The sequence below is a fragment of the Perissodus microlepis genome, chromosome 5, assembly GCF_051167445.1.
Source record: "Perissodus microlepis isolate ML-2025 ecotype Zambia chromosome 5, ASM5116744v1, whole genome shotgun sequence".
Classification (NCBI taxonomy): domain Eukaryota; kingdom Metazoa; phylum Chordata; class Actinopteri; order Cichliformes; family Cichlidae; genus Perissodus; species Perissodus microlepis.
The window spans coordinates 15,105,128-15,384,384 of record NC_140465.1 but is presented as its reverse complement, the minus strand read 5'-3'; the positions used below and the strand labels follow the sequence as shown (position 1 = coordinate 15,384,384).

General features: G+C 40.3%; 26 protein-coding genes, 1 non-coding gene and 1 pseudogene across 59 annotated transcripts in view; 16 read left to right on the top strand and 12 right to left on the bottom strand.

The window, feature by feature from the left end:
* The window catches only part of slc11a2 (solute carrier family 11 member 2), a 17,335-nt gene extending 16,816 nt beyond the window's left edge, over positions 1–519 (top strand). For both annotated transcript variants that reach the window (XM_084928158.1, XM_084928159.1), the window contains one exon: positions 1–519. This exon is cut by the window's left edge and continues 1,885 nt beyond it. The gene's annotated coding sequence lies outside the window, so the exon portion shown is untranslated.
* A 691-nt stretch (positions 520–1,210) lies between these two features.
* Positions 1,211–3,685, top strand: LOC146386923 (uncharacterized). The gene is made up of 2 exons (XM_084928160.1): positions 1,211–1,360; positions 2,116–3,685. The coding sequence occupies exons 1-2, from the start codon at positions 1,239–1,241 to the stop codon at positions 3,344–3,346; spliced, it is 1,353 nt and encodes a 450-aa protein (XP_084784286.1). The 5' UTR covers positions 1,211–1,238; the 3' UTR covers positions 3,347–3,685.
* A 2,412-nt stretch (positions 3,686–6,097) lies between these two features.
* Positions 6,098–8,794, top strand: cnpy2 (canopy FGF signaling regulator 2). Of its 2 annotated transcripts, XM_084928162.1 has the most exons (6): positions 6,098–6,233; positions 6,380–6,486; positions 6,588–6,703; positions 6,913–7,110; positions 7,211–7,307; positions 7,418–8,794. In XM_084928162.1, exons 2-6 carry the CDS (start codon positions 6,387–6,389, stop codon positions 7,459–7,461), a joined length of 555 nt encoding a protein of 184 aa, XP_084784288.1. In that variant the 5' UTR covers positions 6,098–6,233; positions 6,380–6,386; the 3' UTR covers positions 7,462–8,794. The 2 variants fall into 2 exon arrangements, with proteins under 2 accessions (XP_084784288.1, XP_084784287.1); XM_084928161.1 differs by lacking the exon at positions 6,098–6,233 and having other exon boundaries at positions 6,351–6,486.
* Positions 8,795–9,396: 602 nt separating this feature from the next.
* Positions 9,397–14,639, bottom strand: LOC146386921 (uncharacterized). Its single transcript, XM_084928157.1, has 2 exons — positions 14,521–14,639; positions 9,397–14,181 (listed from the first exon to the last, which is right to left on the bottom strand). The coding sequence occupies exons 1-2, from the start codon at positions 14,604–14,606 to the stop codon at positions 10,047–10,049; spliced, it is 4,221 nt and encodes a 1,406-aa protein (XP_084784283.1). The 5' UTR covers positions 14,607–14,639; the 3' UTR covers positions 9,397–10,046.
* Positions 14,640–16,858: 2,219 nt separating this feature from the next.
* On the bottom strand, positions 16,859–19,146 carry LOC146386919 (EEF1A lysine methyltransferase 3-like). 2 transcript variants are annotated; one of them, XM_084928155.1, is made up of 3 exons: positions 18,841–19,146; positions 18,630–18,741; positions 16,859–17,473 (listed from the first exon to the last, which is right to left on the bottom strand). In XM_084928155.1, exons 1-3 carry the CDS (start codon positions 19,000–19,002, stop codon positions 17,076–17,078), a joined length of 672 nt encoding a protein of 223 aa, XP_084784281.1. In that variant the 5' UTR covers positions 19,003–19,146; the 3' UTR covers positions 16,859–17,075. The 2 variants fall into 2 exon arrangements, 1 of the variants encoding a protein (XP_084784281.1); XR_014800252.1 differs by having other exon boundaries at positions 17,386–17,473; positions 18,280–18,957.
* Positions 18,289–18,361, bottom strand: trnaf-gaa (transfer RNA phenylalanine (anticodon GAA)). The gene has a single exon. It is a non-coding gene; the product is annotated as a tRNA-Phe (tRNA).
* A 2,048-nt stretch (positions 19,147–21,194) lies between the features above and the next one.
* stx16 (syntaxin 16) lies at positions 21,195–32,138 on the bottom strand. Its single transcript, XM_084928154.1, has 9 exons — positions 31,641–32,138; positions 27,838–27,849; positions 27,638–27,745; positions 27,407–27,547; positions 27,032–27,194; positions 26,829–26,917; positions 25,723–25,866; positions 25,230–25,310; positions 21,195–22,464 (listed from the first exon to the last, which is right to left on the bottom strand). Exons 1-9 carry the CDS (start codon positions 31,764–31,766, stop codon positions 22,363–22,365), a joined length of 966 nt encoding a protein of 321 aa, XP_084784280.1. The 5' UTR covers positions 31,767–32,138; the 3' UTR covers positions 21,195–22,362.
* A 3,565-nt stretch (positions 32,139–35,703) lies between these two features.
* Positions 35,704–45,802, top strand: dgkab (diacylglycerol kinase, alpha b). Of its 2 annotated transcripts, none has more exons than XM_084928153.1 (24): positions 35,704–36,153; positions 36,846–36,931; positions 38,184–38,260; positions 38,553–38,697; positions 39,092–39,166; positions 39,323–39,372; positions 39,701–39,775; positions 39,930–40,046; positions 40,152–40,269; positions 40,449–40,537; positions 41,309–41,419; positions 41,725–41,823; positions 41,909–41,959; positions 42,106–42,179; positions 42,325–42,399; positions 42,532–42,584; positions 42,666–42,755; positions 42,845–43,005; positions 43,129–43,193; positions 43,332–43,422; positions 43,528–43,708; positions 43,822–43,942; positions 44,052–44,112; positions 44,813–45,802. In XM_084928153.1, the coding sequence occupies exons 2-24, from the start codon at positions 36,859–36,861 to the stop codon at positions 44,891–44,893; spliced, it is 2,133 nt and encodes a 710-aa protein (XP_084784279.1). In that variant the 5' UTR covers positions 35,704–36,153; positions 36,846–36,858; the 3' UTR covers positions 44,894–45,802. The 2 variants fall into 2 exon arrangements, with proteins under 2 accessions (XP_084784279.1, XP_084784278.1); XM_084928152.1 differs by having other exon boundaries at positions 35,706–36,153; positions 42,499–42,584.
* A 2,964-nt stretch (positions 45,803–48,766) lies between these two features.
* Positions 48,767–54,716, top strand: LOC146386916 (putative nuclear hormone receptor HR38). The gene is made up of 7 exons (XM_084928151.1): positions 48,767–48,926; positions 50,316–51,157; positions 51,800–51,929; positions 52,171–52,334; positions 52,471–52,673; positions 52,788–52,966; positions 53,061–54,716. Exons 2-7 carry the CDS (start codon positions 50,318–50,320, stop codon positions 53,321–53,323), a joined length of 1,779 nt encoding a protein of 592 aa, XP_084784277.1. The 5' UTR covers positions 48,767–48,926; positions 50,316–50,317; the 3' UTR covers positions 53,324–54,716.
* A 6,417-nt stretch (positions 54,717–61,133) lies between these two features.
* On the top strand, positions 61,134–65,556 carry LOC146386915 (uncharacterized). Of its 4 annotated transcripts, none has more exons than XM_084928147.1 (5): positions 61,134–61,220; positions 62,143–62,245; positions 63,291–63,410; positions 63,494–63,861; positions 63,950–65,556. In XM_084928147.1, exons 3-5 carry the CDS (start codon positions 63,299–63,301, stop codon positions 64,124–64,126), a joined length of 657 nt encoding a protein of 218 aa, XP_084784273.1. In that variant the 5' UTR covers positions 61,134–61,220; positions 62,143–62,245; positions 63,291–63,298; the 3' UTR covers positions 64,127–65,556. The 4 variants fall into 4 exon arrangements, with proteins under 4 accessions (XP_084784273.1, XP_084784271.1, XP_084784275.1 ...); XM_084928145.1 differs by having other exon boundaries at positions 63,244–63,410; XM_084928149.1 differs by having other exon boundaries at positions 62,143–63,410; positions 63,620–63,861.
* Positions 65,557–67,520: 1,964 nt separating this feature from the next.
* nab2 (NGFI-A binding protein 2 (EGR1 binding protein 2)) lies at positions 67,521–75,986 on the bottom strand. Of its 6 annotated transcripts, none has more exons than XM_084928137.1 (8): positions 75,016–75,986; positions 74,712–74,816; positions 73,524–74,500; positions 73,246–73,379; positions 72,434–72,485; positions 72,237–72,351; positions 71,880–72,077; positions 67,521–69,147 (listed from the first exon to the last, which is right to left on the bottom strand). In XM_084928137.1, the coding sequence occupies exons 3-8, from the start codon at positions 74,433–74,435 to the stop codon at positions 69,050–69,052; spliced, it is 1,509 nt and encodes a 502-aa protein (XP_084784263.1). In that variant the 5' UTR covers positions 74,436–74,500; positions 74,712–74,816; positions 75,016–75,986; the 3' UTR covers positions 67,521–69,049. The 6 variants fall into 6 exon arrangements, with proteins under 6 accessions (XP_084784263.1, XP_084784262.1, XP_084784265.1 ...); XM_084928136.1 differs by having other exon boundaries at positions 73,524–74,483; XM_084928139.1 differs by having other exon boundaries at positions 73,524–74,446.
* A 115-nt stretch (positions 75,987–76,101) lies between these two features.
* dnajc14 (DnaJ (Hsp40) homolog, subfamily C, member 14) lies at positions 76,102–83,794 on the top strand. The gene is made up of 7 exons (XM_084928135.1): positions 76,102–76,239; positions 77,301–78,676; positions 78,783–78,889; positions 79,135–79,254; positions 79,391–79,551; positions 79,736–79,838; positions 80,869–83,794. The coding sequence occupies exons 2-7, from the start codon at positions 77,510–77,512 to the stop codon at positions 81,158–81,160; spliced, it is 1,950 nt and encodes a 649-aa protein (XP_084784261.1). The 5' UTR covers positions 76,102–76,239; positions 77,301–77,509; the 3' UTR covers positions 81,161–83,794.
* On the bottom strand, positions 83,566–93,303 carry inpp1 (inositol polyphosphate-1-phosphatase). 2 transcript variants are annotated; one of them, XM_084928144.1, is made up of 6 exons: positions 93,237–93,303; positions 88,247–88,452; positions 88,107–88,167; positions 87,232–87,432; positions 86,934–87,108; positions 83,566–85,809 (listed from the first exon to the last, which is right to left on the bottom strand). In XM_084928144.1, exons 2-6 carry the CDS (start codon positions 88,448–88,450, stop codon positions 85,317–85,319), a joined length of 1,134 nt encoding a protein of 377 aa, XP_084784270.1. In that variant the 5' UTR covers positions 88,451–88,452; positions 93,237–93,303; the 3' UTR covers positions 83,566–85,316. The 2 variants fall into 2 exon arrangements, with proteins under 2 accessions (XP_084784270.1, XP_084784269.1); XM_084928143.1 differs by lacking the exon at positions 93,237–93,303 and adding an exon at positions 89,149–89,369.
* Positions 91,845–93,672, top strand: LOC146386911 (protein S100-B-like). The gene is made up of 2 exons (XM_084928150.1): positions 91,845–92,034; positions 92,462–93,672. The coding sequence occupies exons 1-2, from the start codon at positions 91,906–91,908 to the stop codon at positions 92,609–92,611; spliced, it is 279 nt and encodes a 92-aa protein (XP_084784276.1). The 5' UTR covers positions 91,845–91,905; the 3' UTR covers positions 92,612–93,672.
* Positions 93,673–115,085: 21,413 nt separating this feature from the next.
* sys1 (SYS1 golgi trafficking protein) lies at positions 115,086–120,082 on the top strand. Of its 2 annotated transcripts, none has more exons than XM_084928131.1 (4): positions 115,086–115,257; positions 117,210–117,466; positions 117,561–117,628; positions 117,890–120,082. In XM_084928131.1, exons 2-4 carry the CDS (start codon positions 117,305–117,307, stop codon positions 118,128–118,130), a joined length of 471 nt encoding a protein of 156 aa, XP_084784257.1. In that variant the 5' UTR covers positions 115,086–115,257; positions 117,210–117,304; the 3' UTR covers positions 118,131–120,082. The 2 variants fall into 2 exon arrangements, with proteins under 2 accessions (XP_084784257.1, XP_084784258.1); XM_084928132.1 differs by having other exon boundaries at positions 117,178–117,466.
* A 920-nt stretch (positions 120,083–121,002) lies between these two features.
* LOC146386909 (neuritin-like) lies at positions 121,003–127,981 on the bottom strand. 2 transcript variants are annotated; one of them, XM_084928134.1, is made up of 3 exons: positions 127,629–127,981; positions 126,581–126,734; positions 121,003–125,833 (listed from the first exon to the last, which is right to left on the bottom strand). In XM_084928134.1, the coding sequence occupies exons 1-3, from the start codon at positions 127,678–127,680 to the stop codon at positions 125,605–125,607; spliced, it is 435 nt and encodes a 144-aa protein (XP_084784260.1). In that variant the 5' UTR covers positions 127,681–127,981; the 3' UTR covers positions 121,003–125,604. The 2 variants fall into 2 exon arrangements, with proteins under 2 accessions (XP_084784260.1, XP_084784259.1); XM_084928133.1 differs by lacking the exon at positions 127,629–127,981 and adding an exon at positions 127,522–127,620.
* Positions 127,982–128,272: 291 nt separating this feature from the next.
* LOC146386908 (translocon-associated protein subunit alpha-like) lies at positions 128,273–133,351 on the bottom strand. The gene is made up of 9 exons (XM_084928130.1): positions 133,169–133,351; positions 132,210–132,328; positions 132,040–132,133; positions 131,744–131,871; positions 130,487–130,621; positions 130,008–130,084; positions 129,511–129,589; positions 129,223–129,316; positions 128,273–129,104 (listed from the first exon to the last, which is right to left on the bottom strand). Exons 1-9 carry the CDS (start codon positions 133,236–133,238, stop codon positions 129,040–129,042), a joined length of 861 nt encoding a protein of 286 aa, XP_084784256.1. The 5' UTR covers positions 133,239–133,351; the 3' UTR covers positions 128,273–129,039.
* A 3,158-nt stretch (positions 133,352–136,509) lies between these two features.
* On the top strand, positions 136,510–141,039 carry LOC146386907 (uncharacterized). Its single transcript, XM_084928129.1, has 6 exons — positions 136,510–136,658; positions 138,721–138,837; positions 139,177–139,210; positions 139,303–139,364; positions 139,450–139,541; positions 140,345–141,039. The coding sequence occupies exons 1-6, from the start codon at positions 136,625–136,627 to the stop codon at positions 140,591–140,593; spliced, it is 588 nt and encodes a 195-aa protein (XP_084784255.1). The 5' UTR covers positions 136,510–136,624; the 3' UTR covers positions 140,594–141,039.
* A 4,631-nt stretch (positions 141,040–145,670) lies between these two features.
* On the bottom strand, positions 145,671–147,107 carry LOC146386906 (ammonium transporter Rh type B pseudogene; annotated as a pseudogene).
* A 1,787-nt stretch (positions 147,108–148,894) lies between these two features.
* arfgap1 (ADP-ribosylation factor GTPase activating protein 1) lies at positions 148,895–162,610 on the top strand. 7 transcript variants are annotated; one of them, XM_084928121.1, is made up of 14 exons: positions 148,895–149,101; positions 152,473–152,543; positions 152,949–153,058; positions 153,373–153,544; positions 153,797–153,897; positions 154,004–154,090; positions 154,545–154,659; positions 154,751–154,807; positions 156,040–156,072; positions 156,280–156,309; positions 156,963–157,019; positions 158,332–158,391; positions 158,857–158,912; positions 159,028–162,610. In XM_084928121.1, the coding sequence occupies exons 2-14, from the start codon at positions 152,484–152,486 to the stop codon at positions 159,365–159,367; spliced, it is 1,278 nt and encodes a 425-aa protein (XP_084784247.1). In that variant the 5' UTR covers positions 148,895–149,101; positions 152,473–152,483; the 3' UTR covers positions 159,368–162,610. The 7 variants fall into 7 exon arrangements, with proteins under 7 accessions (XP_084784247.1, XP_084784248.1, XP_084784249.1 ...); XM_084928122.1 differs by lacking the exon at positions 156,280–156,309; XM_084928123.1 differs by lacking the exon at positions 158,332–158,391 and having other exon boundaries at positions 158,863–158,912.
* A 1,183-nt stretch (positions 162,611–163,793) lies between these two features.
* LOC146386904 (engulfment and cell motility protein 2) lies at positions 163,794–188,640 on the top strand. Of its 7 annotated transcripts, none has more exons than XM_084928117.1 (24): positions 163,803–163,915; positions 165,791–165,953; positions 168,466–168,530; positions 168,716–168,814; positions 169,470–169,510; positions 170,252–170,324; positions 170,404–170,454; positions 171,052–171,221; positions 172,193–172,292; positions 172,746–172,897; positions 174,478–174,556; positions 176,629–176,664; positions 177,014–177,064; positions 177,796–177,918; positions 178,302–178,421; positions 178,532–178,636; positions 178,728–178,836; positions 179,018–179,154; positions 181,250–181,413; positions 182,613–182,725; positions 182,813–182,920; positions 183,073–183,155; positions 183,263–183,340; positions 184,125–188,640. In XM_084928117.1, the coding sequence occupies exons 4-24, from the start codon at positions 168,737–168,739 to the stop codon at positions 184,323–184,325; spliced, it is 2,172 nt and encodes a 723-aa protein (XP_084784243.1). In that variant the 5' UTR covers positions 163,803–163,915; positions 165,791–165,953; positions 168,466–168,530; positions 168,716–168,736; the 3' UTR covers positions 184,326–188,640. The 7 variants fall into 7 exon arrangements, with proteins under 7 accessions (XP_084784242.1, XP_084784244.1, XP_084784240.1 ...); XM_084928115.1 differs by having other exon boundaries at positions 168,466–168,535; XM_084928116.1 differs by lacking the exon at positions 165,791–165,953 and having other exon boundaries at positions 163,794–163,915; positions 168,466–168,531.
* Positions 188,641–189,803: 1,163 nt separating this feature from the next.
* On the bottom strand, positions 189,804–199,502 carry LOC146386903 (leucine-rich repeat neuronal protein 2-like). The gene is made up of 2 exons (XM_084928113.1): positions 199,144–199,502; positions 189,804–193,333 (listed from the first exon to the last, which is right to left on the bottom strand). Exon 2 carries the CDS (start codon positions 192,908–192,910, stop codon positions 190,535–190,537), a length of 2,376 nt encoding a protein of 791 aa, XP_084784239.1. The 5' UTR covers positions 192,911–193,333; positions 199,144–199,502; the 3' UTR covers positions 189,804–190,534.
* Positions 199,503–207,359: 7,857 nt separating this feature from the next.
* On the top strand, positions 207,360–212,947 carry LOC146386902 (acidic mammalian chitinase-like). Its single transcript, XM_084927282.1, has 10 exons — positions 207,360–207,381; positions 207,512–207,541; positions 207,630–207,835; positions 207,953–208,005; positions 208,091–208,257; positions 208,683–208,803; positions 208,909–209,032; positions 209,152–209,334; positions 209,416–209,535; positions 209,631–212,947. The coding sequence occupies exons 1-10, from the start codon at positions 207,360–207,362 to the stop codon at positions 209,757–209,759; spliced, it is 1,155 nt and encodes a 384-aa protein (XP_084783408.1). The 3' UTR covers positions 209,760–212,947.
* A 432-nt stretch (positions 212,948–213,379) lies between these two features.
* On the bottom strand, positions 213,380–219,985 carry slc6a14 (solute carrier family 6 member 14). Its single transcript, XM_084928101.1, has 15 exons — positions 219,303–219,985; positions 218,747–218,891; positions 218,505–218,636; positions 217,766–217,927; positions 217,390–217,483; positions 217,170–217,302; positions 216,067–216,207; positions 215,834–215,969; positions 215,654–215,746; positions 215,247–215,372; positions 215,031–215,149; positions 214,809–214,908; positions 214,611–214,720; positions 214,271–214,438; positions 213,380–214,096 (listed from the first exon to the last, which is right to left on the bottom strand). Exons 1-15 carry the CDS (start codon positions 219,372–219,374, stop codon positions 213,941–213,943), a joined length of 1,887 nt encoding a protein of 628 aa, XP_084784227.1. The 5' UTR covers positions 219,375–219,985; the 3' UTR covers positions 213,380–213,940.
* A 1,960-nt stretch (positions 219,986–221,945) lies between these two features.
* Positions 221,946–247,466, top strand: LOC146386899 (lumican). Of its 4 annotated transcripts, XM_084928106.1 has the most exons (8): positions 221,946–222,183; positions 222,262–222,304; positions 234,786–234,904; positions 241,044–241,304; positions 244,192–244,523; positions 244,677–245,001; positions 245,287–245,604; positions 246,648–247,466. In XM_084928106.1, the coding sequence occupies exons 5-8, from the start codon at positions 244,212–244,214 to the stop codon at positions 246,797–246,799; spliced, it is 1,107 nt and encodes a 368-aa protein (XP_084784232.1). In that variant the 5' UTR covers positions 221,946–222,183; positions 222,262–222,304; positions 234,786–234,904; positions 241,044–241,304; positions 244,192–244,211; the 3' UTR covers positions 246,800–247,466. The 4 variants fall into 4 exon arrangements, with proteins under 4 accessions (XP_084784232.1, XP_084784230.1, XP_084784228.1 ...); XM_084928104.1 differs by lacking the exon at positions 241,044–241,304 and having other exon boundaries at positions 221,947–222,183; XM_084928102.1 differs by lacking the exons at positions 222,262–222,304; positions 241,044–241,304 and having other exon boundaries at positions 221,947–222,183.
* fmoda (fibromodulin a) lies at positions 230,385–234,790 on the bottom strand. Its single transcript, XM_084928110.1, has 6 exons — positions 234,098–234,790; positions 233,167–233,556; positions 232,416–232,538; positions 232,176–232,316; positions 231,825–232,092; positions 230,385–231,528 (listed from the first exon to the last, which is right to left on the bottom strand). Exons 2-6 carry the CDS (start codon positions 233,527–233,529, stop codon positions 231,377–231,379), a joined length of 1,047 nt encoding a protein of 348 aa, XP_084784236.1. The 5' UTR covers positions 233,530–233,556; positions 234,098–234,790; the 3' UTR covers positions 230,385–231,376.
* A 9,884-nt stretch (positions 247,467–257,350) lies between the features above and the next one.
* Positions 257,351–269,706, top strand: prelp (proline/arginine-rich end leucine-rich repeat protein). 3 transcript variants are annotated; one of them, XM_084928107.1, is made up of 7 exons: positions 257,351–258,685; positions 264,941–265,376; positions 265,464–265,649; positions 265,750–265,907; positions 265,982–266,178; positions 267,683–267,758; positions 267,938–269,706. In XM_084928107.1, exons 2-7 carry the CDS (start codon positions 264,945–264,947, stop codon positions 268,026–268,028), a joined length of 1,140 nt encoding a protein of 379 aa, XP_084784233.1. In that variant the 5' UTR covers positions 257,351–258,685; positions 264,941–264,944; the 3' UTR covers positions 268,029–269,706. The 3 variants fall into 3 exon arrangements, with proteins under 3 accessions (XP_084784233.1, XP_084784234.1, XP_084784235.1); XM_084928108.1 differs by lacking the exon at positions 257,351–258,685 and adding an exon at positions 258,695–259,004; XM_084928109.1 differs by lacking the exon at positions 257,351–258,685 and adding an exon at positions 259,011–262,388.
* A 103-nt stretch (positions 269,707–269,809) lies between these two features.
* il19l (interleukin 19 like) lies at positions 269,810–275,126 on the top strand. Its single transcript, XM_084928111.1, has 5 exons — positions 269,810–272,968; positions 273,095–273,157; positions 273,334–273,486; positions 273,584–273,646; positions 274,460–275,126. The coding sequence occupies exons 1-5, from the start codon at positions 272,807–272,809 to the stop codon at positions 274,553–274,555; spliced, it is 537 nt and encodes a 178-aa protein (XP_084784237.1). The 5' UTR covers positions 269,810–272,806; the 3' UTR covers positions 274,556–275,126.
* The last annotated feature ends 4,131 nt before the right edge of the window (positions 275,127–279,257 follow it).

The window sequence follows — 279,257 nt, the reverse complement described above, 5'->3', positions numbered from 1 at the left end:
TTTAGGGCATCCTGAGCACAAAAAGAACAAATCAGCACTTGATTGCAAAAGAAGTGTGTAATTGAAAGAATGGAAATTACACTTTAAGCTGTTTGTGTGAGGGTTTATTTAATTTGGAGGACCATTAATGGGTTAAATGCTAGAAACGTGTGTGGTCTTTTATGCAAATGTCACTGAACATATCTCCATGTTGAGTTGTATTTGTTAGAATAAGATGTACGTCTCTCTATGCCACCTTGGCAGTGTTACGAGGTTTTCTCTGATTGGGGCATCACGTTGTAAAAATGATTTGAATTCAGAAACACCTGCCGAAGACCATTTTTAGGTTTCATGTCTAGACAGAAAACTGATGGTGTATTATATTGTGATTTTTTTCTGGAACTCTAAAACTGTTAAATGTGGCACAGTATTGGAACGTCTATCTAAAGGGCCACAGCTTTAAATTACCTGCTGTCTGTATGTTTTTTGTTTTTGTTTGTTAGTTTGAATGGTGCTCTTGGTAAATAAAAAATAGACTTTATTTCAGTTTCTGTCTTTCCTTTGTTAAATTCATACTTGGACTGAATGTTGAACAACTTCTTACTCTTTATCCCTCATAACGTTTTCTCTGTATCGTTCTTCCTGGTGTTGGACTTTTTTTTTATCATCTAAGTAACAAATATGAAATTAGTTCATGTTGACAGTCACAGAATGTAAATGTGACCATCAATCAGAGCATTCAGAGATATTGCGAAATTGAAAGATTTAATAATCACCTACGAAAGGAAGAGAAAGTTATTAGATTTGTGAATGTGTTTCCAGTATGTTCCGAGAGTAACTTATAACTTATTACAAGTAAAAATTAAGTGTTTATTGATTTTTATTTTATTTTAATTTTTAAATCTTTTACATAGTTTGCTGTCTGACAAGAAAAAAAACTAACATTAGTATCAGTTGCTCATTATTCTGGTGGTCTGCATTTGGTTTTATAGGAAAAGAGTCTGTCCAAAACCACCAGCCAACCACCCCTTTCTATTGGTGTAAAGTTGTTTAAGGACAAATTTAATGCTATTAACTATGAGAAAAAGAAGTGCAAGTCTGTTTTTTTGCATGATAAAGAAATGTTGCTGCATTATATAAATAAAAATGTACCAGCATGAGTAACTTGTTTAATATTACAGATTATTAAAATTAAATAAAAATCTATCGTTAAGTGATGACGTAATTTCCGTTTCCGGATCCAAACACCCGTGTTCAACATGCCGCAGTGCTGTGTTCCTTTTTGTTTTAACTATTCTGGATCAAAAAAACACACGAATTTGTCATTTCACCGCTTTCCTTGTGACGAGAAAGAGAAGCAGAAGTGGCTGCACGCGATAAGGTACGTTACAATTCCAAAGTGAATAAATAAACTTGTAAGATGAACGCAAGTGTGGTCTTACTTTAGTTAGCTAATATAGCTAGCGTTGAACAATTAAAACCCGCTAATAAAAAAACAACCATCCTACTTTGGCAAACCGGCCTACCGTACATAGTTTATGAACATTTCTGCTCTCACACAATAATTCCAGCAATTAAGCAATTAATTTTATCCGTCAAATTATACTTCTAGCTCATATTCACAAACATAGGACTGTTTGCCACTTAATTTTGTGTTGTGCGCATGCGCAGAAACAACCAGTAGGACGGATTCCCAGAACATCCTGGCTTCTACGAATTTTACATACATAAAAACATTTTATCATGTTTTCTTATTACGAAGATATCAACGCGGTTTGGATGTCATTTTTATTTCTCTAAGCAAAGATTGAAAGCTATGGGTCCGTTTGCCATAGCTACACAGCTTTCTACTCTTGGAGGATTAAAAATGACACACGAAAAGCGATGATGTCTTCATAGTAAGAACACCCACTAAAATCCATAGCCTACGTGAGAGTTAATGACCAAAACAGAGACTTAACCACCAAATGGTTAGCTATATTTGTCAGCATTTATCTTTCTGGTAAGCTTAAAAGCCAATAATACACAAAAGAAGTTGTGTAAGATTATACTAATTACGGTCACTGTTAAACATAAGTAACAGAGGGCTACCATGTGATGAATAATTTCTCTCTCCCTTTTTAAACACTTCTACAGCCGCCATAACTACACCCCAAACTGCAACTCAAGAGTCTGCAGCTGGCATTTCCCTCAAGGAAAAGCTGCGGGGCCAACAAGATTTGCATGGAACGAGGAGTCTTTTCACTTCTCAGATGAAGAAAAACACCCTGTGCATAAAAAGAAAAAAGAACAGGTCCCAGCTAGTGGTGAAAATCAGTGTGAAAGATCAGATGAGCTACATCACTCCAACAATGCAGATACACAGACAGCTACTGCAAGCTCCTCAAGTTCTTCCAACAGTCTTGTGGTGCTTAAGATTGAGAATGACATGCTAAGAGAAGAGAATGAAAAGCTAAAAAAACAATTGGAGAAACAGAAGCAGACGTTCTCATTCAGTCAAATATCTGACAATCCCGAAAGAGTCCAGTACTATACTGGATTGCCCGATGCTGCTACTGTCCTGTTTTTAGAATCCCTTCTTTCCAAATTTGAGCTCAAATATCATTCTGGTTGGACTGTCCAAATGTTGCCCATAGTGGACCAGTTATTACTAACCCTAATGAAGCTCAAACTTGATTGTGGCCATGTAGACCTTGCAACAAGGTTTAACTGCAGCACAGCCACAGTAACTAACATTTTCACAACAATTGTTAGTGCACTGCATGACATTTTGTTTGTTGGCATGTTGGAAAAAAACATCGCCTCGAGAGCCAAGAATCAGACATCGCTGCCGGATTGCTTCCAGCCATTTCCTAACTGCAGGATTGTGCTTGACTGCACAGAAGTTTCTGTTTCTGGCAGAGAGAGTCGTGACACACAAAGTTGTTTGTATAGCCAACGCAAAGGACGGATCATACTCAAGGCTCTAATTGGTGTGGCTCCAAATGGTGTAATAACCTTTGCAAGCAACTTGTACGGTGGAAAAGCCTCAGCTAAGGCGATAACAGCTGACTGTGGAGTACTGCGACATTTACAACCAGGTGACATGGTCATTGCAGGTAAGGACTTCACAATTCAGGACATCCTCCCAGAGGGGGTCTCGCTGAACATTCCGTCTGTCAGCGGACAGTTCACACAGCAGGAAGTGAACAATAACAGGCTGATCTCCTCTGCAAGAGCACATGTAGCACATTCCATTCAAAGACTGAAACGTTTCTCAATTTTGAATCTCGTCCCACATCAGTACAAAAAAAATATTAATAAGATACTGAAAGTATGTGTGTGTCTTACAAATTTACAGACACCCGTTATCCATGAAACTGAATGAATTAGACCAGTGAAAGTGCAGAGGCAAAATTACATGGTGTCACTGTCTAACTACTTGTGGACCCGACAGTACAACTGTTGAATATGTTTATTTTTATTGTTTGTACCTTTTAAGTATTCTGGATTGTTTTGTGAATATAGTCAGGATGTTACATCATTTTTAGTTGCATAGTTTAAAGTTGAAAATTCTCAGTTGTAATTGGTAAAATGTTTAATTTTACTCGAAGTGGTTTTTGTTTCATCAGTGGCTTGTTATATTGTTCATTTCATTCCATCTTCCTGATTACTGCCTAGTTGTTTTGCTGAACATTTTCATTAAAAATAAGGAATACAAGATAAATGTGTTACTCTTTATTTTCAGAAACCGTTTTTGTCCAAAACATTTTCTTGTTAAAATCAAACTTAATTTTAATAATTTATCTGAATATAATTACAAATGTACAATTTACAAATATTTATAATTTATTTAAAAATGAACTGAAAATGGCTGGACCGATGGATCGCTTGTGCAGATATAAATTCGTAGCTGCGATAGACGGTTGGGTAAAAGAACATTTCCAAAGTTTCAGTGTTAACAGCCCAAGTTTGTTCTCTATCAACAGGCAAGATTACAAAGTCACGTGGAGTCCAACCAATAAAGTGACAGCTGTTGGTCCCCTGTGAGATGTAGATAGTTGTGATGCTTTTTTAATACCAGGGAACCACTTGTCTCATCCAGCTGTAGGAAAAAGTCCTTCCTTTCTACAGCCTGCAAGACAGTTTTGGTTCTGGCTGACCATGGGCATTTCACCTCAATCGTGCAGTCATCAGAGACTGTCCCATCTGGAGAACTGCCAAGCAGGCCACTGTTGGATAAAAACAGTCCCCTCTCCTCAACAACTGCACCAGTACAGTCAGTGTACAGCTGCCTTTGGGGATGAGAATATTACTTAGTTATAAATGCATTATTAGAAGCACAGACCCCTTTTTACTGACAGCTTACTTTAGATCCTTCTGTCAGGTTGTACTGGCCAAGCAGAGTCTTAAATAAGGAGGGTGGGTATGAGCGCTGCTGGACTACACCCAGGACCAAACCTAAGTTGCTGGCCATGATTCTCTTCTTGCGATATGCTGCCCTTTTATTAAGAAAAACAAATTAAGAGAGATGGTTCACTCAAATTTCTTGCTTAACACCTAACAGAATTCATTTCAAGGCACTTTTTTTTTTTTTTTTTACCACAATACATTCTCTGTTTGCCCAACTGTTGCTTCCTCAACCTGTTTCTTCTCTTACGCAGTCACAGTGAGTTATGCCAGTACATAGCAAGCCTTGTCTTCTGCTTGGCAAAACTCAGGTTCCTCAGCAATCCATCAGATGTCTTGGCTGGTAAAGTCTAGATTTAAAGCAAAAGGAAAAACAAATACAATGTGAAAAGGTTTTAATGGGACCAAGAATGTTTGACCACAGAGTAGAAAAAGTAGAGTATACAAAATACATATCAAATTAAAGTGGGGATAGTGAAGACAGACAGTCTGATGTCTGTAGTTTACAAGAGTTTACATACACGTATAATTTATACTATGTATTAAGGTAAATATCAAATTACCTTATGGCCTTCTGGACTTAAAATCAAGCTCATCCCAGTAACACGCCCAAGTTTTGATAGAGATGCCAGTGTCCATTCTTTGTCCTCCTGGGTGACAGGTCTTTTGATTCCAGTTGAAAAAATAAAACATATTTTTTAGTAATCTAAATAAGTAATAATTTCAAGGTCAGATACTATACCCAGGATTTATTTAGGAGTATTCACTTAAAGCACACGTTTGACATTTTTTGATGAAGACTACATGTGTGTCTCAATATAAAACACAATGCTTTACATAAAATTAAGAGAATAATTACAACAAAGAGAGAATTTTAAATAATGACTGACCTTGTGTAGTTGATGGTGTCATCTCAGACACTCTTGGCAGCAATTTCTTTTGCTTTCACACACGTTCCACGTCAGTGCGAGACACATTCTTCTCCACCTAAATCAACATTGCAGTGATATAATGGCACTTATCTTTGCCAATCAGACACTCACGGGAGCTGAACCTCACTGACTGACCCTCAACATGCACCCATATTGAAAGCAAATTAATGCTTACCCCAAACATTCTAACAAACACCAGAAGTGCTGCTGTGTGTACCAGTACCACTGTAGCAAGCCAATGGGCAGGAAGATAATTTCAACTAGGCTAACATAACTAACTCTCCAAAATCTCCCTGTTTTGTAGATTTCCATCTTGGTTTACTTCCACTGTTATAGCAGTGCTGTATGCATGTGTGTTTTATGAAATGCATCAGCCAGTACAGAACATATCATGTTTAATCATCAGCTAGCTAGCTTACTCCTAACCCATCGTTGTTTATTCAAGAGCATTTGGACCCGGAAATGTCAGCTACGTCACCCATAACATCAGACTTAACAAGAAGATTGTAACCAGTAAAAAATAGGAATTTTACTGGGTTTTAATTGTTATTGTTTATCTATTAATTAAATACTTTGGCATAGTATGTATGGCATTGATGGAAGTCATAACAGCAGGACAAGCTGTAAAACTTCTGAAATATTGAGTTAAATGTCAAAAATATAACACTTCCTTCATATATTCCAAAAACCTCCAGATAGGAGTCTACCGGGCCGATTTTGGGCCCCGGGCCTTATGTTTGACACTCTTGCTCCAACACAAATGACCCTGGCTGCAGAGTAGGGAGCCAGCAGGGATCTTCCCGCCCACGTGGGGGCGCTGCACGAGCTGTCTCACGCTCCACGTACCCGGTTGCTACGTCACCACATTTCACCGAATACGATGCAACAGTGTGGAAAAGCGTAAAGGTGTTCTCCTGGCGGCCCACAGAAACAGTAAGTTGAATGAAAAGTGGAATAAAGTGCATCTCTGTGTCAGTATTAGTAACCCGGCTGCTGAGCTGCAGAGGCCTTCCGGTCGACTTACTTGAATGTTTTTTTTTGTTTGTTTTCCTGTGTGATGCTGAAATGTGCGCGTTTAGAGGCAAAATGAGGGAAGCTGCTCTCCTGCTCACACACTGCCTGCTTGTGTGTCTCCTCCTGAGCTCCAGCCAGGCGGCCAGACAAGGACAGGACCTCAGATGTGGAGGTGAGTAACCGATTTGACGCGCAGCCTCGGCCGCACGCACAAAGAAAAGTCCTAATCTAATCGGTGTCTGACTTCTCCTGCACCTCCCCTCCCCTCCTCAGCCTGCAGGGCTCTGGTAGACGAGATGGAGTGGGCCATCTCCCAGATAGACCCGAAGAAAATGATCCAGACGGGATCTTTCAGGATCAATCCAGATGGGAGTCAGTCCATCAGAGAGGTGAGGCTGCAGTAGCAGAGCCACGTTGTAGTCTGGGTTCAGCCCCCACTGCAGACTACATCATAAGTACACAGTGTTGACCACAAAACAGGGCCACACTTTTATAGAAAGCATTGCCTGCCTCTGAAGGTCATTATCTCATTTTAAAGATATCAGTTAGTTTCAGTGGGTTGGCAATAAAAAGAACTTATGAACTCTGACACCACCAGGTTCCTCTGGCACGCTCAGAAGGAAACCTCCTGGAGCTCATGGAGAGCATATGCGAGAGGATGGGGGACTACGGCGAGCGCACGGATCCCTCCACAAACAGGAAGTCGTACGTCAGGATCAAGTCTCGGAGCGGCGAGGCCATGGACCTGTCGGAGGCCTCGCTGGATTCAAGGGTTACAGCCAGCATGAAGTTTGCGGTGAGTATAGTTTTTCCCGCTTAGACCTCCAGCACACCCCAAGGAGGAGCACAGAAAAAAAGGATGTGGTTTAAGTGTGTATTTTTCCTTTTTTGTTCAGTGTGAAACAATAGTGGAACAGCACGAGGATGAAATCATCGAATTCTTCTCTCACGAAACGGACAACGTTAAAGACAAACTGTGCAGCAAAAGGACAGGTAGGTTGAGGCCAAATGCATCAAAATGCAAACGTTTCTTTCTGTTCTAATGTTCCCCATGCGTTCAGCTGTTAATTCACTGTGTTGTTTCTGTGCTGTGTGTCCCGCAGACCTCTGTGACCACGCTCTAAAAATGACCCATGATGAGCTTTGATATCCTCTCACCATAGCGACTGTCTCTCCTCAGCTCAAATGGAGACTTCTGGGTGCTGTAGTGTTTTCTATTGCCACTTATCGCCTGTTTGTGTCAGGGCAGTGGGACAATCTGTATAAAAATCCTTATGATAAGAAATAAAAACAAAAAGCATTACTCCTGTGATCATGGACACTTTGAGGACCACTCTGCTACTCTTTTTTTTCTTTTTGGGGGGGTCATATCTCATTTTATGTGACACTGTAAGTTATTAAAAAGGCTCTTATTGGTCTCTGGATAAAAACTGTGAAACTGTAAAAATGAATTTGGACTTTATGTGGAGATATGGCTAAATTTGGTTGGGTGGTCCTCGAGCCCTCATTCACGCATGATGGAAAAACTCTCCTGAGGTCGAATCAAAGTGATGCTGAAAGAAGTTGGCCTGCTCTTGAATTACACCGCTATATAATGATAAGTGTGACTTTCAAGTTCAAGCTTTAGAAGAGTTTTTTCATGCTCGTCAGTATTTATTTAACTGTCCATGATCACAGGATTAACTGATACCAGCTTGATTCTCCTTCTTATATTCCCCCATGAGATACTCGTTCAGGTAAAACGAAAAGTTGAGGCCCTCGGTTTTAAAAGTACATCGTGTAAAAATAACTTCAGATACAGTTTCAGTGTAGTTCGAACGATAACGTGCCTTCATCACCAAACAAAATTTCCCAGGTAGTTTACCCCCTCCAACAGCAGCGACGTGCTCTCAGCAGTATGTTTTATTTATCCTAAATAAATTTGGCTAAAAGACTCATGTTCCCAAACTGTTGGATTATAATCAGAAATGTCTTCAGGTGTTAAAGTGCTTAGTACACAACATTTGCACAATTAGTATCCACATTCCTGTGCATTAATTTACTGTTTAACCTCCAGTGACTTTAAAACACTCCTAATGATAAATAAACTGCCTGCATCTTCTCAAGCTAAAGCTCTCACATGCTGCTGACAGAGCACAACAATTATCCTCACATGTTGGAGCCTAAACTCGTGCACACAAAACTTCTTTGCTCATTATTTCACATTACCTCGGAGTTAAACACTACCGAAACCAGCTGCCATTTACTTGAGCTCGAGAATCGAGATTGTAGCAAAGTTTAGATTTCCTGGCTTTGTAATAAAACTGACCTCCTGCGTAACCCCACCAGAGTATGCTGTAGGCAGCAGTGCGAGCACACCAGGACAGCCACAGTAGAAAGATCAGGAAGTATTTTTGGTGTTATTGTGTGAAAATGAATTTGCCGTTTTGTGATCATTCTCCTGAGATGTCTTTTTAATATAAAATGTGTACATTTTCTGACTCTGCTTTGTCTTCAGTCAATGGAAATGTTTGGTTTTGTTTGTTTTTCTTAATAACATCAGCACTACTCGATCCTTCCAACATCTACTTTGTTTCAAGGATGATCTTATCCTTAATTTTGTCTTGAATTTTGATGATAATCATCTGTTTGACTCCATATAACCCACATACAGTTTGAGCTTAAATAGTGTTGAAATTTGGGAACACACAATTAACCATAAAAGCAGTTCCTGAACTATTTGTCTTTTTTTTTTTTTTTTTTAAAAGCAGCTATTATTATTATTTAAAGTTTTAATGCTTATAATTAAAAAAACCCACACAGACACACTTTTGAATGTAGTTTCAGTGACTGCCAATCTAAAACCTGTTTGTCTTTATCAGGTTCTAACTACATCAGAGATTTGTGTCTCCTCCCGGGATCAGCACTTGCTAACATGTATGTTAACTATTACACAAAAATGTAAAACGAATATTTAATAATTAGTGGTTAAAAATGGCTCCGGTTAATATCCTTGGAATATAAACCTGAATAAAGATCATGAAAGATTTTTTGACCTTGGAAAAAGGTAATCAGTCGATCCATTTAGCAGCTGTTTCAGAAATTTTATTCATATCACACAATCATACTTCACAAGTTTGTCTAGTTGCAGTAAACATGCAAAGGTTTGAATTTATTTATGTTTTTGTAACTCTAGAAAAGTATTTTTTTTTTCATCCCATTTCAGGAAGGAAAAGTTCTTCTCCTCTTCGCTGTCTTCCATTAAAGACCTGCGAAATCTTTAAAGGAAACAATCTGAACATGTTAGTTTTTTATGCACTCTAGTATCTATTTACATTCAATACACACCTCTGTTATGACTCTATTATTACCATAAAACCACTCCTTTTAAATCACCAAATATTACAGTCTTTGCTTATGACTATTTTCATTATCTCACAACTGCACAAAGCCATGGAAATAGAAACAGACAAGGAAAAGTACAATAAAATGTACTAATCGTTTAAAGGTAAACTGTAGTAAAATAGCCTAAGTAAAGAGCTTTTAAATATTATTGTCAAATAGAGGGGTCTCTGTAACAGTGGTCCTTTTTGCTCCTCAGACATCCAAGCTAAAATCTCTAAGGTGATGTCGAAATAAAGAAAAAAAACCATCTGTTTCTGAAAATATGTGCTGTGAAGTGCCATGGAAATACGGATTCATGTTTGAGTGTTTAACTCACTGGATCAGCTCTTTGATTACTGTACTGTCATGTCAGAGCTCTATAACCTCACACTCGACCTCAGCTTCCATGATCTCTGCTGCACACTCCGAACTCAAAAAAGGCTCTTTTATGTCTGCCTCATCTTCCTCCTCCTCTTCTCCTCCCTCAGCCTCGACATTTACTTCACTAGAGTAATGCAGCTCTGCTTCAGCTGTCTTAAACACCTCGCTCTCCTTCTCGGTTCTTTGCTCCATCTCTGCGTCACGTGCTGGTTCCTCCGCCTCGTTCTCATCTGCTCCAATAACAGTGTCTCCAGAGCCGTGGCTGCTGGTGCTGCTGCAGGACAGCGTGTCTTCCTCTGTGTCTCCTCGTACCTCTTTGTGATCATGCTGGATGTCTCCCACCTCTGCACACTCCTCTGAAACCTGTTGCTCGACTTCATCAAAAGCAGCCTTTTCAGAGGTCGTGTCTGCTGCCACGTTGTGGGATCCTAAGTTCTCTGGATCCCACAACTCGGTCACCTCTTCCTCTTCATTCTCGGAGTCAGGTGCTGTGTGCTTTCTAATGCGATTTACCACATCCCACAGCGATTTTGGATACTGTAACGCTTGTTTGTGTGCCTCAGATTGGAGAAAGTCAGGGGATAGAGTCAAACCTTCCTCTTCGTAAGGAGGAGTAGAGCTGGGAGGCAGTACAGGGGGTGATTCAGAGAAAGAGGAGGGTGAAGCCTCTGGAGAAACTGGAGGAGGGAGAGTTTCGGGGATGGCACCAGTAGCAGCAGTGTCAGGATGTAGGGGTAAAGTATCCAAAAGACAAACACACTCGCACTCAAATGTTGGCTGATGAGGAGAGGGAAGCTGAGGGAGGAAGAGCTCATCTAAAGGTAACAGAGACACCTCACAGTCTGCAGCCAAGGGAGGAGAAGAATTAGACAGATCAGTCTGTGGGTCAACATCCTGCAAAATTTCAATCTGTGTTTCACTTTGAGAGTCTGGAGAGTTGTTTTTGCACAATATCTGTTCCCTAATGTCTACAGTAAGTTCATCTGAGTTTGTCTGTAACTCATTTTCAGTCATGTGACTCTCTTTTATACAAAAAACATCCTCATCTTGGCCACAATCAAGTTGTTGAAGGACTTCGGCCTCTGTTTGACCTGCATTTTGCTCACATTCTTCATCTACTTCAGACGACTCTGCTGGAAGGCCTTCTTCAGGTTGTTCTTCACTCACATGACTCTCCTTTAAGCACAAAACACCCTCAATTTGGATACTTTCAAGATTTTGCTGCAAACTGTTGATGTCGTTTTCTTCCAAAGGCTCGATCGACTCCTCGTCAGCTCTATTATTTTGTTGCTCATCATTGACGCAGGCATCATCATCCAGTTGACCACATTCATGCTGTTCCTGTGACATCAGCACCTCCGGCTCATTAATGAGGTCACTTTGAGTTACATGTAACGTTTGTGCCTCTTCCTCCTCTGGGCAAGATGTTTCTACAGCTGGTTGATCAGTTAAAACAAGAGGAGGAAGAAGACACTGGGAATCTGCGTGGGGACTGGATAGTGAGGAAGACTCACCATCCAGTGAAAAAGATGGCAGCTGTTGCAAAGGAGAAGGGGATGAAGTTGCAGGAGGAAGTGCAATATCTGCAGTATTAAGAGCAGCCAACTCAGGATCAGGCTCTGCCTCTGTGTTTGACTCTGAGATATTTGAGGGAGAATGATGATCAGAAGGTATTAGTGAAAGAAGGTCAGAGGGTTTAGGACGCTGAGTCTCACGATCGTCTTCCCAACCATGTTCACTTGTACCCTTTTCATCAGTGGATTCAAGCAGAGCATCCTCAGTCTTTTCAGTTTCAGTTAAAGTTTTGTTGCCTGTTTCGAGCGGGACATCTGTGTCACTCCTTTCATGCCTGTCTGATGCTTGGTCCTGAGATCCCACAAAGTCACCACCATCTTCACTTGCCACCTGATCTCTGGAGTCACTGTGGTCGTTTAAAGACACGCTGTCCTTGGTTTGGTGAACCTCCAAGGGATTCTGGTACGGTTCGTCCTCTGCTGCGTCCTCTGGAGTTTGTTTAAAAGCGTCTTCAGTATCTGTTTTAAGTGGAGAAGGCTCACCCTCCTCATCCTGCTCCTCTGCAGACGACTTGACCAATGACATGCCAGCTTCAGGTTCAGTGATGCAGTTGTGTAGAGGGATCCCTAGTATACGTTCTGCACGCGCCTCTAAGGTTTCTCTTTCAGAAACATGAGATGACAGTAAGCAAGGCAAAGAGATTAAACTTTCTTGTTTGCCTTCCTCTTCCTCCAAAAGTGTTGAGTCCATATCAGTCTCAGGTTTTTCAATCTTGCAGGAGGAGGCTTCTTCTGTGCTTTCATCAGTTGTGACATCTTGATTTAGCTGAAAGTTTAGTTCAGGAGAAATATTCGCTTGAGCATCGAGCTGACTCTCTTCAGCGAGTGCTGCAGTGCTTAAAAAGTGAACGCGCTCTTTTGTAGGCGAAGGAATCTGTTCCATTTTCACAACAACGCAGGTTGTGTCAATAACCAGCAGGCTTTTATTGTCCTCAGCATTCTCCTGGTTGTCCAGCTGCGTTACTTCAGTATCTACTGGAGGACTGCTTACATTAACACAATCGTCTGACAGTTTATCCTCACGGTTTCCTTTCAAACAGCATGTGGGGGGACTCTCAGTTTCAGCTTTGCTTGTGAAACTAGGCTCCCTCCATGAAGGATATTTTACTGACACCGGCTGCACTGACTGACCTCCCTGTCTGCAGACATCATTTGCATTTTCTTTTTGGGGGGGAACAACATCGGCCTCTGCTTTCTTTGCTTGATTATTTTTAACCATGTCCTTCTCTGTGCAGGGTGGCGTCTCCCTCTGTTTTCTTCCAGCACCGTCATCTGACTGCTCTGTGAGAGTTGGCGATTTGAAGTCCACTTCGTCTGGAAGTTTTTGAGTAGCCTCAGTCGTGGCTCCCAGAAGTTTAGAAGCCTCTCTTACGTCTGTGTGTTCAATGTTCATTTTGGAGGTGCAAACGGGCAGAGATGGGGTCTCGGTGGGGCCGGCTATTCGAGAAACCAAACAGAATATTGTCATCCCTCCAGTCTTTTTGCTTAGCCTGAATTTCCTTCCTTCTATGACCTTTGAGGAGGTTTCCCTGTTTATTTCTGAATTCTGAAACACTTGTGGATGTTGCAGATGCACTTTACCATCATCCTGTATGTGTGTCTGCTGGACACTGATGGGGCAAACCGCCTGTAAAGCATCTGCTTCAAATCTTTGGCGTTTCAATCCTTCAAACTTTGGGCAGGTTTTACTTTCACACAGATTTGTCAGTTCTTCTTTTTCTCCCTTGCTCTTATCTTGCAGCTCTGCAGACACATGCTGCTTTCTGCGTGTGGGCTGTGAGTAGCAGTGTTGCTTCTTGGTGTCCTGCTCCCAGACCGTGTCACTGCTGTGTGTCACAGGTGAAGGCTTATGTGGGCTGTTGTAGGGAGGAGGAGCAATATAGCCAGGTGGTTGGTTATATATCTTCCTTTGGTAGCTTGCATTTTCCTTCATGTCCAGCACGTTGCTTGCGTCAGGAGCAGGAGCTTGTGATGGATAGTAGGTGGGAGTTTGCTGTCTGCCTCCTCTGTCCCACAGTCCAGGTTGTTTGACATGTTGGGGATCTGAACCTATCCTGGTGCTCTCCACCAGCCCCTGAGAGGCTCCCCTTAATTCTGCTTCTATACGCCTTCTTCTTGGCAGGGAGTGACTGTAGCGAGCCGCCCAGGCCTCCAGCTCTCGATAGCTGCTGTCGCTCCTCTTGGTAGAAACTTCTCTGTTGTAGCGGACATGGCTACAGGTGTCCCACCTCCTCTGCCACCCCTCCCTTAGAAATCCTCTCTCATGATCCCTCACGGGTCGATGGGCTGCTTTCCACTCTCTGTCTCTGGCTTCTTGGAGCTGGTACTCTCCCAGATCTTGGTGGTGCTGAGTGTGGCGTCGCAGAATGAAAGGGAAATGGGAAGAAGGAGGAGGGGCACTGAGCTCTGGGTCTGCCCAGGCGGTGTACTCTTGTAGAGCTCCTGCTGATCTTGATCCTGGTACAGTCCAGTATGTGGACTCCCTGCTTTGATCCTGCTGCTCACCATAGTACAGTGGATAATGGGCTGACTGATGTCTGTCGTGATAGCTGGGAGTAGAATAGTAGAGAAATTATAGCAAAATTTAGCAAGATTACATAATTTCACAGACCATTTTAAATTAGTCTATATGGTTACATTTAATAGATAACACAAAACGTTCTGTAGGATTATGTGGAACAATATTCCCATCTTTTCAGAGCTTTTTGCAGAGTGTCAGAGGGAGTGGAGAGCTGGATAATCTTGCAGAGAGCAGGCAAAGCAAATACTTTGTGTCAGCCAGAAGTTAACTATCATTTTTGTGCACCTCAAATGTAAATTTGCCAAACAAGCAGTGATAAATGCAAAGATTATACTGGCCCAAGCAATTTTCATAGCATCCAACTCACTTCTGTGTATAGTGTCTCCCAGGAATGGTACCATATTTGGAGTACAGATTGGACTGCCCCTGATTCTCAGGCCAGAACTCCATCATTTGGTGTCATCCACATATCTGAAGCATGAAACTTAAAAAACAAAAACAAAAAACAACTTAAAAATATATTACATGCATTTACTTTGATCGCCTTAAATGAAAGGATTAAAAGCATGTAAACACGTACCTTCAGCTACTGTTTTGAAATTCTTGTCCTGGCTGCTCATGAAGTGACACAAGGTCTAATGAAGTCCAAACAGGACAACTTGTTTTAAGAGGACAGTGGTTTCCAGCACCCCTCCCACTCGTCTACCACACACACACACACATACACACACACCATTGCCACTGACAGCCCATCCTCTTTTCATCCAGCCAACATACAGTTTAAATACCACTGAGGAAGTTTTTAATCAGCTGCTTTAGAAGAACTAGAATCTCTGGCTCAATCATCTTCTCTCTAAACTCACTCAAATTTAAAGGGAAGGCAAAGTGTGCGTCAAAAGTGTCTTTAATTAACATGTATTTGGGTGTAAAGCTTGTAAAATTTAATGCTATTGCTTCTCAAATTGAGTACAAGCGTCAGGTTAAAATACTTTTAATATTACTTTACCTTATTAACAGTGACTGACTGATAACAGCCAGTGCTGACATATAGTGGCTTCATCTACTTTTAATGAAAAATGAGGTGGACAATAAAGTTCTCATGGACTAATTCAGATCTTATGCAGATCGCACATTTTCTTATCTGTCTCTACATCATCACTCCCTTGCAGCATGCAGGTTTCTTGCAACAGTCAATATCAACCAAACCCAGCAATGTGCACAGTCGCGTGGGAGGTGCTGGGGCGTGAGGGCGAGCAGACTCTGCATGGAGATAGGGATCTGTTGTTTTGTCGGCTGAATTGTGGCACAGAGAGGGACGGGCAGCCGTTGGGTCGTCTCCCTTTCTTTGAAACTCTCCAGCGTAACAAACAGGCTTTCCTTTCCTGAACAGAAAATCTGTACATCAGCAGAGTGCAGCAGAGAGGGGATGAAAGACGGGCAGACAGCAGGCTGTGGGAAGGGCGGGCTTTTGGTGTTGACAGAATAGCTTGGAATGAGATTTATTTTGGATTTTGGATTCAACAATCATATGTCACATGGTGAATGTTTCCATGCCCAGTTAAGACCTTCTTTATTGCAACAAAATTATACAGAAAACATGTTAATAGTAATTAAAATGACAGTAAGATACCAACAACATCCTGTCCATCCCTTCATGACAGTGTACCCATCATGCGCCATGTCACAAAACTCAAATAATCTCAAACTTGTTTCCTTAACATGATAAACAATTCAATGTATTCAAATAACTGCCAAGGTCTCCAGACCTCAATCCAATAGAGAGGCTTTCAGATGTGGTGGAATGGGAAATTCACATCATGGAGGCCAACAAATCTGCAGCCACTGTGTGATGCTATCATGTAAATGTGGACCCAAATCTTTGAGGACTGTTTCCAGCACCCTGTTCTTAAAACAAAAGGGGGTCCAAGTCAGTACTAGTAAGATATACCTAATGAAGGGGGAGTGAAAGTAGGTTTTCATGAAGAGATGTTGCTTTTGGAGATTTTATGGTATAAGAAAGATTTTTTTTATCCACTGCACTGGGAGAGAGGGATGTGATAGCTGGTTTAAAGCTTTTTTGACTTTTCTGTTATAACCATACAGAATATTCATGACTAAATCAGCAACTATTAAAATTAAAGGTGTGATAAAAATCTAAACTTAACGACAATTTAACCATTTAATACATACATTCAAACTTTTAATTACCAAAATGTCTCAAGGAAAGAATTACTCTGGCAGAAGATATTAATTCATGTCAAAATCACTAATAGTAAGCACTTTATAAACAAACATGGTTTTCAGGGCTTTTAAATTTGTGACTGTTTTCAGGTGAAGATGCTGCTGTGCACCCTGTACTGACAACATGAGAGATCAAAGTGTTTTCCAACCAGAGGATAATCAGAAATATTGAAAACAAATACGAATTTTTGAAATAACAATTCTGGAAACGCACCTTCAAGCTCATCTTGGTGATGCGTGACGCCTGCAGTGGGTTAGGGTTAAAAAGAAGAACTGTAAACACTGTGAAAACACTTTAGTCCAATGACTGAATTTCCAATCAGACAAAACTCAAGGCTGATTTATATAAAATCATGCTGTTTTGTCTTATAAAATGCATTCATAGTGTGTGTATGTCTGTGCTTGTATGTCATTAAAGTTCTGAATTTCATTTTCTTTCCAAATCTCAAAAATCACAGGACACATTCTGAATACATTCGCTTTTAATTAAAGACAAATGACATGTGTAACTGTTTAGAGATAAATAAATATAATATGATTAAATTTAAATTCATTTAAAATAGCTTTAGCTTTTATAGGTTCTACAGTTAGTGGGATGTGAAACTCAAAATAATTTAAATAACAGACATAAAGTCATAATTTTATTTATTTATAAAAAACAGTAGGCCGTCCCTCCTGTCGTCACTGGCCTGTTCTTAAAGACGCCCTGTAGATATTATTGTTTTGTTTGTCGTCTCGGTGCACAAGCTCCACATTGAATCTGCTCGGTAGATGCTTCTCATAGAAAGCTGCCGTTTCGTGCTCATCTCGCATTTTGGATGAGAGATACGCTGCGGCTCCTTTACCACACAGGTGAGCTAGTGTCTCCACTAGCGGGAGGTATGTCTCTGGCAGGTAAATGATATCAGCACAGAGCACCAAGTCCCAGTCAGAGGAGAAGTTCATGTGATCCTCACCCCAGGACAGAGGGAGGACAGTGGGAGGGAGAGAAGGCCACCCGCTGGAAGGCTTGTTAGCAGAGACATTAGCATCAAGCTGTGGAAGAGCCAAAGGAAGGTCTGTGAGAGTCACCTCTGCTCCTGAAAGAAGAGGGATGAAAGCCTGATCCCACATGCTGCTGATCAAAGTCTTAAATTAAGATCAGAAGAAATTAAAGACATGAGCATGTGAAATAACAGACATGGAACAAACATGTGTAAAAGTGTTCTTTTTTAACTAATTGTTTGTTTTCTGTAGTCAGTTTTCTGACTACAAATGAAAAGCTACTAATGTGTAGCTGTAATCAAAACACTGCCTGCCCCCCAAAAGAGTAATAACTTGGATTTAACTAAGCTAAGAGATAGAAAAGCATTTCTATCCGCACAATGGAGCAATTGAAAAGGGTCATGTGGTCTGATGAGTCCAGATTTGATGGCTGCAACATAATAAGAAGACAGGTGGATAAGGCCTGGTGTCTACTGTACCAGCCAGTTTTGACAGTGTTATGATCAGGTGTTTGCTTCACTTGATCAGGATTATATTGAGTGAAAAATTAGATGAGTTGACCAGCTAAATATACTTAATGACCAGGTTTTTTTCTTCAGGGGCACAGGCTTATTCCAAGAAGACAGTATGGGCTCAGACTGTGGAAGAGTGGTGCAGGAAGCAGGAAAGATGTTTTCACCGATTCATTTATCCCTTTCAGAATGCTTTGAATATTAACAACGTGGCCATTAAAGTTAGAGGTGACCCAAAGAAGTAGTGTTTGTGACTTTTTATTTATTGGGCTAGGAGTTTATTTTATTTGTTTTCTTTTAATTTCCCATCAAAGAATGCTTTAAAAAATATTTATTAGAAAAGCATTGCCTTTTATTGTCGGTATAGAACGAAATTGAGGGAAAATAACCTTTCACGCTGCCGAAACCCGGGATCGAACCAGGGACCTTTAGATCTTCAGTCTAACGCTCTCCCAACTGAGCTATTTCGGCGACGACATCGCTGCAGGCAGGAGTTGTTATGGATTCAATCACGTTTTACGCAGCAGAAAAAGCTATATCTATTTATATACACAAAAAATAAACACATGAGTAAGTGAACTTGATAGTGAACACCATGTGGTTCAGAAGCAGCTGCACATGTGTGGGGGTATAATGTGACACTGAGCCACAGGAGAATCCCACTCCGAGACACATTAGTTAGTAGTTAGTTAGTATTTAACATTAGTTACACGAGTTATTTTACAAACTCCAAATTTACCCAAGCGAGCTGCCACAATACCGACCACACCGGTGCCTGCTCCGAGCTCTATGAGCCGCTTTCCCCTCAGCTCCACAGACTGATCCTCCAAGTAACGGCACAGGTGTAACGCCTGCGTGTGTATACAGACACACACATAGATTTCATCACTGCACAAAGCCCAGGTTTACGAAGATCATCTAAATAAAGTGAGTGCCTGTCTGCTCCTTACAGCCTCCCAGACCGGTGCAGCCACGCCGAGGTCCGCACCGAACAGCTGTCTGATCTTCACCTCCTCTCCCATCAGCGTGTACACGGACTCCAGAGAAAACGTTTCCGTGAACAGACAGTCATCTACAGGAAACGGGTCGTCTTCGTCCTCGGTGTGAGACATGTTTATTGGCACTAAAGTCTTTTATTATCTATTATTGTTGGTAAGAAAACCGGATGTTCTCGATGCGGGAGGGCAGCTGCTTTTAACTTCCGGTCAAGTAATAACGTTATAGCGAATGTTTTGTTTTTGTCATAGACACCATAAAAATGTTGTTAAAATGTTTTAGTATTAATGTTAAATATTTTTAAATAAAATATTTATTTTATTTACTTCTTCTCATTTTTTATTTATCGCAACAGAAAACAAAAAAATAAAAAAATAAAATCCGTAACTTCACAAAAAAAAACAAGAAAACTAGTGTTTTTTTCATGTTGTATCAATCTAGTAGTACTATAGATGTAAGTCTACAAGAGGCTTTTACTTTGAAATGTAACACGCATATGCCAAAAGCGGTGCACATCAGAGATTGCGGTCTGAAATGCAGCGAGTATAAAACAATCTTAAATATATTCAAATTATACATTATTGTTGCTTTTAAATAGTGAATTAATACTTATTATTTTATCAGATATTTCATTATTTTCATTTTTATACTTCTACATGTCAGCTTGTTGATATTGTTAAAGGAAAATAAATGTTGTTGACAGTATCATGACTGGATAATAAACTACAGGTTTATTTCTTTGTTTGTTTGTTAGTTAGTTTGTTTCCTTTTCATCACGAAAAATCCTTTGGTCACTGGTCTCTAGTAAAGCTATGGCTGCATCCAACAGTTATTTATATCATCAATTAATTATTTTTCTTTCTTTTGCTCTTTTTAAGGCTCAGCACAGCAGATCATCTGCCTTGATCTGACCCTATCCCTGCCATCCTTCTCTGTCACACCAACCCTCTGCATAACCTTCTTTGCCACATCCACGAATAGTGAATATTCTCTGTGGACTGTCAAACATATCCACTGTATGAAAATCTTAACATCTTATTATATTTTGTTTTATTCAGCCAACTATCCCGTATACGTTTATCCAAAACATTTTCTTTCCAAGTATCCAGGATATCAGTACTTTTCTCCCCTTACACTGTGCCACGGACATTAAATTAAATACCAGCAAAAACCAGTGTTACCCCCCCAAACAGAACTAGAACATCAGTTTCAAAATCCTGTGTGGTATCTCAAGTTATTGCAGTCACATCTCCAGAAAGCTTGACCCCTGAACTCGAGATCTGAGTTGAAGTTGAAGTTTTTAACAGAGTTTAGATGTTTTTCAGTCCTGAACATTACATGTGGCTCAAGAATGCAGTTAAAAAAATAATTTGAATATCACAAAATTTCAACCCATTCATGTGTACACTCCAGGAATTTAATAACATCCCACTAAACTGGTTTGTAAATACAGTGGTGTAGTTTTACTTGTATGCAAATTACCACTGATATATTGCTTCTCATCACCTTTTATTGAATATCAAAACCAACAAAAATGTCAAGAAGCATAAGCACCATACACTGGTGAAGCGATAAAACTGCAGGGTAGTGTCCCCCCGATCTTCACTGATTATGGAAGTAAGTGTCTTCCTCATGGACAAGCACAAGCTCTGAAAATCATCCTGTGGGACCTCAGCCCACTCATCAGTCAGTGCCACCCGGAGATGCTCCTGAGTCTGTGGAGGAGGATTGCGATGTCTGTCTGTCATGCTATGTTTTCCATGGCGTTTATATCAGGGACTTATTGCCCTGCAACTTATCCATGACACTATACCAGTCAGGTTGTCATGGCATTCTTACAGAAGTCATTTTCTCCAAAGCTGCGGTGCCTTTTTCCAAGGTTGGTTGTGTTTGATAGAGGAGTGTTAATTTTGGTTTCTCCCCCAAATTGTGTTTTGAGAGACAAGACTACTCACAGTAATGAGTCGGGGAATGACCAAATCCCACATGTTGGGAATTATCCCCAAGCAAACCCTACATGCACATGGGAAAAGCTCTTCCAAAATTGAACTGAAAATAGAGCGGTGCATTATTAAATCCCTTGAGTGGGATTTTGGGCACCTGCAACTCTGGAATTTTAGTGTGAGGTCAAAATTTTGCATGGCTTCATTAAATGCGCTAAAGTTTTAAAAAGAAGAAAAAAAACTGTTAGGTAGGTGATTTTTCATGGAACAGATGATTAAATTAATAGTTTTTAGTGTTTAATGTGACCTTTGTTTGCAGTTAGTACCATTTGTGCAAGACGTGAACACACAGATACGCACACGACTCATGTTCCAGGTTTATTTTTTAAAAAATTAAGCTGCTGTCTCCTCACCCGTTTGGTTTCCAAAATCAATACTTAAGTAAAGTACCACTTGGACGTCTTCTTTTTTACATACAATTTCACATCAATGACGAAGATGATTTTACACGTAAAGTGTAGAGTTGAGTACAGATATTTAAACAAAGCGCTCCATCGTTTCAGCTCATCAGACAGCCAAATGAAATGTAATGTGTAAATCTGAACATGGAAGAAAGGGGGGAAAAAAAAATAAATCACAATGCGGTCTTCAAATGTCTCTTCATTGTGTTGTACTACATCCGTTTCCTCAGTGGAGTGATTATTAACTGTTGTGCTCAGACTACACATACACTCTATTCAATTTACAGCAAACCTGACAGAAAACAAAAAAAATCTCTGGGTTATATGAAGTTACTTGAAAATAAATAATTTGCTTATCATACAAATGACAGTAGTATTACATCCACGACACCCCCACCCATTCCTACCCCTCAGGGCTCAATATGTGCAAACTGCAAGGGTTTACTAAAAAAAGGTAGCACTTTATGCAAAGACCATGGAGAACAAAAACGAGTGTTTTTAACGTGAGCACTTCATTAGAGCGCAGCAAGTGTTCAACAGGTATGAAGTTAAAATGAAGTGGAGGAGATGTATGGCTGCATAAACCCTCCTCAGGCCAACCGTGTGGTAACAAGGACCTTAGTATTATTTTTCTAAAGTGAGGAATAAACTGATAAAAAACAGATGGTCCTTTGGTACTGAATGGCTGTTCTGATCTTAAATGGTACTGCCCTCATTTAAAAAAAAAAAGTTCTCAAGTCTTTCACAGTAAAATACTGAGCTGGGATGTAAATATAATGCTAAGATGAAAATGTCCGGTTGAACAAACCTCTGTCAAAGTCACTTAGGAAAAATAGACACTGTTGATTGTTTTTTTTTCCCCATTCAAATCCGTCAAAAATAACAGGAAAAAACAAAACAAAAATCTAACTCTCCCATTAAAAAAAACCCATCTCCACTAACCCACAGTGTCCCCGCAAAGATTTCTTCTTAGCATTTCCCGGTTGGTGTGAAAGACGGTAGAATCAAGTCCAAGTCCACACAGTTGCACAACAAACACCCAGGCAGAAAACAAAAACGGAGGAATGAGTGATCAGAACTTTGTTCCAAAAAGAATAATAATTAGAACAATGACTATGATGAAAAGGATCAAAATGACCAGCATCTTTCGGTTTTTCTTCTGATACTGTTCTGCCTGAAAAGAAAATAAGAATAATTTTACATAATACCATTCACTTTTAATGAATAAGTACAAATGGGGTCTTTTTACACCACAGGACAGAAAAAACATCTGGTCAACAGGCTCTAAAATTTCCTGAAACATTACATAACAAAACATCCAACAGCTTGTAGAACGACCTTTAGCAGCAACAACTTGAAGTAATCGTTTTCTGTATGACTCTATCAGTTAGGGCTGGGTATCGTCACTGATTTCTAGAATCGATTCGATTCCGATTCACAAGGCCCCGAATCGGTTCGATCCACGATTCGATTCAATTCGATTCGATTCGATTCAATTTGAATTTGGGAAATTTTGACAGTCAGAAATATTATAATTCAGATCAGTACATTTACATATTTTTGTATCTATAAAAAAGGTAGCTGACACTCGCAAGACTTTATCAAAGGTGTGAGCATCACAGCAGATGCCTTTGTGTCAAAGTAGCTGAAGATAAAACACAGAAAAACATGAAGGTTTTCCTGGCCTGGGATTTTATAAAAAATGTTCTGCAGTACATAAAAAACGAAAGAAAACCATTAATCAACATATGAACATTACCTCTGATGTTACAGCGGTTTTATTACAGACACAGCTAAGCGTTTTGCATTTTGTATAATTTTAAAAAGTTTAAATTTGTTCAGTATTGAACGGCAGAAATGAGGCTTTCTTTTCGGAAGTAAGTGAAAGGAAACAAACAGCGGCCGACAGCGCTGTAAACAACGGTAGACTTGTGCGTAACAAGCAAGCGAATAATGCAGAAAACAGATTTTTAGACGGGAAACTGTTCTTGAAGTACAGAGAGAGAGAGAGAGAGAGAGAGAGAGAGAGAGAGAGAGAGAGAGAGAGAGAGAGAGAGAGAGAGATGTGCATGAAGTGTGATTTTATCCTGGTGGAAGCAAAACAGCAAAGGTCAGAGGAAATTCATGACGATGTTTATGTGAAGCGTGGTAAACACAAAGCGCGGACCCGCCGACAGATCAGAATCAGCGAGCTGTCGGCTTTCAGCTCGTGTCCGTGCAGTCAGGTGAGAAAGGCGACATCTCACTGATTCCGATCCGTCGGCGGGTCCGCGCTGTGTGTTTACGTCTTTGTGCAGAATCCGTGTTCCTGCTCTCATTTACTGTCTTAGTTGTTGAAATTTTGTGAGGTTTCACCTGAGATTCTGGCATTTCGGGAAAAATAAATTTATATTAAAAAAATCGATTCAGGATTTTAATGAATCGATTTCACGTTATCCAAGCCAGAATCGATTTTAATCGATAAATCGATTATAAAAACCCACCCCTACTATCAGTGTCTCACATAGATGTGGATAAATTTTGCTTCACTTTTCTTTGCAACGTTGTTTCAGTTCTTTGAGATTAGCAAGCCTTTGTCTCTGCACAGCTCTCTTTCAGTCAGGCTGAGGTCTGGACTGTGATTGTGTCATTGCAATACCTTGATTGGGATCACTGTCCTGTTGTATAACCCAGTATAGGGCTGTTCGATATAACAATATATATCAGATGACGATATAAAAACGTCTATCGTTTCATTTTACGCTATCGTTTGTTTCGTGGTGTCGCAAAATAAACTGTTTACGGCAATATTTTTTCATCGTTTTGATCGTCACTGTAGTGGCTATATTAATTTCTTAAAGTTCTCTCTTTCTCTTATATTTAATATAACCACACTACGGATGGACAAGCGCCTGTTTTTATGCGTTGTCGTTAGCAACAACAACAGTAACAGCATCGCGTGTCCGCTTGTTTATGTTCCACATAAACCTTTCACAATAAAGCTCAAGATCCTGTTGAGACTTTTCAAAATAAACTGAATCACGTGAAAGAGTATGCAGAGTATTTACGGATGAAAAGCAAAAAAGAGCCGCCAGGTGCTAAAAAATAAACCTTAGACTCAAACGTTAGAACAGGTTTTTTCCCGCAGCACGCTGTGTAATAAATACTCACAAAGAAAACGGCGGCCGTTACAACTTATGTCTAAAAATATATCGGTTCAAACACTCAACTCCAGGTACACGATGCCCAGCTGGAAACACTTCACGCAAGCCGAGCTGCCCGAGATTCACAGAATTTACAGAAAATGTTACATTTTTGTGATTTATATCGTTATCGGGACGATAGAATTCTTATATCGGGATATGAGATTTTGGTCTCATCGCACAGCCCTAACCCAGTATTAACCACACTTTAGCTGTTGGACAGATGACCTCACATTTGAGTCTAGAATACTTTGGCATACAGAAGAGTTCATGGTCAATTTGGTGCTTGCAAGGTGCCCAAATCCAGGACCTCTTCTCCATCGTGCTGACAGCTGGTGTGAAGTGTTTGTGCCGATATGCTGTGTTTGTTTTTTGCCATTATGGTCAAACATCTCCACCTTAGTCTGTCCAAAAGAACACTGACCCTCATTTGCTAACACTGTGTATATCACACGCATGAATGTTTCAGGCACAAATCAATAGATTCATTTTTTTGTACTTTATAAATACATTTAGAAGTGCCTCTGAGCATGTGTATGAACAAATCACAGCCTGACTTTCATAGGAAATTTAAACAAGTCTTTAAAATAATTTCTACTACCAGTACCGCTACAAATAATTATAATACCTATTATTTCACTTTGGTCATTATTTACAGTTTTCATTCCATAAGCCAAAAAGTGTTTAGAATTACTTAAAAAAAATGAAATTGCCTGGAAAGAAAACAAGACACTAAATAAAGAAATTTAGTGTTTACCTTTTGTAACTGTTTCAATCCGTCTTCTGTTTTAACACAAGCCTGCTCCACATTGAAGTCGATTCTATCAAGAACGGTGCCCTGGAAGGACAAAAAGAGTGTTTTTTTGGTTTAAGGGAAGAAACTCATTATAATTGTAGATCGTGTTTGCAGTTTTGTAGCAAAACTCCTCACAAGTCTATGTATACTCTTCCTTAAAGATCAGTTCAAAGTGTTTTTTAAAAATAACATCTTAAGTTATTTTGTTCAAATACTATTTATACAAACAAAAGTAATCTGAAAGCTCCTGCCGAATAGGATCAGAATGAGCTTTATTTAACTAAAATTCAACCTAGCTCCTTTTTGTTATTAATGATTGATAAAAACTGATCTTTTTTCCATTTTCACATGTGGCTGAAGCCTGTGTGTGCACGTTTTTCCTGTGGTAGCTCAGTGACTGGACCCATAAGATAATTAGAAGTCAGTTGTTTTGTCTTGAATTTGCTTCAAATACCTGCTCCACCACCATTCCTGCCAAGTCCCGGAAAATCTCATTCAGATCTGAGATAGACTGCACTATCTGTCGGATCTCGCGTTCTCGTTCTTCAACCATGACTGTGTTCTGCTCCACCAGCATCAACTGATCGTCCGTGAACCCCTGAAAAATGACAGATTCAAGAACAAGGCTGAATATACAAATGTTATAGACTAGACGGACAGCGGCAGGGTAATGAGCTGTTTTTGTTTTATTCAGACCAATTTCCATTTCAATAACACAGAAGATTTTACAGTAGTGTAGTGTAGCCAATGTGTTGCATGGCCAACAGACAGAGGCCGACAACCATTCCCACTCACATTCACACCTACAGTCAGTTTAGAGTCTCCAATATAACCCAACAACATGAGACTCCACACAGAAATGGATGACTTTAAACCCAGGACCACCCATTTTATAAACAAAGCATTTATTTAATTCCTCCACTGAGGCCATTTCCTGTCCGTTAAGAAGTACCTAAACTCAATGTAACTATTTTTAGTACAAATTGGGAGTTAAATGTGTAAACATTGGTAGATGTACAGATTATTTTTTTGTTTTTTTAAATCTTAATGGTACTGATAGTCATGGATACTTCTGCTTTTGGTTCACTGTGTACACAGCTGTGTACACAGTGTCAGCATACATGCATTGTGTTCAGAGATGTAGGCCAACAGCCACTGGATTTATCTCAATTACTGTGTTTTGTATTAAAATATCCTAAAACTCTGAACTGGTGACTTTATCTGAGCCAGAATCAATTTTAGAGCCTTCTTATTGACAAACACATCAGGCATCCTGCCAGGAAACACCAAAGAAAATAAGGAACAGATAACCCAAAAAATAAAAAAACAACTCAGTCTGGTTTGCTGGACTGAGCCGTGCTGATGGGTTTCTTTGATTTACTGCTTATAATGAAGAAACACTGTTAAAAAAGCTGTTATTTTTCTTAAACTGCTCATCATCTGGGAAAGGCGTTTGGTTTGCTTGTTATGATTATTTTGCACGCGTTTTACCGGTCTGTTCCATTTAAGCTTAAGAGCAGCTCTCTGTGGACACCCCAGCTCTAAACATGCTGTCCTCACCTTGTCATATAAAGCTAAATCTTCATCCTCTTCCATTAAGGGCCCCGAGTCAAAAAAGTGCTTTGATCTCTCCTCTCGATTCTTCATACCTGTCAGACAAGCCAATGGCACAATGCTTAGATGGCATTAAAACATCATGAGGACAAAAATACTTAATAACAGTTAAAAAACCCAAACATGTAACATGCCATGCAGTCCCTTACGTTTTAGATAGCTGGACTGTGTGTGCCTAAAATTGGTTGACAGCTCCTGCAGGCTCTGTGCCAGAGAGGAGACCACATTTCTCAAGAGTCGCTCCTCCTGCTCTGTGCAGTGACCACAGCGAGACTGCAAACCAGTCACGGCTCGCTGGCATCGATGGAACATCTGCAAAAACAACAACGACTCTACTTGTTTCATTTCTAAATTCCCTTCAGGCTCCATACTAGAGCGTGCTCTCACATAAACACTTATTTATGTTCAAATAAAAACAACCGCTAAAACATATCCACGCAGATTTTCAGCTGAAAAAAAAAAATCAGCATTTCACGTCTAAAAATAAGCAGCATACATATCACAGTGCTGCTAAATTATCTCACCTGCGTGATCTCCTGAGTTGTGATTTCTATGGCGTGCTCTTCTTCGCTGCTGTCATCCAGTGTGGGACGATTCATGTGCTTGTCATGAAGCAAGGCCAGTTCCTTCATCTTCTGCTGGATCCTTGTGATTTCATACTGGATCTGAAGACAAAATGTATTAATTTATTTGCTGAATTTCACTTTCAAGAGACACTGAAGTAGCTGCAAATTTCTACTACAGTTTCAGTTTACCTCATCTACTCCATCTACCCATTTGGGTGGCAGTTTCTTGGTGACCCCAATCGCGGCTTCGGGATCCAAACTGATCCCTGAAACCAGGGCCATCCGATCATCGGCCAACTTAAAGACACAAGAGGATCCATTAAAACGTTTTACGTGATAGAGGGTGAAGATGACGGTGTTCCGTCTTTTAGTAAGAGAAATGACAGTACCTCATCAAGCTCCTAATATGATTGGCAGATATCAGAGCGGTCCCATCCAACCGAAAACAAGCAAAGGGAGAAAAAAAGAAAAAAAAGAGGAATAGAAAGTGAGGCCCATGAAATATAAATATCCACCTACTCCCACTGTTAAATTACTTTGAATTAGGACTAATAATCACTGTAAAAAGAGGCTGTTGACATTCATTGTACATTCAGTGTACAGTTAAACTAAATATAGAAAAATATCATCCAGAAACCTTTTTCCGAATCATTTTACTTTAAATCAAATGATTACAAGGAGGAAACTGTGAGAACAGAGAGAGCAGAAACCTGTGAGTTTAAGAAAAGGAAAATGAGTTTATGAGTTTTAGATTAGATAGAGTTCATTGTTAGTTGCTTTGTCTTCTTCAGTGATTGATTTGTCAGTAAAAAAGCGAGAGGCGACTTGGTCTGCTGCCTTCTTATTTCAAACCTGAGTGTTCAGCCAGCAGCAAAATGTTCTTCGTTTCTAACAGCTAACGCAATTTTAGACGCAGCTCTAAGCAACTTAATGGTCCTGCTGTAACAAAGCAACTAAAAACCACCTGAGCCAAATATTCTAACAGCTTCAACGTGACGGCTTGATAACGGCCGACTGGTCTAATCAGTTTAGCTCCTCATAATTTTAATGACCAAGCCTGTGAGACATTTAAATCAACTGTGTTTATCCCCTATATCGATGAAGCGTAACACGACGCCAGTGTCAAACACACGTTTGTTACAGTACAAGAAGGAGAAGATGCTCATTCGGTCACAAGAGATCGTCTGTAAATCCAGAATTTCGATTCTGTTCCAGGATTTCACTCATTTCTTTACTGTTCTTCACTGGCAGCTAATATCCTGCTAGGTAAAACACTCATTACAACATTTTCACTGTGAATAGTTAACAGGGAACTAAATCTATCTGAGAAGAGATGATGGGCACAGAGATAAAGTCAAAAAACAGGTGTGCAGGCATGCAGAGGAGGTAGGGTTGGGATGGGAACCGTTCCAGTTGAGAACCACTATCAAATTTTCTATTCCCCTGGAATCTTGTGCCTCAGAGCTTAACAATGCCTTTCATTAATGCTGACATGTTTTTCTGACAGCTGACAGCAAAGTCATTGGGCTGGAGTGTTTCCATTAGTCTGTTTCTACACTGTGCTTGGACTCAAGAGATATTTCAAGCAGAAAAGTAATAAGGAATGAATATATAATAAGAATCAATGATGGAATTGGTATCAAATTTTTTTTTTATCAGTGTATGACCCAACACATGTGGGGAGTGTAACTATCCAAAGCCAAATTTCTGGGCTCTTTTACACCAGCTGTTCTGTAGATGAAACAAAATGCCAAGAACCGACTGAGTAATCTTTTTTTTTGTTTTGGTTCTTGGAAGGAAAAATAACAGACAGTGTATGACTAGCTCATGTGCCCTATTAGGCATGAATCACCCTCCCAAAACATGAAGCCACAGCAATGCTTCTATCTTCCTCACTCTGAGCTTGCTCGCTGTTGATCCTGATCTAAACCCAAACAGGACACTCTTACAGAGAGGTAGTGTTGTTCCAGGAGCCACAGCCATTTAAAGGGCTCCACTCTGTAGATGTGCCTGAAGAAATCACTTGTGTTACTGAGGATACGTCCACACGTACACGGGTATTTTTGAAAACGGAGATTTTCCGTTTTCGTTTAAAAAAATAATCCCGTCCACACGTAAACGCAGAAATGAAGAAAAACGCTGCTGGGAACATGCCAAAGCAACAGGTGGCGATATATTCCTAACCGTGTAGAAATGTTGGCCAATCAGAAGTCTAGAAGCATCGGCGGGAAATAGTAAACAAAGATGGGGCATAGAAGCAGAACCGAGTCGTATGTGTGGAGGGACAGTAACTGTGTGTGTATATGTAAGCATTTAAACACTGCAGAGAGTACAAGTAACAGTGTTGTAGAAATTCATTTCACCGAAACAATAACGTGGCGCACAGTGTGACGTCAAAAAATGCGCACACCTTTGACGCTGCGTTTCTCCGTTTTTGTCGTCCACGCGTAAATGCAAAAACGGAGTTTTCGAAAATATCCACCCTGGCAGGCGTTTTTTAGAAATCTCCGTTTTCTAGAAATCTCCGTTTTCAGTGACCGAAAACGCCGTTTACGTGTGGACGAAAGGTGCAAACGCATAGAAAAATCTGCGTTTTCAAAAATACCCGGGTACGTGTGGAGAGATCGGCATTTCCACTTCGCTCAGCGCCATGAGGAGTGGCAGCTAAGTAACAAAGGCCGGTTTTAAAAGTTCATGATCTCTGGGCTTCCAGCGGGAAGAAACTAATCTACACCAGCGTGCAGGTAGCACGATAAAATGTTCACAGCAGAGTGTGAATATTCACGTGTGGCATACACCTGCCCGCTTGAAGAAGCTTCAAAACTGTGTCAGGGAAAGTAATAACTTTTGTACTGTGGTGGAGTTTAACCTAAAAATATAAGTAGGTCATGGCAGGATTTTAATTTCTTTATTTTTGTTTTTTTGTGCATCAACATTAAATTCAGTGTTTTTATCACTGCTAGTAAAAAAAAACAAAACAAAACATGCCATCATTTAATGTTTTAGCTCTCCAGCAATGAGCTCCATGCAGCGACTGCTGTTTTTAGAAAAAAGAAACTAAATCATTATTCAGTGTCACGGAAATCACTATCAGAAAGAACAGCTCTGCTATAGAGGAACATATAAATATATTCTTCTTGTATCGTGATCACTAAAAAGCTCACTTGTTTTTCATTATATCTGCATTATATAGACAAAAGTATCTGGCCACATTTCTTAATCATTGCTTTTATGTGCTTTGGCCCTGAACTCTTACTCTTAGGGAAATCTGAATGCCCCAGCTTATCAGTAATTGGAAAAATCCAAGTTGGAAGCTTGGAATTGTGGAGCGTGGTAAAGTTCATTTTCTGTTTCAGTATGATTGTGCCCTAGTGCACAAAGCATGGTTGGATGAGTTTGGTGAGAAAGAACCTCACTCGTCCACCAACACAGAGCACACTGAACTAGAAGAGAGACTGCAAGCAACCAACAGCAGCCTCGGACGGCACAAGTGGCCTTCTGTTTAAATGGGCAAAAAAAATCCACGTGTTGAAATGGAAAAGTGTGGCGAACAATTTAGAATGGGGTGTTATAACAGCTACTGTGACATGCGGGTGGCCCAGTACTTCTGTCCATATAATTTAACAATTAAAGGATAGGTAGTATTTCTTAGTGGCAAACAGTTTCCAGGAAGCTTTAAGAGCATTTTCATTGCCTTTGCTTTTCAAATTACTGTATTTATTTTTAATAACTGCAGAAGAGAATCAGCTACACTCTAGATCAGTTACAGGTCACGACTCAGTATGATGCGGGCTTTTGAAAGGCCACAGCAGGGGTTTTTTTTGTTTTTGTTTTTTTACAGTGAGGCACACGAGAGGATGCGAAGAAAATGAAATCAACCATAACCCTCAGTTAACCTTGACCTAAATATATATATATAATATATATTCTTGTCATTTTTTTTTTAAAAAAAGGGCGGTTATAGACATTTAACTAGCTAAAAGCATGCCTGCAACACTTCTTCATCCTCCATCATCGCCTCACTGAGTCACATCACTGTGAACCACTGAAACACTAACGTCGTGGAGGTCATCCAGGATAATAACTAACAGCAGCTACAGCTATCACACACCTGGATCTAGCTAACAGGGATCGGTGACTGGCTATACGCAAACACACACAGTAAAATGTCAAAACGATGCAGACCACTCACCGCAGCATTGCTACGTGTACTCAGACGGGGGTCGTATGTACTCACTTGCTCAGCCAATATCTGCCGGTTTTGGATTGCATTGTTCCGCATTAACAAGAAGGCATCTGTCAGACGCCTAGTGGCCATGACTGCCTTGCGTGATAATCTAAATTAACAAGGGGGCAGAGTGCGGATCGAAAGATCCTTTATTAAATTGAGCCAACTGCCTCTGACCAGCTGCTAACACGGCGCTAGCTTTAGCTTTGCTTTGCCTGCGATGAATGGTGAGAAAAACTCGCGATGCAGCGCCTACAGCGGGAGACACACGGCCTGAATCATGTTGATCCGCTAAGCCGCTCTAATACTGAGGTAAAGAAAACTAAACATGACCGAGATTTTCTGGTGAAATGTCCGCTTTAGCGTCAGACTGGTAACGTTACTCCGCTTTAGGTAGCTACGGAAGTAGGAGAACGTAAACATCTGCGTGAAGCAATTCTTCTTCTGCTCATTAACTGCGCTATCATCTGTAACGGAAGTGAGTCTTCGCCACCTACCGCTTCAGCTGAGAACATCAGACAGAAGCGTTTCCAGGGCGGTACCAGAAGGGCCAAATCCTGTTAGGGAAATTGGAAATAAAAACCAAACAAAAGCACTTGAAAACTGGTTGTAAATTCAGTGAGTTTACATTAGAATACATAACAGCCTAGTTGTAACATAGCGGCCTCCTTGAAACACAAGGTTTAACAGTGTTATACCGGGCTCATTGAAGACATAACAAAGAAGAGACAAACAAATTAGAAATTTTTACTAAGCCAATTTATTAATCATAGCCTGAGAGAAGATGAATATAAGAAAGCTAGGTGCTAACCTATAGACTTAAAATAGGAAAAACTATGACACAACGAAAAGAACACCAAGTTAGCTGCCTGAAAGGCACCAGCCTTCCGAGGCGAGGAGAGCCTTCTTGGAAGGAAAGCAGCTTATATATGCCATGTTCCAGGCACCTTGGAACTTGAATGTCAGGAATCTCAGGAATTAATGTCACTCCCAAGTTAGCAGTTTTCAGAAATAGTAAAGAAAAACAGGATTTGTTTTGGTGTTAGCAAGGTAGAGTCATTCAGGTATCAGCAGCATTATACTGCAGCATATACTTGGATAGAGCCAGGACAATGCTCGGCATATGACAAATACACAATACTGGCAGTACAGATTAAACGTTTTACAGTTTTACAACTATTTACTTTCATCTTTCATCTTGGATTGTTAAATTAGGCTTGCTAAGGCTGCTCTGACTTTCCAAGTAGGAAATCCAAGTTGTTGGTGTTCAAGCTTTCAAAAATCTAGAAACGTTTTATTTTCTATCCAGAATATAAGCAACATAGAAAATGGGGTGCTACACCTCCTTATCCGGCTTTCAAAAACAAGAATTGGGTGCACAAATTTAAATTTAGTTTGGCTTTTCCCTTATCCACACATTAGGCAATTTTTTTAGGCAGTTTCTAAATGTCTCTAGTAAAGTCTTTTCCTCCACATACTCATTTCAAATTGAGCTTTTTTTTTTTTTTAGATTGAAAAGGAGAAATACTGGAAATGTGCTTATGTGGAGATTTACATACAGGGAGTGCAGAATTATTAGGCAAGTTGTATTTTTGAGGAATAATTTTATTATTGAACAACAACCATGTTCTCAATGAACCCAAAAAACTCATTAATATCAAAGCTGAATGTTTTTGGAAGTAGTTTTTAGTTTGTTTTTAGTTTTAGCTATTTTAGGGGGATATCTGTGTGTGCAGGTGACTATTACTGTGCATAATTATTAGGCAACTTAACAAAAAACAAATATATACCCATTTCAATGATTTATTTTTACCAGTGAAACAAATATAACATCTCCACATTCACAAATATACATTTCTGACATTCAAAAACAAAACAAAAACAAATCAGCGACCAATATAGCCACCTTTCTTTGCAAGGACACTCAAAAGCCTGCCATCCATGGATTCTGTCAGTGTTTTGATCTGTTCACCATCAACATTGCGTGCAGCAGCAACCACAGCCTCCCAGACACTGTTCAGAGAGGTGTACTGTTTTCCCTCCTTGTAAATCTCACATTTGATGATGGACCACAGGTTCTCAATGGGGTCCAGATCAGGTGAACAAGGAGGCCATGTCATTAGTTTTTCTTCTTTTATACCCTTTCTTGCCAGCCACGCTGTGGAGTACTTGGACGCGTGTAATGGAGCATTGTCCTGCATGAAAATCATGTTTTCTTGAAGGATGCAGACTTATTCCTGTACCACTGCTTGAAGAAGGTGTCTTCCAGAAACTGGCAGTAGGACTGGGAGTTGAGCTTGACTCCATCCTCAACCCGAAAAGGCCCCACAAGCTCATCTTTGATGATACCAGCCCAAACCAGTACTCCACCTCCACCTTGCTGGCGTCTGAGTCGGACTGGAGCTCTCTGCCCATTACCAATCCAGCCACGGGCCCATCCATCTGGCCCATCAAGACTCACTCTCATTTCATCAGTCCATAAAACCTTAGAAAAATCAGTCTTGAGATATTTCTTGGCCCAGTCTTGACGTTTCAGCTTGTGTGTCTTGTTCAGTGGTGGTCGTCTTTCAGCCTTTCTTACCTTGGCCATGTCTCTGAGTATTGCACACCTTGTGCTTTTGGGCACTCCAGTGATGTTGCAGCTCTGAAATATGGCCAAACTGGTGGCAAGTGGCATCTTGGCAGCTGCACGCTTGACTTTTCTCAGTTCATGGGCAGTTATTTTGCACCTTGGTTTTTCCACACGCTTCTTGCGACCCTGTTGACTATTTTGAATGAAACGCTTGATTGTTCGATGATCACGCTTCAGAAGCTTTGCAATTTTGAGACTGCTGCATCCCTCTGCAAGATATCTCACTATTTTTGACTTTTCTGAGCCCGTCAGGTCCTTCTTTTGACCCATTTTGCCAAAGGAAAGGACGTTGCCTAATAATTATGCACACCTGATATAGGGTGTTGATGTCATTAGACCACACCCCTTCTCATTACAGAGATGCACATCACCTAATATGCTTAATTGGTAGTAGGCTTTCGAGCCTATACAGCTTGGAGTAAGACAACATGCATGAAGAGGATGATGTGGACAAAATACTCATTTGCCTAATAATTCTGCACTCCCTGTATGTTTATACAGAATAGAGTGTTCTGCATCACGATGCTACCAAGGAATAGATTTTCCTCAGTTTGCAAACCTGAAAAGAACCACGCAACTTTATTTTGTTGGCTTCATGAGGGCACCTGTTTAATTCATCCTGAGGTACCATGAGTGTCTGTACCAACCTTTGAGTCAATCAGAGCAGGACTGATATTTCAGAATGGCTGATAATTGTCAAGTACTCCTTTACAGAGCACATTGTGAAAAACGCTTGAGATTTCTTTATAAATTGTGTAATAACTTGTGTAATTTGTTTCCCCTGTCTTACTGTTTACAATAATTTCAGCAGTATCTGCAGTACATGTAGCAGAATAGCATCAACCAATCACATGGTGGTGGAGAGGCATCTTCACTAAATAACTAGCACTGTGAAATTCATTGCTAGAACGTAAAAACAATGCCTCTGTCATCTTTTCAATATAACTTTAACAAACTGTATAAATATAATAAATATAAATATATAAACTTATATACTCACCCATTCACTGCACTGCTGCTCTTTTAAGCAAATATGTAATCATGCAATCACATGGCAACAACTCAATACACTTTGGTATCCAGACATGGTATGGTCAAAATTTGGTGTAAATAATCTGAAAGCATGGATCCAGCCTTCCTTGTATTATGTATAAGGATTTTATTATTCTCTAAATATTGGCATTGACTCAAAAACCCACTGGTAACACCAACGAAAAAAGAACACAATTGAAGCCAAGGACATTTAACAGTTAAACAGCTGTCCCCCTCAATAAAAAGATCTCTCGACCCCATCGTCTGTCTGTGGCATAATGTTTACATGTGAGAGTAACAGTCACGTTTTGCACCAGAAGTCATAATTTACGACAATAAGTCAAAAGAATATTCAGGGTGGAAAACTAGTGTACTGTGAAGAGTCCACGCACAAGTGGGACTAAACTAAAAAACGACACGTGAAAGCCGCTTCACCGGTTCGTACTCTGAGTTTTCATTCATTCACACCTGCTCATGCATTCCGCTACATTCCAACTTCCAGGCTGAGAGCCGCAGTGTTTAGATAATTGTGTTGACCTGTTGTAAGAGCACAATAGCGCTAACGAGTGTGCGCGCGTGCGCCTTTCTGTGCGTGCACGCGCTAGGCGGTGCCACTATCTGTAATTATGTCGCTAAAAGCTCCTCCTCCGCCCATTCTTAATCCCTTATCCGCTAATACCGCAGTAGACGTTCACCCACAACCACCAGCTGCCATCAAACAGCATAGCAGCGGTGTGTGCTGCTGGAGAAGCTACGAGAGACTTTATTCGCTTCTATTTCCCTCCATCCTCCGTCCCAGGAGAGAGAGTCAAGGTAAGAAGCCTGTTAGAGTTCACGAGCCCTCCTCCTTCTGTCCGAGCACCTGTGCAGCACTTCGAGAGCCGAACAAGTTAAAATATTATGTAAATGTGTGCCTTTGTGTGTGGTGTGTGTGTGTGTGTGTGTGTCAGCCAGTCTGACATCCTGGCTTCACATTATAATCCTGTTTGACGGATGCCCCCTTTTAAAAGGGGTCTTAATTGCTGCTTTGCTCATTAAACTGATGGGAAGTTAAAAAGTGGTTTTAGCCGGACAGGTACACCTGCACAACCAGAAAATCTCCAGGTCAGTGTTACATCTACTCCTCCGCTTCTCTGCTGCTGGCAGTTGATCGTCAGTAGTCACAATCTGGAGCTCTTGATGTTATTACTTGTTACTCCTCAGCTCCATGTTTACAGGATGATACAATCTGATTTTCACTACTCTTTCCTTAAAATCAGCAGTGGTCAGTGAAGCAATGTTGTTTTAATAGCAAGTTTTTAGATCCATTAAGAAAGGTATGCTCCTTTCATTAGTGGCAGTCCCAGGAATGGAGGCAAACCAGTTCTGCTGACACAAAACAGAACATGACGTAAAACATGTTACATGTATGGCTGCCTCCTAGTTTCTGCAGTCTCCCTGGCCAGGTTAGTGCTGTGTTATTGACACCTCTGTGAATGTCCAGTCACTGTTCCCTCATTCTTCAGGGAGCAGACCAGGATGGCCTCCTCTGATGATACAGAAGGGTCTCTGACTCCTGTGGATTTTATCCAGCTGCAGCACTACATGGAAGGTAAGTTTCCATTTTCTACATTGTTTTTTAACCTGTAAGTAAAGTAAACTGGAACAATAATCGTAATAATAATAAAGTTGACACGTTTATTACAGATTAAAAATGTATATACAAATCCCTTTACACCAAGCACTTGATGCACACAGGATACACTGTTGTGTTTGTATCAAAGGCATAAAACTAAAGCAATGAGTGATTACTGAGGGCAAAGACGACAGCGTCCAGGACAGAATATAAAAACAATGCGTGCATTCAAACTGTAATTAGAGCCACGCAAGTCTCAAGTGCATTCTGACTAACAAAATGCAGTGTAACTCAATACTCTGGCAAATTTCTCTGTTAAATTAATAAAGCAGCGGTAGCTCAATATGCCATTTATTTCACAGTGTCAGTTTATGACTGTAAATGTATTTTTTAAAAACTGCATCCATGTACACTGAATTCAGGCTTTCACCTTTCTGAGGATGAACTGGCCAGATGTGTTATGATAGCTCTGCTCTCGATCTGTGTAACTGTCTTCCATCTAATCTCAACCCTAACACTCTTCTTGGCTGCACAGACACTGGAAACCACATCACACATTTACAAAAAAGTATAATTTTTACTTTACTTTACACTTTTGTTTCACTCCTTTTTAATGAATTAAACATCTGAGCACTAGACAATGTGAGAATAAATATCAGAAGTCTTCAGAACGATTTATGAAGGCAGTGAAAAAAAAAAGCAAGATAAGTGGAGACGGGAGTGTCGCAGGCAAAGTCCAACAAAAATATGAAAAGTTAACTTCGTAGATCCTAACCTGCAACACATGTGCACTCTGCTCCTGCATGTAGGCGGAAACATTTCAGTTAAAATTGCAGTCGGTATCACTGCCTTACTTTAATGCTACTCATTCAGCATCCACCCAAAATCACAAGCGGCAACTCCCAAACATAAGTGCATGCTGCCCCTTCGCTGGGGCTGGAGCGAACGCAGAATTACATGCACATGTTGACAAAAAAGTGTGTGCTAAAGGGCTGAAAATAATCCACTGTCCACTCAAAGGCTTTAGAAGAAATGAAATGGGTCTGTAGGCTTTTGCACGCTGGATAATGGATGAATGGATAATTACACTTGCTCCTCTCCAGACCTGGGAAAGGTAGTGTGTGCATTATCTCACACTGCAAGGCCCAAACCCAGATTTAATGACTGACAGTCACAGTGTATCCACATCTACAGCTACGTTTTGACCTCTCTGATCTTCTCCCTGCAGAGAGCAATTTGAGGGTGAAAGATGTGATTAAGGAGTTTCATCCAGGCGGTCGATTCTCTCAGCACAGCTTTGGAGAGGTAACTTTTTTAGGCAATCATATACTATATTTCCCGTGTCAAATGTTCCTAATACTCTACTTATTACAAACAAATCAAACATGAATTTATTAATTTGTATTATTAGTTGTAAAAGTTTGTTTTACCTCTATTGTTAACAATGTGCTTGATTAAAAACACACACGATCTTTTTAGGAAGCTTTCTACCACTTTTTTATGACATTTTCTAAAAATCGTAGTCAGACTGTTGCTCTGAATGTAAATGTTTTATCCTTTTGTCTCATTTGGAAATAACTTCAACTTCTCTCTTTAGTGCGTCGATGCCGAGGGCTTCTGTCTCTTTCTCAAGACCTACTTAGAAGTGGATGACTTCCCTGCAGATTTCTGCCAGCGGCTTTTTCGTTATTTCCAAAACGTGGAGCAAAACGGCTCCTCGAAGAGCCCTCAGCCCAAAGAAGGTAAAGACTTTTTATATTCTGACTTTGTTGTCCTTTAACAAAACTGTGCAGCACAGAGTTTGGGGGAAAAATGTTCTTTGCACTCCTATTCAGTCCTGGATGTGGCTGGAAACGCTGCACAAAACTTCCAGAAAACTACCAAAAGAAAGGCTGATCTGCTAAGGTAGTATTTTTTCAGTGACCACCTGTTTGTGTGCTTATTATTTTTTTCATATCTTGCTGTCCGGTCACAGTAATGACGCTGAAGGCCGAGCTTTGCAGATTAGTGCACCTGGTCCAGCAACAAAACTATGATAAAATACTTACTTTGATATTCCACCAATTTTCATCTGCTGCTTTTTTTTAAAAAAAACCTCACTAAATCTGAGGACTGTGTTCGTTTCTTGTTTTTCAGGTGGAGTCTTTCTTCGTGATGTGTCCTGTTACTTTTCAGTGTTGGAGAAAGAACAGCCGCGGGAGAAGCTCGAATGTTGGTTTGACTTATCTTTTGATCATATTGGGAGTTTTTATTGTAGTTGCAGCTGCATTTAATCCACATTTATTGCTGAAATGTCTTAAAATTGAGGATATGCGACTGTAAAACCCACGGTTAGCTAACTGACTAACTGACTTTGTTTGGTTCTAGTTACATTCAAACTTTACGACAAAGATGGCAACGGACTCCTGGACAGCTCTGTAAGTTACTCAAAATTACTGACAAGGGTATAGATATAGATCTATGTGTATAGTGTAAAAAAACCTGTTGATTCATGTTGAAAAAATTAAGGTACTGAAATTCATCTCTCTAGAGTTAGACTTATATCTCTACATGTGGACTCAGTTTTGGCCAGTTCTTCGCATATATAACTTCTCTGGCTGTAGCATACATAATGTTTTAATTTTGCGATGTTTTAAGTGCATTGCACTTGGCGCCTCGCTGACTGTCTTAGATTACTTTTGCACGCTAGTTTGGATGGATACAGTTACACCCAATCTCACCAGAACTCTTTTGTCTCTTTTTCAGGAAGTGGATCGTATAATCACTCAAATGATGCGTGCCGCTGATTATCTGGGCTGGGACGTGACTGAACTCAGACCAGTATGAGTCTTTTTTTCTGTTTGTTTCTTCTTCTTATTCTGCATGGCTTTTGAACTTTTTTTTACCAGCCCACATAAAGTGTGGCACCTGAAAACACAGGCTGAGGGTGTGACAGAAGATTCGTATAAATTACTGGTGTTTTGTGATGGAACAGGTGCTCAAAGACATGATGACAGCGATTGATGTGGATGATAGTGGCACCGTCACTCTGGAGGAGTGGCTGAAGGGAGGCATGAACAATGCACCTTTACTTGTTCTGCTGGGGCTGAAGGTGAAAAAAAAAACATTTTATGCAATCCGTCCTTTCTTTGTTAAACTGCCTTGACTTAACTGAAAGATCTGACCAACTGCTGTTATTTTGCCTTCTTCCCAAAAGATGATGGAAAAGGATGGGCAACACATATGGACGATGAAGCATTTTAACAAGCCAACCTACTGCAGCGTGTGTGAGAGCATGCTGCTCGGCCTTGGGAAGCAAGGACTCAGCTGCAACTGTAAGAGCTCACAACCGCCACCAGGGGGAAGCCAAGCTCCTCTTACTCTGTATAAATGAACTGGTGGAGACGTGCATTTTACAGTGACACCTGTACACTCTGCTTTCTGTCAGCATCGCTGCAGTTTCTTATGTTAAACGTTGAGAATCTTTCTCACCCACTGCATTTTCTCCTTATAGGCTGCAAGTACATCGTCCACAGCCAGTGTGCCAACAAGAATCCCGAGCCCTGCGCTCGTACCTTTGTCAAATCTAAACAGGAAATTGGTGTAAGGAACACAATGATTGCTTTTAATTTCCCTTTGGTTTATGTATATTTCTGCTTTTAGATATCCAGTTACATTTACAACAGCGCTTACGTTTTATGCAAAATGCTATTTTCAGTGCGTTTATGGGGATATAGTCGCATCTTCTCTCTTCACCTGTTCTCTTTTTAAAAACCAAACGGCAATGACCACAAGCACATTAAGAACAGGGAACATTAGAGTGCATTAGTCAGTAAGTGCAGCCTCTGTTTTTTTCACTGTTTTTAAAAAAAATGAGGATTACTGCCTGCACAATCTGCTCTGTACATCTGTTAAACGTCCCACTTTTGCACAAGCACAGATAGTAGCCTGGTCACTTTCTTTCCTGGCTGCAGCCACAGCAGACACAGTCAAAAAAAAAAATCAGTAATGAGCTGCTGTGGGAGGTGGAACTGGTTTGTTTTTATTCGATCTGCCAGTTCAGTTCAATCATGAAGCCATAAATCTGCAGCTATTTTCCACAGCTGCTTAGGAGCAGAGTGTATTCTGTACTGAGTCCTTTAAAGTCAGCTATAACATAATTTTTCCTGCAGCCATGCAGGGATGGGTTGCCACATAAGTCGGCTCGAACAAGCCAGCATGAATGAATGAATATGTGAACATAGCGCTACCCATTCCTGCTGTCAAATTAGTTGTTTTTTCCAGATTTCAAACAAGAAAAAAAGTGATCCCAGTGATTTCTTCTGTGATGCAGTTTGTGCATAATGCCTGTTTCGTGCCTCCTCTGCATCTCAGATACCAGCTCATGACTGGATCAGAGCTGATTGCGGTGCCAGCAAGTGTGATGTCTGCAATAAGAAGATCAAAACTTTGGCCGGGAAGCGCTGCGTGTGGTGCCAGGAGTTGGTGAGTACGTTAGTGAATACAGAGATTGCATGTGATCGGGCCTGCTCAGGATCATATCACTGGAATCGGAGGTAGAGCGGGGTCCTCCACCAACTGGGTGGCTACCAACTGGCTCCTCCAGTCAGTATGTCGAAGTATGATGACTCCATTGGAGCGCGAGAGTGTGTGTGTGCACTCGGGCATGGAAAAAAGTGCTAGTATGAATGTGTGTAATTGGCTGAAAAATATTGCTCTGTCTATATAGCTGAATGAGTAAGAACAGATTACCATTTTTAATTTACTGAGTATTGTTTTGTTTTTTTAAGCGTCACGATGAATGTGTTTTGCGTGGCTTATCGAACTGTGACTGCGGGCCGCTGAAAGATCATATACTGCCTCCGTGGGCCATTTACGCTGTCTCAAAGGTAAAATGACTCTAAATTACTCGATGAATGTCGATTTTTAGGCCATCTGTCTGTGAGCTGGTCACTAAGTTTTTGTTTCTGGCAGGAGGAGGACACCAGCCTGTTGAATGTCACTCTTGATGGCCACATCCTGCAGGTCTCCCAATATCAAATCTCACTAAATAAACTGAATTTAGAGCCACCAGAGCTATTATATGTATATAAAACATATAACTCAATGTCTGTGTATTTTGCAGATGACTTACATAATCTAATGGATCCTAATCTGTGGGATTTTTTCAGATTGTTCCTGTTCCTCGTACCCACCCTCTGCTGGTGTTTGTAAACCCAAAAAGTGGAGGAAAACAAGGCGAACGGTAGGCAGCACAGTCCTATGGGATCAGAAGTTTCACGCTCCATACTAAAAAATCTGACATTTTGGGGATGCTTGCTTCCATATCAATACATAGGATAATACTGTGTCATTGGCAGTTTATAACAGCTTTTGCTTTGTCTTTGCAGAGTGCTCAGGAAGTTTCAGTACCTGTTGAATCCACGCCAAGTATACAATCTGTCCGATGGAGGCCCTGCTCCAGGGTACAGCAGTGCACATTAAACACATTATAGGACTATATAAGATTTCAAATGCACATATCATTTGAGTATATTTATGTTAATGCTGACTCTGTCTTTCAGTCTGCACTTCTTTCGTAATCTGTGCGACTACAGGATCTTGGTGTGTGGAGGAGACGGCACCGTTGGGTGGCTTCTGGATGCTTTAGGTAATCCCTGTCCTGCTGTGTTTCAGACAGCAGGTTGAGCTAACCGTCTGAAGCACTAAATAACATCTCTTGTGATTTTAGACAAAGAAAACCTCCAGGTGAATCCTTCTGTAGCTGTGCTGCCTCTGGGCACTGGGAATGACCTGGCTCGCTGCCTACGCTGGGGAGGAGGTAACAACAACAATCAAAACAGGAACTTTAATGAAAGTGTCAGATGTCAGTTACATATTTAAGCTGTTTCTGTCATAATCCCATGAAAGGATACGACGGGTCAGATTTGAAAGAAATCATGAAAGAGATTGAAGGGAGTGAGTTGGTCCCCATGGACCGCTGGAGTATCCAAGTGATACCAAATGACCCTCATGAGGCAGGAGACCCTGTGCCCAATGAGATCATTAACAACTACTTTTCCATTGGAGTGGTGAGTCACGAACTCTACAGGGAGTTTGTGCATTCATCAGAAAAATGAATGCATTGCATGAAATATGATTCATGAGGAATGTGATCATTTTTCATGTGATTGCACTTTCATCCTTGTGTGCAGGATGCTTCTATTGCTCATCGTTTCCACTCCATGAGAGAGAAACATCCCCAGAGGTTCAACAGCAGGTACGAATTTATGTTAGCAGTCTGAACCTTTTCTCATAAGAGGTGTAACAGAGCTCAGTCTACTTCACAAATAAATTCATGGGTTTTTTTATTTGTGTGTTTGTTTTTGGTCAAATTCTTGTTCTCTGTCGTTTTAAGAATGAAGAACAAACTTAAGTATTTTGAATTTGCCACTTCGGAGACCCTCTCATCGTCCTGTAAGAGGCTGAAGGACTGTCTAACGATTGAGGTTGGAATTTCTGCCACAGTCAGGCTGTTTTACCAGAACTATGCATATTTGTGAATAATGCTGAAATGTTTTTTATTTTGTTTTGTTTTGTATTTGCAACACCAGTGCTGCGGAAAACCTCTGGACCTGACTCGCGTCTCTCTAGAGGGCATAGCTGTCCTCAACATACCCAGCATGCACGGAGGCTCCAACCTCTGGGGTGAGTCTAAGAAGTCTGATGGCGTGGCAGGGCTGGAGCAGAGTGAGGTTATCACTGACCCCGAAGCTCTGAAAATAGTTTCCCAAGGTGAGACGGCTGTTTACACTCCTGAATCCTCACATATCATTGTCATAGATTGTAGTGCTGATGTGACATTTACGTACACGGTTAATTTACTCTGCTTTTTAACAACTCCTCAGATATAAGCGATAAACGATTGGAGGTGGTCGGGCTTGAAGGGGTTATAGAGATGGGACAAATCTATACTGGGCTGAAGAGCGCTGGGCACAGACTGGCACAGACCTCCCAGATTACCATCAGGTTGTGAACTTTACCTACTAAACAACAGGAATATTTTTCAGTACCATACAGTGTGTGTATATGTAGTGCAGTATAATTACACATTGCTGTTATTGCTCCCTATGTGCAGGACATCTAAAGCATTTCCAATGCAGATCGATGGGGAGCCCTGGATGCAGCCTCCTTGTACTGTAAGCATTATTAAATAATATGATGAGGGGGAAGAGAAGAGACAACGGCAACATAATGCAATCTAAAACATTTAGAAATGTCTTTTGATCAGAAATTGAATCATGTTAGTTCTACAGCAAGTATAACCAGAATTGATTGTGATTAATTTAACTTAAAAGAGATACTTGAAGCAATTTGGAGGTCAAGTCCAAGTGTCCATCTTTACTGACCAGCAGACATTAACACAAGATCATTGGCTCTCGCTTAGAACTGAGTGGCAGTGCTACTTTCAGACCACCTCACAATTGTTATGTGGGTAAGACAGAAAGAGGCAATCATGTGCAAGTATTATGTTCCAAACTGTTTCCTTTTTGGAGACATGTTTTGGATTTTGTGGGCCAATATTTGAAGTGCAATTTGCCCTGTTCACAAAAAAGACTGTGTCCCCTTGGGGACAGGGATGTCCTACCACAGCTGGATAAGTCTGTAATGAGAGTATTAATGATTGGTTTAGTGACTTCTGCTAAAATTTAGACAGTTAAAGAGCAATGGGGATGGTTTCTGTGCATTCATATCCAAAGACAAATTAAAAAATAACTTGATATGAGCCACATAGTATCTACTGACAGCTGGGCAAATGAATATTACCCAGCAACAAGGAAGGATTAAACTCTGTGGCTAACCTAAACTAACCTAAATTGCTTCTTTTATGAATTTTAGATCCACATAACTCACAAGAACCAAGCTAGCATGCTAATGGCTCCACCTACCAAACCATCCAGCTTCTTTCACCTCAAATAGAGTCGTGGCTCCTACGTCCTCTGGCCCTCTGAGGATCACTGCAGCTCACCAGCGTTGGATTGAGTGTGTAACCGTGTGTTTTCATTGTTTACTTCCTTTGCCCCCAGTTCCTGACATCATTTTAAGATACTGCTTTCATAGACAGATGCCACACTGACAAACCAATATCAAAAGTGCAAATTTGACAAGTTTGACTGCTGCTTTTGTGTGCCAATTTCCATGCAATGCATTATGTTTCTATAGATAAAGGATCAGAGCACATTGTGTACCTTGTGTACAGTATAAGCACAAGGAACATGCATGTACTAGCTGTATTTTATGTTGTGATGTTTTGTTGTGCTAAATCATATTTACAGTAGTATCTGTACTTCCTTGTGCAGCTTGTGACAAAAAGCAGTTCACCAAATAAACTGTCCTGTGTGTTGACATGTATTTCATTGCCAGTGTTCATCCAGTTGAGAGACAAGAAGATAGATAAGAAGATATTCATGTGAATGTTTTGACTGTTTCTTAAAGAACTGTTGATAGAATAATGCAAGGAACTCTTGATTGAATGTAACTGAATATGTGTTTTTTGGGTTTTTTTGAGTTATGAAAGTAATAAGGAGAGAGGCATTCAATACAGCCCTCCCATATTTAACGAGTTTAATGGCAGCAGGATTCCACTGTGTCTAATACGCCCGGTGTACATACCTGAAATCATATTTAATGTTAGCTTCTGTACCACTCTTGTCCTGTAACCTCACTTTGTCAATTTAATTATTTGTGTCAACACTTTTATTTGACTCCTTCGCACTGAAAAAGCTTCTCAAACACACAGACATGACTGATGAGGTCATGCTAACATTAGGTGGAAGCTAGCCAAAGTATTCTACTTTGTGATTGAATAAATAAAGTTTAAAGTTAAAATATTGTTTCGGCAATGTGTTTGCAACTTTCAGTAGTCTTGTGTTGGATATTGAGAGTACTTGTTTACACTTGTAATGTGCTTGTACTGGGCTGCAAACACTTTTTCTTTCAAAAATGCCTAAATTCTTCTTGGAACTGATTCAACAAGTTGCTGGAAACATTTCTCAGAGAATTCGGTCCATGCTGACATGATAGCATCACACTTACTGCAGATTTATCAGCTGCACATCCATGACATGAGTCTCCCGTTACATCATGTCTCAAAGGTGCTCTACTGAATTTAAATCTGGTGACTGCTGAGACCACATGAGTGAACTCATTGTCATGTTTGGGAAACCGGTTTGTGATGATTTGAATGTTGTGACGAGGGATGTTCACTGTGAAAGATGAATACATTGTGGTTGTAAATGGATCAGCAACAATACTCAGGTAGGCTGTGGTGTTTAAACGATGTTCAGTTGGTACTAAGAGGTCCAAAGTGTTCCAAGCCACTGGCCATTCTCCTTTGACCTCCGACATCAACAAGGCTTTTTAACCCAGAGGACTGCTGCTCACTGGATACTCATTTTACTTACCAGATGATTGTGTGGGAAAATTCCAGTAAGCAGCAGTTTCTGAAATATTCAGACTGGCACCAACAATATTAAAAGTTGCTCAGTTCTCAGTATGAACTTGAGCAGGTTGTCTTGATCATGTCTAAATGCACTGAGTTGCTGCCATCTGATTGGCTGATGAGACATTTGTGTGTGGTTGTTTAAGTCTGTTCAACAAATACTTTTTGTTTTCTGTCCTTTGGATGTGTGTCTACACTATAATGTCTCCCCATGAAGGTCTTGCAATAATTTTCTGAAGATACAAAAGAAAAATCTCTTTATTCTTATTGTAAATGGGAGGTTAATTGAGATATGGAATCTGCTACCTGTTATTGTTATATTAATTCACACATTTATTTACCTAATAGGCATGACTATGGAGCATTTCCCTTGTACTAAAACATGTCAGCCTAGAGTGGGGCAGATTTTGCGTTGGCGTGGGAGGAAGAGCACGAGGACTAATCCCAAGGTAGGCTACGTAGGTTTGGTGGAGAAAAAAAAGGGCAACAGCGGAAGTTTGGTGTGACCTGTTTGGGCAGAAAGCGTCAGGCGCTACCAGAGAGGAAGATAGCGGGTATGAAAGATTAAATAAATATTTTTTTGCCATTAAGCCATTTTAAAAACACGATCGCAATCCCAAATGATAAGAGCAGTAATCTTATATTTATATATGAAATCCTCTTTGACTTTATTTGAATACACAGAGATGATTTAACGCTGCTGGCTCATAAAAAGTCTCGCGTTAACAGTTCAACAAAAATCCATCGAAAGCACAACAGCAGTCACTATTTATCGTATTTATTTTCACAAAATCTGGAAAACGAGAAAAAAAAAAGTTCATTTTTAATGAAACCTATTAAGCATGCTACGTAAAGCATTCAGAAAACTAACACTGGATGTGATACTCTCCCTTTTTATTCGCGTGTGTGTTTTCCACCGTGAAAGATAAAACACAAACCCCCGTAATTATCTCTGGTAACTGCAGGCAGCATCTGCAGCTGCGTCAGCGTCAGGTCTCCGGTCTCAGTTGTTTGAACAAGCCCCCTCACTTTCTTTACACAAGCTGGATCATGCCCAAGTATCCCCAGAGACGGTTCAAGTGTTCAAGAGCGTGCTGGTTTGCAGTGGGCGGGTATTAAGTGATGTTTCAACTAATGCTGACAAATTTACAAAGTAAATGTAAGTTTAAATTGTTGGTTTTGACAATAGTTTATACAGGACTCGGGGTATTTATATTCTTGAAACAGAAGTGCTTAATAAGCACAGACAAAAAGATTTAAAGGTCATTTTTGATCTCAGAAACATCAATTACAAAAAAATCTAAACAAATTTCTGTTTGAATATTACATATCTGTAGAGTTAACTGACAGCTCCAAAGAAGTTTACTGGGTTAACAGTCAATATGCTTCAGAAGTCACTGACATATTTGGAAATGTGTTTCATAGTCCCGGGTTTGGACATGGAGTTTTGAGTCTTCTGACTGAAGACTTGCTATTTGATGTTCTGTTTGGTTCCTAATACTTTTTACTTCCTTCTTTATATTTTGAGCCTTTAGCACTTTGTTTCAATGTATTCCCATTTGTATTCCAGTTATTTATTTTAGTACGTTTGCTTGTATTATTTTTCCTAGCTTGCCCCCGAATGTTCTTGTACGCCACATTTTAATATGTTAGAGTCATTGTCTCATGTTTTTTATATTTACTTTTCCTTTGTATCCTCATCCCTGATTAGCCTCACCTATCCTTCTTCACCCATCTGCCACTCAGTCTTATTAATAATAATTATTAATTTTGCATTTGTAATTAAAAATTGTAATGGACCACGCTCTCGAATAATTTCAGCAATTAAAAAATGCGAGTAAAAGTATGAAGTAAATATAAAAACATAACAAGTAAAAAGTATATTTCCAGTTAAAACGTTTAAAAGTGCTTGTGATGCTTTCCCCCCCCTCAAAGCGTTTAATTGCGAGACAGTAGAGACTTTCTATTTTCTGAAAAATTGAAAAGAAAATATGCAGGTGTTTGCCGGTCTGATACCTGATAACACACCCCGCTGGTGTAAACTTGTATAATATCTACATTTCCAGCCAAAAAACGTCTGCGCCTCCAAATTGCGGTTATTTTTAGCATTTTTCATCCAGTAATAGCCCCACGTGAACGCCGCTTTCGTTGCGGTGTATTTTTAGCAGGTACGCTCCCTCGGATCTTGCGTCAATGGAATCCCGTGCGTGCGTCACACGGAAGAACGTCTGCGTCGAGCCCAGAGCTGATTGGCTGCCGACCCGGAACGTTCCACCGCCCCAAAACCATGTTTGGGCACAGGCACGCCTTTTTGTCGATGCAGCCCAAAATAAAACAAGAGTGTAGCGGAGTGGAGCCCGTCTGCCTCGGTCTGACCCGGAGTGTGTTGTGTGTGAATGTGTCTGAATGAGTGTGTGTGCTGACAGAAGCTAACCGAGGTGACATTTATCTTTTTTTCTCTAATTTGGAATAAATGAAAAACGTCAAATTCGGGATATTTGCATAAACCAGGTGAGTGAAAAGTGGACTTTTAGTGAGTTGTTATTGTTTTTTATTTAATACTGCTGCTGTTAGATGCGCATGTTTGCATCTTTACTTCTAAATAAGTATCTCTGTCATAGCTTAAGCTCATAAGGCAAAATTGTTATCAGTAGCTTGAGGTTTACATCAGTTTACTTACTAATATAAAAACTAATTTTCTAATGGTGTCATATTTGCTCTAGTTCAACTACCTGCCGGGGGTCATGATTTTAAGTGTCCCCTTGATTTGGCTAGACCCTCGCTGGTATAAAAGAAGGGATATGAGTGTTATATTTAGCCATAATAAACTTAAACAGTGCAGACTGATATTCTTCTAATTCTTATAATATGATGAAGTGAATTATGGGAGTGTATTTTGATATTAACGTGGACATTTTACGGTATCTGCAAGTACTAATATGACTGCTGTGACTCTACTATTTCCATTTGTTCAAATTTTGTCCTCTGTTGTCAGTATGTGCTTGTGTTAATGGCTTTCATGCTCTATAACACTGTTGGGAAATGAGAAGATTCATAAAATTGTTTGCATTTACATGCTGAAAACTATTTGGGCCCTTCGGCAGTTTTGTTTCCACACGATTCAAATATAGCTGTGCAAATTTAAGTTCAACTTTCAAAGAACATGCTTCAGCTTCTGTATTGAGAAAAAAAAGAAAAAGCTATAAAATGAAGAAGTAAGGACACTTGTAGATACACGCCCATCCACCCATGCACATAAACAGGCTTGCCACTATTCCCATTTCAGCTGGCAGTCAGCCCACACCGACATACAATCTACAACACACCCCAGTACAGGCGTTGTGAAAGAGGGGTTGCCCTCTACTGAAGGAGGTTTTTAGAGCGTTAACAGCCAGTAACACAATATCTGACAATACCTGACTGCTCCGCTGGACCACCCTCTGCATTTTTTTCAAGGGGACGAATAGGCCCCTTGATGAAGTTAGAGGCATGTAGGGGAAATGAGACGGACATTTCAGGTGTTAATGTTGCCCTCTGTTTAGATTGTTATAGAGGAAGCATTAAGAAATGCTGACCAACATGTTATATAGTTATATATCCAGTAGCAATATCTAGTTTCTAACACATGTTTAAAGAGTCAGCTCATTATTGGGGCCATTTGTCTCGAGTGATTTAACTCACTTGGTTTTATTTTGAAAAATGATCACAAAGTCATATTTACTGCACTAATTTGAGATGGGAATATCTGACTTAGACTGTGTTGCTTTAAATCTACCTCACAAAGATGCAGTGTTCAGATAGAGAATTTAATAAAGTCATGTTTGTTACCCAGAAATGAATCAGTATTTATCTTTAAGGATTAATTTTAGTTGTTTTAAATGTTGGTTTTCTCTTTCCTAGCAATGCCCTGTGTACAAACCCAGTATGCATCCCTGCCCCATGACAACTACTTCAGCTCTGAGTTCTTGAATCCTGACCTCAGTGCCACACTGGTGATGGACTTCAGTGGCCAAAAGGACCAGCTGTCCACATCTTCATTGCCCAGCATCAACACTTTGGTTGGAAATGGCTATGTCGGGGAGTTTGATGCATATTCCTGTAAGATTACCACCTCTCCTCCTGCCTCTACGGTTTCATTCAGCCACACAGGAGTAGCTGAAAGCACCAGCTCTCAGATGCACAGCCAGGCCTTCAAACTGGATGATCTCCAGGTGTATGGCTGCTACCCAGGATCCTTTGCACTCAACTGCCTTGACGAAACGCTGTCGTCATGCAGCTCTGACTACTATGGCAGCCCAGTCTATGCCACTGCTTCTCCTCCAACACCAAGCTTTCAGACAGAGTCTGCACCTATCTGGGATTCCCCTTTCAGCCCCTACCCCTCAGCCCCCCTGACCTCTGTGGCTGACAAGGCCGCCATAGCTCAGCAGCTTTCCTTTTTCACCTTCAGCTCTGCACCAGAACAACACTCCCCCATGGGGCAGCAGCACCAGGATGCTCAGCCGAGCCAGGAAGACCACTTCTTCCTGTCTCCTCAGCAGCATGTCTCCCCACTTCACTGCCCCCCAGTTTCTCTGGAGCATAGACTTCTAGAAAGCCCCAAGATAGCGGAGGGTGCCATGATGTCTCCTAAAACGCCAAACCCAGGATCCAGCGAGAGTCGCTGTGCAGTTTGTGGTGATAACGCTTCCTGCCAGCACTATGGAGTTCGCACCTGTGAGGGGTGCAAAGGTTTTTTCAAGGTAAAAAAGAAGAAGAAGATATTTAGCAGCTTTAAGATTACAGATTTGTTTGACTGAGTACATGATGCTGCAATCATCAAGGAGAATAAACCTGCAGTCATAGCTGATATATCAGTGTGTGTGTCATGTATGCAACAAGTAACAAAAAAACTGCAGTAATTATGCATATGTGCACATATGTTTCATATATTTAAGATGATTTAGATTCACTGACAAAGCGAGCAAACCACATCCACCAGAGAGCAGTCATGTTATATTTTTTAAACTGTGCAATCACGGCGATAATTCTTCAAAAATATATTTATAAAGTGAGTTTGTGTGTGCTAACGTAAGAAACAAGTGCACAGCTTCAGTATTGGCAAATAATAAAATTATTACATTGTTTTAAAAATATTTTTAGCACTTATACTGAGCAGTAATGTACCAGTTATCACTGTATCTTTGTTTAAGAGAGGCCCACAGATGATTGATCAGAAATCCATTAATCTGTTTTCTTAACCACTCATCCAAGTCAGGGTTGCTGGTGATCAGAAATTGATGCTATAAACAAAAATAAGACTTGTGCATTTCAGTCACTTGCAGTCGTATATGTTTGCCACATTATGATTCCATATTAATGTGTTTTCTTTGTGTGTTTGACAGCGAACTGTCCAGAAAAATGCAAAGTATGTGTGCCTTGCCAATAAAGACTGTCCAGTGGACAAGAGGAGGAGAAACCGATGCCAGTTCTGTCGTTTCCAGAAATGTCTTGCAGTGGGAATGGTCAAAGAAGGTAATGCAATGTGATACTCTTTCAAAGCTTGCAGTGGCTAATGCATGACAGCCACAAATCGGGATTAGTAATGACAGTTTTGCAGCAGCAAAGCCAGGAAGCTCAGAGACATATGTAACCAGAGCTTTACATTGACAGTTGAAGAAAAAGGGAAACGTCAGCTGATACAGCTCTTGTTTTTCAAACGCTGAAAGAGCCATGTAGGAGTCATAAACATGTTCCTCGCCTTGTCCTCTTTTAGTTGTTCGTACGGACAGCCTTAAAGGTCGCAGAGGTCGCCTGCCCTCCAAACCCAAGATCCCAGTTGAGGCTTCATCCACAACCCCCAGTGTCAACATCATAGCTTCGCTTGTCAGGGCTCATCTAGACTCAAGCCCAACCATCGGAAAGCTTGACTATTCCAAGGTAACTCAAAACTTGTAGCTAACCCATGTCTTCTTCATTTGAATTTACACTGGTGACAATGTAGAGTCAAACCAGCAGCACTAAATAGCCCTCTGAAAATCTCTTTAGCTAACTAACCCTTTTTTTCCCTCCTCAGTACCAGGAGACAGCAGACAGCTCGAAAGAGAAGGAGGATGCTGGTGATATCCAGCAGTTCTATGATTTACTGACTGGTTCCTTGGATGTGATAAGGAAATGGGCTCAAGCCATCCCAGGATTCACGGACTTCTGCACAGAAGACCAGGAGCTGCTCCTCGAATCTGCTTTTGTTGAACTCTTTATCCTCCGCCTGGCTTACAGGTCAGTGTTCTTTCTTCTGCAGTTAAAAGAAAAATGTGTGGTTCACTAATATTTTGCTACATTCCTTCACGTTGGTCAATGCTCTCACTGACGTAATGGTTTAAAATAATTCAGGTCAGATCCAGAAAAGAATGAGCTGATCTTCTGCAATGGCGTGGTGCTCCACCGACTACAGTGCGCTCGCAGTTTCGGTGACTGGATCGACTCCATAATGGATTTCTCGCACAGCCTTCGCCGCTTGAACTTAGACGTCTCCTTGTTTTCCTGCCTCGCAGCCCTCGTCATCATCACCGGTAAAGAAGCTTTGTCTGCTTTTAGTGAATTTCATCGCATTTCAAGGTTGTCGTTATATTTGGGGTTTCTCATGGAAACTTCTTTTGCCCGTAGATCGTCACGGCCTCAAAGAGCCCAAGCGGGTCGAGGACTTTCAAAGTCACCTCATCGCTTGTCTAAGGGAACACGTGAGTGGAAATGGATCAGAACTGAGCCGGACGCAACCCAACTATCAGTCTCGCCTTCTGGGCAAACTGCCTGAACTGAGGACTCTGTGCACACAAGGCCTGCAGCGCATCTTCTACCTGAAACTGGAGGACCTGGTGCCTCCTCCTCCGATAGTGGAGAAAATCTTTATGGATACGCTGCCGTTTTAAAATGAACAAAAGAGTTCAAAAGCACCAAACGTGAGGTTTTTCACTCCACTCTACTAAACCTCCTTCTAGCATACGGAGGTGTGCTAGCATAGTTAAAGAGACCATTATTTTTTTATCTTTAAGTGCTATTAAATATAGTACCTGTGTGAATGCTGTAAAAGATTGATATTTCATGACACTGTTTATATATATTTCGTGTGCATTGGTAAAGGTGACTTTTTTGCAGTGCAATTTGTGAATGTTGTCCTGCTATGCAGCCTATAACACATGGATATCATGGTAGATGCCATGCAGTGTTAAATACTCAGAAACACACTAATTTTTTTAAAGCATGTTTTCAGAATTGCTTGATTGGCCCACTCAGAGGCCGAGATTAGAGATGACAGGCAGCTGTGAAAGAGTCCCACTTTTCCACAATAAAATACTTACTTATATCTTTCTATGGAAACTATAGCTGCAGTACTAAACATGCTCATGTGGAAGGTCTTGGACCAAAGTTTACCAAAGTTTTTATTTTGATACTACCAGTTAAAAACCTAATTGCCTTAAGCTAAAGAAAATAATCTGCCATATCACTTTGCCTGTCACTTTTCAGCACCTTTTAAAGGCTAATTCAGGCGGCTCTCCTGTTAAACTGCATACACCTGTGACGACAGGCTTCTCGGGCTTTATGTAAGAATGAAAATTGACTTGCTAAGTGAAAATACAAAGTGCCTTTCCATAAAACCTCACTCCATCAACCACACTAAGTGAACCTTTATTCCAAACATCACATATAGCAAGGCCCTTTTATCACAGGCATGAGTCACTCTCAGAATTCAAGTGTTAGTGTTGCTAGTGTTAATGCAGTATGTCAAAGAGCGTCCAGTACTTCACACTGTTTAAACTGGAAGGTCATTAAGTTGTGACAGGCTGTTTAAGACATGTAAAATTTAATTGTTATGTTACAGAGGCACTGAACGTTAGAACCACGGTGGCGCCGTCCAGATCGAGTCTTGTATGATTTGTATAAATTAATGCCAGAAAATTCAAATTCGCAGGCAGACATATTTCTTGTCTTAGGCATCAGATACATTACATGTTGTGGACCTCAATTCTGTGACTGTAAATCTCTCCACCTGTCTTCCATATTTTTCAGAATTGTGCAGTTTTGTTTTGGTTGTTTTTTTATATACATGTTGGATTTATATTTTGATTTCAAAATGACCGAAAGAAAATTCTTAAGGAATCACAGTGAAACGTGATGACGTGAGCAGCTACGAGCACTTGAGTGTTCAAATGGTATGAAAAGTACTTCTTCTGTATGAGTTTGTGTGCGTGCAAAATAATGCCAGGCCTTTTGTAAAATGGTGCAAAAAAAAAAAAAAAAAATTAAAAGGCAGCGAATACTTGATATTGAATCTTTTGGAAATCACCTTGAATTGACTTTGTTTAAATGTTAGGAAATAGGTAACTGCACAGATTAGAGTTTCTACAATTATCTAAAAAATGGTTGAAAGATGATAATTTAGTAGTTTTCACGTTCACCTAAAAAGCAATACATCTGCGGTTTATTCCACGAGAAGCAAATGGGATTGTGTTAAGAAGAGCATGTGATGTTAAAATTTGCCACATCAAAAGTGTGGAGCTACTGTGCTGTGGTGACTTCTTGTGAATAAGGGAGCAGCCAAAAGTAACTTTTAAGCCTAAAGACAGCCCATGAATAAACAGTTATACTTATTGAAAAGGCTTAAAAATGACCACAAAAATAGTTAGGAAGGTAGTTTCTAACAGTTCTTAGCTATTTTTTAAACGATGGGTTTGTTTGTGTCACATGGACTATCAGGATATTGACAGTCAATTATAATTAATTAATAATTGTGGGTTCCTTTCTTTATTCCTCATCATATGCTAAAGTAAGATGAACGAGTAAGAGCTCTATGCTGTGGTGCGTTACACATTTACTTAACAGCAAAAGGTCCCCGGTTTGATCCTGGCAGGAGACATGAATCTCTTAGGGGCTCCATCAGGAAAGGTATCCGGTGTAAAAATCTGCCAAGTCAAATATGCAGAGCTACCTACACTGACGATCCCGTGTGAATAAGGGAGCAGCCAGAAATGGCTTTTAGGTTACACTAAGATTGCTAGCATGGTTGAGATCTCTTTCCTTCAATGTACATTGAAAATTTCCACCTTAAAATAGCAACCAAAAGTCATGCAGTAGCTGTGAAACCATAAGCATTGAGGCCCATTAAAGAGACACTTGAGAAAGAGAAGCCCAAACGAGATTTAAAAGCAAAATGATTTCCTCCCTCACTGAAATGGAAATTACAACAAATAACAGCGTTATGACTCAAAGGTTCAAAACCTCAAATTTGATGCGGTAAAATTAAGAATTAGACATTAGTTCTTGTTGTACCAGTACGTGGCGGCCTCCTCACTGACTCTGCCAGGTTGCCCTTGTTGCATTTTTAGAACAGCACGGCGGGGACCTCCAGGACTGAATGCTAGCATGCCAACACTGTTGATAAGTTAGCAAGCTGCTGTTAGCATTAACTTCAAAGCATGACTGTGTCTAAATCCAGCCTCTCAGAGCTGTGTATTTAAAAAAAGTATGTCAGACATTTAAGTAGATTCAATGTTGTTGTGCTATAAGAACAAAACTGTCTAGTTGGTGGTTTCAGTGCAAGAAACAGCGCTTAGACTTTATTTAAGGCACTGTCCACTGTGCTGCTGCTTGTTACATATTAATGATGTGATGAAAAGTGACTAAACAAAGTCCTTTTCACCAAGTCCATGTTGTTTTGTCACACATCGTGTTACTGTTGGCAGCACCCTTGATGGGAGGAAGACGACACCGCGGCGCTCTCAGCCACAGCGATCTGTAGCCGCGGCCGCATTCAGCCAGTCGACACCTGATCCTACTGTACACCACGTACTGGTCAGCTGGATTTTGGTGTTGGCAGACACAGTGGAAAAAAAGTGACAAGGGAAGAAAAGAGGAGGGGGCAAGAAGTGTTCATTATGTTACAAAATGGCAAACGTGCTGCCCAAGTCAGGCGTAATGAGAGCAGCAGGCGATTCGTTTCATAAGGAGAACTCAGACAAACGCGGCGGCTCTGAGAGTTCCTTTAATTGTTACGAAAAGTATAATCCTTTTATCTGACTTGATAATCTGTTTTGACTTTCAGTGTTTCTTTTCAGTTTGACTGGTCGCATGTCCATGTTGACTCAGGCATGCCGTCCCTTCAGATTACTCTAATCCATGTTGAAAAGATATCCTCCTGTGAATATATCTCAGTGTTTCTTGACACCACCTTTTTCCAAAAGTGGAAAGCTACCCTTTGGAGATGCTATTTGCTCCTTAGCTTTTGACCTGACAGACTAAACGCCGCCTTCAGCCTCTGCCTTCTGCCCCTCACACACCCTTGTCATGGTGATTTGTTATGCATGCGTGCCAAACTCCAAAAATCTTCTTCACTTTTGCTTCTGCATCTTCTGCAGACGAAAGGCCTTTTTCTTGATACGTGACATGCTTTATTGTCCAGAATGGTCTTGCATAAGCTTTTTTCATGGCAATTTAATTTTGAGTATATCCATTCAATAACCTGAATGTTTGATACAAGGCAGGATGGATCTATGCTTTTATGCTTTTTACAGCAAACTCTGACCTATCTGAATGTTGCAGCAGAATAAAAGGTTCGTCAGATGAATCGTCCAACAACCATGCTGCGTTCAAAGTCACTTAAATCACCTTTCTTCCCCATTCTGATGCTCGGTTTGCCTTTTAGCAGGTAGTGTGGACCATATCTACACACCTAAAGGCACTGAGTTGCTGCCATATGATTGGCAGATTAGATCTTTCCATAAACAAGCAGTTGAACAGGTGTACCTAAGGACAGGGATCGATACTTGAGCAGTGTTTAGTTTAGTTTATTGTTCTTAGTGACTTACTCTCATGTTGTTTATACAAAATTTGATGTTACAATTCAACTGGTCGTCTGCACTGCTTCAAGGTTTGCTGTTACTCAAACTCAAAGCTGCCTAGCCATTCTCCTCTGACCTCAAGAAGGTGTTTTCACCCAGAGAACTGCCGCTCACTGAATACTTTCTGTTTTTGGACGATTTTCTGTAAATCGTACAGATGATTGTGTGGGAAAATCCCAGCAGATCAGCAGTTTCTGAAATACTCAGACCAGCCTGTCTGGCACCTATGAGCATTAAAACATGTTTCTTCCTCATTCTGATGCTTCATCAGGTTTTTGATCATGTCTAAATGCCTAAATACACTGAGTTGCTGCCATACTAAATAAATTCTAGAATTTCTCTCACCAAAAAGTAATCATAACACAAGCATATTTAATGATCTATATTAGAGGAAACCATATTATTTGTCAGAAAACCATTGAAAAAGCTCCAAAAAGCTTGAATTACTCCTGGAACTGCTGGAAGAAAAAGTCAACGAATGAATCAAATAAAAACAGGAATTAACTTGCATTCTCTTTCTTTAATGTCATTATAAAATCCAGCAGTAACATGACTTGGTTGCATTGCTGTCATAGAGATGTTTGAGAGAGTGAGTGTGTGAGAGAGAGAGACAGCGGCCGACTGCTAGAGATGATATTGTTCCAGCGGGAGGAAAGCTAATACGTCTGTTTGTGAGGATGCTGCACCTGTCGTTTATTGATGGACTGAGCTGTAAATAACTTTCTATTCAGTGCTCCACGGGGGCCCCTGTGTGCTTCCTTCGGCGTTCTTCCTTTTATTCTATACCTGTTCATGTACACACGCCTACACACAGGTGCACGCGTCACTCGCCACATTTCTGCACATTTTCTAAAGAGTCTCAGAACAGAGCAGAATCTCTTAGTCTTACCTCCGATAATGACAAAAATAAACACTCCAAGCGAAGATATACATACATGTATATTGTTAAACAGTATCAGGTTGTGTGTGGGTGTGCTGCTGAGTGTGGAAAAGCCTCTCTGGGTGTATTTTTAGCAGACCATTGTTCAGCCCATAGAGACCTCTGTAATTGGATCTGGTCTCCCTCACTAAGTGTCCGGTGATAAATGAGGTGGCAGACGTCATTGCTCATGCCATCTCTGTGATAACTGTATGCTCCACATCACCGCTCTAAAGCTCTTAGTCGCGGCCGGATTAAAATCGTAACTGATTGGTGAGCCGGCTGAATTATCATTCTGAAGCGTGTGAAAAGAAGAGACGGTGGAAACCTTCTTACTCTGTGTATTTGTTGCTGTGTCCTTGGGTATTAACTTTGCTGGGTGGCAACTTAATAAAGGTGAAAGACTGATGAGATCGTTGATGGACTTGATATAATAAGCTGAAACTAATGTGCTCAATTTTTTTTTTTTACTATAAAGGAAGCTGAAAGCAACACAGAATCATCTTGGTAAAGGTTTAAATGGCCTTTCTGCCTAATCATGAAGATTTAGTTTGAATTATTGTTAAATAAAAGAGTTTAAAGGGTAGATGTCTTTCTTTTATGATGGTTGCTGATGATTTGCAATGAGATTTAAGAAAAACTGACTCCATCAGCACCAGCAGAAGCTCTTCAATTACTGCACTGCAGTGCCAAAAAAGGGACTGTGATGAAAAACAGGCTGTTAAAAAAATGTTGTACTTTCTCACAAAAAGAAGCTTTATGAGAATACTCCCAGGTTGGAGACAAATCAATGAATATAAGCACATAACTACTACATTTAAAATAGAGCTATTTTAAATACTTATACACTTGAATAAATGACGAATAAGATGTGAATGTTGTGGAGAAACACATTTAGCGAACTGGTATAAAAAAGAAAAAGAAAAAGTGTGTGCCTTTGTGTGTGTATGCGTGTGTCTATGTTGGAAACTTCTCTCTGCTCAGCCGGAGAATATGAGAATGTTACAATTATAAAACAAGATTGACAGGATGGATAGTGTTGCACTGGCAGATGACAGTTCCTGGCTGCCTGCCTGGAAGTTATTCACAGCAAGACCCCCCCCCCCCCCCCCCCCCCCCCACACACACACACATGCACGCACACACACATACATGCACACACACACACACACTTCAGAGAGTCCCAACTTGTAGATCAAGTAGTTGTGAAGAAGGAGGAGGTGGTAGAAAAGGAAAGGGTGTGGTGTGTGTGTGTCAAGGTCAGAACAAACACAGTGCAAACCTGAAAACACACACACTCACACAGACAGTTGGGTATACCTGACCAGCATTTAACAACTGCATCAATCAACATTTGGCTGTCTGATGGAAAAGCAGTGCCTAACTGTTAGTCTGTTTTAAAATTATTGATTTATTGGACTGTTTTGAATGCTTTCATATTAATAGCTTCAGAAGTGATGAAGTATCTCATGTGTCCTCAGAAACGCGAAAAGCTGTCAAACATAAATAACATATAGCCCTTCATATAGTGTAAAGATGGAGCCTGGACATTCTTCACATTTGCACAGTGTGCTTCTCACTGCCCAGCATGTGTGTCATCTTTTTATTTATTTCTTTTTTTGGCCTGAAAACTGCTGCTGGAGTAATTTTCTTTCCTGGATCATTTATTTTTATGCAAACAACAAATTTCCATGACTGGTTAGTGTTCCAGTGAGTACGACGAGCTCTTTTACCATTTTAGTCGTGCAGTGATCAATAGCCATGCATCACTTTTTAACCATCTCAGACACTACACCCAGACTGGAAATGGGGAAAAATAACAGCCTGTATCCAAAAGCATTTCCTTTTTAAAGTGAAATATGAAATCAAGATTTTTGTGGGGAAAGTTAGGGCATCTAAAGTGGCCTTAGATGACACACAGCAAACACTAGATAAGCTGGGCAAATGCAAAATAAAAGCTAAAAAAGGGCAACAAAATCTTCCTGGAGCCGAAGTGACATGACAAAGACATGATTCTCATAGCGATGCGAGCCCCTTGGCCCTCACGCAGGGTTACATAAGAAGTCTGAAGTCTGAGTTAGTTGGCACCTCTCTAAGATCACAAGCTGCTGACCGTAAAGTCGGCTGTCAGGAGCTGACTCTAAGGGCGAGCTCTCGCCGCTCCTCATAACTGGATGGGCAGTAAGGAAGGTAGTCTGCTTCCAGGACTCTGCTGTCTTAATGTGGATCTATTTTTAAATTGATATCAGCCACATTCAACAGATGGCTGAACATCTCAAATGCCAAACACACACGTTCAGAATAGACCTGGAGAAACAGAGACATGACAAAGCTATTACAGAGCTCTCAGCGTAATGCTGGTCCTGAACAGTAATGATGCAGCTTTTATCAGCTGGACAATTTTTTTTAAATTTTGTATTATTGTGATTCAGACTGAAAAAAAAACTATGCCTTTGGGGTTGTATCAGGAAGGGCATCAAAAATGACCTAAATCAAATATGCAGAGCTACCGGCTGTGGTGACCTCTTGTGAATAAAGAAGCAGCTGAAAGTAGCTTTATTGTTGTTCAGACTGACATTTGTGTTAGGTGAGTTACAACAACAGCTTGCACAAGAATGAACAATATCCAGGAGGAGATGGTGTAATGACCTTGTTGACCCCCTGGACTTAATAATTAAAATTTTCCCCGATGGTTCATGGTTTCGTGTTGTGCAAACTTGTACAGTAATTATTATTTTTTTGATATCACAAACTTTAGGAGTATTTCAAAATAAAAGCCGTTCAGAGCGTTTCCATGTCTTTTATTTTGAAGGCAACCTGGTTGGACGCGTCAGGTTGTAGTGGAAGGTTCACGGGCGATTTGCGCAGGTGAGTGCAGTGACGTCAATGCGCAGAGAGAGAGAGAGAGAGAGAGAGAGAGCGAGAGAGAAATGCGGATCTTGCCTACTTCTCCTGACATCAGCATTTGTGTGTGAACTTCCTGTCTGGAATGGCCGATCGCTTTATGTGCAAGTAAGGTTCAATTTCAAATGCAATTCATAAACTATCGTTACGTGATTTGCGATTATCGGGGGTTAAAGCGGAATTTGATTTAAACTTGCATGTGTTTAGTTTCTATAATCAAGTTACACAATTATAATTCATCCAGTGCAGAAGTTGTTTATAAACAAAAAAAAAAAAAAGTGAAAGAAACGTGAATGTTGGCGAGAAGGTAAAGCAGCTGAGATGGGTGGAATGATTTCTGTTTGAAGGAGATGCAGAGACAGAAAAGGACACGTTTTGTTGCTGATTTTTGGAACTTTGTGAGAGATTGTGATCTCTGCTTCACCTGGTCTGTTGGTAAACTTTCTACATGGCACCTGGCACACACACAGTGTTCTTCTTTTGGAAGAGGAACTGCACCAACACTTTGTTCGGGTCTCTTTCATACCTGAAAAACTGACTTCTCAGGGACCTATTGGAAAATGTAAAAAAGAAAACCCTTTTGTTTTGTTTTCTCAGTTTTGTTCCAGGCCGGTTATGTTCTCAGTGCTCAAGAAGGAATTGATCAGACAGGTTTTTCTTTTTCAGAGCCAGCCAAACAATCAGCTGATACCAAAGCTGTTCTAGTGGTTCTTTATGCACAAAATGCAGCTTGTCTCTTTCCCCTTTTCTCAGTCTTTATTTAAAACTACTTTACAGCCACTCATGTAACACTGAAATGTTGAAGTTCCTTATATACCCAGGAGGTTTCACTTCCTCCTTTTTTTTTTTAACAGTTACTTCCTTATGTTTAGCAGTTCTCAGGCAATCTATATGTTGTTAGACTTGCTGAGCATAATATTCATTAGACTCTTATCATACCTGTGGTGCTGCGTCATCTATGCTTAGTAAATGGGCTTTGAGGCTTGATGTAAATAGTGAGACAGTGTCTGATTCTTTGAACATGAAACAGGGGGCCTGTATCACATGGAAAACTGCCGAGGAAAATCTGGATGTAGCTTTACATGACAACTCCTGAATTGCTAGAAGAGAGAGTGCAGACAGTCCTAAGAGGGGTAAGCAAACCAATATAATAAGTTGTAAATGCAGTATAACTCTATTAGGAATTATATCACATTGTACACTTCCAGATATCAAGGTTCAGAAAAGATCAGAATTAAGAAGTTACCTTTACTGTTGTGTCTCTTTCTTCCCTGTATTTTGCATGCTGGGTTTAAAAAAGTGAAACAAGTCAAGACATTACTTCAGTGTTCAGCAAATTAACATAAAAATATATAGCATAGAGTTTCCTCCCAGACCTTTTTTTAACCCCTCAGCCATAAAAGGCTGATAGGGTATTGGTGGCATGGACACCCAAGTTTTTGAATACGATAACTTGAGAACAAGGCGACATTTGAACTTGATACCGTAGATGCATCTACAAAAAATTTTGGACGAGTTCAAATCTCAGTGACCTCAACCTCAAGGTCAGAGGTCAAGTTTTCGGAAAATCTCGCGAATGTGAAAACTCAAGAAGGAAGTCACCTAGGATTTTGAAATCGTCTACTAAAAATCTCGGACGAGTTCAAATGTCAGTGACCTCGACCTCAGCTCTCATCTTTTTGTTAGCAGGTGAAACCTGACCTGTAACCGGACTAATCTCGTCTGTCGCATGCTCTTTTCTTCTTTTTGTTGGAGTGTCATTTTTATCAAACGTTATAACTTCTTTAGAGGTTGACAGGTCAGAGCAAAATTATCTAGTGAATTAGAGCTGCTGCATTTTTTTTCCACATAAGTTTTCAATCCTTCATATGTATGATTCATGTCATTCCCATTAGCTTCAGCTTTATTTTGTCTTGAGTGCTAATTAGCAATCATCCTATCATAACATTGTAAATCACGGTGATCAGCCTACCCCAACTTTATTATCATAGCAGGTTTTCCTGCTTTGTATCAGCCTTAGATTAGAGTACTTTTACTCAAAGCACTGTGATGTGAAACTCACATGTTTATTTCTGTAGTTTGCATCTCTTCTCAACAGCCTATTTAAGATTTGTATACATGTCCATTACAGCTCAGAGTTAACCCTTCTGTGCTATTCACTACATGCACTTCCTGGAGCTGGTGAGATGGAGGAAGCTTACAATGAGCTCTACCAGCAGTTTCTTCGCCTGAGGTCACTTTGTCTGAAACAGGCAGCTCTGCTGCAGCAACTCACAACAGCCCTGCAGAAACAGCAAGGTCTGTATATGAAAAAACACTAATGCTCTAAAACAGCTTCTCAGTCGTAATGCTTCAAACCTTAAACAACTATTTTTGTGCAGGTGCATCTATTCCTAATGGAGAATTAAGTAATGTGATGTCCGTTCCTGTTCAGTTTACCCATGAAATCCCTACATATCTCCTTGAGAAACCTCAAACATTAACATCCGTGACACAAATCCCTGCAGCACAGTGTGGCGCTGATTACCATTCAAGAAATACAAAGACCTTCCCTGATCTCCTTGCTGATGATATGACCAAGCTCTGCGTTGATGTGCCCTCTCAAAGAAAGGAAAGTGTTAAGGCGGAGAACAAATTCCCATTGTTGTTACCACTGGACTCCTTGGCGTGCCATGGAGCCTCTTACAATGAATCCAGAAATTCAAAGCAAAATCATCCTGCTGGAGACAGAACTCTACGCACAATCAGGGTAAAAGACGAGCCACGATTGTAGATATTTACACTGTGACTCTGATTTACTGCGCTCTTCACATACATCTTCTCTGTGGTTCTGTTAGATGCCTGTGATGGACTGCTGCACCCTGATTAATGACTTCCAAGGTGGATCTGGTGGGGCGATGTTGTCGGACGTGGCTCTGCAGTCTCACATTTGTGAGTTTTGCCAGGCAGTTTTCCCTGGACACACAACTACAAGAGGAGAGTTCCTACGACATCTGAACACTCACGTCACCTAGATTAAATTAAGTTTCCTCTTGACGTATGACTGACAGTATGTGTTAATATGATAGTCTTTGATGGTGCATGCATAAACCAATCAGTCTGATCCCAGGATTGAAATGGACCTGCAGTTTAGCTTTTTGTCTCTGAATGAACTGTGCAGATGCTGATACAGCTTTTCGGTCTCTTTCGTCTAAAATGAAAGGCAGAAATAGACTTTAGAGCTTAAATGATCACAAAGTTCTGGGAATGGGCATATTAAATACATAACTTCATCTGATTTAAATGAGCAAATTTCCCCTGGTTAAACTGCAGTATGCATGATGTTGGTGGTCCACAGAGTGACTTTTTTAAAAAGCAGCTGTGATGGAAGCTGTCTGAAGATGCCCAAGAACTGACCCTGAGGGGGAGATCGGTCAAATTTATATCGGGTTTGCGTTTTGATTTTTATCAGCCTCTTCCTGGAACCCACTATAATAAAACCACCATGACGTCACTCACTCACCCATTCAGTCTGTGGACTGTTGAAGCCTCATTGAGCATTTTGGCTGTCACCATCTCGGATCCCCCAGGTGGGTCTTACTGAAAAACTGAGGACAGTGCACACCAATGATACCGACTTACACAAACCCCGCTTCATTGTCTGTTTTACTCTAAATGAGACCATAAATCATGAAATGAACATAATGTGAGGCAAGTGTTTACTGAAGTCTTAAATCAAGCAACATGGCAACATTTTCTCAAAGACTTCTATATAATCTCTATTTATCTGTTCAGAGCATTCAGTAGAAGCAGTCTGTGCAGTCCATACACTTTATCACTCGCTATTAATCATGGGTACATTACACCTAAGCTCTCTGTGTTTCTGACAAGACACTAGTAGCGTCTTTTCTTTAGGCTATGTGGCATCAAAGTCAATTTAAGGCAGCTGGTCTTCTTGTATGCAGTGATGTTTTAATGCAGCTAGAACACACAATAGGACCCAGAAAAAAGATAGAATAGCCCATTTTCCATTAAGGTTTCTCCCAGTCCTAAAAGCTAACCTAACCAATATTCATAAATCATGGGTTCACAAATTCATGCCCATGTTTATCTACTTTTGTTGGTTATTTAATTTGTGCATTGCTGATGAAGGCACGTATGGAAAATAAAACCCTGTGTTGTTCATGATCTCAAGTAACGGCTAGAAAAAAAGCAAGTAACTTTCCACATGGTGTCATCCTCTTCTAATCTAAAGCAAACCTGTTTAGATGGGTGACTAACCAGCTGATGGTTTATTGTCTGCTGGTTATGTGATGCTAATTTTACATACATCCATTCTGGATGGAAATGTATTATTTTTTCTTAATTCTTATTCCTAAAAATGTGCCACTATTTTAAACAATCTTTTTAAGCCTGGATGTGTAAATGATATCCATTAATAAAAAATGAATGTACTGATGATTGATATGAAGTTTTCTTGGTTATTCTTTGGAACCACATGTTTATTTGGAACTTTGTGACGTTGCCAAATAAACATGATATGCAGAAATGGCTCATCAGAACTATTCTACTAATCATCACGTCGCAAAAAATGTGAATGCTGATAATGTGAAGTCTTTTAACTTTTAACAGACAATCTGCAATTATTTTATGCCTTTAATTGGATCAGCTGTCTGTTGCTAGGCCGAGTAACAGAGGAAAAAAGACAGATCTAAGAATAGCCTAAAGATTTAACTCCCTAATTAATGGTGCTGACAGCTGATTGATGATGCAGTTCCCTTCATCTGTTGCCACATTGACTGTCTCTCCTAATCACACACTAACTTGGATGTAATTGCTATTTCTTAAAAAGCTAAATGCATTTTTTTTTTAACATTAAAAAAATCACTATTTACTACTTTAGAAGTGGTCCAAATGGTAGAGGGATTGTAATTCAATAACAAGACTGTAGCTGTGCTTTGAATGTCAGCACTCTAACATGCTCAGTGTAATCCAAGCCATGTTCATCCTCTGAGTGTGTTACCATGATAATATTTGCTATTTAGCAGTAAACCACAGAGCAGCTGTGGCTGATGGGAATGTCATGAACATAAGTGCTGGATAAACAGATCATTTGATCAGATGGAGGCAATTCATCCTATGAGGAACATGGATGTCTTGAGGTCAATTTCATTACTGTGTAGACATGGATTCACTGGCCACTTCATTAGGTACATCTGATAAACAGCTGGTTAATAGAAATATATAATCATCCAATCATACAGCAGCATTTATGAATGTAGACATGGTCTAAACTTTAAATGAGGACTGGTTTTTAGTGCCAGATAGGTTGGCCTGTGCTGATCTGCTGGGATTTCCTCCATAACCATCTCTAGGGTCAACAGAAATTCGTTTGCAAAAGAGAAAATATCCATTGAGCAGCATTTCTCTGGTTGAAATGCCTTGTGGATGTCAGAGAAGAATAGAAAAACTGCTTTGAGCTGACAGGAAGACAACAGTAACTCAAACAACCACTTACTGCAAACCAAAGTATGCAGAAGAGCATCTCTGAATGTGCAACACATCAAACCTTCATAGAGTAAAGCAGCAGCACACAGGAGCAGGTGCTCTTCCTGCTAGCTAAGAACAGGAAACTGAAACTACAGTTCATACAAAGTCACCAAAAGAAGATGGGAAAAATGTGGCCAGGTCTCCAATTCTGCTGCAGCATTCAGATTAATTTAATAAACAAGTCTACCTGAGTACTGTTGCTAACCATTTCCACACCTTTATGACCACAGTGCACCCATTGTCTGATTTCTGCTTCATAAAGAGCAACATGCCATGTCACAAGGCTCAGATCATCTCAAAATAGTTTCTTGAGAATGGTAATGAGTTCCCTGTACTCAAATGACCTCCACTGTGACCAGATGTCAATCTGGTAGAGCACCTTTGGGATGTGGTGGAGCAGGAGCTTCTATTCATGGGTGGGGGGTTTGCAGTAACTGTGCGATGCTCACGTGTCTATTAGCAAGGTGTACCTAATAAACTGACAGGTGAGTATATTTCAGTCTGGATAACCAACTGAATGAGTCCCTGCACAGTAAAGCTCAGTTCAACATACTAAAACTGCAAATACTTTTGATTTTTGTTACAGCAATGAACCTCAAAATAATTGAAAATAGCAAAGCTGATCCCTCCGGGTGGTCTGATTCTTGTGTCTGTGTGGTCTCCGGTGAAAAACAGCCGCGTGGAGGAGCAGTGTTGACATCACTGGCACAGGTGAGTCATGCCGGCATCGAGGCTTGATGCGGAGCGTCAGTGCAGCTAACAAGACGACAGCAGAGGTGTTGCTGGCTGTGTGACGCAGCTCCCGCAGCCTCTTGCTCAAACAAGAGCTGCCAAGAAACAACTGAGTCTTTGTGGAAAACGATGCAACACACTGTAGCCTTAATCAGTAAAATAACATTTATTGAGATCTAACAAAATAAATAATCTGTTTGCAACAATGAACTGAGGAGGTTACTAATGCTGAAGAGACGAGCAGGTGTAATGATGCACAGCGGCCTCCCTCACGGGCATACTCTGAGATTAGAATACAAAATCATAAGACTGTTACACATTTTAACACCCTGTGTGGGGCCCAGAGGTTGATTTTTCTTGTATGAGATGCTGTTGTAAAAGTCAAGCTCCAGTAGATTTCTCTCCGTAAATTCCTGCCTGTGTTTTTATTCTCCTAATGTGAGATTAGCCACCCTCAGAGGTATGTGCCTCAGATCACAGAAGAACTGACATACGGTTCACCTCGTTAATCTATGACTACAAAAAATATCATCCCAAAGACAAACTGCCATAGTGTGTTTCCAGTACACCTACAAAAAAAATCCAATCCATAAAAAAAATATTAAATCTTACAACTTAGTTTTGAATGTAGGTTTTTCAAAGGCTGCACAATGGTGCCTTTAGTGCACGAGATTAAACTGCAGATGACAGAGAGGAGCAGCTGAGCTCAAAGCCGAATTCTTCCCCCCGCTGAAGGAACCTCGAGCGAGACGCTGTAACCAACCCTGAAAGCTGATTTCACAGTCCACACTGCTCCTGTTTCATGCCACGCAGCTTAGAAACAGTGCTCTGTGTACACTTTCACATAATGAAAGAGGACGAAATGTTGCACCATCATCACTTCAACCATGTGTGCAACAGAAAGTTGTGAGCGAGGTGTGTTTTTATTTTTTGTTTGTTTTTTAAATCTGATGGGATGTAAGCTGATGCAGCAAAAGACAAAAGGCATCTCGTCCTCATAGCTGGGTTTGCCTGCATGCAATCTGGATGAACACATGTTCCCCCAAAGTCTCTTTTAAAAATATTCTGTCTTTAACACCAGAACATCCGTCTGTTTCCTGAGAGTGAGGAGCTTCAGGGGGGGTTAATCCTACTGCTTTTATGCTCTAACTTGCTGTAAGTGTTATTAAGTACCTCTGCTAAACACAACTACAACGAGTCGCTCAGTGCGGAGGAACTGGAGGATTAGTTTCCAAAGTTGCAGTGCCCCCTGCTGTGGTGAGCCCGTTTTGTCTCAAGCAGGTGGCACATCCAGCACACAGCAATGACAACACACAACAAAGTAATTCAGTTCTTTTTTTGAGCATTTTTTTTTCGTATATCAGCTCAAATCTGTGGGACATTTTGTCCATGTGTTAAAAAATAAAACAACAAAAGGAGTCTCTTCCCTGTGTATTCACTGAATATAAAATCAAAAACATTTTGAACTTCATTCACAACCTCAGGATTCAGAAGTCACTGCAGATTTATGATATCAGTTGCTGGTAATTTCTCACATTTCCTGTACTGGCTTGATGTCAGTAAGAGTCTTCCTCTCCATCAGATGTCAGTGAAGTAAACGTGGCCTGTTTACAAGTCTCTGATTGGAGCTCAGTGGCAGGCCCACGTTTGAGTTCCCTGATAAGTTCCTGAAGGTTTCATTTCCCTCGGTGGTTGGAGTCATCTTTGGTGACACAAGGGCTACTGCTCCTGCACGTTGCTATCGAGCTCTGCCTCTCCACTTTAATGTCATGGTCTGTGGAGAGATGCAAATTTGAAGAGAGGAAAGTACACCAGTCAGCCCCACATTAAATAACCTCTGACGGGTGAAGTGAATACCAGTGATCACGTCAATACAATCTGGTGATCTGCTGGAAAACTTTTGTGTCTCAGCATTCATGTAGATCAGCGGTCCCCAACCTTTTTTGCGCCACGGACCGGTTTATGCCCGACAACATTTTCATGGACCGGCCTTTGAGGTGTCGCGGATAAATACAACAAAATAAAACTAGTACCGGTACCAAAAAAAAAGAAAATTTATTCATAACACACGTGAAAAGACCAAGGAAAACCGAGTAAACGATAAAAACGATAACAAAATAACGCTGAAAACCGATTAAAAACCCTGAAAACTATACATTTCACACCTGAGCCTCAACTCTCGCGGTTTGGTACCGGGGGTTGGGGACCGCTGATGTAGATGGTACTTTGACAAGCACCGACTGACTAAACAGTGATGCAGACCAAGTGTGACACCCCGAACCCAACACGCTGTAAAAAGGGATCAGGAATTACTATAGGAAAAACTCAGAGGTGCTGGTCTGATAGCCATACTCCACAGATTCCAATCTAACTGAGCATTCATAGGAAAAACACATGATTCATGGGGGAAACCCACTGGATCCAAACAAACCTGCTGCTTAAGTCACAGCTCTTGACTCCACATGATACTCCTACAGGTTCACACCGTGACGGATCAGGGATGTTTTCCCAGTTTTAATGCCCTTGCTGATCAGCAAGTACATAAAAAGCAGAGCGTTAAAAACAACTCCAATCCAAAACAGGTGGTTTTTGGAGGAATAGATCTATTCAGATTGCCTGAATTTTCCTGATTGACGTAAATCAACAGCTCATCACTTTAACAAAAGACAGGCAGATGTCACACGGATGAGTATGAGTTAGGACTGCACAGCAATCAAGATTCAACTAGTGATTAAGGGCGTTTAAAAAAGTCGTTTGGGGAATTCACCAAGAAGTTCTCCCACATGGAGTGAAGTCATCATGGTTTGTATGACCGAGCAGCTCAATAACAAAATGTCTCCAGTGTTGCACAGACAGAGATAGACTGAGTTGAATTATTATTTTTTGGCTGGTAATAAAGCAGCGATGAAGTCAGCAAATCAAGTGAGCAAGACAGAAAAAACATGAAAAAATAAAAACAGAAGAGGCCGATGATCACCGTGTTTTTGTAGCGAGCCGACGACGTAAACACACTCGTAAATCTATTTCATTTACTTGCTCCTCGGAGTGTGTGTGCATGTCTGCATAAGACATAAACAGCATTATTTTTAATATGAGAGAGAAAAAAATCACACCATCAGTAAAACATTGTATCATCGTGAGGATTTAAAAATAAATTATATACATGTAATGGAGTATGTGAACCCATATCCTGACTAGATAAGACGACAGCAAAAGATAAGAAAGCAGAAAAAAGCCAGTGACGTTGAGGGGAAGTGAGAAAAAGTTCTGATTAATGAGCGAAACACAAGAAGGAAACTTGGACGAGTGAGCGAGCGATAGGGAGAGAGAGAGAAAAACGACAAAGTGAGTGAGATCTGTGCCAGAGATGAAACATATGTCATTTTTTTTTTGTTTCCGCAGTCCTTTTGGTAGAGGGAGAAGATGTATAAAAAAGACTGTGCCATTTCCCTGCCCACAGGTTTTTATTTTTGTACACTGTCGCTTGGTGAGTCAATGCAACGCCCCTCCAATTACCTCCCACTCTTTCGCCCCCACGCCCCATCCATCCCGCCCTTCAGCCCACGCACCTAACACACTCTGACGTCAGTAGCTGCTGAGAGTCGGGGGGGGGGGGGGGTCCGATTCTGCCGCCCACAGAGTACTTCCTATCCCCCCCCCCCCCTCCCCGCCCCCTCATGTCTTTACTGGCTTCCTTCTCCTCCTCGCCTCATCTCTTCAGCTGGCTATCACAGCCCAGAATGACTAACTTGCCCAGATCACTTTTTTTTCCCTCCTTCTTTTCTTTTTCTGCGAGAAACTGTGATGCATCAGAAAAAACGCTTCACTAACAGGGTATTAAAGAAGTGCTATAACAGTGTAGCAGCCCCCCCAACCAGATTCCCCCCTCCGACTCTTTTCCTCTCTATATATCGCTCTCCACCTCCTTCTGTTTCCCCTTCTAACTTCTATCCTCTCTAATTTACAGTCTGCTGAAGTTCAGATGCGCATGGTGGGAGGCACCTCGGAGAGATTGTGACTCACTAGAGTTCAAACTGTAGAGCTTTAAAATATTCATTGTTAGGAGAGGTTAGGGAGCCTCTGTCTGTCATTTTCAATTCAACCCCACCACCACCATCATCTTCTGTTTTTTTATTTTATTTTATTTTCTGTGTACTCACAATATCAAGCAGGAGTTTGGCAATTTAGAATGCATTTTATTTATTTTTTAATTTAATGTTTTGGTTTATACTTAGAGGAACATGTAGATGCCTCTCTCACCTCTGTGATGAATATAAATGAGCAAACAGGACAAAAACAAATTAATTGGTGAATGTGCTAACTGGCACCCATACCTTCCTGCTCGCCACATGAGAGTGGATTAATTTAAAAAAAAGGAAGAAAGTAAATATATGTGTCACTCAAAATGTCAATCTCCTCTTTAACTGGTACAAAACTGGGCAAATATCACAAAATTTCCTTTATTCTCTGTGCAGTTTCAAATACATAATACTTGTAGGTCATTACTTGAATTGTCACCTGTGGCGTGAGCTCCGTCTGAACCTAGGCTGATCTTTCCCGCCCGGTCATGTGACACCATGCGAGCCAGTCTCAGCCCTTCGTCCATGAGCGTTTGCTGTATGAGGTGGCGACTCCAGCTGGCGGGGTTGGAGGTGTCAGTGTGAGGACGGGGAGATGGAGACTGGTTGCACTGGGAGCCCATGTCTACCAGAACAGACAGATCTGGGTTTTAATGCTGCCTTTAAAGAGTTTTTATAAAAACAAACACTTTGACAGATCAGTGCAAAAACCCCGCAAAACAAACAGGTTTTATTACTTTACAATTTTTTTTGCTAACATCAGTCTGATTCTTCAGTTTTTTACCATGTGATACACTGTCCAGGCTTTCTGCAGATAAGCTGTCGTCATCTGCCCTCTGAGTCAAACTCTCGGATCCCTCCACTCCGAGGAGTGATGACACACTCTCGGGCACGACTCCCTAAGATACATCACACAAGCAACACTGTCAGTTCGGTGCTGATGAACCACTTCAGATGACTGCCAGTGCACCCGACACTCACCTCGAGCCTCGCTCTCTTCTGGGGCAGAAGGCTGCTCTCGTCCGCGTTCGTCCTGCAGTGGGGGGGACACAGTGGCGGCAAATGAATGTGAAAAGCACATGGTTTCACCCCTCACAGAGGTGAGGATTCTACCCACAGAGAAAGCTAATAAATGATCACTACAAAATCAAGACAAAGGATTTTTTTCACTGTGAATAAGTAAAAAATTTATTTTTATGTGTAAGTAAAAGGTGTCTATTGTTAGATGAGCAGACTGTGAACTTGGTATCTATTTTTCAATCATCAACAATCGAGTATAATAAATTATGATGCTGAAAAACTGAAATATAATTACAAAACGACTCCTGTTTAGTTATGGTTTGTGTACACTGACTCATTCTGTTTGCCCCGCACGAGAAACATATGTAAATGTTCTGTGCAGGTTAACAAACACACGTAGTATTTGTGTACTCTTGTAACGGCTCAAAAGTTGGCTCATTTAACTAACAGTACAGAGGTCGGAGTTTGATTCCCACTGAGACGTGAACAAGGTTCACTCTGAAAATGAATCCACTGGTTGGCTGATGACTCACATAAATCACCTGTTGAACATGCTAAACACAAACTATAAAATCATTTCATTCAAGTTTTTTCACATGATGCTCCTGTCTCCTGTCTGAAATAACCATTGTATTCACTGCTGCGAATGATCTGGTCTTTATGGATCTTTCAAGCTACACTCCTGATTCTGTAACAGTTCTTTTTCTTTCTTGGTACACAAGCTCCACAGCAGGCGTGAGGTGTTTTGCTCTTCTCTGCAGGCATCTTCTTACCTTGCATGCTTTAGCGTGGAGGTGTAGGCACATTTTCTCGCCACCTGCCGAGCCAGAGAAAAGAGCTCCACCCGTCTCAGCAAAAGGGCATTGTCACGCATGCAGAACTGGGCTGCAGCTTCATTGATGATCAGCTGAGAAGGAAAAACACTGAGTGAAGAAGGGATGGACACTGATTGACATTTGATTAACGCTGCACTCTGGTATGAAGTGCAGCTTTAATCAGGTATAAAATGTGTTGCGATGCATTAAAATCTTCTTCAATTTGATGCTTTTACCTCATGATGTGTGAGCTGCTTGCCTTCCCTCCTCTTGGAGTCAAAGCGCCCATAAATAAGACTGTATTTCCGGATCTCCTCTTCCTTGTTCACGTCCTGGGACCCCATTCTGAAGATGTGTCCCACAGTCTTTGCCATCTTCTTATTCATCCTGAGCAAAGTCTTCACCTCTGCAGGATCTGACCTAGGCAGGGTCGTGAGGAGCCTCTCCACAGTCTCCACCACGGCCCTCGCTGTCTCCCCATCCAGCTGTCCTCCGGGCCAGGCAGACGGAGCTGCCGGGGTGAAAGATGCAGAGGGGCTCGGAGACGTGGAAGGACCGGGAGGACATGTTGACAGTAGAGGTGGGCTGGATGGCTCCTCTTCTGTTCCAGGTGCAGAACCCAAAGTGCAGTTCCCATCATGCTCTGGGCTGAGCCAGTGTGGATCCATAGGAGAAAGTTTTTCCCTGTAGTGTGTGTCTGGGGGCTGTGGAGAGGCCTGGGAACAGGGGCTTCTTGGACTCCCGCTGTGCATTGGTGTAAGGCACATCCGATCCTCTCTCTCACAGGGGGATCCTGGCTGCCCATTACTCACAGACTTTCTGGGCCCGCCAGCTGATCCACTTGTGCCAGTGCCATCAACTTTAAAGAGCGGGATGCCCCCAAGAGGAACATTAGCAACAGGCTGGCTGAAAAGGGCAGGGTTCGCCGCCCAGTCTCGGAGGGCCTTTTGCAGCCTACGCACATGCAGTGGCTTGGTGGCCATGCCAACTAGTGCCATGATCTCCAGGAACTCCTCCTCCGCTGCCTCGCAAAGCTGCTGGACATCGTCACCACCCTGCTGGATAAAGGTTTCATAGTAGGCCAGCAGGTTGGCCCTCTGGAGGACCCGATACAGCTGCAACTCACCAAGTGTGCGTGGCAGAGACATGGCACACAGCACTGGAAAGTTTAGGCAGGAGAAAGGAAAGACATGATCCTGCAGATGGAGAAATCCTGTACAAGTTAATTATTTAGATAAAGACTTTGGCATCTGGACCACACCTAGTATATACAGAATACAAAATACAAATATAGTCAAATAATAAAAACTGATAAACAGTTAAAAGCAAGTTTAAGCATCCCTTGGGGCAGAATAAGCTCCTATCTACTCATTATATTTTTCATGACTTAATCTTTGAATACACATAAATCGCTTTTTTCTTACCTTCTTTAGGTCAGGTTTACAGATGTGTAAAGAGGAAACCGGCGTGATTTAGCAAGGGTGTCGCTCCAGCCACCGATGTCACGGGTCGGATCTGCCAGAGCAATACTGACAAAAGAAATAAAAACTAAAATCTCCTGATCACAGACAGAACCGCATTCAGACTACACTAAAGTGAAAACACTCGTTTTTTGGCTCCATTTCAAATAAAGCCATCGACTGGAGGTAATTGTTTACTATCCAGATGTTAAGAGGCGAGCACCAAAGACGACGCAGTTATTATCCCATTCTTTTCTTACCGTCTTACCTATTGCCGACAGCTTCCTCGGCGCAGATTGGCGTAGTAAATCCCCTTTGCGTATCTTACCTCGTCTGAAATCACTGGCAGAAATCCTCCTCCGGCGCACCGTATTGGTTGCTGGCTGCCTTTTTGCTGTCTGTGTGGGCTGGAGAATGACGGGGGCGGACTGCAGCACGCCATCTGACCGAAAAAGAGCCTTCCTCTCCCGGTAGAGAGGCGGCTTTCAAATTGGAGATGTGGGTGGTGGTGGTGGGGGCTTTAAATTAACCCTCTGCGTCTTCAAGATTAGTCCTTTATGCAGAAGCTTTAGGGGGTTCCCACCGTTTTACTATGTCAGAGACTCCCAAAACAAGCAGCCAGCTATACACTATACAAACCTCTATAGATAACAATAAACTGACGTGACAGATGTGGATTTTTACTGAAGACCAGTTCTGTTATTTCCCCCCATTTTATGTAAGAGGTGGTAGAGTGGGTGAAGCTCCAGCAGTTTTTAAATGCTAGTATTGTATTGTATTTTGTTTTGTTTGAAAAAGTAAATGACCAAGTCACCAAACCGTGGCTTTAAATTCACTAACAGTATCTCCAAAGAAGTTCAAAGTCCAACACCAGCATCTCCAATCCTTTTTTTTGCCACATTTTATGTGATTGTTCAATTGTACAGTGATGGCCTGTAAGATATGTATTGTGTGCCTATCCATTTGCAGTTTTAAGTGGCCTTTAGGTACATCTACACCACGCACTTTAGAAACAAGGGATTTATTCATATGTTACAAATAACAACCCAATTACCCTTTTCCTGTGAGCATAAGATGGAGTCTGAAAAAATAAGCCAGACCGAAGCATCGTGGTCATTAAGCGTGGGCTTCTAACAAATCTTAGTATTAAGGAAAATGTGTTATCCATTTTCCCCCGAATTTGATTAGCAGGCTACTATGAACTAAAAACTCACGTAAAAAACCTCGGCGTGGGGTTGCTGGGTTTCTTATCCCGCATTTCTAAAGTTAGCCGTTTACGGTCAGCTTTTCCCGAAACATTAGATGGCAGCAGAGTCCCGCTGTTGTGTTTTAACCGCGCGCAAACCGCGAAGAGGGAGCTGGAGGCGGAAGAGGAAGTAGAAATAAAGTGGGAAAAGGAGCCGCAGAAGAAGAAGAAGTGGCTTAAAAAAAACAAAACAACACCGACACTTGGATGTCTGTTAACAAACAAGGTTATACAGTTATCCGAGAGGTATATATGACATTTCATTTGTTTTAATGCAAAACGCAGAATTATTTGCCTTCTTTGTGGCACTGGACGTCCCGGTTTTTAAACACGTCTTGGCGTTAGTAGCCAAACCAACCACACAGGAAGGGGAAACAGGCGTTTATATTTCAGTTAGTCCTGCTAGTAGCTAATAGTTTACTGCTGGCTCGCTAAAAGCGTTAACAGTCGCCTGTTTTGTCTTCGTTTGTGGCCTTATTTAGTCGAAATGTTGCCAGGTTAACTATCCAGAGGCAAGCTAATTTTAGCCCCCGTAGCGCCTGTCTGTCATCCTGCTTGGCTGCTTCCTCATGCTAACACCAGGGCTGCCTGCTAACATTGTCCGCCTTTTAAAACATCTGGTGATTTGAACACAGTTAACACGTTAAGGGTCTGACTGACTTCTTTATACTTTTTTATTTACTGTGAAAGGTTAAAAGATTGTTTATTAAAGGTCGGGTTTTACACACACTGCGTTCTTGTTTGGCTAACTGGATTAGCAAACAACAAAGCAGGGTAACTGCATGTAGTCTGTGTTTTCACATTTGTGTAAATACGCGTAAAAGTAGCTTCAAAGAGGGTATTTGTACCTACTTGATACTTATACAGTTGTACCGATGAAGTCGTGCAGCTACATTGCTCACTGACTACGTAACTTGTTAATTTATAGTTACCCCCTTTTGTTTCTTTTAAAACTTATAGTTTAGCAGTTATTATGCGCTCTGGCGTCAAAGCATTTGTGTTAAAGTAATGCTCTTACTTTTCAGTTGTCTGGAACGTCTAAGGTTTTTTCCTGCATTTAACCCAATACATTAAAAAAATCACTTGGAAACAAAGTTAGAGAGACAAAGTGGAGATGTGCAGAGGAGGGAAAGTGGATGTTAGGGATTCTAGGGATAGTGTGAGCTAGAGCGACATGGTTTATGGCTATATATGAAATCAGAAAGCCAAAAATAACAGGAACAAGGATTCACTTATATTAAGTAGGGTGACACAGACTTGTTGTGATATCAAAACCTGGAGATTGATTCATATCTGTTGCTTTTCAGAAGCTCCAGTGCATCATGTGAGTTGTGCAAAAGCCTTTTGATACGTACAAGTGGCTGCTGATGCGGTGCACCTGAACTTGACCCATGGGAACCCCCAGTCTCGCTTTTTTATGAGAGCCTGGGGAAAATGTGGCCTCAAATTCTGGATTTAGGAACTCTTTAATGAAAGTCAGATTTTTCAGCGCTTCAGTCAAATTGCTGTAAGGAACATGGAAAGAGAAGCGTCTAAGAAAGAGATGGATGTTGTGGACACTGACGAGGAGTTCCCTGATGGTGTTTCGGCCTCAGTGACCAGTTCAAGTCAGTGTGAGGTTGAGGATGAGTGCGAGCAGGAGGACAAAATAGCCTATCTCAAATCTCAGGAAACCCCAAACCCAGCCACTCTACAAGACGTTGGGGCTGGTGAAGCAGAGGCCAAAGATGATATTGAGGAGGTTTCAGAAGAGTTTGAGCATGACAAGACTACAGAAAATGAGAACTCACAGGTTATAAACCAAGAAGAGGATGATGCCGCAAAGGAGCAGCACATGAATGGGGAGTCTGGTTGGAGGAACATAGGAAGTGGAAGGAAGTGCAAACTGAGGAGCAGTGGGTCAGTTTTAGAGCAGATTCAGAGAGGCAATGTTATGTCAAGTGGCGGTCGCCACAAGCAGACCCGCAGACGTAACCACCACCACTATCAGCAGAACCGGGGCCGGCGGAGGACAGGAAACCAGCTCATCTTAGCGTTTAAGGAGATGCTGTCAGAGTGTCTGAGCTTCTGGTGCATCTCCTGCATCCACATGATGATTGAGATTATTGTCACTTTAACTCACAACTGTGGAGTTGGAGTGGAGACTGGAGTTGTAAAACTTTACAACCTTGGGCAGCAGCTCCTTGTGAAGATCACTGATGTTCCTGCAATGAAGGCAGATGCGATCCGGATTCTGAAGTGGGCAAAGTGCAAAGGAGCTTGTGTGGTGGATAAAACTGTTAGGTCAGTAAAGTGGATAAAGACAGTTGCCTTATCTTGTTTCACATTTTTCTGTGCTTTGGTTATTCTGGGATTGCAGTGGGCCAAGGGGGTTTTCCTTCGTATTGGTGGGGATAGGGGAAAGCACTATTGGACGGCTTTTCAGGAGACACGCATTTGGAAAAGGATAGTGTCCTTGCTGGAGAAAGCCCGAAGCCTATTCAGGAGGGATGGTCATGTACCGCCATCCGCACCGGGGTCACCTGGCAGAGCAGGAAGAGCTCAACCGGGCCAGGAGTTGGAGAGACTGCTGGCACTGGTTGAGGTACCAGAGGATGAGCTCGATCCCTTTACAGTTCTCGGTGTTGAGGTGCATGCCACTGACACTGAGCTGAAGAAGGCTTACAGACAGCTGGCTGTCCAGGTGTGAGAATCAGAAATACTTCAATTTTTACTATTACACGGCTGCTGTAGTGACTAATTTTGATTCTTTACTCATGCAACCTTTTCCTCTGTCCGTTCTCTTTCAGGTCCATCCAGACAAGAATAAACACCCACGAGCTGGAGAGGCGTTCAAAGTGCTCAGGGCTGCCTGGGATATTGTCAGTAATCCGGAGACACGACGAGAGTACGAGTTGTAAGTGCACGGGGGAAAAAAAAATCAACAATAAAATTACAAAAGAAAGAAATATTTTAATCACAATTATTTATTGTATTTTAAATCATCTTGTCAATTATTTTAATGCAATGATTTTTCTTAAGTTATTTCTGTAAGTTCTTTTTGGTAAAACAACAAAACCCACTCAAGTACAGTTTGATAAATAACTGTACATTTCACTCATTATCTCCGATCAACAACTTGTCTTACTCGTTCTCATGCAGGAAGCGCATGGCAGCGACTGAGCTCTCAAAGTCCATGAACGAGTTTCTCACTAAACTGCAGGATGACCTGAAGGAAGCCATGAATACTATGATGTGTACCAAGTGTGAAGGCAAACACAAGTATGGTGTTACACATCCATCATCGCCATCACACAGCTGCACATGAAATAAAAAAATTCTATAAAACTGTAGATAATCTTGTGTTGTAGACTTTCAGCACAGGTGTGTTTTATTTGTTTCCTGTGTGTGTATGAAGGCGCTTCGAGATGGATCGTGAACCTGCTGAGGCCCGGTTCTGTGCTGAATGCAATCGTTGCCATAGCGCCGAGGAAGGGGACCTGTGGGCTGAATCGAGCATGCTGGGCCTACGCATCACATACTTTGCCTGTATGGATGGCAAGGTGTATGATATTACAGGTGAGCATCAGCTGTTGTTTACCTGTCCGGCTCGTTAGTAACAAACCAGTAGTGCATCTCAGAGTTTGCGTTTACCAACAATCTTTGTTGATATTTCGACAGGCTACTGAAAAGGTACGGGTTTTTCTTGCTGATCATTTTACTCTCAGTCATGTGACCTTTTATGATACTATCTCGTTTTCAGAGTGGGCAGGTTGCCAGAGAATTGGAATTTCTCCTGATACACACCGGGTCCCGTATCACATCTCCTTTGGTTCAAAGAACAACAGCAATGCCACACGACACAGGTACATCCCTCTGGGTGAACGTTTGGATACTGTATCTAATATTTATGATGTAAAACAAACAGTTTGATCCTTCTCCATCACACTTAGGGGCGTTTTCACACCTATAGTTACAAACTCATTAAGTGGTCTGAATCAGCTGATGAGTTTGTAAGCTTGTAGCTTTTCCCTGTGATTTGGTTTGTTTTCACGCAACATGGAGAAAAATCCAAGGGAACTGAAATGCATCACTACAAACCACATGAGAATGTTTATTCCACTTATTGGCCAGATGTGTCTGAAGTGGAAGCAACAAAAGCAAATACGGGAAGAAGATGCTGTGTTATGGACTATTGGAAAGTTAATTTCACAGCTAGTTGCTGGCCCATGCAGACCTTTTCTTGTCAATAGTACCTTGTCACACTCAAGAATTTAAAGCATGCATGGCTATGGGAAGTTTTTTAGCTCAAACTTGCAACGTACGCCTGGTCGTTGGTTCGACTCGAGCTTGGATCATGTTCACAACATAAACGAGCTGATCTGGAGTTCATTTGGAACTACTGACACCACCAAAGTGTCTTTGTGTGGTTGTTTTGGTCTGCACCTGAGTGCGATCTGAACAAACAAACCACACAAAGGCTCAGGTTTATCCCACTTGTTTTTAAACATCTGCCCTTTGCCAACAGCAGACTGAGAGTGTTCCTTTTAAATGTGCAGAGAGAGGAAAATGCAAACGTTTTGGCACTAGAGAAGAAATTAAAACAAATAAGCTTTAAAATGTCTGACTTTGCTCAAATTAGATTAATGTAAACATGTTTGATATTAGTTCTTTGTATTTCTTTCTTAGTCTGCCATCTGCATTATGTTGGTGTGTATTTTACATGCATCTGGCTGTGTATGGCATAGAAGGAGCTCCCCCTTGTGTATTGCGGAAATAACAACGTTTACAATAAAGAAAGCTATACTATTCATTTCAATTATAGTCAAAAAGGTTCCTCTCCACGCAATGACATTATTTCCCTCGACAAACTTAAATTTCCATCTTATCTTTCAGGACGCCATCGGAGCAAGCGGCAGGTCCAACCAACCCAGCTGATTTGCAGGACTTCTTCAACCGAATCTTTAAGGGAGGACCTCCTAATGACATGGCTGCCAATGGAAGCTTCTTCCACTCAGGTTCGCCTCATCACCCACCTGGTGCTGGAGCGCCTCCCTTCTCACCTCCTCCAAGTCAGACAGGTTTTTACATGTCGGGAGGTCACCGGCCCGAGTCCAGCGAGACGTGGGCTGAAAGTGGCAAACCCCCCAGGAGGAGGAAGAAGGTCCGCAAACCCTTCCAGAGGTGAAGTTCGCCGACTTATTAGTGTATGAAAACAGCAACACAGGGATACAAAATATAATGGCCATGTTTGTCTCTCGCCTGCCTGTTGGCATGCCAAGATCTGAACTGGAGAAGATTCAAGGGGGTCAGATCAGCCAGAGCAGAGAGAGACTGGATCACGAAGAGGAGTCTGTCAACTGAATACAAGTATTGAAGGAGGTTCTGAAGGAGGTTGCAGTGATGGTGCTTTACCTCTTAATCCACCTTACTTTTTTTGTTGTTTTTGTCATTTTGGTCTTAAAGACGACTGTAGCCTTGGCATTGAAGTTCTTATCAGGATGCCGTAATTAAACCTTTTTCTTTTTTTTAATCACGTCCTGCCAAATCCTTCACTGCATGATGTTTTCACCTGCATTTTAACACTTCAGTTCTCTCACTTTTGTTAACGTTTTATATAAAGTTAAGATCACTTAAGAAATCGGCTTCAGGCAGAGTGACGGTTAGGAGGGTTAAAGCCGGTGTGGACTGTGGTTTCATGCATCACTGTGATTGAAAAATGAAGATACTAATCTGGCCAGCTTCACAGTCTTTAGTGTTACTGATATTAGAGGCATGTGGCTCTACTACTGAAGCTGCACATCGCCCACAATATTTCAGAAAGGAATCTAACCTAACACATCTGAGCTTAATTATTTATAAAATGGGGAGTGGGTTTAACTCACCAAAGCAGCACATTTAAGTATTTCTTTAGTGAGAAGTCATGTTGTTTTATGAGCAGGTCTAAACAACTGCTAATCTGCTTTTCCATTGAAATCAAAGGCCAAGCTGTGGTTCTGTGTCTGATTTGTAAAACAAAAAAACAGAAAGAAAAGACAAAACTATCTTAGCATGATAATTATAGAGATGCACCTCACCCCTTAAAAAGTTTGTTTTACCCTGAGCTTTCTGAAGTGGTAACGTTGCAATATGCAGATACTGCAGGATGTGTGGAAATGTAGCACAGCCACGTAGATTCACATCATGGTTCACACTGTTTAGACCACTTTCTAAAAATGTGAAAGTAACATCTCAAAGAGGAAATAAAAAAAATTGTAATTGACTTTATTAAGCTAATCGCACAACCGAACATTTAACAGCTGCTTGATTCTAAGTAAAAATGGTTCTACTTTTTGTCCATTGCAAAGTCTCTTTTTCCTTCAGCACCGTTGGACCTTATTTTGGCTATAACTGATGTAACACTAGACAATATCTCACTATTGCAAGTAATTTATTTGCCTGGTCTTTCATTCTGGACCTACTTGTTCAGTGGCAGTTTTTGAGCCAGTCGTGATGTTACAGAGCATCTTATAGCCGCCGCCCAGCTCAGGACACGTCAGATCTGATTCTAGTCCGAAGCGATTGCTCTCATGTCTGCTTGTTTCAGGGTGCGCCGTCATCTCAGCGACTCCTGACGGGTTTTCATAGATGTGTCGGACGAGGTTCACGTAAACTCTAATCAGACTCTAAACGACTGATGTCCTTTTAATCCCCACGGTATTACTGTGTAAAGACAAGAAGGGGTCAGAAAAATCCCAGTTAGATGCATTTTGTTGTTTGGTTTGTTGTTGACATGTTTCATGGTCAGAAATAACACTTTAATTTTTGTCAAAGCTTAATGAAAGAAAACCGTTGTTATTGTTTACACCTGACATGAAGATTGTGTAGTGATATGGCAATTGTATGCTATGAGGCATCTGATAAAAGCGCTTCTTTTTTAACATTGACAGTTGATCACGTCCATTGAGTACGTCCATTTTATTTTTTTCCCTTTGTGTTCATTTGCACACCCACCACTGTAATAACATGAGAGGGATTTTGTCATCAGTGGTTTAGTCCAGCCAACAAGGCTCCAGCTGCAGCTGAGTAGGAGGTGTAGCTCACTAAGCTAACAGCTCATCTACAAATTAAGATTTATTATATTATTATTTTTCTTTTGTAGAATCTGAAAGTTAAATGAGTGACATTTGATTGCACATCTGTTACCCTCTTGACAAAGTATGTGAATGCTTTTTGTGATGCAAGGTGTGTGTTCGCCTGGAAGCTTGGAAGAAGTCTTTGTTGCAAATATAGTTTGAGCTCAAGCAGGACGATGCGTTTGCCATGTTTACGTCATGTGTCAAATAGTTTTTTTTGTTATATGTATTTACCAGTTTCCTGGACATGGGAGTAAATGAGTGTCTAACTAAAGTGTCCCTTCCTTTTTCTTGGTCCCAGTTGAAAACATAAATCTAGTCATGGTTAAAGTGAGAAAATAAAAACAGATTCCAGCTTAATTGGGGATTTGCTTCAGTTCCTGTTCAGGAAACTGGATCCACAGCTGTGACCGCTTCATGCTTGATTTGAGAACGTGCTGTGACATGTGTTAAAGGTAGCAGTTCAAAGTCCAACAAGTTAAAGAGAGAGCCAACACAATGACCTTTTTTAATAATTTTTTTCCTTAAAGTTTTTTAACAGAATATGCAGAATTATTGCAAAAAATATCAGACAATCATCAGGGTTTTTTGTAGGGACTACGGAGGCGAGTTCCCTGGCTGGTTTTAAAATATCACTTTTGGGTTTCTTCCCTCCCCCTGCCGCTTTCTCTGGTTTCCAAAATAAAGAGGATTTCCTATATGCACAATGTCTGTTCTGTTCCCTGCTTATTAAACTGTAATGACACCTCAGTTACAATGCATATCACCATTATATCACTTTAAACATAAACAAAGTGAGGTTACATGGCTCTGTATGGCAGACATATTGATAAGAATCTGCTTCTTGCAAGCCGGCACAGATCCCGTCTTTCAGAGTGGCTTAATATTTAATTTTATTGTAAACCCACACCGAGAAGGAATCTCTGTGGGTTTTACCTCATATGGCTTTCCCACTCTCTAACCTTTACCCCTGTTATGGCTACGAAAAAGAGGGGCCTTACAAGGAATCATTTCACAGAGGTGCAGATAACTGCACGCCACTCAACTGTAGTCTGATTCGCTCATTTATAGCCTGTTAGATATGAAATAACGATGAAAGAAGAAAAAAAAAGTAGATCTCACTCGCCTCATTAAAGCAAAGAAAAATCTTGTATTCAGAAGCAACCCTGCGATTACCATTACCTTTCCTGGAGTGTTCCTCAGCTGCCCAGCAGTGAGCACTCAAGCTCCTCGCAACTATATTAAACACTCTAAATGCAACACTTAATCAATGCATGTCTGAGCTAAATCACATTTACAAATATTTAGCCTGGAATGACGCATCAAAACTGATTGTTGCTCATCATCCTCCGTCTATTGCACTCAATGAACCTGAGGGGGCTATTCTTTTAAAGATTATTTTTCTCTTCGTGCCCCATCCAAAAAACTAAAGAAAAAAAATGATAATAACGGGCAGCCCATTCTAGAATATATAAATTCAGTGCATTTCATTATACCTTTGTGCTTTTGACATAAAATACCTACCTACATGGATCTTTTGATAAATTGTCAACTACCTTAAGAGAATCGCCAGCATGTTATTTTCTTCCATTTACCTGATTGATTCATAAACATCACATTTGTTTTGCTTTCTCCTTTTTCATAACCTAAGTGCCAATTGTCCTGCAAGGATCGTGTCCCTCTTGCTTCTTTCACCCCTGTGTTTATTTTCAGTTCACAGTTAACAGTCTGAATTAAACCTCGTTTATGTTGCATTCACTGTCAAACAAGCCAAATTAGCTCCTCTCCCTTTAAGCCAACTTTATCCTGATTGGCTGGTCCTCACAAATAGAAGGTTTGAACAGCAGGCAGGTGGAGCTTATTTATTCTCAAGCACCAGATTAATCAACCTTTGATGACATCATAAAGATGCCTGGAAACTAAATGTTTGGAGCTTTTAATCCAAACTTTATTTTCCTTTAGAAAAGTTGGAATCGGTCTCAGCTCCATCTTTGACTTAAATTCAAACATTTGCAAATATAATTTGGCTCAGACCTGATTGTCACTTTGCGATATATATATACACACACACACACGACTGCATAAGCATCTGGTTAAGAAGAAGACTGTATCATTTATGAATTAAATATTTCAACCTCTACACCCATAATTTTCCTTGCCTAATATCGAAAACATGATCATATGTATAAATGCTTCAGATCGTGCCGGCTACATCTGCTCTTCCGTTATCTACAGCTTGCCCTTCAGAGCTGCGATGACAGTGTTGAGCTTTGAACAGTCTCGATAAGCCACCAGGCCGCCACGGTTAGCCCAGCGGTCAGCTCCTTTGCACTCAGTGTCAGGCTCATGATAGGTCAGTTCTGCTGTGTGATCCTGTCCTTCACTGGTCATCTGTAGACGCTTAGTCAAGTCCACCACCCCCCCACCGAGTGCTCGGAGCAGGGCGTGAGGAGCGCAGGAGTCCCACTTAAAGGTGCTTCCCTCTGAGAGGATGTAAACATCAGCCAGGCCCTCAATGACACACAGGATCTTGTAGCCGGCTCCAGAGGCGTACATCAGCTTGTCAGAGCTGCAGAGCAAGGCTAGCACACCTTTTACCACCTGCTTCTCACTGGAGCTCAGCACCACAGACAGCCCTCGATCCTCTCCATCTTTCGGCTGGGACACAGAGCAGACGTTGATGCCGTCCCAGGACACGCCCCAGAAATGCCTTCCCTTCCACCTGCAGAGAATCGGGAGTAAAGTGAGAATATCTTATTTTGGTGCTCAGAAGCTTCATCATGTCACACCATCACCTAAACACAGTGTGAAGTTTCCTGTGACATGCATGGCATCTGCTCAAACTCTTCAATCTGTTAATATTTAGCTTAAATCTTAATGTAAAAAAAACTGTCTGGTCACATGAGGCAAACACAAAGAAAACCAGAAACAGAATTGAAGTCAATGTTGTCACATTAACATAAAAGCTGCAGTAGGGTGAGGTTAATAGGAAATGTGTAGTTTTTCTGTAATTGTCTAATAATCTGCTGAAGAAAGAAAAAGGTAAATGTAGAAAACAACCTTCATAGAGAGGGATGGAAATGTAGGGAAGATTATGCTTATGTGGGATAGAATAAAAATGTTTAAACCTCAAACTATGCAGGTTACAGGACAGGCATTTCCTGTGCATTCTGTGTGCACGGAAACTAAAGTTTCTTCCCATGATCTTGTCAGACTCATGCATTTCCCCTTTTCTACCATCATTCTACATGAATTTGATTTTGTTGAATCAAATTCCTCTGAATTCTGCATCATGCAAGCTTTGGTGAAATTTAAAGAGGTTAGCTTTCTACAGCAATACAGCTGCTGTAGCAGGGGAAATTATAGAGATCAAATTCATTTGTTGTAAGAACCCGTAAAAATACTTTTTTTTTTTTTTCTTAACTTGGGCGTTTTAATATTTACTGGCTTTTCAGCTCCAGAGGTTGTTGCATAGATATTATAAAGTCCAGCAAAAAGTAGCAACTGAATGTTTAACCGTGCCAAAGTGGAGATAGAAGAAGAAACATTGCTGTGACTCGAGTAATATAGTATATCCAGGAGGATTGTCGACTAAGTGGATGGCACAACACAGGAGAGCTACCTAATCAGGCCTGAACTCGGCAGTCTATTTACACCTACAGTCCAGAGACCACTCTTTAAATTATGAGGAAGTGCACATCGCAGACAGGGAGGAACGCTGGTTTGAGCACGGAGTCAAGGAGGCCATTTATGGGAAAAGAGAACGACCATCACCAGCAACCAAAAACAACATTAACTTCCTTACCAGGGTGTGTGAGCATGCATCGCTTTTTATTGATTACTCACCCCCCGCCTGCTGGATCTTTGTGGTGAAACGGCTGATTGATGACACCCATGATGGGCTCGCCTGTGCTCCGCAGGTAAACGCCAATGAGAACCAACGCACAGTGCAGACCTGATGGAGATAAGTGGCCTTCCTCCAGCTCCTTCTCTCGGCCCTGTATGTACTGGCTGGTAGCATCTAGAGTATTTTAAAAAAAATATTTAAAAAACAAAAAAAAAAAGCACAATAAAGACAATCTGAGCTCCGACATGAATGATGAGCTCTGCTGACTGGGATTGTGGTAAGCGGTGAGCTCTTCACCTATGGGATCGATCCAGATGCCGAGCTCAGAGGGGCTGAGGGAAACAGTCAGGCCATCAGTGTTTGCCTCGACGGTCGCCGGGTCTTGGTGGATGGCTTTAGCCAGCAGAGAAGCTGCTGTGTGGTCACCGTCAAGCACGGTGGCCAGCAACGCCGCCGTCTCCTCCTCTGTGCTGCAAACCGTGACTATCACACTCTCTCCTGGCGGCAGAGACAGGGAGACTTTGATTACTTTACAACAAACCACTTCAAATGTTTCTACTGTGCAAGGTGCAGCCATGGTAAATATTTAGACAGCAACATATTAATGTGTTCACTATGTACTCATAGATTAAAGTAAAGATAATTTGCCAAGTGTACATTTAGCTCCTCTAGATTTTAATATGAAGGTAGGCTGATTATCATCATGGTTATTATTACACAGCACATCTTAATGCTGGATGTTATATTTATGAATCTGCACTGCTGAGACAAAAGCACAGCTGGGGCTCCACCAGAATAATCCTGAGGCACATCTGACAAACTCATACGCAGGACTCAGAGTGCATGGAGGATTCAAGGTGTGAACGTCTGTAACAGCACAGCATTGGATCAGATTGTCCTGAAGTAGACACTGTTGCTCTTAAAATGCTTTTTAGAAACAAATATTATTATTTTTTAACAACTTGTAGACATCAGTGGTTCCAATTTTGGGAATTTTAAGGTGCCCAGCCCAGCTTTAAGTAACTCTATCTAATGTAGGGAAGGAGTTCTAGATCTGGCAGGTGAAAAGAGGCATTAGTGATGCTCAAATTAGACTACAAAAGTGCCCTAGAGCAAAAGCTGTTGTTCTTGGCCCAGGGTGTAGTGTGTTATGTGTAATATTAAGAAATTACCAAGCCCGTTTTCAAACTTGTTAGACTCCTCGCCATGAATGAATTCAGCCATGTCAGGGAACTGGACAAAAGAAAAATGACACAATTACAATGCAACATGCGGTCCGATCTTGGCCGGCTTCACAAAGACTTGTCCTTACCTGAGCGCCAACATCATGCCGGATCATCTCCTGAATCACCACATCGGCGAGCGTCTTGAAGTCTTGGACGAACTTCTTGTTCTTGTCATCTCCGGTCTTTTCTTGCACAAGGAGCTGGAAGAGGGGAGCCTCCTGCCTGCAGACCCGAGCCACATTAGCAGCCTTTTCAGCCACCTTGAGCAGCAGCCTCAGCAGATCAGCCATGCCTGAACAGAGAAAGAAGAGCAGAGAGTTCAGTGAAACCGACCAAAAGAAGGAAAGTGTGTGTACGAGTGTGGGAGAGAAAAAGAGATGAGGGCGGTCACAGCTCGCACACTAGGCTAATTATAGACTCAAAATGAAAACAGGGCACTTCTGAAGGAAGTGAGTGTGAGAGAGTGATGTGACTATGCAGCAAGTTTCAGAGATAATAAGGCCAAATCTGCAGATTACGACTTCGAAAGTATGAAACACTTAATAAAAAACAACAACAACAAAAAACAAAAACACCACCACAAAAAAAACAAAAAAACAAAAAACAAAAAAACAACAGTCACCATCTTAGGAGGGAAATACCAAAAAACAGCAATTAAGTCTGCATTAATCACTACTCAGTGCCAATAAGACACCTTTGAATGCTATTAGTAATCGTAAACAGCAAGACAGCGTATTTTCTGGAGATGGAAAAAAAAGCATCAGTTTAAGCTCAATTATATAAATATTTACAAATAAATACAATTGTACAGAGCTTCAATCTGCTCTCCGATAAACCGCTGCCAAAAAGGTCAGCTGAGGTTTAGCGAGGTATTTACGAGCAAAGGAATACGAATGCGAAGAAAAACTAGAGTGGAATAAATGAAAGCCTACTAAACACCAGGTTAAAAACTGCCTCTTTTCCTCTCGTGTGTCCCTCTTCTCATTACCTTTGTTTTTCTGTTAGTGCTCCAGTCACCAAACGAGGATGTTTCCAGGAGACAAGAAGCAAAAACGAAAAAAAGGCGTGGACTTGGTGTAAAATTACGGTTTTAAAGCTCTTAATTAACCCGTAGAACTGCCTGCTCTGGCTTCTTTACGTCAGTGCGAGTTTCCGATCGAAGAAGGGCGGACGGCACCCTCACATCAAGGCTGACAAATACAAGGTTCAGACATGCGCGCAGCTACGTGACGCACGGTGTGTAGGGTTTTCAAGGAGTGGACAACAAGCTGGGGGGGAGAGCGGTGCGTTCAAGTGCAAATGTAAAACTCGAGATCATATTTCGGGAATCATAAATGCATTTCAAAACCGCGAACCAGAGTCCTACAAAGAAAATGTATTACTGTGTAAATCAAAAATACGATGGATGAGCAACCTATGCTCTGACCAAGTGCTGAACAAAGGAATAAAATGAAAATAAATAAATAATGTATAATAAATCGATTTCAAATTCCAATACAAAATAAAAGCATCAATGCAATACAAGCCACAAATAAATACGAGTAAAACTAAAAAACAAAAATCTGAAATCAACACTTCAAACCGGGTCAATTTTTACAATTTAAAACTGATTCTTTCATTTCATCCCTTGATTTTCGTCTTTTTATGCTGACACATAAGTGAGGGTTAAGTGGCTTAAGAAAAAACAAAACAAAACAAAGAGTCCTCTGACAGTGGTCGGAAAAATCAGCCAGTGTGCAAAGAAAAACTTCGAAAGGCCTCCAGAAAACTTGAAGAATTATTGCTCAAGACCAATTTAAAAAACTGCTCCGTGGAAGCAAAATATAAAGAAATGAAGAATGACTCAAGAATTGTTCACAGTAAGTTATCCTTTATGTATTTTTGGACAAGTATTGTTGAAAAAGAGGTACTTAATTTGCATGTGATAGGTCAGGGGTGTCAAACTCAAATACACAGTGGGCCAAAATTCAAAACTGGAACAAAGTCGCGGGCTAACGTTAATATTTATTGAAATATATTTATTCCTCCAGATATAAGAATGAATCTTTTCTTATGGACTCAAGCACGTTTTGCTGAAAAACTGAATATGGAACAAGAAAAGCTTAATACTAAACAATATATATATTAGCTGTATAATACCAGTAGGCCAGCTCTGATAGTAATTTGGTATGGCTTCGCGGGCCAAATGTAAGTAGGCTGCGGGCCGAATTTGGCCCGCGGGCCAGAGTTTGACACCTATGTGATAGGTATTGATAATGGAGCTTTATTTAAATATCTTCTTGAGGACGTTCTTGTTTTTTTTTATGATATGTCTTAAATAATATGAAACGAGGTTATGTTGAATCCAGGTCATTAGAAATGAACTGAAACTACACTGTTTATGAACATAAAATGATTCCGTTTTAAATTAATATTTTTATATTACTGACTAATTTGCTGAGTGTATTCAACATGTGAATAATCTGGACCTTGTTTTTTCTTCCAGGAGGTACAAGGGTGGAAAATCATACTAATATACTAATTATACTAATTATACTAATATACTGATAGGAAAAGCATTTTGTACATTTCCAGACCATATTCGCTACAATATAATGCAATTTATTGATTAAGCCCCAGCAATGCCCCCAGTAATCATGTCTAATTTATTAGAAACTCGCCCCCACCACCCCATCTGCCTTTGTGGAGCACATTAGTTCTCTGTCATGCTTCTTTTTTTTTATGCTGTATCGTATAGCCATATTCTTACTGTAATGAAATGGATTTCCATTTGAACTCTTTAGAGCTCCTTTAATGGGAAGGCACAGAAAATTCCAGCATCTCTTCCTGTTAAGACCCCAAACACAGTACTGAGTTAAGAATACAACTGAAGCTCTTACTGTACTATCTCCACGTGACACGTATGGCAGTTCACTGGGATTGTTTTTTCACAACTGCTTTAGAGCCTTAAGACAAATGCAAATAGTTGCATCTTTAAATTAGATTACATCACATAAAGCAACTGATTTCTCTCTTTTGCATAAGGACAAAATCTTGCTTGGTGACTAATAATTATTTACTCTTATCAGACACTGTCAGATATTACTGGCCTTCATTTGAGCTCAAAGAAATCTCACTGAGATGCAGATCTGCAGATATTTAACTCTTTTAAAGTCTCTTGTAGTTCTTGACTTTCTGTTACTTGTGACCTCATGGTTCTCAGCAAAGTATCCATTATGTGCTCATCTGAGGTTAGCCTTCATTTAAGTCTCATGTTAAGCTTTTAAGTGCTGAAAAAAATAAATAAATAAAAATGCATACATTATATTGCTCACATAAGGACTACTGCACACACCACACTTTACAGGCAAATGGTTCTTGGTTGAAGCTTTGACCACTAGGATCCATTAGTTGTGCATTACATGGTGAGTGTGAGATGATTGATCAATACAGTTTAGTGTGCGAGGTAATTTGAGCGAGGCAGAGAAGTCGCAGCTCGAAAAGCCTTCAGTCACACTGAAGATCCTTGGAAGACAGAGGAGGTTCTACAGATGGAGGTAAGAAAGACAAAATGCTCCCTATGCAAAACAGATTTTACTTTAAATGTTGTCCTACAAGATCAGGATACAAATATGCTGTTATTAATGCATGCTTATAGTGCATTTAATGAAGAAAATCCAACAGATGGACAATTAACTTCTTTGTGTGGCGAGACAAAAGAACGGGAACTGATTCAAATTGTTTGTCTCAGGCCACAAAGGATGCTATGTCAGACCTGGAGAGCAGCATGATCACTATTATCCAAACTTTCCACCAATACTCAGGTCAGAAGTGCAATCTGAAGAAAGCAGACCTTAAAGAACTTATCAACAATGAGATGAATAATTTCATAGTGGTAAGATATCTTCTGCAAAGCGGGTGTGTTTATGACACATAATTAGAACAACAATAATAAGCATGCATCAATTTGTTGGCACACAGCACAGTGTGTATTTAAATAAGAAAAAAACTGCACAGAATTTCACAAACATTATTGATGAATTTAAAATTTATACGAGCAAAGCATGCACAACTGACTAAGGTTGCTTGGGGCTATAGTGGATTTTTATTTGCTTCCTTTTCGAGCGTTGACACGCTGCACAGCTGAGTCTCAGAGATATTAAAAATATATTAGATAACTAACAATTTTCCTTCTATTCCGGTGTAATTAAGATTTAAGCCTAGTAGAGTTAGTGGTGATGCTACAGATTTATCAGTGTTATTAAATATACTGTCCATTTACTGCTAATGATGAACTTTAATGCAATTTTCCTGCTAAACAGAAAATCAAGGAGAATGACACACTGGATAAACTCTTCGCTGACCTCGACCAGAACGGAGATTTGGAGATCGACTTCAAAGAGTTCATTGCCCTCATCGCCATGGTCACCTCTGCTTGCAATGAACTGTTTATTCCAAAGCAACAGAAATAGTTTGCATGCACATGAATTACTCATTTAAAGAAAGTATGTTTTGTTTTTTGTGAGACTGGGAGACTCTTATTAGTCATGCATCGCAGTTTGATACTTTTTGTTAGTATGGAAATGTTTGCTGAATACACTTACCAGTCACTTTATTAGGTACACCTATTCAGCTGCTCATTAATACAAATATCTAATAAGCCAATCACAAGGCAGCAACTTAACAGATTTAAATATGTAGACATTGACCTGCTAAGTTCTGTCGGAGAAGAATGGCCAGATTGATTTGCGCTAACAAGAAGGCAGCAGTAACTCCCTCTTTACAACCAAAGCATAGCATCTCTGAAGGCACAAAATTAAACCTCAAACCTTGAAGCAGATAAACTACAGCAGCAGATGACTACTCCTATCAGCTGAGGCCACAATGGAAGACTGAAAAATGTTGCCTGATCTCATGAGAGTAGATTTCAACTGTGGCATTTGGACGGTAATGAGTCAGAATGTGATGTAAGCAAGATGAACTTTTGGATCTATGGATCCTGCAGTTCAGGCTGCTGGTGGTGAAATAGTGTGGGGGATATTTTTTGGCACAGTTTTGGCTATTTAGTACCAATTGGGTTTAAACACTACAGCTTACCAGTGTATTGTTGCCGAACCTGTCGATCCCTTTATGACTGAAGTGTACCCATCTCCTGATGGCTGCTTGTAGGAGGAAAACACAAAATGTCATAAAGCTCAGATTGTCTCAGACTAGAATCTTGAACATGAGTTCAGTGTCCTTAAAAGGCCTCCACAGTCACCCGACCTCAATCCACCTTTGGGATGTGGTGGAATACAAAATTTGCATCATGGATGTGCAGCCAACAAATCTGCAGCAACTGTGTGGCATTATCATATCAATATCTCTGAGGCATGTTTCCAGCACCTTGTTGAATCTGTTTCAAAGAATTAATGTAGTAATGAAGGCAAAAGAGGGTCCAAACAGACACTACCAATGTATACCTAATAAAATGGCTGGTGAGTTTCTAATATAGCATGTGTGGAATATGTATTTGAGAAACAAAAATATATAAATGTATGATACTTCCACATATTTGTCTGTCATTACTAAACATTTATGTTCATCTGACAGAATTGATAAACTACAGCAGTACTGAGACATGTTTAACAGATCAAATCAAATCAAAATTTATTTATATAGCACATATTAAAACAACAGTGTTGACCATAGTGCTTCACAGTCAATAAAAACATGAGACAGTTAAAACAAACAATAAAAGAGGACAACAAACAATAGGTAACAACGCAACAAGCTAAAACAGCCAACTAGACAGAATCAAAAGCCAAAGTAAAAAAATAAGTTTTAAGATGTAATTTAAAAGAGTGGATAGACTCGGCAGTGCGAATATGAACGGGGAGGTTATTCCAGAGTCTGGGTGCCACGGATGCAAAGGCCCGGTCGCCTCTTGACTTCATTCGAGTCCTAGGTTGTGCTAGGAGCCTATGGTTGGACGATCTAAGTGCCCTGTTGGGATTGTATGAATGGAGTAAATCAGAAAGATAACTGGGCGCTAAATTATTCAAAATATTAAAAGTGAACAAAAGAATTTTAAAATCTATACGATATTTAACAGGGAGCCAATGTAATTTGGCTAAAATTGGAGTTATGTGTTCATGAATTCTCGTACCTGTTAAAAGACGCGCAGCTGCATTTTGAATTAACTGGAGCCGGCAAAGAGAGGAGTGTTGGAGGCCCGAGTAGAGGGAGTTACAGTAGTCCAATCTGGATGTAATAAATGCGTGAATAAGCTTTTCAAGGTCCTTTAAAGGAAGGAACGGCTTTGCTTTGGAAATCTGACGCAACTGGTAAAAGCTGTTTTTTACCACAGTGGACACCTGTTTCTCGAGTTTAAAAGAGCCATCCAGGAACACTCCGAGGTTTCTTACAGTGGACGAAAGATGGCTAGCGAGAGGGCCTAGGGCATCAGCTAACTGGTCTAGCGGAGTGTGACTACCAAAGACTATGATTTCGGTCTTATTCTCATTCAATGTAAGAAAATTATGTGATAACCAAATTTTAACTTCATGCAAACAGCTGAACAGAGGTTGCAAAGAAGCAGTCACATTGGATTTCAAAGGTAAATAAATCTGGATATCATCGGCATAACAGTGAAAGGAGATGTTGTATTTACTAAAAATTAATCCCAAGGGCAACATGTACAAAGAGAAAAGAGCAGGACCGAGCACGGACCCTTGAGGCACACCACAATAAATAGGGACAAAAGCCGAGGAGTGTTGCCCCATAGCAACAGAGAACGACCTCTCTGAGAGATAGGATTTAAACCAAGATAAAACCGTACCTTTGAGACCAACAACATGTTCCAGTCTTGATAGAAGAATGTTGTGGTTAACCGTGTCAAAAGCAGCAGACAAGTCATTTAAAAACTATTTGGGCCACAAGAGGTCGCTGTTTGGTTGCTATCAAAACAGCCAGTTCAGTATGAGTCAGTCTGCACCGTACAAAGGAAAAGAAAGCTTTCAGCAGTTTAGACCCACAGATGTTGGGCTGTCAGGTACAGCTGCGCCTATACTACTCAACAAGTAGTATAGGTGTTAATTTTCTTAGCTGGACTGCATTACATGTACACACATGTCTGTTATTTGTCTTTCTAAAAGATGGCACCAGTCAGCTTGGCCTTTCCTCCTATTTCTGTTTGTGTATCCTCGTTTCCTTTCCTCACCTTTTTGACTCCTCACAAGGGGAGAGAGGAGTGTGTAATCAAAACAAAAAAAAGACGTCCTTGCTTCAGAGGGCATGTTGTGAAGCAGCATCTGTTAAACATGGCCGATCTCTAAACTCCCTTTTATTTCCAAAATATTGGAAAAGGTAGTTCTAAAACAACTACAGGCCTTTTTAGATGCAAATGGTATTAATGAAAAGTTTCAGTCTGGTTTTAAACCTCGCCACAGCACAGAGACAGCCTTACTTAGAGTTTTTAATGATCTTCTTTTAACTGTTCATTCTGGATATTCTGTGGTCTTAGTTTTACTTTATTAAGAATACAATATATAATGGTAAATAAATTTGCAGTTTGTTGTTTTTGTTTTTTTTGTTTGTTTGTTTTTCTTCCCTGTAGTATTCACTCTGTGGGGAGGTCACCCCGCACCCCACGCTGCTGCTCAAGAAGATTCCTGGAAGAGGATCCTAGAGTTTATGGAAACCCATCTGAGGTGGTGAATCTCCACATGGACAATAATCCATTGTTAACATGATTCTGAAATCCTGCATTTGTTTGAGCTGTGAAAGATGTCCTACGACTGGTGTGCAACTTGGTTTTAAAAAATAAATACATAAATAAATAACTCACCACCATCAAACTCCCAGCATGCAGTGCGAGAGAGAGAGAGAGAGAGAGAGAGAGGAACAGAGACTTTTGACTTTTCACACAACTTTATTTACACCGAGTTAAACAAAACAAACAAAAAAAACAAACACACAATCAATACAGTCATTGCACACTAACCATTAACTAAGGTACCCAGCACACACACTCAAAAGTTAAGCACAAGTGTCCCATCTGCTCCTACTGAACACAAAACCCTTCCAATGCCCCACACAGTTTCAAAGGAGTCCAGACTATTAGTCAGAGAGTAAAAAGCATGCTCTACTCTCAGACGGGATGCCAACAGGCCCTTCAGACTTTGCACAACATCAGTCCAACCCTGACCCAGCATCTGGTTCTTCCTAGCTTTCCATATTGCCAGCTTAGCTGTGCCAAACAAAAAATTAATCAGAACCAAGGTCTGTCTCTTCTGCACTGAATACTTAGGGCCAAAGACAAACAAAGGTACAGAGAAAGTCTCCCCCAAAGATTCCACCCACTCCTGCAACAAAGAAAATAAACCCACTAGCCGCGGACAACAGACCACTAAGTGCTCCAGCGTCTCCCTCTCTGAACAAAAAGGACAACCCTCCCCAGTGCTTGGGTCCAGGTAGGCTCTGTGTCTGTTCGTGGCTATTGCTCCATGTATAATCCTCCACTGGAGGTCAGCCATCCGTTTTTCAACAGGAGGCTTATACAGGACCCTCCACCTGCCTTTAGGGGTAGAGACCAAAGCAAAAAACTCAGTCCATTTTGACTCCCTGATTCCAACCAGAGAGCGGAAATTCAGCACCTTAACACAGCATAAATAAAGCTGCTTCTTGCCACAAGAGCTGAAACTATCCAGCACTGGTGTCCCCAGGGAGAGCTGCATGCCACTCCCCTCAGGCTGCTCCTCAAAGGCAGGACTGACCATCAATGAAGGGAAAACATATTCGCTGTCATCAGCCCATTGATCAGCCAGGACACGGTCTCCAGCAAAGTCTCTCAGTGATGGCGACAGAGATTGCCAAACTTCCTCCATAATTCTCTCCAGCACTCTGTAGGACTTAATGCCTGTGACACCACCAAGTGCACCCATAGACATCCTTGTAAGATGACCCAGTTTGACAACGCCAGCCTCCACAAACCTGGTCCTTATTGTAGCAGAAGAAAACACAGTGCTGGGAAAAAAGTCATTTAAAAACCGCGGCTCCTCGAAAAGCCACATCCCAGGTCTGGGGTCAGGAGCGCGTGCGACCTTCAGCGTCCGCCAGGCGTTCACCACCGAGCTGTAAAATGGCACAAGTCCAGACAGATCCACTTGATCCAACTTCAGAAGAAAGAGGTGTTTATCCAAACCAAGCCGGCCCGCTCTCCTAAGCAGCAACTGAGCAGAAGCCAGCCAGCTGTGACCACAGCCATACAGCAGCCTCTGTGCCGTCTGTAGTCTAAAGGTTGCTGTTCTGGACAAAACATCTATCAGGCCTTGTCCCCCCTCCGCCACAGGAAGATACAGGCCCTCCGCACGAAGCCAATGCTGTCCCGACCAGACAAACTTCACCAGAAGCCGCTGCACCTCTTCCAGAAGACCAGGTGGTGGCACTAAAACAAGCAACCTGTGCCATAAAGATGAGGCAACTAGATTGTTAGCTACCAGAACTCTACCCCTGTAGGACAGGTAGGGGAGCAACTGGTTCCATTTAGACAGCTTAGCCTCCACCTTTTCCCAGACTCCCTCCCAGTTCTGCTTCACAAAGTCATCACTCCCCAAGTAAACCCCAAGAGTCCTAATGCCCCTTTGACCCCAGCGAAGGTTCCCAGGAAGCTTGGGAATACTCGACAAATTCCACTGCCCCACCAAGCAGGCCTCACTCTTATCCCAATTAACCCTAGCTGAGGAAGCGTTCCCATACAAAACCAGACATTCCTGCAATTCCTGCACATCCTTCTGATCCGTAATAAAAACATTAACATCATCAGCATATGCCGACACAATGACAGGAGGGCTCTGAACCATATCTGGCAAAGAGAAACCCCTCAACTTGCTTCTCAGTCTACAGAGAAAAGGCTCAATGGCAATGCTATAAAGCTGTCCAGAGATAGGGCAACCTTGTCTAATCCCTCTCCGAACCGGCACAGGACAACTCAACCCTCCCACCTTCACAACACAGCAAGCATCGCTATACAACAGCTTCACCCAAGTCAGAAACCCCTGCCCAACACCAAAGGTCTTCAAGGTGGAAAAAAGAAAATCATGGTCCACACGGTCAAAAGCCTTCTCCTGATCAATAGAAACGACACCAACTTTAGCATTGTACACTTTACAAATATCAAACACATCTCTCATTAAAAATAAGTTATCAATCACAGACCTATCCGGAATACAGTAAGATTGATCCACACCAATCAGCAGGTCAATGACCATTTTCAGTCTGTTCGATAAAACCTTGGAAAGAATCTTATAGTCTGCACATAAAAGGGCCACTGGTCTCCAGTTTTTAAGAAGGGCTAAATCTCCCTTCTTTGGTATGAGAGAGATAACTGCACGCCTGCAGGAAGCTGGAAGTATCCCTTTTATAAAACATTCCTTAAACACATCCAGCAGGTCCCGACCCAGAAGACTCCAGAAGTGCTTAAAAAAGTCTGATGGTAAACCATCTATTCCTGGAGCTTTGCCTGAAGCCATCTGAGACACCGCCGCAGACAGCTCATCCAAGGTTATATCCCTGTTCAAAACGTCCTGATCCCCTGGGCTCAGTTGAGGAAGCCCCTGCAGAAGGTCCGAAGCAGAGTCCACATCACAGCTATCCGCACTAAACAAGTCTGTGTAAAAGGCCACTGCATGCCTTGTCATCTCAGCCGGATCCGTGGTGACTTTTCCATCCGAAAGCTGAAGACACACCATCTGCTTCCTGTGAACCACAGACTTCCCCAAATTAAAGAAAAATGTGGTTGGAGCGTCCATGTCCTGGAGCCTGGTGAAACGTGCTCGAACCAAAGCTCCTTTAGCTCTCTCATGTAAAAAATGGTTAAGCTCTTGCCTTTTAGAATGAAGACAGTCATTATCCTGCTGACCTAACTGTGAACCAGAGACAGTCTCCACACGTGTTATCTCCTTTTCAAGGTCCTGCACAGTTCTCATAATATTGGCTGTCAAAAGAAAACTATATTGCTGACAAAACACACGAATTTGGGCCTTTCCTACCTCCCACCATTGAGTAAGGGAATCAAAATCACCCTTCCTTGATCTCCAGTAATCCCAAAAAAACCTAAAATTGGCACAGAATATCCGATCATGTAATAATTTTATATTAAATCGCCAAAAAGATTTGGATTTGCTGGTGGTAGATAGAAACAGCTCCAGTAAAACTAAGTGATGATCTGTAAAAACAACAGGAAAACACTGACAGTTAATAATTCGAGCAGTAAATGAAACAGACACATAAAACCTGTCTAATCTCGCTGCACTAATCCTGCCATCAGTCACTTTCATCCAGGTATACTGCCTGGATGAGGGATGCTTCATCCGCCACGCATCAACCAAATTAATTTTCCGTAGGACATCTGTTAAAGCAGAAGATGACTGAAGATGCGGCTCCGCCCCATTCCTGTCCAAAGTAAAGTCAAGACAACAATTCCAGTCCCCACCCAACACAATACAGCCCCCTTGAGCAGCACCACCTAATTTTTCTTCCAACGTTTTAAACAAAATCCCACGCTCCGCCCCTGAGGTTGGTACATAGACATTAACAAAAGTAAAAATAAAACCTCCAATGTCAGCCTTCACCAAAAGGACTCTGCCCGCTACCATCTCCATGCTGAAAATAATATTTGTATTTAGAGAAGGAGAAAATAAAATAGCAACGCCTGCGCTAAAACTTGTCCCATGGCTAAGAAACTTCTGCCCTCCCCACCACAGATCCCAGTCTATCTCATTCAAACTGTCAGTATGCGTTTCTTGGAGAAAGACTATATCTAATCTCTTCTGTTTGATCACCTCAGCTAATAAGGCTCTTTTATTGGCATCCCTGCACCCATTCACATTCAAGGAGGCCACCCTCAACCCGTGCACATAAGAGGAAGCCATCAAGAAAGCAAACAGAAAAACCCAGCAGAGATGAAATGATCATAAAGTTTCAGCGTAAAAAACTCCAGTGTCTCTATCGATTCAGACGCTTCAACTGTTTCCTCAGAGCAGTAACATGTTTCTTCAGACGATAACGCTTTTTACCATCCAGTAAGTCCAATCCCACAACCTTCTGAAGAGTCATAGCTGACCGAACAAATTTCTCAACATCAGGGAAATATTCCCTAACATTCACCTTTCTACCAAAGGTGTCATCCAGAAAAGCAACGATTACCTCCAAAGAATACAAATCCGCATTTTGAGAGACACTGTCTGCTACAGAAACATTATCAGAGTCAGAATCACACTCCATGTCATTCGCGTCGTTACCATAACCTAGCATACACCATGTAGAGCCCTTCTTCATGTCTGACACGGAAGGAGACATCCAGTGTCTGTGTGGGGGAGTCTAAAAACATGAACACTTGCCTCCGAAGGGACTGAACATGCTTTAACTTGGCGTCCTTACAGCCCAGACTCACAGTCCGGAAGCCACTGGCAAATCTCCCAAAGCGCTTCACTCCTTGCTCCAAAGCCGCATTGGGAATAAACGGAGGCACCCCCGACACAGTGATCCGAGTGGAGGGCACTGCGAGGGGTGAAACCTGCATAAATTCATCGTTCAAATACAGGCCAATCTCTATAAGCTGATTGACAAACCCCTGCTCTTTCAAGAACATGACAACCGCTTTATTCATACGTGAAGCATACGAAATGTTTCCATGCCCCACCCGCTCACCTACAGCCAACAGCACCTGCTCGACAGCGGTGCTCGGCTGCGGCACCACCCTGACTCCATGCTTCAAAGACAGGGACAGTGTCCCACCGGACGCCATGCCTGTCAAAGTGAAATACAAACTACACAATCACAAACAGCTATGAAACAATCATACAATAAACACAGCAAGAAAACGGGAAAAAAAGCATTCAGTGAAAAAAATCACACACTCTCACTCAGACACACCAAACTCACCACCATCAAACTCCCAGCATGCAGTGTGAGAGAGAGAGAGAGAGAGAGAGAGAGGAGCAGAGAGGAACAGGGAGAGAGAGAGAGGAACAGAGAGGGAGAGAGAGGAACAGAGAGAGAGAGAGAGAGAGGAACAGAGAGGGAGAGAGAGAGGGAGAGAGAGGGAGAGGAACAGGGTGAGACACACATGTTAGTCAAATGGTTGTTTACCAAAAGTATCACCGTATCATAGGTACTCATGTATCTCGTACAGAGTGTTTCTTTTTAGGTTTGCTATTTTGAGCTGATTTGTTAAATCAGGAACTCACAAAATACCAAAATATCACCACCGGTGGATCACACCTCTCAGATGTTCTTATTTCAGTGCACTTGTAACAAAAGCAAAAACAAACATAACCAATAAAATACTAATAAAGTAACAAATACTGGGGCCCATTGCAAACATGTCCAAGCATAAAACCATCTTTCTCTCTCTTAGAGAAAGAAAACAATCCAAACCTCACTGATAAAATCAAACTAGTGTTAAGCAAAACCCAAAAATCAACCAAAACTTCACCAGAAAGTTTTTCTCCCTCCCGGGACAATATTGTGTAAGATAGTAAGAATACAGGTACCGTAACTCCTTTTTGCACTTTTTTTTTTCACACTGGAAACCAGAATACCTAGAGAGAAACCACTGCAAACTAGCCAGACTCTTTTTTTTTTCTTTTTTTTTTTCAGTGTGTTCCTCCTTCAATTAAATCTCAATCACAAAAATGTGGCACTCCGAAATAAGACTCACACCGTTAATTCATCATTTTCACTCTGTACCACTGCTCCTTACCAGGCTGTGTGAAGCACAGTAAACAATTCAGTTGAGGCCTTGAGCCACAAACAGACATCACGCACACACATTGTTTTCATAACCAAACTGCTTTAGACCTTGTCCCCTAAATCTACACAAATGCCCTCTGGGTGACATGAAACACATTTAACCAATAAACAATCAATGGCTTCTTGTTGTTGTAACAGATTCTGTATTTGGACGTTTGTGTGCAGCATTTTGCGTATCAGCATAAGCATTTGTTAGTAAAGCATTCTTCATTGCATCAGCGTGTGTGTGTATCACTCTTCATTGCACAAGCGTCTGTGTGTGGATCACTTCGCAGTGAACTGAATCAGCATTTCGATTTGTGTGCTTGTGTGTGTGTCATTTCTCATTCAATCAACGAGTGCATATGTGTTCATATGTGTGTTTCTCTTCATTCTGAGTCAGTGTATTTAGATGTGTGTATTTGTGTGTGTTTGTGTGTGTTTGTGTTCATCACTTTCCTGTTCTGGTGTTCTGGGTAAACCACGGCCTGAAGCGTGCCCTGGGGTCCTGCCCTCCTCCTTTTCAGTCCGTTTGCATCCATTGGTGCTGCTGCTCAAAGTTCTGTCCATACTGGTTGTGGCCCCAATTGAGGCAGTCCTTTTCTCCAGTGTCCTGCATCTTCTCCTTGTCCAGCTCCTCCTTAACTTGACCCTTTTGCTTCTGTAGCTCCTTCAGGGTTTGCTCCTGCTGTTGGAGCTTCTCGTCAGGTTTGGCGACCTCCTGCTCCAGCAAGCTCCGGCCTGATTTCAAGTCCTGTATCTGGGACTCTAAGCCTGACTGATGGGTTCGATTAGCAGCCAGCTCCTCCTGAGCCATGCTCAGTTTCTGCTCTGATGCCTTGAGCTCTTACTGAGGGCAGAAACCTCAGAGTCTTTTCCGTACACGTCAGATTGAAGTTTATTGATGTTTTCCTTGCTTTGCTCCACGGCCTTCTGCAGCTCTGCTGTCCGGCTCTTCTCAGAGGTCAGCTCCTGGCCGAGCCCCGACACCTGTGCCTTCAGCTTATTTTCTTCTGGTGCTTTTGTCCATTCTGAGGTGCCTCCTGACCTCAGTTACTCCTCCTGTCTCTGGCACGCCCTTTTTTCTGCCCGATCATCTGTGTTGGTCCGTCACTGTCCTGCACAGTTTTAATGCAGAGTTGTTAAGGTCAGCATTCTTTTGCTCGCCCTCACTTTTCATCCGGGCTTAATGGGCGTCTCGTCAGAGCTCTGTCGGCTCAAGCTGTCTGGGAATTATCCCCCGTGTAGTGAAACGGGCCTTGGGTTTAACGCTCTCCGTCTCTGCTGCATGAGATCGCTTTCCTGCAACACTGTTGACATTTTCAGGTTGTTGTTGTGGGTCCAGCTGCTGTAGCGTTTGGTCAGGGTCACATCAAAGGTGGTAGAGGGGAGAGCCAAGATGGTAGAGGGGAGAGCAGGAGTCCAGGTCAGCCTCGGCTTTTCCGGGCCGACAAAGCAGCCTGTAATCAAGCATGAAGAGAAAAAGCAAAAACAAAACAAAAACAGACGAACAGGAAAAAGATGTTGTTTTGGCTGTGTTATTCAGAGAGGGGAGAAACACCGGGCCAGGCCCTGTGTCAGCCTTCTCTCCCCCTTTTTTGTTTTTTCTCACCATATAATCAATTCATAACCCACCAAGCTGACAGGACAACACAGGTACATGTTAAAATTCTTAAGATCATGTTTAAAAGCCCAAAAAAGGGATTTTCCTTCATTCAGTAATCACTTGTATTAATCAATCAGCAGAAAACATGTCACAATTTGACTCTTTTAACCACTAAATTTGTTGTTTCATCACTGGTTGGTCATACCAGTGTCTTCCTTTTTGAAGTCAAGTCGTTGTCCTGCAACCCAGAAAGTGTATTTGTTAGTAGTGGATAAACTTTATCATTTAACAACAGGTGTATGTTAAGTTTCGCTGCTTTAGCCTTGCTGGAAAATCTTCACGTGTTCATGAATGTAAGCTGTTTTTCATTGCGTGTGTGTGCGTTTGTGGGTGGGTTATTTTAACTTTTTTCTCAAACAAGGCATTTCTCTAACACGTATGAGGTGCCGTAAGGGACATTATTACTGAAACGCTCTCACGCACACTACTGAAATGCTCTCACACACACTACTGAAATTTTAGCTCTCACACACACAACTGAAACGCTCTCACACACACTACTGAAACGCTCTCACGCACACTACTGAAACGCTCTCACGCACACTACTGAAACGCTCTCACACACACTACTGAAATTTTAGCTCTCACACACACAACTGAAACGCTCTCACGCACACTACTGAAACGCTCTCACGCACACTACTGAAACGCTCTCACACACACAACTGAAACGCTCTCACGCACACTACTGAAACGCTCTCACGCACACTACTGAAACGCTCTCACGCACACTACTGAAACGCTCTCACGCACACAACTGAAACGCTCTCACGCACACTACTGAAACGCTCTCACGCACACTACTGAAACGCTCTCACACACTACTGAAATTTTAGCTCTCACACACACTACTGAAATTTTAGCTCTCACACACACAACTGAAACGCTCTCACACACACTACTGAAACGCTCTCACACACACAACTGAAATTTTAGCTCTCACACACACTACTGAAATTTTAGCTCTCACACACACTACTGAAATTTTAGCTCTCACACACACAACTGAAACGCTCTCACACACTCCACTGAAACCAGAGGCATTTCCGCTGAACAGGAAGTTGTTTCCTGACAAGGAAACTGATGGAAAAAGTGGTATATTTCAAAACACTACAAGGATGTCTACTCAGCAACCTGCTAGTATAGCAGTCCCCAACCTTTTTTGCGCCACGTAAACGATATAAAAATAAAAAAACGATAAATACCATGAAAACCATAAATTTCAAACTCAAGCCTCAACTCTTGCGACCCGGTACCAAACGACTCACAGACCGGTACTGGTCCAGGACCTGGGGGTTGGGGACGGCTGATCCTTGTTTAATAAAATAGTATACAGGATTAGACTTTATTTTGAAATGTGATTTTGCGGTAAATAAAATCCCCATAAAGATATCAAACTTTCCAAAACAGACTTTGCATTTTTGGGAAAATGAGATTTACCCACAACCTCTCCCCATAATTCAACCTTATGGAATAATAGGGTAATAACACTTAATCAAAAATCAATTTTCGAGAGTGACTGGTTTGAACAAAAAGATTATATTCATAACAGATTTGTTGGATGATAATGGTGTCATTCTAAGTTACACAGACTTTTCAGAAAAATATTGTCTAAACTGTTCTCAAAGTGAATATAACAAATTTTTGTGAACTGGTCCCACTGCCTCTGCTTCATTTGATTAAAATTTTTATGATATACAATAATTTCTCATCAGTGCTCCCAAATTTATTGCTAGGGCAATGTCAGCTGTTTGATAAAAATGCAATAAGAAATTTGTTAGTAGTTTCTTCAAAGACAAAATATTTCATAGTTACAACAGAATGGTTACATTGCATTGTTCTAATTTAGTTATTTCATATACACTGGATAAAGCATACTAAAAATTTATGAAATAGCCTATTCTACCTAAAGTTAAAGAAACACACTTTAAACAAAATTAATCCTGTGGCAGAATTTCTAAAAAAAAAAAGAGATTTGGCTTTGAGGTGGATCAGTGTTCTTTTTGTACTGATGAAAATGAAACCCTAGAACATCTTTTTTTTCCTATGCCCTATCACACAATGTATTTGGTGCAACTTAAAAAATTGGATTTCCCTAAATATTAATGATGTGCCAGTATTTGAATTACATCATAATTTTTTTTATATGGATCATCTAGCATTGGGTGTCCCAGACATTATTAACATCATCATACTTTTGAGTAAATATCATATCCATTGTGCTAAATGGAGGAACGCTAAGCCTTCTCTCCCTGGTTTTATTGATGATTTTAAGATATTTTTTTCTTTGCTAAAAAAGACAAAAAGCACATATGCCAAAAAAATAACCAGGATAATGCCTGTCTCCTGCTATTCTAAATTTTGACTTATGCTGAGGCTAATATATTGTTAAGTAATGCAGCTGTCTCACTAAGGTCCAGAATCGATTTGTTCCACGATTCGATTGAATTCGATTTGATTCAATTCAATTCGATTTGATTCTGGGAAATTTTGACAGTCAGAAATATTATAATTCAGATCAGTACATTTACATATTTTTGTATCTAAAAAAAGGAAGCTGACACACGCAAGACTTTATCAAAGGTATAAGCGTCACAGCAGATGCCTTTGTGTAAAAGTAGCTGAAGATAAAACACAGAAAAACATGAAGGTGATTTTTCCTGGCCTGGGATTTTATAAAAAATATTCTGCAGTACATCAAAAACGAAACAAAACCATTAATCAACATATGAACGTTACCTCTGACGTTCCAGCGGTTTTATTAGAGACACGGCTAAGCGTTTTGCATTTTGCATAATTTTAAAAAGTTTAAATTTGTTCAGTATTGAACGGCAGAAATTAGGTTTTCTTTTCGGAAGTATGTAAAATGAAAAAAAAAAAAACATCGGCCGACAGCGCTGTAAACAACGGTAGACTTGTGCGTAACAAGCAAGCGAATAATGCAGAAAACAGATTTTTAGACGGGAAACTGTTCTTGAAGTACGGAGAAAGAGAGAAAGAGAGAGAGAGAGCTGTACATGAAGTGTGATTTTATTGTGGTGGAAGCAAAACAGTAAACGTCAGAGGGAATTCATGACGATGTTTATGTGAAGCTCAGTTTGGATCTTCTTTTGCTGCTGGTTCGGTCAATATTGTTTGGAGAGAGATAAAACTAACAGCTTTAGAATCGGCGCAAAAACGGCGTGAAAACAAAGCCGGACCCTTGACAGATCAGAATCAGCTAGCTGTCGGCTTTCAGCCCCGACCGTTTCCGTGCCATCGGGGGAGAAAGGCGACATCTCACTGATTCTGATCCGCGGGTCCGCGCTGTGTGTTTACGTCTTTGTGCAGAATCCGTGTACCTGCTCTCATTTACTGTCTTAGCTGTTTGGTGGTTGTTGAAATTTTGTGAGGTTTCACCTGAGATTCTGGCATTTCGGGCAAAATAAATTTATATTAAAAAAATCGATTCAGGATTTTAATGAATCGATTTCACGTTATCCAAGCTAGAATCGATTTTAATCGATTATAAAAACCCACCCCTAACTAGCAGGTTGCTGAGTAGACATCTGTGTAGTGGTTTGTTGGAAATCTACCACTTTTTCCTTCAGTTTCCTTGTCAAGAATTAACTTCCTGTTCAACTGAAATGCCTTCCTGTTCAACTGAAACGCCTTCCTGTTCAACTGAAACGCCTTCCTGTTTAACTGAAATGCCTTGGTTTTTCAGTAGTGTGTGTGAGAGCGTTTCAGTAGTGTGTGTGAGAGCTAAAATTTCAGTAGTGTGTGTGAGAGCGTTTCAGTAGTGTGCGTGAGAGCGTTTCAGTTGTGTGTGTGAGAGCTAAAATTTCAGTAGTGTGTGTGAGAGCGTTTCAGTAGTGTGTGTGAGAGCTAAAATTTCAGTAGTGTGTGTGAGAGCGTTTCAGTAGTGTGTGTGAGAGCTAAAATTTCAGTAGTGTGTGTGAGAGCGTTTCAGTAGTGTGTGTGAGAGCTAAAATTTCAGTAGTGTGCGTGAGAGCTAAAATTTCAGTAGTGTGTGTGAGAGCGTTTCAGTAGTGTGTGTGAGAGCTAAAATTTCAGTAGTGTGTGTGAGAGCGTTTCAGTTGTGTGTGTGAGAGCTAAAATTTCAGTAGTGTGCGTGAGAGCGTTTCAGTTGTGTGTGTGAGAGCTAAAATTTCAGTAGTGTGTGTGAGAGCATTTCAGTAGTGTGCGTGAGAGCGTTTCAGTTGTGTGTGTGAGAGCTAAAATTTCAGTAGTGTGCGTGAGAGCATTTCAGTAGTGTGCGTGAGAGCGTTTCAGTTGTGTGCGTGAGAGCTAAAATTTCAGTAGTGTGTGTGAGAGCATTTCAGTAGTGTGCGTGAGAGCATTTCAGTAGTGTGTGTGAGAGCATTTCAGTAGTGTGCGTGAGAGCGTTTCAGTTGTGTGCGTGAGAGCTAAAATTTCAGTAGTGTGTGTGAGAGCATTTCAGTAGTGTGCGTGAGAGCGTTTCAGTAGTGTGCGTGAGAGCGTTTCAGTAGTGTGTGTGAGAGCGTTTCAGTAGTGTGCGTGAGAGCATTTCAGTAGTGTGCGTGAGAGCGTTTCAGTTGTGTGTGTGAGAGCGTTTCAGTAGTGTGCGTGAGAGCGTTTCAGTTGTGTGTGTGAGAGCTAAAATTTCAGTAGTGTGTGTGAGAGCGTTTCAGTAGTGTGCGTGAGAGCGTTTCAGTAGTGTGTGTGAGAGCGTTTCAGTAGTGTGTGTGAGAGCGTTTCAGTAGTGTGTGTGAGAGCGTTTCAGTTGTGTGTGTGTGAGAGCTAAAATTTCAGTAGTGTGCGTGAGAGCATTTCAGTAGTGTGCGTGAGAGCGTTTCAGTTGTGTGCGTGAGAGCTAAAATTTCAGTAGTGTGTGTGAGAGCATTTCAGTAGTGTGCGTGAGAGCGTTTCAGTAGTGTGCGTGAGAGCGTTTCAGTAGTGTGCGTGAGAGCGTTTCAGTAGTGTGCGTGAGAGCGTTTCAGTAGTGTGTGTGAGAGCGTTTCAGTTGTGTGTGTGAGAGCTAAAATTTCAGTAGTGTGCGTGAGAGCGTTTCAGTAGTGTGTGTGAGAGCGTTTCAGTTGTGTGCGTGAGAGCGTTTCAGTTGTGTGCGTGAGAGCTAAAATTTCAGTAGTGTGTGTGAGAGCGTTTCAGTAGTGTGTGTGAGAGCGTTTCAGTAGTGTGCGTGAGAGCGTTTCAGTAGTGTGTGTGAGAGCATTTCAGTAGTGTGCGTGAGAGCGTTTCAGTTGTGTGCGTGAGAGCTAAAATTTCAGTAGTGTGCGTGAGAGCGTTTCAGTAGTGTGTGTGAGAGCGTTTCAGTTGTGTGCGTGAGAGCGTTTCAGTTGTGTGCGTGAGAGCTAAAATTTCAGTAGTGTGTGTGAGAGCGTTTCAGTAGTGTGTGTGAGAGCGTTTCAGTAGTGTGCGTGAGAGCGTTTCAGTAGTGTGTGTGAGAGCATTTCAGTAGTGTGCGTGAGAGCGTTTCAGTAGTGTGTGTGAGAGCGTTTCAGTTGTGTGTGTGAGAGCTAAAATTTCAGTAGTGTGCGTGAGAGCATTTCAGTAGTGTGCGTGAGAGCATTTCAGTAGTGTGCGTGAGAGCGTTTCAGTAGTGTGTGTGAGAGCGTTTCAGTAGTGTGTGTGAGAGCGTTTCAGTTGTGTGTGTGAGAGCTAAAATTTCAGTAGTGTGTGTGAGAGCGTTTCAGTAGTGTGTGTGAGAGCGTTTCAGTAATAATGTCCCTTACGGCACCTCATAAACACGTGCCTTTCTCATACATTTCTCTGGTTGTGTGTGTGTTTTTATTTTGTTTCCCAAATTTTGATTTCCCACCTTAAATAACAGCATTCCATGTCTTCAGCCAGGAGTCAGAGCCTGCTTGTGAGATTCAGGGACACATGGTGCTAACAACAATTCAGCCAAAAACTTGCCTGAAAATTTCCAGTGATGGTAACCGATAACTGGAGGAGAAGATGTCCTTTAAGCTTCTTTTCCGGGTGGGGACAAAGTGAGAGGTCAAGCTGTAAAATTTTGAGCCAAAGCTTGGCCCGTCTGTCGTCCCAATTCTGTTAATCCATCCTTTTGCCGCTGTACTCAGGTTTCCAGGTTGAGAGAAATCCACCTGTATTAACACACTAAAACATCCACTTACTATTTCTTTTCTGAAAACATCCATTCGCTTCATCTGCCTAGATTTTACTCTCTCTCTTGGTGCATACTTCACACAGTCAGGCAGTTGCCTTTTATGGGCATGCAGAGTTCCTGTCACGCCCACACAGCTACTCACACCATGCAGCTGCAAAGCCGTCTTCACGTCCTCTATCCACACTCTCTTATTTTATATTATATTATTTAATATACATACACACAGATAGACATTTGCGCGCTAATTTCTCACGAAGTATTTCACGGCCACTTCTAAAACCAGTCTAAACACAGTTCCTTTCGGCGAACTCAACCTATTTCACGTGTTTTATGAAGTAATTCCGGCTACTTCTGACCCGTTTTGCGCATTTCACGAAGTAATTCCGGCTACTTCCACCCGTTTTGCGCATTTCACGAAGTAATTCCGGCTACTTCTAACCCGTTTTGCGCATTTCACGAAGTAATTCTGGCTACTTCCACCCGTTTTGCGCATTTCACGAAGTAATTCCGGCTACTTCCACCCGTTTTGCGCATTTCACGAAGTAATTCCGGCTACTTCCACCCGTTTTGCGCATTTCACGAAGTAATTCCGGCTACTTCTAACCCGTTTTGCGCATTTCACGAAGTAATTCCGGCTACTTCTAACCTCTTTTGCGCGTTCTTCTAAACCTTTCCGGCGGTTTAAGACCAAACAGTGTTTTCTCACCCTCAGTCGTCTTTTGCTGGTTGTCCAGGCCCTCCGGCTGGATCCCAGTGTCGTGGACCAAGACCGGCCTGGATGCGAATTAACGTCCAGGACTTTCACCTCTACCTGGAGAGGGCTGTCGACAGACTTCGGTGCTGGCTTCCCACGACGCCAGGAAACAGCAGTCAGACCTTGGATTGGAGTCACAGAAACGTGTCTGTTGTTTCCATCGCTAAGCTCGAAGGACCAATTTAAATGACAGGGGATTTCTTTAAATCACCCCGCAATTCTTCAGCTGAGACACTTGAGTTAGAAAACACAAACACTGCAGTCGTCTTTACTCGCGAGGACAAGTGACAGAGCGCTCCTACACGTAAGAGACACTCACGGACTTGTGCTCTGTCACCGTCTGCTTTCTTTATTTATACAACAGGAATTAATACATTTGTTCAGTGACATGAGCATGTGCGTATGTGATTGTGTGTGTGTGTGTGTGTGTGTGTGTGTGCGAGGTCAGAACTGCTTGTTCAACTTCTTACTATCGCTGTGGAAAGCTTCAGATACAAATATCAGAACACGTTTCATAAAGAACAATCAGTTCTAAACAAGGAAAAGGTCATCATGCAGTATTCTATCATCAATAAACTTATATCACTAAAAGCTTATACTGACTACTCAGTACAATTTTCCATTGACACAGTTCCATTATCTTATCTTATCATGTCAGAGGTCAACTGAAACCATGTCCAACTGAACCTCCAAAGGTTTTTCACATCTTCTTACACCCCACACCTTTATCTCTACACGCTGACAGTTACACCTCCTACTGACTAACCGAACCTCCATAGTTTTTCCACCTTTCTCTTTGCAACCTGATCTTTATATCTGCATCTCAGATTTCAGATCCCAGACACAGTGGTGTGATGTAGTTAGCACACAATTTTGCCATGTAGAAAACATTGTTTGTTTGGAACACATCAGCAGAGAGGTAGAATTCATAGCTGTTCATAAGAGTTTAATTCCTGGATGTGCATTGAGCCGACTTTGCTACCCGCACAGAGCGTTTCTGATAGTCGGGCACTGCTTATACAATAGAGAAAAGCAACAATACAGCGTGTTTCTCTGCTCCAAGAAATCCGAGGGCCTTTCACAAGCTAAGCATGTCTGTTATACCCAGGGCATAAATGTCTGTATGTCAGCGCTGATTATTCAAACCCTGTTTAAAATGTGACACATATGTTGTCCAAAAACATTTCCTATAAATTTGCAAAGTTACTGATTTAAAAAATATATTTTCTAATTTTTAGTTGCATGTCAAACATATGATAGCTAAATTCACAAAGGTATAACCGTGCTAAATAAAAGAGGCCCAAGCACCAAAGCACTCTAATGCAAGCCTCTAAACTGTATGTTGATAAGTACATGAAGCGTACCTCTACCTCTACAGCTGAAAACAGTTTGTATCCGCACTCTGAGGGTCTGCTGAATTGTTTTTAATACGCCACTTTTTGACGAACTGCAGATGATGAAATCCTCTTTATTGGAGAAACTGTCCCTAAGCTATTGTTGCTCATACTTACTGAGTTCCCTAGCTACTTCCTTACTATGTCAGTAAACTCTTTGAAAAGGAAGCTGTTGTAGATTTAAAGAAACATCTTAATTGAAGCAAAGGCAAAAAACTGGAATGAATTTTATGTGACTGTTCATATTAAAGCCAACAACAAGTGAAAATCCAAAACCAGCTCCAATCTTTTGTATTAATGATCTCCCCCTCTCTCTCTCTCATCTCCTTACAAATGTTTATTAGATTAACCACACTTATACAGACTGTATATAACAACCAACTCTAAAATGTTTGTTCGCAGAGAAAAGACACAGACAGACTACGCTAACGACATGTGATGTTACAACACTAGTGAAATATTAGTGTCATTTCATTCTTTTCAAAGGTTTATTTGCATGACGCACAAACAGACACAATTGAAAGGTACAAATGTATTGTGCATGAAACGAATTCAAACGTGCTGCAGATGTGTGTCACAAGTTGATCTGGCTGTAGGCTGTGGCACTTGGCCAGAGGTGGCGCTGGTTGACTCGACTCCATGTTAGTGCACAAAGTAAACTGTTCGCTTTAGTTGTGAAGCAAAAACGCTGAAATCGGAGAAATAAACCGTGCAAGGGGAACGATAACGACAACAAGAGTCTCCCGATCGTTTACTCTTGCTGTCCTGTGAACAACATCGGTGTGGTGTTAATTGTTTGCTGTTTTCGCGATCGCGTCGCGCATGAGGATATCACCAGGTAAACTCGCCACATTTTTAAACATTTTGTTGTTCAACAGCATCAAGACTGACGGAGTGTGTTTGAGATAACCTCCCAAGTGTCACAGATGACACATTTGGCGTTTTTTTGCTGGTTTGTCGGTAGCAGCTCCTGAAACGCAAGACTGCCACACATCTGTTCGACCAACGCCAGTTGATCTAAACGCCAGTAGATCTGGAACACCGGTCACCATGGGTTGTATAATGTTTTCTTTTTAAAATCATTAATCACGAAGTCAGTCCTTTCTAAAGCTCAGAACTCACCTCCCAAAAGCATCACACATCAACAACCCTGAAAGTGGTTCTACTTGTATAGTAGCCTGATAAGTTCCAGAAAAAAGACTTTTTACTTGATACCAGACTGAATTGTCCATATTCCACATTTTTTCCTCCTATTTTAAATAAGAAAACTTTATTATTAGTGAAATACAGTATTTCTGAGCAATATCCATTATTTTAAAACCACTGCATTTTACTGAAGCGACATATATTTATTGATTATTAGTGTTTTGTTTATTTTTTAACAGGGACGGTGTACATTAATAAACATCTGTAAATATACACAATACAACTTTAAATGTACTAGAATTAGCCATAGGTTTTAATTTGTAGACCCTGGGCAGATTTTTAAACAACCCCCCCATCCATCCATCTTCTTCCCCTAATCCAGGGCCAAATCAGGGGGGCAGCAGCCTAAGCAGAGAAGTCTACCTCCTCCAGCTTATTTGGGGGAACACCATGGCATTCCCAGGCCAGCTGAGAGACATAATCTCTCTAGCATGTCCTAGTTCTGCCCCAGGGGCTCCTCCCTGTGGGACATGCACAGAACACCTCACCCAGGAGGCATCCTTGTCAGATGCCTGAACCACCTCAACTGGCTTTTTTTGATGTGGAGGAGTAGTCGCTCTACCCTGAGCCCTTTCCGGATGGCCAGACTCCTCAACCTATCTTTAAGGGAGAGGTCAGCCACCCTTCAGAGGATGCTAATTTCCGCTGCTTGTATCTGCAATCTCATTCTTTCTCATTCTTTCACTACCCAAAGCTTGTGACCATAGATAAGAGTAGGGACATAGATCAACTGGTAAATCGAGAGCTTCGCTTTTAAGCCCAGCTCTCTCTTCACCACAATGGACCGGTACAGCATCCGCATCACTGCAGCCACAGAACCAATCTCAGTGACCTCTTTCTCGGTGATGGACGACTTGTCCCCACTCGTCTTCAAACTTTTGGTGCTGTAAGCCAGGGAGATGGCTCCACAATCCAATGAGAGACCCCAGGTTTAAACGGAGCCCTACCTCTGGCTGGATTAGCAAAGCAGACAAATAACTGGTCAAATAAATACACATTCTGAATTAATCAACATAGCAAACGCAGCAGACACAGGAAATGCAGCCCAACTCCCTCAGGGAGGTGTCTGTGAAGCCATGGATTAAAGACTTGCGACCAAGTGCTCACCCTTGGGCAGTCACTCTGCACCAGGGAAGGGCCCTGGTAACCCTATCCCAGGCAGGATGAACTGTTTTCTAGAACTTCTACTCGTAGGTGTTTTTAAAATGGTCTTTGTCTGGTCCCTGACCAAGGACTAGGGTTGGCAACTGTCCTGTTTTAGCAGGGACATCCCGTATAATCAGCAAAATTGGTTCATCCCTTATTCTACTTTAAATGTTATGTATGATCATTACATGCAATGTCACATATAGTGCATATTTACACTATGCCCAGCTGGTTGTGCATTGTGCTTCTGGCACTCCAGAGTGTCCCTTATTTGATAATTAAAAAGTTGGCAACCCAAATCAGGACCAATTTGCCATGGAAAACCCTACCAGAGGGGCAACCCTACCAGGGGGGCAACCCCCCCACCCCCACGAAAACATAGCCCCTGGGAGACACAAACCCCTCCACCACGATAAGGTAGTAATTTTTAATATCAATAGTAAAAAGACAAAAAAAGGAAAGGAGGAAAAAAACTCAATGAAAACAATTTTAAAAAACCCAACATGTTAATATGCCCTTCCTCCTTTGTCTGTCTGGATATTTTAACAGCTTCTTATTAATTATTATTTAAACGTTTATCATTTTATTTCTTTATCGATTTAGATATGCAAAAAGTAAAATTCATAATTTTTTACAACCGTTTGGAAGTTTTAACTTGGTAGATTTTCAAAATAAATGTAGCTAGTTCATCAAAAGAAATTTTCCGAAATGAAAAATAACCTATTATGAACAAAACAATTATAGACGTTGCTTTTTGATGAATTATGAGACATTTTTGACATTTTTATTACACACTGTTGGCAAATAATTAATGTCGCAGGAGTGACAGTACATGTGTTTTCAGGAATAGAACGGAAGTATTTTACTTTGGCAGTGACTAGTTGGTCATGAAGTTTTCTTTCCGGGCAAACTGTTCTGACTTCCGTGTTGTTAACAGGGTTTAGCTAGTCCAATGTAGTGTACGATGAGGCCCGGTTAAGTAACGACAGAATTTGGGGAACTTTGAAGAGCCATAGGGATTATCGTTGATCCAGCATCCTTAAGACTTTCTGACCCGCGGGCAGGTCCGTATCACTTCCAGACCGCTCTCCTTCAAACACGATGAAGCTTTAACTTACCGCCGACTCACCCTCCGTAATGTTTACAGTTTACAGGTTTTAGGCTGGGGGATAAAAGCCTTCGCGAGTTATCCTTCGTTTTTATGTTTAGTTGAGCTTAATATAAATAAATAGATTTGAGCCATTTAGTCTCCCGCCTGTGAGCGATCACATGATATTACATTGGCTTTTGCTAATCTGCGAGTATGTGTTGGTCGACGGCTAAGCTACCTGTGCTATCGGGTTTCTCTGTGTTCACCTAACCTAACATCACCATAACATTACAACCCCGATTGTTACTGAGCTACCTCGGTGTTTATTTAAAGCAGGATATTGTGGGTGTGATTTAACTGAGATCAGAGGTAAAGCAGAAGCGGATGTCTTCATTAAAGCCTCGATGCTCTTGTGGAAGTTTCAGGTCAAAAATGTCAGCATTGGTGTGTTCACCTGAAGAGTTGGATATATTATTGGATTAATTCATAAAGCCATTAGTGGTCATGCCATTAAAATTGCTAAATGTGACTTGGTGTGTCACTCCATCTCACATCATCAGCTTTGTTCAACATTTTCTGCTCGACCATGCCCGATTTGCCAGAACTTTGTCCAAAGTTTGGACACATGTAATGATTGCTATGAAATTTTACCTCATATATCAAGTATTAGCAGTCCCGGGATTCGGGTTAGGGGTAGGGTCTTATAATGGACTATTAGTCACACCTCATGTGCATCACATCCTGGCCTTGCAAGGCTACTCTAGTGAAATGGATCAATGAAAAGGAAATGTTTCATATATTTAACACAATTTATTATCTCTGTTATATTTAGAAAGCCATCTGGAAACTTTAGAACTGTGTTTTGTCTGGAATAGACTGTTTTTGTGATAAAACTTAACATATTTGCGTAATCCAGCACGAAAATTGGATGTAAATGGCATTAATTTAGCATTCTTTTGGACATCATCTACAATTCAATTCAATCTACAGTTCACAAATGATCACCAATTGTCTTTTGCAATGCAAAGCTTTTGCTCAAATGTGCAACTTTATTGGGTTGCTTGATGTGTTTTTTTTGTCTGTCTTTCTTTCTTTCTGAACTAGCCAATACTCGACATTTTTTGATGTATCTCTCTCAAATTACAGATCCTGGTTTACTAGTAAAAAGCTCAGGCGTTTATCTTCAGTGGTTTTTCATGTTCAAATATTTCCTCATTTTTTAATGTATGGAAAAAACAAAAAAGTATCTCATATTTCATTTTTCTATCGTTGCCCAAAATGATACCAGTATTACCATGAATGGTATGATATGGCCCAGCCCTAGCAACCATTATATATGTCCAAGCTTTGGACCATAACATTTTTAGGCAAATATAAGCTGGTCAAGCAGAAGATCTATGGTGAATTGAGATGGAAATAAATGCTTACACATACACAAAGATGAAAGATAAGACAAGTCTGTAGTGATCTGCTGACCTGTTTGTAGTGATTATTAGCTGCTGCTGATGTGGGTGCAAAGGTCATGAGGACCGCTTTATCCTCTGTTGTGTAAACCGATAACAACATAAACTTTTACACTTCACTCCTCACACATTTCATCTCATCTCCTGCCTTTTTACCCCCCATTTGTACAGGAACTATGAATGCAAGCACATAGTTTACCTAGACTGACTTTTGCAAAAGCTTAAGTCAACCGGACTAACCGTGTTAAGTGCCCTAAGCGTACTAAACACTTTGTTCCGGACATCTATTTATTTTGTACTTAAGTGCAAAGCAGCTGGCTGTAGCTATAATCTTCCCTATTTCTGTCTAATAAATATATTAAAGCAGGATTTAAAACCAAGCTTTGTACTAATCTAATCCTTTTTTTCCAATGTAACTTTCTGTGTTTCAGATTTTTTATTTTTATTTTTATTTATTCTTTAGATCACACCCACAAGTCACATCTGATGGGCCAGCAGTTAACAGTTGTTAGCAGTTGTTAACGTTCTTAGTGTCTGTACGTGGAACGTCAGCCAGCAATGGCCACTCATTTCCGTAGCTACATCTGGGACCCAGTCCTCATCGTGTGCCAGATCGTGCTGATGCAGTGCATCTACTACAGCTTTTTGGGCCTGTGGTTGGCTGGAGTGGACAGCCTTGTGCAGAGTAGTCGGTCATTGGACCAGATCTTCAGCTATCAAGTAAGTTTTAAGATATGCATGCGTGTTTATGCATTTTTGTGTCGCATATTCGCTCTCTTAAAACTGTATTTAAATGTTTTCTCTGCTTTGGTAGGCTCTCGGTTTTGCAACCGTGCAAGGCAGGCTCTCAATGATGGCATTCATCTTGAATTCTCTTACCTGGTGAGAAATATCATCAGTCTTTTTTCTATACATCATAAATGGATGAGATTTGTGTGACAGCCAAACAGCATCCTGTTTTTCAAGCATCCCATGAGGCATTCATTATAAAGGGGTGTTTAGACCTTATTTACACCTGTGCAGTTACACATTTCGTTAAGTGTAAAGGTTGAAAATTTTAAATGTTTACATAGAAAATGGTCGACATTTAATGTACAGTGATACTCAAACTTTGGCATCTTTCCTGTGTCACTGTTCCTGCAGCGCCCTCGGTCTGTGGTTCTTCATCCGCCGAGGGAAACAGTGCCTGGACTTCACGGTCACTGTGCACTTCTTCCACATGATCGGCTGCTGGATATATAACGCTCATCTTCCAGCTGCCTTGTCCTGGTGGCTCGTCAACATAGCCTGCATGGCGTTGATGGCTGTAATTGGAGAGTACCTGTGCATGCGGACTGAGCTCAGGGCAATTCCAGTCAACACTGGACCGAAATCTAATCTGTGAATTTTCTTTGGTGACGGGCTGAAAGATTGTGAAGGGGTAATCCTTGAGGGACTCACTGAGGAGGGTTTTTTTCCACCCTCCACTCTTGGAAAAGAAAAAGAACATGAACTTCTGTCAGCACGCATGTCGGATTTTCGTGCTTTGTCTGTTTCCATCAAGTGGTTCACCCACCCGGACCTGATCTATTTATTCATAGCTGCACATTAAATATTGGACAGTGCAAATTTGTAGCATATTAAGACACCTGTTTTAAATCTTTTGAAAGCACATACCAGTTTACATCCTCCTCTAAACTAAATGACTACAAATGTTTTTTAAGTAAGTTTTTATGTTGAAATTCATTATTTTCATTCCTTAATTTTAAGACATTTTTTTCTGATTGTTGTTAAATTTAGCAGACATTAAAAAGCTCTGTCCTAACAGCACTTTAAAGATGCCGGTGTACAAATTTCACATCAAAGTTTTAGTTACTGCTTCTTAAAGCTGCTTTTAAACGTTAAATATGGGGAGAAATGTGTTTTTAGACAACAAAAAGGTACAGTGCTTAGCAGATTTATTAGATCATCTGTCACAAAGACAAATATTTTAGAAATCTGTAATGGATGTAAAAAAACAACAACTGTAATTTGGCACATTAATAAAGAAAAAGTGCTTTTGCACCATTTTAGCTCTTTTCTTTGGTAAAACTGTAAATTTGAAAATAATTGATAATAATAATAATTATATTTTAGTACTAAAAATATCGTTTCAGCTGCACATACCGGTGGATTAACCATTACAGAAAAATAAAAAATGATTTTTATTGGTAATTTAGGGCAGCTGTGGCATAAATCTTACACTGGTGGTCTAATAAATTTGTTAAGCACTGTATGCTAATCAGTAGGTCATCATGTAAATCCAAATATAGGAAAGATTTTATGCGTCATAATTGGGGCTCAATAAGTGGTCCAAAGTAATAAAAACCAGGCTCAATTTGATGTTTCCTACATTCAGCCTCCTAATCCTTGTTAAATGCTTTTCTTTTTGAATCTGTACCACATTTTGCACAGCAAGCATTGTTGGGTTCTGTCTCTTTATGGCATGATGTATTATGCAAACCGTTTGGCCACTTTGGGGACAGTTTGTCAGCCACCAGCTGCGTTCTGACAGCTGGCTTTGTCTGTGCTTCTGAAAAATTGCTGTTCGGGGAGGATGTGATGGGGAAAGTCCTAAAATGTGCGGCTCTGATGTCTTTTTTTTTCTCCTTTTTGGAGCAGTGGTGACTTTTAAACTCTTAACAGAATTGACTTTTTGTCTTTAATGTGTTACAGCTCATGCTACACACGCTCGAGATGCTCTTCTTTAGACTGTCAGTTTAAAACCTTTGCAGCTTTGATGGTGCGGATGATGCAGTGTCTTGTTTTGCAGTCATGTTTTCCTAAGGTGTGAAATGAGTTTATAATTATGATGCAGGGGGCGATATTGGAAGGTGCAGCCTCAAATTGGAAAGCAGCTCCCATTCAAGCTGCTTTGAGTAGGAACAGAAAAAGCTAGCCTGTCCAAAGAATGTAATCCATCACCTCTCGAGGTAATTAGCGTGGTATATCGATGACTTGTTGTCTTAAATATGCATAATACTATAATGAGGGAGGTCTTGCCTGAGCTGCTAGTAAGCAAGAAGTGAAAAGAGTCAGGATTTCTTCCCATCCTCCCATTTAAGCAGTAGCTTCATATTTACTCCACAGAAGAGATGTCAGACTTAAAGTCCACTTTGATCTTATGTGGGCCGAACAAGTAAAACTCCAGTTTCTGTCATTGTACACATTTCATCTTAATGTAAGATAAAAGTGCAATTTTAACAGTATGACTTGGTTTTTTACATGATAAAGAAATGCAACACTATTGTAAATGAAAGAAAACCTGTCAGTGCAACCTGTTGGGCTTCACTGTAAGAAGTAAATGTGTAAAATACAGGAGTCTGTAACTTAATTACTTTGGTGTATTGTGAATGGCAGCGGGGGAGGTCTTATCAGTTGGAAAAGATGTAAAACTTGTGGGAAAAAAAACTGTAAAAAGTTTAACATTTATGTCCTCCTTCACTTTCAAAGCCATCCAATCGGCCGGATTGGGGTCTTCACCCGACCCGACCGATTCTGGCTCCTGGGCCTTATGTTTTACACCCCCGCTCTATATAAGAGTGAGCCGACTCTTACAAAAAGGTGAACAACTGTTTCCCAAAGTCTCCATAAATTACTTTATTTTTACTTTGTACAAACTCGTGACTACTCTTTCTAAGTTGCTACTTTGTTATCTAGCAGTGGAACCTCTGAAAGTGTTCACATCACCTTTTGTATCTTATATTTTTTTGGTAATGTAATTCAATATACAAACTCGGGATAGATCTATTCACATCATTAAATTCCTTGGGGAGAAAAAAAAAACGCAGACACGGTGTGCGTATTTCTCCTTTCTGGAGATTTAAATGTCTGCACAGCTCATGTTGATTATATTAAAAGGGTAAAGTCTTGGAGAGGAAACTGCAGGTGGAAAAACAAAAAAGCAAAAACAAACATTGGCCATCATGCTTCAGACATCAAACATGGCTTCTCTAATGAGGGTATTTCCACATGCATGTCTTTACTTCTCCAAACCTTTTCTGCCCTGGGCCTTGATCCCTCGCTGCAGGAAGTGTCCAGGTGGAAAGCAGCAGATGGGAGAGCACTAACGAGTTGAAAAACGCTGGTTGCAGTCGTCCTTACCCCCACTTTGCTCCGGGGATGACTAAAAACAGAAACTGTAATAGATGGGTTAAAAAGGATCGGCTGCAATCAGTAAATGTACCACCAGTTTCCATCTTAGTGCTGTTACTCTCCTGAAGCCAGTGAGCACACACTTAGGTTTTAAACATTGTGCTTTATTATTATAAACACATTACTTTTCCATATATTGCTTTATACAGTCTTGTAAATTATTGTGTATTAAACTGAAAAAAACCAAACCCTCACATGGATACTGAACTTGGTTTTACATTCAGGAGTTCTTTCCATGTTTGAGCTGTCATTATTAGGATTACTATGGTATCATCATGCTTTGTTCAACAGCAGGGAAAAAAGTCCCCTCTTAAGAAGTGACTATTGTATTGCTCATGCTTTGAGGACATCACAACTTTTTTTTTTTGTATTGTTACCCCCAGGTACACAGTGGATGACGTAACAGCAGTACAAACCTCTTTCTAAAAAAGCTGTGGCATTAGGCAAAAATATCAATAAAAACAGAGTGCATTGTTTTGCAAAAAATTTAAACCCCGTAATTCATGAAAGTAGTCCAAAATAAACATTCTTTAACTTTGTTATTTTTAAATATGTTCTCGTTTTGAAGATGATGCTGTTAAACTACTGGACAGGCGAGTAAAATGACTCTTAGTAAAGAAAGCGTCCCAGAAAACTATGTCAGAAGTAAGGATGGTGCATAATATCACTGAAAGGTTCAGAGAAAATCCAAAGAAATCTCTGTATGCAAGTGAAACGGCTAAAAGCCAATGTTGAAGGTGCGCCCTCACGTAGCACTGCATTAGAAATAGACATGATTATGTTGTGAAGATCAGTATAGCGACTCAGGACCACTGTCAGAGAACAGGTTTGTCTTGTCATCCATAAGAATAAATTAAAACAAACAAAAATAAAGAAACATCCTGATACGTTGTCTTCTCTGGTAGTTGCATAAACTATTCAATCTTACCACCTACATACTAGCAACCATGATATGGGAAGCATTAGTATGTATGGTATGGTAAATTGCAGATATACTATACAGGACAAAAGTATTAGGCCACACCTCTTAATGTTTGAATTTAGATGTATCAAATCAAGCACGTAGCCACACCTGCAGTCTGCTTGTGAAAGAATGGGTTGTTCTCAAGAACTCACTGAATTTAAGTGCTGCCCTGTAGTAGGATGTCGTTGTTACAACATTAGTTGTTACTTTGGGTTTATGCTTTTTGATCTATGCTCTAATTGTCGCAACCACAAACCCCCCTTAAACCCTGAGCCATAACGTGATTCGACTACATGTCAGCTATTGTGACTGGCCTGTTCAGTCCTGTTGATTTTTCCTTTTGAATTTATCCATGTGAGAATAACAATCATTACCTCATTAAAAGGAAAAATAATCATATCTATATGAAGACTCATAAATGTCAGCAAATTCCTGGAGGAAAATTGCTTAAGCTATTCTCCCCCAGAGTAACAAATATGTTTGGACCCTCAAAAAAACTGACTTCAATAAGAGGAGGAAAAAAATCCCTGCAGTTTATTTATTCCTATCACCTGGCACCGCATATAAAACACTGAGACATGACCACACATAATGCACCAGCACAAGCACAAATGACATCAGCCACTTACGTAAGTTACGTTGTAGGCTCTACAAAGATTCCCTGCAGAAGTCTAAATCAAGAGTCAGTGGTATTATTGCAAAGTGGAAGCGTTTAGGAACCACAACAACTCAGCCAACGAGTGGTCACATAAAGATACAGAGCAGAGCTGGCGAGCGCTGAGGTGCATAGTGCGTAAAAGCTGCCAACGCTCTGCTGTCTTAGTAACTGCAGAAAGCCTCCTCTTGCATTAACATCAGCACAAAAACTGTCCACTAGGAGCTTCGTGGCACGACTTTCCATAACCGAGCAGCTCCTGTAGGTGTAACATGTGGGTGGCCCAATACTTTTGTCCATCCAGGCATCATTAATGTTAAACAGGCTTTAAAAGAACGTATGGTGGCATCTTCTGCAGAGAACAACTGAACTGTTGAGCAGGTTAACGAGCATAAATTGGGAAAAAATTGATTTCAGAACTACATTTGGTTTTCTCAGTTTCAAAATGCTTGTGGAGTGTTGTTCCAAGAAGTGATGAACACGCTCTTATCTCAAGTGCTTTTGAGACATTTGTAACTATCCATCTCATTATATTTAGTATGGTGTGTTATATTTATTTTAAATAGGGGTTTACATGATTTCCAAATCCAAACATTCTGTTTTATTTGGCTCTTCCCACCTTTTTTGGAAAAGGGATTGCACTTTGAAAGATGAAAGAAATAGAAACAGAGCAAACATGCTGATGGAGTCTAGGTAGGTATGGGGGTGAGGATAATACATCTGCATAACAAAGGATGCAGGCACACTGAGGAGCTAGCGTAACTTCATGCACAGATCAAGACCACTGTACGCCATCTCCGAGGTAAAATTAACAATCTGTCCATTTTTCTGAAGCACTGTCACAAAAATCACCATGCACTTGTGATAACATAAACGACTGAATGATCCAACTTTGTTAAGATCATTTTTAAAGCAAATATGTATATATGGACACAGTTTGGGCAAAACAAACAAAAGAGAAACACTATTTCTCCAACATTTGAATTTACTCCGAACCAAAGGGCTTGATGCTGTTTTAAGAATAAACACCGTTTTTTTTTTCATGACAAATTCACCAAAATATTAATCACAAAAGACAATTACTACTTATGACATCTCATAGACTTTTGTGCTAAATAGATGCAAGTTATTACACATTAATCTTTCTGTTTCTGAAGTTTGTTATTATTCTCACAATTTGACTCAACAGATAAAAAAGAATTTTAGAAGAGGAGAACATTGTTTGATGTATCAAACACATATTAATGATGTAATCAGTAGAACTTTATGGCAGATTTGTCTTTGAAAAGCCACCCACGTGTATTCTGTCATCTACTGGAGTATGTAGACTACTTTAATGCACAAGGTTAGTAATAGGATGTTAATAGCAAGTGAGCATTTTCTCACAGAAAGTCACAAAAACAAAAATTTTATTTTTACACAACGATCAGTGGGTTGGAAAATTAAAAGGAGCCGTGATTTAACTAAAGGTTTAACATGGATCATGTGCAATATACATCCCCTATTTTTTGGTGTCTTTATAGCAGCTATGCAACATCAGCCATGATGGGCTGAAAGCTTATAAGGAGAAAGGGAATCCAAAGTTGTGTACGAACTGCTTGATTGTCACCTTACTACAACATTTTCTACACTTCAAAACAAGTTAAAGAGTGAATTCACCTCTATAGTGCATACAAATGTTGTTTAGTCATGTCAAGTCTGATTTGGCTCTTTGTTTGATCGGTAACAACCTTAAATAAACAAAAAGTACAGAAATTTGCGTTTGGTCGATAATTTCTATGTTGTAACAATACGTCTCGGCAATAAATCTGAGTATGGGAGCTGCACCCATGAAAAACTTGTCAAATCTGGTTTGTCATTGTTAAATTGCCAATATACTTTGTTTCTTCAGACTTCGATCGTCCAATCCAATAAGCACCAAACAAGAGTCAGTAGCAGAATAAGCTGAAGATTTGGCAAGGTTTTCATGGGTGCAACCCACATACTCAACTCTGCTGCTCAACCCAAAAATGTGTTTTCCTTACAAATGTGGCAGCATGTAAGGAGAAATTAACAGGCTTTCCAGTAGTATAATATTTAACATGAAACATTGTTACAACAGAGGACAACCAACCAAACAATAATTTCCTTGGTTTTCGTACCAAGTTTGTAAGGAACTTAAAAGCGGTAAGATGTTATTCTTCATGACGTGTCTCTTTAGTGTTTTCACAGAGCAATGCTGTGTTTATACAAACTCAGTGGAGGTCAAAAGGTTTATGCTGTAGCTCATAATTAAAGAGGCAGACTGGCATTGTAGTAGTCTGACAGCCCCATCGTCTGTACTACAAGCAGCAGCTGGTTAGCTTAAAAACTGGAAATAAGAGGGTGGGGCAGAACTGCCAGCACAGATCATTCACAAACATTTTCTAAATCATTTCTTCAAATTACACAAAAGTGAAAAATATATATATATTTAATGACAAGCTAAGCTAAAACTGGTTGCTATGCCTTTCATATTTACTGGTGAGATCTTAAAGTGGGGTCAGTTTTCTAATTTACTTATTGTAAAATCAAACTTTTTCTTTAAGGAGCATGATGAAATCAGACTTTACACAAAACACACCATGGATGCAATAACTATCTTATATACAAAAATGTGAGCGATGAATAAAAAGTTATTTGGGCTTAAAAACTACAAAAATTAGACGTTATATTTTCACACAGGTAAACTATTGCAAGCTGTGTTTTACTGCACGACATTGTACAGATATATGCGGCAATGTGCCTGCTCCTTGTACAGTGTTAGTAACCCAGAGCCACAGGTGTCTGATAGTAGAACGAGCTGACCAAATTGAATGTGAAATCCACGAGAGTGTGTGCTTTTAATCTGTTTATAATGCAATTCTTTCTGCCACTCCACCCAAAGCTGGAGTATTTGAGAGAATTTCAAACCTCATTCATCACAGACATCAACGACTCTAGGTCAAAATAATCCTTTGAAACATTTGTGCTCTTAAATCCTTGGCTTTAAGTTTAAACTCTGGAGGACCGAAGCACGGCGTCCTCCTCACCCAACCCCTGCTCCATCTATGCAGAAGCCCAGCCGGGCCCAGTCAAGGCCAGCATCAGCGGCAAGATGAGGACAGCGCTAGGTGAACTTAGACTGGGAGAGGAGCTGGGACTGCACAGATCAAACAGACTTCCCTGGAAGCGTATCTTCCTGGAGTCCTGCCTCAGAGTCTCCCAGATGGAGCTGACTTCCTCCTGACAGTCGGACAGCGCCGTGAGCGCACAAGTGTGGAAAGCTTCCCAGTGGCTGTGGCAAATAAAAGGATCATCAGTTCAGCACTGTGTCTGACATTTCACTCGGAAGTCATTCCCACAACAGCATGCAGACATGCACTGGCTGTGCCCGATTAATTTGCTTGCCAAAAATCCATCACTCACACGGCTACGAAGGATGCAAGTAAGTCAAGCTGTGCTTTAATTACCATGGCAACTGTATGAGAGAGTGAAACAATATCACAGATGATATTGCAAGTGGGCAATTTTCAACCAAAGGATTAAGTGTAAATCTTTGTCTTCAGTGCACTGTGTTGGGGTTGTGGAGTGCATGCAGTAACAGTGACAAAGAACTTCCCCCGAATTTCATTACTGCTGCAGCGAGGTCATACATTATTTAGCACAATGGCTCAGTGTCTCAGCACCATTCATTTCTCTAGTCTCCTCTTCTCTGGGATTGTGGCATCTGCTCCCTTTCTCTCCAGTATTTTGTTATGAGATGAATATTTCATGCTGTATATGTCTATATTATTGCTCTCAATTACGCCTTATTTGATCCTAATTGAACTGAAAAACAATTTTGTGCACCAATGGGTTTCTTAATCGACCCATGAAAGCTGGTTTCTCTCTGCATTTCTTGTTCTCTCTGCTGAGGTTATCATTTGTATCTTAGTGCACATGAAAGCTCTACTCACAAAGAGTGATGAGAGCTCAAGCTCACAAAACTCTACAGGGAATGTCTCGCTGCTGCTCGTGCACTCGCCTGTAAAGTAATTATCACCTGCACACAGCTGCCACTCCCCTCTCACTGGTCACGTTCTCCTGGTAGTTGTCCATGCTCTCTCCCAGCTCCAGGACACATTCGGAGAAGTCCTTATAAATGTTCTCACACTTCACATCGACAGAGTCTCCTGGCACCGCTAAGGACAGAAATACTGAAAAAACAGATACAGGAGACAGCTTTCTTTACCGCTTTTGTGATGCTTTGTCCACTGACGAGCTACAAATAACCATGAGAGACAAATCAGCATCCACTGTAAGTGCACATAAATCAAATTTCTTTCTCGCTAAGTGTCTGGCTTAAGATTTCAGACTACTTTCAGACTTCACTTACGAATATACAACCTTTAAACAAAGACCTCTCTTATTTAATTTGATAATTTAATTTGATCAGCAAAACTATGTGTTAGGTTGTCAAACTTTCACTTCAGAAGCTGGAAAACCCCACCCCACACTCCATATTTCTTATCAATAATTAAGAGTGAAAAAAAGGGATCCAAGTTAAATAAAGGTCAGCATCAGAAAACTTTTGTTTATTTTCCCTACCAAAAGATCACATTCATTCGGCTCATGCTCTTCCTGGTCGTCCAGCCCCACAGTTTTGGAGCAACTGCTCTAGACAGATGTAATGTGGTGGAAAGAAAACATTCCTGACCACCGCAGCCCAAAGCTCGCTTTGTCAATAATAAACTGTACTGATTATAAAGTGCATATTTCTGTATTTTAGTAAAAGTGACAGTTGAGTGAAAAAAGAAGAAGAAACCATTCCGTGAGTTTTTGTCTTTAGGTAAGCGTTTCATGTAAGAAAGCTTGCACACTAAGTATAGATACAACACCCAGTAGGCTATCTACCGCCGCTACAAGCAGTTGGCAGTGGTACAGGTCTGATAACCATCATGCAACACTGATGGAGATAAATAAGCTTACGGTCACAGCACCTACATTCTGCTGCAGGAAGATTAAAAGAAGAGGAAAAAAAAGACAGCTTTCTGTTCCAAACCATCCCAACTGGCTCCCACCATAAAGCGACTGAGATTGAGATACCGTACCGGTGGCAAAGGCAACAATCCATCCGATCTTCGTCGACATGAAAAATCCCATATCATCCCATTTCAAGCCGAGCGGAGGGCGCGGGATGCTGCTGAGGCGCCGAAATAAAAAGAAAAAAGCGTTTCTGAGTCACGGAGGTGATTAGCTGCCCATCATTAATGTGAGTCGATGTGTATCAGTGATTGAGCGCCGATAAACACTTGGTAGGTGTGTATTCACAGTCTTTCCTTGCTCCGGCCGACTGCTGACGTTACCTGCCCCCCGGCGCGCGCTGAGCTCATCTTCCCCCCTTCAGCACCGGACAGTTCTCACCTCCCCGAGCAGGAACCACGGCCCTGCTTCATCACCCGGTGCTTTTATGCTTTTGTTAGACACCTCACACAGGATGTCATCACAGGATCTCAGCTTTTACACTATATATATATATATATATACATATATTCCCTCAATCACATATCTGAGGTTGGGAAAATAAATATTTACTTTGTTCCACATGGAAAATGTGGAATGCTGTGGAAACATGTAGCATTTGTCTTCTTCCTGATTTTTCATTTCTTTCTGCAGATTTCTGCACACTTTGACAATAAAACAAATTTTTAATATTACACAAAGATAATCTGAGTAAATACAAAAATACAAAACACTTTGTTTAGCCTTTTATTGTTTTTCAGAAGGCGTTGCATCACAAATACTGACATACAACGTGACAGACCGCATCACTAACACTGACTGAAGACTCTGAAATGCTCTGCTCAAGTAAGGCGGCAAAATTGACTTGCACAGACACTGAGACACATGGTTTCGACATTTGTACTTGCAGCTGCCACTGTACCACTTTAAAAAAAATAAAATCATTAATGGATGTTATGTGCGAATCATGTGGGGTAATTAAAAAAAACAAAACAAAAAACGGCATTTTTTGCAAGAGACCAGATAAGGCAGAGAAGGGTTTGATGATAGAGAAGACTGTGATATTTTCATTATTATTATCGAAAAAAAAAAAAAAAAAAAAAGGAGTGGCAATAAACTCAAATTCAACCCTCTTCAAGAAGGCAGTTCAAGCCAGCCCTTGTAATCTTAATTACCGATTGTCTTATTTTTCCCATTACATCTCTTTCTTTCTCTCTCACACACACACATACAAACACAGATACAGAAGTCCCTTTAAAATGAACCACAGTTCAGTCTTCTTAGTGTTTAAATGGTCACGGTCCAATGAGAGCACAGGATCCTCTCAGCATGTAATACCTTGAGACTGTATCGAGCTCCGATTCTCAAACATAAAAAAAAATCTGCTTCAAAAACTGAATTCCAGACATTCGCATTCTTTGTAAATATGAACTGAGTTATTGTTGCGAGGTGTTCTGAAAGTTTGATCAAGATTATAACGACAAAGGGAAGCCAGCACGTTTACTGGTCTGTCCCAGCCGCCCTCTTGGTTCGTTTCCGGGGGGATGCTTTAGGGGAAGCCTTGTCTGAAACACAGGAAGTAAAGATCAAATACTCATAAATCACAATCACAGTAAGAAAACAAAACAAAGCAGAGGGTGAGTGGAGCAGTGTAATCATAACAGCTGGGCAAAATGAACTTACTCATGACATTAAGAGTCTCCTGAGGAATCCAGCTGATGTCCACATCATTTATTCCAGCAGTGCCCTTTTCTATTTTCACAGAAAGCCTCTTTTTCTGCAGAACACACACAAAGGTAGAAAGACCACATTATGTCATGTTAAATCCAATTTATTCACCATCATGCTGACTTTACCAGAAACATTTCTTCACATTTACACCGATTTACAAAGATGCGCCTCATTTCATCTCATGGGCAGACAAAATATCCTTAGATAAAAACAGAAGAGCCAGGGATGACGAGCACATACCGTCCTCGAGTCCAGGACCTGGTACATCCCGAAGAGCAGCAGGGATACCAGTCCCACCAGGAACACATACATAAACATTCTGCAAATAAAAGCAAAAACAAGTTACAAATACACAAGAGCACAAAAAACAAGAAGAAGCCAGATTTCTCCGTTTATCAACCTCGATTGCAAATTTTATGTTAGATTTTTTTTTCCAGAAGGAATACGCTGTCTTCAGCTCGACCAATATTTCTGCCAACAGTTTGCACGTCTTACACCAGCAGCACAATCCTGGCTGCGAGTCTCTTTGTGACAATTTCACACCTCCTTTTGCAGGTTTGTACATGTAGTGCAATCTTCTGGGAGAGCTGCAGAGAGCCGGATGTGCCAAAACGACGTGACAAATACAATTTTGTACATTTCCATTTTTTTTTTCTCCAGTGGAATTAAAAAGACACAAAACACTTCATTTGCATTTTCAATTTTGCCTTTACATTATAAAAAACAGAAAAGCTTACGTTTCTCCATCCAGTCCCTCTTCTCGTTCAGTGATGGTGACAGTCTGGTTGTAAATGGCAGTCTGGAACACGCTGCCCTAAATTTATTTTTTACAAAAGAGAAGTCAAAAGACAAACAGGGAAAACAAAAGAATTTAGAAGCTTCTCTTTTAAACTTGTCATTAAAATGACTCAGCATTTGTTAATAGTGCAGAAAAAAGCAATCAAAGCTCAGCAGGGGGAAATGATGACAGTAAGGACCCTCCTGGGAATCCAAATTATTGGAGAGAGAGAAAAAAAATAGTTGCTAACAAAATGTAGTGCTGATGAAGATTTCTTCAAGGCTTTTAATATTCATGAATCATGAATAATCATTAGGTGTGCTGTGAAAAATATTCCTGACAGTTACTGCCTGATATCTTCACATTCTACCCCCTCCCACCTTCTCTCAATAAAAACAATAAATAAATAAACTTTTAAAACAATAACACTTATTTTACCTCAGTGTCTTGATAGTTGAGCAGGATTACAAGTCCAAATGGGCGACCGGCCATTGGCTGTGCTGGGATGAAGGAGTACTCGAAGGAGGCCTGAGCTTGTGGTTTGACGACAGTGTTCAGGGGCAAAGCTGTGAACTATAAACACACAAAACACTAAGCAATCATTTTCTTAAAGTATGACATGAGCTAGTTTGGTTTCTTCAGTTAACCTAACATCAGCGTCTTTGGACAAAGCTGGGGTACCCGGAGAGAACGTGTAAACGCCACACGAAACGCTCCGGGAACCTGGAACCCTCTTGCTTTGAAGCAACAGTGCTGACCTCTAACACCGTGCTGCCATTTCTGAGGTTTCATTAAAGCTAAACAAAGTAGCCTTTGCTAGTCCCAGAAATGGGAAATTCACAAATGAAGAGAGCATGTGCACAAATATAATAAACATCATTTTACTTTAATGTTTCTGCATCATTCAGATATTTAAGTTGTTCTGTTACACAATTCAGTGTGGAGTTCATGTTCTTCCCTGAGTCTGTGTGGGTTTTCTCAGAGTACTCTGGCCTCCACCCACAGTCCAAAGACATGTGGGAGTTAGTGGGGTTCGGTTAACTGGGGATTATAAATTGCCCATAGGTGTGAATGTGAGTGTGAATGGTTGTCTGCGTGTTTTAGCCCTGCAACAGACTGGCGACCGGCCCAAGAGGTCACCAGTCTGTCGCCCTGTGGTAGCTGGGATAGACTCCAGCCCCTACCACGATCCTGAACTGGATAAATGGAAGAAAGGATGGATGTACAATCCCACCCTTAACATTTTTTTTACTTTATTTTTCATTAAGACATGAAAGGAATAGAGAGTGTTTATATGTATTTTTTCAGCATTTCTCAACATTCAAGAGAATAAAACAGAAGTAATGAACATAGGAAATAAAAAGAGAATTCAAAGAAACCTAAACCCTGATATAAACTCAGGGAAAGTCTTGCCATAAAAGTATGTTTAAAGGTTTAAAGGCATGACTTAAAAAACGTGACCGACCATTTCAACCAGGTTGTTCCAGAGTTATGAGGCACTCAGTGCAAATGCTCTCACCTCTTAAATTTTATATACTAGTGCATGTGGTAGTTAGAGGTGGAAGATGTAAACCATGAGGGCCTTAAAGGCAGCCAATAACATCTTAAATGTAATTTCATAGCTAAATCTCTTTAGTTATGAACTTGACCTGAAGACATTTTACAGCAGGATATGCAGCACATTGTGTCACTTACATTCTGGATGAAGAACTGGAAGTCCTGGGGATAACGAAAGGAGGCCTCCAATGACTGAACGGTGAACTCCTGACTACCCTTGTTGGAGAAACCCACCAGGAACCGCACAATTTCATTGGCAGGAAACTCTAAAAGTGTCATGACCAGAAGTAAATAATGAATAAAAGTAAAAACACAAATGTGACGATACCATGTGTTTAACACAGCCACAAAACTGGCTTCTACACCATGAAACAACTAATTAAGCTTTGTGCTTTAGTTTTCTAGCAATTATTAACAAAACCAGTGAGACCAACCTTCTCCCGTGGTGAAGATGATCGTCGTGTCGGCATCAGGGTGAGAAGCTAACAGTTTGTCCGCCGCTTCGTCAGAGTCATCTTCGTGTCCTTCCTGATGACACACACAACTTTACATTGTAAAACCACCACTAGTATGCCTAATCGTGCTGCGCCATCACTGTACATACCGAGGTTTGCATCTGATCCTCTTCAACAAGGACATCTTCATCATCTTCCTCTTCATCTACTGCAGCATCTGAGTCCTCGACAATGTCCTCGGCCGAGTCTGAGTCAGCATAAACGTGGCCTGCGAGTCAGAAGCCACAGTGAAGACATGAATGGATTAGGGGAATGATGCTGGTTAACACACTGGGAAAAATGTTTTAGCAGTTTTCATATGACAATCTGAGCTTGTAATCTTTGATTAATTCAGCGTGTAAAACAGACAAGAAAGTGCTGCATTTGGCCATCATCGTCACTCAGACAGTATTTATTTATTTCATAGCAATTTATGTCAGATTATGTCTGTATCAAGTCACGTGATGAAGTGATAGATGGTTATTTAAAGAAGAAAAGCAATGGAAATGTGGGCGAAAATCTAATATACACTTAAGCAAGGAAAAATCAAATAAAAAGCGGTTGTAATAAATCTGGCAACCTTGCCTCCAATTTCAATGAAACAGGAGCAAAGACACGTGAATGTGTGTCAGCAGGGCAGAAACCAGCAGAGCCAAACAGTACGAACATCTTATCTATGGTGACGTGTCCCAGAAAAGAGAGGGAGCCTCCAGCTGTTCTTACATCCTCGGCCACTTCATACATTTGTATTAAAAAGCTCCTCTGTGGCTCTAAAGGGAAACTAAACTTTGCGTGACGTGTATAGATTTCTTCTTACGAAGAAAAAGACCGCTTTTTCTTTAATGCACAACGAAAGCGACAGACTATTGTATATCTCTAGATGTTCAAGAATAAAACGTGCCTTATATTCACGTTAGCAGCTGACCCAGCTGTGGAGAAAGCTGTCGGATCGCCCTGTGACTGTGCCACGTCAATATGTTAGGCGAAAAACTTCTGACCAGCAGCGGAGTGAGGCTACAAATGTATCTGCCTGCTTTCAAGTGAAATAAATACATAAATAAATGCTTACCAACTGATATCAGACCGCAGGGGAAGGCCAGGAGAAAAAGCAGCAAAAGTTTTGATGTGAAGTTGAACATGTTTGCAGAGGTGGAGGCTGAAGTTAGTACCACATCAGCAGTTTGAGGAGTAGAGGACAGGAGCTGAGGAGGGGTCGGGATAAGAGGAGTTCTTCTTCTCCATGTTTCATGGCGCATGCGTAGAGCTTAGTGGTGCATTACCGCCACCTAGAGGAAAAACAAACAAACTTTGTAGCGTGGATAAAGTGGAGCCACGTCGTCCATCTTTAACACCGTCGTTGGGATGGATGTGGATGTGAAGTAGACTGTGTTTAACAGCTGTTTGTTTTCAGGGCTTTTATTTTGCACCAGCACCTAAAACGTTAATAACAGGAACATTAAGTTGAATCACCATGTTTTTATGAAGGGCCAGGGGCACACGATTGGAGGTGGGTGAGGCATTAAAATCCATTCGCATTAAGGCTAAATATAATCCAAAAGCTTAATGTATATGACAGTATATGACAGGCTACACCGTGACACGTCTGTGTTGCACATGAGGCTGCACAACAGTTGTGACAATGTGTGAAATGTAAATAAATGTAAATGTAAAGCTTATCATTGTCTTGTTGAAATATGCATTACTGATTTTCAGCCTTGTTCTTTGCGCACGGAGAGGTCTCCAGATTATGTGAATCTTTTGATGATGTTATGGACTGTAGATGAGGAGGTATTCAGTTTTCACATTTTATGATGAACATTTTATGAACTTTATTTTGAAACTGTTCCACATTTTGTAGACACAGTTCTCTGCAAACTGTTGAACCTCTGCCCATCTTTAGTCCCAACATTTACGTTTCCGCCCTTTTCTTGCTCCTGTCCTAACTTTTGAAGGATGTGTTTCTGCAATCAAATTCAAAATGAAAATATTTTCATGAAATTGTCTCAGTTTAAACATTTGATGTTTTCAGTTTTGTCGTAATATAGGTTCATGAGACCTGGAGATGTTGGCATTCTGTTGTTACTTACATTTTTCGCAGGGTCCTGTTGCACAAGACATGTACATAGATTTCTACATCAATTTCTAACACTTGGACTGGCTTTGATCAACCACACCGAGTGACAAGAGGGTAGCCAAAGGTAGACAAACCAGAAGATAAAAATAAATAAATTAATTAATGTCTGCATAGCAGATAGCATGGCGGTATTTCAAAAACTCTCTTAATACAAGTGAAAACCTCTGCAGTTGTTTACAATGGAAAGTTTCTGACGACGCACTGTGGTTAATGTGGCTTTATGTGTTTTTGACCGGTGTACCTAACTATAACACAAGCGTTCCCACAACTGTCAGTTTTAGTTTCCTTCGCCTTATTTGTTCCTATTAATAAATACACTGTAGCATTAGAATGATCCTATAGGTGGAGAATACTAAACAGCGGGATGGAGTAACACAGCTAGGATATTAGACATGCAGTGTGATGAGCAGCGCTTGTGTAACAGCTCTTTCTGCGCCATTCCTTTTAACAAATTATGAAAAGATCTCACATTTTGGATTTGCCTGGTTGAGCAGATCCATGACTTTAAATATCTGCTTGAGTGCAGTGGTATAAAGGTGGACATGCTTTAACCTATAGCCCACACTCCTTGCAGAAGAATAACTCACCCATTGTTGTGTGGGATAGCTAAGACAGCCTAAATGTCTTGAGCCACTCTTTACTGAATTTTCATCCATGTCAGATGTCAGCACCAATAACTTTTGAATCAATGTTTAAACCAAAAATAACTCAGATGCCCAAAAAGATGATTGGAACAATCCTTCCCACATCTGGTTTAATTTAATATTCAAAATGTGACACTTTATACACAGAAGAAGGCAAACAAATGATTGCACTGCTGTCTGCGTGTTCAACCCACGCTTTCTTCAGTAAATGGACCGTGAGAGTCTTATCATTTGCTCCTCTCATCCTGAACTAGCGTTCAGCCTGCTGACACAGATGGGGCTGATCAGCAGGCTGCCAGCTCCTGCACGTTTGTATACAGAAGATTTAGGAGCTGCAGTTCAGCACTATAAATGAATCCTGAAGAATGATTGCTGAACCGGGTGAAATTAATTCCCAGAATGTATGCAAATATTCGTCTTACGTCTGACAGTGATTTGAACAAACTGTTTGAGATGCTCCCATACAGGTTATGAATATTTGGTTGTGTTTCTAAATGGCGATCATTGTCTGCCAAATATGAATCTTTGTAGCGGTCATCAGATGAAGATAAATCCAGGAGATTTAAAGGCTTACAGAAGCCAAATACCAACAGATTTATCTGGATGATATGAGAATAAGATACTAAGAGAGCTAAAAACTCATATTTTACCCCCAAAGTGACCAAAACTAGGATGTGACTTAAAAAACTGGGCCTCTGGTTTGTAAACACATCCATTAATACCTTCTTGCTGCTCTAATTCCTGTTGTCTGATGTTGCAGCTATGAAATATGAACCACTAATTTAAGGTGTGTGTTGCCAAGTAAAGAGGTCAGCATGAAAAAGTTAAATCAGTGAACACCACCATGTGCTGAATGTGTCAGACTGTTACCAGAATAATTGGTTAACCTCACTTTCTGTCATGGCCACTGGCATATTTTTCACCCAGCAGCTCACGACTGACTTTAAAGATATATAAAGACATCTCCAGGATTACAACAAAGATACCATTTATTTTGGTTTATGACTTGATCCATTACTTTGACAGGATGCTACCAAGTTCCATCACTGACATCTATTACCTCATATGTCTAAATTTCCTAGTCGTTTGCACTTATTAAACACTTTTATTGACTTTTTTAACTTAAAGGTCATAGTTAGCATTTTTATTTTTTTAATCTCATTTTATTATTATTTATTTTTCATATACAAATCACTGCTTTTCATGGATTCTTTTATCTGTATGCATGCATGTGTAAAAATCATAACCACTAGAGTTTGTGCTGTAGTAGTTACAAATATTTGTCCCCACTAGAAATGTTTTTATCTCCACGGAGAGAATTTGCTCTCATTCTTAATATGTTGTCACATAGTATCCAGATGTTGTGTGAAATAATTAAAGGATTCTATTTAGTGCCTCAAAGATAATTAAATGTCTTTTTCAGGATATTTAAAGTAGGACATATCCTCTTAAATCAAAACTGTTCATGTCGTATTCCTTAACACTGAAAGGGCAGGTTTGCAGCCTTGGTACCTGATCTTTCTTGTAGTCTAAAAAAAGTTTGTGGTTTTCTGCAAAAGCACACATCCTGTAACAGTCCTTTAAGAAAAAAAAGCAAACACGCTGGTGTCGCATCATACTGCGTGAGCACAAACATGCAGCGAGTTCTGTAGAACTGCTTGTCAAAGACAGAGTCAGGTGTAAAAGATTTAGTAGACGTTTGTTTTCAGAGTATAGTTTGGATTGTCCTTGGTTAAACTTCACTGCCATGGCAGAGCAAAATTGCAACTCCACTCAGCAAGGTAAGTCTTGAATGAAGATACAAACATCGTTAGATTTTACAGTAATGTAAGCCAAGAGTTTTCCTTAGAATTAGATCAGGTTTTACATTATTTATAAATAAAGATGGTTAGTGTTAGTGCTTATGATACTTCTTATGCTGCTTTTATATTGAACTAAGCTTTACTGGTTTGACTTTAGAGGGAGTAAAAAAGGTTAAAGGCTGATTTTCATATCAGATTGCATTTTGATTAGCAGCTTTTGTGGGACTTCCCCATCTTTTCTGTTATTGCTCTAATAGAAGTTTAACAGAATCTCAGTTCTTTCTAGTTGGAATTTTAAAGTTTTGAAAAAAAAAGTGCTGAAAAATAAACTGTATGCTGTCTGGCACAATGTGACAAAGATCATTCCAGGAATTAAACTACACTGGGCACACCAATAAGCTTATAAAGAGATGTAATTAATATAGCGCAGAACTGTTCAGCTTGTTGGTTCCCCAGCAGTTGCAGTTTCTCATGTGGCACCTTGGGAAAACTAACCGCCCACCCCTGCCTGAGATGCTGCCAGAGAGAGAAACATATCCAAAATTAGAGTCAGTAGGACTTCAGCCAGGGGGGCAGGAGCTGGATGATAAAAATGTTTCCAACTTTGTTTTTAAATCAGTGAATAGTGCTTTAAATAAATGATCACAGCAACCAAAAACAAACAAAGAAAAGCCCCCAAAACTGAGCTTACTAAAAGGTAAGTTTCTTTTATACACAGCTTCTCCCACGCCTTCACAGCTGACATGTGAAGTGTCTGTTGTGTACAGACTCACAGCATTCTGATTAAACAGACAGTGATAAACGCTCAGAGGCATCAGCAGTTTAATTAGGACGGTGCAGTTTGCCCAAAGGCAAAAAGCAATACTGTGTAAGATCGTAGAATGTGTCTCATTTTAATGAGGCGATGCATTACCAAAGCTAAATTATTTATTTAGATTTGTAACAGAGATCCTATGCACCAGATATTACTCGGGCAGAATGTGGACCCATTTCCATCACTGCAGAGTCCAAACAAGTTAAAGTGCTCCTTCGTTCACGGTGAAGATGAGCAACATTCAGCTGAAAGTTATACGAGATATTGCACACCACAGCTACACAGTTAAGAGTTACAGTTACAGTCAGGCTTTTTATGTGATTCAGTGGCAAACCAAAAACCAACAGTGTGTCGACTGAATGTTTTAACTCACTAGAGATCGATGAGGCTTCAGGAACATGTTAAACATAGTATATCAAAAAGCACTGCAAATGGTTTCTGGGGTAGGAAATGCGCCCAAGATGCTTTTGCTCAGTCTGTATTCCTGCAGCAAACATTGCACACATCACACATCCATGCATGCAGGTTTCTCAGCAAAACCACATTTTCTGCTGCTCAGTGCTAGTGTAGATGTATTGCTCAAGGACTCTGATGCCGTGCATGTTTTCACATTTTGGTTTATTGCCCAATTTCCTTCAGCATTGTTTGAACAATCCACTTTCAAGCATGTACCTCTAGTTCTGCATTTTTAAAAGAGATATATAAAAAAAATAATTTTTATTTTGTTTATTCATATTTTAAAAACTTTACATGATACATGGATGGATATTCTTCATTAATATTGTTATTATCAGTAGTAGTCACTTATTTAATATCTGTTTAAAATGTGAACTAAAGAGGAAAAAAAGGCGTCCCAAATTGCTAAAATTAGCTTTCTGTGTTGCGTGGTGCAGTGATGAAGCACAGCACTCACTTTGTGAGTAGGGTATTTCTGTGTGAAGCTAAGTCATTTTCTCACAGTGCTTCCATTTCTTCCCACAATTCATACACATTGCATTAAGTTGATTGTGAGCTCTACAATGAGCACATGTGTAAATGGTAGGCAGTGGATGGATGGACAGAAAATTAAAGACACAGCTATGTAAAAAAAACTGCCTTTTGATTTTTTAAAAACATACATAGCAGTTTTCTGTCTTCATGTATGAGATTAACTATGAGGTCAGTGAGTGTTGCTCAAACATAGTTTATTAATTTAAAGTGACTCATATTTGTTTTTCTTTTTTCTAGCTTCACAGTGGGGTTTTTTATCTAAGGAATTACAAGCGACCTTAGGGGTTCTCAGTGCAGCGCTGATCATCTCACTGGCATGGAATATTTTTTGTTGTATATCAAAATTTGGCTCAGGTAATTACATTATTTACTCTATATTCTTCACCCACAGTAAACATGACACTATAGTTTGAGTAAAATGCAACTGAAATATATTATCAAAGAGTTATTTATTCTAATACTCAATTATTTAAAAAAAAAAAGTGCTTGTATAAACTGAATGCATATCAATCAAATACATTTGATTTGACCAGATTTAATTAAATGTAACATTTTTACATTTTACCTGTAACAAAAATACATCAGAAATCCAAATGCAATTAAATTAGTTAAAGTCAGCATTTTATGGGAATTAACACAAAACCCCCTGAAAACAATCCAGTTGTGAATATATTCATCTTTATCTTGTATTAGGAAAATGGAGATGTCCACTGAGAAGACGGCAAAGGTGTGTAGCGTGGTTTTTTTTGTTAACAAATGACAGTAAAACAGATCTGCATGTGAAGAACTCCGTTTTCCTTTCTGTGTTCCCAATTTTAGTCAGAACTTGAGGCAGATGGAAGAAAATCCTATTTATGGAAACTTAAGCTACCTGCAAACAAGTAGGTGAAAGCGGTCGTGCGTATGGCTGTGCACATGCTTTAGTACACTTGTATCAGATTACAGCGTGATGTTATTTCTCCACAGGCGTAACTTTGTTAACAGAAGACAATCCCCCTCACTCATCACTCAGTTCTTCAAATGGGAAGTATCAGCGGAGAGTCAGATCAGACTTACAGGTAGATTCTTTGAAACTCTTTGGAAGGTTTGAGATCTTTTATTCTGGCTTCACTTTGGGCTCTCTGTCTGTTCATACAGGTTATTAAACCTTCATGACAATATCTCTCCAGAAAAAGTAAAATACAGCTGTATGGTATTAGATCAGGTAATAGTAGGAACATGAAAAGTGGTCCTCTAGCATAGGTCAGTCTAGACCTACTAACCCACGGGTGTCAAACATAAGGCCTGGGATCCAGAATTGGCCCAGAAAAGACTCCAAACTGGCCGCCTGGCCCAATGTGAAGAAGGGCATAGCTTTATTATTTTTAATTGTTATTTAATTTTTAACTCTCAGTTTTATAGCTTTTCATGCCAATAAAGGCTTCTCCAGTGCCAGTGATAATAAACCAATTAAACCAAAGTAATTAAATAATAACTAAATGATTAAACGATGAAAAAAATAAAAAAATTTTAAAAATATCTACTAAGGAAATTTCTGTTGTTGTTTTTTTTTTTACAGTGGGTCCACAGCAAAACCCAAAAAAATTTTAAAAAATGAGGAAAAGCACATATGTATTTCTTACAATTTAAAAGCATAGAGTTGCACTCACAGATTTCTTTCATCTACTAAAGCAGCATTTCTTTATCACGTAAGAAAATTGAGATGTACTGTTGAAATTACACTTCTTTTTCTTATATTAAAATATCGCAAGCATTAAATTTAGTTAGTTAAAAGTCTTTTCACAGACAGAAAGGAGAGTTTTACTAGTTCATTGCATTGAAGTGTGATAATGTTTACATTGTTTTTTGTTTCTTCTTCCAGTCCAAAAACCACGACTGCTATGCCAACCTGACCTTAAAGGGCCCCAGGCTGCAGGCTGGTCACAGCTGTCCACAGATACAGTACTCAGATGTAATGCAGTTAGGGGAGCCACCGGAGTCAGAGAAGGAGGATGACGGTAACACGGATGCCCTCTCCACTGTGTCTGATCTGTATGCTTCCGTGCAAACTCAGCGAACAAAAACCATTGACTCTGCAGACAATGAGGAAGGCTATGCCAACCATCTCTGAGACGTGCACAGCTGCTGATGCTGAGATGACTCAAATGGCTGTTTTTTTTTCAGGCCCGATCTGTCACCACAGGATGTCAGTGTTTATTATTATATGAAAAATGGAAACTTGTCTGTGCAGTTGTGAAGTAGAGAAGTGCTGCACTTCTCTGATTCATTGGCTCTCAAGCTAGTTAACTAGCTAACAAGAGGACGGGACCCACAATTTCAAACAATTATTAATAATAAACAGGATCCGAGTGGATTTTTACTTAAATAAAGCTCATAATAATATCATTCACAAACTCTTTTTGCGTTTGTTAAATTAAAAAGAAAAGAAAATTCATGTTCTTTTAACTCCACGACAGAATGTGAAAGTTTTAACATAAAATGTGTATTTTATGTAACGTTTCAATGACATTTTTTGGTGGACTTGTTTTTTGATGGTGCATTTGAAAGCTAATTAAGTACAACATCTCTATTTTTTTTTTTTTTTTTTTTTTTTTTTTTTTTTTACACAAAATGACAAAGTAATTAATTTTGTAATATTTGCTCTAATAAAATAAATGATTATCTAAGAGTGCTCCAGACAAGCTTTTGTATGCTTAACAATATATTCCACTTATAATAAGTGAGTAAGTAGTTTTTTGACACTTGCTTTTCAAGTCATAGCACATTTAATATTGTGTAATAAATCCCTTTTCTTCTCTTTGCTTTTAACTTGGTAAGAATTCTTTTAACACAACTTTCTTCTGCTGTGTCAATGTTTAACCCTGTGAAATGAATGGGTCACTGAAAAGACCTAAAGCAGTATAAAAAAAACAACAACACAGAAATAAAATGCAAAAGAAATTTTACTTTGTGTAAACCAAGAATTAATATCAGTTACCATCACTTAATTTCTTCAAACTCCTTTGGTTGCGACATTAGGCTTCTTGGATTAAAGGTCACTTAGGTCTGTACTTTGCATTTATCGGAGAGCCTTATTTAAGGCAGTGGTAGCATTTACCCTTTGAACAATCAATGTTTGAGATAAGAGTTTCTAAGAGCTAATGGTAATTGCAGTACAGTTGAAAAATTATCATCCGTAAGAGTGAGCCTCACGGCTTCCATTTATTTTAAGTAGGTGCTGTTCATCAAATGTAGTGGGTTCACTGACCATCAGCTAGTGGGGCTACCTCTATAAAAACAAATGCTATGAAAATGTGCTGGTCTGGAACATTCAGGTTTGTGATAACATAATCTTCCCAGGAGTGGACATCCCATCAAATTCACATTGCGGTCAGACTGTGCAAGCTTCAGAGAAACTGCATGTCAGACTCTACAGGTAAAAGCTTCCTGTTTATAAAAACAATGCAGCAGCCACGTTGCTTAGCTTTGCAAAGCTGCATCTGAACAAACCACAAGACTTGTGGAACAATGTTAGATACTTAATGCATAGCGCCACATTTGGAGAAACCCAAACACAGCATGTCAACACTAAATCCTCACATTAACTTATCACAGTGTGCAGAGCCAAACTGTGTGGAGTGTAAATAGTGGACCCAGGTGCAGACAAACCAACGCGTGGAAACCAACTTAATAGGAACAAAAAGTCAGCCGTTTAATTAGGCTGATAAAAAGGTACAAAAACAAAAAGCAGATACACACTGGAGAGAAACTAACTAGAACTGTACTGGGAGAAAGTAAATGCTAAACACAAAAGACAAAGAACAAAACCTGAACACGGAAAACTCGGAAAACCCTGGAGGCATGGAAACATGTCGAGAACAACAGAAGACCAGACAAAGACTGAATGAGAAAACACAAACTAAATACACACCAGAGGATAATGAAGGAATGGGGAACAGGTGGGAACATAGCTGGGACAAATCAGACCTAACGAGACAAGGGGAAGAAAAACTAGACACACTGCACATAGGACAAGGATTTTCACAATAAAACAGGAAACAGCATGGAATGCAGACATGACAACACAAACTTGCTAACATAAAACATGCAAACATGAAACAAAGGGTGAGGGAAACTTAAATACAGGGGTAGTAAACACAAGGGGAATCTAATAAACAAATGAACTTAGCTGAGCTAGTCAACTTCAAAATAAACTAAAACTTAAAATGCTCGGTCAAAAGACCCAGGAACGTGACATAAGTGTCACCACTTTGGTGATAGTGGTGATGATTTTGACTTGTTTTTTCAGCCAGTCGACTATGAACTCTTCTGTATACCAAGGTATTCTTGAGTCAAAGGTGAGATCATGGACAGTTGATCCCAAGAATATCAACAAATCTAGGCGGGGACAAGTATCAGGGATGATTCGTGACAAGGGGACGATTTGAGGATAGCAGCAAGTGTGAAAAGGAATGTTTGCAAGATGGTAGTGAGACCTGCTATAATGTACTTTTTGGACACAGGAGCACTGACAAAAAGATATGAAGCAGAGCTGGAGGTGAAGGTGTTAAGATTTCAGTTGGGATTGACCAGAATGGCCAGTGAGTACATCAAAGGGACAACTAAGGTTGAGCGACTTGGAGGCAAAGATGGAGAGGCAAGACTGAAAAGAGATTAATAGCTATAGCAAAGGATGATATAGCAAACATGCAGAGGATTGCCCAAAAATGCCCTACCATTAATTACTGCTTCAATCTGAAATATGATCAACCTATCTCTAATAATCTGCTATGTACCACATGCCTTCAAGCTGGCAATAGTTAAACCATTACTTAAAAAGGCATCTCTTGACCCAGCTGTCTTAGCTAATTAAAGGCCAATCTACAACCTTCTTTCATCTCAAAAACTCTTGAAAGAGTAGTTGTTAAACAGCTAGCAGATCATCTGCAGAAAAATGGCTTATTCGAAGAGTTTTAATCGGGTTTCAGAGCTCATCACAGCACAGAAACAGCTTTAGTGAAGGTTGCAAATGAATGAATGGCCTCTGACAGTACTTGTCCTGTTAAACGTCAGTGCAACGTTTGATACTGTTGACCATAATATCCTATTAGAGTGATCAGAGCATGCTGTAGGTATTACAGGTACTGCAGTGGTGTGGTTTGAATCATATCTATCTTATGGATTCCAATTTGTTCATGGAAATTGAGAGTCCTCTTCTCACACGAATGTTAATTATGGAGTTCCACAGGGTTCAGTGCTGGTACCAATTCTATTTACATTATACACGCTTCCCTTAGGCAGAATCATCAGAAGGCATAGCTTTTTCACTGGTATGCAGATGACACCCAACTTTATGTCCATACAGCCAGATAAACTACAGGAATGTCTTAAAGACATAAAGACCTGGATGGCATTACCTTGGCCCCAAGTAACACTGTGAGGAATCTTGGAGTCATTTTTGACCAGGATATGTTTTTCAATGCACACCTGCTGCAGGTAGAGGAGCCGCTGCGGGAAGGGCTGCTCCAGCAGGGAGCGGTAGAGGAGCCACTCCAACTTGAGAGGGTGGAGGTGCACGAGGGTCCTGAACAGTGGAGCAGCTACTCCAGCCGGAGACAATGGAGGAGTCGCGCGAGGAGACGGAGGTCCCCTTGTCAGTGGCACCTGCGCGACCTGGGGCCGAAAGCTATACGCGAGCTGTCCTGGAACAACGGACGCCGGGGGGGCCAGGTGGCCGACTGCCAGACCAGCGTCGCCGGCCTCCGGAACAGCGTTGCCATCACCGCTGGAGACTTGGGCAGCCTCCGCAAGAGACGCTGCCCTTTTTCCATAAAGAAGGTGATCCACTCAACATAAAAGCATGCACCAGCATTGTGTGCTTGATAAAAATCAGAGCACATAGCAACTTTTGAGAACAGTTGATGATTAGATAAAGAATTGTGTCAAACCTATCAGTTCATAAAAGATTGGTGATGTATTTAACCTTTGTAACAGTGGCATACCCATTCATACATGTAATCAAAGCAGGACATGGAAACTCACTTTACCTTTATATTATGATCTTCTCTTCTCGTAGAGCCAAGTTTAAAGTGCTTGTTTACATCCTCAGTTATCTTGTCTTATCTTGAATGAGATGATCCCTTATATGCAGCAGATATATTATTTCACATTGGTCACTTCCATCTTAGGCCCATGATGCCCAGATAAAAAGTTGCGGAACAGCGTGACAAAACTTGCATATAAACCATGCATGTATATTAAGAAGTCCCAGATGTCAAAAGTCCAGCTGATAACATAAACTCATATATTCTTTATGCTTTTATAGAGGCTATTTCACTTGTCCAGACAATAGTTTTTCAAAGTAGAGATGATTTTTTAAATATCACAAAACATGCGAAACACATGAAATTTGAAAATATTTGTAAAACGGTGAAGTAGCACTAGATGGTGATGTTAAAAATGCTGAATGACATATGTTACCTTGATGATAATGATGATGATGAATTTCCATTAAAGGAGATTATGTTTTCATATAAGCTAATTTGTTCGGTGAATTCTGGAAACAGCATGTAATGCAGACATGACAACACAAACTGGGTTGTTGCTTGTTGTCATTGAATGAACCATGGGCCATACTTTGGTCTGGTGATTGTAAAGCACAGTGAGATTGTTATATAAACAGGACTTTTGTATCCTTGAGGCAATCTAGAGTTAAATCTGACACCGTAAAACTATGTCAGATTTTAGTACAGATTCCACTATCATGGTCGTGTTATGAAAATGTCATGTTTAGGCTTCTATTTTATTCCTGTCGTATTTGTAACACTTCAGTGAGTTAACAAATTATTTTATATCTATTTCTAAAGGGACGATGTGTGTCAAATATGCCCTGGCTTATTGTTGATATGTCTTCACACATTAATTCTAAATGTTAAAAAAAATTTAATGTTTAAATTAAAATGGCAGATTTCATTTTGACAAATGATTTATTTAAGTATATACCTTTTGCAAGAAATTGGATTCCACACATTTTTAAATAACAATAATGATAAAATGAACCATGTTTTATTAAACTGTTTATTTTAAATACATTATATTGCAAAAAAGTTCATATTTGTTACTTTTCCATTGCTTTTTTGTATGCAAAATGCTAAGTGAGATTTATGGAAACAATTCAGTACAAGTTAAAAAATATAAGGTACAAGAGCTCAGACTTTGGTGTCCATGGGATTCATTTGCCCTTTTTCCTCATGGGTTAAGGGGGTTTCTACACGGGAAAAGTCAGATGGCAACTCAAAGAAAAGCTCATCATTGAAGCAGTTCTTATCAGATGGAGATGCCAAGGAGGGAAACTTCATGACCAGCCCAGTGAGCAGACCACCAACTGTAGAGGCTCCGATGGTGGTAAAGACAGCCGCAACCTGGTACAGCGCTTGCTCCCGTGCAGTGCGTCCCAAGCCCGGCTTCAGTCCAGGAATCACCTTCTGCAGTTCTAGCAGCTGTGGATCTCCTTCGGGTGGAGCACGGTGGGAAAAGATCTGGTACATGCTGGGCCCGTAGGTTTCCTCAGTGGCGAGAAGGATGGCGCAGATCCCTGCTGTGGCCGATATGATGCCAGTCAGTCCGTGCAGGTTGTGAATACCACACTGGTCTTGGATCCTCATGCGATAAGCCATAAAGGGGGTCAGGTACTTGTAACCAAAGAAACAGGCAGTACAGCCCATGACGCCCAGTGCATATGCAGCTACAGGTGAAATCATCATGTCCACAGAAGCTCCAACTGTCACACCGCCTGCTAGAGTCACATTTTGGATATCAGCCATCGTGAGCTTGCCTCTCTTATTGAATAGTGCAGAGAGTGCAAAGGCAGTGATAGTGGATGAGGAGAGACCTATGAAGGTGTGGAGTATTGCTCTGTGCTGATCATCGCCTTTAAATGTAAGCGCAGAGTTGAATGAAGGCCAGAATACCCAGAGGAACAGGGTTCCCATTACAGACAGGATATCTGAATGATAACTAGTGATCTCTTTAGCATGTCCATCATTCAAACTTGGCCGATAGAGCATAAATGTCACTCCTAGACCAAAATAGCAGGCAAATATGTGGATAAGAATAGTGCCGCCTGCATCATTGATCCTAATGTATTTGAGTACAGCCCACTCTGTCACAGCAAATATAGGAATCTCAAGAGAAGCCATGACCAGTAGCTGAACAGGACTGGTCTTCCCAAGCACAGCCCCGAAGGAGATGAGCACCACAGCACAGGCAAACTCTGCATTCACCAGGTTGATCACCCCCAGGTGAATTTTCCCGTCATAGTAAAACTGGAAGAACCCTTGCATCAGGATTGCCCACTGGATTGCAAATGTAGCTGTGAGAAAGTTGAAGACCATCCCGCCAAAGCCGTAGAATCTGAAAAAAGCCAGCAGGCAACCGAAGCCTATGAAGATCATCACTTGCACATCAGCAAAGTAGGGGTAGTCGCGATAGAGGGAGTTCTCCATGGGGCTGGTCTCATTATTTTGCAGCTTTGTGTTGGTATCGTCATCATAAGTGACAAAGACAGCATAAAGAGCTATGATGATCACCTCAAACACTAACACAAACACTGGCAGGCTCACTTTCAAACTCACTGAGTCCTTCATGTTGATGCTCAGTATCCAGACTGCAACTCCTCTTGCTACAGCAACACCCCTTTTGTACTTTTCTCTTTTTTTTTAAAAGATCAGATAAGAGCAGATAAAGGCATTGGTTAAAGAGAGTGAACACATGCAATGCAGTTATTTAACAGTGGATTGTTATTTAACAACTCGAGAGAACAACGTACTTTAATCCCTGACTGCTCACAACTGAGCTTATCTCTCCCCCTGTGGTTTTCCGTAACAAGTTCTGATTGGTATTAAATGTCTTTATTTTAAACTAATCATGCGGAAAAAAGAAAAAGATATTAAAATCAAGTTAAGTATCACAATTTCATTTTTTTGTTATTAATTCTGATGGCAGGAACATTGTGGTTTATAGATTAAAATGACAAATGTACATGACCCGATGGCAAAAGTGATGAATTTAAAGTTTTAGGATATTGAATAGTTAATAATGCAAATAATCTTTACAGGCAATCTAGTGTAGCTAAATACATAGAAGCCAATGTACAGCTTGTAATGAATTAAGGGCCTGTGCTGTTGATCTATGGTGGAAAAAACATCTTTCTGCTATTGCTGCTATTGATGAATTTTAGATGAGTGTTTTAATTTCAGCAATGGATAATAATGAGCATCATTAATTAGAGTTAGGAGGCACAGTGTGGCTGGCACTTTTTAAATATAGATACAATTCAAATAGTTTTACATGACAGAGAGGGAAGGTATGGTAAGCATGACACAATCATGAACTGTCACACTTTTATCACTTAAATACAACACAGCCATTTAAAGCAGTCACAGTGGGAATTGTTAACTGTGTAAATCGTTTTTTTGGGGGGGAAAATTAAGTGCAATAAAAATAAGAATGTAAGAAAAGAAAGTGGTGGTATCTAATATTTAAATATTATAATATTATATTATATTATAATATTATTATATTATAATAATATTATAATAATCTATATTTAATTTTCTATATGTCATTATGGTTACTATTATTGGATATGTATATAATGTCATCCTTAGTTTAAAAATTCCAGATTTTATTTCAAATATGAAAATTCACAATTTTTCAGTCTTGGGATGTGATACTGCTAAACACCTAAATAACAGCTGGAATAACAGGAATGACAAACTGTTATCACACTGAACCTGTTCAGCATTAGGAATGTGTGTTGTGTCAGAAGCAAAAAGAGGAATTCTCTGATCAACATTAGAAAACAATCAGTTAGATCATAGTAAGACAAAGCAGTATTTCTCAATGTAAGCTATTCTGGAGTATGACAGGAGATATATATAACATCATAATATCAATTAATTACTCCTGTTTTACATGCAGCTGTTCACTGTAGCAGAAAGTCAGTTTCTGATATTTATTGTGGATTCAGTAGAAAGCAATGAGAAAGAAGCCATTCACATATTTTGTTATTATAAACCTAATTCTATGTGGATCACAAACTCGCATTTATCACTGAAATTGAAGTTCAGTTAATCAGAAAGACTCACATTGAATTTTGGGATGTATTTCAAGAATTTGGCGTGCAGTTTTTAAGTGTTTTTTTAATATGAGTTTCTTAGTTTGCTGCTTGATAAATCAGACAATGATAGCAGAGTGCTGAAATGTGACCTTATTTATTTATTTATTTACAAACTGTATTGTCGTCGTGGTTGTGGACTGTGACTCAAAAAGAAAAAAACCTCAAACCCTCACACACTCCAGTCCAGTAATAAGCAGCAATGAGCAGGTTAAAGTCGCCATTAAAATGCAAAAGAAGAAGAAGAAGTATCACTCCCATAATGCATTGCATTGCCAACGTATGCAAACAGGAACATGGCTACCGGTGTTTAACATCAGCACTCTTGAAAAATTATCTTCTCCCTGACCGACATAGTCTGTGATACGCCAGCTTTTGCTGATCCTCCGCGACAGGAGAAAGGTCGGAGTTTATCAGTAGACTTTGGAAACAGCTCCTCGCTTCTTCGTCGGTCACAGACAGGTAACGGGTCAGTTAGCTAGCTCCCGGTGAAGCTAACGCTACCAGTGCTGCTAATCACGTCAGTTCATTTAAATGTTATCATCGCTGTCATCTCCTTTTGGAGACGGACTGTGAATCATTAGTCAAAGCAAGACGTGGAAAACACATCAGTATACTTTTATACCGGTGCTGTGAAACACACACATTAAGCCGCTGCATGGGGTTTTTGTGTCTCCCAGAGCTTTGACACGTCTGCACCTCAACTAAAACTTCATTGTCATGTAACTCGTAATTTGACTGTTAACTAGACTGCTGCTTGCTTTTAGGCCTTATAGGGAGAGCAATGTTACAGCGTATAATGACATATGTTTATGGTTTATAATTAAGCAGCTTGTTTGCCAGTTATCGTAGATGTCTGCCTTTTTTCATTCAGATCGCAGTCGCGTATTGATGAGGTAAACAAGCGTGGGGGGGAATATGTTAATGTCACAGACATAATGCTGAGAGAAAGAAACTAATGCTGAAAGAAAAGGAAAGGGCAAAATGTTCTGGAGTGACGGTGGAAGATCGGGTCCTGCTGAAGTAGAAGAGGGTAGACCACCATTTTCAGTAAGCAAGCACGGTAACAATGTGGCATTTAAGTCACCGAGTGGAACTACACACTCGAGGAACACTACATTTATTTACACTGAGACCACTGCCCCACAATCTGCCCCCAAAAGCACAGCTAACCAGGGCCGAAGACGAGGAAATTAGAATCTAGAGATGTAGCAGAAATCACCACAAGAACCAAACTTCAGACTTGGTAAAGGTCATGGTAAAATAAGTGCATTGGTGGCAAACATAAGGTCCAGGAGGCCAGAAGTGACCCAGCAGACTCCCAATTTGGATCTCTGGACCATTTGAACAAGTGAAGGAGGGTGTAACTCTTGATCCAAGTTTTATAGCTTTTCTTCCTGATAAGGTCCTCCCATATGTTTATTCATTGTGTACCTAAGCTATTAAGTGACAGAAATATGCCTTTTTTGTTGTTGTTGTTGTTTGTTTATTTTTATTTTTTTTTTTTTTTTACATTTTATTACTGTCTTCTATAGATGGTTCAGTGTTTTGTTTTGTTTTTCCCTCTTACAATGGGACTACAGTACAAATCAATAACATGTTTTCTATGAATTGATGAAACATCTATAATTGCAGGAGCTACCATTTTTTTTCTGTAATTATACAAATGTATTTCTCACAGTTTAAGCCCAAAAAGTCCCGCTGACAGATTTTTCATTTACTACAGCAGCATTTCCTTATCACGCAGAAAGGTTTATGGATGCTGTCGAATTTGTTCTTCTTTTTTTTATCTATTAACATATCTCAGAGATTAAATGTGTAGTTAAACTTCTTTACACTGACAAAAAGAAAAGTTTCACTGATGGAAGTGGGCTGTGTGCGGACCACGATGTAAAAGGAGTTTGACCATCCTGCACTAAAATAAGGGGTGAAAGTTAAAGGGGAAAAAATAGTTATAATGAAGGGAAATGTTTAAAAATGAAACGTTACACCTATTTCAGTTTTTAAAAGGACTTAGGATTTTCAGAATACTTGGGTACAACAGTATTTTGTTATGAGAGAATATAATAATTTTGAGGAGTACTCGAGTATGAGAATATCTCAGTTAACGTTATGTATGTCTGGGGGAAAAATAAGGAGAACTTTGGAATTTAATTCCAGCAAAGTGGGGATAACACATACTGATAAGGCAATCAAGTGGTGGGAGGGATACATAGAGTGAGTGAGCATGGGAACAAAGTGTATGTGATGAGTTGTCAGCGTAATCCTGTTTAATGAAACCAGATTATATTTGCAAGTCGTCTGCCAGCCAGTGAATAGCCAAAAGCATTGCCAGTTGTTATTTGAAAATACTCAGGCTTTATAGGATATCTTATTTTTGCTAAACATGTGCAAGACTGGGTAGATGTTGCTTTAGGTAAAACTCAGTTGTCTGGTTTACCCTGTTATGTAATATCAGCATCTTTTATTATTGAACGGATTAGATAGGCAGTGGATTAGCCAGTCAAGCAGACTAATTGTCAGCATTTTTTATTTTTTACAGCTCATTAATCTTCATGACCTTTATTAATGTGTAACAAGGAAACAAAGGCAGGGTTGTATTGAAATACATAGGCATGTCTGGTCTGCATACAGTAAAGGCATTTGGTGTTTGTTACTGTATCTGACAGAAATTGATGCATTTTTCTGATTTAAAAAAAACAGATGATATGCTTGTTTTGAAGTGGTTTACTCAGTGGTTGGGAATTTCCATTGGTTCTGGCTAAAACGTCTGGGGAGGGCGGATTAGTGAATACCCTAAATGGCATACATCCACTGGTTTCAGCTTCTCAAATATCATAATACTGATACTTTTCTTTTATTAGTAAACTAACCAGTTGGAAAAACAAAAAACAATTCCACTTACTTTGTCCTATTTCCATTAATATTTATGAAAGTGTTAATCTTTAAAAATAGGTACCAAAAGTGCAATGAATGACATTATAAATGGTTAAATGATGACCTGATATGGCGGAGCACTGCAGTTTAAACAATACATTTTGTGTTCACTAATGGTAATTACTACATAAATCTATTAAGTTTGTTTGAGGTTGTGGAGAGAAGCTATAAGAATCATTGTAATCGCTGCTCGGTGCATGTTGGGCAGAGGTCTAGTTTGATGCTGTCTCTGTGCCGTGGTCAAAGATAACAACGTGAAAACAAAGAAGCTGTAGGGGTTTCATGATTGTAAAATGGTGTGGCTAAATTACCTGCAGTAGCCTTCCACATTTTGCATACTTACTGCCAGATGCAGCAGAAAATCAGGTGAATATTTGATAATTCATTAATGCTTTAATTTGAATTCACAATAAAATGTTAGATTCATTCTTCCTGTGAACAAAAAGCATTTAAAAAGTTACATTTATAACATTTTTCATATAAACTTTTACAGTTTGTTAGCAGTAACTCGTGGTTTGATGAATATTTGGTTGAATTTTGACCTTTTACTGCAGCTTTTTTCTGTGTGTGTTTCATGGTTGCAGCCTGTGGAGCAGGTTCAGGTCTTTTAAAGTTCATCATCTAAACATTTCCTCTGATTGCCATCCAGCCTTTGGATATGTTGGTTCATTTTCACAAATTAAACCTGCCCTCTATAATAGAATACAAAAATAAAGTGATACTCCAGTGAGACTGTGTGATTTCAGTGTGGGAAACAGATGATGGGTATTAGTGGCATTTAATTAGTTGCTTAGCAACATGAAGTTGGGTTGATGAGTATTAATTCTGAGGGGTTTGTATTAGTATTTTTGCTCCAATAGTTGTCTTTAAGATCATCCTCTGCAATTTTGTTTCAGTGTGAGTCATCATGGCGAGTCCAAGGACCAGAAGAGTTCTGAAGGAAGTGAGAACTCAGGATGAGAATAATGTAAGTCCTTAAAGCTTCTGATCCATGTGGCTTAACTTCAGTTCTTAACCAAAATAATCTCAGCCCACCGGAATGTTTTTATTCTACTTTACAGAGAAGATAGCAGCTCCTTGAGAGGTTGCACTTTCCCACTATCGTCCTCTAAATGGCCCCAAATAAATGAATCACAAGAGGGCACACATTCTAGTTTAATTAGAGAAGGTTATTTCTAATATTCAGATCACACATTAGGAAAAACTGTATCATGAAGTTTGTTTGTAAGAACATTAGTCGGCTTTTTGCTGGAGAAAATCAAATGAAGAACTCCAGGGTATATCATTGAATATGAAGTGTGTTGTTGTTGTTTTTTTACCTGTTTATATTCATCTGTTTTTTGTTTTTTTTTTTGTTGTTGTTTTTTTTCAGCTGTGTTTTGAGTGTGGAGCTTTTAACCCTCAGTGGGTTAGTGTGACATATGGCATCTGGATTTGTCTCGAGTGCTCTGGCAAGCACAGGGGCCTGGGAGTACATCTCAGGTAATAATGTGATGAGTCATGGTGTCTCTTAACTTTAGTCACATTTATGTGATATTTGGCAAACTACAAAGACATGTTAAACTTTGAGATAAGTTTACTATAGTAAAATAACATAGAGTTTTTAGTTAAAAAAATAAATTTTAATCAAATGCTCTAGTGTTTATATGGATTGGTTTTGTGAATATGTTACATTATTGGAAGAACATTGTTTACAAGCAACAGTCCAGAGTAGTCTGTGTATTCCTTCAAATGATCACAAAGAAATTGTTACAGCCTGACAATATGCAGTTTTATTTTTCCTTCCCCGTCTGCAGTTTTGTGCGCTCGGTCACCATGGACAAGTGGAAAGATATTGAACTGGAGAAAATGAAAGCAGGTGGAAATGGAAAATTCCGCTTGTTTCTTGAATTGCAAGATGATTATGATCCCAACTGGACTCTGCAGGAGAAATACAACAGCAGAGCTGCTGCACTCTTCAGGGACAAGGTAAGCTCCACACATCAGTTCTTAATTATTCCTGATGCTTTTCTTCTTCCAGTAACCCACTCACAGAGGACCGGATAGAACATAATGGAATAGAATAGCCCTGTATTGTCATTGTACATGTACAACAAAATTGTGGTTTAAATTATAAATGTATATCCTCAGTAACGAGATATATTTAGCTTGATATGTTTAGATATAATGCTTTCCAGTTTGCGCTAACATCTTCACCCTTGTTCATCACTGCATTGACAGGTCGCAACGTTAGCGGAGGGAAAGGAGTGGTCCATTGAGACCTCCCCTGCAAGAAACTGGACGTCCCCTCAACCCAAAAGCACTCTTTCATCCTCTCATCGGTATGAATGAAGGAGATTTTAAACTTACTAATGCTGGGTCTAATACTAGATAGAGAACAGCAGGCATCAAAACGGCAAATTGATATTTCTGTAATTTAAAATTTAGTTCTGGGGGATCTGGACAGAACTCGGCGAAATCCAGCGATAAAGCTTTTGAAGACTGGCTGAGTGATGATGTTAACTCTTATCAGAGGTAGGTTTTTAAAGTTTTTTATAAACATTAATATGGCAGCAAATGACTGTTTGCTATGCAGAGATACATAGTGTATATCAGTGAGATCTTTGGCAGAGAATAAGGTGTCATTCCTGTAATTATTGGTGTAACTTCATTTGCGCATACAAGGAAAAACACGAACGTTAAAGCTATATAGCAAACTACAGTGTGGAGACTTTGAGAGATAATTCATAATTATTTAAAAATGCCAGCTTGACTTCATATTTATGACTGTATCTTGATTTATTGTCTCTCATGTACACAACCTTTCTGGAAATGGATAAAATCCAAAGTAATGAGTGACGTTTGAAATGTTGTTGCCCTTGTCTAATATCTGAAATTTTGCTAATTGTACATTTAAGTTTCCTTTATGAATCTTTGTTCTATTGGCTTGTGTACATTCAAAATAAAAAAATCTTTCCTGCTTTTTCAGTGGAGGTGGTTACAGTGGGAATCAAGAGAACAGGTACGTTGGATTTGGCAACACAGTGACCCCAGAGAAGAAAGAAGAGGACTTCCTGAACAATGCCATGTCCTCTATTTATTCAGTAAGTCAAGACACACTTTTTTTGGGGGGGGGCTGGGGGCTAACTGTATTTTAATTTTTTTTTATATAACTTTTAAACATTTTATTGACAGGGTTGGAGCAGTTTTACTGTTGGAGCTAGCAAGTTTGCCTCTATTGCCAAAGATAATGTAAGTGACTTCAAACAAAGGTTAACTCATTCAATTTAATAATAAACTGAATAGGAAATGTATTCATTTTGTTTTTCTCGATGTGATACCAAAATCAACAAAAGCAGGCATTTTTGCATAAGCTTATTGAGAGCAAGATGTCTACACTATTTTAAGTGAGGTGTTTGCATTGTAATAGCTGGGCTCTACCCTGGATTGTCTTAGCCTGATTGCTGATGTCAGGCTAAGTGGTCACACATGGCTGGATGGCAAACTATAATTCTGGAAAAACATGAAGAGGCAGAAATTAACACAGCTCCTGCAGAAAAAGCAGTGGTTTGAGTGAAAGTAAGAGGAAAAGCACTGTGTGAAAGTGTGTTTATTTAAATGTTTTGATCAGTTAGACTGGAAAAATTTACTATGAAGGTTAAACTATTTGAAGGCATTGAAGGAAAGCCATCAACAGCGCTGACTGTCTAAGAAGTTAACACACTTATCAGTATCATAACTTTATCATTAAGACACTGCCCATTGTAATCTGATAGATTATTCTATTAAATTAATGGTTAAATATGCATGTGACAGTTTTAGTTTTAATCATTTTCAGCTGTGTAAACCTATTGGTGTGTAATTGTCAGAAAAAAACAAACGAACCAAAAAAACAAAACAAAACTATAACTTTAGAGCCTCCTAATGTCTGCCCATTGAAGTCCAAAAGACCTGCCAGGATTAGTGATGCTATTTCCTGGAGACGTGATTGGCCAGTAGGATTTCATACCTGTTGACCTCTAATCTGAAACCTAACCTGCTCTGAGGCAGGTTAGGTCTGCAGCCTAAGTTACTATGGTGATATACCCTAGAAAGAAGTTAACCCTCCTTCCCCAGGGTTAACCCTGAACTTGCCTGGATAAAACAAAAACCTGCTTTGCAGTACAGGCCTCTGTACTGAACATCTTAAATCTGGCCCTGACAAATACAGTCCATAGCATAATAATTTAGCGAGAGTAAAAATGAACATTTTTCCAACTAACAGAACATTTCAAAAACTAAACCAAAACAAGCCAGTACACTCTGGACATTACCGGAAACTAATAATGCCAAAAAAATTAAAAACTGAAAATAGAAAAACTATAAATCTGATCCACACAAAGATGTTTTATTTTCATAGAATTTATGTTGGGCATTTAACTTGTGTATTTAAAAAAACAAAAACAAAACTTTAAATGGTGATTATTTTTGTCCCTCTCATGCAGACAACTAAACTTGCAAACCAAGCAACCTTAAAGGTAAGTCTATCGCATCTAGAGTAGCCACTTATTGCTCCTGTTAATAAAGGTTTTTGACTCTTCTACAGACTGTATTAAGTAGTCTCCTCTTTCTTTTGACGGTATAAGCATGTGTATGCCATTTGCTTGTAAATATTTTAATAATATAAACCTACAAGCAATAACTGTATTACTACTTTACTATCTCTTTGCCTTCTGTGGATCTAGTTAAGGGGCTATAAAGCACCCCCAGAACCGGTAAAGCAGTTTGTAAATGCATGGTGCTTCTTTTATATCATTTTTAAAAAAAATATGTATCTACCATTTTTGTTTTTTCAGAATTATTGTCTGCTTTTTAGTTATTTTTTTAAACACTTTTAAAGAAACATTTAACAAAAAATGTTGTCAGAATTGTCGTCTCCATGTGCTTCTGCTTGGTTAAACACAAGGCATTTTGTCTCTTCTCATATTTGAATTTGGAATATATGGATAACCTTTAGGACAAATGGAATAGGAGTGAACAGAAGCACTGTTCACTCACATCCACTGATTATGGGTTATCCTTTTTATGCATGCCAGTGTTTGTGTTTACTGCTAACGGCGCTGAAGAGGGACAATGGTATGCAAACATCTGATTGGTTTCTGTGAAAAAACGTGGGGAGTCCTTGATGCTATTCTGTAGAATTGAACACGCAGAGTAAGAAGCAAAAATATCGTAATATTTGGGGTTATAGATGTGCCATGCTGCCGGTGTCTTGAACCATTACACCCTCTAGTGCTTGTTCAGTGTCATGGTGGATGGGAATGCTCAGGCTGCATGCTACTGCAGAACAAGCAGCTCAGTGTCTTGCAGTACTGTGAATGTTAAACTGTTTCATTCAAGTGAACTCTCCTCTCTGACTTCCAACTAGGCCACTGAGTTAGGACAGACATTAAATGAGAATGTTATCAAACCTACTCAAGAAAAGGTAACATTGATGTTTGAAGTTGTTGATTTGGTGGTGGGATGCAGTGCTTTTAGACAAGAAACAGCTTCAGATGTGAATGTGCTATTTTCTCCGCTGCCTGCCTGTGCCAGTTTATCTGCTGTATGCCAACTAACATTAAACGACAAACCTGTAGTTTCAAAGATGGAAAGGGGGGGAAAAACACAAAGCTTTGTCTCTCTCTCTCAGTCAGTGACTCAGCTGTGGGATTTGCAGAAGCGTACGGCTGTGAACTGTTTATTTGGGAACGTGTGTGAGTCAGTGTGAACTGTCACTGGATCAAGCCTATAGCACAAACATTTTTAACAGCCAAACTCTTTGTTCACGTCATGTCTGAGTTCAAAGTCTCCAGCTTTCAGTGCACAAAATGACATCACGACTATTCTACTAGGTTTTGGTGTTGCTTTACTGGAGGCATTTTTATGTTCTTGAATCAGTGACAGCCGCAGTGAATTCCCTATAAACAGACAGCAGCATGCATAGATTCTGTAGGCAACAGAATATTTATTTATTTATTTTGTACCATAAGCTTCCTGAAAATTCGTGGCTTGTTTTCTGAGTGCTGTTAAGGCTCAAAGCTGTTACGCTTGAGCTGGTTTTGGTTGCATTCAGGTCAAAATGCAATCTCAAAACCACCGGCTGTCTGCTCACAGTAAACAAGACGTGATGCATCCTGGAGCTCTTCATTTGAAAGCCACAGCTCGTTATCTTTGGAGATTTGGTGTGTCTGAGCTTTGTTGTTGTTGTTTTTTTTCTCTTTCTTTTGACATCATGTAATATTAGAACACATGTTACCATTTTTGCAGTAATAGTAAGTGTTTTTGACACAATGCTTCTGCTTAGCAGATTTAACTGCCAAGTGAGCAGCTCCTGGATGTCATCTTTTTTAAAAAAAAGAAAAGAAAAGTATTTTTCCTTTTTTTAAATTCAATTCCAGCATCAGCAGGCTAATTGACTTTTCAATCTTAACTGTTACACATAGAAGGGTGCCTCTTTTTACCATGCTTTGTAGTGATTTATTCTCTTTGAGTGGACCGACAGAAACAAAATTCTTTTGTCTTTTAATGTAGTGTTGGCAATATTAATTTAATGTATCTGTAGTCTGTGCTTTTTTTTAACACTCTTTACTGTCTCTCTTCTTCTTCCTCTTCTTTTAAATCATTTGTGCTGTTTAAAAAAAATAAACAAAAAAACTGTATTGCATTTTTTTCCACAATCAAAAATGAGCTCTTCACCACGTATTTCATTAGACTGTTGTTTTTATTAGTTTTTAACAATAATTTGGCTCGTCCAGGTGAAAGATGGCAAATTGCTAGATGAAATGGCAGTCAGCATCACTGGGCTGGCAAACAAGGTAGGAATGGCAGTCATCTGCCACACTGCGCTGATGCAAAACCAGTCTCCCAAGTGAGGAGCAGTAGCCCTGGCACTGCTATTGCAAACAGTAGCCAAAACTGCCGGAGCCCCCCGATACACTATACGCTCTAGTCCTCCAAGGAGACTGGTTTTGCAGTGCCGTTAAGTTTGAACTATACTAATTACATTTAATTTCTTGTTTTTCTTGCTGCCATTTTGTTGTGGTGGTGAGTACATGATGTAAAAGAGTTAGAAAATGTGTTTTTGTGTCATTTTAATATTACTGCCTTGCTAAAACTAATTTGTTGTCGGTTTGATTGTGTAGTAAAAACTGATTTGTCGTAATGGACTTGTTAGGACTTATTATTTTTTATTAGGTTATTCTTTGACCTTTGAATGAATGAAAAATAAGGTATTTTACATGTACAGGTACACTTACATAAATAGTTTATCTCCTCCTTAGGTTCAGGGAGCTGGGTCAAAGCTGACTAATCTGTTCTCTGGAAAACAAGAAGATGGGTAATAAAAAAAAGCTTAATACACAATAAATGAAACGTCTCATATTCAGAACTTTGTGCACTTTGTGATGCAATGCTGTAAGCTATGGCCTGTAAAAGCATTTCTTTATGTTCAGGTCTGCTGGTGAGAGCTACCAAAACATGGATGCCACTGAGGGATATCAGGGTAGTTCTAGTCAGCCTATCGCAAGGGACTTCTGGGAGACCTTTGGCAGCAACAGCTCCTTAAAGGCTAAGAAATCTCCCAGCAGTGACAGCTGGACCATTGCAGATAATTCTGCCAAGAAGAGCTCTGACAGTTGGGACAATTGGGGCTCTGAAGCAGCATCCAACAACAAACACAGCACAGAAGAGAGCTGGGAGGCTTGGGACAACAACTGGGAGAATGCAGATGGTAAGACAAAGAAGAGTCCCACGAAACCTGCTGAGGAAACCTGGGAGAACGCAGACTGGTAGTGACCTCACAAATCTACATCTCCTTACCTTTTTTCCTACTCTGGTCTTTTTCCCTCTGACTCTCTCTGTTCATCTCACCGGCACTTTCAGGGAAAGCTCCATTAGCTTTGATCCTGTTAATGCATTTAAAATATATTTATTATCCTAGAAGCAAAAGAATGAAGCCCAGGGATGAGTTGAGCTCATCATGAGATGACTATTCATAACTTTACTGAATATCAGTCCTGTATATTATTGTAAATTGTCCTTATTAGAGGGAATTGAGCTAAATCAGACCATAATGTACTGCCTGGACCTCCCCAAGTATAATACTCTTAAAGGTTAAGAAGCCAGTGTTCGTACTGGATCGCAGGTTTAATTTCCGTATTGAAAAAAACAAAGCATGAAAGAGAAAATCTGATGTTGTAAATTTGAACCCTTGTAAATACAGTATCACCATCTAAACACTAACAACTTTATGTTCTGTGTTTAATCAGGTTTGGCCCCTTAAACATTTTCATCTCTGTTTTGTAAAATAGATCAAAAATACTTTTTCATATAATAAAGTTCATTCCACCTCGTGTTTACCATTAATCAAAATCTCTTTGGTCACGTACAGTTTAAATAAAATGATCTGATGTATAATGAGTTGAGACTAAATCTCCCTCATGGTATTAATTAATTTCATTTTAATGAGCAAGTAGTTTTTTTTTTTCCTTTCTTTCTATCTTCCCAGTAGAGACCTGCAGATACAACACTGTCATGTTATCTGCACCAGCAAAAGTGCAGATAGGCGAAGGCAACAGAATGCTTTGAAGTTTGGCATGTCTAAAAGTTATTAACTGCCATTCTGCTAAAACAGCTGCTTTAGGGTAAATCCAACTTGAAATCAAATTTTCATTGAATTTGACCCCCGTTTTGCATTTGCGAGCTTTTTAAGCTCTTAGATTGGTTGGATGAGTTAACTTTCAGTCAGCACAACCTGTCTGTAGGCCCAATTCACACTAAAATGTTCTTTTAAGCACATCCAACATCATATTTTATTTTTTTTTGTTACACATCCTTTCAAGTAGTGTTGCTTTATGTTGCAACATTGTTTTTTATTTGCTTCACTGCTTAAATTAAACTGCTAATTAAATATGCCCGGAATACCTGCCAATGCTAGAATAGAGTGGGGAGGTATTGCAATATTGTGTGTTTTCCTCTCATTCTGACCTCAGAGCTGTTTGAAGTGACTTGAAACAGAATGAACTTTCCCATTAGAGTTCATGCAATCAGATCTGGCTGCATTCACTTGCAATGTGGTTTAGACTGGGCTCAGGTTGGACCAGGTGTTTTGATCAAGTTCTCGTATTGATGAATGAATAAATAAGAGTAATCACTCATATTATTAAACAAAAGAAAATGTATTTAAAGATTTCTAGTTTTGTTTTCAAGAGACATATTGTGAAATTTTTAATAAGTCATGTCTAAAGATAATATACAGTTTATTGTAGATAATTTCACACGAGAGGTCCTCTTTGCTGGTTATACTCTGTGTACTGTATGCAAGGGTGATGGTTGTGTGTCATTAATTGGACACAAGTTTGGATTTTTAGACTGTTTTATTATCAGCTCGTGACCATAGCCGGTGACAGGTCATTGTAAATTTTATCTCATACGAAGCATCTCTGTGTCGAGTGTTGTTGCACCGTGGTCGTTGTTTATATTACGAAGATTCTGTGTCACCGATATCTCTACACTGTATTAACATCTGAATTGCGGGGTAATGCTAATGAGGCTCATTATACGCTGGATGCTTTGATGGTCATAGCTCTCAAATGCTTGTTATAAATTAATTTAATCAACCTAGTGCATCCCTCGGTCAGATTAAATGGCAGCTGTGCTCACGTTGTTCATCAGAGATGCAAATGTATTTTTTGAAAAGTTCATGGTTACAACAAGCGGGAATGTAATCAGTGTAAAATTGGGCTCTAGTAAGGTGTCTGGGTTGAAGTATAGGGCAATTTTGCATCAGCTAATTTCTTATGTGGCCTTTCATTTCCTGTAACCCTGTAAATTTGTTGCTTTTCATGCAAAAATCTCCTCATACAACACTAGTTTAATGTCACTGAACCAATTACAACTTCAGGTTTTGCTAATATCAAAAGTAACATGATTGATTTGCATTTCCTGGTGCTTTTATTGGCCAATAGTTTACTCCTGCCGACAGTCCTCATTGGACACGAACACTTAGCTGATTGATTATTGAAGAATAAATGCTCCATTACCATTTTCCTACCTCTAAGAAGTCTTTACTTTACTGCCTGGGTTAATTTAGTGAACATGTTTCATTTTATTTTTCTTCATTCTTTAGCACTGTTTTATTGTAGACCTTATCACCACTGGTAGTGTAACAGTAAAGCAGCAAATATGAGTCTACAGTGTCAGTCTGTTTTCAGTGATAATGCGGTGCTGTAAAGAAAAAAAAATTAATAATCACTCCTGGAAGATTTGTGTTGCTAAACCTCTGCAGTCGTGTTCATGTCTGGTCATGTGATCAAAGCCTTAAACAGCTGTGTTTGCTTTCTGTTGATACTGGTGCCACTTTACTTGTGTATATGTCAGATAAGGTCAAATGATTCACTGTTACCCTCAACTTTTCCCTGTATTACTGAAGTATGTCAACTGTTTTATTATTATTTTTTAACTTTATTATGGCATAAAACTGACTGCCAGTAAATGGATAAATTCTTTTTGATCTGCTCTCATTGTATCTAAACTGTTTAGTCCTGATATACCATAGTTTTTCTTTTAGTGAATCTCTTGCTGGGGTTACTAGTAATTGATTTTTGGATGATTTGCAGAATTTGGTAGTTATTGAAATGCATTTAAATGACTTAAAATATTTTTTTTCTCTTTTTTTAAAAGAACTGATTGTATTTTTTGCCACATGAAGTGAATCAAATTCTGAACTTTCCAGAGCAGCAGTTCTGCTCATTTTCTGTGCCTGTGGATAACTTGAGAATGGGTATGTCTGTGTTTGTTGACTAAACTAATAATTATGTCAGAAATTGATGTCATGCATGAGATGTTATGTGATGCTAAAAACATTCAGTTGTTTCCTAAGTGAATTTAAGTGCAGTCGTCTGCTTGACCCTTCAAGTTTCACCAGCAGCCATCCTGAGGTGAGCCAGTGTTACCGTACCCCCTCCTCCAAGGCTCTGGATATTTCTCCTGTACACATGTTTCTGTGTAAAATTAAAGAAAAAAATGTGTTGTGAATGCTTTTGTGGTGCAGTCTTCTGTTGATTGTGTGGATAGATGGATGGTTAGGTAGTGGTGGTGACAGAGTTCAAGGAGGATCTTTGCACTGTCATGACAACTATCTGTTACCATCACATTTGTCCAGGTTCCTGCAGACACAGATGTGCTTTGAGCGGTTATGGGAGACATTCAAAACCGTGAAACAGCAGAAGCGTGAACATACATGGTACACAAGAGGAACAGAGATCTAGGATTCCTCTACACCCGTAGAAAGACTACAGCAAGAGAGTTCAACCCCTTGTCTGTGCGGTGTTTGCATGTTCTCACTTGTGCCTAGGTGGGTTATTTGAGGTTTTCCAGCTCCCTCCATTCCTCCAGAGACATAAATTTTAAGGTTAATTGGTGATTCTAAATTAGCTGAAGGTGAGGTGTATAAATCCTTGAAGTAAATGTGTGAATGTATAAAGTTTTCTGGTAAGATTAGAAGTGCTATATGAAAGCAAACATTACATTTGCACATGCAATATAACTGAAATCAATGTAAAAATAAACTGATAGTTTAAAGAAATTAGGACACATTTACTCCGAGCTGACTGCTAAGATCAAAACAGATGGAAAAAGGAGTTGGTGAGGTCATAAGATTGTTAAAGCATCTGAGGTGCCTTCAGTGAGTGTGATGAAATGTGCAAATCCTGCCACTTTCCTACCACTGCTACTGAGTTTGCAATAAGCATCTTTTTTATGTTTTGTGTTGGTTAATGTTGAATTAAAAAAATGATTTGATGATATAGCAGTGAGGATGGCATTTAAAAGTTGTAGTACTTGTATAAAGTAAGTATCCCAACGATTCCAGAAAGTTCCTCCTATTTTCACTTTTAATGAAATCCATTTAAATCATTATGGCTGTTTTTTTTTTTTTTTTCGTATCTTGGATAAAACAGGGCATGACATTGTGTGAAAACAGATGGTCTTCTCCAAGAATAATTGTTTTAAAACCTAAAAGATCCATTCTCCCCGCTCTCTGAAACTATTATTAAAGATTTATAATGTATTTATTAAAGCCAGACCATTTATCCTTTTCTAAATTGATCTGTAATTAACCATTCGGTAGCTATCCGGACCACACAGTGAAATATGAACAGTATGTAAGGGTTAAAGTGAGACGCCAGATAGAGAGTGCACAAATGATGAGGAGCCTGCCTCATTTGCAGACGGTGACATGGTGTCCCGCCTACAAGGCGTGGAACCGCGTCTCCTTTTCACGAGGATTTCACTGGGGACAGAGGGAGATACCGAGAGCACCATCGATGGCCAGGACACGGGGTGAGTAGCACCAAGTATGACATTAGCAGATAAGTACCCCTCGTTAAAACCCTCCGGCGAAGCCGGTGAGCATCTTCTGCTCGGGTGACGGGCTGTATCCTGACTGCAATGGAGGAGAAGACGGGGACAGGCTGGGCTGGATGATTGAATAACACTAGCTGCCTTCTGAGGAATAACGGTGGTGCTCACTGTAATAGCGAGTGAGTTTGCTATTAATCAGAGGCAGAGAACAGCAAGAGACGTTAGCCGCTGTTTAATTAAAGAAACGACACGATCATGAGTTGTGATTGATTACGCTAAACATCACAAGGTTGCAAATGCAGCCTTTCAATGCACCAGTCGGTGGGCTTCTGTTAACCACAGCTTTGATCCTGACTAATCGATCACCAACAATTACGCTTTAAACATTTTAAGTTTAAGTTTCTGATTAAACAAGCGTGGATGGTTATATTAATGATGGCTGAGAATGAGCTGCTAAGAAGACATCAGCCTTCTTAATTGCCAGAGGATGACTGTTATCGCACTCTGGGCAACCAGAAGATAAATTTGCCTTAATTGTTTTTTTTAAGAAAAATTACCAAGGCTGTTTTTTTCCTCAGACAGCAGCTATCGTATAACCAGAAGGGGCGCCACTGCGCACGATCAAGTAGGCAACTAGCTGTCATCAAAGTTAGGCGCTTCTCAGTTTTTCGTGTGTGAACCCGTTTTTTAATGCCCACCGGCCTGGATGGGAGCCCCGAACCACATTTAAAACCACAGTAAAATGGCGTCAGAAACATCCGGGTCGCGGTGAGAAGTAGCTGGTGGCGCCGGGGGGATACAAAAAGTTGGGAGTCTTTTGAATTTAGGCTCCGACCACACTGTTGGGTTTCTTTTCAGGCTTGAGCTTCTTAGCAGTAGTTGCTAAGCTACCACCACAGCGCGTGCAGCCAAATAAAAAGCTCCCAGTGCGCGCGGCAGCCGCGAATCCAGTCATACTAGCCAAATGACAGGCCCGCAGAAAGTGGAAAGAAAATAGTTCCCATCGCTTTTCATCAGTATGTCTGCTCTGTGCCCAGTCACCAGAAATGGACAAAACCAGCAGGTATTTTGAAATGTCGAGGAAGGAGAAACACAGGTGTAGTCAATGCATAGTCCTGTGGGATAAAGTAAAGGGTATCGATCACAAGTAAATACAGTGCCAGTACTGCCGATACCGATACTTTTAACTTAGAAATGCAGCTTATGTAGGGGAGAGCAACGTGTCATCACTTATGAGGTGAATCACCATCAGTTTGCAAATTCTGAGCACATTTTAATCACCACTGTGATTTTTACTTTCTGCAATAATTAGTTAACAAAATAAAACACGCTTCATTTTTTATGAAGACCTGTGATGTAAACGTGTCTGTTTCTAAAGGACTTTGGTTCAACTTCTGATGTCTAAATGTCCTATGGGCTATAAATAAAATAGATGTGACATTCAACACAAAAAATGTGACATATTTTATAATATCCCCCAAAATAATGTATTTAACACAGTTCAGTGGGCAAAATACTGAACATAGAGGTTAAAAACAAAGTATTGATGCTATTGTGCTATTATCAATTCAATACCAATACCAGTGTTGGTACTGATACTATTGCTTTTTGGACCAAGCTGCCTACCTCTAGTGCACCTCTGGTTCGCTTGAATGACTGACATACCTAAGTTACGCCGATCTATAGACTATCCATAGAGAGCTTATTAATAACAATTGTGTTTTTTCTTTTCCACCAATGGAGATGATTTACTAAAAACACAAACCTTGTCTACAGAATATAATTGGAGATGTTTAGTAAGAAAAGCACAAGGGATACCTGATTCTAAATTCTGTCTGACTTTTTCGGTTTCAGAAGAATGTCTTTGAACGCCAACACAACATGTCAAACTTTCAAGCAGATGGGTTCTGGCAGCAGAAGACCACACTGAGTGCCCCTTCAGTCAGCTAAGGACAGAAAACTAACGCTACAATTCACACGAAAATTGAACAATTGAAGATGGGAAAAACATTGCCTGGTCTGATAATTTCTGTTGCAACATTCAGGTCGTAGGGTCAGAAATGGCATAAACAACATGAAAGCCGGGATCCATCCCGCTGTGTATCAACAGTTCAAGCTGGTGTCATAGAATGGGAGATATTTTTTGCCTACCTGAGAATTGTTGGTGACCATGTCCATCACTTTATCACCATAGTGTATCCACATACTGATGACTGCTTCAAGCAGGATAAACTGGAAGCAGTTCAAGAAAAAGGTTTCTTGAACATGAGAATGAGCTCACTGTACTCAAATGGCCTCCACAGTCTCAGTCCAATAGAGCACTTTTGAGATGTGGTCATAGATAACGTCAATATGCGGGCCACAAGTTTGAGACACCTGGTTTATAGTAACAGATACTTTTTGTTTGTGCAGATATTTAGCCACATGTCATTGCTGAATAGGGCTGGAGGCTGGACTGGGACAAAAAAATCATCCCTGGCCGATGGCATAAGTTTGATTATGGATATTGAAGCAGTCGTATTGCAGCATGTGACAATAATTAAAAGCTACGCTTTAGCTATTAGTAGTGGCTCATGGTCATTTTACCTGAATCCTTGAATCTCTCCCTTTCTAAATATGTCCCTCTGTGTATTTTCTTACCACGTTAATTTAATTTTCCTTGTCTCTTCCTCACTTCTCCACAGCTGGTGCTAGCAGCAGTTAATTTGCTGTATCTATTATTAGTTTCTTTTTATTGTTTTCTCTCAGCTCCACCATCGCCACTTCTTCCACACAAAACTTTTTCTACAAGCTGCGTGAGCACACAGCGACGGTAGGGGAAGAGCCGGTCGTGTTAAGAGATTTGACTGGGAGATCCAGTGTCAGTAATAAAAATGAACAAATGGACTGCTGTCGGCGCATCCCAAAAGTGCGTCGGCCCACCGGGATTATGCCAACTCTAGTGCTGTACATCAGTACAAGAACATGTGGAAAATGTTTTTATTATATTTTCTTTGTAAGAGAACAGGCCTTTTAGCAGATATTAGAGATCAGAGATTATATAATGGACAGTCTGCAAAACCAGTATTCTGTCATGTATTATTAATTTTTCCTCTTTCTTCATCATAATCAATATTTATTTTAGGCATAATTCACTCAGTGGTATTTTCAGACTCCACTGATAACTTGTTTACTTGATGTAAATGTTAATGCTGTATATCAGTCTGTTAAGCTTTGTTCTGACACTATCACAGTTGAGTGATCCCCTGGTCCAAAGATGAAAGGATTTGTGCATGCTAATTATTTAAAGTACAAGAGCTTAAATCTTTATCCCAACTTTGATCAGGAGAAGCTGGCATCTGCAGTGCAGTGATATACTGACAGCTCATGCTGCATTCTCTAAAGAATGAACTTAAACTCAAGAACAAACTGTGCTTTATTTCGTGACTGATCAAAGGAGCACGGTGTCAGACATCACATCCACTGATCATATAAAATGGCAGGCAAACGTATTTATAGAACAAACATTCAAACTCTTCAGAAAGACTGTGCTGGAAATATCACTACGGCGATAAATCTCTAGGGAATACAGTTGTTGGTTCAGTTCGTTTCACAAAGGTTTGTCTCCCATGTAGGGCAGTGCTTTATTTCGCAAATGAGTAGCTGAGCTTTACAAAGCGCTTTGTATCCTGAAAGCACCCTGAATGCAAAGAGCCATTTGGGAAACAGCAGTGTTTCTTTTCTTTACAGCTGTCTCCCAATCAGATGGCTTTTCCTGCTCGCCTCGTGTCTGAGCAGAGGGGGATATCGGTGTGTTGCCAAAGACCGGTCCCTGCTGTGCTCTTCCTGCTTTTGTATCGTCAAGCTTTTTTTGTTGCAGATCGTGAAAAATATGTTTAATAAGCGTCGGTGTTCTGCTGAAATTAGGTGTTAAAGGTGAGGCCTGACTAAACAAGAGTGCAAATAAAAGTCAGAACAGTTATAAAAACTAAATTACTGCAAACACGCAGGCTACACGAGAGTGAGCGTTATAAAGGAATTTGAGTTCAAACGGAGCAGATGGCCAGAAGGTAACATCCCATATTGTTCCAATTAATAACCATTTTCCACACAGTTTTTGGATTCGTACAAGCTCTATTTATCTTTACTTCTTCATTGCCAAAATACAAAATGTGAAAAGGTAATAAAAGAGACGTTTCAGTAATAACTAAACTGTAATAATTTACCGGTGTAATAATGTTTTTGCATAGAGGGTGCAGAGCGAGCTGGAAATGAAGGTAATTAGGTTATGCTTTGCAAATAATATGCAGATATGTCAAGGGCAACATAATTCAGCAGACCAGACTCAGCTGGCAGAAAGCTTGACCCAGCCAAGATATTTATGTGACTGTGTGTGTGTGTGTGTGTGTTTGTGTGGGTGGTTTTGTGAAACAGTCATGCTTATTGATCTGTTCTCTGACAGATTCAGTTCACTGAAGAGAAAATGCAGCAACTGAGCGAATTGAGCTTTTGGGTCTGCATGACCAGGCTGTGTTTTTCTATGTTCACAGGGGAGCTGACACAGAGGTTTATGCAGCAGAGCTGTGACAGCGACTGACGCTTTCAACAGTTATCAGTTAGGTGATGTACAACCCCAGATTCATACTAATATTCTCATTGTCTGACTCTTGAGCCACATAGCTCAGTAAGGCAGTTCTTTGTATTTTTAATCATCATTTATTTGAAGAGTAACATTTAAATGTGGTGGTTCAGAAAGTCTCTGAATGACTGGTGTTATTTATTTTCCTTTTTTTTCTACAGGGTACTAACTAAAACACGGCCATGCCTCCCCCATCTGACATCGTGAAGGTGGCTATTGAATGGCCTGGTGCCAATGCTCAGCTAATAGAGATGGACCAGGTATGCATGACTACGGCAAATGACATAAATCCTCACAATGCCTCTAAGAACTTATCTTCCTCTAGCTATTACAGTGAATCATTCAATTCAGTTCAGTTTTATTTATGTAGTGCCACAACAACGGGTCGCCTCAAGGCTCTTTATGTTATAATGTAAAAACCCTACAGGAACAGAGAGAGAATCCCAACAATCAGATGACTCCCTATGAGAAAGCACTTGGCAATAGTGGGAAGGAAAAACTCTTTTTTTTAACAGGAAGAAACTTCCAGCAGAACTGGGCTCATGGAGGGGTGGCCATGTGTCATGAGTGGTTGGGAGGTGAGGGGAGGAAGACGGGCCAAAAGACACACTGTGGAAGAGAGCCAGAGATTTATAATAACTAATGATTAAATGCAGAGAGGTGTATAAACACACGTGGGCTGTAAAGAGTTGAGTGAAGAATAAACAAAGTGCATAAAAGGAATGGGAATAACAATTAAAGGGGAGGAAATTATGTGCGGCTTTAATGTGAAAATTTCATGTATGCAAAATACGAAAGTACCCCAACTGGCAGATTTGATAGATAGTGCCATGTGAGGAGTGATGATTCATGATTCCTTTAAGTCCTTTAATGTTGAATTTTTCAAGTCTGTAAGTTTCTTTCCCCTCTTGGCAGAAAAGACCTTTGTCCTCAATAATTCGGGAAGTATGTGATGGGTAAGTATTACTCCTGTATGTTTTAATTGTTTCCAAAGGTATGTTCTGTAGGATTACTTAAAATATTTGAGATTTATTTAGTTTCTAAAGTGTTAGCTATAATGAACTCGACTTTGGTGATTAGTAGAATGTAATTATAATACTGAAAGCTTTATTACAGATAGCTCAATCAAATGGAAGATCTAAGGAGCACATTAGCTAAGAAGCAGTGAAAGCCCAGAAAAAAGATGAGACATGTCATTCTCTTAGATCTGCGTCGTGAAAGTCTATGTGGAAAAGCTAAACATGAGAAAATGCTTATGATGACCACACTTACTGCTGTAACACCACACATAACCCTACTCACCTCTTTCTAACCCCCATTGTTGTGTTTGGACTTTTTTGCACCTAAGTGATGGCTATTACAGATTTTATCCCACCCATCCAGCTCTTAGCCTGGCTCCATCTACCCACTGCCTCCTTTTACCATCTGAAACAGAAAATTCTTTGCACTTTACTGTAAACACCCACTGAGTGATTCTCCTCCACAGCCTCTCGTGTTTGCTGCTCGTGTAAATACAACTGCTGAAGGCAACAATCTGACTTCGAGCAACCTTTTGTTCATGCATACCAGAGTATGCTGCATTGCATTACATTTCTACAGTGTGTTCTACTAATTTTCTTCTTTATTTTCCTAGTATGCAAAACTGATATTGAATATTAATTCTTTAGCAAACATTTTCTCTCTGCTTTTGTCTCCAGCTGGTCTTTGTCTGGCTCAGAGCAGTTTGCCCTGCGTTATGCTGATGGTCCTCAGCTTTATATCACTGAGCAGGTGAGCTTCATTGTTTTCTTCCTAACCTTGAGATGAGGACTTTATGAATCGATACTGAACTCTGTTTTAATCCTTTCAGAGTCGTGGCGACATCAAGAACGGGACCATTCTTCGATTAGCAATTTCTCCTGTAAGTGAAAAATGTGGCATTGATTTGAAAGTGCCATAGCTATACATTTGCTGGAGAAGCGCTCTCTTGTGTGACAAAATAAATACAAAAATATATTAAATGCTTATGTTTTGCATGTCTTATAAGGTGCACTCACTGTTAACAATAATAGCCATTACTACAAACATTAAATCAGCCAATCACGTGGCAGCAACTCTGTGTATTCACACATGTAGACATGGTGAAGATGACCTGCTGAAGTTCAAATGAAGCATCAGCATGGGGAAGAAAAATGATTTAAGTGACTTTGGATGAGGCGTGGTTGTTGGTGCTCGACAGGCCTGTTTTGAGTATTTCAGAAACTGCTGATCTTTAGTTATATAATAAAAGCAAGGTGTACCTAAAAAAAAGGTTAGTGTATATATCTTGCAGTTTATAAGACACTGGTCTCATAAAAGATCACATTAACATTTGCTATTGTAGCTAATAGAAAATTATTAAAATGTATTATTCCACATGGGCTATAAGTTTCTCCATATATGTTTACAGTAAATTCAGTGACCTGGACAAGGTGATGAAGGTATCGTGACACTGATTGATCGTGTTTGTCTCTGACAGGCTCGTGCTGCTCGCCAGCTCCTGGAGAGGATCCAGTCCCATGGCATCGATGCTCGCCTCGAGGCTCTGAAGGAGCTCGCCAAGCTCTCTGCAGATCCAACCTTTGCTGCAGAGTTCATCAACATGGAAGGCATTGGGACGCTGGCTCGTCTTGTGGAGAGCGGCACTCAGTGAGTTTTTTTTACCCCTCAGCCATGAAAGTCTGTTGGGATCTTTTTGTCAACCGTCAGGTGTGCAGGAGGCATGGACACCTACATTTGTGAATGCGATAACTCGAGAACAAGGCGATGTAGGATTTTCAAACTGATACCATTGGTGGCCTTGTTCTCAAGGTCAGAGGTCAAGTTTTCTGAAAAGCTTATACTACTTGATACTTGTGAAGGAGGTGATGTAAGATTTTGAAATTAATACCATAGGTATATCTTCTAGGACAGCAATCCCCAACCCCTGGGCCACGGACTGGTACCGGTCCGTGAGTCGTTTGGTACCGGGCCGCGAAAGTTGAGGCTCAGGTGTGAAATTTATGGTTTTTAGGGTTTTTATCAGTTTTTAGTATTATTTATTTATCGTTTTATCGTTAACTCTGTTTCCCTGGGTCTTTTCCCATGTGTTATGAATAAATCTTCTTTTTTTTTGGTACCAGTACTGGTTTTATTTTGTTGTATTTATCCGTGACACCTTAAAAGCCAGTCCGGTCCGTGGCGCAAAAAAAGGTTGGGGACCGCTGTTCTAGGAGGCTGAGGGGTAACGTTTTTGTTTTGTTTTTTACAGCTCACAGAGCTGATCGATGACTGTGTGTTGTATCATCTTTGTTGAATTTGCAAAGCTTGGCATTGCTTAATGGCAGTGCTGTAAACTGCTAAGGCTATTAGCAATTTTTAAAGAACATCAGTTTCCTTTACTTTTGCTGCTTCCCTCTAAATCCACTACTTGCACTTTTAAGCTCAGTTCACATTCATTTAGTGATTTTATTTATATATTACAGTTGAATTACTTGTGGAGGTCAAATAAAGCCACTTAGTCAAAAAGATAAGTTTTGGCTTTTTAAAGTCTGCCCTCGTATCAGGATTTCTGTAAAGTTAATCTAAATTTTAACGTGTGATCTGAAAGGCCTGCCCTGACTGTACTTCACTCTCTTCAGCTTTGGTGAAATGTTGGCCTTCACTCTCACTGCCTTCCTGGAACTAATGGATCATGGCATTGTGTCCTGGGACCTTATCTCATTGTCCTTCATCAAGCAGGTACTTCTTCCAACAAAAGAACAATTCATAGGACACATTTTTCATTTCAGTGAAACACCACTGTACAACTTTCCACTATAAGAAAACAAAACTAAACTTCAAGGACGGTCATTTTTATGCCTTTTTATCGTTCCACTTTTCTTTAATTGCACTTTTTCTTTGACCTCTTTTTCTACACAAATGCCAGAAATGTGTGGGTACTGTTGCTGAGCAACTACTCACATAATTTGGAGCTCATTCTGTGTTTATGTAAATAGTTTTCTCTGGAAAACTTCATCCAAGCCTTGGCAGCCACTTGGGAGAATTTTGCAGAACTCTTGATTTTGTTTTCTTTGTACTGGATAAAAATATTCTATTCGATTTTTGTCGAAATGAACCAAATAAACCAAGAAATGAAACAAAGAAACAAAATTTGTTTCTCTGTGTTAACCGGTTTTCTCTGTGCTCACTTAGATTGCGGGCTACGTCAACCAGCCGATGGTGGACGTGTCCATCCTGCAGCGCTCCTTGGCCATCCTCGAGAGCATGGTTCTGAACAGCCATAGCCTCTACCATCGGGTGGCACAGGAGATCACCGTGGGACAGCTCATCGGGCACCTGCAAGTGTGAGCACACACACACGCACAGGGGCTTCCTGCGCTCTGAAATGGGGGAAAGTGGAGGGTATAGAAGTGTGGGGTGACTGGATAGAAAAAGTTGCTGTGAGTTTTGTTTCTGTTTATGTGGATGGGTATGGGTGCACAGATGATTCCAATCAAACAGCATTGCTGTTATAAGATTTTTGTTGTTGCTGAGAACTCCCATGAAAAGACCAAAACCAACAAGTTAGGAGGACACAAAACCCCCAAAAAGGGGGTCGAACACAGGACATGGAGAAAGCATACAACCTGAATACACAGGGTGGGCAGGGTGACTAATTAAGGGAAGGGGGTCAGGGAACATAGAGGAAGGAAAACAGCTGAAGAATCACGCAGTAAGTAATGCTGAAAACACCATGAACCAACCAAACTAACCAAAACTCAAAGAACTCCTAACCAAGAACCCCATAGTGGTGATGGAAACTACTTTTACTGCATGTATCAGGCTGCCAGTTTCGTTATAATCAGATGAAGGAATGCCTGGTGTGAATGTTAGTGGTGACCTTAAGTAGTTAATCTGCTCTGTTTGCTCAAGTGTACAAGTGTCAAACATAAGGCCCGGGGCCCAGAATTGTCCCGATGCAGACTCTCAGCCCACTGGATGGGGCCTTTCACTTAAGAACAAGGCAAAGAGAGCATACATTTTCATATGTTTTACAGCTTTTCCTACTGATAAAAACCTGCTCCATGGCCATTATTACTGTTCTCACAATTTAACCCCAAATACTTGGGCTTAATTCTGTTTCTTACATATATCTCAGGGATTAAATGTGTAGATAAACGTATTTCCACTGACAGGATGGGGAATTTCACTGTTCTGGCCCATTTAGGATCAAAGTGGGCTGTATGTGGCCCACGATGTAAAATGAGTTTGACATGCCTGCTCTGGTGAGTTTTCACAGCAGCACGACTGCATATGAGTCACTTGCGAAATCAAATCAAATCTCTGTGCTAGTTATAACGATGATACATTTTGTATTATGAACGACAGTGGAGCCCTATGAAATAATGAAAATGAATCTTCTTCTTTTGGATACTGCCTTTAGGGGGCGCATCATCTGCCTCCATGTCACCCCTGTCTCATCCTCCTCTCTCACACCAACCCTCTGCATGTCCTCCTTCACTTCTTTCATGAATCTTCTCTGTGCTCTTTCTCTTTTCCTCCTGCCTGGCAGCTCCATAGTCATCATACTTTGTCCAGTATATCCATTATCCCTCCTATGTACATATCCACATCATATATGCCTCACTAATAATATTAGGTATAAGATCAAAAAGCATTTTCTGTTACGATAAACTCAAAGTTGGTTTTGGTCTTTTTATTGGAGTAAAGCCAAAGTTTAGAAAAATGTCACATAGCAAACTAAAAAACTAAAGACTGGTGCAAAGAAGACGCTTCTAAAAATCCTGCACCCATCCCAGGTGTTTGTTTTAATGGTAATTAGACTATTTTTTTTATGCAGTTAGCCTCTAGTTTTGTTCCTGTGTGGAGATTTGCAGAGCATGCTACTTCTAACTGGTTGTTGCGCTGCTGGATATTCCTTCAGGTCAAACCAGGAGATCCAGACGTACGCCATCGCTCTCATCAATGCTCTCTTCCTGAAGGCACCAGAGGACAGACGGCAGGTCGGTGCACTGCACTAACAGCACAGAGACAAGGACCGACCTAACAGATCTAACTGATATACTAATATTAAATCTTCATATTTCATCCTAAAGAAATCCACTTATACATAATAGACATTGATTCATAACATTTGTGGTGTCAGAGAGCTGCAGACAGTGGCTCACCGTGGTTTCTAATGTGCGCACCAGTAGGCCAATTAAAGCTAATTTCACGAACAGACGTCTGTCTGCCAGCTGTCACGCTGTGGATTCAGCCATCGCTGCAATGACAGTCTCACTCCAGATACTTTCCTTTGAGGTTTGTACATTTGTTTTGCTGCAGTTTTTCCAGAGCAGCTCAGTGAGGTTAACTGGCCACCCATCTGCAAGTGACTGATGGTTGTTTGCGTCTTTTAGAAAAAGAAGTCGGAAAACAGAAAACAATGAGTTTTAAGAAAGCAGCTTCTTTCCATTTCTCAATGTTATTCATGTGTAATATATCACATCACATTACATTGCATTTCTATTTCTAGTTTCAGTTTTTAAGTTGATTCAAGGAGATTCGAACAAAAACAAATTGAATCTCGAGTATTTTTGTTGTTCAGATAAATGTACAAATACCGAAGATGGAAGTGTTTCTGTCCCACCTGTCACCGCCATCCGTCCTCTCTCTCCTAACTCCAGCATGCTTCAGAGTTTAACCTTGTTTAATACACCTTACATGCAGTTGTGTGCTTTTCTAAATTATTGTTCTCCATGTAAACTTTGATTTGCAGTTTATGCCAGAAATTGTATTGTAACATAGAAAACACAACATTTCTTGAAATAATGTCCTATAATAAATGTAGTAGTACTTACAGTATGTAGACGTTTTCTACTCGGTTTGAGCAAAACGCTTTCTAACTACAGGCCTCATTCATGCAGTCTCACAAACGCATTCATGATTTTAACCTAACAGTCACACACTCAATTGGGCAATTTGGGGTACTTTGAGATGCATACTAGAGGAGCTGGGGATCACACCACCGGCCTTCCAATTAGTTAAACAACTTGCTTTACTTCCTGAGTTACAACTCTCAATTAAAATGTTTTAACTAAGCCAAAGAATTTAGATAAAACTAAAAAAAAAATTACTTGTCGCTGTCCTCTGTTAGTACAAACCCTCCATTTACACAAATTGACTATATCTGTTTACATTTTTTTAAAGGATTTTTCAACAGCAAAACATGACACCTTACATTTTTTAATATTACTTTTTTAGTTAGTTTTAGTTTTAGTGATTTTAATTGTTACTAAGGCTGTGCAGCTGCAGATGTGCAACACCTGGTTTATACTTAAAGTTTCCCAAATGCAAAGGTGCTAAAATCATCAGTCCTCATTCAGCTTTAAAGTTCTAAAAAAATTCAAGTGTACACTCAATTATATTTAATCTCAAGATAAAGTATTTTCCTTAATTTACTGTGCAGTGCACCAGTTTTGTTTTTACCGTAACAGGAAACGGTATGCAAAGGGCTTTTAATGTTCATATATCTCCAGTTGCTGTTGTTGACCACTGGAGGGCGAAGTGAGTCAATTATACTTAGCGAAACAGCAGAAATGCATCCTGTGTTTAGCTCGCGCTGTGGCATTACAGTAATTACCGTCTAAATGCCAGTTTTCACCTCATTTAGCAAATACGCATAAAGTAGCACCTCAGCTTTTAGATATATAGATCTCTCCGCATCAGTTTTCGATGTTTTTCTTTTTTCTTATAAAAGAAGAGAGGCAGGGAGGAATCAGAAGAGACTAACATGTTTACAGTACACACATGAGTGCAGCCAGTAAGCCTCAGTGATTTGCATGTTTAATGGTAGTTCTAAGCATCATCCTGCTACTCTGTGGGTTGATAAATCCTGCCGTGGGTGATGGTTTATAAACGTACTTTACGTCGGGTGCATTAGGTGATGTGTCACTGCTGATTTTTATTTGATGCTGTTTCATGTTCTTATTTCGTTGCATGCTGTGACGGTGATGTATCTCATGGTCCATGTGCGTGCACGTTTTATTTCCATTACTGTTACACCCACACTACTCCTCCCACTCTGAACCCGTAGGAGGAGTATACTAACCCGCTGGAGCAGCACCTCACCGTGAGTACACATCCCTCTTTAGCTCATATCATCTTTTCCACCTCTCTTTCACTGTCTGATCCTTTCTGTGTCATGGAAAGCCGCTGCATAAACCCTCAAATTAAGCCAGAACCATAGCTTGCTGCACCAGCAGACAGACTTGTCACCGACTGTGAGATATTTTACAGAAGGTGCGAAAGGCAAATGGTTTAAACCATAGATCAAAATCTAGCTTTAGATTATTTCTTCAAAATTCTCATTTATCCATAGGCCGATGTCAGTAAAATTATCATTGGGTGCGATTCTAGTTTGTAGTAAATCATCTTTCCTGAATTGATTTTTGTGGAGTAATGTCTGTCTTTACCCTCAGGAAATGGCAAGCTCTTTGGCTCAGAAACACCTGCGCTCCATCATCCTCAATGTGAGTATCAAGTCTGAAACTCAGACACTAAAACGTAGCAGAGCTTTCATTTGATGGCTGTTAAGCTTTCCAAGTACTTTAAACAACTCCCATTGAAAGTGTCAGGAACTACTTCCAATAAAACTCCCGAAAACCTTGGTGATACACAATACTTGCGTTCATCCTCCTTTGAGACTTTACAATGTTGGCGTTTGGTGATGGTTTTGACCCTTGAACAAAGAGCTGGTCACAATTTGGAAAATGGAAAGCTTTACTCACTTGCAGGGCTGTGACACAGAACCAGCAAATGTGATATGGGGCCAAGTCTATGAAGTGGAACAAAATCTCCTCTGAAAATGATTCCTTTTGGCATTTGTCTGAAAGCGCCTGGTTGAACTGGCTGCAAATGGCTGCAAGTTAGGAAGTGCTGCACTCAAGCCTCCTGGAATAAGGAAATGTCCTAGAGCAGCTCCACCATTGTGCTCTTTCATGCACTGTTAGTGTGACCTGGTTATCTACTAGATAAATGTCTGTGCTATTTTATTTTTTATTGTTATTTCAGAAAAATTGTAATCATGGTGTATGTGGGAAAAATGCTTATCTTGCTTCTAATTAGAAAAATAATACCATTCATTTTTGTTATATTCCATCAGTAGCTTTGGTTTGTTCTGCTTCATATGATATGCTGCTTGTTTACAAATTTGCAGCCATCATAAAGGCTCAGCTAAAATCCCTCTGCTCCTCCTTTCCAGCACGTCATCAGAGGAAATCGACCAATCAAAGCAGAAATGGCACATCAGTTATATGTGCTGCAGGTGTTGACTTTTAACCTTTTGGAAGAACGGATGATGACAAAAATGGATCCCAATGACCAGGTAAAAAAGTGGAATAATGAATTTTGTGCTTATTTCCATGTTGCTATGCAGTGGTTTGTGTGATTTGAATGTAAAGTAATCTAATCGTCTGGAGCATGTTTAAAGAAGCAACATGTTCAGCTGAATGGAAATAGCGGGATCCTGAAAAAGTGTAATTAGAGACACCCTTCTACCAGTGACGTGTGCACTGTCAGAGCTGCTTTAAGTGTAACAAGTGGACCAGAAAATTAAAGTTTTCCTGTATTTTTTTCCACTGCTTGTTTACAGCCATTCAGTCTCTGCCGATTGACTTAGCCTTTTTGCCTTTTTCATTTCATTCCTTTGCAGCTGTGTGTTCCTGTTTATGCTAATATGCTCCAAACATGTTGTTTTTTCTCTCACAGGCTCAGAGAGACATCATTTTTGAGCTACGCAGAATTGCCTTCGATGGAGAAAACGACCCCACTGGCACAGAGAAAAGAAAGGCCATGTACACCAAGGACTACAAGATGCTGGGCTTCACTGTGAGTCTCCGCTAGAGATTTCAGTTTCTTCTGGAATGATCTTGAAATCGACCCAGTTTGGTGCAATTCTTTCTGTCTCTTCACTCACATTATCTCTATTTAAAATGCAGAACCACGTGAACCCAGCTATGGACTTTACCCAGACGCCACCAGGGATGCTGGCTCTGGACAACATGCTGTATCTAGCCAAAGTTCACCAGGATACGTACATCAGGGTCAGTGTTGGTCTCATGCATGACTTTGCCGAGTTTACAGAGCCACCAAAGTCTTCCATAACACGTTAACACGTTTCCCTACTCATGACAGATTGTTCTGGAGAACAGCAGCCGAGAAGATAAACACGAGTGTCCTTTTGGTCGCTGTGCCATCGAACTTACTCGAATGCTGTGTGAGATACTCCAAGTTGGAGAACTGCGTAAGCAGCTTTGCATATGTTGCTGTTGTATTTCAGTGTCCATCTATCCCTTAATGTTTTTTACATTTTTGTTAAATTTTATATTGAACTTGCTCCTCGATTGCAAAATGGTGTGATATGGAAGAAGTGTGTCTCCCTCATGCTTCATGTTTTTCATTTAGAAATCTTTTCTTCTGTGTAGCTAATGAAGGCTGCAACGATTATCATCCCATGTTCTTCACCCATGACCGGGCATGGGAGGAGTTCTTCTGTGTCTGCATCCAGCTGCTTAATAAAACTTGGAAGGAGATGAGAGCCACAGCTGAGGACTTCAACAAGGTCAGATATGAACATACACAACACATTTACATGTCAACATTTCCACCCTAGACAACCTTTTATATCATTTGAAATAGTATAAACCATACTGCCACATGTTAGACCATGTGATTGATTGATTGGTTTATAGATGGATGGTGCAATGGTGCAAGCCTCTTCGTAGAGCCACTTATATGACAGCCATTACAAACCCAAAATACTACCTTTTCAAACTCTGTGAAGTAAAAGTACTATTAGTATAGTTAATTGTGTGTAATTAAACTAAACACAGATAATATAGTCAGATTGTTTGAAGTTCCTGGGAATAATTGAAAATGGAATTCTCTGGGTTTAGTTTAAAATACATGTTTAATTATATTTACGTAAATTTAACTTTATTTATCTGTGTTGTGGAGTAGAGAGAGTGTGTGACTCCTGAGGCTCTGCCTCCCATTCTATTTGTATTTCCTATTCTACTGCTAGAAACTCAAAGAAACACAAGTAAATCTGAGCTCTAAGACTAGAGTGCTTTCTTTTGGCTAATATGTTGTTGTAAAGTCTTTAAGATATCGCCGTGCCTGATCATTTGATCTGATCATGTGAAAATGAAGGAAAACTAATATGGGAGAAATCTGATCTATTTCCAGTCCCTTTAGACTGATTATTTTCATGGTAAAACTTTCTTTGAAGTAGAGTAACTCCACACTCTCTCGTCCTCACCTGTAATCATGCACCTTGGACTCTGCACTGTTACGTGACACTGCTCTACACGACACAGCTTCAAGTTACAATACTGGATTAATTCAGTCATACGTATTCAAATACATTAAGTTGGTAGATAAGAATATTAATGTGTTTTTTGTATTGCTCTCTACAATAATAAAAACGTAGTAGCTTGACCACAGTCTTGTTATATAATATAATTAATATTGTGTTGGTTGTCAGCCCTACTGAGTGAGTTTGTGTTTTGAACAATGTCACTTCAAAGTGCTGGTGCACTGCATTCAAGCTAGAAATACTCAGCAATGGAGGGAAATAAAGAAGAAGCAGAATGTCTGTTTGTGTTTTGTCTTTATTTGATAGTAGCAGTAGAGGTAGATGGGAAAGTGTTAGAGCAGGTCATTTTCGTACACGCCACCAGTCGATCACAGGACTCGGCTGCTGATGCTGCTCTCATCCATGTGGTTGGTGTGGATGCTAACTACTTGGTTTGTCGAAAAAAACAGAAATTGTTCAGGAATGTGTGCTTTGATTTTTGTAATCAGATTCACCCAAACAGTGAATATTCATGACTTTGGTGATCCCCACGACTTTCTCTTTTTTCAGAAGAACACATGAATTCCTCTCTGTTGGCGAATCATTTTGGCAGTTCCTTAACTCAGTTTTTTTTTTCTCTCCATCATTAGGTCAAGAATTTTACTTTGTACAATATGTCAGCAAAAAATGTTTGTAAAACATAGACCTGTCTATGAGCCACGGCTGTACTTTCCTTCATTAGCTAATTTTCAAGTGGTAATCTGAAATAATTAAGTGCTAATTATGGAAAAGTCACCACGCTGACATAACCTAACTAAAATGATGATTTAACAAGACGGTACGATTGTAAACACGAGCACTCAAATGTCATACCAAGTGCAGTGATGTTGAGTACAGTAGGTGGGTCGCTTACAGTAGGTGCTCATCATTACCAAATACACACCATCCATCCAGAGCAGACTGTGTTTGACAGGTATCACTGTGAGGATTATCAGGCGTAACACTGACACACATTACTGTAGCTGCTGTGTTCTGCATTGTGTGACCGAGCAGCTCACTGGAGCAAACAGTTGAAAGGTTTTCGGTTTATTAAATAATGCATGACAGTTACTACCTTGAAAGACATTTAATGAAATGAACAGGGATACACAAAGCTGTTTTGTGTATAGAGTGCTTTAAATATTAATACCTTTTAAACATATTTCAGTCAGCAGTTTTAGCTTCTTCCCTGGGGAATGAGGGTTCATTAAAAGCCAGTGTTACTACTCTACGGTGTACTGTACCCATGTTAGCATTCGGGAGAGTATGTCATCTTTTCTTACTCGTCTTTTGTGTGTATGTTTGGTTAAACCCTCACCAGGTGATGCAAGTGGTCCGTGAGCAGATCACCAGAGCTCTGGCCATGAAACCGTCGTCCATAGACCAGCTGAAGACTAAGCTGCGAGGCCTCAACTATTCAGAGATTCTGCGTCTGCGGCAGTCAGAACGAATGAGCCAGGATGATTTCCAGTCTCCACCCATCATGTCAGTTTGTGTCCACACTACTTTTCTTTCTCATTACCTGCGTTGAGAATGTGGCTGTAATTTTTTTTTCCCTTTGCTTCGCAAGTCTGTCAGACTGTTGTGGTGTCTGATCCTAGAAACACCTGTTACTGCAAAGTCAGGGAGAAGGCAGTTTTGAGTTCTTTGGGTTGTGTGTATATGTTTGGACATTTTAGGACACATGTCAACATGATAGCATTAAATATATGACCATGAAGCTTTACATTGTTGCTGCTGAGATCAAAATGAAGGTCAAGACTAGGCGGGTGCTGGAGGTAAACCTCACTCACATAGTGTTTCCCAGAAGAGGCATCTCTTTCGTCTTTATCCGGTTGACAAGCCAACTCTGTTTATAAAGCACTTTAAAAACAGCAACCACTGTCTGAAGTGCTAAACATAAGAATAAAAATACATTATAATAAAATATTTAATAAATGAAGAAAAAAATTGGCTCGAAGCCGAGCAGAGGAGGTGCGTCTTAGGAGCAAATTTGAAAATGGCCAGTGAAGAGGCCGGTCCGATGTGTAGTGGCAACGAACTCCACAATTTGAAAGCTGCACCTGCAAAAGGCTTGTTCCCTCTACACCTCCACGCACAGAGTGGAAGCTGATTGGCTGAAAGACCCGGCAAGAAGAGGATTGGACTGCAGTAATGGTGTCTGTATTGAGATTGATAGCGTGGGAAAATGGTAGTGATGTGAAGAACAGACTAGCAGCTGAACACCCAGGAAAGCAGGCAGATGAGTGATTACAGATCTTCCTTATTGAACTTCAATAAGGAAGCACAGGCTTCATTTTAAAATGAACTCAGAGCAGTGAAGATAAAAGAGGAGTAATGTGCTGACTCTTCCGTGTTCCAGTTAAAATCCAGCAGTCGCACCAGCTTGAAACGAGACAGGGAGCACTCACCAATGTACAAAGAGTTACAGGAATCTGACAGAGCTCTGATAAAGGCATGGACCACTGTTTTAGAGTGACCCACGACCCATATAGCTGCACTGCTCTGATTGTCCAATCTTAAGTCATTCTCTGTCCTAAAACCCACGTTTGTCACAGTAGGTGCCACTGGGCCCACGACAACATGGACTTTCCCACGATGCTTGTGTACTCGGCTGTGGTCTCTAGCATTTGAGGAGTTTTAAATCATATCCGAACTGTGTTCTTTGCGTTTTTGTGCTGCAGTGAGTTGCGGGAGAGAATTCAGCCTGAGATCTTAGAGCTCATCAAGCAACAGCGACTCAACCGGCTGTGCGAGGGAAGCTGCTTCCGTAAACTGGGCAACCGTCGAAGGCAAGGTACAGTACAGCATCAGAGCAATCGCTTTGCTCTTATGAATGAGCGCTGATTGTAAACTATGCACCTTGTCCCCTTCTTTTATCTAGAAAAGTTTTGGTTCTGCAGACTCTCTCTGAATCACAAAGTGCTGCACTACGGGGACTTGGATGAGTCACCTCAGGGTGAAGTGCCTTTTGAGCTACTCAGTGACAAGAGTAAGACACTATAGTGGTTCCATCTGCCTGATAATAAGTCTGTCATAACACAGACAATGACACTGTCACCAGCAGAGCACGCCGTGTCCGTCACAAGGCTGACCTTAATAGGTGAATATGATTATGTGTTTGTTTCTTCTGTTTTTCCCCAGTCCCTGTCTCTGATATTAAGTCTGTGGTGACAGGGAAGGACTGCCCTCATATGAAGGAGAAAAGTGCTCTAAAACAGAACAAGGTAGTGTCATTTTCTTTCTTTTTAATTGCCATTCTAGTCTCATAGCTGCCCTTTAATTCTGTGCTGCCGCTCGGTGTAGAAACTGTTTGACCTGCTGATTCCCTCAGGAGGTGCTGGAGTTGGCCTTCTCTGTCCTCTATGATCCCGATGAAACACTTAATTTTGTTGCACCCAACAAATACGAGGTAAGCTCATATGTGCACGATAACACGACAGCTGTTCTTCCTTTTGTTTGGCACATGTGAAAACTTAAATCCGCACTGATTAGTATTTTTATTATTAAAACCTGGTGTGGCGGGCTTGGAAAGAATTAGCTTTAACTCCCCCTGAATTGCACATCCTTGTGGAACACTTTAGCATCATTAACTTCTTTACTTTGTTTTACAGTCAGCAAATCTACTGATTTGCCTTAGTCTCACAGCTCTCATCATCCTCATTTCCAGCGACAGCAGGCAGCTGAATAAGCTCTGACAGATTTGCTGTATGTTACCTTCCCAGCACTAAACGGCAGACAGATAAAGTTAGCAACCAGCTGGTGAACACAGCAGCTAAAGAGCCAGATATTTCCCTTGGCAATTGGTGTAAAGCAGAATGTGAGTTAATATTGCACTTACTTTTGCCAGGTGGATGGAAACACTTCCAAATGAAGTCCAAGTTGTTCGGTGTTTGCCACTTATGTAAACTGTCAGCTGTTTGCTAATACATTGTCTATATTGACTTTAAAAGGTGATAAAATGGGTGTTAATGCAGGTTTTTTTTTATTATTGTAAAACAAAAAAATATTTCAAAAGTAGCGTAAGAGGCTGGTCCGGGTGTTCGTTGTATAACTTTCAGCTAAAAGCCTAAAAGCTGCTGTCAGAAATCAGCTAATCTAAAAAAAACAAAAAACTCTTCTTGGATGTTTTCCCTCATATAGACTTGGCTGTGTTTCACCTTCATGTTTCTGTGTGTGTGTGTGCATATGTGCAGTATTGTATCTGGACTGATGGGCTGTGTGCGCTGCTGGGCAGAGAGATGGGCAGTGACCTGACACGCAGTGACCTAGATACTCTCATCAGCATGGAGATGAAGCTCCGCCTCCTCGACCTTGAGAACATCACGATCCCGGAAGCGCCGCCTCCTGTGCCAAAGGAGCCTAGCTCATATAACTTCACCTACAACTACAGCTGAGATGTGTGTGTGCGTGCGTGTGTGTGTTTGCAATGCATGCATGTGTTTGTCAAGGACGAGTATGCTCAATTTTTTGATGAATTTAGCGAATATGTGGAAAAGGCTACTTTGATTTTTTTTTTTTTTTTTTTTTTTTTTAACATTTCAGAACCTTGGAGGCTTTTACTTGTTTGTGACGCTGGATAGGAAAGATGTGTTTTATCGCCTGATAGAGAGGTCAGAAGTCAGGGTTTGGTAGAGAAATGTTCTCCTGGAAGAGCTGAAAGAGATGAAATGAGAGAATCTCATCTGTCGGAGCAGACTGCAGATTTTCTCTTCTTGTTGTTTGCCATATAAAGGTGGACATGAACACAGATGAAAAGATCAAAATCTACAAATGAATGTTTACATTTTAGTCCAACTTGAAGCATGAGACACTTGCCGTTTCCATGGCAACTAAGAACGAAGTAGCCAGTTTTAAATACTGTGTTCACTCGGATACTGCCTGCTACTACATGTGTACAGATGTACAGTACAGTGTAATCACTTCCACACCTTGCTCCTCATCGTGGTCTTATTAATATTAATATATCTCATATGCAATGGATTAATTTAAAAAGGATTAGACATGTGAGAAAGCTTGAGATGTAAGATGTATAGAGCAGAAGCAGGTAATGTGTAACTATGTTCCCGTATTCACTTTGTTTTGTTTGTCATACATGGGACAAAACGTTTATCAGTAGGAATTATAGCTTTCCAGAGTCCAAAAGATAATATAGAAAAAAGATGGTGAGGTGTAACTAAATTTAAAAAATGCTATTATAAAAGACCAGCAAACCTGACGTGTGGTTACATTTGGGAAGTTGGAATATTTGCATTTAAGCATTTTCTTTTTCTTAAGGGTGTCAGGTGATTAATTATTCAACCAGCCATTTCAGCTCCACACATGATGACACAGTCATATATCTGTTGTGGCTTCAGTTAACTGAGTAGCATTGATGCTGCTTCTTTCTTCACACCACTACACTCTTTTCATAGGCCTGTTACACAGTGTGAACGTACTCTACCATATAAAGGATTAATGAAATTGTTTAAGTGTTTCTTGCCAAATGTAGGTGTCTGTAAGTGTGTGTCTGTGTGTGCAGATTTTTTAAGTCTGTGTGTGTTTTTTTTATGTTGAGAGACTGAGGGCAAAATCTCTATATTTAAGGTCACGCTGCTTGTTAAAGTCGGGGTCAAAGCCCTGACATCAAACACAATTAAAAGACATAAATCATGTGAACTTTTTTTCAATCATAGTCACTGCATTGCCTTATCATACGCTCATATGTTGATAATGAAACACTACAACACACTAAGATATGCTTATATATCTGCTCATATGAAGAGTTCATAAGTGTTGTATAAGCAAAGAATTATTTATAGACACAATATAACACACTTCTAATACTATTTCATGTCCACATATGTTAATAGTTAGAATACTGTGCAAATGTTTTGAGCCATCCCTCACTTCTTTATATGGACCCACACTTGCTAGTCATTTTTAAAGTGGTCTTGAGCAATAGTTCTCCATCCTTTCTATCTTTGTCTTTTTGTTAATTTTCAGTCCAGGAATGTTTTCTTGTTGTTTGTGAAGCCACTTAACACCAACTTTTGAATAATTTACTCATAAACATAAACTAACTAAGTCCTAACTCAAGGGATAAACCAGTATTGTGTCTACATATAACAGACAGCTTAACAAAAAAAAATCAAAAACATGTTTATCCTCAAAAAGCTATTCGCCCCCAAAATTGGCATATTTCAGCATGGTACAGTGTGCGTTCTTAAAAGGACACTGGATAACAGCAGGGGCAGGCCTAAAAAAAACCCCAAAACTGTCTACAGCAGATCAACAATGTGTGAAACTCATGCCCGTAAGAAATAAAGATTAAAAAAATTAGTCCTGCAAAGACCGCACACATCTATTGATCCATCTACTGTTCACTGAAGCCTCAATAGCAACTTAACGGCAGCTGAGAAAAGGTTGAGGCATGCCAAATTACCAAAGAACTGGACTGAAAATCAGTGGTGGTTCAAATATTTGTCACTATATATGGTTGAGGTCAGAACAAAGACACAACAGTGAGTATGGATGAAGTGTTGGGGATCTTATCCAAAAATTCTGAAGCATGAGTGGAGAAAAGTACCGTCAGATTTTGATCCACCATGCAGTACCATCTGGAAAGTACCTGATTTGACTCATTTTTCATTATTACATTGATCCCAAACACACTGCCAATGCAGTAAAAACTTTAATGGAAAAAAACCCTGTGAAACACTATCAGTCATGGATTGGCCTACCCAGAGTCTGGACCTCAGCATTATTAAAGCCCTGTGGGATCATTGTGAAAGATAATGAAACAAAAACCAGCCAACATCCAACCAGAACTTTGAATTACCTTCATGAAGCCTGGAGAACTATTACTGAAGCGTACTTAAAGAAATTACCAGTAAGAATTTCTAAGAGATTTCATATAGTGTAAAAGAATAAAGGTGATCATACCAAATATTGACTTTAAAGCTTAGAATTGTACAAACCCTGTTTTTGCCTTACATGATGAATTTCCATGTATGTTTGCACAGGTTTTAAATCACTTCTTTCCCATATTGCAATATAAAAAAATGAGTGCTCTAAGACTTTCAAACAGTATTGTACAAAGTGGATTATAAATCCTCCAATTACTGTTTACATTTAGTGTGTATTATGTTGAAACTATCAGATTATCTAGGCTAACACTTATGTTATACTGTGTTGCTAAAATGTTTTCAGTTTCCTAGTTGGTGACAAAGACTTTAGTCAACACTTGCATACTGACTTAAATCAGCTACAGCTCCATTATAATTTGTTATAAATAGTTTATTGATTTACTGTTAATGCAGTAAATACATACAGTTATTAAGAACTTTATTTGGAAAGTTCATCCTACAGAGTGTTAAAAAAGTGTGAACATATAAGTCATGAATTAATCAGCATTTGGAGCTTTGATTTCCAACTTTTTATCAAGCAGTGCAAAGGCAAGCAGGAAAAACAAGAGGACATAAAACACAATCAAATGCACAGAAGGAGACTAAAACAGAGTGGCATCTAGTACTGCTCATATATCATAGTGAAGTATGCGGCATTGTGTGTGCTTTGTACACAGTGGTAATAATTACAGTATTGTTGCTTGATGTCATTTTCTAATTTCCACATAGTTTCTGGTTCAAAACTTTGTCTTCTGAACCAGAACTAATTACTTGTGTCATTTGTTAATGCAGAGTAGAATTATATTTTTGTAACTGATCGTACGATTTTGTCAGTCTTGAAGAGAATGGGAACTAACAGTGGCATTTTCACTTCACGTCAGTGGGTGGGGTACATTCAGCATGCTCACGTCACACTGAAAACACATCACATAATTTAGGACACCAACTCCAGCAACTTCTTATGATGTCAGCTTGTGAAGAGGTTTACATTTGAGATTTTTTCTTGTTGTTTTTTGTTTGTTGTTTTTTGACCGATGCTGAAGGATTAACGGGTTAATTTCGCTGGTTAGTGTTACGGTGAGCCAAAGAGTTCAATTCGAGGCAACTAATGAAAACACAAGAACGCAGGCAAACTACTAAAAGATTTTTCAGCATTTATCAATGTGAGAAAACAACCACATGCTGAAATGCCATCAGAATAAATGCAGAAACCTGGATATAAACAGAATATGAAACTGTGACACAACTTAAATGACACTAACATCATCTTTCACCTTCAAAAGCAACAAGCTACGGTATGCTCATCAATATTTAATGATCCCTAAAAAGATTTTCATTGTATTTGCAGCGGCTTCTGTGTATCCTAATGCATGAATAATTGCTATCATTTTTATTATTTTTGCTAAATCTGTCAGATTTGAATATTTGATGAATATTTTCTAAAGTTGCTCCAAAGTAAGTTGCAGTATTTTGAGCTCTCTGGGCTTCCGTACACTTTTTTTTATTTCAGAAAGTAAATGGACCATTAAGCTGTGTTCAGAAATCAGCTCAAACAGGTTGGCAATGACAACATATTACAGGAAGTAAAGGAGCATTACGTTGGATGTACAGTTTGACTTTGAGGTTTTTGCATCTGGCTCTCTTTTACATGACTTGCTAAACTATTTATTTACACTTGGTAGTGACAGTAAAGAATGACAAAGTAACATAAATTTAAAACATGGTATACATATGAGTCATTGTATGTATATACAGTATTGTGTTGCCTTATTGAAGAAATGTATTATGTTTTGTGTGAATAAATGCAAACTAACTACTGATGAAAGTGTTTTTTTTATTTTAGGTGGGAAACTGGGGTTTGTGTTTATAAAATATGACTAAATTAAAATATTGGGCAGTTCATTAGAGCATATAATAAAAAGTAGTCTAAGATTCACATATTAATATCTCTCAAAATGCAAGACTGGCTGTAACATTCATGGTAAATGATATTGGTTGATTTATTGTTTGTTTTTTTTTAGCTTTAAAGATTTTCTTGTTTGAACTCTTTGTTCACTGCAACATCCAGTCAAAGTAAGCTAAGAAACAACAAGCAGTTATGATCAGTAGATACTCCAACCTATATAAACCTAAAGGTGCTCCGGCAAGTCAGAGAAGCAATGTTATTACTACCATAAAACAGGACATGTCGCTGCAAATTGTTTGACACAGCATCCTCGGGGGGGGAGCAAGTTAAAGGTGTCATTGTCATTAGAAGTTGTAAAAGTTGCCCCAGGTGGACTGCTCAGTCTCTCTCTTCCACCTCGTCTTGCATCAACTCATTGGCGGTGTTTGTCTCTTGGTGAGGTTATGCGATTACGTGCAGTGAAATTGTATTGATGGAGTTATTGGATGCTTTGGCTTCAAAGATATTCCTGCAGGGACTCCGCTGTAAAAAAAATTAGTGACCACATACTCTATGTTCATTGCAAGATCCAATCAAAACCAGCAGACTTCTCATACTTTATCACACTGAAGTAACTGTAAATTTGCAAGATAAATACTTGATCTGATTCATGCTGCTGACAACTGAGCCCAGTCTCTTACACTGGAGTCACTGGAGCAGGCGGTACTTAAAATACTCAAAGAGAACCTGAATCTAGGGACAGACATGTAAATGTAGGATTGTGACTTTTACAATGAGACAGCCTTTTTGGGACTGACACTGCAAACCCTAGCTCAGTTCCACTTGTTATCCAGCAGGGGACACACTGCATCTTGTGTTAATTTGGTAGGTTCCATCTATCCTGAGCTATTATACCTATTTCTACCGTGGAGAAATGATAATTGCATGCAGATGAGGAAGGGGCTGTAGCTGTAGATGAATCAGTAAGAAGATTTTGATGCAGGAACTTTTCTGTATTTCCTCGAACCCGAATCAAATAGTGTATTTTCAGTATTTTTGAAATTGTTTTGAGGTCAGGAAAATGAAAAGAGAGTAAAAACGAGTAAATGGAAAAGAGATTTTATTGTGTGTAGCTCAAAATAGAATTTAACACAATCACTTTCAGATCACTTTTATTTTGAAGCAGAATGTAGGATGTTAGGCGAGGAATCCAGATGAGTATGCTGTACATGTAGCGTACTGCAAGATGGACAACCCAGTCCAAGATTTGGAAAGCTAAGCAGAAGGGTTGTTACATCAATCACTTTGACTTACAGAGTCCAAAAAAACCAGGGATTTTGTTCAGTGTCGGTCTTAAGGCAGACTTTCATCTGCTTTGAGAAACTCATAGTTCAGTCTGTGGAACACATAGACGGCAAACATGACAAAACCCTGGAGGTCTGAGCTGCTCCAGTCGGTAAATATAAGTCTCTGGCTTGAATCAGTCTCTGTTTATTTTCGGTCCAGTGGTCATCGGCAGCTCTGGCTCATTTGTTTCTCCTGTGCTCACTCACTGTACAGCAGGAGTTTGATTGTCCAGTTTTATTTCCCTGGTTAGGGGTTAGACATTTACAACACATCTTAACACAGAAACAATGTCAATATATACTTTATACGGTATATAAAATAAATACAAATCTCTCTCTCTCTTTACGGCTTTACGGCTATGATTCCCCTCTTCTTAATAACAAAGTGTGTATCTGACATTGTGTGTGTGTGTGTGTGTGTGTGTGTGTGTGTGTGTGTGTGTGTGTGTGTGTGTCAGTGTTACTGCATTTAAGTATGTACAGTTATCTCAGCAGTTCTGATGTAGTAGCAGTTTGTCGCTCTGCTTTGGCTGAGGGTCGTCACTTCCTTTTGCCTTTTGATTGAAGATCAGAGCTTTGTAACCCCTTATGTCATGATGGGAGGTATTATGGTTCTTTCCTGTCCCCTCACCGGGCTCACTGTCCCAGCCCTGGCCTGCGAGCAGCAGTATGATCGCGAGGAGCAGTAGTGTGACTGCTGTGGAGGTCAGCTGTGGGTTCAGCTGCAGGCTGGGCTGGGGTTCAGGGGCATCCTTTGTCCTGAATGAAACGCACTGAGGCTTTCTGCTCTCTCTTAATCTCCTGCTGGCATGCTTTGTGCCCTCACTGATTCCTAAATGCATACAGACTCTGTAATATGTCCCAGCCTGCAGGTGAGTCAGGTTGAAGCTCTGTGTACCAGCAAGGATGCGTGTGGTGTATGTGGGCGAGTGGGCCTTGGAGAACATGGCTTGCCAGGACAGGCGGGTTGAGGGGAGGTTGTGTCCACTCTGCCAAGACAGGATAGCATAATGTTCTCTGATCTCTCTCACCTCGAACCTGGCATCTGCTCTCAGTAATTGAAACTTCTTCAGGTTAGCAGCTGCCCCCCGGTTTCTTCTCTTTTCTCTGTTATGGACACCTACATTAACGCTGCGTGTATCTGCTCCTAATGCATTCTCAGCCACACATGTATACAATCCCGCCTCTCTGGCGCTGATCTTGCTGATCTCCAGAGTTCCTTCAGGCAGTACCCGGTAGTGTTTGAGGAGCTGACAGGGAATATTGTCTTCATTCTGCTGGCGAGGGGTATTGGCTTCAGATGTGAGGTTGAATTCTTCAGAAGTCCTCCGGCTCTTGCAGGGGAGAGGAGCTGAAGAAGCTTTGGATGCATGCATCGGTTCCGGATGAAGTTTCAGACCAGAGGGGGTCACCCAGTACAATTCAGGCTGTGGATCTGCAAGAGCTCGACAGTGCAAAACCAGTTTGCCGCCTTCACGGACCCCTACGAAGGAAGGCAGGGAGCTGGCAGGAATCATGGGAAGACACAAGGCTGACATCTCTCCTGAGGACACCTCTCTCACCCTGCGAGCTCTGAGTTCTGGAGGTTCTGAGCATAAGGTCGCCTGGGGTTGAATGAAACGCACTACTCGGGGAGTTTGTGCATCTGCTTCGGCGTCTTTCTTGATGCGGGGATGAGAAACCTCCTTGGCTGCCCAGTGAAACAGGCAGTCACATCGCAGAGGGTTGGAGTGTAAGCTGACCTCTTGAAGATTTGGCAGGGAGAGCATGATGTGCTGGTGCAGAGCACTCAGTGAGTTGGAGTTGAGCATTAGACTCTCAAGCCTGCTCAGCTTGAGGAAAGCCTGTGGATGAATGTAGGACAGACGTGGGTTGTTTGTGATCTCAAGTTTGGTGAGCTCTGGAAGGTTCTGCAGGGCGGCCCTATCAATGGAAACCAGCTCCTCCATGTTGTTTAAACCGAGCTCCTTCAGGTGAACCATGTCTTGGAAGTCTCCTGTCCCAATCAGTTTGATGCGGTTCTTGTTGAGGTCAAGAAACTTCAATCCTGGTACTCTCCTGAGGGCCTGAGTTGGAACTTTACTCAGAAGATTATCATAGAAGGAGAGGCTCTCTAGGCTGTCCAGGCCTTCTAGTGCTTTTTCAGCCAAACCTTTTAGACCCATACCGCCAAGGACAAGACTCCGGAGGGATTTCAGGGCAATAAAGCCACGCTCAGGAAGCGACTCGACGGGATTACCCCCAAGCATGAGAACCTCCAAGCGAGGCAAAGCCTTGAACCATTGAGGGTTAACAGTGGTGAGTCTGTTGTTGTTGATATGAAGACGGAATAGCGAGTCCAGACCAATGAAGGCCCCAGGTGCTATTGAATGTAAGTAGTTGTGACTGAGAAAAAGCTCCTGCAAAGCTGGCAGTGATGCAAAAGAAGCCTCAGGAAGGTGAGTGAGATGGTTTTCCTCCAGGTGTAGAGACAGAAGGGAGGGAAGGGAGAAACGGTCGGTTATAGTCCTGACATGACTGAAGCGGTTCTGAGAGAGGTCGAGGTCGGTGAGGTTGGGGAGTCCATGGAGCACTGCAGTGTCCAGAACTGACAGGAGATTGCTCTGCAGGTGCAAGGTGTGCGTGTCCAGGGGTATTGGTGATGGGAGCTTAGTCAGCAGCAGATCATTGCAGTCCACAGTGGGGGCTTCGTGGTAAACGGAATCGAGGGAGAACCATGGCTTGATCTGACACACACACCTCGCGGGACACGAGACATGCCATGGTAGTGCGGGAGGTTGGGAGCCCATAACAATGGGCACACACATACCACCGAACACACACAAGAGACAATGTGACTGTAGAAGCACTAAAGCCGGCCTCATAATCCTTACAGGTGATTTAGACGAGCTGGAGAGGAGTTTGTTATGGAGATGTGCGTTTAATCATTTGGACAGCAATTTTTGTAAATCTGTAGTGTGAACAGGCACGCAAGCTATGTGTATATATCAGACAGATGGTTTAGTGTCATCATTCACAAAGTGGCACCCAATTAAAGAGGGACTATAATGTTGACAGACATCAACGGTGGTTTCACACAGAATTAAAAAGCTGAAATGTGTTTCTTCCCATTTGCTGAGCTTGCAGAGGCCCTACTGTAACCAGAGTGTTATTGTGCGTCTTTGATTGCAGTGGTAGAAGTGGGACTGCACAGCGGCTGTAGCTTGATGACGGCCTTTGCTTTCACATCATCACTCTCACATCCTGACCACAAGCGGAGGACTCATAGCTCGGGGTGTGGCGGATCTCTGTTTGTCAGAAACAGAACAAAAGAGAGAGAAAGGGATTCAGAGAAAAGGGAGCATAAAAACTGTTTTGTACAGTCTGTTAATGCTGCATGTGAGACTTTAAATATAGCACAGTTTTGCTCATGTGCGATAGCAAGGTCATGGTAGAATCAGGCAGAGCTTTAAAAGCAGAATAGGGAGGAGATAAAGAAAAGAAGATGGACGAGAACGGGTAAAAAGTCTGAGATGAGAATGTCTGTTTTTCAGTGTGAGATTTAGCCTTGACTCTACCGTTAGACACGGACAGAATGATGATTAAAAACTAAGAGACGAAGCAGGGAGAAGATTGTGCTCTGTTGTAATGGTATCTCAGCTGGCAGGAGAATGGGTAAATATGCAGGAATGATGAAATCACGTAGCATGTACATAAATATTTCACGCTGGTACTTCACATTCAGAGCCCGTCAGAGCATAGCGTCCCACAAATGTTATTCATTATGTAACAGTTAAAAAGACCCCAAGGTTCTTTTATGTTCATATCAGTGTTCTGTATTTAAGATTATAAAGGGAAAGACTCAGTGAATGTAATGCACACACACACACACACACACACACACACACCAAAGAGACTTACTGCTCGGTATTCATGGTGCAAAATCGTCACACTAACACATCAAATAGCATCATGCCGGTAATTAGCTGACCAAAACTGCAGGCACCCTACAGTGGGAAAAATTATGTGCTGTCCTTAGAAATATCAGCTTCTAGAAATCTGGTTTTAACTTGAAAATCACCAAAGACATTTTTTTTAAACCAGGCAAAGTATGACCTAAGCCGTAGGCCTAAGAGATAAGCTCAAATGATTATTATTAGAATTATTATTTCTTTTCAATTTTTGTTTTTTAATTCACTTTAGATGTAATTACTTCCAGAGTGGATGTGTGTTTATATGTGTGTTTTTAGCTTTCATTAGTTTTAGAGGTTTAATCTCTTGAATTATTATAACGTGGAGGATTTGTGCCAAAGGCAAAGGCTGAGGAGTTTGGTACAGATGTTGCAAAACAAACACAATCTGAGTGTAAATAAACAAAACCTCTTCAGGCAGGTTGTGTTGTTAAATGTGACAGCAGCTGAGAGCGAGGAAATTTCCTTTGTGTTTTTACATTTTATTTCAGGTAAAATGTTTTTCATATTTATAACAACCTTGGTGACAAGGTATAGCTGAAATATTTTCCTGCTGTCGGTAACATTGTTACAACTGATGGAGGACGACTACATCAGCTCCCAAACTTAAGCTTTAAATTGCTTCATTAATCACTAGCTTTGCCTGACTGACACAGTGTGACTGCCCACTGTGATAAATGAACCAGTAAAAATAAGTAGCCAGTCGTACGCCATGCAAACAATATTAACAATCATAAAAAACTGCAGACATGCAAAAACAACAAAAAACCCCCACAACAAATAGATGAAAAAAACGCAGAAAAACTACTTTCAGTGTGCATAAAAATAGCCAGCAAAAGTCATTATATTTATATTTTAAATGTACAGAATTACTTTGATAAGTCTGACCTTTAGACACTGAACTTCAGAGTTACAGAATTCTGGACTTTTTTAATGGGTTCAGTTATTTATTATTCTAGCAGAGACAACAGCTACACTGATTTGTTGTAGGAAGCTCCAAACATACATGAACGTGACGCACAAACATTTTAATCAATACATTACTACATATTCATATATGCATTTTATATATTATATACCGATCTAAGCATATCTCGTCACAGTGTACTTCGCCCTCTGGCTGGTATTTCACATTTTTATTTTCACCAGAACAAAGTATTCTGGAGTAACCTTTAAGTTATAATAGCTAAGGCTAGCCTCATAGTTGATTTATTTTTGCAAATCTCCCGTGTAGACTCTGTGTTATGATGACTCCTTTGGATACACTGTATATTGACAACAATTACTGGAATGAGGCAATGTGCAGTTTTAGTCCAGCTTGCAACACCATCAGGGAGATGTTTGATTTTTTTTCCTTGCTTTAATCTACATCATGGCAGAAACCTCAAACATAGAGTCAGAGAGTTCTGACTGAGGCCTGTGGCAGATCTCAGCGCCATGGAGTGATGAAGCGCTTTGAAAAAGCAGAAGTGGTCACAGCAGAAATTGATTTGATAGAAGTACTTTGAATTGAGATGTCACTGGATAACCTTTTCTCCAACATCGCCAAAACTGACTTCTAAGTCGGCCACTGATGTTACTTTTAGTGATCCAGTGAAAGTAACATCAGCTGAATGTCGAATCCTGTCTCCTAAATTACTGTACTCGAGAAAAGGCCACCCAGTATTTTATGAAACGGATAACCACACATTCAGTGCAAAAGTACCCTGAACCTGCAATCTTTCTATTGGCCAGCAGGATGAATCCTGAATTTTGTGTCAAAATCTCTGGTAAAATGATCCTGAGCTCACTTGACCTCGGTAAACACTTTCCTGACAGGTTTGTGGGCTCAATCACTAGTTCCAAGTCCTATTGAGCACAACATATTCAACAGGTTGGACTACTGCTGTTGAACCCTCTTAAATTCCAGAGTGAATCCATCAAGTGATTGCCTGTCCAAGGCTTTGCTTTCCATTTCCGTCACTCGCGCTCTTCCCCTTCTCTTATTTCTCTCAGCTCTTTGTCTTCTGATGAGCAGAGTTTCCACAATTTTATCCATCTTCCACCATTTCAGCTACCTAGGGAAAATTACAAATAGCTGCCGGGGAAAACAAAAGCACTATTCGTCTCCTGTTTTGGTCGTACAATCATGCCTTCATTGTCCCAGAAGACTTCACATCCACTGCCAAACTGACGTGAAAGCAATTCTCACAGATTACCGGTCTAAACCCAGACGATGCCATTATAACTTTGCCACATAAAGTAAACTTTAAAAAAGATGAAAGCACTGCTACGTCTGCCTTAAAGGTGTTCTACACAAGAACTTCTGTTCTGCGTGATAATAAAACTGTTTATATTTAGATGAATTTATACCCCTTCATCACGGTTGCAGAGTTTTCCTATCCAAACCGCTACAGGCTTCAGTCTCTTGACTTAACAGAAGATCATGTACAGCTGATGTCTGTCGGCCAAATTACTATCAAGCAATAAAATTAATTATCTGCCTCTGTTTAGAGCAGTTACGACGACAGTGAAAGCTATAAGCATCCAAACACCATATTATTGAAATGTATGCAAGATTTGTGAAACAATTGTTGTGGGTGCAAAGTGTAAGTCAGTGTCTGAGCTGAGACGCTAACGACACGGGAGCAGTTCCCACCTCCCGGGGCTCTTCTTACGCTTCTATCAGCCATTCGCTTTCATCTCCACTCTCTCATCTTTTTACAAGCAACCTGCTCAATAATGGATTTGTCATTTAATTTTGATGTCCTCCATTTTTTATCATTTGCTCTCAAAAGCTCATAGCAATTTTGGCAGTTTCAGGAGAGCAGAACAACGTGCTGATAGGTGTATACAAAGGGCTCGTGATGTGAGGACTTGTAATTTTGACTATGGATAAATAATTTTTAATCACTATTTGTTGTTTATTTATCGGGGACTTGCACAATACATGTATCGTAACAAACAAAAGGGACCAATATGTGCTAAAAGCTTTTCATCTGTAGTTCATCGCTAATCTGTGGGCTTTTCTTTATCACTCTTTATCTCTTAGTGCTCATCATTGATCTGTACACTCCTATGATTCACATTTAAGCCCCACATATAACTGTATCCCGACTAAACAAGGGCAATAAAAACACAACGCAAAAAACAGCTGCACTGACACTTGAATTAAAATCGGTGTACATGTGTACATGCACCACCTTACCATAAGCTGTCTCACTATTAATTCATAAAGAATATTAGTGCTCCTCCAGTTTAACTGGACAGTGAAAAAAATGCTCACAATCAATACCACAGATGAAGAGATACCACTTTTAATCCATACTTTCTTCTTCTTCAACATTTAAGTGCAAAAGCTATTTATTGTAGCTTCGAGCTGCTAGTTTCAAGATAATGATCAGGCTTTTTCTTCCAGCTACACACGATTGGCTTTTCTTGAATGCACAAAAAGTTGTGTACAGCTTATTTGGACTTTATGTGTGAAACTACTGGTGTGTAACACCTGGAGGCCTGTAAACACACTTCGATTTGTAAAATCAGAGGAGTTTCCCTTTAACCACGCCTGCAAAGAATATCTTATGCTACTGGTTGCCTTTTGGGACTACGAGCACACTATGTTCTTGGCTCAGGATCATGGGATGCAAAATCAAAACAATAAAACCCACTGATTACTTTTAATAACCATTTGTCATGAGTACACATTGCCAAAAACAAAAAAAGGGGTTGGAGTTCATTGTCTGATGTGTCGTCTGTTCTGGCTGTATCATTACTTAAATGCCAGTGTAGTTATTATTTGGTATCGGTGCTTTCTGCAAAATGTGCTCCTAATAGAAATAAAAGCATTGACTCAGGCTCAGTAGAAGCTCTTATGGATTTGTCCATTTATGTATTTATGAGTTTTATTGCAACAGTTTTCAAAATCTATCTTTCAAATCACGCCAGTCTTCAAAGAATAGAAAATGATACGTATTTTTCAGAATTGTTAGATAAAGCTTATGTGCTTGGAGCTTGGCATTACATCTGTCCATGTCCCACCAAAACAGATTAATGGTACACATTACCATTCTTTCTGCAAATGGTTGCACTCACAAAACCCGCACAGACACACAAAAAGCAAACAAAATGTTTTGTATCGGCAGTTTTAAAGAAAAATGTGTTAGCACATGTATTTGTTTTGCTTGATGCACTGGCAGTAAACTCTGCACCCAGGTATCTGCATGCAATTAAGTTCTTACTTGTCTACCTGAATAACAAGACTTTTGTTAAATCTAATGCAGAATTAGCAAAAGAACATGTAAAAGGAGACGTGTGTAGACACATACTCGTTCACACAAACTCAATGAAAGAAAGTGAGGTATGCTAGATTCAAATTTAGCATATTACAAAACTATTTTTTGCATGTGGGGTACTGAATTACAAGGGGCTGCCTTTCCTTTTAAGGGTACTGTCAAATAATCAGTGTTTTGAAAGTTTTCACGGAGAAGAACATAGATTAAAAGGACGGGGTATATCAGATCAGTCGCATTCAAGCTTCTCCGGGAGTTAAAGTCAAACACGTCTCTCCTTTGGGCTCCTTTGGACTCTCCAGTTTGAGAGAAGCCAGGCAGAGACTGAATGAAGCTGCAAGACAAAGAGTGATTTGTATGAAGAAAAGACACATGCTCATGTCAAATAGTCTTTGCATATACGTCTTGCTTGGTAAGTGCAGATATGACACAGGGACACTGCAACAGAGCGGAATAGAGACAGAGAGGATTTAGAGAGCAGGAAAGAGGGGTGGTATGACAGAGATAGAGGTGCTGGATGCAGATACTTTAAAAAATACACACACACACGCACACACACGCATTGCTCTGCAGCTGAATCTCTTCCAGCACTAAGACACCCATATACACAAACTCATCATTTATTTTCCTTCTCTGCCTGCAGAGACACTCAAGCTTTTTCATTATACACACACACACACACACACACACACACACACACACACACACACACACACACACACACACACCTGCTCCCATGACTACTGAATCAATCCCGCTTTCATTCAGAGTGAATATGCATGCATCCACCACAGCTGCATGTGTGCAAGAGCAACTACATGCTTCTGTGAGTGCTACAGTGTCCAGTTTGCTCAGAAAATACAACATATTTTATCTTACCGCAGCAGAAGCACAGACTACATCTCTCTCTCATTCTCTGTCGTTTCTTCCCTTCTCCATTCGCTTTCAGTCGTTGTTTCTGCAGATTCTTCACATGCCGAGTTTTCTGTCCTTCCCCCTCTCGCACGTTTGTTGATCTCTTAAGATTCCTGAAATATCACTTCCCCAGCTCCCTCTCTATCACAAGGGCTGAAGAGAAAATTGGCAAAGACTGAGTCTCTCTCTCTCTTTTTCTATCTTTCTGCTCTTCTCTCTATCGCTCTCTCTCTCTCTCTCTCTCTCTCCCTCCAGCTAGAGAGGAGATGAGGTGTTCTGCAGCAGTGCTTCTGCCCCTCTCATTTCTCCACCTCTCTTTCTGTTGCCTGCCTCACTCTCTCTCGTTCTCATTTTCTTTCCACAAGCTGATAGAAAGCCACATGTGCTCCATTTTTTCTGGATGAGAAGTTTTCTTTGGCCCCTAGTGGCATTTTAGTTTTCTGCCATCATGTGTGCATTAAAGACCTGTTTATAATGTCAGGTCATGCACAGGAGGTTATAAAACACCAGGGGGACAAATCTTTACTTCAGACAGAAAAGAAAAGCATCATTTACTGTGTTTATGGCTCTGGTATCAGATCCTTACACGGCTGATTCTGAACTGGCTCTGTAAACAGCTTCTGTATAATGTCACATTGACAGGGGGTGGCTATGGTGATAATTTATGTCTGAAAGAACAATAATTTAGTCCAGTAGGGAGGCAGACACTGAGAGGCTCTGAGACTTACTGCAGTGTATGTATATATGTATATATGTATATATATATATATATTAATACTTGGCATGGCTATAGACTAAAAAAACAGGGTAGAGTATAAATGTTTACTCTGTAGCATGTTCCAGGCTTCAGCAATACAAATGAGGCGTGCAGTGTATAGTATATCATATATAAATGGTTTAAAATCAAAGCAGACAGAGACTGAAGTGGCGTCTTTTTTTTGCATATAGCACCCTCAGTTACAGCAGTGAGATGCATTTGAGTGCTGACAGTAAATGTGACTCGAAAACCAAAACCTGCCTTTCATATTAATGGAGTGCGCTGATGAGCAGAGAGGTATGCAGCTCAAACAGCATGACTTAAGCAAGTCTAATATTGGTCCCTAATCACATCTCGGCATAGAATATGTATTTTAAATTAACACGGACTCCAGCGACAACAGGAAAGGTGAAAGCTCATCCTCAGGAGTCAAACTGGGATTAATCTGTAAACAGGATTTGTGGTTTCACTGGTACGCATGAGTATCAGCAAACAGTCACAGGCATAACAGTACTGCGTTTAAGTATAAGATTTCATTACAGAAGGAGCTATAACATTAAAAAATGAGAGCAGTTTTCATTATCCAGCCAGATGCTTTGTCTAAAGTCATATACACACACTTGCTGTTTTGAGTGACAAGTATAAATGCATGCTGTGCGCTATAAGCTGTGTACTTGTACCTGTCAAAAATGTTGCTATACTTTAGTGAGGCTGGTCACCCCCTGATGACACTGAAGAATTAGTGTGTTGCACCATCTAGAGCAGGAGTGTCAAACATAAGGCCCATGAGCCAGAACCAGCCTGTCAGAGAATCCAGTCTGGCCCATGGTATGGCTTTAAAAAATTTGAGCATTTCAAAGAGGGAGGGGACACTTTTTTTTTTTTTTTAGTTTTTCTGTCATCTTTCTTATTAAGACACAAAACATGGTCATACACCAGAAAATAAACTGATTTCTTAGCATTGATATTCCATTAAATAACAATTAAGTTTTTTAAATTTAACAGTAAAAGACATAAAAAACTTTTTAATTAGAGGATTAATTTCTTTATTTCTTACAGTGAAAGCCCAATGGAGCGTGCTAATGAGTTTCTTTAAATTACTACAGCAGCGTGTCTTCATAATGTGAAAAAACTGAAACATATTTTTGAAAGTGCACTGCAGGAAATTCAAGTAAACAAATTCTAGTAAACCACCTGTAAAATCAGATTTGCAGGTGCATTTTTAAAAAATCGTTTACTGGATTTAGCTTAACTGGTCTGGCCCACTTGAGCTGAAATTGGGATTTAAGCAGCACATGATATAAAACGAGTTTGATGGGGCACCCTTTAGGGTGAATATGACATGATTAAAGAACTGAGGTGAGACAAACAGTTACCAAGTCCAAACAGCAAGGAGGTCAGGGTGTATGGATAGGTCATCAAAAACATTTTTCAATAAAAGACTTCTTGTTTCCCGTTTCCAGACAAACAATGTTTCCATATTAAATTTCAAGAGTTTTCTGTTTTTAAGAATAGTGTTTATATAATGTGTTTGTATAGTGTTTATGCAGATCATTTAAGTTACCAGTTAAGCTAGGGAATCAGAAAGCCCCTCTTTTTCCATATTGTGGACAAACCATTTTAGACTTTGTAAACTGGAAGCTTTGCGGATTACATTTCTTGACATCACTTTTTCAATTTCTTTCCAGACCATGACTATCTTTCTTCGTTCCCTGTCTCTGTCAGGAGCTGTTTTCACTGAACCCGCCAAAAAAACCCTCCCAGTTTCCTTCCTAACAAGCACCAAATAGCAGACAGACATAATTAGCGACTAACTGGTGAACATGTAGCAGCATTTAGCTTCTAAAGACAAGTTTCTTCAAGAACTGAGACAAAAAAAACAAAAACATAGCCAAACATAGGGTGACTTAGATCAGTTTTAATGTATATCCACTAGTGTAAATGCAGAGTACAAACCACAGTGGGTTCAAATAGAAATGCACGACTTAATAAAAAAGCCAGTACTGATACATGCAAATATTCCACCAGCACGATCAGAGCACCCATCTCATCCTGCAAGGATCATCCATATTTATGGCAATCCATTAGTGGATTCTTAGACTACTTCTACTGTCAGATCATGCTTTTGGGAGACCACAGATTAATAGCAGTCCCCATATACAGTATTATATTACAGAAAATATAATGAAGAATGATTACCCCCTGACCACTCACACCAAAATCCATCAGTTTTTAGATGCATGCTTTAAATATTAAAAGTTCAGGGACGTGACATCCTGAGTCTGCACTGGGTCAAACGTTGGTGGGAGCCGTTAAAAACTTACATGAGGATGTGCATTTTTTTGTTTTAGCACTTAGAGAGGTTATTAAAGGTGGGAAGTGAAGAGTAACAAGATTAGAACAGTAGTCGCAAAGCTTTTCTCTGTGTTGTAATCTGATATTAGACCTCTAAGTACATTTTAACACAGCCAGTGGTGACATGAAAGTTGGATTTGAGGCTATCCTCCAATCACTTATAATTTGCTTGTTTAAAAAAAAGAGGAAGTAAAAGTTAAATACATTTACATAGTGCTGTGTTTATCATTATAATTTGAGTGGGTGCGTTGTGGTTGAAAGTCAGCCAGATGGTTGTGTAAGAAAGTAGATGATAGCGAGTCGCTCCTGCAGAATATGCTGTGATAACGAAAGAGCCAAAAAAGAGTGAGAAAAAGAAGAGAACTCAGAAGTCAGCCAACAGAAAAGTATGAAGCTTTTTTTTTTGCAAAATGATGATTACGAATGTGTAATAATACATGCATGCGTGTGTGTGTGTGTGTGTGTGCGTGTGTGCGTGTGTATTCATGTGTGTGTGTGTGCGTGTGTGCGTGTGTATTCATGTGTGCGTGTGTGCATGTGTATGTGTGTGTGTGTGCGTGTGTATTCACGCATGTAAGCGTGTGTGTGTGTGTGTGTGTGTGTGTGTGTGTGTGTGTGTGTGCGCATGTCACATAGTCTGACTTAGGTCTCTAATGATTCTCCCCTTCATTTGCTTGATTCATTCAAGAGCCAACACACAAAAGCACGCACACCCACATGCCCTGCTGACTGAAAGGCAGCAAGGATAAGTGGTAGCTCACTGAAAGGAAGGGAGAGAGAGGGGGTCGCCATAGCAACAAGGAGGGGTTGTCGCTTTTATTGGAGAAAGAAAATCAGCTCTGCCTAAACCCCCCACCCCAAACCACCACCACCAACTCTCCTCTCACTCTCCCAATTCTCCTTTCCCTGCCTCACCTTTCTTTTTCTCTGTTTGTTCATTTCATCTACCCTGAGCTGACATCAGCTTCCTGAGACATGGACACATGATGTGGACATTCAAGTCACGGCCGTTGTTACAGTTGTTTCTTATTAGCACACAGGAGGTAAAATGGTTTTGATAGATCAGGTGCAAGGACGAAGTGTAAATGTGTGCAGGAAAATTAATATATTTGCGTCACGCACACACTAAAGACAGAAGTATGGCAGCATATATACAAATTTGGCTCATTGCTGCAGCAGTAGTGACAGTGTTTTGACACAACCTTGCAAATATTTTGAAAGTACTGTATGTCTTCAGCTGTCAGTGAGTCGAAATCCTGAGTCACATCATTTACATTTTTAAGAAAACAGGCTCTTTGTTCTCAGCACATCTGAGCAGAAGCAAGCGCTCTGTAAACTTCAGGAAGAAATGAGATCGATTCGTCAGAAAAACCACACATGCACAGGGCGCATGGTGGCACAAAAAAATTCAGCAACACGTTATGTCATGCTGTAACAGCCTGCTTCTGAAAAATGATTTTAAAACAAGTCATCTTCTAATGTGCGGCAGAGCATCTCGATCCTGTCACAGCATCTGAATTCTGTTTGCAGGTGGGCTGTTCCCCAACTGGACCTGGGAACACTCAAGGACGTTTCTGCACAGCTAAATGTGATGTGGGAGGGTTGTGTATGTGCGAGAGCTTGCACACGGAAACATAGTTGAGGGAAAATTATTGAGCATTTGCTGCCATGGTGATAGGCCCAGCAGTATCTAATAGCAACGGGCTGTTGAAAAGCCTGAATTATGTGGGTGGGGAGGCGGTGAGGGTGGAGAATGAGATCAGTTCTGAGAACTGAACAGAGAGCAGTGTTTACACTTTTTACAGTATTTACATTTTCATCTTGTTTTTTTTCTTTCAGTACACATTTGATAGTTTTAACCACTCACTGTATAATAAAAGGTGGCTGCAGGCTGATAAACAGCTTTAAGAAACATGGTTCTTGGTTGAACATGACATGTAACCACACATCAGGTCATATTATTTATTAGATTTCCTTAAAAACACTCCAGAAGACACCAAAAGCAAAGACGCAGTTAAGAGGCTGACTTCACTGGCCTGACCTTGAACTAGCTATGTTTTACAGCTTCCTGTGCCATCATCCACCATTCACTCAAAGTGCCCCTGCCCCTGTATTTAATTCTCACTAACATGTAAACGGGTGAGCTATGAAAAATTGAACAAAAGGCATCCCACTTGCAGCAGTAACAAGAAGGGTAAAAAAGCAGAAGGCACAAAACGTTTCCCCTGGATGTAATTGTGATTATTTCTACTGCAAAGCTGCACATTTTAGCACGGGACTGAGTTGCTTTTGGACACAGCCTCAAGTGGCCATTAGAAGAACTGCAGTTTTTGGCAGCTTTCACGCTGGCTCCGTTTTTACATCCCCCGGAGGTCGCTGCTCATTTTTCACATTCGTCCAGGCTCAAACTGAAAAGAAAAAGTCTTGTTCTCGCCATTTGTTCCCTCTGTTTTAAATATGCACTCTCACATATCTGAGAAGCTCACATGATCTGATAAGTTCCTCTGCTGCAAAGGCATGAAGATACAAATATAACCTTAACAGTTATTTCATTTTAAACCCCAGTGAAGATGGGAGCTGCTCAGCATCTCTGTCCTTGCTCTCCAACAGAAGGTGCAGCACAGCGACATTAACACCACCAGGATTAATCACTATTTTCACATGTCACTCTACTGTCAACTAGCACTGTGTGCCTGTCTGTGTATGTGTGTGCGCTTTATGCAGCTGTGTCTATTGCGTGGGAGACGGCAACAGGTTGGTGTTCATTGCCTGGCTCCCTGTGCATGGTTGCCATGGTGAGAGAGACAGAGAGAGAGAGAGAGGAAAGAGTTTAGTTTGCAGTTCAGTAGGTTCAATGTAATTTATCTGTACAGCAAAAAAGAACAAGATCTGATGTTTCAGAGGTCGAGACCTGTTTTGCCTGCAGCGTACGTCTGACTTTTAAAAGTTCTGACTATTTTAAAGAGCAAATGACATCACTGCAGAGGGAACTGAAACGATCAGTGGATAAACAGCCTGTTGTTGCTTAACAGCTCACACAAAATGGACCCAGCTGCTACGCAGCTTATTGACTCTCTCTGGTGGTGATATTAAGCAGTGCATCTAATACTCTGCTCATGTTTTTACCGCGCACTTATCGATGTGGTGCATTTTTTTTTTTCACATTTTATCCAAACATACACTCATTCTTCTAGTCCATTACAACTTGTGGTGACTGGTGTCGGATAAATTATTGCTCTTTTAAAAATCTAAAAAAAGATATTTCTGACTTTTACGGGAAAAAAATTATGTTTTTCTCTCTTTTACTGGAAAAATATCTGGGCCCATAATACACAGTACTTGCCATTAATGAAGCAACGGTGGTGCAGCCACATATATCAGTGGAAAATGTGTAGCTTTCACTGTTAGTTTAATGAATAGCGCAATGGTGAAACTGCAGTGGCTACCCGCTGTTCGGAGGTGATAATGTGCGTCTTTAAAAATATATTTCTCAGCATTGTGTGGAAACTGCAGTATGATGATGCACATCTCAGATACTGGCTCAGCGTTGATTGTGTTTCTATCCTAGTAATGGCTCTCGGGATGACAATGCCAGCCAATCCACTACTTCAGTCCAGGCTGAAATTTCAATACCCAATAATGAGCTACTTCAGCCTGAGATAGCTCATTATTGGCTAACAAACTGAGACAAACTGAGACACATACAGTAGACTTAGTTCAAACTTAGTTCATATAAGGCAGAATCCATGCCATGCAAACTGCCTGTCTCATCACCCCACTTGTCACTCAGTATAGCTATGGCCCATATGTATAACTTGTAACACTTGTAAAGACTGTTCATATTGAATTCTTTTTTTGGTTTCATGTGTGGATAACTTTATATTTAAGGCATTTTTTTCCTTTAATCACTAAAAGTCAGTATCTGTTAATGAAGCTTTATAAGCATAAAACAATAGCTTAAGGATCCATCCATTGCAGTTGGTCTAGTAGAGCCTATCCCAGGTGTCATAAGAAGAGAGGCAGGGTACACCCTGGACAGATCGCCAGTCTGTTGCAGGGCTAAGACAAAAAGACAAACAGCTATTCACAATCATGATCACACCTACGGTCAACTTGGAATCACCATTTAGCCTAACATGCATGTCTTTGGACTGCAGGAAAAAACCAGAGCACCTGGAATGAACACACTGTCATGTTGGTGTGAAGTGTGGCTGGTTAGGGCCCAAAGTCAGTCTCCAAAAGCAGGCAGATTTCCAAGGTCGTAAAAAATCAAGACTAGATAGGATGTATAAACACCCCCCCCCCCCCCTCCCCTCCCCCCCACAACCGTCAGGGTTCAAAAACCCAGGACACAAGGAGAGCATGCCGCACGAAAAGGCTCCAGCTGGCTGGCATTGTCTGAATCTGCCATTGTAATCACAAAACAACTGATCTACTTCCAAGTATAGAAGAGGGCAAAAAGTCTGTATGTCCCTTCTAAAGTAAAGAATAACATTAATAACTGATCATGAACCATGTGTGAGGATGATAAGGAGCGCAGCAGAGAGGACAACCACATAAACACCACTATCAAACTGTACTTGGAAAATGGTGCTTCAGTGAAATTTACAGGAGCTTCCCTCGAAAAACAGTTAGATATTGGAAGCAAGGCAAAATATATGGCGATACGTGTCAGTGCCTCTTTAACTGAACTGAAGGCTTTTTATTTCAAATCTGCCTTGAGTGCCTCAATTTTTTGCTCCTAATGATTTAAGCGACACCGGTAGTGCCTCTGTTACTTTTTCCCTTTTAGGCGAAAAGTGCATTTAAGAAATTGAGTGTGATGTACAGAACAACCCATTTTAGTAACCTCAAAGAGATCTGATTTAACCTACGAACGCATTATCAAAAGGCATGCTGAAGGTTATCAGCGAAACGCTCGTGTTGCGCAAACAAATATGTTTTTTGTTTTCCGCATTTGCTGATTAGCCAAATCAGCTATAGTTAATAAATATTACGCATACGTTGAAGAAGTGAGGGCTATAAAAGAGCGTTAGTGTCCTCATGTTGCTCTGATACAGTAGGCAACATGGACAGACTCATCTGCACCGGTAAGTTGAACTTCAAAAACTTTCTTACATTTAAACAGAATATCTCTATTCAGCTGGTTAATACAAATTGATGCTGAGTAGTTAACCTGCCTTCTCCTTCTTCACCCTTTTTGATCTCCTTTCCCTGCAGGACGGGCTCTCTTGCTACATGTGCAGTTAGGTAATTGTGTCTTTTATCCACTCAGTGTTAGGCTGATGTGTGTAGACACATTTCAGTTACAGTGTAAGAACTATTCCTTGTCTTGCAGGAACATCGTACATCCTTTCCTGTTATTTTACTAGCTGGGCACAGTACCATCTGGGGGCAGGCAACTATCTCCCTACCAACATTGACCCATGTCTCTGTGACCATCTCATCTACGCCTTTGCGGGAATGGAGCACAACATGATCAAAGCCTACGATCGAAACGATGAGAAACTCTATGGAGAGTTTCAGGCCTTGAAAAACCAGCCAGTACACACAAATGCTTATAGGGATGATAAACTGAAAGGCATATGTGGGTATTTATATACAGAAGCACAGAGCAAATTTTGAGAGTTTAACATGGATGTTGTTACTGCTCACAGGAACAGCAACCTAAAGACTCTGCTGTCCATTGGTGGATGGAACCTTGGCACCCAAAAGTATGTTGTAATGACCTGAGGTTCACTACTGTCGCCAAGATAAAACTATATCACGAGTTGAAATTGTGTATCTTTCTGTTACTAGGTTCACAACCATGGTTTCCACTGCTGCCCATCGTCAGACCTTCATCAAAAGTGTTATCACCTCCTGCGTCACTACAATTGATGGTCTGGATATCGACTGGGAGTACCCTGGTTCTCGCGGCTCCCCACCTCAGGATAAGGAGCATTTCACGGTCTTGCTACAGGTCAGTTGTGTTGGTATGCTGTCTGTCGTGCCAGTTATGGCGAGCTAGAAATGGTTATATCAAAAGTCAAAGAAGAAGAGATTATGATCTACAAAATGCAGAGATGAAGGTGAGTCATCACATCACTGACCTCTTGCCAAAATGCTGCACTTGTCTTCCTGAAATTTCACCCTTAATCTAGACTACTGAGTGATTCCAGTTTTTATTATCAGGTCTTCTGATAACTTCCACATCCACACAGATATCCTTTATGTTTCAGCGTGGGTGACTGCAAACCCAGAGAGCCATTTAAATGTTAATGTGTGCAGTTGTTACTGTAGCGATGGGAGCAACACATGAACAAGCCACCCGACTGATCTATACTTTAACAGGCCTACGGTGTGACCTCAGGCTTTCTCAGTGTTTAAAAGAAAAACAATCACGTACCAGCTGTAACTGCTTTTTGTTCCTCGCCTGTCTGTAGGAGTTGTCCTCGTCTGTTGCTGACTGCTGCTGTCTCTGCTCGAAAGGAGACGATTGACTCTGCATACCAGATTGCCCAGATTGGAGCGTAAGTACAGCGCATGAGCTGAGACATGCACACATTACATACCTCCACATTTGTCATCCAGAACGCAGCCTTTACTAAACATTAGCACCTGTGTTTGTTTGTAAGTGTGCTGGACTACATCCATGTTATGACCTATGACTTCCATGGTTCGTGGGAACATAATGTTGGAGAGAGCAGCCCTCTCTATAAGGGCCCTAGTGACCAGGGATCCATGATCTACTACAACGTGGTAAGTGAAGGCGTCATTATTCCTCGGTCTAAAACATTTTTTTACTCCTGCTTTGTGTTAATAAAAAAAAACTATTGTGGAAGAGTTAGACAAACTGCTCTGTATTCTCTTGTTTTAAGGACTATGCTATGAATTACTGGAAGAACAATGGTGCCCCAGCTGAGAAGCTGCTGGTTGGTTTCCCCACTTTTGGCCACACTTTCCACCTGGCTTCCTCTAACACAACTGTGGGAGCTCCTGCCAGGGGACCTGGACCTGCTGGACATTTCACTCGTCAGACTGGATTCTTGGCCTACTACGAGGTCTATTTCTTAATCTGTGTGAATGCATACATTAGGCAGGAGAGTTCATGCATGTTAGTTTAAATCTTTTCTTCCCGCCAGATCTGCACCTTCCTGAAGGAAGGAGCCACACAGGCTTGGGACAACGCCCAGAACGTGCCCTATGCCTACAACCAGGGAGTCTGGATTGGATATGACAATATTAAGAGCTTCCAGGCAAAGGTGTGAAGTAATCTTTTTTTTTAAAAATTTATTTACATTATTTAATTTTAATTTCTTAAGCTGATTAAACACTTGGTTTATTTTCTGTTTTGCAGACTGAGTGGTTGAAGCAGAACCGTTTTGCTGGAGCTGTGGTGTGGACTTTGGACGACTTCACCGGCATGTTTTGCGGCCAGGGGCGAAACCCACTCATCAACACTCTAAAAAGTGGACTAGGAACTTAATCTTGTACGCGTGAACCACATATCATCTGGGAATAGACATGCAAAACAAAAACAAAAAGAACAACAACAACAAAACTGTTTTTGCTAGTAGAACAGATATTTTTGTAAACTTGGCCCAGACTCAAATGTCTCAACAGTTTTTCAGTGAATTTATGTGGCGTCACACTCAAATGCACAAACTTGTACACAATAAAACACAAGAAATGGTCCATGGCCACTGTGTTGTATAAGGGTATATTAAGGTCCCTACCTGTGCTTCAGGCAGCTTAGCCAAGCTTAAACTGGCACCAGTGTAGCACTCTCAGTCATCTTCAGCTCCCTCCAGTGTCACGCCTCTCAACTGGAACAGAATCAACACATAAGGAGAGATGCTGTGAAATACACAACCTGGAGATGCAAAAGTTATCAATTCATGCAGTAAACATATTTCAAACACATATACATTTGGCACAAGTTTAGTGTGTGTACTGTATTAAACTCTCCCCAAAATATTAGGTGATTTATTAGTTCCTGAAAGTTGTAGTTGTATATTAAACATTTTATATAACGTATGTATAGATATATCATATGCTATTTTAACAGTGAAAAGAACATAAAATTTTGAAACTGCAAAAAACAAGTAGTTACATGCGAAAAAGTAATTACATAACCAGTTACAGCTTGTTAACATCTTTCCAGCAAGAACAGTCATATGAGTCATATTTAGACAAACTAGTTCATCACTTTCTTTATTCAAATTGCATAAAAGACTGTCTGGACTCAAAGAAACGAAACTGTCTGTGACCTCTTTCAGAGACAGATTTGCCCGTAGGTGATGCTGCTTGAAGTTAAAAGAAAAGAAAAGAAAAGGTGAAACCCTTAATTATACTGCATAATTATATTGTTTTTCAGCCTATACTGTCAAATGTGACTCATTTCTAAGTCTTTTTGGTAAACTGTTACATTTAAATTTGTTGTTTGCTTTTGTGGCTTTCCATTGGAGTCTTTATTAGTATAGTGCCTGCATCAAACTATGAAAAATAAATACAATGTATTTCTGTTTGTTACCAGTGTTAATGCAAAAAAGTAACATTTAAGAGGATGCACAAGTTGTAGTCATTTTTTTTTGTATTGTTAGCATTTTTTCTTTTTACAAAGCAGCTGGCGTCTTTGACGGCAGCTTTAAAAAACAGCAAAATTTACTATTTACTAGGAGTTACAATTACTAACTGCCATTGTTACAGATTGTACTGAAGCTGGGGCATAGATGGCTCTGTTATTATGGTGTGACAGCACTGAATATTAGCACTACAATAAATCAAAGTTCAAAATCTTACTTATTTTACAGCACAAAATGACCACCTCTTGCATCCACTGGAAGTTCTGAGGTGTACAATTGTATGCTATTTAGTCCTTCAGCAACATAGGCTGTAATACACTAAGTGTGAGTGGCCAGAAGATGATTTAAACTAAAGGCACTTGACCAGACCTCAGTTTGTGTGCTGAGGTCAGAAACATACTTAACAAAAGCTTAGAGTGCAGCCGCTGTAATAACAGTGTGATGCACGTCACGGCCATCAGAGATGATAAAACAGGTGATACAGACAAACTAGAAACACAGCACAGAGCATTTCTCAGCAGATTATTCAAATATCTCAGCTCTTATTATGTCCACATTAAAACAACACTTGCAGTCATACACATGCAAACAAACACATTAACTGGTGATTTGGGTTAATTGGTGATTCTAAATTTTAGTTGTGAATGTGAACGTGAATAGTTGTCTGTCTGTGTTTGCCCTGCGACAGACTGGAAACCTGTCTAGGATGTACCCCAGCTGACATAGGCTACAGACCAACTCCCACCCTGAATTGGAAAAGTGGATAAAAATGCGTGGATATCTGCACTGAGTATGTAGAGTCAGCCGTCAGAGGTACCAGCGTTTTCGTTTCTCTTTATAGTCTGGGTTTGAATGACCAGTTATTTTAGTAGGATAACCTGAACACCATTCCAACCCTGTACTTTGGAGAAAGGTAAAAATGAATGTTTTTTTTGGGTTTTTTTAATGTAAATTGTTTTTGATGTGTGATAGTTTGAAATTTTCTTTGTTCCCTAATTGTCAAAGCTTCCACTCACCCATCTATCCTTTTTTTTCTGCTTATCCAATTCAGGGTTACAGAGCAGAGGCAGCATAGACTTTGGACAGATCTCCAATGTGCCCTGGAGCTGACACAAAAAGACAGACAACCATTCACACTCACATTAGCACCTACAGTTATCAATTAACCCAACCCAATGCATGCCTTTGTACTGTGGGAGGCTGCTGGAGCACTTGGAAAAACCCACACAGGAACTGGGAGAGCATGTAAACTCTGCACAGAAAAGCCCCAAACTGCATTCAAACCCTGCACCTTCTTGATGTGAAACATTTGAGCATTTGGTGAATAATTAAAAAGAATTTAAAAAAATGTTTCAATTAGGTTTAGATATGTTTAAGTTCGGGTCCTCACCAGTGATACTTAGATTTAAACAGTATGTGTGGAGAGCAACTGAGTCATTGCATTTGTCTGAAAGTTATCACCCACAAAATGTAGCTCTACCTAAAAGGGTTCCTGGATTGTTATAAGATAAACTTTGATAACTTTGATAAACTTTTTCTTTGTGGATTTTGGGGTTGTTGAACAAAGGTGCGGGGGCACAGGTGAAAATACTATCAGCACAGCAATGAAAAGCATTCACCAGTTTCCATGTATCATAATGATTCTGCAGGTGCGTTTGAGTTTTTAGTACTGCTGTAAGTAATTCATGATCCTATTTCTAGAAAGCAGCTTTAGTGATTAGTGCTTTGGAGTGTTTTTTTTTTTCTTTCCTTTTTAGCCACTGGAAATGGTATTGGGAAAAATGCTTTGTATTGTAGTTTGCAAGTGAAAATGCATTCATTTGACACATTTTTCCATTTCTTGTGTTTCTAATTTTTGAAGCGGCTACCCTGAGAATGTGAAAATACCCAACTGTGACACACTCAGGTCACACCCAAGCAGTATTATTATTAATGGAAGACATCAGTGCAAACTGTGATTAAGAAGCTTCTGAGACAAAATCTTACATGATTGCTTGTTATCATCGTAATCACACAGTCTCTGTTCAGGGTGGAAGTCAGATTTATTCAAAGGAGGGTGCAAGATTATATAATATAGTCCTGTCTGCAAAGGACCAGTTTACATATGTATATATATATATATATATATATATATATATATATATATACACATAAAACAACCAACCAACTAACCAAACACAAAAACAGACTAAAATAAAAACATCTGATTGTTTCCTTTTCCTACTTATCAAATATGACAAATCCTGTAAAAAATATCAGTTGCATTTTTATTTACTACATTTAAATATCAGCATATGAGTGACAGGAAAAAGAACTGTGCTTTAAAGACAAGCATAGTTAATGACACAGACTCAATCTCTCCTAATAAAAAACAAAAAAACAAAACAAAACAAAACATAAAACTGCCAATAAAATATCACCTGATAATAATGCCCTATCAAGTAATACATATATTAAATATATATATATATATATATATATATATATATATATATATATATTTTTTTTTTTTTTTTTTCTCCATGTCAACTTTGTTTGTGTGATTGAGTCTTCTCTTTTTCTGTAAACACATGAACTCACACAAGCTGCAGCAGGACATATACAGTATACAATAGGTAATAAAAAAGGGGAAAAGACCCAGACATTTCTTCTAAAAGAAGAAAGAAGAAATGTTTAGATAGTAAGAAGAGTCCACATCCTCATTTGGGAACATTAGATCTCAGCTGTTATGCAGTATATACATCATTACATCATTCTGCTCAGTAAAGTGTTCACACTTTGTTTGCAATGGTGACTTGATTGCATTGTGCTCTTAAATAAACCCATTCTGCCTGTCGAAGGACATAGTTCTTTTTTTTTAATTACTTTCTTTTGAAAGATGATACTGATCCAACTATTACCAAACAGACTGTAGAATTAAAAATACATCCCAAAAAAGCGCTCAGGTTTCAGGAAGTTTACATGTAAGTTCTGCTGTGAGTTTATATTTCAGCTGCTTTCTGCCTCCCAGAGGTCAAAAATGACTTAACTTTCAGAACTTTCAAAACAAGGTATTCATAGAGCAAACGCAGGAGAAGCCTCATTATAGCCACGAACTGGAGATTACATTCAGATTAACTTCTGCTTTATTTTTGCTGTTGTTCCTACGGCAGCAGCGTTCTTCTGAGTAGCGCTCCCCTCGATGGACGTCCAAATAGGGATGCCATTCCTCAGATGGCGAGCACAGTGACTTCAGACGCTGCAGAATATAAGAAGCGTAAATTTTAGTACTGTGTATTTATTTTAATACTCACAAATCACTTGTGTGACTGACTGAAAAAAAAGATCCAAGCAGTTCAAGAACTACTACAATCTTTCAAATGTAGAAAAAGACAAGAATAATCCACAGTCAATCCACTGCACAAGTACACACCTTCCAGGGGTTTCCTTTTGCCTTTATCAGCTTATACCCAGCAGCAACAGGGATCCACATCAGGACAAATGCAATCATGCACCAGCCTAAATTCATGCCCCAGTCTGGGTAGGGGATACCTCCATAGTTAGGGGGTTCAAAGTAAACCAGAGACGAGATCAAGAGGAACTAGACAAAAGTCACAAAAAAAACATAAAGTTCACTACTGGTGGAGACAAACAACTACAAGATATTTGTGTACACCTATGCACGTTAATAAAAGTCGATACTTTTAATTAACACAATGCTTTTGCCTTTTAAATTCTCTTGTACAGCAAACAAGGCAGCACTGTGTTCTCACCACTACGATGCAGGGGGTGATAAAGAACCAACATGCTCTCCACCACAGCCAAAATGTGGAAGTCTTCATTCCAATCATCATCTCAATGTCTTTAATAAAACGGTTTCCCCCTGCAAGATGGAAGAAGAATATAAGTATCCTGGAATTTAAGACCATCAGTCACCTTTCATATGCACAAACTTAGATTGTTGTACTTACCGTAAATGTAGCAGATGGCAATAATCTCCAAAAGCACCAAAAATAGCAGCACCCAGCTGGCAATAAACTGGTCAATTAGGGTTACCCAGTATACGCCTGCCTATGATACACACATGCATGAAAAACACACAAAACCATTATACATTATACATTTATACAGAGAGACTGAGCAAGTTAACTATTTTATAACAGCCACAGAAAGTTGTGCTAAGACAGACTTACCCTTGTGACACATGGTAAACCCAGGAGGTAGAGGACAGAACATAACGCTACAGTTAATAAGGCATGTTTGGATTTGAAGACTGTGGGGAAAGCGTCGAGCAGGCAGGTCGTTATCACCTCTAACGACAAGAAGAGAGATTTTAGTTTGTGTAGATCAAACAGCAGTGGGCTGAATGTTCTGCAAACATCACACTGAACTGAAGCTTCAGATCTAACCTATTCCTGCAAACTGGGAGTCCAAACCAACAGTCAAAAGCATGAAGAAGAACAAAATGGACCACAGCGGCGAGATGGGGAGCTTAGACAGAGCATCTGGATAGGCTATGAAAGCCAGACCAAACCCTGCATAAAGACAAATAAAAAGGTAAAAATCATCTGGTAGCATCATCTGGAACCAACATGGTTTATCCAGCTTATTATGGTTTGCAGGATATCAAATACTGCCAAAATACTGCCAATATTCAGCAATGAGATGAGTCTTGCACTCTTTGTAAAGGATCCCATGAATTTCTGAAACCTAGTCGCACTCTTTGTTTAAACAGGCAAAACTGAAAGCACAAAGCTGACAGAATGGCAGTATTTAACACCAAATGATAAGAGTGTGTTGGTGTTGTATGTCTGACCTTCCTTTACCACTTTTGAAACTGGCGTTTTGTAGACGTGAGCCATATGTCCTAAAATTGAAAATATGGCAAAGCCTGCAAGCACACTGGTCCCTAGAAAGAGATCAAATCAGGAAATGTATAAAAGAAAATGCAAAAACAATTTCATTCTTTCTAAAATGTTGTTAGAGAGGGCCCTACCTGCATTAGTAAGGGTGACAACAAACGAGTCCTTGAACACGTTGTTGTGAAAGTTGTTATAGGAAGCAAGAGCAATGAGTCCACCCCAGCCAATAGAGAGAGAGTAGAAGGTCTGAGTTGCTGCATCTTTCCACACCTAAAACACAGAGTTGTACTGTAGCTCATTAAGAGGTTTTTTTTCTCAGATAACAAATAACTTTATTGGATTGCACATGAACAGTGAGAGTTTCTACCTGAACTTCAGTCAGTTTGGTCAGATTGGATTGAGAACCAATGTAGAACTCGATCCCATCTTTGGCTCCCTCTAGAGTCACACCTCTGATCAGCAGGATCACAATCACCACGTAAGGGAAGGTAGCAGTGAAATACACAACCTGGAGATACAAAGACTTGTTACTTTGCAGGAAAAGCAAAAGACTGCTTTTTGTTACATTTGTTAAGCCTAAATTCTAAAATATGTCAGGCCCTCTGCATTTCAGTACTGACAGTTTAGCATCGCATATGAAAAGTGCAGTCTGTCATTTTGTTGTTCTTGGTTTACTAATTTTTATAATACTTTAACACTTTAAACTTGCTTCGAGTTAGATGAGATGATGAATATCAGTCCTGTTTCAGTACATTCAGCTAATTATGAAACTAAGGGAATATTTTCTCAGATTACTATAAAATCGTTCAAAACTAAAAAAGGACACCAGCACTATAGACTGTTGATAAGAGGTTTCAAAACCATCCTGAGTTTTTTAAACTGGATAACAGAAACAAGGTGTGGAGCTGCCTGAGGCACAATAGAAAATATAAAGCATGTGGTGTCTTTTTTTTATTTATTTTTTGTTATTTTAAAATGGAAAAAACATTTGGAGCACCATGGTGGTGCAGTAATTAGCACCCTTGCCTTTGAATCCATGTGTGGAGTTCGCTTGTTGTCTTGATGCCTATGTAGTTTCTCTTGGGGTTCTCCTATATATATATGCATTTAGGGCACCTTTTGTCCTATGACACCTGAGTTGGTGTAGTCGAAGAAAATAGTGGGATGGGATCATAATTTAAAAAATTACGTTATGAACATAATTTAAATCTAGCAATTGAGAGCATTAAGTCCTTGAGAATGTGTATGATATATATGAGGTCATCAGCAGGGGGAGTCACACCCTGCTGATATACGAAAAAACACCACAGTGACTTCACTTATCATATGCTTATTAGACTTTTTACATACAGTTAGTTTGTGAAACTAAACAGCTAATATCACAAACTAAATTATTCTAAATAGATGTGTGGATTTGTATGTTGGACAAAAACGAACAGGAGTCCATCTACACGGAGGATTTTGACGTACTTTGCCTGATGATTTGATGCCTTTGATGAGCGCAGCAGTAACAATTATGGAGGTCAGCAGCAGACAGAGAGCCAAGTGCCAAACTACTGGCCCCGTTTCATCAAGACCACTGGACCTCTGCAGAGCCACATTACTGCAAAGAAGAAGACACGTGTATTTGTACAAACAGTGTGACAAGTGCTTTTATTTATGCCTGTGTGCACGAGTGTTTGAGTCTTACTCCCAGTACAGCTCACTCGAAGTCTGTATCGAAGAGCAGCTGCTGTTTTCCTGAGTCCAGTTGGTAACCAAAACACCGCTTACATTACAGGACACTAAAAAAAGAGAGAGGACTTGTGAGTGTCCAAAATATAAATCTTATATCAGTATTTACCACAACACAAGTACCTGTGATTGGATCTGTAGTGGGTGCTTTAATTTCTCCAGAATATTTACATTTTAGGTTACTGAGACTCAAAACCACATCAAAATACTTTATAATCTTTATGACTGATATCAATTTATGTTAAATCAGTGTATGTGGTGATGTAGATACCGCAGAGCAGAAGATTTAATGAGCTGCTCTTTACAAGAATACAAGAATATAATGTATGCACCTTCAGGCGTGGTGCTGCAGTTACTGCCATCGCAGCTGGAACAGCCGGACCACGGCAGAGGACACTGCATTGAGGCGAACATGTAGTACAGGCTGTAGGAGATGATGACGTTGTAATAAATACACACTATTACAGACACCACAACCATGGCAACACCAATACCTGAAGGGATAGATAGGGCATAAAAGACACTATTAATTTAAAAAATATTATCGGAAACTTCACCAGACAAAAGCTGTCTCTTTTTAAATGAGTTTTTGATTGAACTAATCATAATAAGTGTGTCTAAGTTTACTGATCATACATAAAAGCATGTTATTTTTGTTTTTTGCTGCAGTAATTTAAAAATCTCTCGACTTTGCTTATTACAGTTTCTTTAATTACACTGCAGCGTTCTTTTTGTTTGTTTGAAGAACATAAAACAATTTTGTAATCCTCATTAAAGCTGTCATTAAAAAAATTGGGTTTGGGGTCAGTTTTTGGTCACACAGTTGACCATTAACCAAAAACCTTATTAAGGAGAGTTTAGGGCTGATTTGTGGTGACACAGCTCTGCATTGGCCACAAGCCTGATTAAATGTACTGTTCATAATTCATGTGACCTGCAAGCAGTTCTTAAGAAAAGCAAATAATAATCCAGAGAACCTAGTGATTAAAAAATGCACATTTATATTTATTGGAATGTTGATTAATTCATAACATTTTCTTTTATTTAAAAAAAAAAAACCCTTAAAATTACCCTGTATTAATGGCACTGCTCTCCATACATTAACTGGACCTTGGCTGCAGAATTGACCCAAGGCACTTTCCAAGAAGAAAAGAGGAATTCCAACCACCACCAACATCACGAAATATGGGATAAGAAAGGCACCTGCTCAAAATGAAGGATTTGGTGGTAAAGAGGAAAACAAATGTTATAAAAACATAGTTGCTTTCAAATAGAATCTTGGATAATGGATTAGAAAATAAATGCTGATTTACCCCCTCCATTCTTGTATGCCAAATACGGAAATCTCCAGATATTTCCCAGACCAACAGCATATCCGATCATAGAGAGAATGTACTCCTTCTTACTGGTCCAGTTACCACGCTCAGTATTCTCATCCCCATCGTCCACACGTGGATCCTGCTCATTTAAAAAGTTCAAAACTTTTGTAATCTTGTAAAACTTGTGACGTGTGTAAGCAATTATTGGATTCACCAGGACTTTCAGAAAAAATAAAGATGTTAGAAAGAAGAGTCTGTTGTAGAACAATGGTATGGTACATGATTTAAATATTAATTAATCAACACCAGGACACAAGATATCAGTCATTATAATAATTATTAGTTATTAGTAATTATATACTAGAAAGTTGGTTTAATTTATCAGCTGAACCATTTTTTTCTAAATATGTGACAGTTACATCAAAAACAAAAAAAAAATACTATGATCTTTAAATACAGACAAGTGTCTTCTTCCTCAGTCTATTTCTGCGAAACTATTATGCTGTAAGTTATCCAGTGAAAGTCTGGTCAGTCAGTTATGCAGTCCTACCTGGTCGACAACAGCAGGATTTCTGAAAATGAAACCCTTGAAACTTTGCCACCCGTATTCCCTCATGTTCATTCGCCTGCTTGTTGGGACAGAATAAGAAATTTGAAGTTAACTACATCTGTTTTAAAGTCTCCTCTCTAAAGGCGAGCTAGTGATGTGTTCCAATGATCTGCCACAGCCCTCCCCCTGAGATAGTTGTATGCAATTACCTCAACTCCCACTCTAAACTTAAAAAAAGTGGTTATAAAGATGAGTGACGAACGTTTTCCTCTTTTTAAGGTTAATGACACAACTGCTGACACTCAGTCTGATAACGTCAGTGTCACTTTACGCAATTATGTGGAGCTGTTATTAGATGGTAGTCATGTTCACTGTATAATATCATGGTGCTAAAATACAGTATGTATGACTTCTTTCTGTAGAGAGGAGTGATAGCATACTTACACTGATAAATAAAAAAAGAGTGGAGCTCCCACTGTTTACGAGTGTCCAGTTTGTGGGTGACTCAGCGTTGCGACGCTAAGCCTGCATCTCTATCTTCAGCACTCCACCCTAATGCCACTGCTGTAATGTACCGTGGATGGGACTCATTTCGGTCAGTGACACCTACACATAATGACTTTACGGATGACCCGCGTGTGTCTGTGTCACTTCTCATAACAGATGGCGTGCCCGCATGATGGTGACTGGTGACAAAAGGAGATGAATGAAAAATGGCTCAGATTATTCAACATGCAACACAGTCCAAAACACAGATGTTAAACTGATTTCATTCACATAAGCTAATAGTATGAGCACATATGTAACGCCGACTTTGGTCATAATTTGGTAAGCTGTAACTTTACCAACTAGTGCTCTGTGGACACAAAGTAACCAGATCATAGGGAGACTTTCTTAACAACATACAGGGAGTGCAGAATTATTAGGCAAATGAGTATTTTGTCCACATCATCCTCTCCATGCATGTTGTCTTACTCCAAGCTGTATAGGCTCGAAAGCCAACTACCAATTAAGCATATTAGGTGATGTGCATCTCTGTAATGAGAAGGGGTGTGGTCTAATGACATCAACACCCTATATCAGGTGTGCATAATTATTAGGCAACTTCCTTTCCTTTGGCAAAATGGGTCAAAAGAAGGACTTGACAGGCTCAGAAAAGTCAAAAATAGTGAGATATCTTGCAGAGGGATGCAGCAGTCTCAAAATTGCAAAGCTTCTGAAGCGTGATCATCGAACAATCAAGCGTTTCATTCAAAATAGTCAACAGGGTCGCAAGAAGCGTGTGGAAAAACCAAGGCGCAAAATAACTGCACATGAACTGAGAAAAGTCAAGCGTGCAGCTGCCAAGATGCCACTTGCCACCAGTTTGGCCATATTTCAGAGCTGCAACATCACTGGAGTGCCCAAAAGCACAAGGTGTGCAATACTCAGAGACATGGCCAAGGTAAGAAAGGCTGAAAGACGACCACCACTGAACAAGACACACAAGCTGAAACGTCAAGACTGGGCCAAGAAATATCTCAAGACTGATTTTTCTAAGGTTTTATGGACTGATGAAATGAGAGTGAGTCTTGATGGGCCAGATGGATGGGCCCGTGGCTGGATTGGTAAAGGGCAGAGAGCTCCAGTCCGACTCAGACGCCAGCAAGGTGGAGGTGGAGTACTAGTTTGGGCTGGTATCATCAAAGATGAGCTTGTGGGGCCTTTTCGGGTTGAGGATGGAGTCAAGCTCAACTCCCAGTCCTACTACCAGTTTCTGGAAGACACCTTCTTCAAGCAGTGGTACAGGAAGAAGTCTGCATCCTTCAAGAAAAACATGATTTTCATGCAGGACAATGCTCCATCACACGCGTCCAAGTACTCCACAGCGTGGCTGGCAAGAAAGGGTATAAAAGAAGAAAAACTAATGACATGGCCTCCTTGTTCACCTGATCTGAACCCCATTGAGAACCTGTGGTCCATCATCAAATGTGAGATTTACAAGGAGGGAAAACAGTACACCTCTCTGAACAGTGTCTGGGAGGCTGTGGTTGCTGCTGCACGCAATGTTGATGGTGAACAGATCAAAACACAGACAGAATCCATGGATGGCAGGCTTTTGAGTGTCCTTGCAAAGAAAGGTGGCTATATTGGTCGCTGATTTGTTTTTGTTTTGTTTTTGAATGTCAGAAATGTATATTTGTGAATGTGGAGATGTTATATTGGTTTCACTGGTAAAAATAAATAATTGAAATGGGTATATATTTGTTTTTTGTTGAGTTGCCTAATAATTATGCACAGTAATAGTCACCTGCACACACAGATATCCCCCTAAAATAGCTCAAACTAAAAACAAACTAAAAACTACTTCCAAAAACATTCAGCTTTGATATTAATGAGTTTTTTGGGTTCATTGAGAACATGGTTGTTGTTCAATAATAACATTATTCCTCAAAAATACAACTTGCCTAATAATTCTGCACTCCCTGTAGAACAACTATGAATAACTATGACGTTGATTGTAAGGTTTATATTGTTGGATTGTCATTTATGCTTAGAAATATATACTCATATATGCTTAGAGTTTTATAATCGATTGCATAATGATATAGGCTTGATCCTTAGCAGTCTGTAAAGACTCTGTGCGCCTTCCAGAGTGTTCTGGCATACACACATCTTGGGGTCATGAGAGAGGCCGTACCTTCTCTTACTGATTTATAATGTGGGAGGACAACTACTCTGTATCTAGTTAAGTGTGGCAGGATGAATATTATGTCTTGGTTCAACCCACTTTCAGTCAGGCGCATTAAGGGGCGCTAATATAAATAGTGGCCATCTGAGCATCCCCGAATCGCGTACCTGTTATCTCCTTTCGGTCACTTGACTTCCCCCGGTGTTGCAGGTAGGAGCTGTGTACATGTCGTTGTTGCCTCAGCCTGAATTGGCAGTACTTGTGTTGATTGTGGTGTTCGTGTTACAGAGATGACCCGCGGATTACCTTCCTGAATCCTCCATGGTGGCTGGTATGTGTTTACTCGGTGCAGTGCGTACATTATTTCACTCGGTGGTAAACCAATGTTGTTTATAGGTCGTAGCTGTAGAAGCCTTCTATGAGCCACTCTGTTCATGATTCGTGACGTTGTTTACTTGGTACGTGACTCAGTTTTGTTACGATCTCTGCCTTTTATTGCTCTTTTATAGTAAGCACTCATGCTTTGCAGGAAGTGTGGGCTTTAGTGGGCAACCAGTAGCTTTACAGCAAGGTCGCTACGGCTTTTCTACACTACCCTTGTCATGATCCTGGGCCATGTTGGCCCAGCATTCTTAGTTTCATGTATTTTTGTATTTTGTTCCTTATTTGACTTCCCCTTGTGACCCCCTGTGTGCCCTTCTGTGTATCTGTGAGCCCTCGTTTCCCCTCGTGTTTTATTCCATGTTTTCCCCAGCCCGTTATGTCTGTGCTCTCCCCGTGCTCCCTCTCTCCTCCTGTCTGCGCCTCTGTGTACTTCCTGTTTTACTTTGACAGTCTCCCGTCAGTATGCGTCATGTTGTGTTGCTCCTGTCTCGTTACAATTATCTGTGTCAGCTGTGTTCCCCGTGTGCTCCCACCTCCCTCGTTAAACCTCTGTGTATTTATGTTCGCGTCTCCCTCTGTTCAGTGTCGCATTCTCCCTCATTCATGGCCGTGTGTTTCTCTGTGTGCTAGTGTATTGCTTCCCAGTGTAGTTTCTTATCAGTTTGTTTCGCTGTTTCCCTCCAGCAATAAAGCTGTGTTTTGAGTTCATTCCTGCCTCTGTGAGCTTGCGTTTGGGTCCACTTCCTGCCTGCCACACAGCCGAATCATGACAACCCTACGCTAACAGAAGTGCTGCTGCTTTGCCTTTTACCGTCTATTTCCGTTTGCGAGGGTTCTTTTTCCCTGCTGCTGCCAGCCTCTTAAGAGTGGACGTCGGCGTGGACAGCGGCTAATTACACGTCGATTGACTGAATTGTTAAAATAAAGTAGTCGGGCCGACGGCAATTTGGAGTAATACAGCGACTCCGTCTGCTCCAGATTTAAGGTTTTATTTAGTTCGTATGTCTGTCTCTCTGTTTTGATTTGTAGTTTGGGTTTTTGTTACACCACTGGTAGGAGGCCCTTTTTCTAGCTGCGGATCACCAGTGTGTTCCTGCAGTTGGGCTAACCCCAGCGTTTGCATATTAGTTTTTCTTGGAATATATTATAATTTTCTTTCTTTTATTCAGATGCGAAGGGCCTGACGTGGAGGAGACTGGGGTGCCTTGGTGGTGGGATCCTTTGAGTGTTACACACCTGCATTTTTAGTTTATTAGTACGAGCGTGTGATAGTGTGCTGCACTTGTGTATTGTTGAGTTTTCTTTTCTTTTTGAGTTGTTTTTGTGCGCGGCATCCCCGCCCCTCCACCGGTAAGCCTCGGCTCTGAATTCTTTTTTAGAATATTTGTATATTGATATTTATGCTCGTGTTTTTTATATGCTGTACTGAGTATAACAAACCTAAGTGCCTTCTTGGTGATTAGTGTTACTTCTATCTAGTATTCTCTGGGTGAAACTCCCAGGGTGGCGTTGTCTTTTAAACTGTGAAGAGTATTTATTCCATCCCCACCTCGTGCTGCCACAAACTTGGCGTTGTCGACAGGATATACTCTTTAAAAACAGAGACGTGTCTTCCTTTGTTTTATTATTATGTGGTGTAACATAAACTTCTTTTTTTTGTTTTTGTTTTGTTTTGTTTTGTTGTTGACTGATCCAGCTAAGATAATCACTATATTGCAAGAACTTTATGGCTGCTCAGACTCCTATGTAGCATTGCAGGAAACTTTCTTCTCTAGAAAACAGCAGGAAGGTGAGACACTATAAGAGTTTTCCCTCGCTCTCTTGGGTATTATGGAAAAAGTTAAGTCGAGTGCCCCCAATGGCATGCCCAATGCTGATGTTTTATTAAGAAATCAATTTGTTGAATAGGTCTTAGACAGTACATTGCGGCGGGAGTTAAAGCAACTAGTAAGGAGGCAGCCAACCCTGACATTGCTGGAGATTAGAGGGGAAGCTATTAGGTGGGAATGTGAAGGGTTGCCTAGTGGCGTTAGACACAGAAGCAATTCTGTCCCTTCTGTCTATGGCATTCAGTATGGGGTCCATAGCAGTCCTTTGGGAATAGCCCAGTCCACCCATCTGTCTGAGATGAGCGAAATGAAGGAATTGTTAAAGCGCCAGTAGGAGCAACTTAATCAGCTCACTCAGAGCATTGCTCGATTGCAGGGCCCCCATCGAATGTCTCGCTCAGGACGGAGCAATTCAATTATATGCAGACGTTGTCAGCAACCTGGACATTTTGCTCGAGTGTGATGGGGAACGTGTTCCTCGCTCCCGGCCTCCTTCGCAGGCCCCTCCGCATAATCGCAGGCACTCTCCTTTAAATATGGCTTCAGAAAACTAGCCCCTCCCCCCCCGTATTGCCGAGCCACAGTTCAGGTGGGGTGTCTATTGGCTCAAGGGTTGTTTCTAATGGTCCAGAGGCAGTCTCCAAATTAATTTCATCCTGTCCGCATATAGATGTGGACATGGGCGGTATAAAAGTACCTTGTTTGGTTGATACGGGGTCTATGGTGTCTACCATTACTGAAAGCTTTTTCCGCCAGCATTTTGACTCCTGGGGTCAAGAGCGTCTCCAAGCTTGTCATTGGTTGCAGCTTAAAGCGGTAATGGTTTGTCTATTCCCTACCTTGGCTATATAGAGCTAGGTGTAGAGCTCTGAGGTAAGTTCATTCCACAGTGTGGTGTGTTGATCGTTAAAGATCCTCAACACACCACTGTGTGGTGTGTTGATCGTTAAAGATCCTCCAGGTGCAGGGCCTTCTACGGTTCCGGGTGTATTAGGGATGAATGTGATTCGGAAGTGTTACCATGAGCTTTTTGGGCAACATGGTGAAGCATTCTTTAGTCTGGGCTCTGTCACAGAGGCCCCTAAACCCCTTGTGCATGCGCTGCAAAAGTGCCATGATGTTAGTACGAGAGCCCCACAGGATTTGTCTGGCCATGTGAGAGTGAGAGGTAAGCGAGCATGTTGCATTCCAGGTGGTGTAATGAAAATAGTGGCCGCCACCTGTTCTGAGCAATATTCAGGTGCCACAGTGTTATTTGAACCCAATGATGTTAACTTGCCTTCTGGACTTAAGCGTCCCCTGCATTGGTTCGAGTGGTTAGAGGTACTGTATACATACCAGTTGTTAACGTATGGACCACAGCAGTTTTGCTTCATCCCAGGACCATCATGGGGACCCTGGAGGATGTTCACGTGGTCAGTTTGCCTGCTGGTGTGACAGAAATACCCCTTAATGTAGCCACAATGGCATCTCACACCGCCACTTCTACTGTGCAGGATCAGATGGAAGGAATTGATTTGTCTAAACTGTCAGCAGAGGAACAGGGACAGGTGAGGTCTCTCCTTAAGACATACAGCCCGGTCTTTTCTGCTCATGACACTGACTTGGGTTGCACTAACTTGATCTCCCATGACATTCCGCTCTTATGATATCCCGGTGCGGCAGCGTTATAGGCGCATCCCCCCTTCGGAGTATGAGGTTGTGAAAGAGCATATTAACCAGTTACTAGGGGCTAAGGTGATTAGAGAGAGTAGCAGCCCGTATGCTTCTCCCATTGTGCTTTTTAAGAAAAAGGATGGCAGCCCGCGCATGTGTGTTGACTATCGGCAATTGAACAACAAGACGAGGAAAGATGCATTCCCCCTGCCGCACATTAAGGAATCCGTAGATGCGCTGACTGGTGCCCGTTGGTTTTCCACCATGGATTTACCAGTGGCTACAATCAGGTCCCAGTTACGGAAGACGATAGGCCCAAGACTGCGTTCTGTACTCCCTTTGGCCTATTTGAGTCGAACCGAGTGCCACATAAGTATAAGAGCCCTTTGTTTAGGTGGACCGCTGCGCTCCTAGCACCAGCTGTAGGAAATCTTCACAAGGTCACTTTCGGGCCACACACACAGACAAGGTATTCTTTGTTCACATGTATGCCTGTGTAAAAAGCCATAATGAACTTATGCATATAAATGTACCTTAATAAAGAGCAGTGTTACGAGGGAGCAGACGAGAGCAACTGGGGTCAAGCGAAGGAATGGCGCTGTTACTGTTCTCTCGCTCTCTCGTGCGCGAGATCAAAGAGCTCTGCTTGGTGTCCAAAGCTTTTTACTGTTGTAGTAGGATTGTCTCGTTCCAGTGAGACAGAACCATCATTGGTCATCAAATATAACATTTTCAGAAGATAAATGAAGTGTTTTGTAATGTTCCTGTGAACGGGCCCTGGTTTTGACATTACATCATTTGAAACATAAAGCAGACATACGAGACCAATAAAATACATTATTACTACCAGTCAGATGTTGTTTGTAGGGTTCTGACCCACATGCATGGAAATGGTTTGGCCTCATGTATTATTGTTCAATAATACTAATGGTTTTGCTAATGCTAAGTGCAAAAATAATAAAGCTTACTACTTAATTGTCATACATCTAATTGGGGATATTAGTTATTTTGTTTCACTAACACTTTCGACTTACACAGTCAATGGTTCATTTCCTGCCAGGGACACATATTTGGGGTTGTGTCAGGAGGGACAAATCAAACACGTGGAGCTGCCCACTGTGGCGACCCCTTCTGAAAGTAGTTGTCCCTCTCTCCTTCTTGCTGTGCGCCTTCCTTACATCAAACCAGTTTGAACATGTTGGTGTTCATATTGTGCATGTTGAAAAACATGGAGATGAAAGAGAAAAACAAAACATGCAAGGACCATGAGCGCAAAGCATGAAGATGAAGATTTTGGCCATTCGTTTTCACCAGAATCTTTATTAACACAAGTATCTGCACTTCTGAGTAAACAACTTGTGTATGTTTGTCATCTGAGGTTATTATTATAACTATTGTTTTAAGTTGGCTGTACTTCCAGGTTACCTCGTTTCCTGTCCATTTTCACTCAACTATCAACTAAACACTTAGCTGAGAATGGGTACACCTAAAACCTTATTCTACTTGCCAGATTGTCTCTGTGTCTGCAGTTATTCTGCATTACAACCTTTTTGGTGTTGTTTATTCTTTAAGAACATTAAAAATGTAAAACCTTTTTGTTCGCCCCTCATTTTTGCCTTTTTCCCCTGCTCCCTGTCTGCTCTCATCGTCTTGCTGGCTTGCTGCCTGTGACCCCTGCTTTGTGTATGCTGGATTATGGAGTTTGACAGAGATGCCAGAATAACAGTGGAACTTTGTGTCATATCCAAAGGTCAAATGTAATTATCAAGCCAACAAGTTCTATACATTTTGTTCATTCTTTAGACTTAGACAAGCTTCTTTCCACAGGTTTTATGAGTCAAAGGAGTTAAACAAGTGGAGATGGTTAATGAATTATTTGTGTTTTCCAGGGCAACAGATTTTACTCAGATAATCCAGTCTTTACTATATAGTTTGCTACAAAAGAAAGAGATTATGAACAAATGCGCATTATCTCTATGTATCTTACTTTTGGTTCAGGTAGTCAAGCTGAACATGAGGTGCTAACACTCTTACCTCTTGTTCACTTTGAATGGTGTGACATTGTGCTTTACAAGACCAAATTATGGATCCTTTGCTTGCATGCAGTGAAATGTTCAGCTTTTTAAATAGTAAGGCAGTTGCCAGTCAGTCAAATCATGGTTATTCAAATATTCCAAAGGTGCTGCGAGCCAATTAAATCACTACAGAGAACGATTCTGATGGAGTGAGGTCGCTGCTTGTGCAGCCTGTTATTTGGCATCAAAATGCAGCCGTTAAAAGTTGATCATTATGGTGAGTAATCGCCCTATTTTATAAGGACAAAGTTAGGTTACTGGCTTGGCTAATGCTAATTTCTAATCAGAGATCTGTTAACTTGCTTTGTGAGTGACTGCTTGTTGTCAGTGGCCATGCTAGTACCCCAAATGTCTGTTTTGCAAACTGTCAAATTGTGGAAGAACTGTAAATCCTCCTATAGTGATTTATAGCTACCGTACTCATGCAGTTTTCCTTGTGCATGGGTACAGTAGCAGTAGCAACATCTCTGCTTCAAATTCAACATTTGTTGCATCTCTTCTGCTTCTGCTTCTCTCTCTTCCCATGTTTTCTATGACGTAAAGGCATAAAGTTCCCAACAATTCCTATGAAATGTCCTCGAAATTACTCAGTACTCAGGAAGAAACAGGAAGTGAGTCACATGTTGTCATTACTACTCTCCACCATAACTGTACACAAATCCTTCTTTTATTGAAAGCAGAGCTTGTGAGTTTAAAGCTGTGAGCAAACAGTATTATTGCCCAGTGGCAGTTACTCAGACAGTGTGAGAGCTTTAGTTGTTCTGTGTTCTCATTGTACCTGTTTGCAATGGTCTGTACCTGAGTTCTCTGCTATTTTGGTCACTGACCCTTAGCCACAAGTTAACCACAGAAGTCATTTGATATACATTTTACTGTGATGATGATCCTGTGGTGTTTGTCCACAGACTACAGTGGAAAAACATCCTAAATTTAGACATTATCTGTCCTCTGACCATCCCACATCTGGTGAGCTGATGCGTAGAGGGTTAGGCCCTGATGCAACAGCACGTCATCGTTAACATTATCAGCATTACAAGTCCATCCCAGAAAAATATTCATTTGTAACATAGCAGGCATAATAAATGTAAAAAGAAAACATACACTTAAATTGTAATGGAAGGCTATTAAGATAGAGCTAAAAGGAACTAAAGAGAAACGTGAGAAGAAAGAAGAGAGTCTTAGTTTCCCTCTCGAGTAAAGCCAACCAGCCTGATAAATATCTCTATAGCCATGAGAAAATCGCCTTAGCTGTTTAGAGGAGCAATTAGTCTCAAGAATTCAGGTTAATGAGGTACAATTAAAAAAATATAAATATTTTAAGGAATCCAATGACTCTTCTTTGTGCCAGTATCCCCTTAAGAGCTTTCCTCAGTGTTATATTGGGCAGCTTCAGGGCTTTGACTCCTTGTGGTTTCTCTCTTCCTCAAGGAACTGGTTTCTGTGGGCACCTTGGGTTAAAAGTGTAAATAAGCTATAAATGAAACACCTCTTTATCCTGTCTATTACTATGTAGAAACCTTGCATCAGGCCCTAAAAACCCTCACTGGTGACTGATACTCGCTTCATGCTCATGTCTGTTATTAAACCTTTGAAATAAGTATGAATTTAACATTGAGAGATAAGATCAACATAAACTTTAATTCAAAGACTTCAAAGACACTTTTCAGCCATGTTTGAAATTGCAGGAGGAAATGCGAGAGAGACCTTGAAGTGGCTCGACCCCAGCGTCCCGGATCTAACTTAAGTGCTAGGTAAATTATTTTAATCCCCCAAAGTTCCTGCTCAGGGTAGTAATTTTCAAAGAGCACAAACTTTGCAGGTGGAGCTTGCAGGAATAAAGCTTCTTTGATTGGTTGAGTGCCTATTTACTGTGTTCCTCTCTATTCAATTACTGAGGAAGTTTGTTATAGCAATATGTGACAACTCAGCAGCCTGTTATCTCAAATAAAATGTATCCTGTAAATGAAACACTATTTAAAAACAACACTTAAAGCACCGTGAAACAGTGAAGTGAATATAACTGATCGAGTCTGGGAAACCTTGAGTTTTTATTATTTAAGTTGTTATAAGGAACCATTTGAGGAATAGCTACAAAAACTTTCTCCTCGGATCCCAGATCAAAGTTTATGTCAGCTTGATTGAAAGCATCCTTCTGTTCAGTACCTCAGTATCGTGTGGTAACATGACCAGGGCAACTAGGAACAAACGGAACAGGATCGTTAGAACTGCTGGTAAGATTATTGGTCAACAACAAGATTCACTGGATAAGCTGTATCAGTATGTTGTCCTAAGGAAAGTCTGGTTTATTGTTGCTGACCGTGAACACCCTCTTCATTCTGACTTTGAATTAAATCCCTCAGGATGATGCTTTTACACAATAAAAGAGAGACAGTTCATACTTTTGACTGATCACCTCAGTATTGCATTTCATCACTGGCTGATCAATATAGGACAAAAATGACACAGATCTTTATTAACTTTATTTATTCTGCAATGGGTTCATGAACAAAAACCCTTTGTCAGGATAATAATTAATCCATGCAATGTTTACTTAGATCCTAATTCACAGACCACGAGCCCCACGCATGTCTGATTTACTACAGTACGATATCCATATTTTTTTTTCTCATGGAACAGAGACATTTTCTGTTTCTCTAAGAAAATTTCACTGTGCAAAAAGACGATCTTAAACAGAATCAAGCTGTCACAGCATTTTTCTCTCAGCAAGATAAACTAATGTAACCAAGTGCAATAACATATTCTCATGCAGTAGACACCATAATAATGTTTTAGTATTCTACATATGATCTATATTTGAAATTATATATTTCACAGTATGCAAACCGTTATTCATCACCTTATTATACAAAGCAATAAAACACATGGAGGAAGTCCCAAAAAGTTGATTCTATTCATCTGGACGTAGCATCATCAAACTGTTTATAAGGTTGGGGACGCTACGTCCAGATGAGACTGAAGAAGTCACTTGAATGAGTGACAAAATGTTTCTCCCACTGAAAATGCTACGTCCACATGAACAAAATCAACTTTTTGAGATTTCCCTACATGGATGATTGAGCATGCATTAAGACACGTGGAGGAAGAATCATTACAGCACAGTATGCTGTAAATAGGATGAAGGTCAGAGAACCATTCCTCAATTTTATTCAAGTTCTGTTGTTTTTTTGTGATTAAAGGCTCATTTATGGTGTTTTATCCTTGTAAATCTGAAATTTCAATACACAAGAAAAACCAGGCTTTCATTCTTTCTTTCTTTCTTTCTTTCTTAACTGGAGGAATTTCTAGTAAAGCTCACAGTGATGCTCTCTGCAATCACTACTAACTAACTCACTACCTGCTGTAGATATCAACTTATATCTGCTGTAATCTGTTTAAAAAAAATAGTCCTGCTGTAGGTGCATGTGGTGAACTGAGCCACAGACTGCGTTGTGCACATGCTTAGATCTCAATGTCGAGAACCTGGCGCAGACAATGACTCACGTCGGTGGGGATGTCCACGAGACTGAGCTCATTTCCGTCCAGCCGCACCACTAAGAGTCTGGAGAAATTCGTCACGTCCACGACACTGCAGAAGCTACCCACAGTAAACTCTACAGGCAAGGGAAAGAGTGGAGACAGCGATGAGTTTACTTTCATGCAAAACTGTAAAATGGCAGTATAACTGTATAAATCACCTCAGGAAAAGACATGTCCAACATCTCATTTCTCAAAATCCAGCAAACAAGTTTTTGTTCTCGTTTAATCTAAGTGTGCATGAAGTGGCAGTACATATACGATCATGAAATTTCTTATTGTGAAATCAACAAAACTGGCTTAAAGGTAGAAAACTGCATGGTAATGTAGAACATGACGATTAAAAAAATGATTTCTTCAAAGAAACTCTCACCTTTGATCTGATTGGCTTGCAGGTAAAGATATTGCAGCGTGGTGCTAACTGAAGGAATTCTCTCCAGTTTGTTGAAGCTCAGGTCCAGCTCCACCAGCCCAGACATGTTAAACGTGTTAGCGGGGATGCCTTTATTTGTTAGCAGGTTATGCGACATCCTAAAATACTGTAGCTGAGAGAAGAGGCTCAGAAATCCCTCAGGTATAGAGTCGATGGCATTGTACTCCAGGTAGAGCTGATGCAGGTATGCAGGGAGCGGAGCTGGGACCTGGGACGGTGACACAACATCTCTGAACGAGATTACCTTGGTTGCTTAATAATGCATTTAGAAACAAACAGATAAACAATTACCTTTGTCAACTTGTTGCTACTGAGGTCAAGCAGTGTGAGGGAGTTCAGCCCCTTCAGTGACGAGCCCACCTCTGAGAGAGCATTATCATGAAGGTACAGGATAGTGAGGTTATCCATTCCCTCTAGGTCTGCAGGTGACACCTAGGTAAAAGTGGGAATAGCCGTAAAGCATAGCGTAATGTCTCAACTGATGTTGGACTAAAACAGGAGGGCTGTGAATGTGAATTTTTGAAGATTTACCTTCTCAATCATGTTGTTATCCATTCTCAGGTCTCTCAGGCAGAGGGGAAGGTTTGAAGGAATGCTGGTCAAATTATTGTATTGTAGATATAAACGCTCAAGTCCCCCCAGCTTCACAAATGCCTGCAAAATGATCAAGTTGAGGAGGTATAAAACCCAAAAAGAAAAATCATGCTAAAGTATGTGGTGGCTTTACAATAAAAATGATGAAAGGGGCCTTTTCAGAGCACAGATACATTATTGTCGGTTGTGATATTGAAATGATATTACACTACATCTTTTTATGTGTTTGCAAACGACCAGCTAAGTTTCAACTAGCATTCAAACTGATGGTTACAGTGCAATTTTGCTTGTGCGTGAATGTGTTTTTCAGTGTGTTTCACTGGAGAAAGAGACTTTATGCTGAGGGTTGTAGACCACAAGGTCTGTGGCTCTGATGTAGCATGCTGCTGTCTGGTTTAGTGTGAGCATGTGCTCTGCTGATCACACTGCTTTACCCATACATGTTTCAAATTATAACAAGTTTATTATATGATGACAGAAAACTAACCACAATATTTATTCATGTTTTTTCCCCCCTTTTGGTTTCTTCTTTTCTTTAAAAAAAAACAGATAACACAGGAAATTAACTTGAGGATTAAGAACAGACAGCAATAAAAGAAAACCGACTTGGGCTGTTAGACACCTGTCAGCCATTGTACCGCTATTTATAGTGATGTGTGTCTGGATGTGCCTATGACTACGTGTTTACCTTCTTGCCAATTGATTCAGATGTCAGCTGGTTGAAATGCAACATAAGCCACACCAGATTGGTTGCATTGCTTAGAGCTGAGTCCGGCAAAGATGTGATGGCATTGTGTTGAAGATACAAGTATTTGATATGGGAGGGAATCGGTGGCACGGTGGTAAGGCCTCGCCCATTACAGTACATAGCAACGGGGAAGGAAGAGGGGCAGTCACACTCGTCAGGACACGCCGACACACTGTATGCTCTGTCTGCATACTGGGAGCCATAAAAGTATCCTTGGCTCTGCCAGTAATTTGTCCAGGAGTTCCATCCATGGCAGAGAACGAGGGGAATCAGGGCAGACAAAAGGAAGATCACCAGACGCATGATGAAAGGAAGTCACTCAAATCTTAACTGTAATGTAACACAGGGAGAACAGAGGGACATGCAGTGGTATTAAAAAGGCCAAAAAATAGAAAAAGTTATTCACAAATCACCAAAATGTTTGAGATTTATAATCTTACAGATGTTTTAGAACGTTTTGAAATGCTCAAACATGTGAAATTAGACATTTAAAAGAACAAAAAAAATCTTTCAGAAGTATAACTGCCAACTTTAACTAAATCTGTTATTCTTCTGTCCTACTTAGGTTTAAGGTGCAGTGCAGGCATGGACTTCATTTGGAGATATTGCTGCCTGCAGGCAGTCACATTCTTACTGGTCTTAGTCCACAGGGAAGCTCAGAAAAGCCTTTCCTGGCTTTCTTAAGCCTTCTATGAATGCCAGTTTTGTAATATTCACTCTGTTACCTTAAAAATTGAGGTAAAACATTCAGTGATTATTTTTCCAAAATTATTCTACCCTTACTTCTCATTTAGCCTTGTATAAATCTCAATTTAAAAGAAAACAAAAAGATTTCACACACTTGCATGCACACACAAACACACACACCTACCCGATCAAAGGCACTGGCCCTCTTGTCCCCCGCTCTCTCTCTGAGTGAGTGTGCTCAGGACTGCAGGGTGCTCTGACACACACTGTATGAAAAGTATTCTCTCCCCTCCCTGCTCTCCGTTCCGTCATGCTAGCCCCCTCCACACCCGTCTGTCTGTTCTTGTGCTTTTGATTACTTCCACCCCCTTGTCCAATTGCCCGCACCCCATTGCATTTGGTCGGGAATGGCCCACAGCCCACTCTGAAGCCTTTTTTTCTCCCCCTCCAGTGTGAATGATGTGAGACGCAGTGGCTTTGAGGGATTGTTCCCATCTGCGAGCAGCACATTCAATCCCTCCGTTTCCTGATTTCAAGTGACCCCCTCTCTTTCTTCACAATAAAGGGTAGAAAAATAAAAGTCATACATAAGTGGCAATGATAAAATGATCCAACTTTGGTCCATATGGTGCAAATGCAAATACCTGTGAAAGACTAAAATGAGTAAGAACTTGATATTACATATACTTTAGCTGTAGCACTGCAAAGAAAGTGGAAGTTTTGTTATCGTAGTTTATTGCAGCTACAAACATAAAATCACAGGTGTGCTGTTAGCAGGTGAGACACTCACCAGCCAACTTCAATGTGTAATTTGGAATAATGAAAAGCTGGATAACTGGTTGTGTTTTTTTCTTCTTGCTGCTTTTTTTTAGGAGGTCATCATTACAGCTGGAATAACTCAAAGCAAGCATACCTTTATCAGCACACACCTGCGGGAGGTTTTATTGTGATCTGTGTGGGGAAACGATGCAGAGAAAGAAATACAGCACAGGTCAGTTTTGTTGTAATAGTACACAGTAAAAACCTTGTTACGCCTTGCATGTGCTTGTTTTGTTCTTTCATAGTTGCTTCAATGTGCTGACAAGTGTTTTTCCTGTGTTGTGTTGTAACGTGTAAGGCGTTGGTTTAAACATTATTAAACATAATAAGATAACCTTAAGACAGAACCTAGATGCCCTTCGACCTACATAAGTTTTGTTTAATTTTTTTTTTTTTACATGGGTAGACCCAACTCTTTCTCGTCTACAACAAGCTTACATCTTGTAAAGGGTTAAATGAAACCATGTGTGACAGTCTCTTTATGTTGTCTGTCTGGTTTCAATGTGGGCCTCTTCCTGCTTCTCTATGTTCTCCAACTCAGCGTCCATAAGAACCAGTGTTTCTACTCATTTTCTGCCCTCTCCACATCTTTTCAATCATTGGTTATTCTGAACTTTTATCTCTTCTTTCTATCCCGCTTTTTCTCTCCTCCTTTGATGTAAGCTTGGAAGATCTATAATTTTTCACTAAAATATAATATTTACACATGCTGATGAAATCTCTGAGCTTTAACTATATGCAGGGAAAGATTTTTTGGAAACACATGAAAATATAAACAGTTAGGTCCAAAATTTGTTGGGAGAAAGACAAAATATCTGTAGTTTTGCCTCTGCTCACCACCACACTGGATCGCACAGTCAATGTGTAATTAACATTCAAACTTTCAGTTTTACTTTGAAGGGTTTTTCAGATGATTTGCATGAACTTTTTTCTTGCAGCTTGCTTCAGGTCATTATCCATTTGCACTGTGGAGCTCTGTCCAATCAGTTTTGCAGAATTTGACCGAATCTGAGTTGAGAGTATAGCGTTGTATACTTCAAAATTATTCCGCTGCTTATATTAGCAGTCACATCCGCAATAAAAACTAGTGACCCGGTTCCAGTGGTAGCTATATCGACGTTATAACGCTGCCTCCGCCATGTTTGACACGTGTGGTATGATTTGGGTGATGAGCTATTCTTTCCTTCTTCAGATTTTTCTCCTTCCATCATTCTGATAATGATCTTAATCATAGTCTCATCTGTCCATAGATTTGTTTGCAGAGCTATGCCGACTCATTTAGATGTTTTCTAGCAACATATAATCTGGCCTTCGTGTTCATGAGTGGAACCAGTGATTTGTTGTAACGACAGACGTAAATTGACTAAGCAGGCTGTCATGAGAGCGAGCAACCTCCACAAATGCAACAAGTCAAGGAATAAGCTTTGTTTTGTATCACATCTAACATAGCAACTCTTGAACAATCTGTACATGTTGTCACATTCAGTATGACTCTTTTTAAGAGTCAGACATATTTCCCAAAATGATAATTTTGCAATCCATTTACATAGCTTTTAGAGACTCATCCAGAGACTGTCGGCTGTTCTTCCTGTAGCCATTGCATCCGACATCTGACAGTAAAAAGCTTTATGCATCAAAAAAAGGGAAGAAAAGGGTGACCAGATGTCCACATTGCATTACATCTAAGCCAAAAGTTTCTTCCCTCTTTCTTTTTTGTCTGCAGGCATCCACAGACAGATGTAGCATTGGCAAAATGTTTAAGCAGTCATATTTGTTCCTGTAAAATGTTTTAGTTATTTATTTGATTTTAAATATTTCTCTTAAAACATCTGAGGAGTTGTGTTCAACACCTGTGAAGTGAACCAAGAGACTGATAATTAACAGTCAAACCCTGACATGAGGTTATGAGGTTAATAACTCTTGAAATACTGAAATCTGCTTTTATGAGATTGTTAGGCAGATAAAGTTGTGTGACTTTTGTGTGCATGTGTGAGACAAAGATAACCTTTCTGTCCCACGGTATGACACATTCTCAAGGTTACCAGCAGCTACCCTTGAAAGTGAGGGAAATGACTCAAGGTCTTCAAAGTAAAAGGGTAATCTGGACTTTGAGGAGCCGCAAACATGTCCAACCCCCACCCATGTCCCCCCGTCCCCAAACTGGGTCATGAGCGGCGCTGAGCTAGAACCTAAACCTTCTAGCGCAGACTGTGAATGCCTGCTAATTTCTTCTTGTGCAAAAAACCAAAGAAATACCAAGAAACCAAAACACTGACAAAGAGAGATCAGACAAGCCAAACGCCAGGCAGAAGTAACTGCAAAAATACACACGGACAACACACTAACTTCTTTTATCTCCAGCATGAAGTCAAACAGGAAAAAAGCACTTTGTTTGCAGCACGTTGCTTAAAATGAGCCAAAGTGCTCCGTTACATATGTATGGCAGTCAGATGTTCTCCCCGCTGGCTGAGGTAGAGATTCATGCGGCCCTCATAAATTTGCACTAATTAAAAAAAATCCTGTGTTTAACTGATAAGTAAGACGTGATGTTAGGGTTCCTGAAAAAGAAAGTATGGAAGAAGATAATAAAACAATAGAGACGATAAAGGATTCACTACAGAATTCACTGCTACTTGTGATGCATTTTTTTCTTAAACTGCATAGTTTGCACATCTCTGTGTTTCTCATTTCCTGGACGCTAACCTTAACCTTTACATGCTTCACCTCATCCCTAATGATACACACACTCACACGAGCAGCATTAATAGCTCTTCTCAAGCATCCCTGATCTCCTCACTCCCTGCACTCCACTCCAAATATAGCTGCTTCTAACTTGTCCTCCACACAGTTCCAAATGCTGCATAAAATAATAACTGAAGGAAATTTACACTTAATAAAAATACTCTCAATTTCAAGGTGTTATGGTCTACTTGGACAAAGGGACTCCTTAAGGTAACTTGAACCATGGCACCCTAGGGCACAGGGGCAGCAAAACCATGCAATAGAAAGCAGATGTATACACACACATACACTCATATAGATACATGCGTGCACACACACTTCCACATAAACCATAAATCACAAACGGATGTTTAAATTTACACCATGTCGGGATCTTCAGCCTTTTCTCTAATGGATAAAACGCACAGCTCTTTAAGGAAGTATGTTATAATTACGGGCTTGAGCAAAAATAGAAGAAAGAAAAAAAAAAAGAAGAAGAACAAACAAAAAACATTTAACTTCTTAACATCTTGGCATAATTTGTTATTCAACCAGTGTTAAATCTTTTTGAGTTACACTGAGAACAGAGGCGTTAAATCTGCACTGAACGGTGTCCTGGTGACTCAGCATAGCTGCCTGCATCTTGGACTCCAGCTGCAACATCTGGAGTCCAACACTGTGCTTTGGCCCATAAACCTGCGGGGAAATTGTAACACTAAAAGAAAGAATATGTCTCCAAAAGAAAGTTATATGTCTTATAAGAACAACCAGGAGTTTTTGCCACATCATAATTCATCTGAAGTCTTTGAGTTGGTTATTTTTTTCACATTGCTAATAAATCACATCTTTCAAATGGGCCTATATTTGATTTAGTGGAATTAATGCGGTATGTGTGCTTTTGATATGTGAGGAAAGAGAGCCCTCTAGTGTAAGTGATAGGAAATTTAAGGATGTGTTCAGGAAGCTGTTGAAGACAATCCAAGAGAAAGGTGAGAAAGAGGAAAGCAGAATCAAAACTTCCAGCTCAAACTATGCTCTGGTCAGCTGATAACACTTTCAAAATAAACATGTAAAGCAGACAGTGTTAAACAATTGCACAAACTAGGTTAAAAAACATTATGAGTTTAGAATGAAGAAAGTGAAAACGTTCAAAAAACATCAGTCACAGTGTTGTATTGTACATTCAGTCCCCTTGAGACTTACGCAGACATGGTAACGTACATTTACTCACAAACAGGACGGTAGCTGGCAGGGACAATAGACGATGACTCATTAATGAGGAAATTGAACAAGAAACTCCCAGTGATTCACACTTCTACGATGACATTATACCTTTTGTCAGTGGTTTCATAAATAATCGTGTAATGACCCTACTGTAAACAACAGACAACTGCTGCTCTGACTGTCTCATTGCATCACATCATAAAAAACTGTGATACAGTCTGAATAATAGTGATAGTAACAATAATAATAATCTAGGATTATCATGAATAATGTGTGACATTATTTGTATCTAGTTTAGGAGCACTTCATTAAGCAAGGTGAAATCTCAAAACACTTACTATTTAATCTTATTAAATCCATTGTCAGTACTTAAAAATACTCACATGAATCCTTAAAATATAATGAGTGTAAATGGAAATGTGAGCATTTCTACTATTCTAAAAGAAAGGAGATTTAAAAAACATGCTGAACTTGTGTTTTTTATTTATTTTTTCAGGTTTTTTTGGGGGGGGGGAGAGAACGTTTGCACTGTGATTACACAGTGTTATTGTCACAGTTTGGCAGTGTGGAAGGCAGCAAGTGTACCCCAGTGCAGGACTTAGAAGATAAGACTTCGAACTCAGCTTTACTTTTTACAAAAAAACTCTAGGAGAAAAACACAGGGAGCACGGTGCGAGGAAACACATACCATGTGGAGAAGACACAACAACAAACAGACAAGACTCAGACAATAAATACACACCAGGTAATTAGGAAGATGGGAAACACCAGGGAACACAGCTGGAACTCATTGGGGAAGCAAGGCAGGGGAAGCAAAATTACACACATGGCACAAGAGACGAGAGACTAACAAAATAAAACAGGAAATAAATAAACACAGATTCACAGATTCAAAGACTTGACAAGAAGGCACGAGGGACGCTGGAGAAGCATGAAAACTGAAACAAGAGATAGAATACAAACTCAAACACAAAGACACAGAGGAAATGAAAAAATGAAACAGCAAGGGAGACATAGCTGAACGGAGAGACAAGACTGCTTCGACACAGGAAAACAGAAGGACCAGATAGGGGAATATGGAAAGACAAAGGACAAATGCTGATGTCACTGGGACACCAAGGAACACAGGAGGGAACTAACTAGAACCAACCTGCATGTCAAAAGTAACAAAAATGACAAGAACAGAAATCCGAGGAATATACTAAGTTCATAAAGAGCCGCAAACAAGATTTTTAAACTTTAAAACACAGTGAATAAAATTAAAGCCACCACTCAATAGTAATTAAATATCAACATTAACAGGGACAAATAGTGAAACACTAATGACTAGCTAAATATAAAAACAAATTAAAGGCAATAAAGAATAAAGGTGAATATAGGTAGGTGAACATCGGTAATCCACAAAATGTGATCGAAACATTAACTGCAGAAAACTTAGAACCCAGGGTTTTATAATATCGCATTCAAAATCACCTCCTCGTGCACCATTTTCAGCAGGGTTTCTCCTCTGAGGTGTGTCAAAATGTAATCCTTCATCTTGAGTGGAAGTCGTAAGGAGGCAAAACTGATCGTGCTTGTGCGGCTCTGGTCTTTTCAGAGCAGCTGCGTGGCAAACACTTCCGATCATAGATAGTTTCTGCTGAGTGCAGAGTGAACGTGGACGGTCGTATTCCTACCTAGCGTCATTTCCACTGGTCTTGTCGCTAATTGTAATTTATACTTAATAAAAGCTTACAATGGTGTGACCGGAATGAACACTTAAAATCTGTTACACTTGTCCACACGGTCAAAATAAAGTTTGGATGAGGTGTTTTTGGTTAAAGAACATGTTCTTGTAATTCTCCATGGTTAAAGTGAAATGATCCATCCCCTCTAATACATTTTGAAGCCCACATGAAGGATTGTGATTCTCCGTGGTTTATCCTAGAGGGAGCTCTTTGCATGATGTGATCAGGAGATCATTTTGCCTGCTTCTTCCCCACTGCCTCTTCTCTCGCAGCACAGCAGTAATATTTTGCAGGAAAGGAATGTGGGATCATTTTCTTCTTTTGGTCAGCTGTTTTCAAGAAGCTCTTTCCTTCAAACACACACACACACACATTTATACACACGCGCGCATAGGCACACACAGAATGGTCTCTTTGGCTCCCCAGGTACTTTGTAGCTTAATTGCCTCTAGACAGATCACATACTGTACCCCCACCACCACACACACACACGTGCACACACACACAAACACTCTCTTTCGAGGAACAAGAACATATACAATTTGCATGCTGATCAATTCAAATCCAGTTTCCTCTCATTTCCCCCCTCCTTGTGCTTCTTTAGCGTACCTTCTCAGATCTTTTTGTGCGTCTCTGCAGGCAAACACGTTTCCACCAAATGTACCGCTGTTACTGCGGGCTAATACAAGAGGAATGGAAGAAGTGAGTGAGGGAAGTTTATGAAGGAGGTCTGGTAGCGTTTGAAGCAGAGGAATGTGTCAGACGGGGCATATGCCGCCGGTAGCCTGAAAACATATACACATGCACACATCCCGACACACACTCATTCAAAGATCCCAAGGGTTTCATCACTGAGGATTTAGGACAACCCGTCTCCGTTTGTATCTCCTAAACAAACAGGTAAGTTTGTGGTTAGTTTCTAGTTTACCCCCATTTCCTCTTTCTGCATTGAAGGCAAAACTGGAAATGATGAAAATCAGACTGTGTGTTTGTTTAGTTACAGTAAATCTCTTGGCAATGCTGCACTGTAAGACTCTAAGGGTGGAATGCAAATGCAACATTGCAACCATGCAGATCAAGTCAAACTTCCTGATGTTGCAAACATTTCTTACAAATTGCTATCTTATACGGTAACTTGATGTGTAATTGCGCATGCATGTGTAGGTGTGTCTGCATATGTGTGTGTGTGTGTTTGTCCTCTTGTGCACTTTATGTGAAGGTAGGAAAATTTATTCTTCTGTCTCAGATTCAATCAGTTTGAATTCGAAGAAATGTGCAAGCAAAAGCAACAATCTGCACACGCGGCGACTGAAAACCGTGTCACGTACTTTTTCATTCATTTTATTCTATTTTACTTTATTTCATCCTGCAAGAAAAATATTCACACAGACGATTTCACACAGAAATTTATGTTTAACTTTTGAAGCTTCAGTTGGATAAAAGTAATTCATTTTCACATTGAACAGTTTAGTAATCAGAGATTGAAGTGAAGCACATGCTTCACTCGAGTACAAGTACAGATGCATGCATTAAAAAATACTTTTACTCCAGCAGAAGCACTGATTGAGCTTCTTTACTCAAGTAAAATTGAAAAAGTACTGGCTTTGAAATGTAATCAAAGTACATGAAAATAGTTGAGGTTGACGATATTTCTGCCAGCTATTTTTTGCGAAGGAAACTGAAGCTCCTGCTGTATAAGGATAATAATAAAATGATATTATTAAATAGGAATTTAAACTTTATTTCAACCTAACTTTTAATTCTAATGAATGTGCTTAAACACTAGCTCTGTTTGCTCTTGCCTTCGTTGTAGATGGGTGACTTTGCCTTCATGTGTAAACAGAAAAATGAGTAAAGTCAAGAGTTAAAGTGGGATTCAGTAGGTGTGGGAACCCTAAGCTAAGTTGCAGTGGTGCAACCTGAGAAAACAATCATTTAGAAACAAATCACAATAATTCATGTTGCGATCTCCAGTAGAATTTCTTTGTGTGCAGGCTGTGATTAGCTTAGTGTTGCTGCTACTTTTGTGGATTTACACAACCGAGTTCATTAAGATATCAGCAGATGTTTCACAAACTATTGTGGCTGATTTCCAACCCTAGATGCTACAAAACTGATGTAAAGGTGAAAATTAGTGAGTTAATTTCATCAGTTCAATTTACTGTTTACTACCCTTGTTATACCCTAACACTGACCATGAACACCACGGCTGCTCTGCACCAGTCCAACACAATGCATCACTAACCAGCGTAGCCTGCACTAAACTGCCCAGTGTGTTCATGCAACCTTTAAATAACACAAAATATAGATCAAATTTGCTGATGTTTGTTCAGTTACATTTCAAAATAACTGCCATGTTACTCCATTTATGCTCCTTGATCTTAAGTGAGGCTCATGATACTGAGGTACTGTGATCACAGCATATAAATATCAACACCAGATATGCTGTCTAGATCATTCCGACCCATATTATTCCCCGAATACAGTGCTGTAAAAGATGCATAAATTATGTTGTTGTTGTTTTTTGTTTGTTTTTGGGGTTTTTTTCCCATTTCTTCATATGCAATAAGCACCTGTGAAGGATACCAACAGTAGAGATATTTCTGTTACAAATGAAATGAAAGTAAAAAGGTGTCAGAAAAACAAATACTCCAGTAAAACACAGATGCCTAAATTCTTAAGTACGTGAACAAGTATTGGTATTTCATTCATTCCATGTCCAAGTCTTTTTAAAGAAACACTCAGGAAGTTTACACTCACACACTTCTATTAATTTGGTGAATTTAAGAGAGACAGATAGAACAAGATTAAACATGAACTGTCACACCAGTGGCTCCTTGAGGCTCTTCATAAAAACAGTGCAGTTTAGGAAGTAATGTTCACATCACATCCCGATTTGACCTTGCAATAGTTGGAGAACTTCCCTAAATCTCAAGAGCTACATGTCAGACTTAGTATGTGAAATGTTAAAGTTCATGACTGCAAAATTTAAAAAAGAAAAAAAAAAAAAAAAAAAACACTGAACAAGGTTTCTTTGGAAAGGATTTATGCAACAATGTCATTTTGACAGACAGGACCAACGTGTAGATGTTTAGCCATAAAGTCCACCACTGCATTCAGCAAAAACCAGACACAACATATCAGCACCAACACCTCATGAAGGGTTTATGATGTGGACTTGTTTTGCAACCACAGGGATTGGGTACCTAGCAAACATGAGACCATCTGTCCGACAGCTAAAGCCTGGCCCAAATTGGGTCATTTAACAGGACGATGATCCAAAGCACACCAGCAAATCTACAACAGAACACCCAAAATAGAAAAGAACCAAAGTGTTGCAATGGTGCAGTAAAAGTCCAGACCTCAGCTTGAAATGCTGCGGCAGGACCTCACAAGAGCTCCGCATAAATTAATGCATGCAAATCTTAGTGAACTGAAGCAACACTGTAAACAACACTGTGAGAGACTCATGAGGTCATACAGAAAATGCTACTGATTCATGGAGTGTGCTCAGTTTTTCAGATTACTGCATAGAGTCCTTTGAAAACTTTCTTTTTCACATGATTGTGAAAAAAAAAAGATGCTTTGGAGCTTATATAGTTGAAGCTCCTCCTCCTATAATCTATGATGGAGCTCTTATGCCTGGCAGACCATTCAAAATTAACACTTACAGGTTTGGCTTATGGACATATTGTTCCTTTCTAAGTAGTCGTACAGATCATGACTTGTAAAACTACTTGTCAAATCTATGATGGTGTTCAGGTTTTTCTTAATGTTTCATTTACAGCATCACACATCCCCCCAGCCATGTCCATGGCTCTTTTGTGCTCTGGCCTCCTGTTTCTGTTGAGTGGTTTTCAGTCTGCTTCAGGCACATTTGTAGCTGATATGGACTATGGAGGCGTTCCTCTGTGGATTAACCGCCTGCTAGGTGAGCCCAGTGTGCTGAGTCTGCAGGGGCGAATGGATCCAGCCTGGTTTCGGGCTAATAATCCGCAGCTCTGCCCTGAAGAGTGTGACTGCCCCATCCAGTGGCCCACAGCGCTCTATTGTGACCAGAGAGCTTTAGCACACATCCCTGACAGCCTGCCCGACAGAACTCAATACCTGTTTCTACAGGTAGGACAAACACTGTGTGCATGTGTTATCTTAAAGTGGTCTAGTGGAAACCAACTGAGGTTTCGCCTCAGTTTCCACTACAATATATTCTATATGCTTTTCATCAGTATTAAATGACAAAATTCCTCAGGTAGTGAATTGTATTCTTATCAGGGCAACAACATCTCAACCCTGTCCTCCTCCGTACTGGCCAACGTTACTGGGCTTCGATGGCTCATTCTGGACAACAACCAACTGGAGAGCGACAACCTGACGCAGGACTCTTTGCAGAGCCAGACCCAGCTGTGGTACTTCTTTGCTAACCACAACCACCTGAGTTCAGTGCCCAGTGCTTTACCAGCTGGACTCAAACAGCTGCGACTGGCCTACAACCAAATCAGCAGCATCAACCCAGAAGCTTTCCAGAACTTGCATAGCCTAACACTGCTGCTGCTGCAGGGAAACAGACTGAATACCATCACAGAGGGAGACCTCAGAGGTAGCGTAATGTGTCATTTCCTTTTGTTTGTTCATGCACAATTTACTTTAAACACGTATGGCTGGAAAATAAGAGAGAGCTCAGCCTGATACTGCTGACAAAAAAACAAACAGAAAAACAACTCGGTGATTAAAAGAAATTGTATTGTACCTAAACACTGCCAGGAAAGATAAGAATATTTTTACATGTTCATCTCACTAGGAAATGTTTTGTCCTAAAAACTATTTTATCATCGGTGTTATGTTTTGCATGTTTGTGTGTGTGTGCATCACTTCTGTCATGTAGGTCTGGTCAGTCTGAACCTGTTGGACCTCAGCGGGAATTCATTTTCAATCATTCCCAGGCACTTACCTTCCTCCGTTGAGCAGCTCTATCTGTCAAACAACTCTCTCACTGGACTGGATGAGGACAGTTTTGAGGGATTTCTCAACCTTAAGTATCTACGCCTAAGTCACTGTGGCCTGCAGAACCGTGGGGTCCACTCGCAGGTCTTTAACCACTCCAGCTTGGTGGAGCTGGACCTTTCATATAACAAACTCACTGCTATTCCCACAGTCCCCACCACCCTCCAGTACCTCTACCTGGAGGCCAATAAAATACAAGGTGAGGACTATACGTTCAGCAAAGCATGCACAGACATTGTAGAGGTGTTACTGACTTCACGTCTCCTAATATTTCATACATGTTACCATTCAACAACACAAAGCCCTGCTGTAATAGAGAAGAAATGTGGAAAGCTTTCACAGCCCATCCCATTTAAAAATGGGCGGCTCTCCTTGCTGTATGCAGACATGGGAGGGGCTGGGTTTGGATGGTGAGGCAAGTATGAAGGCAGAAGAGGGACAGAAGGAGAGACAAGGAAAGAAAAGGAGAGAAAGGAGGGTGTCTGTAAGAATAGACGAGGGGATATTAATTGGTTAGACGTGTGGAAAGTGGAGCTAGTGAAAAAAAAGTGAAGGGAGTGGTATGACAACATCTGTGATGGATTCGAAGGTAAGAGTGCCAGATGAGCCAGAAGCACATGCTGTTCCCCTCTTCAGTCTCCGCTTTCCTCTCTCTCCGTCTGCTCCCCATCAGTTTGATTTTTTTGACTTTTCAGCCAAAACCTGACTCACATGACCATTTAGTGGCAGAGAACTGGCACGCAGTTTTGGTTCAGCCGTTCAAGTTTGCTCTCATTTCTGAATGTGTGATGCAGCAGACAGTGGGGCTGTGTACCAGCGAGACAGACAGACAGCAAAATACTTCCACAATAACATACACCTCATCGTCTAGCAAGCAGCCTGACTGCTACTGCAGTCTTTGGCTGCCAAAGCGCACGCTCTGGCCTGAAAGACTTTTTACTACTGAAATGGCTCAGAGAAATATGAAGAGGGTGTTGTGGTTTCCTCTGTCTACATCTTTACTGCAGCACCTGTAAGATGGTAAATGCAGACTCTATGGGAAGAGGACGGATTTCTGCAGATTGCACAGTTCAACTTTGATCTCTGAACGTGACAAACACGTGGCACATGATGTGAAACTAGAGCTCTCCAGACTGGCTTGGTACCTATAATGTCTTGGCAAGACAGCATTAATCACATGGTTGTGACTCTGGTGAATACAGATTGTGAAAATAAAAATACCTTTCTGTCTGTTCACCACAGAGTTCAATGTGACCAGTTTCTGCAGAGAGGTGGGACCTCAGTCTTACTCCAAGATGAAGTTTCTACGATTGGATGGAAACAAAATATCCTACCATCAGCTGCCTCCTGACTGGGTGTTCTGCCTGCGAGTGCTTCAACGCATTTACGTCTGACTCCACTTTTTGAACACTAAACCAACACAGGGGTGCTCTATGTAACTGTCAACCCATCAAACCTCCAACCACGACTCAGCATTTCAATATCCATAATGTGAACTCTAACAGCCCAGCTTTAAAGCTTAAAACCAGAGAAGAGTCTGATTATGTGTTCAAATATGTAGATACGCAGCCTGGTGGTGGTGGTTAGAGGAAAACTGAGCTTCAAAAGATAGCAAAGCTTGAACTTAACACTAAACCAGTGTTATTTATTGGTAATGACAGAGGTTCTGATCAAACCCTTTCTTATACTGCCACTGCAGCCTCGTGGCTTTCTCTCTTTTCCAAGTTCTGCATCATCAGGTTTTAAACATCTGTGTGTTATTAGTGAATAGGAACAGTGACAACCCATCTCATTTTTGAGTTTACTGAACGATGTGCTCTGGTTAAACTGAGCTGTCCTTGGGCAAAGGAAGCATGTATGAATGGCAAAATTCAGTAGCTTTCCCAGGAGCGGATCTAGCTGCACCCTGTTTAACAGCCACACCAGTCTACATGGAAAATGAACATGACCTGAAGCATGCTTTGACTTTGTAAACCTCTTTATTGTTAGATTCTTTAAATCTCAAGTCAACAACTGATTCCCATGATAAATAAAATAAAACAAAAATATACATATACATCACATGCGTTCCTGTCTTTTTTTCAAATATACAAGAAAAAAATTAAAAAAGCAAAAATAAAATTTGTGATTTAATTTTTATGCAGCTACATCATGTCAGCAATCTAATAACTGCAAACTGTCTATTTAAACTTTTCAATCTCCCCACAGTGATGTCAGACCTAATAAAGCCTAATGAGGAAAACACAGAATACAAATGCAGTGAAGACCACAGTCCTTGGGCTGTTTCTCGATACCTCGAAAGTACTTATTGCAATTAGACTGCCACTTGTGCACAACATTTCTGCACTCTGTTGTCATTTCCCTGTTTATTATGCGTCTAATCAGCTGATCAGAGCTGGTGGTGGTGAATAACCTTGACTGGCATAGATTTCAGTGAGGCGAAAGAAAAGATGTAAAGATGCCGATAGGTGTAAAACTAGTGTCTCGAGGCAGCTGGTGTTCTATTTGAACTGACAAAGTGGGTGCAATAATACTTTTCATTTTCTAGTTCTGTCACAGACTGCAGTGAATACTGAGAACTGTGTGGGAGTTACATTTGTAAAGATAAACACAAGGCCATCGACTCAAATCAGCACTGAATGTATGTATAATTGCGATTTTGGTATTTCCCCAGTGAATTATATACTGCTGACTATTATCAAATATTAATACAACTATTACTAATAATCTAAGATAAAGGAAAAGTATTTTCTAATAAGAGTCAGGTAGAACTCTCATAATCGTAATTTCCCTCATTTTCCAATCATTGTGAGACAGATCATTTCTGAGATAGGTGCGTCATCAGTTTAAGAAAATTCAATTTAATTCGGTAAAATAAGCGGGAAAGATTCGCTTAGCATAAGCAAAGATTTGAAAACCTGAACTAGATTTGACCAAAAAACAAAAACAGCACACGACATGATTTCTTTAAGCGAATAAAATGAACGTTTAATCATTATTAAAGTTTATAATACTTAAATACAGATACTCAGAACTTTAAAAACAGTACTTGGGTTTGTCTTTTTCTCACTAAATCCACTACCATATTTTCCCAGTGATGCAATTTCTTCCAAACGCTGCATGTTTTTGATGGTCTGAACATACTTGTCCAATGTCTGGACCCACTTTTACCAGAGTCAGGAGTCACTCACACAGACTTCCTTTGAGGGATGAGCATCAACCATAAAAGAGTGTACAAATTTGTTCCAGTGACAACCAGCCGGCAGTCTGCTGGCTACGTATGAAGTCATGGTGGAAGGAGACAAAGTGAAGGAAAAAGCTTGCTGGTTCTGTGTTGCTGTTGAGGGACTGTAAACACAATACAAAACCACATCATGCTGTCTTTGACATTTTCAGAAACGTGCTTGATCACCTCCTTATTTTGAGTAACAGTCTTTTCAGAGCTGTGCTAATAGTTTCCACTTGTTTCCCTTGTTTTTGCTTCGTAGTTCATCAACATATTTAAAGTGACATCAGTCCTCTCATCTTTCTGTTATAAAAAATCAAAGTGTTATTTCCCCAAATTTCCACATATATACTGTTAACATAGGAGGAGGTCAAATAATCTTACCTTCTGTGAAACTTTAAAGATGTCAGCAGTTCTACAATCAGCAGAAAATATATTGATCTTTTTACCTCTTTTTGTTGTCACAAAAGTTGGGTTTAAACATGTAGGACTTGCTATGGCCATACCTGACCCATCCATCTAGCCCAATCTCCTCCCTGTGTAAACATGGTGGCTCTGTGATAAGATAACCTTAGATTCGCTTTTGGAAATAAAGCATTATAATTATAATATGAATAATACAGTTCGCTGTATTTACAGGTCTTAACTTGAAAGGCAGTCAGAGAGAGCACACCATCACTGAACCCAATAATCGACTGTTCTCTGACATATTCCTTCATACCGCAAAAGTGCTGGGTGATATAAAGAGTTTTTAAGATGTGGTTCTGAGTCTGTGTATCAAAGCTGATTTTGATAGAGATCTTGGTGACGTATCACCTAACTTCATATCTGGCAGCTATGATTAGCTGTGACGAATTTGCTAATGTGCTAATAATAAAGAGTGGAAAATCAGTTTATTGTTAAATATCTTTTTTATGCAATCACTGTGAGTGATTAGAGTGACTAATGCACTGACAACAGGAATTAAAGGCTTCCTCTTTTGCCCACGCTCCACCTCTCCCTTAAGCTTCTTGCTTGTAACCTGACAAAATGGTATTGTACATACTGCAACCTCCTTGGCAGATGTAATAACATGGTTGCACTTATGACCTATGGAGAGCAACTGCGGTAATAATCTTTACTTTTTTTTAGCTTATTTTTTCTGTAAATCACTCGCCCTCCCACACTTAAACCAGACCTCTAATGTATTCCTCATTTTCCGAACCATGAAGCATGATGATCATAAATAAGCCACATATTTATTGGAAGAAACTGCAATTTAAGGGGAACCACATTTAAAATATGGTGCATATTTTGTTGGAGTGAGCCATTAATAGTGTCTCTAAACCAACACCTGCACCTTCTTAGATGCAGGTGTTGGTTTGTGAGATTGCCAGATACAGAAGAGCTCACTGTGGAGCCAGATGGCACGAGTTAACGCCCTAAAGGCTGCTTGAAACACCACTGAGAGAAGAATCAGCGACTGAAGGTGCTGTTGTTGGTGCACTGACTGCAAGTCACTGATGTGGTAATTGTCCTTCACTGCAAAATAATGTGTAATTTTTCCCTTTTCTACTTCCAGACTCACAGATTTGCTCAAAAGATGACCTAAACAAAGTGGAAAGATTGCAAAATGGATCTGGAAAAATACAAAAGCAGCTCTGTGTATTCATTTTTTTTCGGTTTCATGTTTGAATAAGTATTAAATTTTGTAAAGAGACTGAAAGCTCATGTTAGTTTAGACTTTATTCATAGTCAGGAGTATTATCTTTACAGCAGAACAAAACTCTGGCTGGTGAAATCGTTAAGGCTCTCACCATTCCTCTCCTCTGAACTAAACTGTGCCTTGGAAACCACCAGTCAAAACAATCTGCTATGAAGTTCCCTGTGGTGTCATAACAGCAACATAAAGAACTGCAGAGCTCAGGACACTTCACATATCACATCCCCCTGCCCGCAAAACTGTCCCTTCAGGTGTTGGAAAAACTCGCCTCTTTGAATCTCCGATTTAATTCACTGCTGTCAATGATCTGTTTTACCATCGCAAATATTTCTGGATGGTTCCCAGCTGCTTCCTGATCTGTTCTCCTTCTTGATTTTGAGCTGCTAAGAAAAATATGTTAATGTAGGAACAGACTCCGAAGCCTTGGAGCAAGATTTCTCAAAGTGCTACAGAGTTTTATGACATTGTTTGTGTTGATTTTATAGTCACAGATTTTTCTGTATTAGTTCATTGTCACTGGCTCTAACCCATAGTACACCACGTTCTCAGTGCCAAACAACAGAGAGACAGATGGCAACTGAACACCGGAAATAGTTGAGAAATTAGCACCAAAAACGCTTCTCCATCCTGTATTTGGCCGACTAGAGTGAATATTGAACTTGAGTCATCGGACTCCACAGTCAAAAACTCAAATAAATGACAGTTTTGCATCAAGTGTGCAGGAAGTGTGATAACGGGGCTTTTTGCTAAGGTGTGAACAATGTGGAAACTAATGTTATCTCTAATTGTTATTTGTTGTTGCGGTGAAACTGTGGGTAGAAATGGCAATGCATTGGCGAAGGATGTTGTCTTGCTACTTCAGATAATATTTAAACACTTGCTGTGTTGTAGCTGACAGCTAAGACCACAGTTCATTGCACGCCATTGCTATTATGGTTAACTGAAACTAAACTAAAAATAAGATTAGATAGATAGATATAAAATACCATTTTAGCTAAATTTTGAAAATGCAAAACGCTTAAACTACTTAAACAAATCAATAAAAATGTCTCACTGATGAAGGTTTCATGGACGTCTCTTGCAAACAGAGTCATCTGCTTTTGAAAAAGTTCAGTGTTTTTATTGTAATACCTGTACTGAGTTTCAAAAATATTGCCTCTGGCATATGCCCTCCATACAATAATAAATAAAAAGACTAAAACTAATGCTGATAGTAATAAAAAAAATTAACTAAAACTAAACATTTTACAACAATAAAAATGAAAGTAAAAGAAGAAAATCCACTCTGGAATCTGAAACTAAACTGAATTTAAAAAAAAAATGAAATAAAAATATAAACTAATTAGAAAGTACAACAGCTCTGATGGGTACCTCTGTTGAAGTTATACTTTTTTTGTCAAACTGATGAAAATGAGCTAAAAGCTCCTCCTGTGGCTGTGTCCACATCTACAAGAGAATGAGGAAAGAAGAGAAGCTATGGGTTATTTAAATGCCAGTTTAACATAGCTGACTAAGTTATAGTGCCATGCCACGGTGCATTCAGAAAGCAGCACATCAGTAAGGTTAAATACTCACTGGGCCATTAGTTCTGGCTTATGAATGACTTTCCAGTTCATCTGAAAGATCTTGGGGTAAGTTACAAATCCTGTCACATGTTCTTCTACTTGTTTCACAGCTCTTCCCTGTTTGTCTTGTCTTAACAGTGAGGGGATGCTTTGGAGAAGTAAATTAACCCCATATTTAATCGGAAAAAGCCAGAGATTGGTGGCAATGAATTAACCGGATTGTTACCAAAATATCAGCATCTCTGTCTTTATTTATCTTCAAGGTAAAAGACTGGCTGACTTGTGTGTCCATAGCTGCGCTGCAGGTTGTGTGTGAAGTACTTGCAGGATAGTGAATTGGGTAATTGTGTCACTGCCCACAATTCCCCCATAAAGCCACTTTTCCTTAAATCTGTGTTAAACAGTTAAGGAAAAATCATGAATGTGCTCATGTGCCAGCCCCCTATAGTGACTAATAGCGTAATTATATATAAAGCTGATGGGAACTGCCCAGCTGTGTGAAGAGTCTGTTGCTAGGCACAGATGTTAGCTTGGAATCCAGTGCAGACTTGCATGGGTCTTGTGGTTTTGGCGAGATGACTGAGGAAGCCGTTAGTTACATTTACAGGCCTGTTTACAAGCAGGACTAAGACCTCCAGCCCTCTCATTACACACAGACACACACACATAAAACTGCACACAGATGCAGATTGTGTTGTCTTGTCCTTCCTTAAAGGGTCCCTCCTATTGCATGTAGCGCAGTAAGAATTTCTTCTGTTACTTATGGCAGCAATTACTTTTTACTGAGACACTTTCACAAATAGGAATGGCCATAAGCTTACAGTAATGAGCCTCAGCAAAATGGAGGGAAATGCATAATCTTCATAAAGTTTCTGTTAGTGAGCCTGGAAGCTTCAGCCAAAGAAATGAGTAATAGCACATTGCTCGAACAAATGCCAAATTTGAATTTTAGTCTCAGCGTATTTTATTTTTTTATTTTGTTTTTAAGATGCTTCAGAAAAATGAGTGTTCTAATGGATTTATTGCATTTATACTGATCAGAGTCCTCAGAGTTGTCATATTACTGAAAGGTATTATTTATAACTTGGGGTCCTGAGGTTTTCTCACAATCCCTACGCCTGTCTGAGACCCATGTTTGGGCAACTAGTAATGCAGTACAACTCAGATTAAACTTAGCAATTGTGGTTTTCCTGTTTATTTACCTAAATGATACTTTCATTATCGTCTTGACTAAACATTACGGGAGACAGTAGGTGGAATGGGGGTTGAGGTTGCTTTGTCTGAGTGGGTAAAGGTGTTAAATGTGAGGTTTAGGGTCCAGGTTGAATATGATATACATGTGTTATGTGTGAGCAGAGTTTGAACTCTTATGGGAAGTGTATCAGACATTCCTCGTTTAACCTACGCAGCCTCATATGTGAAACACGTGCAACGTACCCAACACAGTAAGGCCATGTGCAAACATGCAGACTGCTCTAGCACCGGTATCACACTTACACTTCATAAACACCTTTTTAATCTAAAAGAATCCATCTGTGATTCAAAATTGGTGTCAAATGCAGATCTTAAGCATGTTCATGCCAGCCCACAAGTTCAAGCAGAGCAAGTGTCCAAGCAATGACAGCTGTGTCAAGCTTTAGATTTCTTAGCATGTTGAGACAGTGTGCATAATGTTAGTCAGTGTGAAGGCTACCGATGCACAATGTCAGGATCGGCTTTCACAGTGTTGTTGCTTTAACGCACGCCAGCTAGAAAGACATAAGCGACACTAACAGCAGCTTGATAGCTGTCATTTCAGCCTGCTTAGAAACGCTCATTAGTCAGAATATGAGAAACCTGCTTCCATCTATCTCTGTCTCATAAGACAGGCAATTCTTAGTAATCCTCCACAGTTTACAATCTAAACTGCACGTGTAGGAATGAAAAGCTCTTACTAGAAAGTAGAGTTTTAGTGCTTTAGAGGAAATAAAGCGCTATTAAAATACACAGTATATGATGGACACTGACATTTAATTATTCGCTGGGTACTTCTATTTCTCTCAAAAAGTGCTGCGATCAATTATAGAGCACCGAAAAAAATTCACATAAAACCAAAACTAAGTGAAAAAGCAGGGATAAGACTGAATAAGATGCTTGAACCGCAGCTATGGAACAGTGCTGCTTGTTTTTATGAAAGCTGTCACTGGTTTAGCTGAGGAATTTAAACACCCTCAGCTGTGAATTACACCTGATCAGACCCATGCCTCACGGTGTAAGTACTGTATAGCCACCCTGGCATCACCTACTGGTTTTGTGGAGAATCATTTTGAAACCTCCAATTCAGCAGATCAACCACTACCATCTATACTGTTTGTGTGTGTGTGTGTGTGTGTGTGTGTGTGTGTGTGTGTGTGTGTGTGTGTGTGTGTGTGTGTGCTTAAACTGTACATGGTAAATGGAATGATTCTTATATAGTGCTTTTCTACTCCACATGAGCACTCAAAGCCCTTTACACTGCATACCTCATTCACACATTCATACATGCACTTTTTTCTATGCTCGATTACACGAGGACACTGCATGTTCACGCTGTAGCCACTTGTCAAGGCAGACGATAAACATTTTGTAGATATTAACAGAGTTAATAAATTAATCAAGACTTCTATATAACCCCGCTTCTCCAAAGATACATCGTATTTTAAAGTAATGCTCAAATATTCAAAGAAGCGACACAAACAAAATATTTTAGTCACATTTAAAGGAAAATATCGCTAACACATGACTTACTGATTCAGAATGGGAGTGAACACTGTGAGTTGAAGTCTGACTATGTTTGATTGAGTGCAACGTGATCTTTGATTTGGAAGTCTTAACTGCGCAGGAGGATCCTTTATTTAACGTCATGCTTGGGAACCGCTTTTTCTATTAATGTATTATGTACTATGATTCATAGGATAACATAAACCAGATCTGACCTCAATTTTGGGAAATTACTGTGTGACAGCAGCCAAAACATGTCATTTCATGATTTCATGTACATTTTGAGATCATGAAATGCTTCATCGGGTGCTTTTGGGACCCACACTCACTGATGGTGCTCAGAGTGTTTTATTTCACTTTTATTGTGACCTTGCAGAATTTGTCCTAACTAGCAATAAAAGACTGAGTTTATCAATAATATAATAAGATTTCTTTTGTGTGCATTTAGGATCCAGCTGATGAACAGCTGCTGGGACTTTATCCTGTAGGGTAGACTGCCACTGCACGCTTTACTGTTAAAGCCCCAAAGGAAGACACTTAGCACAGAGAGTTCGGCGTTTATGACCAAAATCCTTCTTTCATATTTCTATAAACATTACTTTGTTTCAATAACACTGTTTATTTATGAGTAATTAGAAAATAATTTGTGCAATCAGAAAATGATCTAAGAGACGCCAGATTTGTCTTAGCATTAATCCTTTAAAGTCAAACACAGAGACTTCTACAAAACCCCTGTTTTATTATAAACTCTTGCCATTTGCCAAAAAAAGGCATAAAACGAATGAGAGCTTTGGATTTTGAGTCGACTTTGAAAATAAGAGAGAGGGTGTGGCCTTCAGAGCTTAATATACAAACACGCTCTCCTAAGGGATTTCATATTAACTTGCTGTTGCAGCAAAAAGAAAGTTGTCTGTAAATGTTTGGGAGAATATTAGTATTCCTCTCACTGGACTTCCTCTGGGAACATTTCTGGCTAAAACTAATATGCAACTCTATTGAACCAAATAGTTCAATCATCCAAATCACTCTCTAGATGACAGAACAGACCGTTCTTGGAAAGTTCTCACATTATTATACACACCAAGTCATTTTGGGGCTGAGCCAGCTTCACTCTATCCATCTGCTAAGAAAACAGTTGCTGCAGCATGTGATACCTCTGGTAAGGAGTACTGCTTAAAGATTTCCTACTGTAAAGACAAGGGTCTGGCATTATACATGCCCCTCTTCTCGAACCAGCAGGTTGAATTCAGCTGTGAAAAACTGAGAGCCCTAACATCCATTCACCTCTGTGCAGGCTCTGGCTGTACTTGAACACTGCAAGGCCAAGCAGTTACATTCCACAGGCCATGTGACTCAGTTTCCACATGCAAAACAAAACCACACAGTTTGATCCTCAAAGGCTGCTTAAGCTCTGATACACACAAGAAGAAATGATGCAGATTTACGGTGTCTAAACATGTCGGTATTTAGATGGTGAGCATGCATCAGCACAGTTGTGAAATTGTGGCAAATACAAGAATCACCATTTCAGACGCAAAAGGTGATCATGAGTGAGGTGCTTCACAAACTGGTACTATAGGTGGCATGGAGGGAAGCCACATGAGAGGTTTACTTAAGTCAAAGATAGCTTATTAAACATAAATCAAAATGCAAACATCAAAGTGGGGTGATGCCAGGTGGGCATTTCTTCATCACTTGTCTCTCTCTCTCCCTCTGCCCACTTTTCTTTCCCATCACCCCCAACCGGATAGAGCAGATGACTGCCCCTCACCGAGTCTGACTCTCCCTGAGGTTTCTTCCTGTTAAAGGGGAGTTTTTCCTTACCACTGTCACCAAATTCTTGCTCATGAGTGGGTGGTGTTGCTGGTGGTGGGAGTGTTGTGCGATTGTTAGGGTTTTCTTTCTTTCTTTCTCTTTATTGTAGGATTTTTACCGTAAAACACAAATCACCTTATGACAACTGTTGTTGTGCATTGGTGCTATATAAATAAAACTGAATCAACTGAAGTGGTTTTCCTACTCATTCTGTTCAAGTCAAATCTTTATTGCAGTTACAGTTTAAATGGTGATCAATTCACAGAATGTAGTCTCCTATTTCTGACCCCTCTTTTCTGCAGTATTCGCTATCGATTTGGTGCTGTTTTTTTCATCAGTGCCTACAAAAAATAAAAATAAAAATGGATTGGATCACATGGCTCTCTTGTTACTGTCCAACCAGTGAGGTGAAAGTTAAAAAGCTAAAGAATTATTGACTCTGCCTTAGACTTAAAACATAGATGTCTTAACATGCTGCTATTTCTCTTTGTTGTGTTTCTCTTATCTGTTGCACTATTGCATAGTAGGGTATGAGTACATTGCCAACATTAGGACTAGTTAACACCCAGATTTTTCCCTTTTTCACGGATGCCCACCTGTGTGTAGAGAACACTGCAGCCACAGACCAGTTTTGTCACATTTAGTGTGGGTCTAGGGCCAAACAGCAGCAAGAGAAATTTGTGGCGGGCTACCTCATTCAGAAAAACCCTTTAATTTAATTTAGAATTTGTTCAATTTAAACTCTGCAACAAACTGGCGATCTGTCCCGAGTGTACCCCACCTTTCACACTAAGAATGCTAGGATAGGCTCCAACCCAACCCCCACGCCAGCAACCATGAATTGGTTAAGAGAGAGAAAATGGATGGGTGGATGTTCAGTGTAAACTTTTTGGTTATTGTGTTATTTCCATGATATATGAAACATTAAACAAATGTTGGACTGGTGCTGCTAATGAGCAGCTGTTTCCAATGATGTCATCCTCGAACGCTGCAAGAAAAAAGAGAGAAAAACTCTTACACAGAAATTAAGTCGCTGACGCTGATTAGAGCTGAGTCACTAAACAGCTCTCACATGTAAATGGTAGCAGAGCAGATGGGGGGTGACGTATTTGTTACACACACCCGTTTTGCTGCTTGCGACCTGTTTGTTAACGTATACTCTCCTTCCTTAGCTGGAAACAGTCTGGTCCAGATGTTTGACCCGACTGTATCATAATCACTGACTGAGTGGGAGACAGGAGCGCGGCGGGAAAAGGAAGCATGTGTGTACATGTGTCTTAAAGACATATCCCCACATATGTTCACCTCATTATCGTTCAGCTGCAGCTCACTCTGCAGGAATGCAGGGTAGCAAACACATGTCCACCTCCAAACCCCTGGTGACATATTAGCTAAACACACACACATGCACACACACACACACAGACCCTACTTCATGCCACCAGCCCCACTTCCTGAGAGCCCCATCACATCACCCTCCACTCCACATTTGGACCTCGAAAATCAGACTGCTTTCGTGTACGTACACTAGAAGGAAGGGGGGGAAGAAAAAAGAAAGAGCGTGCCTGGATATTTAACTGACACAGAAGAGATGCCATGGAGTCAGCGGAGAGATGCTTCTAATGAAAAGCACATGACTGGATCTGAGTGCAGTCATCTAAACAATGGTGGGGTGGGTGGGAGACAAAGAGGAGAGGCAGTTACAGCTGGGCTTTCCCTCACAGAGGTCCAGTGTTTGTTTCTCAAAGACTTCAGATACAGAAACTAAGGCTTGTTGCAAACACGCAAATATGGCATGCAAACACGTCATGGTGCCCTGGTGTCTATGTATTTAGTTGTTTAATTTTTCAGACCTACACACTCATCATATAGTTGACAAAAACAAAATAATAACAAACTGTACAACGGTTCAGACACATAAAAGAGCCGGTGGTCTACCAGAAGGAATTAAGATTAAACCTCTCTGGCTCTGAGCCAAGCTAAGGGGGTGAAAAAAAGAACCACTGTGACCTTCAGAGGGAAAGAAGCCAGGGAACAAACCCAACAGGCAGGCTTGTCCACCAAAGGAGAGCGAGAGGGGGAGAGAGAGGGAAGGGAGGGCTAGGGACCAGAGGAACAGAGGAAGAGCAAGAGGGAGTGAGGGAGCGAGGGGTAGGAGAAGAGTGAGAGAGGCAGAGAGAAGAAAAGACACAAAACTTGTGACTTGACAAAAGAGGGCAGGTACCAGAGGCAGGTAAGACCCTTTATTTGTTGTTTCCACTGGGGACTGTTTTTGAAGGGACCTGATGAGTAAAGGTAAGAATGCAGACAGAGTTCTGTGCATGTATGTGTGTGAGTGTGAAACAGAGAAGCCAGGAGAGGCAGTGAGGGAAGTGTTTGTGGACAGAAGGGGAATCCTGGCACGGGCACAGCTGGGCCATGCTGCCGAGTTTCTATAGAAACAGTTTGCCATACAAAGTGGTACTCTGTCCTCCAGGGAGCTGCCACACGCTGTGACTCTGCTGCTTTTCTGTGCTGCTGCACGCTCACCTTGATTTCATCTTTTTCCATTAGTGAGTACAGAGAGCTGCAGTGCAAGTGAAAATATGCAGACTAGAAGAGCTTTAGCTGCTGTTTTTTTTTACAAAAGAAATGCCATATTGCTCACTTTTGGCAATCAGATGGATCCCCGGGGGTTTTAAAGGCGGTGCACAAATACATTTTTGGCTTCTTCTGTAGTGAATTCAGATGGATGCAGTTCCTACATGGGTGTAAACCAACAGTTTAAGAAGCTGAAATGGAACATTCTGGAAATGGTTTAAAAACAAGCATGCACTGAAAAAAAAGTGCAATCACATGATGTGCTGCCATAAGAAGGTTTGTGAAGTGTGTGAAGAATTTGAAAAGAAAAACAGCAGCTACTTTGGAGCTGGCTGATGGTGATGTGTACAAAGACGCGGGGATGAAAGTTTCCAGATTTCTGATGTTCGTTCTTCTGCTCTCAGCTATGTTGACATTATATCTACTGTCGTTTGGTTTCTTAATAAATTTCTCATGTTTTATTAGAGCATCAAAGAGCACACTTAGTTGGAGTTTTCGTATTTCTAAATGTATGGAAAACATCTGTACATGTATATATATAATATACACTAGATGTTAGAGAAAATCTTGGCATAACCTTTGTGATTATTGTGCTTAGTCACAGTTACAGGACTCAGATAGGTGAAGTCGACTGGGGATGATATAACTTTTCATCATGACTTTTTTAAAAAAGTGGTTTTATGAAACACTAGTTTTTTTCTTTCTTTGGTAAAGGAATGACGGGCTGTTCTGCCAAAAAAAAAGGTTGGAAAGAGCTCATCATCAGTGATGAAAAGGGCGTTATGAAACCGAAAAGTTTTGAGGATGAAATGCTTTAGATATAACCTAAAACTCACACTAATTCCTAAGACTTTCTACTTTTCCTTTAACCAAATAATTCTAAACTTTAAATATATATATAAAGCAAAGTGTTTAATAGCTGCATATGAAAAATATCAGCAGTAAAGTAAGATTGTGTTATTTTTTAGTAATGTTTAACCTTTATCTCACCAGTACTTGGATATATCTTTTTAACCTTGCAAACAGCTGTTGAGAACGTAATACCACCACTTAGTAGGTCCACATGGTTTTCATCAAGTCCAGTAAGACAAAAGTCTCTGATGTTTAAAATATGCAGATCCAGTTCAAAGTCACAGTGGATTTTGTTTGTTTTAAAGCTTTGCAACAGAGTGTTTGTGTCATGTACTAGCAGTGATCTCTGTCCTACCATCCTAAGTATAGTTCTCATGCTGATAACGATCAGATTAACTCATTGAGGTCATAAATAACAAACTGGTGAATCAGCCATTGTGGATATTGAGTCTTTAATTGTTTGCCAAACTTCTGGTCATAACAGCAGAACGACAGGAAGGAAATCTGGCTTTGGATTTAAACGAGGGGTTGCAAGGCTCTGAGAGGGAAAATGAAGGGCAGTGCCAGGGAATGCTGTCAGAGAAATGTTCAGATTTGTTATTTCAAGCATTTTAGATATGAGGCTCATTCCTGCGCAGTGATTTATATCAAACTGAACAAAGGCAAAGAGAAAGAGCACTGGAAACAAATGGTGCCTCTGTGATGAGAGTTTATGTTTTTCTAAATCTTTGTGATACTTATTTACAGGGCTTTGCTCATGATATATAGGATAACGATTTAGCCATAGTTACCATGGCCTGAAAAAGATCGTTTCACTTTGAAAAGTGAATTAGATTCACTGAAGGGTAAATACCTGGAATGATAAGCCAAACAACAGCATGTATGTGTGTGTTTCAGTCTCAGTCTGATGTAATTTCATTGTCCACATACAGAACTCTGAAAAAGTATCCCTCTCCTTCCTGATTTATTAATGTTTTTGCATATTTGTCACATTTACATGTTTCAGATCATCAAACAGATTTTAATACCAAAATACAGTTTTTAAATGATGGCTTCTCTCAATAAGAGAAAAAGTTATCCACACCTACCTGGCCCTCTGTGAAAAAGTAATTGCCCCCCAAATTTTAATAACTGGCTGTGCCTCCCTTGGCAGAAAGAACTGCAATCAAACATAACTGATGGCAGGGATGGGAACTGAGAAGAATTAACTGATTCCATTATTAGTATTACTGGGATCTCACTGGCTTTGTTTTGAGAGTCACCACCATCTCTAACCATCATGTCAATATTACATTCATGCAAATGAATTGCTTTGTGCTTTGTCAAATGTTTGTGCATGTTGTGGAGTTATTTCTCCCCCTTGTTGTGTTCAGTGGTGGGTCATTTCTCAAAAAAAGTAAATATTACAAATATTACACAGAACACTTTCATTAAAGGTGATGCAGTACATTACTTAATTACTTACTCTTCACATATATTTTTTTTTCATAAAATGAGCTGAAAAGCATTGCCTCATAATTAACATTTAACAATATACACCTTCAGGCTACAGTCCTACACACCAATGCAAATCTTGATCCTAATGAGGACAGACATATGAACACAAACACAACGCTGACAACACAACACAAGCAAAAAGAGACTTTAAAGTGATTGCCACAGTGATTCTACTGTAGAAACATGAACAGGTAAAAACTGCTCATCAGTTTTTTTGCCTGTTGAAGTTAAGGGTCTGATTCCTGGGCTTGGGCATATACTCATAACATCTATCTGTGTTTTTGGCTAGCTTAGCATTAGCATGCTGTCTGTACGGGTGCTTGCAAAAACCTGAAGCTGTGTTAGCAGCATAATGCAGCTGTTTCTGTCTACTGTAACATCGTGCTCTCGTCCTATTATGCAATGAATTGAAAGTAAAGTCCATATCCACGCTGCAGACTGTGCCACTGTTTTCCTCCTCCTGCATGTGAACTTAAATCAGCTGATTGTTGTTTGAGTGCTACAACTGATAACAGTGATCGACAGGCAAGCAAACCAACAATTCCAAGAAACTGAACTACTGGGAACTAGTTCTCTGCAAGAACTGGTTCTCAATTCCCTTCCCTAACTGACAATGATGCTCTTACGTTGCTGTGGAGTAATTTTAGCACACTCTTCTTTTCAGAATTGTTCCAGACACATTCAAGGGTCTAAATCTTCATTTTTTTGTACTTTTCTGAGCCATTCAGAGGTGGACCTTGTGGTGTGTTTTGGACTATTGTGCTGCTTAATAACCAGAGTGAGGTTAAGCTTCAGGGCACAAACGGATAGCTGGACCTTCTTCGGGACTTTCTGGTAGAGAGCAGGAATCATGGTTCCATCAATTACGGCAAGTCGTCCAGCAGCAAAGCAGTCCCAGACTATCACACCACCATATTTGACTGGTGGTATGATGTACTTTTGGCGATGTTAGTTTTACACCAGATGCAACGAGTCTTGTTAGTCCACAGAATATTTTCCCAGGCCAGGCAGGTTTGGCTATTTTTTGTTTTCCCTTAATAGATGCAATCATCATTTAAAAACTGCATTTTGCATTTACTCTGGTTATTTGAGTCTAATGTTGAAATGTGTTTTATAATCTGAAACATGCAAGTGTGACAAATGGGGCGTGGGGGTAAATACTTTTTCACAGCACTGTAGCTAAACTGATTTGCTCACAGTTGTTATATATTCTTAAACCCCGTCAGTTACAGAACATGTAAAAATCACCTCCCCTGTCCTCTCATTGTGAAATGCAAGCTCATAGGTGTGCCTAAGATGACTCCTTGTATGATCAATGTGATGAACTACACAAAATGGAAATTCCTTTTTCAAAGCAACTTTGGAAAATTCCTCATGCACACACAAAACAAATCTTCCTGGTGTGAAATTTTAAACACACACTGATTATAAAATGCTGTAAATACATATTGAGTTCATGAGAGCTTCATTCCAGTGCGCCTCCCTTTTGTTGACATATTTTAACCTTGCAGGCTTGCTTTCTCTACACACCTCCCCCCTCTCGACCCATGCTTACAATAGTGCCTTTATCCTTTCATAAGCGCTCATTTCCTGTATTAGTATCTGCCCTACATTCTCTTGAATTTAATCAAATTAAGGATGTATGGCTCCTCCTCAGACGATCCCACCTCTTCAAACACAGATTACTTTACCGAGCTACACATGTCCATCTTACATTAGTTTAAACTGCAATAGAAGTGTGGGAGCAATAGTTAAGGTAGGCTGGGGACAATCTTGGTATATAACATTAAACTTCAATGTTTTTATAGAGTCAGGTGAGCATTGCTTCATGTAGGCCTTGGTAATGCTGTTTCACTCAGTTCAACCCTGAAAACTACCTCTTAAAACAGGTCAAACAGCAACCAGCTTGAAAGTGGAATCTTTCCAAAGGGAAATACAAACTAACGGATATTTTTAGTAAAATCAGAGATAAGATGAATGCCCTGGATTGCACGTAGCCTTGTAGGAAAAAAGGAGGGTTTGTACACGGCTGAGTCATTACACCCACATGGAGAAAGAAGCACCAAAGGGACATATTCTAAGGAGCTTGGAAAGAAAAGCGTCTGTACTTCTTTAAGTTGCTTGAAGACGTTTCACCTCTCCCAAGAAGCTTCTTCAGTTCTAAGGTCAAATGGCGGAGAGTCTCAGATTTAAACCCAGTGGGAGTTTCCCCCCAAAGAGGGACAAAAGGACCCCCTGATGATCCTCTACCTAATCACATGAGCCAAGGTGTGAAAACAGGTGTGGGTCACAATCAGCCAGGGTTTCGGGTGAGCTCATTGTGAAACCTAGCCCCACCCTATCATGTGATTTCCTGAGGTCAGATGGCCCAGGATGTGAGTGGGCATTAAGACGTCTGGGAAGGGAACTCAAAACTGGATTATAGATGGCAGACAGTTGGTGTCGTAAACCACCGCCTCTGTTCAAAGATGGTCACTCACAGTGAACATACATGGCTTCTTTCACTCCTCTTTCAAACCATCTGTCCTCTCTGTCCAAGATGTGAACATTGGCATCCTCGAAAGAGTGTCCTTTATCCTTTAGATGCAGATGGACTGCTGAGTCTTGTCCCGTGGAGGTGGCTCTTCTATGTTGTGCCATGCGCTTGTGAAGTGGCTGTTTGGTCTCGCCAATGTAGAGGTCTGGGCATTCCTCGCTACACTGTACAGCATACACCACATTGTTAAGTTTGTGTTTTGGAGTTTTGTCTTTTGGGTGAACCAGTTTTTGCTGGGTCTGAAATGCACTGGGATGTCATGCTTGGAGAAAGCATGACATCCCAGCTCACAATGAGCTCACTCGAAACCCTGGCTGATTGGGACCCACACCTGTTTTCACACCTTGGCTCATGTGATTAGGTAGAGGATCATCAGGGGGCCCTTTTGTCCCTCTTTGGGGGGATACTCCCACAGGGTTTAAATCTGGGACTCTCCGCCATTTGACCTTAGAACTGAAGAAGCTTCGCGGATGAGAGGTGAAACGTCTTCAAGCAACTTAAAGAAGTCCAGACGCTTTTCTTTCCAAGCTCCTTAGACCAGCAGTCCCCAACCCCCGGGCCTCGGACCGGTACCGGTCCGCGAGAGTTGAGGCTAGGTGTGAAATGTATAGTTTTCAGGGTTTTTATCGGTTTTCAGCGTTATTTTTTTATTGTTTTTATCGTTTACTCGGTTTTCCTGGGTCTTTTCACGTGTGTTATGAATAAATGTTCTTTTTTTCGGTACTGGTACTAGTTTTATTTTGTTGTATTTATCCGCGACACCTTAAAGGCCGGTCCATGAAAATATTGTCGGGCATAAACCGGTCCGTGGCGCAAAAAAGGCTGGGGACCGCTGCCTTAGACTACGATGACCTGGATGACTGAGAACCTTCACAGACACAAAAGGACATATTGTACTGAATTAAACTATTTCTTTTTTCTTTTTGTTTTTTTGAAGCATCTTTCTCCCTTAACTTAATGCCTTTCACTGTGAATACTGCAGAGTTGGTAGAAATCACTACTTACACTTTATGCTTTTCCTAGGACAATGAAGGCTGGTGCAAGACTCCTGTCTGCACTGACTCTGCTCCTCCTACTGGGGGCAGTGTTCACACAGAGGCCTCGGCCAAAGAAGCCCACCAGGCGCCCAGCTACCCCCAGAAAGCCTCCTGCTCGTCTCCCAACTGTACCACCCCAGCCTGAGCCCAAGGAACCAACAGATTTCCCCCCACCCATCCTGGGCCCACCTTCCATCTTTCCTGACTGCCCCCGGGAGTGTTTTTGCGCCCCAAGCTACCCGAATGCACTCAACTGCGAGAACCGGAACATTCGTGTAATCCCAGCAATCCCATCCAGGACTCACTACCTGTATCTCCAGAACAATTACATCTCTGAGATAACCTCGGAGCCCTTCCTCAACGCCTCTGAGGTCCGCTGGATCAATCTAGCAAACAACCGTATTCATCAGATAGATAAGCAGGTCAGGGAGTTCACCTCTATAAATGCTCAGGATTTAAAGAAATAGAATCACTTTACTATGGTTGCTTTGCATCTATCTCTCACACAGGTGTTTGAAAAGCTTCCAGCACTTCTGTATCTCTACGCCCAACGAAACCAGCTTAATGAAGTCCCTTCAGGCCTCCCAGAAACTCTGGAACAGCTCCGCCTTAGTAGGAATCGTATTTCCAAGATCCCACCTGGGGCCTTCAACAACATGGGGAGCCTGACTATGCTCGATCTGTATCACAACCAGGTGAACCTCACTGTTACAACACTGTGCTATCTAGACATGTATGGAGCCTAACTAAATCTCTAGCGTTTGTGGAGCAAATATGTGATGTCTTTTCTGTCAGCTGAGTGACAGTGGCCTGGGTAAGAACAGCTTTAAGGGCCTTACGAACCTGGTGCAGCTCAACCTGGCTCATAACACGCTGAAGAAGATGCCTACTAGTATACCAACCAGCCTCGTGCAGCTTTTCTTGGATAGGAACCGTATCGATGACATCCCAAAGCAAGTATACGGCGCACGCATTGTCCCAAAGTTGATTATTCCCACTAAGAATCTTTATTGTTGTCTTTTTTCAGAAACTACTTTGACAACCATGCTCACCTGGCTTTTGTGAGGCTGAACTACAACCAGCTGAGTGATAAAGGAGTTCCCAAGAATGTGTTCAATGTCTCCAGCCTGCTAGACTTGCAACTGTCCCACAACCAGCTCGCTTCGATTCCTTTGTTCAACGGTCACCTGGAGCACCTGCATCTCGACCACAACAGCATTGAGAGTAAGTAACCAGCAGCCATGTCTGTCCCAGTGAGTGGTCATCACTGTGCTAAAGCAAGGCCTCCACATCAGGGAGCATAACCACAATTTGTCTCAACGTGGGCTGAATGTCAGGGCATGTAACATGCATGTAACTTCCAGCAACTTGCAGCTGTGTCAGGTCACCTTAGCTTCTCAGTTCAATGTGGTCTTAGTGTTGTCTGTGTCTCCCTGTTTCTGTTTGGACCTGGTGGTGTAGCAACTGAACAAATAATATGTCGTAGATTCAACCCCCCTTTTTTAACCTATGCATTAACCGCTGTAAATTATCTTGGTTAATTATACCCAATTGTCTTGTGTCCTATGCCGACTTTAATGAAGACAGATCAGTGTAGTCTGTTGACACTACAGCTGTAATTTGATCAGCGTGCAACACAAACCGAAAGTATTTTTTCAGGATATTCTGTTATACCTGTTTCTGCGTCACGACTACAAAACTACTTTGGCTTCAGGCCATTTTGTTTCAACTTCCACTGAAGTTAATCATCATGACGAGACGTGTCCTCTTGTTCAATTGTATTTGGAATTATTTTAAAAATATGTTTCTTAGTTATTTTGATACAATAATTTAAGGGCTTACACAATGCAATCTTCTTCCAGACCGTTAATTCAATTCAATTCAATTCAATTTTATTTATATAGCGCCAAATCACAACAAAAGTCACCTCAAGGCGCTTCATACATACAGAGAAAAACCCAACAATCATACGACCCCCTATGAGCAAGCACTTTGGCGACAGTGGGAAGGAAAAACTCCCTTTTAACAGGAAGAAACCTCCGGCAGAACCAGGCTCAGGGAGGGGCGGCCATCTGCTGCGACCGGTTGGGGTGAGAGAAGGATGCTGCTGGGTTTTGTTTTGTTTTGTGGGTTTTAACTACACAGTTAGAAATGCATTAATATTAGTGGACTCGGTAACACTTTAGCACATTTTCAACTTGAAACGCTTATATTTCTGAGTATGTGTCGCATTACAGAGAAAAATCAGATGTGATGCGATTTAAAATACTTACCTACTTGTGTTTTGCAATAAAGTATAATCAATTTTACAGTTGAGCTCTGTTTAAAGATGAGTTTGTTTTTTTCTCAAATATACCCACTTCAGTAGCATTTAAACACACTCATATTTCTGTCTTTTTTGTATCCTTTCTTTTATTCCTAAAAACATTTCTCATGCTATTTTCTAAGTTAAAACATCATAAAAAATAAAGATTTCTTCTGAAAATGTATGCTAAGCACTGCATGTTTAAATAAAAAATTCACATTATGCATAATATTTAAGATAATTATCTTCTCAGACTATTATCAGGCTATACCCTGCTCTTCCTGTATATAAATTGCTATAATGAAATAAATTATACCATAAAAAAAACAAAACCGTCAAATCTAAAATAGCATATTTTCTTATTTATATGCACATGTGAGCACTTGAAGACTAGATCTTCATGACTGTGTATTTTCCTGACAGACATCAATGGCACCCAGATCTGCCCATACAGCGTGCAAGCTGACCTGAGTGATATGAGCCAGGTTCCCAAGCTAAGGTATTTCACATTATGTCATAATGCGTGTCTCAGCACTAACCTAAAGAATGAACTTGTCTGAGCTGCGTGACCTGTGTTAACAGGAAGTAAACAAGAACAAAAGAATTTTGTCCGGAAATGCCAAGTTCAAAGAGTTAAAATCCCAATGACATATTAGATACCTGTTCTGTTGTTTTCAGGTATCTCCGTTTGGATGGAAATCACCTGAACCCTCCCATCCCTCTGGATGTCATCATATGCTTCAGGCTCCTTCACTCTATTGTCATTTAGGAAAACCATGCCTAAAGGCATGGGGGCTTGCACATGCAGTACTGTGCAAAAGTCTTGAGCTACGCAGCATTTCTTTATATTTTGCTAGGAAAGTGTGAAAAATGTGCTTTCTTGTCATTTCTTTAAGTGGTCTCCAGAAATTGTTCTCCGGGCTTCTTAAAAGACATTCAAAGCTCTTCCTTGAATGTTGGCTGCCTTTTGTTCTGTTCCCTATCAAGATGATCCCACACTGCTTCAGCAATTTTGAGGTCTGGGATCTGGAGAGGCCAATCCAAGACTGACAGTGTTTAATTGGGTGTTTTTCTGTCCTGGTATCTTTTACTGCTCTGGCAGTGTGTTTGGGATCATTGTCATACTGAAAGTTGAAGCTTCTTCTAATCAGATACTTTGCAGAAGGTACCACGTGGTGGATCAAAATCTGACCGTACATTTCTGTAGTATTGATGTCAATTGATTTGACAAGATCCCCAACACCACTCGCTGAAATGTAGCCACAAGCCATGAAAGGGCCTCGGCCATGTTTGGCTGCAGTCACACACTGTGTTACATCTTTCTTATTGACTATAATTTGAACTAAAAAATTCAAATTTTTGTTTCAAAGAAGACCCGTTGGGACTGATATTTGGTCTAGTTCTTGTGTAATTTGACATACCTTAACATTTTCTCCATTTTACTTCTTAACAGCCACTCTTCCATTTCTTATGAGGCTTCAGTGAACAGTAAATGAACTGAAGGGTCAGATGCGTCTCTCAGGTCATGTTTCAGATCTTTGCTGGATTATTTGACCTATTTCTTCTGAATATAACTTTCAGAAAAACTTTTAAAATATTTTAAGATCTTGGAGAATTGTTGCTCACTGCTATAAAGAATTAAAAGAAAGTCAGGCTCCAAAACAACAAGAAATGAGGGGTGGCTCAAGACTTTTGCACAGTACTACTGACACACACACACACACACACACACACACACACACACACACACACACACACACACATCCATGAAAACATAGACTCACTTTGTACTAGGTGCATTTCATTGTAAAGTATGGTGTTTATCAGCAGTAGACGCTGTGGAACTATAATACTGAGAGAGGGACTGCAAATAACTGCAAAACTTGGATGGTTCAAACTTTTTTAATTGTGATGACAAATTTAACTATTGCCATTTTTTGGACAGTCCCAACATTAAACTACAAATCAGCATAAACTGTGGCTATGCTGACATTTAGAGTTAGGTTTCTGTAGTAGTTGCAGTTTATCAGTGTTTTTTGTTTACAAAACTTCATGTAAAGAAAAAAGTGAAAAATATAGCTTGAGCAAAGCCTGAAAACACAGGGACCTTTACAGACATGCTACAGACATAAACGGTAGTTAAGTTCACAAGAATAGGTCAACAGAGTGGGGCAGCCGTCGGAGGCAATGAATAAATATGCAGTGTAAGTTAAAAGAGATAACCAGCTTTAAATAACTAGCTCCATGTAGTTACAACAGTTTCAAACGTGCCTGTGATTTTCAAGATACTCTTTGTAAAAATGTCATTTTATTCTTGTTATCCCTAATCTTTTGTATATTATTCTTCTGTATAAAGAAGCTTTGTACAAACAATGGAAAATAAAAGTTCTCCTTGATCATCTGATAATGTTTGATGTTTGAAATAAAAAATGTAGTTTTCTTCCTCATTTCTCTTTTCTAAAATGCTTCACTGCTCTCTCTGCTTAGTCGACACCAACCCAACCTGTTTCACAATAATATGAGCCTTTGGATAAAAGCAACATGTTAGTAACTGACCAGGTATAAAAGGAACATTCCAAAGAAGCTAGTCTGTCTATAAAAGTGTGCAAGAACCGTAAGAGACGGATGTAGCACCATAATGTCAAGGTCAGCATTTTGGCCGATGCCATGTTGGTTGTTTGGAGACTGAAGTTAACATATTTGAAATATAGGTGAAGCTTGGTTTGGCAAATTAGTGCTAAGTAAAAACTAATAATTGACTCACCAAAACTGAAGCACAAAATTCTGGGTTGGTCTGCACCACAGAGGAAACCACAAGTTACTCATTTAAGACCATTAAAGGCTCCAGAAGCACCAACATGGGAGAGGTCTATACCAGTGACTTGAATTAGCAGAGGTGAGGTGTAGTAGATGCTAAAGGGCCACAGCTACTTGTGCTGGGACACCTGTCAACGAACCCACCCAAGGTCTTGACTCAATAATCCAGGTGGATATTTATATACATTTCTTTTTCTACCAGGTCTTAAAAATGCCTTTTTTTTAATGCTTTAAAGTTTGGCTTTTTAGTGGCAGGAACCAAAGGTTTGTGCACTTCCTCGCTGGCTTCATTTTAAACTCATATATACATGGCTATTTGAGAATAATAATTTCTAAATGTAAAATTTCAGATAATCTGAAGATTTGTTTCTCAGGGTGACATAATAAAAGGTCAGACTATCCAGACAAAGAGACAAGAACCTAGTAGTGTAAATCACTGAATGGCCTCACCGTTACTGAACACAGTTTGACGCTTGAGTCACAAATACAAGTTAAAGCTGCAACATTCAAAGAAAGAATCCTATGAAAACAAGATCCAGAAATGGTGCCACGTCCTGTGAGCCTGAGCTCATCGAAAAGACAGCATTTATGATGTAGTACATTAGTACACAAGCTCACATTAATGCTGAACAGTATACACAGGTATTGAAGTAACATATGCTAGCATCCAGAAAACATTTTTTCATGAGAGGCCCTTGTTTATTTAGCAAGGCAGCAGTTAACCACATGCTAAACGAGTTAGGACAACATGACTTTTGAAAAAAAGAAGTTTGCGTGCTGAACTAGCGTGCAGGGCCTGGCTCTACCACCAACTGGAAACATTTGGTGCATTGTAAAATGAAAAATATGACAACCAAACTTTTCAGAAAGAAATGAAACATCATCACAATAGCATCAGCAAACTGCTTTGGTTCATTCCTCATTAAATAAAAAATAAAAAATTAATTCCATTTAGTGTCACTTCACTGTTTTGTTGCCTGATTTTCTGAGGCCCCCGGGAGTACCTTTGTGTCCTACCAGTGGGGGCCTTCCCCGCAGTTTGAGAACCACTGGTGTCGCGTTTCCATGTTGACCCTGTGGTCTGGGTGGTGTTTTTGTGGGTGCTCTGATTTCCACCCACAGTCCAAAGACATGCATGTTTGTTTAAATCGCAAATGAATTAAAGGATTTTTCATTTTGTGTTTATTGACTGTGACAGTTTAACATGTAAGAAAGCAGAAGTGACTAAAGGCTGCAAAAGTAACTATGTGCATGTGTAAGAATGACCGGATTAAGCCAAACTTTCATTAGATACATCATAAGATACCTTAGCAAGAAAATATTTAATATCCACTTTGTTTCTAAAATGCTTGATGATTTTACCTTTTAAGATGTCTAAAAACAATTTCAATGAAACATGCTTTCAACTTTTTTCAATGAATAACTGTTCAAAAAGGGTTGAGGGAAACTGACAGTGGCTACGTTGGCAATTTTGTCAATTTTTTGTGTTTCTGGTTTCAGTGTAAAAAAAAGTCACTTTGTTCCCGAGGCTCTGTATTAAAGAGGTAGTACTGCATGACTGCAACTCTGGTGGAATTGAGAATACAATAGAGAAGCATTAGAGGCTTTTTAACTGGCTCTAATTGACTTCATTTACAGGTTATTCCTAGTTTCATTGGGTTTTCTTGCTTCCTACCGCTGCAAATGAAGTTTTAGAAGACTTCAAAAGCACCCTGGTAAAACAGGCTGGCGAGCAGGTCTGGTAGGTATTTCCAATCAGGACCTGTTGACTGAAGTGATGTCAGAATGCCCTTTGAGTAAAAAGACAAAAGTCAATGAGAGGCTTTATTTCCAGTATACACCCACAGTGTTATGCAACATTTGGAAGTAGCTATACCAATCAATCTGAAATCTAAAAGAGACAAGAAATAAAATGATATTGCCACAAAACACTTCCTTTTACAAATTAATCACATTAAAACAACACAGACTTTAAAGGCTCATAAGGCAAATGATTCAGGGAGTGACTTCTTAATGCGGAAGCTGCAGCAGCTTCAGTTTAAATGATGAAACTCTAATCTAGCAACAATGATTACTCATTCATTATTTACATTACGCATCACTGAGAGTGAAAGTTTTTCTTCACAATGACAGCACTACTCATCAAAGAGGAGGAAATCAGCAATAATTCCTTTTTCCATTCTTCCAATCAGAGACTGAAACATGACCGGGAGTTCCTTTAATTGCACCAGACTTCCTCCTCCTGTATATCCATTCATGTGCATGCACCTGTGGAGTCCCATGCATGTTTAACCTGTTCAATACCTGGTGAAAAGAAAAATCCCCTTACTCCACACTATAAGAGGACACAGGATGTAGGCCCAGAGACACAGCTTCACCAGAACTCTCCCTCTGAGTGACACACGTACAGGTGAGTCTGAATACAGGTGATACTTCTCTAGGCGATGATGATGGCAGCTGATGGACTTGACATAGTGTTTCCTTTATTCTGGATATTGGTAGTTTATAAACAGTTTTTTTTTTTTAAATGATCCAATATCCATTTATGTAGCCATAAATGCTCATAAAGTATTTTTTAATTTGTGGATTTGAAGTTTTTTATCTGTTTTGATGATCTGAGGAAACAGTGATGAACCTTTTTCCTAAATTAATCAACAATTATACACAATACACAATTCTTACAAACCGAAACGCTTCTGTTAGCTTTCTCACCAGATCGCCATCATCAGGATGAAGATGCTTATCGGCTGCTCTGCTTCCTTCCTCCTCCTCCTGCTGCTCAGCTGTCTGACTGAACCTGCAGAAAGCCGAACTCTGCATCTGGACAGCTGCTCTGTCAGTGTTCACACACACGAGCTGCGCAAATACTACGCACACATCCGATCAAATGCGGTGAGTTTAGCGAGCAGTCATGCAATCAAAACCTCTGGCAAGAACTTGCACAAGTGTAACGTCAGATTAAAGTGGCAGAAAGTCGCTGTAACTGGATCCTTTGTTTTTCTTTTTCTTTTGTGATAGATTTCAGAAGACAGCGAGATCGGAATGAAACTTCTGGATAGATCACTGATGAAAAATGTTCAGGTGAGCTCTTGCATTGTGTTGCCACTCAGTCATGATGATTTGCCTTTTATATTTACTTTTGCTTCCCTTTTTTTGACAAGTGTCTTCCACATATTAAGTCTCTATCACCAGAATATGGATTCTGAAGATAGGTTGTGAAAGGTGCTAGAATCTGACTTTCGCCATGTCCCCCTCAGGACGGTCAGACATGCTGTTTCCTGCGTCTTGTGTTGCGTTTCTATGTTGAGAGAGTGTTCAGCAACTATGCCTCATCCGAGCCACAACAACAACGCTGCTCCAGCGCTCTGGCCAATGCCTTCGTGAGCATCAGAAGAGACATCCATAAATGTGTAAGTTTGCTCTCCAGTCTCAAAATGTGCTTCTTCTTCTTTTTTTAATGAAAAGCTGTCATAGATTGTAATGATAATTGTGCTTTTCTGTGTATAGCATTGCCAATGTGGAGAAGAAACCCAGAGAACAATTGATTCAGTGCATGCTGAGTTTATCAAGGTAAGACACACAATAAAATCTAAAATGACTTCCTGTCCTAGACGCTCAATAATAAGCCCCAAGATCAGTTGTTGTAATTTTCCCAATATAACCTAGTTAGTTAGGGAAAAGCTGTGAGCTGTGAAACTTTGTTGTATGTCAATAATATCTTTATTAATGTTACTTTTTGTTTTGGATTTCAACAAGAAACAAACACAAATGGGTTACTATACAGAAACACAGCACACAGAGAAAATACCTAAAACTATAAGCTCACTTCAAATAAAACAGCCAAAAACTGCAAAGATTTCTAAATCTTGTAAATGAATTTTTATTCACAATAGATTCTCTGAGTCTTTTGATGATATTATATTCTTGCTGTCCTGCAGATGACGAGATAATCAAAGCAGTTTTACTTTATTCTGAAATTATTCAACAATTAGCCGATGTTTTTGCAGATAGTTGAATCTTTGTCCATCTTTAGCTATGAGAAACTCTGCCACTCTATGAGGCCAGTTTTATACCCAGTCACGTTACTGAAATGCTGCCAATAAATTTAATTAGTTGCAAAATGTTCCTCTATTGACTTTCTCAGCCTTTTGTTGCCCCTGTCTCGACTTTTTCGATGTGTGTTGTTACCTTCAGATTCAAAATCAGTTCATTTTTTTCTCAGCTTAAACCTTTGATATTATTTCTGTGTTCTATTGTGAATAAAATCTGAGTTTATATGATAAGAGTATCACCTGCTTGAAAGACACACGTGTTGTTTTCAGATCTATCTATTTTCTTATCTAACTCTTCCACTTTTCCCTTGTTCCTCTTTCTGCTGAGCAGCTACAAGCAAACAGGGCAGCACAGAAGGCAGTGGGTGAACTGGACACTGTGCTGGAGTGGCTGGAAGCACTGGGACCCAAAACTCAAAGAAATTGAGCTGCTCTTTACAAATGTTGCATTTCTATGTTTTCACTTGAAAGAACTTGATACTTAGTTGGGGTTTTTTATTACCCTTTTTGTATCCACTAATGTGGACTGAAATTGTATGCTATATTTATAACTAAACAAAAACGTGTATACTTCTGAGGAAGCTGTTACTGTAAGATTGTTTACTAGACTTAAATGTTTGTTTTTATTTTTGTAAATACTTTAATTTAAAAATCAATTAAAGAAAAATACAACTGTACTGTGCTCTCTGAGAGTTTCCTGTCAACAGCTGATGCCTGCTCTTCATTACCATCTAGTGGCCATCAGTTAAAATTCAGTGTTGCTGTTTGTCCCGATACTAGATTAGGAGCCTGCTCGTGTGTCTGCTTCTGTGCTTTCTGAAATTGTCTCAAATCAGTATTCATGGTGTAGCCCACATTTTATCACAGTCTAGTATTCTGCTTCGCACAAACGCTGACAGTATCTGGGAACATGTGGACAAATTTCTTTAGTCTGTTGTCAGGACTGACATCAGTCCAAAGGCATTGTTTATGATTTTTATGATATTTGGGATTTAGTGTTAAAGGGGATCTTTTAAAGTCCAGACACGATAATGTTATGGCTGGAAGTCATGCTTCCTCGGATATATAATCTATATTTGAAAGAAGAGAAGAGAAGAGAAGAGAAGAGAAGAGAAGAGAAGAGAAGAGAAGAGAAGAGAAGAGAAGAGAAGAGAAGAGAAGAGAAGAGAAGAGAAGAAGAGAGACTGTGTTTCACTTACTGTTATCAGATCAAATCCATTTAATCTGATGTGTCTTTTTTATGTGCAGCAGATGTACAGCTAGTAGATAACTTGATCTGGCGGGCTGCTCTGCCTTCTCAGCTTCTTAATGTGCGGTTTGTTTTATGCCTGTAATACTGTATGACTGGGCCTATTTGCCCCAATAAATCACCTGAGAACAAATACGCCTGTCACTTCTTCAAAAAGAATTAATTGAGGGACATTATCTCACACACATGCTTTCACGAATAAGAGTGGATGTGTAGCAAGCCCTTTGGCTCTGTCTGAACAGACATCTGATTACTAGCTGCTTGAATATTTGCCAATACTGTGAATGTTGTGACAAATATTACAAAGGAAATTGCTTCCTCTGATCATTAATCACTGCAGCAGCAGAAGCAACGGACCCGTAACAGAGTACACATGTAATCATGTCTTACACAGGAACAATAACACCTCAGAAGGTATGTTAAAAAGAAGCACAGGGGGAAAAATGAACGCCTACTTACTGAAATTCTCATGTTCTGCGAATCCATAAATGGTGCTGCTTGCATTTTTTTTTTCACTTTGCTGATAAAGGTTAATTTGGAGTAAAAGTGAAACCTAAGTTAGGAAGTTCTAGCTAAAATGTTGTACTATCTTTCTTCGAAACTTGTGGCCAATCTTTTTTCCTCTTCTGGTGTCACAATCTGCTGAAAAATGAAAATGAGATAAGTACCTGATGTGTAGGATCATATTGTACAGATCTTTTACTTCGACATGAATCTATGTGCTCAGTTTCAGAAAATGTTAGCCAACTGATATATAAGTGATTGGACTGTTGATACTTACAACAATGTATAAGAACATTTATTTATATCCACTGTAAAGAAACTATTCTTAAGGAGGGGAAACAGGCTGAGGTATACCAAATTACACAAGAACTGGACTGAAGATTAGTGCCAACAGTGCTTCTCACCAACTGATTAATCTAATTGTAAAATTTGATTTCAGCCAGCTGTGCTGGGTATCTTGTCAAAATTGATGGAATTATGAAAGCGGGAAAGTTTGATCGGGTTTTGATCCCATTTAGAAACCATCTGACTGACAATGGCTTCGATTTTCAACATGAAAATGATACCAAACACACAATGGAACACTGTCAGGCATGGATTGGCCTCCCCACAGCTCAGACCACAATGATATTGGACAAGTGTGGGATCATCTTGATAGAGAGAACAGAATAAAAGGCAGTCAACATCCAATGAAGAGCTTTAATCCAACAATGTGGTGGTTCATCACTAACATCATATAGAGACAAATATCCACAATCCTGATTAACGACTGCACAACAATCCCAGCCACTTTTCCTTATAGCAACACAAAGGACTCACTCACCTCCTCCAGTATCGTTTGGCCCACAGCCCACAGCTAAAACTGAATCTAATAGAACAAAATATTAATATCACCAATAAGTCACCGCATCAAACAAACCCATGACAATCTTATCAGTATTCAGAAATGATTTGGGAACATGAATTTGCTTTCTGCCCCTACTCCTCAACAGAAATCTGTAATAACCCTTTTCCACACCTAACGGTACAGATGTATTACTTACACAGCATATGGATATTTACAGAGTTCGCAGCAACCACAGAGAGGAGTTTGTGGATGGCCAAAGAAACTCTCACCCTCTGTTCCTAGAAAGCTTTCTCGAAACAGTTTTCAGAATGTCGTTTCTCATTTGATTCATCAGCTCCCTTCTACGTCTTTCTCACTCTGTTCCTTTTTTTCTTGCTGGTTCAGACCAGGTCAAAAAAAAGTTTGACGGATATTGCAGACGGATGTATCACGATTTATGCCAGCAGTTCCGATCACTAATCCCAAGCACGGTGAAGGTATTATTTGCCTTGACCAAACTGATTGTGATGGGTTGCAAAGAGTCAGGATCAAATGTTCCAATCTAAAACATGTCATACTCAAACATATCTCCTAACAGGCTGCTAGTGAATCACCATTCTTCACCATTTAGGGAAATGCTGGTTTCCGTTCAATTCTGTTTCCTTGGAAGTATTACAAAAGCTCTGGAAGACCCTCAATGGTGGGTGGCGTGGGCCACTATTTCACTAGCAAGCACCCTTGTTAGGGTGTGGAGGTGACTTAACACTGCGGATAACAATCAAGGCAGATACGAAAATTTGACAAACCGAGAACGAGGAAATTGATGACTTAGAAACCGCACCTTGCCGAGACGACGAAAACATAACAGAACATAAACAGAACAGAGGACTGCAAACGGCTGCTGACATTCATCACACTTCAGTTTAGTACAGAGCTACAATGGTGGACTTATTCAGCTGGATATTATATCAGCATCATCTGGTTTCAGGCACTGTGCTAAAAATCGCTGATGGCAGATTCTCAGCACCTGACAGCACTCGTGTGTGACAGCATTAGAAACTGAGTTTTGAAGGGGTGAAGGGTTCCGATCAAAACTTACAACGAAACATCTGAAATATGCAGAACAGGCAGATGCAAGATAAGATTCGCTCTTTTTTTTTCAGTAAAGCAAAGTGTGAAGAGGAAAGATTTGGCACTGTTTAAGTTGTCAGTTACATTTAACAGGATGATGTGAAACATCCACTTGACAAACATTTTTTTAACTCCTGGCACAGATGCATTTTGGTAGTATTATGAAATCGCATACATCTTTTAAGTCAAAGTCAGGAATTCATTTTTATGGTTACTGTGCTGTGTTAAACTTTGTGTGGTTTGCATTTTGTAGCATGCTGTTTCGAAAATAAGGAACAAATTGCTAAAAACTCTAATAGACTTATATGGTCTGAAAAGAGAAGCAAGAATGGAAGTGCTTTAAACTTGCTTAAACATGCAAAAATCCTCTGGTTGCAAGAAAAGTTGAACTCTGTAGAAGTCCTCAAGAAAATGACCCTACTCTTCACTTGAGTTAAATATTTTGAGCTTGTAACAGTTTGTTTTCAGTTTATATTTCATCTAAAATCATCTTGTTCTGCATTCAGATGAACGAAAACACCGTGATTATCCTTTGCAAGTCCTCTAGGGTCCATGCAAAAATCCCTGTGACCATATAGACTTGTGTGTGGAGAGTTTATATTACACTGCACCAAATGTGTGTGTGCCCCAGACACCTGACTTCAAAGAAGCGTAACAAATATGACCAAAATAACACCTCAATACATGTTTTTTGTCCCGTCTTCCTCCCCTCACTCCCAACCAGTCACTGCAGATACCTTCACAGCCAAATGGTGTAAAATGCCAAGACAGTGCAGTAAAAGCCCAACCAAACTGCATCCATCTCTTGCATATAGAACCGTACGTCTCATGACAAATTCAGTTCAGTTCAATTCATTTAGCATTTCTAACACCAGTAATATACTTTAAACACATCAAACTGAGGACTCATCAAGGTGGGGGAAGAAACTGACGGGGCTCCTGAGGAGGGATTTTCTTTTCACTCCTTCCTTTATATACAGACACAACGAAACACAATACACATTTTAATTTGTTTTGGGGTTTTTCTGGAGTCTTTCGTTCCCACATGCTCTCCTGCTGTCTAACCCTAAACCTTAAACACATGTTTGTTTGTTTTTATCTTTGATCCACAGTGACTCAGTCACAATTTTTTACAATAACATATAAGTTTAAAGGTTTCTGAAAGAGTCCCCCCCTCCCTCCAAGGGTACCTAACCACTTCTCTATAGAAAAACAAGAAAACTCTTGTCTCTGTGTCATAGCAAAAACCAGAGTGTCATCAGACTCAAGCCACAACTTACGATTAACATGTAAACTAATACAATGTGCTTTACTGAATTTAATGCAACCCATTTTCTCCCTGCGACAGACTGGTGACCCTGTGTTAGCCGGGCCGGGCTCAAGCCCTTCCGTGACCCTGATAAAGATAAACGGAAGAGA

Excerpts from the sequence above, each read along its gene's own strand:
- LOC146386923 (XM_084928160.1), top strand. The coding sequence starts at position 1,239 with ATGCCGCAGTGCTGTGTTCCTTTTTGTTTTAACTATTCTGGATCAAAA. Across the intron at positions 1,361-2,115 it reads AAGTGGCTGCACGCGATAAG|CCGCCATAACTACACCCCAA; the intron begins GTACGTTACAAT and ends ACACTTCTACAG.
- cnpy2 (XM_084928161.1), top strand. The coding sequence starts at position 6,366 with ATGTGCGCGTTTAGAGGCAAAATGAGGGAAGCTGCTCTCCTGCTCACA. Across the intron at positions 6,704-6,912 it reads GGAGTCAGTCCATCAGAGAG|GTTCCTCTGGCACGCTCAGA; the intron begins GTGAGGCTGCAG and ends TGACACCACCAG. Across the intron at positions 7,111-7,210 it reads CAGCCAGCATGAAGTTTGCG|TGTGAAACAATAGTGGAACA; the intron begins GTGAGTATAGTT and ends TTTTTTGTTCAG.
- LOC146386921 (XM_084928157.1), bottom strand. The coding sequence starts at position 14,606 with ATGATGGAGTTCTGGCCTGAGAATCAGGGGCAGTCCAATCTGTACTCC. Across the intron at positions 14,182-14,520 it reads GGGAGACACTATACACAGAA|CTATCACGACAGACATCAGT; the intron begins GTGAGTTGGATG and ends TTCTACTCCCAG.
- LOC146386919 (XM_084928155.1), bottom strand. The coding sequence starts at position 19,002 with ATGTCTCACACCGAGGACGAAGACGACCCGTTTCCTGTAGATGACTGT. Across the intron at positions 18,742-18,840 it reads CTGCACCGGTCTGGGAGGCT|GCGTTACACCTGTGCCGTTA; the intron begins GTAAGGAGCAGA and ends ATACACACGCAG. Across the intron at positions 17,474-18,629 it reads TATTGTGGCAGCTCGCTTGG|GAGCAGAGGTGACTCTCACA; the intron begins GTAAATTTGGAG and ends CTCTTCTTTCAG.
- stx16 (XM_084928154.1), bottom strand. The coding sequence starts at position 31,766 with ATGGCCACTAGGCGTCTGACAGATGCCTTCTTGTTAATGCGGAACAAT. Across the intron at positions 27,195-27,406 it reads CAACTCAGGAGATCACGCAG|ATGTTCCATCGATGCCAGCG; the intron begins GTGAGATAATTT and ends TTGTTTTTGCAG. Across the intron at positions 22,465-25,229 it reads GATTGAAACAGTTACAAAAG|GCAGAACAGTATCAGAAGAA; the intron begins GTAAACACTAAA and ends TTTTCTTTTCAG.
- dgkab (XM_084928152.1), top strand. The coding sequence starts at position 36,859 with ATGGCCTCCTCTGATGATACAGAAGGGTCTCTGACTCCTGTGGATTTT. Across the intron at positions 36,932-38,183 it reads GCTGCAGCACTACATGGAAG|AGAGCAATTTGAGGGTGAAA; the intron begins GTAAGTTTCCAT and ends TTCTCCCTGCAG. Across the intron at positions 42,400-42,498 it reads GATGGAGGCCCTGCTCCAGG|TCTGCACTTCTTTCGTAATC; the intron begins GTACAGCAGTGC and ends TCTGTCTTTCAG.
- LOC146386916 (XM_084928151.1), top strand. The coding sequence starts at position 50,318 with ATGCCCTGTGTACAAACCCAGTATGCATCCCTGCCCCATGACAACTAC. Across the intron at positions 51,158-51,799 it reads GGTGCAAAGGTTTTTTCAAG|CGAACTGTCCAGAAAAATGC; the intron begins GTAAAAAAGAAG and ends TGTGTTTGACAG. Across the intron at positions 52,967-53,060 it reads AGCCCTCGTCATCATCACCG|ATCGTCACGGCCTCAAAGAG; the intron begins GTAAAGAAGCTT and ends TTTTGCCCGTAG.
- LOC146386915 (XM_084928147.1), top strand. The coding sequence starts at position 63,299 with ATGGAGGAAGCTTACAATGAGCTCTACCAGCAGTTTCTTCGCCTGAGG. Across the intron at positions 63,411-63,493 it reads AGCCCTGCAGAAACAGCAAG|GTGCATCTATTCCTAATGGA; the intron begins GTCTGTATATGA and ends ATTTTTGTGCAG. Across the intron at positions 63,862-63,949 it reads GAACTCTACGCACAATCAGG|ATGCCTGTGATGGACTGCTG; the intron begins GTAAAAGACGAG and ends TGGTTCTGTTAG.
- nab2 (XM_084928141.1), bottom strand. The coding sequence starts at position 74,435 with ATGTCTCTGCCACGCACACTTGGTGAGTTGCAGCTGTATCGGGTCCTC. Across the intron at positions 73,380-73,523 it reads AGCAGCTCACACATCATGAG|CTGATCATCAATGAAGCTGC; the intron begins GTAAAAGCATCA and ends TTTCCTTCTCAG. Across the intron at positions 69,148-71,879 it reads CGCCACAGGTGACAATTCAA|ACCATGACATTAAAGTGGAG; the intron begins GTAATGACCTAC and ends ATCTCTCCACAG.
- dnajc14 (XM_084928135.1), top strand. The coding sequence starts at position 77,510 with ATGGAAAGAGAAGCGTCTAAGAAAGAGATGGATGTTGTGGACACTGAC. Across the intron at positions 78,677-78,782 it reads ACAGACAGCTGGCTGTCCAG|GTCCATCCAGACAAGAATAA; the intron begins GTGTGAGAATCA and ends GTTCTCTTTCAG. Across the intron at positions 79,255-79,390 it reads AAGTGTGAAGGCAAACACAA|GCGCTTCGAGATGGATCGTG; the intron begins GTATGGTGTTAC and ends GTGTGTATGAAG.
- inpp1 (XM_084928144.1), bottom strand. The coding sequence starts at position 88,450 with ATGGCTGATCTGCTGAGGCTGCTGCTCAAGGTGGCTGAAAAGGCTGCT. Across the intron at positions 87,433-88,106 it reads CAAGTTTGAAAACGGGCTTG|GAGAGAGTGTGATAGTCACG; the intron begins GTAATTTCTTAA and ends CTCTGCCGCCAG. Across the intron at positions 87,109-87,231 it reads CATCTGGATCGATCCCATAG|ATGCTACCAGCCAGTACATA; the intron begins GTGAAGAGCTCA and ends AAAATACTCTAG.
- LOC146386911 (XM_084928150.1), top strand. The coding sequence starts at position 91,906 with ATGTCAGACCTGGAGAGCAGCATGATCACTATTATCCAAACTTTCCAC. Across the intron at positions 92,035-92,461 it reads AGATGAATAATTTCATAGTG|AAAATCAAGGAGAATGACAC; the intron begins GTAAGATATCTT and ends CCTGCTAAACAG.
- sys1 (XM_084928131.1), top strand. The coding sequence starts at position 117,305 with ATGGCCACTCATTTCCGTAGCTACATCTGGGACCCAGTCCTCATCGTG. Across the intron at positions 117,467-117,560 it reads ACCAGATCTTCAGCTATCAA|GCTCTCGGTTTTGCAACCGT; the intron begins GTAAGTTTTAAG and ends CTGCTTTGGTAG. Across the intron at positions 117,629-117,889 it reads ATCTTGAATTCTCTTACCTG|CGCCCTCGGTCTGTGGTTCT; the intron begins GTGAGAAATATC and ends CTGTTCCTGCAG.
- LOC146386909 (XM_084928133.1), bottom strand. The coding sequence starts at position 127,582 with ATGGTTTGGAACAGAAAGCTGTCTTTTTTTTCCTCTTCTTTTAATCTT. Across the intron at positions 126,735-127,521 it reads TAATCTTCCTGCAGCAGAAT|TATTTCTGTCCTTAGCGGTG; the intron begins GTAGGTGCTGTG and ends CTGTTTTTTCAG. Across the intron at positions 125,834-126,580 it reads GGAGTGGCAGCTGTGTGCAG|CCACTGGGAAGCTTTCCACA; the intron begins GTGATAATTACT and ends TATTTGCCACAG.
- LOC146386908 (XM_084928130.1), bottom strand. The coding sequence starts at position 133,238 with ATGTTCAACTTCACATCAAAACTTTTGCTGCTTTTTCTCCTGGCCTTC. Across the intron at positions 129,590-130,007 it reads GAGGGACTGGATGGAGAAAC|AATGTTTATGTATGTGTTCC; the intron begins GTAAGCTTTTCT and ends TTTTATTTGCAG. Across the intron at positions 129,317-129,510 it reads AGGTCCTGGACTCGAGGACG|AAAAAGAGGCTTTCTGTGAA; the intron begins GTATGTGCTCGT and ends TGTGTTCTGCAG.
- LOC146386907 (XM_084928129.1), top strand. The coding sequence starts at position 136,625 with ATGGCAGAGCAAAATTGCAACTCCACTCAGCAAG. Across the intron at positions 138,838-139,176 it reads TATATCAAAATTTGGCTCAG|GAAAATGGAGATGTCCACTG; the intron begins GTAATTACATTA and ends ATCTTGTATTAG. Across the intron at positions 139,211-139,302 it reads CCACTGAGAAGACGGCAAAG|TCAGAACTTGAGGCAGATGG; the intron begins GTGTGTAGCGTG and ends TCCCAATTTTAG.
- arfgap1 (XM_084928121.1), top strand. The coding sequence starts at position 152,484 with ATGGCGAGTCCAAGGACCAGAAGAGTTCTGAAGGAAGTGAGAACTCAG. Across the intron at positions 152,544-152,948 it reads GAACTCAGGATGAGAATAAT|CTGTGTTTTGAGTGTGGAGC; the intron begins GTAAGTCCTTAA and ends GTTTTTTTTCAG. Across the intron at positions 156,073-156,279 it reads CAAACCAAGCAACCTTAAAG|TTAAGGGGCTATAAAGCACC; the intron begins GTAAGTCTATCG and ends CTGTGGATCTAG.
- LOC146386904 (XM_084928116.1), top strand. The coding sequence starts at position 168,737 with ATGCCTCCCCCATCTGACATCGTGAAGGTGGCTATTGAATGGCCTGGT. Across the intron at positions 176,665-177,013 it reads CGCTGGAGCAGCACCTCACC|GAAATGGCAAGCTCTTTGGC; the intron begins GTGAGTACACAT and ends CTTTACCCTCAG. Across the intron at positions 178,837-179,017 it reads ACTCCAAGTTGGAGAACTGC|CTAATGAAGGCTGCAACGAT; the intron begins GTAAGCAGCTTT and ends TCTTCTGTGTAG.
- LOC146386903 (XM_084928113.1), bottom strand. The coding sequence starts at position 192,910 with ATGAGGCCGGCTTTAGTGCTTCTACAGTCACATTGTCTCTTGTGTGTG.
- LOC146386902 (XM_084927282.1), top strand. The coding sequence starts at position 207,360 with ATGGACAGACTCATCTGCACCG. Across the intron at positions 207,382-207,511 it reads GGACAGACTCATCTGCACCG|GACGGGCTCTCTTGCTACAT; the intron begins GTAAGTTGAACT and ends CTTTCCCTGCAG. Across the intron at positions 209,033-209,151 it reads CCATGATCTACTACAACGTG|GACTATGCTATGAATTACTG; the intron begins GTAAGTGAAGGC and ends TCTTGTTTTAAG.
- slc6a14 (XM_084928101.1), bottom strand. The coding sequence starts at position 219,374 with ATGAACATGAGGGAATACGGGTGGCAAAGTTTCAAGGGTTTCATTTTC. Across the intron at positions 217,928-218,504 it reads AGCAGTGCCATTAATACAGG|GTATTGGTGTTGCCATGGTT; the intron begins GTAATTTTAAGG and ends CTATCCCTTCAG. Across the intron at positions 214,721-214,808 it reads TGCCATCTGCTACATTTACG|GGGGAAACCGTTTTATTAAA; the intron begins GTAAGTACAACA and ends TCCATCTTGCAG.
- fmoda (XM_084928110.1), bottom strand. The coding sequence starts at position 233,529 with ATGCGTCTGGTGATCTTCCTTTTGTCTGCCCTGATTCCCCTCGTTCTC. Across the intron at positions 232,317-232,415 it reads ATAACAACATGATTGAGAAG|GTGTCACCTGCAGACCTAGA; the intron begins GTAAATCTTCAA and ends ACTTTTACCTAG. Across the intron at positions 232,093-232,175 it reads GTAGCAACAAGTTGACAAAG|GTCCCAGCTCCGCTCCCTGC; the intron begins GTAATTGTTTAT and ends TCACCGTCCCAG.
- LOC146386899 (XM_084928102.1), top strand. The coding sequence starts at position 234,880 with ATGCAGAGAAAGAAATACAGCACAG. Across the intron at positions 234,905-244,191 it reads GAGAAAGAAATACAGCACAG|CATCACACATCCCCCCAGCC; the intron begins GTCAGTTTTGTT and ends TTTCATTTACAG. Across the intron at positions 244,524-244,676 it reads CTCAATACCTGTTTCTACAG|GGCAACAACATCTCAACCCT; the intron begins GTAGGACAAACA and ends TATTCTTATCAG.
- prelp (XM_084928109.1), top strand. The coding sequence starts at position 262,327 with ATGTTAGTTTTACACCAGATGCAACGAGTCTTGTTAGTCCACAGAATA. Across the intron at positions 265,908-265,981 it reads CGTATCGATGACATCCCAAA|AAACTACTTTGACAACCATG; the intron begins GCAAGTATACGG and ends GTCTTTTTTCAG. Across the intron at positions 266,179-267,682 it reads CGACCACAACAGCATTGAGA|ACATCAATGGCACCCAGATC; the intron begins GTAAGTAACCAG and ends TTTTCCTGACAG.
- il19l (XM_084928111.1), top strand. The coding sequence starts at position 272,807 with ATGAAGATGCTTATCGGCTGCTCTGCTTCCTTCCTCCTCCTCCTGCTG. Across the intron at positions 273,158-273,333 it reads CACTGATGAAAAATGTTCAG|GACGGTCAGACATGCTGTTT; the intron begins GTGAGCTCTTGC and ends TGTCCCCCTCAG. Across the intron at positions 273,487-273,583 it reads GAAGAGACATCCATAAATGT|CATTGCCAATGTGGAGAAGA; the intron begins GTAAGTTTGCTC and ends TTCTGTGTATAG.